Source organism: Vipera berus, assembly GCF_964194415.1.
Source record: "Vipera berus genome assembly, chromosome: 5".
In the NCBI taxonomy this organism is placed as follows: Eukaryota; Metazoa; Chordata; class Lepidosauria; order Squamata; family Viperidae; genus Vipera; species Vipera berus.
This window is the reverse complement of record NC_138207.1, coordinates 18090390-18378747: the sequence shown is the minus strand read 5'-3', so window position 1 is coordinate 18378747 and position 288358 is coordinate 18090390. Positions and strand designations below refer to the sequence as shown.

At 37.7% G+C, this 288358-nt stretch overlaps 1 protein-coding gene across 7 annotated transcripts; it reads right to left on the bottom strand.

Moving 5' to 3' along the window:
• Positions 1–57843: 57843 nt before the first annotated feature.
• On the bottom strand, positions 57844–280015 carry MECOM (MDS1 and EVI1 complex locus). 7 transcript variants are annotated; one of them, XM_081329179.1, is made up of 17 exons: positions 279962–280015; positions 131596–131730; positions 110447–110549; positions 109749–109965; positions 105668–105815; positions 102337–102493; positions 89112–90474; positions 88793–88879; positions 86299–86386; positions 82884–82910; positions 73349–73515; positions 70524–70601; positions 68171–68340; positions 66935–67064; positions 62882–63118; positions 61818–62004; positions 57844–60375 (listed from the first exon to the last, which is right to left on the bottom strand). In XM_081329179.1, the coding sequence occupies exons 3-17, from the start codon at positions 110493–110495 to the stop codon at positions 60253–60255; spliced, it is 3228 nt and encodes a 1075-aa protein (XP_081185305.1). In that variant the 5' UTR covers positions 110496–110549; positions 131596–131730; positions 279962–280015; the 3' UTR covers positions 57844–60252. The 7 variants fall into 7 exon arrangements, with proteins under 7 accessions (XP_081185305.1, XP_081185304.1, XP_081185309.1 ...); XM_081329178.1 differs by lacking the exon at positions 279962–280015 and adding an exon at positions 134906–135449; XM_081329183.1 differs by lacking the exon at positions 279962–280015 and adding an exon at positions 134906–135449 and having other exon boundaries at positions 89112–89499.
• Positions 280016–288358: the final 8343 nt, after the last annotated feature.

The window sequence follows — 288358 nt, the reverse complement described above, 5'->3', positions numbered from 1 at the left end:
AAGTTTAGGCTTAAATTAAAGAAAGTAGGGAAAAGCGCTAGGCCAGTCAGGTATGAATTAAATCATATCCCTGTTGAATATACAGTAGAGGTGACAAATAGATTTAAGGAATTAGATCTGATAGACAGAGTGCCTGAAGAACTATGGACAGAGGTTCGCGACATTGTACAACAGGTAGCAACCAAAACCATCCCAAAGAAAAAGAAATGCAAGAAAGCAAAATGGCTGTCTGAGGAAGCTTTGCAAATAGCTGAGGAAAGGAGGGAAGCGAAAGGCAAGGGAGAAAAAGAAAGATACGCCCAATTAAATGCAGAATTCCAAAGAATAGCTAGAAGAGATAAGAATGCCTTCTTAAATGAACAATGCAAAGAAATAGAAGAAAACAATAGAATAGGGAGGACCAGAGATCTTTTCAAGAAAATTGGAGAGATGAAAGGAACGTTTCATGCAAAAATGGGCATGATAAAGGACCAAAATGGCAGGGACCTAACAGAGGCAGAAGAGATTAAGAAGAGGTGGCAAAATTACACAGAAGAACTATACAAGAATGAGCTTAACGTCCCTGATAATCACAATGAGGTGGTCACTGACCTCGAGCCAGACATCCTAGAATGTGAAGTGAAGTGGGCCTTAGAAAAGCTGAGCAACAACAAAGCTAGTGGAGGTGACAGTATTCCAGCTGAGCTATTCAAAATCTTAAAAGACGATGCAGTAAAAGTGCTACACTCAATTTGCCAGCAAATTTGGAAAACTCAACAGTGGCCACAGGATTGGAAAAGATCAGTTTACATTCCAATTCCAAAGAAAGGCAGTGCCAAAGAATGTTCAAACTATCGCACCATTGCACTCATTTCTCATGCTAGTAAAGTTATGCTTAAAATTCTACAAGCTAGACTCCAGCAGTATGTGGATCGAGAACTACCAGAAGTACAGGCAGGATTTCGAAGAGGCAGAGGAACTAGAGATCAAATTGCTAACATACGCTGGATCATGGAGAAAGCTAGAGAGTTCCAGAAAAACATCTACTTCTGCTTCATTGACTATGCTAAAGCCTTTGATTGTGTGGATCATAACAAACTCTGGCAAGTCCTTAAAGAGATGGGCATACCAGACCATCTTATTTGTCTCTTGAGAAATCTATATGCGGGTCAAGAAGCAACAGTGAGAACTGGACACGGAACCACTGATTGGTTCAAAATTGGGAAAGGAGTCCGGCAAGGCTGTATACTGTCGCCTTGCCTATTTAACTTATATGCAGAGCACATCATGAGAAAGGCAGGGCTAGATGAATCAAAAGTTGGAATTAAGATTGCCGGAAGAAACATCAACAACCTAAGATATGCAGATGATACCACTCTAATGGCAGAAAGTGAAGAAGAACTAAAGAGCCTCTTGTTGCAGGTGAAGAAGGAGAGTGCAAAACTTGGGTTGAAACTAAACATTAAGAAAACCAAGATCATGGCATCCGGCCCTCTCAACTCCTGGCAAATAGATGGGGAAGAAATGGAGGTAGTGACAGATTTTATTTTCCTGGGCTCCAAGATCACTGCAGATGGGGACTGTAGCCAAGAAATTAAAAGACGCTTGCTCCTGGGGAGGAAAGCCATGGCAAATCTAGACAGCACACTAAAAAGCAGAGACATCACCCTGCCAACAAAAGTGCGTATAGTCAAGGCTATGGTCTTCCCAGTTGCAATGTATGGCAGTGAAAGTTGGACCATCAGAAAGGCTGAGCGCCAAAGAATTGAGGCCTTTGAACTATGGTGCTGGAGAAGACTCCTGCGAGTCCCTTGGACTGCAAGGCGATCAAACCGGTCAGTCCTAGAGGAGATCAACCCTGACTGCTCTTTAGAAGGCCAGATCCTGAAGCTAAAACTCAAATACTTTGGCCACTTAATGAGAAGGAAGGACTCACTGGAGAAGAGCCTAATGCTGGGAAAGATTGAGGGCAATAGAAGAAGGGGACGACAGAGAATGAGGTGGCTGGATGGAGTCACTGAAGCAGTATGTGTGAGCCTAGATGGACTCCAGAAGATGGTAGAGGACAGGAAGGCCTGGAGGAACATTGTCCATAGGGTCGCGATGGGTCGGACACGACTTCGCAACTAACAACAACAACAACAAGAGGCAAAATGTCTAAGTCTTCATCCATTCTACCAAGTGGGCAGGAAACAAGGACGTCTGCTCAGTTCTGGAATAATTTGCAAACAGTTATTTTTGTTTGCCACAAAAGGAATTACAGTGCAAAATGATGTGACAAGGCATAAACTCATAACAGTATTTCTACCTAAACCTAGTTTTCAAGATGAAGGCAATTTGGATTCAATTTGAACATTGAACATCCAATGTTCACCTACCAATTTAGTCCATATTGTTATGTATTGAGTGCATATTTTTTTCTCAGAATCTATTTACTGTAACACAAATTCCAAAAGTAAAACTAGGGAATGGAAAATCCCTAAAATTCCCTACTCCCACCAACACTGACAGGGCAAGCCACTAGATTATAAACTGATATCAAACCCCACTCCCTACTATGGTAGCACCGATGATGTTACCTACTTTGGATGGTGAAATGTCTGCAATAAAACAGCCAAGCTCAGAAAGCACCTCATTTCAACCCTGAGCTACAAATATTCTCCTTTATTGGTGCCTAAAATATATTTATGAAAAGTGCTACAAGGAGCGTTCTGGATTCAAAATAGCTACATTTGAGCTTAAAGCTGGTTTCATGTTTAAAATGGATCTACGACAAAGATAGAAAATTTCTGGAACGGTAATATAAGTTTTAATGAAATTGGCATAGCTTAATTCAAATTCGGGACAATTGTTTTGAATCTGAAACATTTAAAATGTTCACAATGTGTATCCACTGTAAAACAATTCTAACAATGTGTTATGGATAATAAGAAATAGTATTGAAAACAGAAGTGCTAATATCAAAACGTTCTAATGTAAATCAATGATGCAATCACATCTGGAATATTGTCCATAGTTTTTTTGCTGTGCCTCCCAAAAATATTGTGGAGTTGTCTATAGAGATTCTCAATCATCCAGGTCATGGTTGTCCCCAAAGTGCATTTCCAAAAGGCAACGAGACTTCCTTGTTTTTTCCTTGAAAAGATTTCATTTTTTTTTATCCAAAAAGCTTCTCCAGTTCAGAATTGAAGAAGCTTCTTGGATGAGAAGTGAAATGTTTTCAAGGGGAAAAAAAAAACAAGAAAGTTCGGTCGCCTTTTGGAAAAGCACCTGTGAGATATGGAGTTAGGTTCAGAGAAGGGCAGCAAAGAAATGGAGCAAATGAGAGAGGGGAATGAGTAAAATGTGTAAGATTATGCACAGCTAACGGAGCTCTGTAAATTTCTGAAATGCTTCCCATCAATAAAGCTGCTTCACAAAGCAAAGTGAAATGAAGTTACTGCTCTACCCAGACCTAATATTTAACAGACAGCATGTGATGGGTTTGAAGGCTGATGATTATAAGACTTCATATTTGAAGCCTGCCAAAATCACCAGGAAGCATAACCAGAAGAAAAAAAAAACAATTTCATATTGTGGAGTTAAACATATAAATTCAAAAATTGCTTGTAATTTTCTCATAGTGTGAATGGCTCAGCATATTTGATTAATTTAATATATTTTTGAATATTCATTTGCCTTATGATAATGTATACTGCTCAAAAAAATAAAGGGAACACTTAAACAACACAATTTAATATTTATTTAATATTATTTATTATTTATTTAATATTATTTAAATTATTTATTTAATATTATTTATTTAATATTATTTAATATTTTGTGAAGAAATGTTCTTTCCCAGTATATATATATATATATATATATATATATATATATATATATATATATATATATATATATATATATATATATACATATATATATATATATATATATATATATATATATATATATATATATATATATATATATATATATATATATATATATATACCTCAAAAAACAAACAAAAACACACACATATATATATACACTAAAACAAACCATTGGTTTATCCAAACCAATATTATCAATATAAAGACACTATTGCATTCACAAATGGGTTTTATACGTTTCACATATGATGCACATAAAAACAAAAGCTTGGAATCGACAATTGCCCTCTTGTAGAAAATTGACAAAATACCAAAGTCTATTTTTATGTCAATTACCATGTGGTCACTTTGAAACAATGTATGTAAATGTCCTTTCCTCTCAGGCAAACTTTTTTAATATATGCATTTGTTTTAAAAATGTGCATGAGGGCATTTTTTATTTTCATTCTGAGACAATAATTTTATCATGAAATCTGAACCACTGTGAAATCAATAAGATAGTGATGTCTGTCTGTTAAAACCACCATTGGTTTTGATTTATTTTTTGAATGAGCTCTTTGAGCCTTCCCTCCTTATTTATTTACTTATTTTAACATCTTTTTTTAAAAAAAAATTGCATTGTACCATTCCAAGTTTCTGGATTGTGTACAGCAATGTAAAAAAGCATAACAGAAACATTCCAGTTGTCTCAGTTAAAAGTCAAAATGCAATTGCAGAATTGCAAAATGTTTCCTTTCTACCACCATATTTCATGTAGGTACCAAACTTCTGTGTAAAAAAAAAACACCAACATTTTCAACAACTTCTTGAATGCCAGGAAAAAAGAGGGGAGGCATATCCAAGGATCCTTTATTGTTGTGCCAGTTCCTTGATCTTATCTACCTCAAAGAGTTAACAATATAATGGGGATCTATCATGAAGAAGGTCTATCTTCTAACCCACTCACTACACCCCAAAAGACACTGTTAAGGACCTCTCTGTAGATTTTCAAAGGATAAGAAGATTCAGTTTGGATCCAGACAACCCCTTGATTATCTGGATATGGTGTGTAAGGTGTAAGGTAATAAATAACCATAACTTTGAACTGATTTGCTGGTAACTAATGCAGTGAGAGCAGAAGGGATGAAACTCCATGATAGATCCTGCATTATCTATCAGTTAAAGCTTTCAGCGTTTCTTCAGATAATTCTAATTGCTGAACGGAAAAGGGGAAGCATATTGAAGCTATCTTTTTGTCTTCCCTAGAATCTTCTCAAGTTGATCCAATCTACATTTATTCTGTAATTTCTTACCAGAAGCCCCCTCTAGAATATCACTCTGTCCTTGCAGCCTTTTTTTTTTAAAAAAAAGTATAGTCCTGCTTGTAAATTTGGTCCACACTTATTTCTAATGAAGAATGGTCGTTCAAATAGTTTGAAAACACTCCTTTCATCTGATCCCAGCCTGCTACCTTATCCCAGCCTCACCAACTCTTAAAAAGAGTTTCTTTTTTTTAATACATCCCCAAGTTTATCCAGCTGATTAAAAGGGTGGCAATTTTGAGTTGAGTTTCTTCATTAGGATAAAAGATACCTGAGCATTATCTTGTTATTTTGCCTTTTTTTGTTCTGAGCTGATTTTGATCTGATCTGATCTGATCTGACCTGATGGATGGAAACTAATCAAGGAGAGAAGCAACCTAAAACTAAGGAGAAATTTCCTAACAGTGAGAACAATCAATCAATGGAATGGCTTGGCTTGGCTTGGCTTTAGTAGTAGAGGGTGGAAACTTTTATGACAGCCATTTATCTGAAATGACAGCCATTTATCCTGCTCGAATGGGGAGTTGGACTAGAAGACATGCAAGGTCCTTCCAACTCTTATTCTATGTTCTTTGTTCTCAATTTGGTCGTAAACTTGCATGCCTTCTCACTTCATGTCTAAAGTTGTACTTATTAAAAATTGACTATGCCTGTAAGTCACTTACCAGCTGCTCACATCAGTACTGAGGTTTCCTCCGTCTCTTTTTGGAGATGAAGCTAAGCATGATGCCTTAATATAGCATCAACAGTCTTTCTAATTTTTTTTGTTTCCAGCCAAATAAGAACATAAGCAAATTCTCATTCTTCACCACAAACTATAGTCAAATCTTACTTCTTTCCAACATTCTTGTGGTCTATTTAGACTTGCAGGCAACATTTTTCATTGTTGATTAGTAATGATGATATTGTTCTTTCTATGTGCATATTTTTGTTAATTCTGACTGTCAGAGATTGATTTTTAAAAAAAGAATACAGAGGTCTTTGTTTTCTCCAAAGGAGGGGGAAAAAGCTTCACAGACTCAGTCCAGGAGTTACTAAAAGCCTAGTTGTGTTTTCTTGGCGCTGAAGAAAATAAGTCAAGAAGGTAATTGGAGCAATGTTCCACATGTCCCTTCCAGAGTAAGAGGTTTCAAATTACCTGATCATTTTGACATTTTAGTGTAGGTGAAGGAGATGTCTTCCCCTCATTTTAAGAATATGTATTTGCAGAATATGAAAAAGAGAATGATAGTAACAGATGTGGGAGGCTGACGGGTTTTTTTTTTCCACTTTCACTTAGGAAAGTCTGTCAGCTTTCCCCAAATGAATGTCCAGCACATACTGGACTAAAGCCTGCTGGCTGGGGATTATGGGCACTGTGATTTAAGTCCAGCACATATGGCAAGCACCAGGTAATGACATACTGCCTTAAAGACTTGGAAAAATGCCTCCTGCCATCTGCTTTATTACAAGATTGAAAGAAAACTCCAAAGCAACCTTTTTGAAACTGTGTGATTAAACCACAAAAAGTCCAATAAAATTCAAAACCATCTTACATTTTTGCCAATTTCCAGGCAAAGGAGGGTGCTTTCAGTCTTTCATCTGTTTAGAACAATATTTTCTACTATGCTTTCTCTTTGTAGTTTATTCACTTTAAGGACAGATTTTCATTCATTCATTCATTTTTATTTGTTCATTCATTCTCAATACTTATTTATATGGGCATGTAGGTATTTGTTTATTTGTTCATTTTAAAACTGCAGCATGCATTTTAAAAATTCACACTTATTATCAGCCAACTTGCTTTTTTAAAGATGCAAAGTGGTAGAAATATTTCCATCTTTTGTTACTGAATTATAAAAAGATCATATAAAAACAGCACCCTGAGATTCTGCATCAAGAAGATGCTCTTTCTTTTAGAAGGTCCATGAGAAAATATGACATTATGCCATTGATATTTTGTCATCATAGTGTTGGTGATTCCAAATATATCCAACTAAAAATTGCTCAGTAAGAATTAAAAATGCATTGTTGTTGTTGTAAGCTGCGAAGTCGTGTCCAACCCATCGTTACCCCATGGACAACGTTCCTCCAGGCCTTCCTGTCCTCTACCATCTTCTGGAGTCCATTTAAGCTCACGCCTACTGCTTCAGTGACTCCATCCAGCCACCTCATTCTCTGTCGTCCCTTTCTTCTATTGCCCTCAATCTTTCCCAGCATTAGGCTCTTCTCCAGTGAGTCCTTCCTTCACATTAGGTGGCCAAAGTTTTTGAGTTTCAACTTCAGGATCTGGCCTTCTAAAGAGCAGTCAGGGTTGATCTCCTCTAGGACTGACTGGTTTGATTGCCTTGCAGTCCAAGGGAATCGCAGGAGTCTTCTCCAGCACCACAGCTCAAAGGCCTCAATTCTTTGGTGCTCAGCCTTTCTTATGGTCCAACTTTCACAGCCATACATTGCAACTGGGAAAACCATAGCCTTGACTATACGCACTTTTGTTGCTAGGGTAATGTCTCTGCCTTTTAGTGTGCTGTGTAGATTTGCCATGGCTTTCCTCCCCAGGAGCAAGCATCTTTTAATTTCTTGGCTACAGTCCCCATCTGCAGTGATCTTGGAAAATAAAATCTGTCACTACCTCCATTTCTTCCCCATCTATTTGCCAGGAATTGAGAGGGCCAGATGCCATGATCTTGGTTTTCTTAATGTTAAGTTTCAACCCAAGTTTTGCACTCTCCTTCTTCACCCACAACAACAGGCTTTTTAGTTCTTCTTCACTTTCTGCCATTAGAGTGGTGTCATCTGCATATCTTAGGTTGTTGATATTTCTCCCGGCAATCTTAATCCCAACTTTTGATTCATCTAGCCCTGCCTTTCTCATGATGTGCTCTGCATATAAGTTAAATAGGCAGGGCGACAGTATACAGCCTTGCCAGACTCCTTTCCCAATTTTGAACCAATCAGTGGTTCCATGTCCAGTTCTCACTGTTGCTTCTTGACCCGCATATAGGTTTCTCAAGAGACAAATAAGATGGTCTGGTACTCCCATCTCTTTAAGAACTTGCCACAGTTTGTTGTGATCCACACAATCAAAGGCTTTAGCATAGTCAATGAAGCAGAAGTAGATGTTTTTCTGGAACTCTTTAGCTTTCTCCATGATCCAGCGTATGTTGGCAATTTGATCTCTAGTTCCTCTGCCTCTTCGAAATCCTGCCTGTACTTCTGGTAGTTCTCGATCCACATACTGCTGGAGTCTAGCTTGTAGGATTTTGAGCATAACTTTACTAGCGTGAGAAATGAGTGCAATGGTGCGATAGTTTGAACATTCTTTGGCACTGCCTTTCTTTGGAATTGGAATGTAAACTGATCTTTTCCAAACCTGTGGCCACTGTTGAGTTTTCCAAATTTGCTGGCAAATTGAGTGTAGCACTTTTACTGCATCGTCTTTTAAGATTTTGAATAGCTCAGCTGGAATACTGTCACCTCCACTAGCTTTGTTGTTGCTCAGCTTTTCTAAGGCCCACTTCACTTCACATTCTAGGATGTCTGGCTTGAGGTCAGTGACCACCTCATCATGGTTATCAGGGACATTAAGCTTGTTCTTGTTCTTGTTCTTTTGTGTAATTTTGCCACCTCTTCTTAATCTCTTCTGCCTCTGTTAGGTCCCTGCCATTTTGGTTCTTTATCATGCCCATTTTTGCATGAAATGTTCCCTTCATCTCTCCAATTTTCTTGAAGAGATCTCTGGTCCTCCTTATTCTATTGTTTTCTTCTATTTCTTTGCATTGTTCATTTAAGAAGGCATTCTTATCTCTTCTAGCTATTCTCTGGAATTCTGCATTCAATTGGGCGTATCTTTCTTTTTCTCCCTTGCCTTTCGCTTCCCTCCTTTCCTCAGCTATTTGCAAAGCTTCCTCAGACAGCCATTTTGCTTTCTTGCATTTCTTTTTCTTTGGGATGGTTTTAGTTGCTACCTCTTGTACAATGTTGCGAACCTCTGTCCATAGTTCTTCAGGCACTCTGTCTATCAGATCTAATTCCTTAAATCTATTTGTCACCTCTACTGTATATTCAACAGGGATATGATTTAATTCATACCTGAGTGGCCTAGTGCTTTTCTCTACTTTCTTCAGTTTAAGCCTAAACTTTGCAACGAGATAAAAATGCATAGAGACCACTAATTATTCACTTAGGCACAGAGCAGTGGGTAAAGGGAGGAAATCTTATCTGTTATCACTTACTACCTAGAAATTTATTGTACTTAAACAATGATATATTACCCATAAATGCTGACAATTTTATCTGCTTTAATTCATTTCAATGCACTTTCTCTCTGTTAAATGTAAACTAACTACAAGCTTAAGAACCTAAAGAATTCGAAATAAACACTACAAGGCTAAATAATATTTTGATCAAAGAGGGTTACAAATAAATTTGGAATATTGATTTTTACTATAAGATTTTGGAATTAACTATACAAAAATAAACACCTTCTGGGAAACAGATATATTTTGGCTATCCTGGTTATTGCAAAGCATAACAACGATAAGTAAGAGATTACTTTAGTAACTGGACCCTAGAGGATACTAAAGATTTTAAGGAGAAGGAAAAAAAATGCCTGATGTCAGTTAATATTGGGACTTATACAATGTCACAAAATATTATATCACTAGAAATATTAAAGTAGATTTTTGAGTAATGGAGCCAGAAGGTAGTATAGTATATTATCAACACAATGGGTAATGATGTCCACTTCTATGGATAGACTATGTCTAAACAATGTTAATAAAAGAATGATAGATATGAATAAATTGTATCTAACAAGTTGAAGTACAGAATGATTTGGAAGATGATGGTTGTAAGAGAATGGTTTGCCTATAGATAAGTATTAGGATATAGAATGGAAGTTATCTGTTTAACCTAATTAGGGGGTGGAAGAGCTATTAAATTTGTTGTACTGAAAGTTGGAAGTCACTGCTTTATACTTTATTTATTTATTTATTTATTTATTTATTATTTATTTATTTATTTATTTATTCTTCTTTTTTCCTGCACTTTCTATTCTTTATTTCCATTCTATTTTCTTTTTCCTATATTTTTTATATAATTAAAACTATTTGTTGTTGTTAGCTGCGAAGTCGTGTCCGACCCATCGCGACCCTATGGACAACATTCCTCCAGGCCTTCCTGTCTTCTGCCATCTTCTGGAGTCCATTTAAGCTCACGCCTACTGCTTCAGTGACTCCATCCAGCCACCTCATTCTCTGTCGTCCCCTTCTTCTATTGCCCTCGATCTTTCCCAGCATTAGGCTCTTCTCCAGTGAGTCCTTCCTTCTCATTAGGTGGCCAAAGTATTTGAGTTTTAGCTTCAGGATCTGGCCTTCTAAAGAGCAGTCAGGATTGATCTCCTCTAGGACTGACCGGTTTGATCGCCTTGCAGTCCAAGGGACTCGCAGGAGTCTTCTCCAGCACCATAGTTCAAAGGCCTCAATTCTTTGGCGTTCAGCCTTTCTTATGGTCCAACTTTCACTGCCATACATTGCAACTGGGAAGACCATAGCCTTGACTATACGCACTTTTGTTGACAGGGTGATGTCTCTGCTTTTTAGTGTGCTGTCTAGATTTGCCATGGCTTTCCTCCCCAGGAGCAAGCGTCTTTTAATTTCTTGGCTACAGTCCCCATCTGCAGTGATCTTGGAGCCCAGGAAAACAAAATCTGTCACTACCTCCATTTCTTCCCCATCTATTTGCCAGGAATTGAGAGGGCCAGTTGCCATGATCTTGGTTTTCTTAATGTTAAGTTTCAACCCAAGTTTTGCACTCTCCTTCTTCACCCGCAACAAGAGGCTCTTTAGTTCTTCTTCACTTTCTGCCATTAGAGTGGTATCATCTGCGTATCTTAGGTTGTTGATATTTCTTCTGGCAATCTTAATTCCAACTTTTGATTCATCTAGCCCTGCCTTTCTCATGATGTGCTCTGCATATAAGTTAAATAGGCAGGGCGACAGTATACAGCCTTGCCGGACTCCTTTCCCAATTTTGAACCAATCAGTGGTTCCGTGTCCAGTTCTCACCGTTGCTTCTTGACCCGCATATAGGTTTCTCAAGAGACAAATAAGATGGTCTGGTACTCCCATCTCTTTAAGAACTTGCCACAGTTTGTTATGATCCACACAATCAAAGGCTTTAGCATAGTCAATGAAGCAGAAGTAGATGTTTTTCTGGAACTCCCTAGCTTTCTCCATGATCCAGCGTATGTTGGCAATTTGATCTCTAGTTCCTCTGCCTCTTCGAAATCCTGCCTGTACTTCTGGTAGTTCTCGATCCACATACTGCTGAAGTCTAGCTTGTAGGATTTTAAGCATGACTTTACTAGCATGAGAAATGAGTGCAATGGTGCGATAGTTTGAACATTCTTTGGCACTGCCTTTCTTTGGAATTGGAATGTAAACTGATCTTTTCCAATCCTGTGGCCACTGTTGAGTTTTCCAAATTTGCTGGCAAATTGAGTGTAGCACTTTTACTGCACTGTCTTTTAAGATTTTGAATAGCTCAGCTGGAATACTGTCACCTCCACTAGCTTTGTTGTTGCTCAGCTTTTCTAAGGCCCACTTCACCTCACATTCTAGGATGTCTGGCTCGAGGTCAGTGACCACATCATTGTGATTATCTGGGACATTAAGCTCATTCTTGTATAGTTCTTCTGTGTAATTTTGCCACCTCTTCTTAATCTCTTCTGCCTCTGTTAGGTCCCTGCCATTTTGGTCCTTTATCATGCCCATTTTTGCATTAAACGTTCCCTTCATCTCTCCAATTTTCTTGAAAAGATCTCTGGTCCTCCCTATTCTATTGTTTTCTTCTATTTCTTTGCACTGTTCATTTAAGAAGGCATTCTTATCTCTTCTAGCTATTCTCTGGAATTCTGCATTCAATTGGGCATATCTATGTTTTTCTCCCTTGCCTTTCGCTTCCCTCCTTTCCTCAGCTATTTGCAAAGCTTCCTCAGACAGCCATTTTGCTTTCTTGCATTTCTTTTTCTTTGGGATAGTTTTGGTTGCTACCTGTTGTACAATGTCGCGAACCTCTGTCCATAGTTCTTCAGGCACTCTGTCTATCAGATCTAATTCCTTAAATCTATTTGTCACCTCTACTGTATATTCAACAGGGATATGATTTAATTCATACCTGACTGGCCTAGTGCTTTTCCCTACTTTCTTCAGTTTAAGCCTAAACTTTGCAAGGAGAAGCTCATGGTCTGAGCCACAGTCAGCTCCTGGTCTTGTTTTTACCGACTGTATAGAGCTTCTCCATCTTTGGCTGCAGAGCATATAGTCAATCTGATTTCTGTGTTGACCGTCTGGTGATGTCCATGTGTAGAGCCGTCTCTTGGGTTGTTGGAAAAGAGTGTTTGCTATGACCATCGTATTCTCTTGACAAAATTCTATCAGCCTGTGCCCTGCTTCATTTTGTACTCCAAGGCCAAACTTGCCTGTTATTCCAGTTATCTTTTGGCTTCCTACTTTAGCATTCCAATCCCCCATGATGATAAGGACATCATTTTTTGGTGTTACTTCTATAAGGTGCTGTAGGGCTTCATAGAACTGGTCAATTTCATCCTCTTCAGCACTGGTGGTTGGGGCATAGACTTGGACTACTGTGATATTGAATGGTTTGCCTTGGATTCGAACTGAGATCATTCTGTCATTTTGAGGATTGTATCCCAATATTGATTTTCCTACTCTTTTATTGACTATGAAGGCTACTCCATTTCTTCTGAGGGATTCTTGCCCGCAGTAGTATACCTGATGGTCATCTGAATTAAATTCACCCATTCCTGTCCATTTTAGTTCGCTGATACCTAAGATGTCGATGTTCAGTCTTGTCATCTCTTGTTTGACCACGTCCAGCTTTCCTTGATTCATGGATCTTACATTCCAGGTTCCTATGGAGAAAAAATCTTTACAGCATCGGACTTTCCTTTCACCACCAGACATATCCACAGCTGAGCGTCCTTTCGGCTTTGGCCCAGTCGCTTCATTCTTTCTGGCGCTACTAGTACTAGCCCTCTGCTCTTCCCCAGTAGCATATTGGACGCCTTCCGACCTGAGGGGCTCATCTTCCAGCGTCATATCGTTTTGCCTTTTGGTACTGTCCATAGGGTTTTCATGGCAAAGATACTGGAGTGGTTTGCCATTTCCTTCTCCAGTGGATCACGTTTTGTCAGAACTCTCAGCTATGACCTGTCCGTCTTGGGTGGCCCTGCACGGCATAGCTCATAGCTTCATTGAATTACGCAAGCCCCTTCGCCACGACAAGGCAGTAATCCATGAAAGGGAATTAAAACTATAATTATAGTTTTATAGCCACCCAGAATCACCTCATGATGAAATGGGCAGCAAACAAATTTAATAATAAAAAAAACCTGAAATCCTTAATACAATTATATTAAAAAGGGAAATAAAATAAAATTGGCATCATCATCGTACTGATATCAAAATTTAAAAGATAAATGCAGTTCAGAATTGGATGCAGTTCTGGACGCCGCACCTCAAAAAGACATTGCCAAAGTTGAAACAGAGCTGATCAAATACTCATTTCTCTGGATAGTTCCAGAGAAGCCCAACCATCCACCACTTTTTCAGGGTAGCTTTTTTTTCTTTTAATCCCATTTATATCCCGCCCTTCTCCGAACACTCAGGGTGGCTTACAATCTAAAGCACAAATCAATGTGCTTAGCAATAGCCTTCATTCTATGTATATGCCTGCTTATTAGGGCTTTTAGCTCCCCCCAAGCGGCATTATTACAAAGTCAGCTTATTGCCCCCAACAATCTGGGTCCTCATTTTACCTACCTCGGAAGGATGGAAGGCTGAGTCAACCTTGAGCCTGGTGGGATGCGAACCTGCACTAATTGCAGGCAGCTGGTGTTACTTAAGGAGGCATTAGCCCACTGCTCCACCAAGGCTCTTGACCGATCTGTCACTTTTTGTCAATTCTGCACTGTCTCACTGGGAAATTAACAGCTATAAATATAAAGAACACTTCATGTCCTTTTCTCCTGTTGCTACTTTAGAAAACACCAGTCCTGAGTTCATCGCCTTTCTCCTTTGCTTGCATCTGAACTCTTGTCAAGCCATCTTTAATATAGTTTATGTCTACTTTGGGACTCTGCATTTCGCTAGTCTATTCTCAGTCACAGATAAATCTGTCTTTCTGTTCGAAAGATAAAAAGTTTCAAAACAAGGAAGAGAGGAAGAGAGTCCAGACTAGGGTCACTAAATGGTGTAAAAAGTTCACTGTACCACATTTTGTAACGTATTTGTTTATGTCTAGACATGCCTTCTCCAACAATTCCAGGCTGACCAGGCAGTTATAAGGAATGTTCCTCTATTTTGGCCAAGCTTAATGCCCTTAAATGCAGTTCAAATTATGCTTCTGAAATCTCAGCTAATTATTTGAGTTTATTCTAAATTGTCTTACCAGGAACGTTTTTGGCCTGATCAAACAGAGCTTTTACTATGCTGATCTGCATTGTCAGGTGGGGTTAGACATATTGCTACTTCTGGAAGAGATTGGTTGCTGGATTCCTTCACAGATACAACTGGCCAATAAGAAGAGAGAGCATAACTGCCTCTTATGTGAACATTCCAGCTTTTTAATTCTTGATGAACTGTCATTGCCTGATTTGTGATTAATACAAACCTGAGTAATATCATAGATGCCTCAATTTTTTGTATGAATTAAAAAAAATTTAAAAAAAAAAAGATAAAAGATTCAGTATATATTTTAGGAGCTTTATCCACACAAGAGGATATGCAGGTGAGAAAAGCCATCCTTATTTATTTAATTTTCAACTAAATAAATGATTCGATGGCAATCTTTTTCTTCTAGAGCATGTAGAGAATAATGATAATTTCTAAGTACAAAAGCTGTATATATTTCTTAAGTAGGTGGCCTACTTTAAACTGTCTACTTAGGAAAGAGTTACTGTAGATATTCTCATTGAAAATGACGATTTTGTAGGTTTTGACATGTAAAAGGCAAATCCATCATGATGCCTATGTGATTCAGCAGTATTTAGAATAATATGATTGTAATTGTTGGACAATATCTGCAATTTGGGCCATTTTCATAATGTGAAGTATACTAAATTTGAGGAATGAAATTAAATAAATAAACTCCATGACTAAAGATGTGGGATTTATTATGGTTGATATGGAGAAGGAGAAAATTTTCATAATCCTAGAAATCTATGAATTTTATTAGCTTTGTTGGTTTGAGATAAGCTATTACATAAATTTCTAGAGACTGGCTGTTCCAATATTTGAGGGGCTGTCAGAAGGAACAAGGGGGGCAAACTATTCTCCAAAGCACCTGAAGGATGGAAACTAATAAAGGAGAGAAGCAAATTTCCTGACAGAACAATTAACCAGTGGAATGACTTGCCTACAGAAGTTATGAATGTTCCATCACTGGAGGCTTTTAAGAGATTTGTCTGAAATAGTATAAAGTGTCCTGCTTGAACAGGGGGTTAGACTAGAAGACCTCCAAGGTCCTTTCCAACTCTTGTTATCCTGTTATTCTTTATTCATACCCTCAACTATGTTAACATAGCTGGCCATATGATTCTAAATATTGGGTCCTGAAAGCAAAGGATCATACAATAATCTCCATTTTTCTGGAGGTTTCCCTGTGCATCAGGAATACATAGGGCCACCCAATTCAAATAGTGTGACTCTGGGCAGCTTACAAAAATTACTTTCTGAATCAGGATCATGAATCAAGTTGTACAAAACAGTTTGGAATATTGCTAAAACACCTTTGAATTCAGTAGGTGGAATCTAAAAGAGGGGAAAAAGAAAAATATATATCCCCAAGAGATGGAATGTTAACTACACCTTTCCATTAATGTGCACATGTAAAGCTGCACCTAGAAGCTGATGAGGTGATGAAGAATTAATTTTAATAAAAATCACAGCATGCCAGAAATGGAAACACTTTTCAGTTATTCCTCTGATATGAATCTCCTTTGGCTTTTATACTCTCTAATTCTTTTCCAGATGATCATAGATCTACATGCAAAAAGTCAACCGTGGCACTACTACCTTCTCTCTGCAAACTTCTTTATACTGACCAGGGAACTAAACCTGGACCAAAAATACTACAAAAGCACTATGAACTCTGACCTATGAGTCACTGAGGATGGATTTAGACCTCAGTGTCTGAAGACAATTTCTTCCAGACCCAGTAGAAGAAAGAAAAAGAGTGGATGTACTACATTTGCTTGTTTGTTATTTTCTTTCCTGAAACTCAAAGGTACATTTCATACAGTATGTGGTAAAAAAAGAAATGCAAAACAGTCGCTGCATTAGGTAACATTTAAATAGACACCATCCCAGGCCAAAAAAAATTAATTATTTTTTCTTTACAAGGAAAAATATTGTTAGTGAAATAAGCCAAGATCTGTTTATTAACTATTAAGGGTGCAAAATTGCCTTTGTCCCAGAACAAAAAGAGGCAGAAGTTTGATCAAAGAAAAACTATCAGCCCCAGAATGTAGAGGGAGACTGGAGGTGTGGCTCAAAATAGAGAAAGTATGAAATATCTGAGGTTGCAACAACTGAAGTTCAAGAGAACATCCATATTGCCGTCCTTATACTTGGCTTTTTGTTGTTCGTGGAACTACTCAGACATATAATAAATGGAGTACCACTGATGGAAACACTTGTCTTAAGATAATGTTTCCATAACATGTTTTCCTATTTGAATTCTGTAATGTATTTTCAAGTGTTGACAGATTGCATTGTTTCTTTGCTTCCTGGACTACTGTCTCCTCCCCCTCCCCCCCCGGCAATCCACTTCAAACACTCTGGTTGTTAGGCAGGATACCTAATTTTTTTTAAAAAAGATTTTAATAAAGCTCTGTAAAAGTAACATACAAGCAGATACATCTCACATGCTGTGCACTCAAAGGCCAACACAAATCCAGATGTGCTGGATTTACATCTCCTAGCCTTCCGGCTCAGTTGACTGTATTCTCAAAATATCGGGTATGATATGACTGAGTTCTGATGTCAACGCTGCTAACATCGGATGTTCTTGCTTTGACAACAGATGGAAGTGTAGCCATTTTCTCTATTGCTTTTAGAATTAGTTGATGCTGGGAAGGGGAATGTGGATGAGAGTCCAGCTAGTCATAACAATAATAACTTAGTCATGGGAACCCAAGGACATTGGGCCCAGAGCTGATAGGGTTTATTGGAAGAGGAAATTGTACTTTGTTACTTTGTATCCAGGGGAAGGGAATTCAGTTTTTGGTTTCAACTATGTAGTGCCAGTACTTAGTTTCTCGAATAAAGGATTCTTCAAGGTAAACAATGCTTCGAAGTGCTTTTGAAGAGTTTCATCTGTCGGAACCATGACATCCATAGTCCATATAATGGGTCTGCACATGCCAGCCCACAGTCTAAGATTCAAAAAAGGCTTAGCCTTAAAAAAAGGTTTACCCAGCTAAGGCAGAGTTCCCCAACTTTTCTGGCTTTGCAGAGTGGCTGGGGGGCAGGGGATGGTTTGTGCAAGCAGTCAGCAAGTGAACATGTGCAGCTCCATTTCCATGAGCGGCATACACATGCACCTGCCACTTATGCAAATAGAGTACACAAGCACACTCTTGCCGACTGCTCACACAAGCAAGTATGTCCGTGCGCTCACTCTCACTGGGCATTTCCATGGCCCAGTTGCAAATCCCTCATGGCCCACTAGTGGGCCATAGCCCACAGGTTGGGTATCCCCGGAACTAAGGACAATTAAATCCAAATCTTATAGCCCCAAATCAAACTCTGGCACTTCACGCTGTTGTTAAAATTGCTGAACTAGAAGACCTCTAAGGCAGTGGTGGATTCAGCCAGTTCGTACCACTTCAGCAGAACTGGTAGCTAATTTTTTGTTGCCCAGGCCCAGAATGGACTTCCAGAAGTGGCATCCACACAGAGAACCAGTTGTTCACATATTTGAATCCCACCACTGCTCCAAGGTCCCATCCAGCGCTATGATTCTATGATCCACAAATCATACATAGTACATACACAGCAAAGTACGTTTTTAAAAAAGATTAAGACAAAATAAATACCGTGTTGTTTGGGAAATAAGGAGGGGGACGATAAGGAGGAAAAAATGAGGGGGACGATAAGGAGGAAAAATGCACAACACTGGTATCAAATAATTTCTTTGTCAAAGGGGCATTCAAAACCAGTCAAGAACAACTAAAATGTCTTCTCTAATTCTACTGAGTTGCAATTTTATCCAGAAAATTTTGTAGATAATACATCAGTTGAAATTAATAATGATCTGCAGTGATTCGCTTAACAGCCATGGCAGAAAAAGCTATACAATTGAGCACAACTCTCTTAACAATAGCTTAGCAAGAAAAATTCTCATCTCAGTTTGTGGTGAAGGAATACCTATATCACCTAAAAGCATCTCAAATGCGTTCTAGATATCCGACGCCAATTTGCAAGATAAACTCTTGAGTTTATTATATGTAACATTCATAACATTAACTTTTCATGTTTCCTTTGCCATAATCTTAGATTATGGTCATGGATATATAAGAGATTTCATTTGGATAAACCTGGCAGTCAGCCACACTACAACCAGACAGGGAAATTGACAAAATTATCTTATTGAAGAAGAAACTTTATTTTAACATTATCTGGATTTCTGGCATTCTCTTCTCTCATAACGTGTTAGAGGTTAATACCAAAGATGATTGAAACTATTTATTTAATGTACCATCTGAATGAATTTTTTTAAGATCAAAACAGAGTTTTCTAAACTAAAAGGCTTTATGTGGTTTCATTAGCGCTTCCTTCTGCTGTTCCACCTTTAACATCAACCAGAAAACATGGAAACCATATGTGAACTTTCTGTTAACAGAATGAAATGCCAAATAGTGTGAAATGGCAAATCCAAAAGGCAATTGCACATATGCTTGCTTAATAGTAAATAATTAAAATGTTCTTTTGCTTGAAAAATGTCTTGATACTGAGACATGTTGTGAGCACTTGACTGAGGTTTGTTACAAATCTATTTTAAAAGGAAAGAATGTAGTGATGCAACTATTTTAGTTGAAACTATCAAAAGGAAACAAAATGCAATAGAAAGATTGATAGCTCTAATTGCCACACTATAAAACCAGCACTAGTAACAGTTTCCAGACTGATTAAAATGTATGCAGCCACCTATCAGGTAGATTTTACAATGTTTTATTCACTTAGCTATCACACACTAATTCCTGTATACTACCCACCTGACCAAATATAAAAGTCTTTTTTTTTCTTCCACAAAATTCCAAAACAGGAAATAGGCAGCAATCCAAAATGTTTTTATCTCTTATGTGGAGGATCAAGCCAAAGGCAGCTCCTAGGGGACCAGAGAAATTATAATGCTACTGATGAACTAAAAACAGTCTTAGAAATGCCCTTGCAACTGAAACGTTGACCTTAGGAAGTGGATCTTAGGATTTGGGTGATAGATTTGTCTTGTGCTAGTATGTGTCTTCTGCTAGTATGCATGCTAGTTAAATGTAATAAGGGCTGATCACAAAGTTTGGAATGTAGAAAAGCTGCATGTGTAGCAGTCTCCCATTTCCCCTGCACTATTTATAAAATATGTATGTGCATTTGTGTGTGTGTGTGTGTGTGTGTGTGTAAATATGCATCACATTAAGTCAGGTTTTTAAATCATACTTGTTCAATAAGCTTTCATTTTCCATGATACATAAGGGAGGATCAATAAAGGAGAATAATTGTAGATCAGGGTTGAAATGAGGAGTGTTCTCTGAACTTGCTTGTTTTCTTGCAGACCTTTCATTACCCAAACTAGGCAACATAATCAGTGCTAGTGTGGAAGTGTGTCTGCAGGCAAATGTTTCCCATTTGCATGCTATCTGAAGCATTTGATGCTCATATGTGGTACCAATAAAGAGAGGATCTATTTTCCGGAAGCCTCATTTAGAATCAACTCAGAGATAATCTGACGTACTTTTTAAAATGGATAACTTATGGATTACATGCAATTCTTAATGACTTTCGGGTCTTAAGTCCCTTCCTGGCCCAATAAGTATTTTTGATAGTACAGCATACCAGTGTAATTTGGTGGCATATTGTCCCAAAATTAGCAGTTAATGATGCAAAATGGCGGGGGAGAAAATGCCAGAAGTACGAGGTTATTTCTACTTTCATGCAGCCACCTGGTGCTGTGGCATTTCAGCTTCTTTGCAGAGATCAGTGCTCTTCTGGAGATGGAAAAACTCAACTATAAAAGTTCATGCTCCTGAATTACATGGAAGGTTTCCAAGAAATCTATCGTAATATCCAAATATTCAGACAGGCTCAAGTTGTGGCAAAAAGGAACCTGAGATTTATGAAATGAAGAGCTTACCTAAGTCCAAATTTTAGAAAATACTTTCTTTAAAAATGAGAAAAAGTGTGTGTGAGAGAGATGCCATGGTTACAGTTTTTGAAAAATTGTGGGGGTTTGCCCTTTCTTGTACTTGGCAAGTTTAAAAGCCCATTTTCATTCAGTCCACTTTAAGCATTGGAGGGCCTGTGAGTCTCAACTGTTTCACATCACAGAAAGAAAACAACTTGAGCTCAGCCAAGACCACATTGGGGACTGCCAGCCTCTTTGTGTGCCAAATATAAAAGCAACAAGTCCAAATGCTTTGATCCTCACATTTTTGGATTTAGTCCAGACATAGGAGGGGAGGGAAGAGCTGTACCCGGTCCTTGTGTTAGGACAACAAGACTTATAACTAGATATCAATCAATAGCTCTGTGACCTTCAAACACAGTAAATGTTTGGAGTTGCTTTCTAAGTTTGTACTCTAAATTAGGAATGGGAAATTGGACAGAATCCTAGCAGAAAAGAGAAACAGTGTAACATGCTTCTATTTTTATTTAAACTTGAAATCTCAAGGAAGCAACAGATAATGATTCAAATATTTGTTGTCTATTTAAAACACGAAAAAGTTTTAGGAATAGAGAAACCAGAGGAATAAAGTAAAAATTGGAATCTGTTGTCTTATCTTTAACAACAATCTTGCATTTACTAGTAGGAAGCCATCCTATTAATTTTTTTAGACAAAAAAGGAGAAAACTAAGAGAAATAGAAGATGATAGGAAATAAAACACAAATAGTATGGTGGTTAATAAAATAATTTATGGGGTAGAGAGAGATGGCACACTAACTAAATGTGAGAAAGACAGTTTTCTATTATCATGTGGGGTCAAATGAGGGTGACACGAAATGCATTGGTATTTCCCTACTAATATTATGTCTCTGTTCCTTTAGAGCAGGGGTGTCAAACTCAATTTCATTGAGGGCCGCATCAGCATTGCGGTTGCCCTTAGGGGGCCGGGTGGGTGTGGCCTGGGTGGGCGTGGCCTACTGGGTGGGCGTGGCTAGAGTGCATATGGCCTACTGGGTGGGCGTGGCCAGCTCTACATCGTTCGCATCAAGGGTGCCTATGGGGGCCTGGGCAGGAGTGGGACAGATCTGAGGGTCTCTGGCAGAAGGAGGGTCTCTGGGCCAGGGCCAAGGCAGTTGGGGCTGTTCCCTCACTGTTTCCAGGATGGCTTTGCGGGCCGCATGAAACCACTTTGCGGGCCGGATCCGGCCCCCGGGCCTTGTGTTTGACATATCTGCTTTAGAGAAAGTTGATTAAAGATTAGATAGATAAAAAAGTCATGAAGAATATGTGCCAAATGGCTATGGGCATGCTAGCTGAACACTAAGTTGCTTCATCTGAGACCTCTGGGGTCTCCAGAGCTCATTCACCTCTAATAGATGTTACAGTAGATTGATTTTTCCTGTTCCTTTCCTCACAAATAAGGAACAAAATAGATACCTTAAGCATTTGGTAGGCATGTTGCTATTCAATCCCATATAAAGGGGGCAAAAATATAATAGCTTCTGTTATTTCTTTTTAAACTAGAAAGTGTAGATATGTTTTCTTCTCAATGTAGACTCTTCTCATACAGCTCACCTTAGAACTTCCTGTTCTCCTGGGCTTCACCACAGTTGACTTCAACACCTGCTTGTTCTACATTATTCCATTTCAGGCAAGCAGATAGTAAACCTTTAGAGCTATCTGTTTGGTGAGGGAACCAATTAAGAATATAATTTAGGAGGATGGAATCAAAGCTACGCATGATTAGCCTGAATTAGCCTCAGCCTTACATAAGTGCTCTAAAAGACTGAATATGAAAGGGTAAATTTTGGAAATCAGTCCAAATGTACCTTGGCAACAATAGCAATTCTGCCCTCTGAAAAGCACAGCCAACTTTCTTTTTCATTGTATATTTGCAACAGGATGCTCCTGAATTTATACATCCACAACTATATTTTTCCCCAGATATGCAGTTCATTTACCTTTCTGCAGTTTTATTGACTATAGTGAAACAACACTTGAATTACATTATTTTAAAGAGTCAGGTCAAGACTAGAATAGAACTCTGTGGTTATTCTTGAATCATAAAGCAATTATAATTTTACACCAAAATTAATTCATGGGTGGTAAAACTCTCTAACTGGGTCCAGAATTAACTACATGAAGATCCAGAAAAGATCATAAAGAATGAGTTCACATAATGTTTTTGTCAGATTATTTGGCTCTGGCTGTATACATGAAAAATGCTAAGCATGGTTAATTTTAACTAAAGTAGTGGTTTTATGGCATAGTACATTATATAAATACAATCTATTTGATGAATTCACAAGTCAGTGCATTGTGTAAACCTATAAAATGAATAGTTCAATTCATGTATTTGGGAAACATACTGAGACAGCCATAATATTCACTAATTAAAACTCAGATGATTTTAAAGAGCAATTTCAATGCAGCTTGATTGCACCGTCATTGAATATCAATAGGATTTACAAACCTTGGCTAGATTTTACATACAGTAGAAGTAGTATTAGTTTTATTTATTTTGCATACTGGGAAACCAATGACATCTCTAAAAGTATATTGAAGGGTATTAATTTGGAATACTAACAAAACATGTTGAAACTATTTAATTGCTCTGCTTTTTTCAATGACATAATAATTTTAGCTTTAGCTAGTTTATAAGAGAATTAGCTTCCTGTCTTGTTTTGCAAGGAGATTTTTAGAGAGACAACTATATATAGTCTATCATTCCCTTCCACAAATTCTGTATTAGATTAGTATGAATTACAGTAGGTATTAACCCTATGAAGGTCTGTCTTACTACAGCAGTAATTTTAAAAAATACTAGTGGTGTCCGATTTAGTCTGTACAAAAGTAAGTCTCAATTTGATAGAGCGCAAATTGAGTTCAAAAATATAACTTTTTGCATTGCAACCTTAACATTTTTACACTAAGCTAGCAATACAGATTTAATCACAGTATCTCTCAAAAGGCTTTATCTACACAGGCATGGTGGCCCATTGACAAACAGGCCAGCAACCATTTTTGAAGACAAGTTGAAGACAAGTCATAGCAAATGTGACCTCTTGGTGTGTTTTCCTGCTGCAGCTTAAAATACTCTATTCTGTCTTATATATTCACTTTGAATGCTTTTATTTATCTTAGCTGATGCCCTTTATTTTCATTTCAGGCTAATGCCTACAGTTCATTGGCTATTTCACAGAGATACAAGCATTCTCTTAATTGGTACAATAGTTACCACATAGTATTTCTAATATCCTCTAGTCTAGAACAGTCCTTGCCATTAATGCTATGAAGGCTGTGATAGCACAAGACATAACTTGTAAATAGGAAGTTATTGGTTCAAAATCCAGCTGATATTTTATTACTGTTTTTCCTTCCCTGTGTCTGTCTGATTTTTTTTTTAAATAAGTCCACCATCACTATTTTGTCATTTATCCAGTCACTTGAAGAAAAGAGTTTCACCTACCTTACATTCTGGACTTATTTTTAAAAAGAAGGAAAGGAAAATTAGATAGTATGGAGAAAGGAAAGTAGTAATAATGATAATTTTAAAATAGTTGGATATTGAACTCCTTATGAGGAAAGCTAATGACTGTTGAGGATGTGAGAAAGGAATTTTTAGAGAGTTGCTTGCTGTGCCTACATATATGTGCAAACTGGTGCTTAAACTTTAAATATGATAGATATGTGTGCATATACTGTATGTGAAGGTATGTGTGAGCATGGTATACACACACACACACACACACACACACACACACACACACAGCCTAAAATCTGCCCATAGGAAAGAAAGTAATTAGCAACAATTTCCCTGAAATGGAAAGATGGTGTCATCCTTTCAAGGTAGTCCAAGGAAGTATGACTAGATTCCTTAATTCTACTTTATAGTAAGGTTACATTAACAGAATCTTGCAAGTCTGAAAGTATATTTTTCCCCTTCATATTTAAAGTCCAAGAAACTAGAGAGGATTCCCCTCTGAGATGCTTGCCATGTTCATATCCCTGCTGTGGGCTATTCTGCCTCTTATCCAATCATTACCCTGATTGTGGTTCTTCCCTCTGCCTCCCAAGGTCATTTCCCTATACCAGGGGTCAGCAACCTGAAACAGTGAAAGAGCCACTCGGAACCGGTTCCCTCACAAAAGGAAAAACTGGGAGCCGCAAAAAATGTGTGCACATGCGCGTACATGCGCGCATGCGCAGAACAGGGTTTGACTGAAGAGTGGAGCCAAGGTGAGATATGCACCTACCCTGCATATTTGAATTGATTGGTTGAACTTTTTTAGTCCCACTTTTTTTTTTTTTTTGGACTGCACATGGCAGAGGACTAGGAGCCGCAGGAGATGGCAGAAAGAGCCGCATGAGGCTCCAGAGCCGTGGGTTGCAAACCTGTGCCATATACCATTATATGGGCATAGCAGCAGCAGAAGGAGTAGATGCAATGGCTTGCTGCAGTGGTGGGATTCAAATATGTGAAAAACTGGTTGTCTGTGTGGATGCTGCTTCCAGAAGTCCATAATGGGCCTGGGCAACAAAAAATTAGCTACTGGTTCTGCTGAACTGGTGCAAACTGGCTGAATCCCACCACTGGCTTGCTGTCTACAGTACCTTGCAAGCTATTACCAGTGTCTTTTCTTACACAGGGGCCACCATGGAAAAACTTGGAACACCATGGAAAGACTGCAGATTAGAGGTAGGAAGTTCCATAGATTAGTGGTGGCTGAGAAATTTTGGGACTGGAAGTCCACACAACTTAAAGATGCCAAGTATAAAAAGCACTATTCTAGAGAATTATGGCAAGTTGGTTTTTTGACGTTCCCTTTCCAGAGAATCTTCTCTGACTCACAAAGACAAAAGTTGTTTGAACTATTTAAACAGAATTATAACATGGATAAACGAATTCATATATCCTGGACTAATACATACATTAGAACGTCATTATCTTTTGAATTTAACACACGTATGCATTTTGCTTTGTATTTTTATTTAAAACGCAGCCACATGCATTAATAGTTTACCATAAAATGTGTTAAGAAGTGCTTATGGTTGGAAATAGAGAATTTTTTATTCAAACAGACTAGCATATCAAGCATTTTCCCATGAAATGAGCTATTGGGTTAGAGTGCAAGAGTAACTGGCATGTTTAAAATAGACAAATCAGCATCAATAAAAGTTAGGTTAGTCACAATTAGTTTGTCCCATTTATTTCACTGGGGCTATTTTAAACATAATTAAGACTCGATCCAAATCCACGTGTTAAGGACTTTCATCCAGAAGCATTGGCAAAGATAATCCAAAATAAGCAGAATGTGGCTTTAAAGGGGGAAAAACTGTTAGTAATTCTTTCCATTTTCAGCTGTGTGGCTTTTCCTGACTCCTTAGACTTCTAAAGGGAAAACTTGCTGTTTATATTAAAGATGCTTCTGAAATGTTTAGAGAACAGAAAGCATTTGTAAATGATGCTGAAGAATTGTTTGCATCTCCAGCAATTTGTCAGAAAGCTTCCTCAAGTTAGCATTTGGTATGTATTGTTTGTTTTAACTTATTTTATCCATTTTTAAAAAGGATGCTGGTGGTTTTGATCAACTGCTGCTGGTGCAATTCCATTAATACATCTGTTGCTGGATTTCTCTCCCCCCCCCCCGCCCCCGCCCCCAAGATAAGCAGACAGCATAGTAGGTAGCCTCAATTAGGATGATGTTTGGTATATTTTTATCCTTTATCTTCATATCTAATTGAGGATGACATGCAATCATGAGGTTTCATTACAGAATTTCTTTCCTCTCCATCATTAAGTGGTAGAGCAGATTCTGGCAGCTGTCCACAAACCACTTTGTCAGACCACTTTGACATTCTGGTAGAATTCTTACTGATTTAAGCCTAAATAAGCCAGCATAAGTCATTTTTACTGCATATTAAGAGATTGGTGGTAGGATTTTTGTTTTGTTTTGTTTTGTTTGTGGCTTTTTTTTAAAGAACATGTGCACCTAAGGAACTTCTTATGAGGTTCTGAAATGCTGGTTCAACAATAAAGGTAAAGGTAAAGGTTCCCCCGCACGTGCGTGCTAGTCGTTTTCAACTCTAGGGGCCGGTGCTCATCTCCGTTTCAAAGCCGAAGAGCCAGCGCTTGTCCGAGGACGTCTCCATGGTCATGTGGTTGACATGACTAGACGCCAAAGGCACACGGAACACTGTTACCTTCCCACCGTAGTGGTCCCTATTTTTCTACTTGCATTTTTTACGTGCTTTCAAACTGCTAGGTTGGCAGAAGCTGGGACAAGTAACAGGTGCTCACTCTGTTATGCGGCACTCGGCATTCGACCCGCCAAACTGCCAACCATCTGATCGACAAGCTCAGTGTCCTAGCCCACTGAGCCACCACATCCCTGGTTCAACAATAGGCAGTTTCTAATCCAGTCATCTCCTGAGTTCTGCCATGTCCTGGTAATGAGATCTGTGTCATATAAATCTAATGATAAATACATAATAAATTATTGATAAGGCTACCTTTGAAGAACAGGCGTGGGTTCAGGGAAAAAATGGGTTATGTTCCACATAGCAAGACTTAGCTGTTTTCTGACTACTGCTAATCTTTATATAGAAGGAAAGTGGTTTCCTATACTTAGCTTTTTTTGACTGTCAGGAATTATGGTTGTATCAAGTATTATCAGAGTGGCTACACAAATATTAAATGTTGGAAAAATGATATTACTGCAAATGTCACGGGATAGTTGTCGGAAACATATGAATTATCTGTTTTGAAAAAGGAAATATTTTCTACTAAGGTCGCAACACTATCTGTTACTGTGAGAGAGATTTTGTGATATCTTATAATAATATTTTATAGTACAATGTGTTCTACATGGGGCTTCCCTTGAAAACCACCTAAAAACATGAACTGGTCCACAATGCTGAAGTGCACACAATTATGGCTTCTAAGTTTGCCCATGTAAAAACCCTTTGTTAAGGGAACGGCACTGACTTCTAGTTTCTTTCTGGATGCAATTCAAGGTGCCGGTCCTCATCTTTAAAGGCCTAGATGACACAGGGCCAGACTATCAGCAGGACCACCTTTCCATGAGAATATCCACCCGTATTACCAGGTCATACAGAATCTCTTCTAGTCCCTTCCTCTAAATATTGTTGTAATGTATTGCGATTTTTACTTGTATTGGTTCACGTGTCTGTTTAAATGCTGCTTAAAGGTTGCTCAATAGTGTGTCTGTGTAACAGTCTCTGACTAAGCCAGACTTGTTGTCTCCAAGATCATTGGTAGATTTGGGGCGGGAACAAGTTACTTTAAACCTATTGGCCACCGCCTAGTGGCCAACCATATAAGTAGCTGCGCAGCAGCCACTTTTTCAGTTCTGTTCCTGTTTGCCTCAAATAAAGCATGTTCCTGTTTGCAACCTTCTGTCTCGCTTATTGCCTGCAAAGAACCGGCTACACAACAATTGTCATTTGATGGGACCTAGTAAGGACCTAGCCCATGGAACACTCGGCCACCTGAAGTTCAGCAGGCTTCTACCTTCCTAGCTTTCTGTAAAGCTTTGAAGATTTGACTTTTCCCCAAGCCCTGGATATGATTCGATAATTACACATTAGAACATTGACTTGGCACCAGATATTTGTTATTTATAATGTTTTAATATGTCTACGTTTATAGTTTTAATATGTTTTTATATTCTTTTTTAACTTTTGATTAGGAGCTTCCCAGAATTTATTATAAAATTGGCCGCTATATAAATGTTTTAAATAAATAAATATACTGTTCATATTATAGCAGTGAATTTATTAACAAACCAGGACATTGATAAGTATAAAGTAAGGTTTTTTCTTTTTAGTCTATATCTTTAGATTTATTTTTATTGTTTTTTAAGATTAAAAATTGTCTTAATTGTCAATGTGTAAGCTAAATATATATCGTATTTCATCCTATATTTACACAGCAAAATACATTCTGAAGTTCAATATATTATTCATTTTGGTCAATACATTTAGCTTTTATTTTCCTGCAATCTTATGCATGCAGCTGCTAGGATTAATAGTCACTAAAGCCAGTGAGATTTATTTTCAGGTAAACAGGCATGAAATAACATTGCTTGTCACCTTGAAATCAGATTCAAATTGTCTGGCAATTAATTTTAACAGAACCAGGAAGGGATTATTGCTCATTGAATTATCTTCTCATTAACCTGAAATTTTAATTATCTTTATCAATGGATGGAACTTTTTATTGTGGCAGCTTATCAGCAGCTCTTTACTATGATGATCAGTCAAACCAAAGAAAACATCCGGAAACATATGTATAAATCACAGCAAATAATACTCAGCTGTGATTAAACAGTTGTAAAATAAAGATTAGGACTAATGGCTATTGCAGTGTTGTAAATATAGCATTTCACGTTCATTTTTAAAACGGTTATCATTAGTTTGGATGACACATTCTTTTTTTTCTGTTCAGATTGCTTTGCTTTTTCTCTCTATACTGTAATTGTGCTGTTTTTTTTCAATGCCACGGTATTAAAACAAAACTCTGGAATTAGTTCAAAGTCCACATTGGACAAAGCAATCATAGAAGAGTGATGATGATGGACAGAAAACTCATGGAGACAGATGTCATTGCTAAGGTCCTGCTTTACTGATTCCTCTGCTTTGCTGACTAGCAAAAAAATGTGGACAAAGCCATGAGATTCTGCTGAAGGGGAATAGAGTATCATGGGGAGGTACAAGTGACAGCACAAGCACCACAACTTTGAACATAGAATAATAGAGTTGGATGAGACCTTGGGGGTCATCTAGTCCAACCCCCTGCTTGAACAGAAGAGTCTCTACCATTTCAGACAAAGAACTGTCCATTCTCTTCTTGAAAGCCTCCAGTGATGGGCAACCACAACTTCTGAAGGCAAGGCATTCCACTAGCTGATTGTTCTCACTATTAAGAAATTTCTCCTTAGTTCTTGGCTGCATCACTTCTTGATTAGTTTCCATCTATTGATTCTTGTCCTGCCTTTGGTGCTTTGGAAAATATTTTAACCCCCACCCCACCCCCACCTCTTCCTTGTAATTCTAAGCTCCCTAATCGTCTTCGTTGCTCCTCTCTGTACTCTTTTCAGAGTCTCAACATCTTTTTTTATACCATGATATCCACAACTGATAGGGATGCGGTGGCTCAGTGGGTTAGGACACTGAGCTTGTCGATCAGAAGGTCGGCAGTTTGGCGGGTCGAATCCCGAGTGCCGCGTAATAGAGTGAGCGCCTGTTACTCGTCCCAGCTTCTGCCAACCTAGCAGTTCGAAAGCACGTAAAAATGCAAGTAGAAAAATAGGAACCACTATGGTGGGAAGGTAACAGCGTTCCGTGTGCCTTTGGCGTCTAGTCATGCCGGCCACATGACCATGGAGACGTCCTCGGACAAGCGCTGGCTCTTCGGCTTTGAAACGGAGATGAGCACCGGTCCCTAGAGTCGGAAACGACTAGCACGCACGTGCGGGGGAACCTTTACCTTATCCACAACTGAATGCAATATTCCAAGTGTGGCCGTATTAAAGCTCCTTAAAGCCTTAGTACGGCCACACTTTGTAAAACCTAATGTTTTAAACGTTTTGTAATGTTTTGTAAAGCCTAATGATTTAAAGCCTTTGTAAAACCTAATGTTGCAGACTCCATGTCTTATGTACTTGCTTACTTGTAAGTCGGGGGAAAGATTTGTATCAAGATTTCACCACTTGCTGGTCATTTTAATGCAATTTCAGTTTGCTAAAGACCCCCATAACCAAGTGCTCCTTTTTAATCTTCTTCCCCTCCCCTCCTACCCTTTTGCTTTAGATTATTTTTGTTTTGTTTTCATTTTTATTCTTGTTGGTTTCACAGGTACTAAGAAACTATATCAAGCATTGTGCAGTTCCCTGCCTCCCCATTCCAGAAGCTTATCTTTTTAATATCCTGCATTTAACTGCACAACAGCCTGGCTGCCAAATGACGATAGAATCATAAGGCTGGAAGGGACCTTGGAGATCTTCTAGTCCAACCCCTTGCCCAAGGTCTTCATACCATCTGGAAGAAATGAATGTCCCATCTTTTCTTGAAAACATCCAGTGATGGAGTATCCAAAACCCCAGGAAGCAAGCTGTTCTCCTTGTCAGGATATTCCTCCTTACTTCCAGGTTGGATCTGTCTCTGAGAAACTTCCACCCATTGCTTCTTGACCTACTCTCAGGTGCTTTGGAGAACAAATCAACCCTCTTTTCTTTGTGACTGCCCTCAAGTACTGGAAGACAGCTCCATGTCACCCCTAAGTTTTCTCTTCCTTAGGCTAAACATACCTAATTTCTTTAGCCATTAATCATACAGTTCAACCTGATCCTCTTGATTACTTTTCTCTGCATTCTTTCTAGGACCTCAGCAGCTTTTTTTTTTTTTTGCATTATGGCAGCCAAAGATTTCAGTACCTTGACATCTTATGGAGGAGAAAGTCTGAAATAAAATTGCATAGCCCTAGGATATACAGTACAAGGTAGTCATCAACGTATGACCACAATTGAGGCCAGAATTTATGTTGCTAAGTGAAATATTTGTTAAGTGAGTTTTGCCCCATTTTACAACTTCTCCTGCCACAGTTGTTAAGTGAGTCACTGCAGTTGATAAGTTAGTAACACAGCTGTTGTGTGCATCTGACGTCTCCACTGACTTTGCTTGTTAGAAAGTCACAAAAGGTGATCACAAGATTCTGCGACATTTCAAATGTCATAAATACATGCCAGCTGTCAAGCATCTGAAATTTGATCATGCAACCATCGGGATGCTGCAACAGTCATAAGCGTGAAAAACGGTCATAAGTCCCTTTTTTCAGTGACATTATAACTTTGAATGGTCACTAAATGAAATGTTGTAGTTCGAGGACTACCTGTATTTGCATAGATCACAACACTAAACCCTTATCAGTTTTCCATTTGTTGGGATTAACAAAGCTCAAAGATCTGTAACACTAATGAGCTCTATTTTTTTTCTTAGTATTCATAATTGCCTGCCTCTTTTTATATGCAGTCTAGAGCATTCCATCCTGCTTCTATCCCATCATTCAGATCAAAAATAATAGCTCACAAAAAGCAGAAAGCATAGCCTTCTAAATAATCAAACAGACCCTGAGGATTTCCACACTAGCAATTTATAGCTTTGTACATCCCCTGCTTCAATGCTACATCACTAATATGGACAGGATTTATATCATCCCAGCAATGGGTGACTCTATAAATCGTTACTCCGGAAGGTCTCAAAGTACTAAAGCTGCAACAGCAGGCATCACATTAGATCACCAAGCAGCTCTCTCTATGAAAATAATTTTATTTACTTTTTCAAATGTCAAATTTGGATTAGTTTTCTGGAACAACTAATAGTACTGAAAGCATAAGTATATCAATCTACTTTCCTCCACTAATGCCCAACTTTTACCTTTGGCCTACAAGATGGTTTGTTCTGCTGTTTCATGCTCTCTCACTGCTTCAACAATTCAATAATGATGATGATGATGTACCGTGTTTTCCCAAAAATAAGCCCTATCCTGAAAATAAGCCCTAGCTTGATTTTTACGGGTACCTAATATAAGCCCTACCCCCAAAATAAGCCTGAGTCAAGATCCTGCCCACTCCGTCCCACCATCTGGTTGCATGAGGTAGGCAAGGCGCACGCATAAAAATCAACCTGAAGGAGTGGGGGGTGGAGCTTCCCCACACACCCTACAACCTCTTACCTCAGGACCACCACAGCCAGGCCTCCCACATGCCAACACCTGCCTCACCTTGTAGCGGCAGCACCAACAGCCCCATCCAGAAGGAGCCCACGTGGCCACCACCAGCCCAATTATTCTGCAGCCACTTGCTGCCACTTGCGCACATCGTCCTGGCCTCCGTTTCGCTGGCACAGACTGTCAGGAAAGACCTCTGTAGCCCAGAATGGAGCTCTGGGATGATGCGCATGTTGCTCCCTGGCCTCCATTTCGCTGGCAGAGGTGAAGGCCTGAAGGCCTCTGCTGGTGAAATGGAGGCTGGGGTGATGCACGCGAGTGGCAGCGAATGGCTGCAGAAGAAGTGTGGTGGCAGCAGCCATGCGGGCTCCTGCTGGACGGAGCTGATGATGCCGCAGACGCAAGGTGAGGCAGTGGAAAAGACTTCTCTCCAAAATAAGACCTAATGCTTCTTTTGGAAGAAAAAAAAATAAGAGCAGGTCTTATTTTTGAGGAAACATGGTAGCTATTAAGGTGGGTATCTTTGGGAAAAAGTGGTGGTGATGTGATTAAAGCAATGCCCTATTGTATGTGCATCAAGGTCACACAAAGGGCCAGGGCTTTGCTCATACAGTTGTGACCTCCATCTTGATTTTTCTTTTTCTTTTTTAACCGCCCAATCCCCTTCATGAATACTCAGAATAAACAGAAGGTGCATAGCCTAGTCTCACCATTTCTATAGCATCTAGTTTTGGATGTGAGTTATGTTTTTCTATGGCAAACCATTTAGGACATATTAATTGCAACTTGAATTGGAGGAATTTGTGGTGATTATTTAATTGGATTGAAAACTCTGTATTTTTCAAATTTGGCTGAGGTTGATTGCTTCCACTTTTTGCTATTTGTCACGTGAAGAGCTACTGAAGCATCTACAGGTTCCGGATCTTTCCTCAAAGTGATGGAGATGTCTTAATGCAAGCTCTGCCACTTTGTATATGCATACAATGTGGCAACTCCCCTACAGAGATTGTTTTGGATGGACCCCATGCTACATTGATCATTCTCTTCCCTGTGTCCTCCCATCCCACTCTAAAGAGACTACTGGAGGATCTGACCATCAGCTCTTTGATTGCTTCTTGTCTTGGTCTCTTCTCTGGCCTGATGAGGAACAACAAAATCAAATGGCTATTGAAACATCTTCTGCTGGAGATTAGGCAGCCTCCCCTACTTTTGGCTCCTCCTATTTATTAATTAGGGACGTGGTGGCTCAGTGGATTAGGACGCTGAGCTTGTCGATCAGAAGGGTGGCAGTTTGGTGGGTCGAATCCCGAGTGCCACGTAACAGAGTGAGTGCCTGTTACTCATCCCAGCTTCTGCCAACCTAGCAGTTCGAAAGCACGTAAAAATGCAAGCAGAAAAATAGGGACCACTACGGTGGGAAGGTAACAGCATTCCGTGCACCTTTGGCGTCTAGTCATGCTGGCCACATGACCACGGAGACGTCCTTTGGCTTTGAAACAAAGATGAGCACCGGCCCCTAGAGTCGGAAACGACTAGCACGCATGTGCGGGGGAACCTTTACCTTTACCTTATTTATTAATTTATTGTATTTATTTCACTAGGCACGTGTTGCTGCTACCAACATATGGGTGACTTACAGACCTTCAGAACGGTAATAAGGTGATAATAAACATGATAAATTAAATATAACCTTACATTCAATTATATCAACAGCCAAGGAACAACCCCAACATAGCATCCAGGAGAGAATAAGTATATCCCTTTAGACCCCAGTGTCACTTAGAAACAACCAAGTCTTAATGGCTTTCTGAAACATGAACAACTATCAGGGGAAAGCTATTGCAGAAAATCAGGGGCAACCCATACAGGAGAAGAGGATATAATATGAGACCTATCGACATCTCATCTTTCCATAAGTTTTCTGAGGGGATGAGACTAAGACATTTTGTTCTCCCTCTGTATTTTGTTAGTTGAGCGTTAATGTGGGTTTCACAGACTCTGAAGATACCCAACCTATTCAATCAGACAAGTGGCTGTCCAGTCTTTTCTTAAAAACCTCCAGTGATGAAGCACAATGTCTTGAGGCCAGCTGTTTGACTGGTTAATTGTCTTCACTGTTAGGAAGTTTCTCCTTAATTCCAGGTTGCTTCTCTCCTTCATTAGTTTCCATCCATTGTTTCTTGCCTTGCCTTCTGGTGCTTTGGAAAATAAGTTGACCGTCTCTTCTTTGTGGCAGCCCTTCTAATACAGTACTGGAATACTGCTATTATGTCACCTCTAGTCCTCCTGTTCTGTAGGCTGCTCCATAACCGTCTCCCCAAATCTTTCCAAAATAAGGTCCTTGCCCTGCCCAACTTTGACAGGGCATCTCTCAACAAGCTAAGCCAGATATGGGATTTGATCCAATAGAAAATGCCGTGTAACGAATATGTTCAGGGTTGTTGTTTTGAGGAAGAAGGGAAAGAAGAGAGCTCATGGCTTCAAACTGATTGCCTGAGAGGACTACTTTGTGTCTGTCTCCCTTCTCCTATTTCTGGCTCATTTCATTGGAGCACGTTTCAACTGATTACTGTTTAATTTGTTTGCAAGCATTGACTGCTTCAAGAAAAATCCCTTGCAATTTCACCCTTAAATGCAAAATGTGTTAGCTTTGGCCAGACATATTGTGGAAATGCTTTCCACAAACCTTCATTTTTGTCAATGAACTGAGACATTGATCTGATTTTTTTCCCCATTGCCCCAACAGTCCCAGGGTGGGGTGGACTCAGAGACAATGTTAATGTACAAGAAAAACTTGAGCCATTTAAGCAATTTAATGAATAAGAAAAAGCTTGTACTTCTGCTTAACCCTAATCTTACAAAATAGCCTAAATGTGTCTTGGTTTTTCCCACCCACTAATTTTGCTGTATAACTAAACCACAAGGTCTTTAAAACAGCAGCTGGGGTCCCAGAACACAGGCTGACACTTGGAGGTGACATGTACTGCCCCCTTGTGGTTAGGAAAAGCTTTGGAAAGGATCATATTGAAAATCAAGGGTTTCATATATATAACCCAGTGGATTTGACACAAATGCTCAGTAGCAGTCAGGCTATTCCTGTTTTTCGTCTACACTTGAAGCTATTAGAACTTGGACATTTGAAAACTGCATTAGCAACTTAACCTGCTAAAGCGTATGTTACGCTGATGCCCAAAGTACATTCTTCATTCTGAATGAATCCTAATCAGAATAGAGCTGGAAGCAGTGGTGGGATTCAAATATGTGAACAACCGGTTTTCTTTGTGGATGCTGCTTCCAGAAGTCCATTCTGGGCCTAGACAACAAAAAATTAGCTACCAGTTCTGCTGAATTGGTGCAAACTGGCTGAATCCCACCGCTGGCTGGAAGGGATCTTGGAGGTCTGTTCAAGCAGGGGTAGGCAACCTTGGCTCTTTTATGACTTATGGACGTCAGTTCCCAGAATTCCTGAGCCAGCATGGCCTATACCATTTCAGACAAGTGGTTGTCCAGTCGCTTCTTAAAAACCTCCAGTGATGAAGGACCCACAACTTCTCCAGGCAAGCTGTTCCAATTCTTCTCAATGTTAGGACGTTTCTCCTTAATTCCAGGTTGCTTTTCTCCTTGATTAGTTTTCATTCATTTTTTTCTTGTCCTGCTTTCTGGTGCTTTGGAAAATAAGTTGACCCCCTCTTCTTTGTGGCAGCCTCTCCTTCTTCTCTTTTTAGTTAACACCTCCCTTCAATTTTCAAGTACTGAAGCACTTACGGTTTTATTAACTCAACAAAGAGAGGTGCATCCAGTGTGTTTCCTTTTCCTGCTATCATCTCTACATCACAGCAACATTAGGAGAAGATCCACTTACTGGATTTAGAAAGAGAGTGGATTATTCCCCCACCCCCCCATATTGTTACCCAGTGCTTTTTTTGTAAAAGAAAAAGGTGCCGGAACTCACACATGTCATACAACCCGCCTTGCCTACCCTACAAGGTTCCATCCAAAAAAGGTGCCGGAACTCCATTCTGAGCGTTCTATGACAAAAAAAGCCCTGTTGTTACCCAATTAAGATGTGGCAATAAAACAAACTCTCCATTAACTTATGCACAGGTCCTGGAAACTGCATAAGCATCCCCATTCAGTTCTTATTGGCATATTCTACATTTAAAAAAAAACCTTCAAGTCTAGCCTACCCAAAACTTTGATTTTCCCCCCCTGAATTTTCCCCACCCAAGTACTAATCAAGGTTGGGCCTGCTTTGCTTCTAAACCCAGAGAAGATTAGCCACATCCTGCTACTTGCTGAGGCTACATAGTAGTTTCAAAGGTAATATCCCTTAAACAAATGCTTGAAATAATAGACATTAAGAGCTAAGCATTCATATCCAAATGTAATGTATCTTTGTATAATATATCCATGAACTTCACAAGAGGTGTATGATGGCTTCCACTGAGTATTTGGACACAATACATCTGGTCCATTAGTAGGTATGGATTGGGTTTCGTGACACTTTTCTGAAGTTGCAAAAATAATATTTTTATAAAGTTGCTCTGTGTGTGTGTGTGTGTGTGTGTGTATCACCAAAAAAAGAAAAAGAAAACAGTGATGGACTAACCACAGGAACTTCCAGACTTTAAAAAGCCAGAAACTTAGCCAGGATTCAGACTGATTTCCTAACTATGAATCAACCTGCAGACAATGAATCACACATACTGGAGAAAAATGCCAAAGCAAATAAACCATCATATTTAGTTTGCATAGAGAAGCTTATGGAAAACCCTTTGATTCACGCCACTAAAACTTCATGAGTGAAGGAAATAAAAAGGGAAAAGAATGAAAGAATCCTAAACCACATCTATGAATAGTGTCACAGTTAAATCTGACAAAGATTAAAGAGAACAAGGCAAAGCAAAACAGTCGTTTGCAAGCATAAATAATTTTTTGGGGGAAAAATACTTGTCTTTGAGTGTTTTCCAAGGAGGAAAAAAATAAAATGTTGACAAACTGACATTAAAAGATGTCTTGTTTAAAATAGCTATGTCTTTTGTCTTGAAAATGGCTATGGCTATGTCGAAAAAAATCCTACTTTGATGAAATTCTGTATTTGGGATTCTGGAAGTATTTGGGAATTCTCATTACACAAATAAGCATGGAACACCAGATTATTCCTTCTTATCATAAGCTTTTTAAGCAGCCCTATCTTCATGAAATTTAAATTGCAATGCAGTTAAATCTAGAAAGAGAACTTGGTCTATAGACAGGGTTGTAGAAAATCAATTGGTATTGTAAAGGATCTGTCTCTGGGCATTAAATATTTTATTTTTTATTTATTTTTCACACTTCTGAATGTCCCATCTTTCTCAAAGAGGGACTCTTTCACTAACTTATTAAAAATTGAACCATGAACTCAGGAGATAACCATTGGCAAAAAATATGTTGGTCATCGCACCTTTAGTTATAGAAACAATAATACCAAATTAGTTTATAACATCAGTTTACAGCAGTGAAAGCCAGTTTGGTCTAATGGTTAAATACCAGGAGACTGTGAGTTCTAGTCCTGCTTCAGATATGAAACCCTAGGGGTGGATCTTGGGCCAATCATGCTCTCAGCCCAAACCATCTCACAGGGTTGTTGTCATGGGCAAAATAGGGTAAGGCCTGAATGTTAATTATATCTCTGTATTTGTGGACCCCTGTCCAGAGTGCCACATTCAGAACTTGGTGAGCACATCTCCAAGAGGGGAACACCGTCTCAAAGCCCAACCACATTATAGTAATACATGCTAAGTCATTCCACTTATCCACTATCAGGCCCCAGAAGTGGGAGACTGTAATGAAATGTGTGATGACCTTGAGGGATGAGGGAAAGAAGTGCTGCCTAGGAAACAATCAGAGAAGAGAGGCAGGAGTGCCCGGTGGCTTAATGGTCCAAGGAAGAAACTTAGAAAGGACCCATCTTATTGGGACTATTAAAAAAGGTGGCAGTTATGTTAATGCAGCCACACAATAAAATAGAACCAGCTTATCTAGTCATCTAGTCTGGTTTACACAGAAGGGCTAAGACACATCTTATTATTAATAGACTTGGCATTCAATGGCATCAGCTAAAAGCTAGAAGCCAACCTATCTTCGGTATGCATTTTAAATATTATTTTTAAATGTTGTGAAATGCATTGTGTTTCATTTGTGAAGTAGGCAACTGATTGTTACCACAATACAAAAAAAGATGTTGAGACCCTAGAAAAAGTGCATACAGGAGCAACAAAGGTGATAAGGGGTCTGAAGGCTAAACCTTACAATGAACGATTGAGAGAACTAAGTATGTCTAGTCCAATAAAGAGAAGAAGCAGGGGTGATATGATAGCAGTCTTCCAATGGAATGGAATGGAATGGAATGGAATGGAACGGAACGGAACGGAACGGAACAGAACAGAACAGAACAGAACAGAACAGAACAGAATAGAATAGAATAGAATAGAAGCTGGAAGGGACTTGGAGGTCTTCTAGTCCAGCCCTCTGCTCAAGCAGGAGAAACTATACCATCTCAGACAAGTGACTGTCTAGCATCTTCTTAAAAATCTCCACTGACGGAGCGCCCACGATTTCTGGAGGCAAGCTGTTCCACTGGTTAATTGTCCTCACTGTCAGAAAGTTTCTCCTTAATTCCAGGTTGCTTTTCTCTTTGGTCAGTTTCCATCCATTGTTTCTTGTCTTGCCTTCTAGTGCTTCAGTGAATAAGTTGACTCCCTTCTTCTTTGTGGCTGCCGCTCAAATACTGGAATACTACTATCATGTCACCCCTGTTTCTTCTTTTCTTTAGCCAAACCCAAGTCCTGCAGCTTTTCTTCGTATGTTTTAGTCTCCAGGCCTTGGATCATCTTAGTTGCTCTTCTCCGAACTTTTTCTTTTGAGAAGTACTTGAGAACCATCTATGTTCCACATCTCCAGCTGTAGGTGTTCCAAGGTTTCAATATGTATCTCAGTTTATGGTACTTCTGTAATGCTCAGATTTGATTTCTAAGGCCTTAAGAGTCTGGCTTTTGCATGTATAACTTTTGTAAAAGTTCTATTTCATTGCCCTTCTGAATGGCCTGGGCACTCCAAGTTTAATGGTACCTTTTATTTTCTTTGAAGTATGAATGTTCACTTTCACCATTAAGGTGAAGCTATGTGTAGTTCTTGAAAGTCACCACAAGAGTGCATAAGGAAACAAAAACTGAGAATGTAACTCAAATTCCCTTGGAGAATTTTTCTGAAGCCTCTTGAGGAAAAAAAAAGGCAAAGCAGATGGGGAGTAAACTTGCCTTAAATCAAACTGAAGCAAGGAAAACAATCTTTAACTGATAAATGTGATAAACAATCCGGACAGTAGGGATTCTGATTTTCCCATTGCACCAGTATCTTTATTTCTGTTTATTTTTAGTAATTATTTTCCAATGCTAAAGATGGAGAAAGTGATTAATTATACAAATAACAGTGGCTCACTGTGTCAACAGTCATAAAAAATTGCAAAATAGGGAACTTTGTTTCAGACCTTTGACTTTATGTCCAGGGCAGATTAACGAGGAAGGGTTTAGGGATGCCGCAGAACCACAATTCCATTCCCCAGGGGACAGTTGCACATCATGTGAATCGAAATGGTCATCAAAATGTCAGACCTCTTCAAATGTGTATGCAGCACTCCCACTCATTTCCTGGTATGTCACCAAAAAAGTCATCCTCTAGCACTCTCTCCCTTCATTAAGGGCTACAAATAAACCAAGATCCAAAAAGTCATGAAGGGGAAAGGCATGAATACATGCACTTTGAGAAGTCCTACATATCCCACCACCATCAGTTTGGGAAAGAGGGCAAATATTTAACAGTGTGAATGTTATATGTAGGTATGAATGATGGCATCAGGCTATGACAGCATCTTTGATGATAAACTTATCTTAGCCAATTCATAATACAATTTAGGATGATTTGAGATGTATTTCAAAAGAGCCCTGGTGGTGCAGTAATTAGAATGGAGTATTGCAGGCTAACTGTGCCCACTGCCAGGAGTTCAATCGTCACCGGTTTAAGGTTGACTCAGACTTCCATCCTTTTAAGTCAGTAAAATGAGGCCCCAGATTGTTGAGGGTAATATGCTGACTCTGTAAACTGCTTAGAGATGGCTGTAAAGCACTAGGAAGTGGTATATAAGTCTAAGTGCTATTCCTGTTGCTATTTCAGCTTTTTTTTTCAGTTATACTTGACAAATAGATTGCAGAGGTGTGCAGTTAAAGTAATCTAGATAACTTATTGAATTATCCAAACACTTAGAACTTCAAAAGTGAGTCATAATAGGTCACCCATGCTAATTACTCTGAAAAAAGTCTAACCAGTTTTTTATGTTTAGCACACTTCAAAAACTAAACCAATATTTAAAAAATAACAACAGCAGCAAGGAATTAAAAAACATGATCCAGCAGCAGAAGAGAGTGAGTGTGGAGAGAGATAAAAGAAAATGGTTGCAGTATGAATTATGCTTTAGCCAGACCTCTTGCCTCAGAAAACACTTCCTAGCAGCCTGAATAAAAAAGAAAGCCATTCATCCCAGACAGGACTCATATCTGACAAAATACATTCATAGGCAGATATTTGTTGATGGGATCCATGACTCTCATCCTTTTTACTGATCATTTAAAAAACAAAAAACAGACCAAATGTGGAAGGGGTGATAGAATAGGATATGTGGAAGGAAAAAATTCCAGAGAAAGATGCCTTAGCATTTAACTTAAAATTGCCTGATTTTAGACAGACTATTCCTCTGATCCATTAACATTTTTTGTATGTTTTTATTGAACTTCATTAGACTATTAACATCACTACTAGCTTGCAATACATCTATCAATCATAACCATAATACAAACTGAAAATTAGTTGAAAAGGTGTGAAATAAGGAAATGAGGATGGTACATTGAGTTTGAAACAGGATCTATTAAAGCTTCATCCAGATATTAATCTACTTGGCTTCATGAAAATTGCTGCTTTGCAACATTATTTCAGAACATCCCTTGCATCTAGTTGAATTCATCTGAATTCATTTTTGAGTGTGATTGCACAGAATTTCATCTGTCAAGACATAAATGATCCAGCTACAATTATTTTTTAAAAAGAAGGTTTTTTTCTCCTTAGATCAATTTTGTTCTTGCAGTTTTCTTTACTTTTAATAGTGACCATATATTTTTAAATTATTTAACAGTAATATTAAACTAAAATGTGAAATAAAACATTCTCTTGGCTGCAAAGAAACTCCTTGTGTGGGGCAAGTCTAAATAAATATATTTGCACAAATCATTTCATAATAGCTTTTGTAACCACTGTATTTTTAGCCAAAATGTTCCCTCCTTCCTAAATTCATACATTCTACCCTTTCCGATTTGCCTAAGTATATACACTTGTAACAAGGAAAACAAGAATAAAACCAAGAATGTCTTCTCAAGATACTGAAGTCTCTGCCTGGAGTGTATTTGTTTATATAATGTGGTCATGGACTAACTAGATTTGTAGAGTTTTGGCCATTCATCTAGTTAATGAATCTGCCCTATAAGGAAGCATCTGCAAGCAAACAATATGAAGAACCAATTCTTGTTAAGCCCTTTCTTGTGCATTGTGTTCTAAGAATTAGTCCATAAATGATCTCATATCCCCCAAAATGCTGTCACTAGCTATCTGATAAGGGGCTTGGTTTCTTTACCACATCTAAGAATGGAGGTGGACATCCTTGAATGACCAATTTCCCTACCCATAGTGAGAGGTGACAATGAATCACCTCCATTACATTACCAATTTATACTTGTGGAAACACAAGGAATAGAAAATCTGGGCCCCTCAAACCAAAAACTTTCCAATGCAATAAAAGGCATGTTTATAAGAACAAACAATTTAAACACCCTTAAGGTTCCTGTGTGCTTTTGTTTTAGGCACCCTGCTGCTGAGACAATCTGGCTCCAGAAATGCGAGCAGTTTCCTATGATTTGACTTCACAATGAAACAAAAGCACAACTTTTGCTTGGCCTAAATAAAGAGTTGATTGCACTGCGGAGGTTTAGGCCACGAGGACCGCTCTTGGGAGAAAGATTTTATTTTGTTCATTTATTTTGAAGAAAAAGATCTCAGCGTAGCAGCTCTGCCTTCTTACATGGTCCATGGTTATCTAATATTTAGATGATATTCTCTTGGATGAGACTAAATTATTCTAAATGACTTTGTCTGTTCTGATTTCATTGTAACAATCCATCTACTCCATTGTTCACCTAAGCAACTTTTTCTTCTTGGGGAAGAGAATTCCAGGAATAGATATACGTGGGATTTCCTGCTTGGGAAATCCAATGAAAAGCTGAAGAACTTATAAGTGGAATTACTCCTACCTAATAAATATTCTCACATGGTAACTTCCAATCCAGCTGTCTTCATTTTTGAATTTGGGAGCATCCACTGCCAAATTTTTAATTATAGGAGAACAAGCCTTGTGCAAAGTTCTAATAGCAGCTATTGTGAAAGCTGAAAGAAAAACATTATTAGGGCCTGAGTTTTGTTACTTTGAGCATAAAGAGCTTTCCAAGAAAGTATAAAATCAAACTATCTTGGCAATCTATTTCATAATGTATGACTCTGATGTTTCAAAAACCCTGGCACTTTTTTAATTCAAAAGATGCTGGCAATAAACAGAGAAGATAAATGTCAACATATAAAAACAAAGGATAAGAAGAAGTTTGCTGGTTCACACCAAATGCCTGTCTGGCCTAGTATTCTGTTTTCAAAATGGCAAGTAGATGTTTTCACAAAGCCACAAGTTTAACTCTGTAGCAGTTCCACAGTTGAACTATGTCTTGTTTGAAATGTTTGTACCCATTATTTTATCCTGTGCTAAGTTTGGAGAAAGTCATTAAAGTAGTAACAATTTACTACAGGTTATTACTAGTCTTTTTGACTCAAAGTATTCAAGATGACTGATGCTATTTAAGTTTTACATCAGCTTCCAATCCAGCTATAGGTCATATTTGCAAATGTGTGTTAATCACCCCAAAACTAAATTATTGGGGATGACTCTAAGGAGAGCCAGTAGACTGCTAAGGGTTCCATATCCAGCATATATTGTTTCCCTTGCTGTACAGAGTTTCCTGAATGAACAATTTCCCATGAAACTTACAGTACTTCATTATCTTGAGCCACTCTCCACCAGTTTAAGAGTGGATTATTTACAATAAAATAATAACAATAAAATTTAACAACAACAATAAAAATAAAAATAATAGAAGAAGAAAGAAAGAAAGAAGAAAGAAAGAAAGAAAGAAAGAAAGAAAGAAAGAAAGAAAGAAAGAAGAAATAAATAAATAAATAAATAAATAAAGAAAGAAAGAAAGAAAGAAAGAAAGAAAGAAAGAAAGAAAGAAAGAAAGAAAGAAAGAAAGAAGACTCAGTAAGCAGACAAAAATGCGAAATCCAATCTGAACATCTGGCTGACTTTGCAACGAACCATAAAAACTAAAGTCTCACCCCCCCATGCTGGAAATTTGCTGGCATTTATTGAGGAACCTGGTATTATGCAAAGATGTTGAATATAAACCTGGAATTTGAAACACAGGGCATCCTTAAAGTAGGCATTTCAAAATCATTACAACCCTATGAACATAACAGGCCTCAGGCTGTTCCCATTCCATTATAAAATGCTATACTATGCTAAATATTATGCTATTTTAGCATTAGATTTTCCCATGCTACTGTATGTAGTCTATCAGGCAGCAACTGGGAATTCAATTGTTCTCTGTATGGAATATATGATCTGCAAGCCAGAGTCTTCTGCGTGTAACAATGTCATGTAATTTGCAGGAGAAACTCTTTTGGAGCAACTCCTCATGAATCTTTGTGATTTGGTGAAGGTATCTATTTTGGAAGACGTCGAGTCTCTTATTAATACTCACTGATGCCTTCTCAATAGTCTATTTTCCCCCACACCCTAGTCCCAAATCCTTCCAGGAAGCTTGCAAACAGGACAACAGGCACTAAACTTCAATTATTGTCCATAATTTGGTTGCATTTTTCTTCTGAATAAGGAGAGCCTACCTTTATATATGTTTCCAGATGCCTTATCCAGATTACAAAGCTAATTAATTCAGAATTAAAATGAAGGAAGTAGTCATGATTGTTTTTGAGGTCATGAGAAACTCTTGCACCACCGTTGTTCCACGGATCAGTCTTCTAAAATAAGTGAAAATGAGGATGAGGGATATAACTGGAAAGACCTTTGCTTCAAGGGACTACAGACCATATTCAAAGCTGTAAAAGAAGGCAGACATAAACTACTTTTGGGTCATTTGTATTGGTCTCAGTGGACTTCCTTCAAGTTTGTGCCTGTCATTTAATTCAAATTACTGCATAAGCAGGAATAGTGTTTTTGCTTGTACCTTTTTATTATACAAAGGGCAGGGAAAACTCTCTGTTTTTTAAAATGTAAAAAAAAACCATAAATATATTTAGCTGGCAGAACTAGCTGTTACAATTTACACCAGATGCCAAAAATAAGGTGCTTTGAAAGTCTTTGAAAAAGACAAGTGATGGGGGAAGAAATAATTCTTAAGTGAAACATTTAATACTTTGGTGTTCCTGCATAAGAAGGTTTTCTGTTTCTTTAAAATGATTCATTTCATTACTGATTGCTAACAGGGGCCATATCCTGATATCCAGGTTGATCACCTGACAGTTGGGGTTGTGTTTTTTTTAAAAAAAATCTTGTCTTCTCAGATTATTAGTTCATTTTATGTGTTTGATCATCTTTAAGTGTTTTCAGAAGTTGGACACTGCCTTATATGATGTTGTCTGTATTTGGTACATTATGTTTATATCAACTGTAAACAGACCTTTGGCAAATATGTAAAATTAATGCTTTAAACAGAGCTAAACAAAAATAATCATTGCAACTAGTATTTTAGACAAAACTGAGCTAGGATTGCAAGCTCCAGGCCTAAGCCACATTTGAGTGATGCAGCTGACAGTCAGATCACTCACGACTCCTTCTGGATTTGCTTTAAGAAGTACATATTAATGACTATCCCAATAAACAGAGAAATTAAAGGCCTATACTGAAAAGGGATATTTCATTTCATTCATGACACATTTATTTTATTCACCATAGTAGATTCTGTCACACTATACAATCTTTGTTTCAGTTAATTATTTTTCAGCATTAGATAATTACAATGTGAAGGTTTTGTTAGTTTTTAGAACTTGGATCATGAAGGAGGAAGAAAAAGGCAGGAAAAATTAATGTATAGTATAATCTCTTCTATATGTTTGGGGAAGGAGCTGAAAATAACTGAAGCTGAAGTAAGCACATATATAGTGGGCCAAGCAGAGGGACATCTGTAGGGAAGATGATGGCCAGGACTCACAAACTCCTGCTCTTTTTAAACATATGTTGTGCGTGCAATGCATGTAAGAAAGGGGGTGGGATTTCCATCATATAGTTACAATGATTTCCTGTCATTGTCCTCAGGGGAACACATAGTCAACCCTGCAGTAGATCTTCTTCATAGCCTTGTCCTTGAATGTCTTGTCTAAGCACCTAACAGAAACAGGAGTCCTAAAAAAGAGTTCCAATGCATGTAACAATTATGGCTTTACTAGCTATAGCAGCAACTGAATTCTCATAAACTACGGAAGTTTATGATTGTTACATGTTTGATGATGTACAAGATTTCCCAAATAAATCCTCCAGGATTGACTCACTTTAGTTGGGAAAGTCTTCCAGAGATAACATTTTGATAAAACAAAGCTTATGGGGGGAGAAGGAAGAAGAGGGTAAGTTAGATTGAGGTGATATGATCATTTGATAAGATAAGATGTGCAATCAGATGCTACAGAATGATCTGGAATGGCATAAAATGAGACATGCATGTGTCTATACAACTGCAGAACTCACAATTCCATAACCATGTTTTAGATACTAATTTCTGCGAGAAGGAACGCTTCTCTAGGAAGACAAGAAAAGAGACAAAAAATTGTCTTGGTTGACAGTGTTTCTTTTTTTAAAAAAATAGAGTTTTAAAATTTTTCCTTTATTGATTTTACACAAGGGTGCATTAAACTTTAGTCTTTTCGATACTTCCATCCACCCAGCTAGATGTGATAATCCATTCTGGATCTTGCCAACAAATTCTGATGATACTATAGAACACCACCCTACCCTAGCATTGTATGATCTCTAGGCTGATCGCCCCTTGTAGTGCTCTGCTGCCTTCCATGCTTTTCCCCTCTAAACTGTCAACTGGGTAACATGTAGTATGAAATGAATAAAGGTGCATACAAAGTATGGGGCTGCCCTTGGGGACCACCCGGAAGCTCCAACTGGTACAGAATGCAGCCGCGAGAGTTGTGTTGGGAGTCTCCCGATACTCCCACGTTACACCTCTGCTCCGTGAGCTGCATTGGTTGCCAGTTGTCTTCCAGGTGAGATTCAAGGTACTGGTAACGGTGTTCAAAGCCCTCCATGGCATGGGGCCGGAGTACCTTAGGGAACATCTGCTGCCGGCATCAAGCTCCCTGCGCCCTGTGCGTTCCCACAGAGAGGGCCTCCTCAGGGTGCCACCGATCAGAGAATGTCGATTGGTGGCCCCCAGGGGGAGATCCTTCTCTGTGGGCGCTCCGGAGCTGTGGAATCAGCTACCGGTAGAGCTCCGGATGGCGCCCGATCTTCGCTCCTTTCGTCGCGATCTCAAGACGTTTCTGTTTGTACAAGCCGGCCTAGCCTGATGGGGATTGGTGGGGTTGTTTTATTCTTTGGTGTCTTAATTTTATCTTGGGGTTTTTAGAATTGTATTCCAATTGTTTTAACTTGGGCAATCATTTAATCTCTTTTTAATGTTTGTATTTAGTATTTTATTCTGCCCTGTGAACCGCCCTGAGTCCTCAGGGAGAAGGGCGGTATATAAATATTATTAAATTAAATTAAATTAAATTAAGAGAACAGAATAACAGAGTTGGAGGTCTTTCCAATCACAGACCCTATACAATTTCAGACAATTGGTAGTCCAATTTCTTCTTAAAAACCTCTAGGTTTGGAGCAGCCACAACTTCTGGAAACAAGTCATTCCACTGATTAATTGTTCTCACTGTCAAAAAATATCTACTTAATTCTAGGTTGCTTCTCTCCTTGATTGCTTCTTGTCCTGCCTTCAGATGCTTAGATTAGATTAGATTAGATTAGATTAGATTAGATTAGATTAGATTAGATTAGATTAGATTAGATTAGATTAGATTAGATTAGATGAAGAATTGGCAAATGACAAATGGATCAGATAAACTGCAACTAACTACAGGTAATTTATTTAGAGACAGTTTGATCAGCTCACTTATTCCTCTTCCCCAGAATGCTTATTCATATCTTTGATTTCTGGGACCTGTCTTTTTTAAAAATGCTTTTTTAATTTATGATCGACTTGATTTTAAAGATCACCAAAATGTAATTGAGAGAATGACTATTGGAGTTTTACTTCAAAGTTTGTTGAAAACTGTAAATGCTGAAAAATACCAGGCAAGCAAAATATTGTAAGGTTTTTATGAGAAGCAAGAAGTATATCATGGATTTTTCTTGGAAACAAGCAGACATCTGATTCCTATAAATGATTTTGAGCCATATTTAACATTAACATTTTCCTCATTTCCCAAGAAGTGCCAGCAGTCAGATTGCATGATTTTTGGAAGGATTATATCAATAGTTGACTAACAATGCTCATTTGTGTGTGACAGTGTGTTTTTAAAAAAATTAAAATATAGAAACAAATTGTTTGTTCTGAGATATATTTAGAGGGCATTCTTATTGTTCAGGGTCTTAAGGAACATTTTAGAACAATCATCAGAAGCGTGTCATTTGGGTATTGTTAGCTGAGTGCTTTTCTATTGAATTTTCAAGATGTTGTAAAATAAGATTATGTGAGTAGCACCTCTGGACACTTTTTCCCATCATTGTGTTGGTATCAATCGCTGACTTCCACTGTTTCTCATGGTATTAAATAGAAATGTTGTTTCCCACTGCTCTGATTGGATAATTTATAATGCATGACATAACTGATAACCCTTAGGAGGGTAGGCATTGTAGGGCTTGCTAAGAAATCTTAGCTGGACAACCAGCTAAGGGATCTTTTGGCTTGAAAGCCATAGTTTGAGATGGCTGATTAAAATAAATCTTCCTGTTCAAATGTTGCGAAACATGCCTAAGTGGTCTTATTTATGGAGTTTTAATTGGATGGTCAGCAGGAAGTGGGGGGAACTATCTCAGTTTTTGGTCATGGGGAAATTGAGTCAAGGATATTCTATCAGCCAACAAGACTTCTTTGGCCAGTTTCCAAGTGCCCTTTTGAGAAAGCCAGATCAAAGCTGAATCTCACATTTTCCCAAAGACTACAGATATTTTCCTGTGATAAACTGGAGGTGAAGAAAATGCTGTGCTCCGAAAGTAACAGTGGTTTGAGGAGGCCAGATTTTGATCTGATATATGCACTGAAAACAATAGGTAGCTTTCAGCTCAGTTCTGTGTTATCTAAAATGCCAGAGTCTGGGGGAGGTGAAAGTCTCATAGTTGGGTGTTTCTTTCTACTGTCTCTAGGAGGCATGAGACAGGATGAACTTTCTTGTTCTTGACCTAACTCTTACAGTTCGTGTATGTTTCTCTGTGTGTGTGTGTGTTTGCCTGTGCACAAGAGGGGGATTTGGCAGTTTGCCACTAGTTGTTCATGCACTCATTCCCACTGCTGTTTTTAACTAAGGCTGATTCTGTGTCCAAATTAATTTATATTCTTTATCACTTGATCCTATTCATAGACATGCGGGACATGCTTCAATCACATTTCATGGAACTTGCAGGAGGAGAACTGTTGGTCCATGATGGCAAAAAACAAATGGGGAACATCTGAGCTGCAGTTCACAAAGATTATTCCATATAATTGGTTAGAAAAAAGTGCTGATTCTGTTGACTGAACCCTTTTCTAAAGTTATGCATGAACTGTAGAGACAGTTATATCATTTTCCAAAATCCAAAGCTTCCAATCTTTAGAAAATATGACCAAACCTTCCTAGCTGGACTTGCTTGGTCGTCTTCTCAACCTAATACTGAAGAACAGGAATAATATTGATCTGGAAACTCAACTATTGTAAACCACATAGCCATTAAGTAACTTTAGGTTATTCTCTCACCTTCATCACCTATTACATTTGTGGAATAGAAAAGTTGGAGGGGTTTTTTCACTTAATTTGGACAGGGGTGACTACTCATTAGCCACAGAAGCTATATTTTGGGTTCTTGTATGAAATGGACTTACAATATGCTAATTGTACTAGAGCAGGGGTTCCCAACCAGGTTCACGCCCCTGGGGGTGTGAGACGATATTCCAGGGGGTGCAAAAACTTGGGTTTTCAAAATTACAGTGTACATGCATAATTCGTTGCCATTATTTCGAACTTTTATAAGGGGTGCGAATATATATCAGATGCATTCTAGGGGTGCAGGGTATAGAAAAGGTTGGGAGCCGCTGTGCTAGAGTTTGAGCTTCCAGACAGGGACTGCAGGGTTGTGTTCATAAACTTCACAAGTTGTCTTCTTCAAATCCAAGTAGCTATTATTACATGGCTTTAGACATATAAGGCTAGCCCAAACCTTCCTTGAAAAATATCTGGGTGACAAATATTCGGCACTTGTAACATGAGCCTGTATTAGTTACCTGTGTATTTCCAGGTGCAATTCAAGGTACTTGTCACCTTCAAAGCCCTTCATGGCTTGGGACTGGGATACCAAAGGTACTATCTTCTCCCAGTAGTCCAATTCAATCCTGCAGGTTGGACATACTACCAGCAGACAAGGGTTCCATCAGACAAGGTATGTTGATTGATGGATGCTAGGAGGCTTTCTCTGCCATAGCTCTTGCCCTCTGAAACATTCTCCCCTCAGAAGTGAGGATGACTCTGATCCTGTTGGCCTTTCATAAAGTCTTAAAGACCTGGCTATGTTCACAGCCCAGAATTACTTGCTTCAGATGGTTAACTATAGAAATTGAATAAGTAATTATAACATAACATCATGGGTCTGGAAGATGAATAAATTATTATAGAGATGAGTTTGTTTAGAGACATTAGAAAACTCAGGGCCCGTGGGCCAAACTGCTGGATATTTTTAAGTTAAATGAAATTATGAAGGATACTGTTCATGTTGCTCTATTTTACTGATTTATTCCTGTGGATACGGATATCGCCCGGCAAGGCTTTAGACTGCACCAAATTGTTTACCCACAAATTAATCATCAGAGGTAGATTTGGTTGGTACTTGAATGGGAGGGAACTCTGGATAGACTGGGAAATCAAAAACATCTGGTAGAAGTCAATGATAAACTGTACTGTTGTTAAGAAAACTACATGGACATGACCCCAGTGTCACATGAGTCAAGTTCAGTTCAAATGAACTTAGAGTTGGCTTATTGATCATGAAAGCATTTGCATTTCATTGCATTCAAAAACTACCACTCTTTGTTTCTTCATGAGGCCAAACTCTGCTGACTCTATTATTAGAAAAAATGATCCATACAACATGAACTTAAAGAAGGCTAGTATTCTAATGTACATTTATTAGGATAATAATAATAATAATAATAATAATAATAATAATAATAATAATAATAATAATAATAATAATGAAGAAGAAGAAGAAGAAGAAGAAGAAGAAGAAGAAGAAGAAGAAGAAGAAGAACAACAACAACAACAACAACAACAACAACAACAACAACAACAACAACAACTTGGAAGGGACCTTGGAGGTCATCTAGTCCAACCCCCTGCTAAGGCAGGAAACCCTATACCATTTCAGACAAATGGCTGGCCAGTCTCTTCTTAAAAACTTCCAGTGTTGGAGCATTCACCACTTCTGGAGGTAGGTTGTTCCACTGGTTAATTGTTCTAACTGTCAGGAAGTTTCTCCTTAGTTCTAGGTTGCTTCTCTCCTTGACTAGTTTCCATCCGTTGCTTCTTGTCCTGCTTTCAGGTGCTTTGGAGAATAGCTTGGCTCCCTCTTCTTTGTGGAAGCCCCTGAGATATTGGAACACTGCTATCATGTCACCCCTCACCCTTCTCTTCGTTAAACTACACATACCCAATTCCAGATAATTTTGCTTCTAGCTCCATTTGGTCTTTTCAAAAACAAAGGGAGTAAAGGAGCATTCTTATATCACTATCCTATCTATTTGACAAAGGACTCAAATGATGACAGTGATATGTCTATGCACAAACTAGGGAAATTGAATAAGAGGTTCATCCTTCCACTGATGGAAATGTGGGATGGATGGACTTCAGGAAGGGTACACCAAGGGTCTTATATTGCAATTTTATGTTTTTAATGTTAGAGAACAAATTGTTTTGGTTCATGCCAAATGATTTCAGGAGTCTGTAAGAATAATTGAATGAATGAGCAAGCCAGCAACCTTTCAGCATGCTTTAAGGTTGTTTTTAACAGTGAAGATTTAAAATAAACATTAAATAAACAAATGTGGTTATTTTTCCATTCCCTTTTACTTTAAAGGTTAACTATTATCACAAAACTGAACTTATCACCAGCTTTATTTGAAAGCGATGGATCACAGCACCGTCTACTTTTTGGAAATGTGAATTTTACAAAGTTTAGTCTCTCAGAATTGCATGGAGAATTATCAGCTGAAGGCGGGGTAGCCATCTTTCTCTTATTACCTTCCTTTTTCCATTTGTGTATTTGAGTGTTTAGAGTCAGATGAAGGAAAAAAATACATTATTTCTTATTTTGTCCCAGGTGCTAGGATGTTCTCTGTCGCCCTTAAACACCTTTTGTTTCCAAAGTGGTCATATTGTTTCCTCCCCAGCCCTCTACTTAATCAGGTTTTTTTTTCTTTTTAGCCATCAGAGTAGTCTTAGGAATTTTTCCACCTTGACACCAATCTCTGAGACAAAGCTATAGTTTAACAGTTTGTTCCTTGGCCCTCTCGAAGTATTTGGCAAATATCTTTTCATCAGATCTCCAGAAAGAAGTCTCTTTAAACTGATGAAACTAGTTTGCAAAGCAAACATGTCCTAGGCTTGGAAATCCTAGCATCTGAGACAAAAGCATCTTTTCTCCAGAACAAAGGCAGGCCCTTTAGCTCTCACATGCAAACCTTTACAAGGGGCACAGTTTGGCTCAATGGCTGCATTATGCCGCTACAAAAGTCCTAACAATTAGTCTATCTTTCTGTGGATTAAATTAGGTCTGACATATGCCTGTTTGAAGGGTTCCCCAGGAATTAAACAACTACTTCCATCAGTTGACTTGGACAGCCGTAGGAAACTCGACACGATGTTGAGAATTTTCTGCACTTAGCCATGAAACAAATCTGCTACAGGTATCAAGTGGGCGTCTGTTTTGCTTTTGGGTGCCCCCTCCTCTTTTTCCCCTTGGTGGTGTAATCAGATTACAAATTGAACATTTCCATATGTGCAAGCCGGCAGGTCTGTCGCCTGCTATCTCATCTTTGGCTGCCCTCAAAGTATGGGGACGGGAGGGGTGGTAATATTGATGTGGAATACCGGAGCTGTGATATGTAATAATGCATGTCCTACCTTGTGGGAATCTGTGATGCCAAGAGTTAGAATTTCAGAGAAGCAGCTGGAAGGGCATCATCATCTTCTTAGTTAGCAATAACCTAATAAACATGACCCAATATCAGTAGTTCCCTGAAATATGAAGAACCTTAAGATTTAGGAACATTTGGATCAAGAACATTCACTTTCAAGGAATTCATTAGCAATAGCAATAGTCTTTAGGTTTATATATCACCCCCACAATGCTTTACAGCACTCTCTGTGGTTTAAAGCACTCAGACGTGGTTTACTACATCAGCATATTGCTCCCAACAATCTGGGTCCTCATTTTACCAACCTCAGAAGGATGGAAGGCTGAGTCAAGCTTGAGCCCACCAGGATTGAATTCCAGGCTGAGGGCAGAGTAAGCCTGCAATATTGCATTCTAACCACCGTGCCACCAGGGCTCCTTCCCTTAGCTTGAAAAGTAGCAAGGGGACCCTAGGAAATTGATCCCAGAATATGGGATTTCCATTCACAAAACCAGAAGGCTACAGCAACCTCTTTTATCTAGAGTGATCCACCCATGCCCTCACCCTTTTCAGATATGTTCCATCTGCTCTTCAATTCAATGGAAAGGCTCACCTCCAGAAGCTGTGGGTGCTCCATCACTGGAGGCTTTCAAGAACAGACCATTTGTCTGAAATGGTGTAGGGTCTCCTGCTTGAGCAGAGGGTTGGAATAGAAGACCTCCAACTCCCTTCTGATCCTACTATTCTACGTTCTAAAATATTTCTAGTGAAGTTTTGAGAACTAAAGCAAAAATGACAACAGGGAAAACAATGAATTTATATGAGTAGGCATATCATATGCAAAATACATAAATACAGGGCTTTTTTTCTCATAGAACGCTGAGAACGGAGTTCCGGCACCTTTTTTGGATGTAACCTTGTAGGGTAGGCAAGGCAGGTTGTATGACATGTGTGAGTTCCGGCACCTTTTTCTTTTACAAAAAAAGCACTGCATAAATATATCAACATTAGAAACATACAGTTATAGTTCAGGAACAATTCAGAAAAGGTAAAAGTTCAGTTTTTAACAACGGAGTGTGTTGACCTCAGAGTTGTAGTGTCTAATAGTCACTGTGAACACTTAGAGAGCTAGTCTGGTGGTTTGAAAAAGATGCTGGATTAAAAAAAGGAAGACTTTGAATACTTATTCTCCCTTGGGCATGAAAACTGGCTTGGGTGACTTTGGGTCAATCCCTCTCTCTCTCAGCTGAATCCACCTCACAAGACTGTTGTTGTAGGGAAAATAAAAGAAGGTGGCTTATACACATCACATTGAGTTGTGCAAAACTAATGTTGGTGTATAATCCAAATAAGTAAATAAATGAAAGCTGCTGCTATCCTCAACTGTGTGGAGTTTTCTTTCTTTAAAAAACTACAATTTTGGGAACTGGGCAACAGATTCATGTTTATATATATATATAACCAGTGGAACAATCTGCCTCCAGAGGTGGTGAATGCTCCAACACTGTAGGTTTTTAAGAAGAGACTGGACAGCCATTTGCCTGAAATGGTATAGGGTTTTCTGCCTGAGCAGGGGGTTGGACTAGATGACCTCCAAAGTCCCTTCCAACTTATTATTATTATTATTATTATTATTATTATTATTATTATTATTATTATTATTATAATATATTTGTGTGTTTGTGTGTGTGTGTTTATAACAGATATAAAAACAGTGGACCATTCCTAATAAATTAAAATTCAAATTACGTTCAAGTTAAAACCCCATAACAATCCTGACTAAGTCATCATACACTTTAAATCCCTTGGGAATTAGATGGTATCTAGCCTCTAACGGGATGCAATAGCTCAGTGATTAAAGATGCTGACCCTGTCAGCAGAGAGCTGAGCAGCCCGGGTTCAAGACCCGAGCGCTGCACAATGGGGTGAGTTCCCATTCTTTGCCTCAGCTCCTGCCCACCCAAGCAGTTCGAAAGCATGCAAATGCGAGTAGATTAATAGGTACCACTTTGGTGGGAAAGTAACAGCTTTCTGTGCAACCTTGACTTATAGCTATTTCCACAGAAATTGTCTTCTGAAAATGCTAGCTCCCTTGGCCAAGAAACAGAAATGAGCACTGTGCCCTAGAGCCAGGAACAACTGATAGGAAAACCTTTACCTGGAAGGCTTCTATGCATGGACCTACTCCACCTTCTGGAAGGCTGCTATTCTGGAGTATGGGTCTATTTGAAGAGGACAATGCTGGGAGGCCTTGGCTCCCTGAAGTCCAAAAAATGGGGCACCACCTCTCCAGAAAGCTGCCTGAGATTAATTAAATCCTGCTGGAAGAGGCAGCCCTGAAGTTGGAGGCATATTTGGGTACCAAACCAAAGAAGATTGTTTTAGCTTAAAACCAGACTTAGAATTGCACCCCTAAGCCTACTGGCAACCAGTACCTGCCACACGGAAATTGCATCAAGCTTGACAACACTCGAGCAGCCACATTCTGGATCAGTTGGAATTTCCAAATGGTTTTCAAAGGGAACCACACATAGAGACCACAATAGTATTCTGGAAACTTGGCAGTGATGACACAAATCACTATTTTAAAGGTCCTTATCTTCCAGTAGGGCTGCAATTGTTGTACCAGTCAGAGTTGGGCAAGGTTCCTGGCCATGACTACTATTTGTCCTTCCAGCAGTAGTCATGATTTGAGAGTACTCCCAGGTCATGGATCTGCTCCATCAGGGGCAGTGTTAACTTTTGAAACCTATGACCAGAACTGACAGAGAATAGTAATGGACAAATTACACCTTTGTTCTTAACATTTTAGCTAGGTGATTTTCAGCCAGTCTTTCTCTCAGCCATAGTAAGTAGGAAATGGTTAACGACTTCCATAAATATTGCCAAGAAATTCCATGCAGTCCTGGCACTCCCTAGGAGTCAAAATTGGCTTGAAGGCAACCCACTCCTCCCCAAAACCCCACCTTACTTCACTTCTTTATGATCACAGAATAGCTTCAAACTAGGTTTGTACCCTTGACCAGTCAGATTAACTTCTTGTCTTTCTCCTAGCATGGTTCTCTTGCTCCTACTCCTAGAGCTATTCAGAAGTGAAGGAATCCCTCAGGGTTGGTACATATGGAAAGGCTACCCAAAGACAATCTTATTGAGAACTAGTCCAGTGGAACTGCCTGGCAGAAATTCTCCAGATCCATCAGATACCTCAAGTGGACATTCTTAATGGATACTCCAACCATGCAGAGATTCCTTGTGGCAGTCAACCTCAACTGAAACAGCAGATTCAGTTGAATGTGGGATGTCATCAGGTCATATTCTCTTCTGTGGTTTTATCTTGCTGTTTTTTGCTTTTAAAGTTTCAATCCTATGTTAATCACCCAGAGGTACCCTATCCATTGATGACATAAACAAGGAAGGAAGGATCTGACCATGTAAATGGACTAAATGCAATGCTTTCCTTATCCAGAGCATCCAAGACAAGTACAAGTGGTGGTAGCTAAGCAAGGACTGTGAAATACTCTACATTGTTTGCCACTGGAGCCATTTGGCTATGTAACATAGCATCAACTTTACCTTCTTTTACCTGCCTTCTTTAATAGCAGCCTGCACCACATCTGCTACCTAGATAGGAAGAGTTCTTCCTTGGCCATCTAGTCTAGAACATCTGACAAGGTGAGTAGGAGTTCAAGACATCATGCCACAACCATGGGCTGAGCCTTATGGAATTAATCCTGAAAAGGATGTGTATGTGTGTCAGAGAGAGGAAGAGGGAAAGGGGGAGGGGGAGGGAGGGAGGAAGGAAGGAGGGGGGAAAGAGAGAGAGAGAAAGAGAGAGAAAACAAAGCTTTTCCGGTTTGGCTATTCTTTTGGTCAGACTAGGCTAAGGGTATATTCTTCTAAGGTGAATAGAATACCTAGCAGACTTCTGTTTTAATCCCTTCTCCTCTTTGAGTGGAACTATGATTAATATTTTATTTAATTTATTTATTTATTATTTTATTTTATTTTATTTTGTTTTATTATTTTGTTTTATTTTATATTTCATTTTATATTTTATTTTATTTCATATTTTATTTTATTTATATTTTATTTTATTTCATTTTTTATTTCATTTTATTATTTATATTTTATTTTATCTATTTTATTTTACTTTATTATTTTATTTTATTTTATTTTATTTTATTTTATTTTTATTTTATTTTATTATTGTTTTATTTTATTTTATTATATTATTTATATTTTATTTTATTTATATTATTATTTATTTATTATTTTATTTTTAAATTTTTACTGGTTTCCCATCTTACCATAAAGTAAATCTGGGTGGCTTTCAGACATAAAAAAAATACATTAAATCTACATTAAAACTTGAATAAATTAAAACCAAAGATTAAAATCGAAGACATATGGGGAGGCTGGAGCGGAATGGGAGGAGGTGGGATCTGTTGTTACTCAATCAACCACCTCCACTACTTGTTGTTCTCCATTAAGACTTCATATTTAGAGTTTGTTTTTTTTATGCTGCATAAAGTCACTCTCCCCACACACCCCAATGAGAAACTGCAACTAAATCAGCGTTGCTGTCAATGTTTCCACAATCCGTTCTACTGAGATAATAAATGCCAAAGACATTTTGATCTGTTCTAGCAAATAATTAATCAAAGAAAATGTGAAAGGAAGGAAAGAAACAAGGGATAATTAGAAGTGTTTCACTCACCTCTACTTCATGCAGGGATAAATGATTGTGCAAATAAATGGGCATTCTTTTGGATAAACATAAAGGTTTAATGTTCAGAATGCACTAAAAGCAAAGGGTGGCTGGTCAGAGGCAGCTTGGTGAAAATATCTTGTTGGCATATAAATTGCCAGATGATTTCTGGCAACAACAATAAATTCCAAATATACTGGATTTCTAGTGATGGTGAAATGTCCAGTTCATGCATCTGAACGTTATCAATGGGGAATGGCAGCAAATGATTCCAGTCTCCTGTACACAATGAAGCATCCAGAACAAAACATTTTGTCAAGACGACAGAATAGATACCATGCAACAACACGAGTATTAAAAAGCAGGGTTTTAAGCACTGTTTTACCCTTCACCTCCCAAATTCTGCATTTGTACAGTTCCGTCAGGTGCAAAAGATCAGGTCCACAAATGAAGGTCCAATTAAACTGATTTACATGCCCAGAAATATTCACAACTCAGTGGTTAGAGAATACATATTCTGGTAGAGAGAAGTTTCCCAAATACGAGCTTCTGCATGAATCTGAAAGCTCGAAAGACTAAACTTCTTGTCCCAGTGACTGACCCAGACTGGATCCTGCAATGTTATCCTGGGACACATCTATTTGATTTCATTCATCAACAGTTAGCACTTGCTTGGAATTAGATAAGGGTCAATAGAATTCAAGGGAGGTTGGACTTCACTCACTTGTGGCTATGTAGGGATTCTAGGCAGAACCCTTTAACTCTGCCCCCAAGTTCTGCCACACCTTGTACAGGTTCATCTCACTGATGGCTTTAGAGTTGATAAATGTGAAGTTCTTTATGGCTAACAAAGGACCTATCCAAGGAAAAATATTATTGACAGGTCCAAGCTCAATAGATACACCATTCTAAATAGAGGAAAAAGGAGGCCATGAAAACAATGCCCTCATTTCTATAATCCTTTATTTTTATTTTTTTTAAAATTTGATCCTCCCATAATAATGTACTGAAATGCATAACAGTTACATTATACAAAGCATTTAAGGAAAGTACCTTGACTTGCTGGTTATTTCAAAATGAGATAATAAACAAAAGGAAAGTAAAATCTGGCCCCTTACCAAAAAAGGTAAAATACAGCCCCCAGCCCACCCCTGTCCCGAAAATAACAGAATACAGTTAATCATTTATTTATTGGTTTTTTTTCCTTTTTTAAACATAAGTTTGGAACACTTCATTTTACAAATAGGATTAACATGAACATAACATCACATAGCTCGCAGACAACCAGCATAAAATATTGGGTACAATTTTCTTTTTCTTTACCAGAAGAATCATGCTTTCATGAAGAAGAAAAAAAAATTAGAATGCTTTATACATTTGAATCATTTCGCTTTATTACAAAAAAAAAATCTCTAAATTGCCTCTATTCATTAATTTCAGTAAAATGGAAAAAAAAGATAGTAAAAGAGGAATGTAAGACTTTTTTTTTCCAAACACAGTTTGCACGCCGATATATGCAGATCAGTTTGCCTCCTTTTTCTTTTGAAGTTCATGGTGCCCAGAAAAAATGATATTGAGGGGTTTGGGGGTATAAAACCAGACCAGTGCTATTCATTTCGCATCAACAGTGCTACATTTAGCAAGAGTGCTTTTCTACTTATTCCACAAACAATAGTTTGCCAACAAATAAATACATGGTACAAGCAACATCAAAAAAGGAGAAGGGGGAGGAAGAAGAAATAAATCAAAAGCAAAAAATAAACTTGAACAAGAGGAAAACAAGCAATGACGTGATTGTCTAAAATTAAAAATGCCTTTACAATAATAGGGAAGCATTCATTGAATTATAGTGGTATGTTTGATGACCATGGTCCATCATAAGATGCTGAAAGATTCACTTCTTAGGATTACTGAATATCCAGATTTGTGGGGTGTGTTTTTTACAATATACATAGATGTCTTACATTATCATCTCCTGTGATTCTCTATATTCAATTCATTTTTATAGTGTAATTCAGAAGGCAAAATTAAAGAGAGGACAAGATATTGCCGCTAAGTTCTAGGTTAATGGCTGGCATACAAAGGCTTTGTCTTCCTTTGTGGCTTGAAATGCACGAAACAAAAATGAGGTGGACTGTATAGAAAAGCCCGTCTCTGACTGCTCTATAAGAAAACAGAACAATCCCTTTCCCCCAATGAATGAAACAATTTGTGTAGTTGAGTGAAGTGCTCATGAATATGAATCTTAACCCCTAAGTCCCTCCCCAAACAGGTGGAGTGGAAGACACATATTTTCTATCAAGGTCTATTTGATCCATCTTTTCTGAATGTCGCATTGATCCTCAAAATGTCAGCAGCTGCCTTCACTGTGCAAAACAAAATATTGAGAATAAATAGTTTTTTTTCTTCTTCTTCTTCTTTTAAATCATTGAGTTTAAGGTCACCTGACTTTAAACGTGACCTGTCAGATTTCTAAGGCATTCTGCTCTGCAGTCTTTTTAGTCATTAGTCTTCTAGCAAAGAGCCTTGTTGCTAGTTCGGACTTAGTCCCAATCCAGTTAACGATTGACAATGTCATACGTGACTAATGGATTGGATGGCACCAGATTCCGCAGCAGCTCTAGCCATACTGTGCCACATGTTGGACGAAGAGTGTAGAGAGTCCTTGTCGGAGAGTGAAAGCATCATAGCGTAAGCCTAGATGAACAGAAATGAGAAAACAATTCTAAAAAATAATAATAATAGTGTGTAAAGCCACAATTTTCTCATTAATAACAACCTAATTCAAATCGATCTTTATTCTGTCATAGACAAGCAAATAAAACACAAGAATTACTGTTAACACTATAGTACCACAGTACTTGGCTGTAATCAATGAAATATGATCAGCTTGATATGACAATAACAGCTTGAGATAAAACAAATTGGAATGATTACAATATTTAGTGAAGAATGGAAATAATAATTCTTGGTGAGTATTGAGAGAACAGTACAGAATAATATGTTCCATCAATTCAATTATTCCTCCACTGCATTGACACAATCTCTATTTGAAGAGGATTTTTGTTTTGGTATTTTCTTTCAGTAACATCTGTTGTCAGGACATTGAAACTGACTGAAGAAAAGGCCCTTATAATTTTGGATTGTTATGTGACTGAGATATCTAGCTGATTGAAGAAGATGTGCAGAGTGGCTCAAGAAGGAGTTTTGGGGTAGCAATTCACTTTTATGATCATGCTTGATGACTATTTGGGAAAGGGTCTTGATTATGTATCACACATCATTTTCTTATTAGGGCTTACTGAAGAGAGCTTTGGCAAGTGCTACACATTTTTAAATTTGCTAGCTGTAAGCCGGTTTGCACCGGTTCAGAAGAACCGGTAGCTAAATTTACCTAAATTCGGAGAACCGGCTGGCTTCTGGAGGTCCAGTCTAGGCCTCAGAGGCCTCCCAGGCCTAGAACAGCCCACTGGAAGTGCATGGATACCACTTCTGGAAGTCCATTCTAGGCATTGGAGGCCTGGAGGAGAATGGCCCACTAGAAGTGCGTTGATGACAATTCCAGAAGTCTGTTCTAGGCATCGGAGGCCTGGAGGTGGCTTCCCAGGCCTAGAACAGCCCACTGGAAGTGCATGATGCCACTTCCAGAAGTCTGTTCTAGGCATCGGAGGCCCAGACCTGCAACACATATAGAATCGGTTGATCCCACCACTGGATACATAGAAAAGGTGAAACGAACACTGGATCTAACTTTCCATGGAATCTAAGCATTTCAGTTCATGGAATAGGAACAAAGTCTCAATTTACTTCCTAGAAGTAACAATTAAGTATTACAATAGGACAGTTTAAAAACTATGACTAAAATGTTTTCACACTGTATGGTTTAGCAAACATCAGAATTAATGCTGAAGCCAAACTGGCGATATATTTTTTTTCCTGCAGGAGAGAGGGCCAAGGAAAGAACCCTTTATTCCCACAAGTGTCCCTAAGCAGTTGACTTTGGAGACGGATAAAATACTTGGCTGTTTATTATCATACAGTCCTTATTCTCAGTCTGAATGTTTTGATTTCATCTGCATTAGGCTGCTAATTGCATTTACTTAGTTGTTCATCTTTTGCATTTCCCAAAGGACGTTTACCTGGGATTTGGACTTGCGATGCAATGGCTGTTTTAAGTCTTCTGGCAAATGAGAGGTGGTGAATGCTGCCAATTCGGTTTCATTGAACTGGTTTTCTTCTAATTTCCTCACTTTGAGACTATCGGTGAAGTGCCTTATATGGTCCAAAGCAGAAAGTCCAGTTTTATTAAATTCATCTTCCTTATACCTATAAAAAGACATTAAGATGAGACATATAAATATATATATACTTTGAAACATTTTGTCTAATTCTTCCTGATACTAGTAGTAGATCTAGGCGAAAGTCAATGATCGTATTCATCATAGGTTTAAACATATCACTGATTTCAATAAAATTAAATATAAGTACTTTTCTCTGGAACACACTCACTTCTTGGAACATTCTTTTGTTATGTACAGTACAGGATCTGTATTCTAAGCCTATGTGCAAATTGACAAAATAATTAGTCATCCTCATATAGGTTCATAGCTAACAATGCAAGTCAGTGTTTGTCTACTCAAGACTAAGACCCGTTCGTATTAAAAATGTATTTTAAAACACTGTTTCTTTAGATTTCCACAGTCTCTCCATGAAAACCCTTATACTCCCTTTTCCAGTTAATTTCCCACTGTAACACTGCACATTGTTGACTTGATTCACTGAGTGAAAATGATTTTTTTATATATTGCCATATATTACAGGCTACCTTTTGGACAAAGTGTTTGAAAGACAGGGAATAATAAGAAAAGAATGTTGCATTGTAGGCTCCTTGGTGCTCTCTTGGTTGTTTTCTTGCAGAGGTTTCATTACCAAACTAAGTAACATCAGTTACTTGAACCCACAGTTCAACCCTGAACTAATATTCCCTTTTATTGGTAAAATATTGTATATACAGCATATTGACGCATATCTCAGCACTTCATAATGTTACATGGCACAAGAATGATTAGTCACTGAAGAAACTGAACATTTTATTTTCACCTACATGCAATAATACTCAGGTACTTTCTAGGTACTTCTGGGTCCCACCCATCCTCACCCTGCTGCTGCCACATTTGACTCTATCATCGAGGTAAGTACCTACCTGTCAGGAGAAGATTTGCAATTTATTTCCAATGCATTTGCTTCTTCAAAGTCACCCTCTGTGGGATCTTCACATATGCTGCTTGTTGCAAGTTCTTTAACTGATTTCCCTGTTGTTTCACTTTCTTCATCTTCCTCATCCATCATTACTTCATCTTCTGCTTCTTCATCTTCCAACAGGTCTGAATTCTGGCTTACTACTGGGGTCTTTTCATCCTTAAAGTGACTTCCATTCATTCTTTCAAAAAGAAAGAATGAACAGTCAATACAAAATGAACTATAGGGAGTTTTTAAATATAAAATCTTTGTTCTATACAATTGTTTTGCAGAAGTAATAAGTCTGCTACAATTAAAATCCACACTATTCAACCTCATTCATTAAGGTGTCAGCATTTCGTTGAAATTTAATTCATATCTGAATTGACAATTGTGAAATTAATATTGAAGAAAATTAGATTAGATTTAGATATTAGATTAATAGACTATTTTTTAGATTACTATATCCTTCAAATTAGAATTTCTATCACATTCAACATTAACTAAAGGGAGAAATTATTCATTTCATCTCCTATCTGATACTGCACTGTTTCTCACAGAAAGATGTTCAAAACAATTTATGCAGATTGCTGAACAAGAATAGTGTCAAAAGAATATAATTATGTTCTATTTGGTGAGCCATGAAATAGCTATGAATTATCAGTGCTTTAATGGCTTCAAGGAAGGGTAGACATTTTTGTGAAAGGCTGAAATTAAATTAGTGGGAGAAACTGAGATTTGGGTGGGAGTATCCTTGATTTTAACTGTGATATCCCTAATTTAGGTTTTCTATTTGCTTTCCACCTGAAATAGCAGGAACAATGTCAGCATTGTAGAGGGCCACAAAAGTGAATTACTTTAGAAGAATAGTAAAATTTGATTTTTTTCACTAATGGCAATATTATACATTATAATATTACTACTATAACCTCATTTATATTTGTATGAAGGACTTCTAACGTAAAACCTTGCCATACAGAAATTAGCAATGTCCATTGTGTTGGGACAGTGAAGTACATTTTAAATATTTTGACATTAAAATAGAATCTATCATCTTAAGCACATTATATTACAAAATGGATTGGAGAAATAATCACACGAATTGTTGACATTGTTTAATATTACACCGTAAGAATTTAATTATTTAGTTGCACGAATAATTCTCTGTTGTTTTCCTCAGAGATAGACTCTGATTAGCCTTACTTCATTTTAACTTAAATATGTAAATAAACAGTCAATCAGAAGTCTTCAGGCCTACCCAACCTATTCCCTAGAACCAAATTCTTATTTTGAAATGTAAAAAGAATGTTATGTCTCCTGTAACTATGTTTGGTTTTCACTATAACTAATCTATCTGGCAAAAGAGAATGAAATCACATAAAAAGTTATCTCATTATTGTCAAAATCATGTAGCCCTGCCCACAATTAAGTTTAGAAACTTTTAGAAAGTTTGTATCTTCATGGCTATTCCTTAATTTATAGCATAGAAAAAAATAGTCAGAAATTAACCAATAACCAGTAATAATACAGAAGCTGCAAAGCATATAGAAATCATGATGGAAAGATCATCAAGAACTGCTCATCTTTATAGCAGAGAATATTCTTGGCATGATTTACCAAAGTGGCCTGCTTAGTATGTTTTGGGTAATCATAAGAATTATGAGTCATAAATCAGGGATTGCCAGACAGCAAATTTCAACAGTTGGAGAGTATTTGTTGTGAAAAGTACATGGATTTAAATCAAACTAATAAAAACCATATGATTAAAAAAAAGGCAGATTTACTAATTACATTTTTATATGCCCTAATTCCCCAAGAATGAAATATCTTTTGCATACAATCTAAAAATGATACATTTTAAAAGAAAACACTGAAAGATCCACTGTTTTCTTCTTGTAGAATCTTCCAAAATAATGATATCTTGAAACCAGATGTGAAAGCATACTAAAACATGGCCATGATGTGAGAACAAAATTTCAATATGCATGTAATGTACAAAGAGTGGTCTTCATCAATGTAGGCCTATTAGTTTTGATCCCAGAATTAAAATAATTAAGAAACATGAAATAGGATTGATAACATACAGTAGCTACTTTTGCAGTGATAACTATACAGATATAGTCACACTCATTTATTAAAGATAAATATTTTTACAGAAATTTAACCAATTAGATCAAAAATTTTAGTAGCCAAGGGTCACATCTGACCACCAAATGATTAGCTGTGAATCAGTCTAAAAAATAAACAAGGTCAGAGCAAAGATAAAGATGGTGCCGAGACAAAACTGAACTATGAAATATGATACCAATTAAATTTAACCAAATATATTTAATCAAACATAGTTAAAGTTCCCCTTCTGCCCCTTTAAAATGTACAAATTTCACAGAATTTCTAAAAAAATATCCTGAAAGCTATTTGGGAAGTCAAGACCATATCCTCATAATCTCAGTTGCACTTCTCTGAATACATACCTGTATGAAAGATTACTTTGCTTACATTGTGATCATATGGTTACAAATCTAAAGTAAGTATGGTGAAAAGCTTCCTAGATTGTTTTATAATGCGGTAAGGAATTAATATAGTACTTAGCATACGTGGTTGATACATTCTTTAGAAAGGTTACTACTAGGGAGAACTGGGGTATATATTCTCATTTGTGTGAAATAATTATTCATTACTGATGTGTTGCCTTCAGAGTTGTGGGTGATCTGTCACTGGAGGCTTTTAAGAAGAGACTGGACAGCCACTTGTCAGAAATGGTATATGGCCTCCTGCTTGAGCAGGGGGTTGGACTAGATGACCTACAAGGTCTCTTCCAACTCTGTTATTCTGTATTCTGTTCTCAGAACATAAGGCAGCCACCAATACTTCAACTTGACAATCATATTTCATGAGGCTGTTCTAATTTTCTGTTTTTCTAGGTAATAAAGCACCTTATTAAAGATGTATTGTCTTCTGCAGCAATGTTTCTAGAGATCCTGAGGTAGGTATTGTAAAGAATACTAGCTGTGAAAAGAGAACTACAGTATTTTAACCTATCATTTCATAAGATCTGCAGTTGATGAAATTTTGTAGGGCAACTTTGTGGTCCACTCTACATGTTACAAAAATATCTCCCTACTTTATATACAAGCCAAAACAATTTCTAATTCCTGGCTCTGATGTGCAAAACTGAAAATATGATAGAATCTGATAGATTCTGATAGATCTGATAGAAATTTCAGAAAAGCTAAGCCAGGGGTATTTAAACTCGGTATTTAAACTTTTATGACTCGTGGACTTCAACTCCCAGAATTAGTCAGCCAGGCACACTGGCTGAGGAATTCTGGGAGTTGAAGTCCATGAGTCATGAAAGGGCTGAGACTGAAGACCCCTTGGCTAAGCAATATGCATGGAAGCCCATTAAACAGACAAATATTGCAAAGACATTATTGATTTTAGTCCCAGTTCTGATTTTGGGGAAAAACTTTAATCTTCTCTCATATTAAGCTAGTTTGAAATTTAAACAGCTGAAAGTTGTTGATATATTTGGACTCTTCTTGCCAGAATACCAGATTCTGATTTGGAATTTAACAGTTTTGTTATGCTAATATCATTACATTTTACTTTGATAAACATCAAACAGATCCAAACTTATATTCAAGTTGTATATTAGCAATGTCACATCAGAATATATTGCTTTGACTACATAGAAAATACAACAAAAGAACAAAAAGTTTAAATTAATTTGTTCTACATGTTTATAACTGTAAAAGAAAGGTTGATGAAATCTTTTGAATAACACAAACTTAGTTTTTAGAGTTCAAGTTTATAATGGAAGAACAATAATGTATGGCTTATATTTAATAGGCACATTCTATTTATAAAGTTTGTATAATCAGCCCAATGAAACTATGTCTGGTATTTCAGCATCTTTAACGTGAATCTTTGCCCAATTGTTTTAAAAAATGAGCTTGAAGACACAGACCGAAAAAGACTGCCATTGATTGAGTCCAGCAATAGAAAAAGGACATCTTACCTTTCCTCAGAATTATTGTGATTGCTATTCCCAATGAAATTCCGAATTTCTGTAAAGTATGAGTCTTCTTTATCATCTAAGATAGCCCCTGTGCTTTCAAGTTCAGAGTGAGGTGAAGATGTAGCAGTACCTTTACAAAAAAAGCAAATATATATGAATAAAAATTATTTTTGAGGAGAAGAAAGATGCATAATTCTTGTAAGCTTGAAAGGGTTGTACTTCAAGAGTTAGCAGTGCCAGCAAATCTGGAAGTTTTATGGGTTGACACGCATGTTTTGTTTCTTAATCCTAAAAAAAACCACCCACCCATCCAACATGCAGGAGAAAAAAATTCTTCAGCCCCATTCACTTTGGAAGAATTCTGGGATCCATAAAATGGATGATAACATCTTTAACATACATATATTAGTCCTTGTTTGACTGTCAAATCCTGTTAGGGACAGCTCACATACTAACAGCATAATACCCAAATTTTACTGAAGTTTTTAGACATCACTTAAGTGTATACTTATAACTGTGAATTTGCGTTCAAATTCCTTCCTCTAAAAAAAGTTCCATGCCTATTTAATAATACACAAATGACTTGACTGTGTTGGGGACATCTACCCATTGGTACTTATTCTTGTGCATAAAAATCTACATAGTTGATAAGTAAAAAAAAGAGAGAGACAGATTGTCAGGCTATTAGTTCTTACTAGGAAGAAATTCTAGGATAGGTTTTGGAGCTGTACCCAAAGCTTTTGGGTGCCACGTATAAATTCAATCTTAGGTTTTACCTTTTTTATTCAGTTATTAAATTTGTCTGCCACCCATATCACTGTTAAACAACTCTGGATGGCTTATAACAGTATAAAAATATAACATAAAACAATAAGAACAGTAAAAACATTAAAATATTCAACATTAACTGTTAAAAATTACATTAAAATTAACAAAGAACTAGATACAAAGGAACCAATATGTAACCAATATGTAAACATGGAGGAATTTTCCTAATCTACTAACCTTATTTAACTTTATAATGAAAATCTAAAGATTTAACATTTTTATATTGACTATGTAACAGTACGAGGGTGGAATTCTTTTTCCAGATTTTTTTTTAAAAACTGAAAATTATTGCAGTTATCTTGAGATGGATGAGTGGGTTCCAACATCATTAAAATGCTACTGGCAATCTCTTTGTAATCATGATCTTCAGTAAGACGTTTGGTATGAAAAGGGAAAATAGTTACATACCAGACATGTTGCCATTTTCATGTTTTTTGAGATGTCTGTCTAAGTTGGTTTGTTGGCCAAAGCACCTATCACATAAATGACATTTAAAGGGTTTCTCCTTGTTGTGGATATTCCGGACATGCCTCTGCAGATTAGATGATATGCTGAAAGACCTGTCACAGTATTTGCATCTGAAAATAAATATCAAATATGGAAGGATACATTATAATCCAGCAATACTCTATTGATATAAAAACAGAAGTTTTCAAAATATGTTATTTCCAGATACCCACAATGTTCAATTCCTTGACATGGTAATTCATCATTTTGCTTTATTCTGTAAGCCTTGGGTTGAAGTAGGTCTTATGAATGCAGTAATAGCACCTGAACTCCAAATAGTTTGAATATTTTATCCTGCTGGAACCTACTCCCATCAGAAAGGGCAATGCTGGACAAATGTACTTCTTTTCTTTCATACCAATAAAAGTAACAGCCCAGCTAGATCAAGCAAAGACCTATCTTATGAAAGCATTTTCTTTCTCAAGTGGCCAGCCAGATGTCCCTGCAGTGCTCACATATAGAAGATGCCTGACCATAGCAAAGGCAGTTATTGAGTCTTCAAGACTAATGAGCCTTGAAGGATCCATCTCCTATGAATTTATCCAATCCCTTTTCTTTAAAAGCCATTCAAGTTAATAGACAGATGGTTGTGATAATGAATTCCACAGGCTAATTTTGTGTGGTGAAGAGCTGCTTGTTGTTGTTGTTGTTGTTCTACAGGAAAGGCTTTATTGGATGACACAAAACAAAGTTTTGAAAAAGAGAGAGGAAAAAAATCTTTTTTCGCACCCATCCATTTTTTAATGTTCTGCTGTTCCCAAATTGGCCTGTAATCAATTTGTGGGATATTATACCCAGATCCCACAACTCATGAAGCTTTGCCGGAAATATTTCCAATAGCAAATAAAGTCTCTTCAACTCTCCCTTTTTAAACACATATACACATGTGTAGAAAGTGCATAAAAATGTTTTTCAGTTTAACTTAAATGAAGAAGTATAGTGCTTCAGCTTTAAAAATGTATAACTTACAGAATAATATATTTCCACTGTATATGTTAAAAAGTATGGTACAAAGGCTTTGAATGAAGAAAGATAAGATTTTTGTTTCATGCCATTGTCAATATGATAAAGTTAAACACATTGAGAAGAAAACCTGAAACTTCTAAGACTTGAATTAAGGAGGCATGGCACTCTTCTCCCCATTCAATGTTATATGGTATGAAAAAAATCTCCCGTTGAAGAATTAGCTTTTTTCAAAGTTCTAATCCTGGAGGAAATACAATTATCTCCCCAAATGCAGAAATAAACAATCCAAATCTTTAATATCTTGCCAAAATGAGTAGTTTAGTCTATCTCTTGGGTACTAGAGGCATCAATTTTCATATTCTGCAGTGATTTGAAATCCCCAAAGTCTTTACTGCATTGCTCTTTAAGCCATTACTAAGACATACTATAACTATTCCAAATTGTTTAGCTGGCACCTGGCCAAAGGTCTGCGTCAACATCATCCTCTCCCTTCTCCAATCGTCTATTGTTCCTGTACTTCAAAACATCTCTGTTACTTTGTGCGTTAAGTCAATTATTGAGGGAAGAAATTATGCATTACATGGCTAATTGTTTCTGGCTGTTAGGCAGTAGAAGCGCATAACAGATTTTAAAACATTATTTAAAACATGAATTAAATTACATGAAAGATGACTTCTCAAATAAATTCAGGACTAAGGAAAATCAACGAATCTGCTTTTTATAAGGCAAAACATATACCAATATATTTTGTTCTCTTAGGACTGGGGTGAATTCCTTCCCATTCAAGTCATGAAGTAGAATTTCAGTACAATTAAAAAATAATAATCCCATTTTAATAGATGAATAGTATCCATGTGTCTTATTTCCATGAGGTCTCCTGGTTAAGCCCAATGGAGGTTGATAGAATTTACCAGCAGAAAAGTTGTTTAAAAGAGAAAGGTGTGATGCTACACAATAAACAACAATAGGAACTATTTTTGGAAAGCTTGTTGGCAGTCCTGCTGTTTGATGAGACTAATATTCCATAAAATTTTGATGAATGCCTTGGAATCTACATATTAATTACAATATATTGCAAATTATATTTAATGGAGCACATTCCAAAACTTTGATTTAAAATAAGTAAATAAAATTTGATTTACTACTTGACTGGTAGTGAGTTTTTGTGGTCAAAGGCTAAAGAAGCAACTAATATAGAATACTGATAATAATCTTTCACAAATAAAAGACACATGGTTATTTCTGTCCCCACACCTGTCAGATGTACACCAATTCATTTATCTCGTACCTGTATGGCTGTTCTCCAGTGTGTGTCCTCAGATGACGAGTTAGGTTTGCAGATCTTGGAAAAATCTTGCCACAGTATCTATTATTGGAAAGTAGTTAATAATAATTTATTTTACATTATATAAAGAAATTGCTGGTTTAGCTATTATTTCAAACCAATCTTGAAGGGAAACATTTCTAAGATATTTTAATATTTCTGAAAACAGATATGATAAATAAATTATATTTTAAAAATTTACGGATTGAAGTGGCAATTTACCAAAGTATATGTGCACAATATTTGAGAAACAAGTGTTCAATTTAATAGTCACTTTATTAAAAGAAATAAATATATTTTAAGGGGCTCAGAATTTGAGTTGATGGAAAGATACCTCATATTGTTTGCTATATTCAATGTGTTATTATTGAAGTATCACTATATTATTGAGACTCGGTCTTTTAAGATTCTCTAAAGATATACTATGAAAGAAGGTGACATATTTAGGAATCTGCTATGCAGATTTTAAAAAATAAAAATAATAGAAGTAGAACTTTCTAATAGCAGTAGCATATTATTTTAGAAAAACATCTAATATTTATGAAAATGAAATACTAAAGACAAGTGAATTTCACTTTCTGACCAGGCAAAGCTAATCTGGGATAATGCCATATTGCCAAATCCATTATCTTTATTATGAATATGTCTCTACATGAAAAAGTTGATGCTACAAAAAGTGACATGAATTGTGACTTAGAGATTTTCTTGCATAGAAAACATTAGCTGTACACAATGTGAAATGGACAAGATAATGTCATGTTGTGCCCTATCTCCATTGCCTCAGATAACCTTCAGACACTCATTCCTGTCATTATTTAATTCCTCCTTCTGCTTGCTGCCAACAAGCTATCATTTATCTTTACCTTTATTGGATAATGTGTATTTTGGGATACAATTGTTATGTGTCATCCATTCTAAGCTATAGATTTGGTCTTCTTGGTCTGAGTCCCATAATCACCTCAATGAAAGGGATATGTGTGTGAGTGTACGCTAGGCAAACTAGTTAAAACTAGTTAAGTATTGGTGGGTTTATATGCAAGATCTCTGAGAATTTCATTCTGATTTCTTGAAACTTTTTTCTAGATTTCCGTAAAGAATCATACAGGAGGAAACAAAATAACAACCTAATTCCTTTTCCATAACATTTTTCATACCAGAGAGGAAGCATATATTGTATATATTTGCAGATAAGCTGAGAATTATAGTTAACAAAATACACTCCCACCAATTGAGTTTGACTTATCCAAAAATTAGTTTATCCACTATTCCCTTAAAACAGGGTGTCAAACTGCCGGCCCGCGGGCCAGACACGTCAAGAGGAAACCGTGCCTACCCCATTGCTGGCAATGGGGAAAAAGTTCCGATACGTCACGTGATGTCATGTGACATCATGTCTGCCTTAAAGTATCCATATATTCCATACTTAAACTCATCTGGGGAAAGATCAGTATTTGGAAAGGTTGATCAGTGCAGGATAAATAAAATGCAAAATTAGGATACAACAGTGAATTCATGGACTTTGCAGATGGATTTGTATAAATTTGTCAAGTATGAGAATGGCAATCATATTTGTGGTAACTTAAATGACTGCAGTGTCTTTATACTTATTTTAATGGAATCAGAAATGTAATGTCCTTTTCACTGCTACCACAGCAGTGAACTTAATTCAGTTGCCAACTCTTTAATATATTTCATTTATGAATACATGATTCTCATCAAAAGTATTTTCTGCTAACTTTGCTTTCATTATTCCATACAAACTACGAGCCATAATGTTGAATAGGCCAAATTCAATGCTGGCTGAGACACACTGGGTGAGATGAGAAGCCATATACATTTAACAAACAAACAAACACACAAACACATTTCATGGGGCCAAATTATAAAAGTAAATCAATTCAGACATGTAAAATCTTTCTCTCTTTCTGTAACAGTGGCACATCTCTGAAAAAAATATACATGTAACATTCATTGTTCTTTTTTGAAAAATTGTGTCTTTAATGGTTATATACAGCTGTTTCCATCTATTAAAAAATATCCAAACTCTTAAAATTGTTCCAGACAGGGTGAGTGGAAACTTGGTAACTTGTCAAGAGCATTACTGGATTATTTATTCCTTAAATTCTGACCAATTTTGAAATTAAAATTTGCACTATAATGAGCTGTGAAACTCATGAAATTTAGAGGTCAAGAAAAAGACTCCTTTTTAAGTTAGCAAATAGTTTTCCACTTAGGGCCTAAGAGACTGCAGATATCTGTGTGCTTGATCCAACTCTGAGACAAAACTCCCATTGATTTCTTTAAGAAGATGTATGTGGATTTGAGCTAAAGATTTGCAGTGACAACTTTGGTTTTTTCTCACATCTCCTAATCATTCACAGATCTTATGAACTTTTCGTTCTTACATTATCAAAGGAAAAAAAACAAGAGGAAAACAGTCTTGCAATTCATGATCAGGAAAAAAAAATATGATGAGGGAAAAGATCACACATTAATATAAAGGTGACGAGGAAATTTTGGAACCCGCTTATGTATGAAATGTTTTAGCCTCATTTATCAAGCTCACAGTAATGTAGGACAAAATTCCTCCTATAATTGCAAACAAACACAAAATCAAGCCCTGTGCCCATATCTTGCTGAAGAAAGAGCCCTTTTAAAATGCCAGTGACCCACCCTCATCCCTATGAATCATCTAGTTTTGAGTAATTTCTGAAGTATAGACTGCTGCTTGCAAAGGAAAGGAGACATTAGGGGAGAAAATGTTGGGGAAATTAGGAAGTAGAGCTTACCTGCAGGTGTAACGTTCCTTCCCCTTGCGCAGAAGATTCTCAGGCAAGGTATTGGGAGGGGCTCTGAAGTTGAACATGGAAGGAACAGACTGAATGAGGTCACCTGCGTCTGGTTTCAGGCTGCTGAAGCTTTCCAGCTTTTCGGCCATGTTTTCTATGGCGGACATCTGTAAAATGGAGAACATATGGTGAGTGTAAATTCTTAAGACATCCAACATAATACAGGAAAGTTAAAGATTACAGGTAGTCCTCGACTTACAAGCATTTGTTTAGTGGCTGAAGTTAAAACATCTCTGAAAAAAGTGACTAGTCCTCTCACTTAAGACCTTCGTGGCATAATAATAATAATAATAATAATAATAATAATAATAATAATAATAATAATAATAATAATAATAATAATAATAAGAAGAAGAAGAAGAAGAAGAAGAAGAAGAAGAAGAAGTAGTAGTAGTAGTAGTAGTAGTAGTAGTAGTAGTAGTAGTAGTAGTTGGAAGGGACCTTGGAGGTCATCTAGTCCAACCCCCTGCTCAGGCAGGAAACCCTATACCATTTCAGGCAAATGGCTGTTCAGTCTCTTCTTAAAAACTTCCAGTGTTGGAGCATTCACCACTTCTGGAGGCAGGTTGTTCCACTGGTTAATTGTTCTAACTGTCAGGAAGTTTCTCCTTAGTTCTAAGTTACTTCTTTCCTTGACTAGTTTCCATCCATTGCTTCTTGTCCTGCTTTCAGGTGCTTTGGAGAATAGCTTGACTCCCTCTTCTTTGTGATAGCCCCTGAGATATTGGAACACTGCTATCATGTCACCCCTCACCCTTCTCTTCGTTAAATTACACATACCCAATTCCAGCAACCGTTCCCTATATGTTTTAGCCTCCAGTCCCCCAATCATCTTTGTTGCTCTTCTCTGTACCCTTTCTAGAGTCTCAACATCTTTTTTACATCGTGGTGACCAAAACTGGATACAGAATTCTAGGTGTGGCCTTACCAAGGCATTGTAAACTGGTATTGGTACTTCACGTGATCTTGATTCTATCCCTCTGTTAATACAGCCTAGCACTGTGTTGGCTTTTTTGGCAGCTGCAGCACACTGCTGGCTCATATTGAAGTGATTGTCTACTAGGACTCCGAGATCCCTCTCACAGTTACTACTATTGAGCAAGGTACCACCTATGCTATACCTGTGCATTTGATTTTTCCTGCCTAAATGTAGAACCTTACTTTTTTCACCATTGAATTTCATTTTGTTAGATAGCACCCAGTGTTCGAATCTGTCCAGATCCTCCTGTATTTTAAGCCTATCTTCTGGAGTATTGGCTATTCCTGCCAGCTTGGTGTCGTCTGCAAATTTGATGAGTTCCCCATCTATCCCCTCATCCAAATCGTTGATGAAGATGTTGAAGAGCACTGGGCCCAGAACAGAGCCCTGGGGCACCCCACTACACACTTCCTTCCATGTAGATGCAGTTCCATTGAGGACCACACACTGAGTACAGCCTGTCAGCCAGCTATGAATCCATCTGGTGGTGATGCTATCTAACCCACATTTTTCTATTTTAACCCACATTTTTATATCATGGTTACATGATGAAAATTTAGGCAGTGGGCAACTGGTATGTATTTTCAACAGATGCAGCATTGCAAGGCCATAAAGTCACCATTTTTTACCTCCCAGCCGGCTTCTGATGAGCAAGTCAATGGGAGGAATCTGCATTCACTTAATGACTACATGATTCACTTTACCAAGCAGTGGTGGTGCAGTGGTTAGAATGCAGTATTGCAGGCTAATTCTGCAGACTGCCGACAGTTCAATCCTGACAAGCTCAAGGTTGACTCAGCCTTCCATCCTTCCAAGGTCAATAAAATGAGGACCCATATTCCTGGGGGCAATAGGCTAACTCTGTAAACCACTTAGAGAGGACTGTAAGGCACACTGAAGCAGTATGTAAGTCTAAGTGCTATTGCTATTAACAACCAAAGTGATTTATTTAACAATTGTGGCAAAAAAGGTAATAAAATTAGGTGCGATTAACAAGACTTAACAAGAATCTGGCTTAGAAATGTGAATTCTGGTCACAATTATGGTTATAAGTCGAGGACTACCCGTACTCCAGAGGCTTCATTTTTTTTAGAACAGCATATATTACTTAGATCTGTTGGAAATTAGCAACTGGATTTTACTGCCAGAAGAAAGTTAAGATTTCTATTTCAATGACAAGAAGTAATCTTATATTTCTTTCATGCATGTTTCTTTACTCTGATACAGGGAGTACTAGATCTGATACAACTAAATGGATCAGTATAAGTTTCATTAAATGAAATGAATAAGTTTCATTGAATGCAGTGCAACTTACTTCTTAGCAAGCCTGCACTGTATATCCCTAAAAAGAAAACTGCAGAGGAGAACCCAGACTGACCAATAAGAAAGAAGAAGGGAATATCAAGTGCTACCAGATGTGATCATCCCTAATGGAATGTTAAAAGGCACAATTATGCCCCACAGCATAATGTGATGGGGAAAAAAACCCCTCACACTGCTGGAAACAATTCTACATAAAGTAGCATTCCATTAAGTTAAGAATTAATGCATGTCATGATTCAAACTTCACAATTCATGTTAAATAGCCATAACATTTTCTTATGTGTTTTTTTAATCGCTGCTGTTCACCAAAACATTATTCAACTGCAATGAAGCTGTGAAATCACACCCCTTACTCGAAAGGATTGTTGAATTGGCCTCAGAGAGGGCTACATTCACAAAACTATGGGTGGCAAAGAGAAAATAAAAATGCCTCCTTGCAGGTCTGATTTGCTTTTCTCTTATACTGCATTCACAATGTTACTGAACATTTACAGAAAGTTATATGGAAAATGGGTTGCCTGGCTTATAGGTTCAAAATAAGATACAGTACAAAGCAATTAGGATAATTTGGATGGTGTTGCTCTTTTTCCTCCAAAATAAACACTGGGTTCATTTGTTGGATGACTATTCATGTTTCCTAGCACAAATGTTATTTCCCCCTCTTTTGCCTGTAGCCTATCTTCTCATTTCATGCTCAGATTTCCAACACCGAGTACAAATTGCAATGTACAGGGTACCACTGCCAATTTACCAAATGTCTTTCATCAAACATCATGCAAAAGGAAAAAAAAATTCTCAGAGGAAAGTCAAGATACATTTACTTGTCAGGAGACAAATGGGAAAGGAGAGGGAAGCAGTGAGGGCTCAAAGCTCTGGGGTTTGATTCATAATCACTCAGCTGCTAAAACATTCTCCAAGATGGAAGTGGACAGGGCATTTGTCAATATGAAAGGTTTTGATGGGTACTGATCGTAGGGCCAAGATACCTAACAATGAGGGTAGGTTGGGATAGGTGGTAATGCCATCTTAATAGAGCATGCTCATTATTGGCCCACAGAGTTTTGCATCCTCGTAGCATTTCTTTCACTCATTCCTATTTTTCTCTCCAGAATCAATTGCAGTTACATTTCTCACTGCATTTAAACCCTTCTAATTTTAGTGAGAAAATATTTTTGTCTTGATGGTAACCAGGAGCTGCAGAAGGGTAACTGCTTTTGGAGTAGGAAACCGTCTGGTTGGAAGAGGACATGCAACTAGAAGGATGAGAGATAAATAATGATATATATTTGAACCAGCTTCTGTACAATTATTTGTACAACTAGTCCTTGACTTAACAGCTATTTGTTTAGCAACTATTTGAAGTTACAGTGACACTGAAAAAAGTTACTTAGGACCAGTCTTCGCAATTATGAATGTTGCAGCATCCCCTGATCAAAATTTAGATGCTTAGCAACCAGCATGAATTCATGATGGTTAAACCATCAGGGGATTATATAATAGCCATTTGTGCCCTTTCCTGTCTGCTTCCAAGCAAAACCAATGGGGGAAGCCAAATTCACTTAATGACCATGTGTTTCACTTAACAACTTTTCTAGCTAAGTTAAATATAATGCAACCATCCTACAGCAGTCCAGCATAAAAGATGTTATGGAAAATGTTGGCCTCCATCATGGTGGAAGATAAAACAGGAATTGCTACATTATAGAAGAGAGAACTATCTGTTGTATTAGTAGTACAATGGAGAAGGCCAATGTACTCTTCCAAGTTCTCATCTTTTACATCTATGGAAAGAATACGAAATAGAGGTTCTCTATAGAGGGCAGAGAGAGATACCTATGGTAAGTGACATTCATTAAGGATCATTTAAAGTTTAAATATATGGTTTAACTATATTTAATTGAAGAGTCTGCAAGCAACAGAAAAAGAAATAATGGCAGTGAAAAAGGAAAGTAAGATAGAGGCACACAACTTTAGGCTACCTGTTCAGCACAGTTTATATGGGAACTGGTAGTGTGAGATTTCATCAACATGAATTAAACAAATTGGGTTTCTGCCTTTGAAACATAGTGGTGGATATTACCTCCCATCAGGATGCCAGGGTAAGGAGTGTAGTATATTTGGTAATCATTAAGAAAATAAAAGTTAATATGGGCTTTTATTTTTAGTAGAATCCCCATATTCTTCATAATTTCCAACTTCTTTAAGTAGCTCAATGAGAATGAGCTGTTTTTCTTTTGAATCAATCCACCTTGGAATAAAGCTAAAAATGGATAAAAGGAATGAAAGAAATATAGAAAGATGCTAAGGTGGAGCTGGATCACTAACCCAGTGGCGTCCATTTTATCAATATCAATTGATTCCAGGCAAGGATTTTCCCATCTCTATAGAGTTGAACTTGATTGTTTGTATGTTGTTTCTCTCCCTTCTCTGCCCAACGGAGAGCCTTTGTACCAATTTGTATTCTCTTGTGTTATTGCTGAGAATCACTAGAGCAGGATGAAAGCTATTTGGGCAGCCTTTCTTTAATCTCCTCTAGACTTCGTAGAGTAGCTCTTTGCCTCACTTGAGGCCAAAGGTCATAGTTTCCCCATTGGAACAGATGTTCCCAGACAAAGAAAATCAAAGGAAGGCTACTGAGGCAGAACTCAAGTACAGAGGGCATATCAGCAATTGAAGGGGAAGGAAACCTTACAACATTGTCATCACTATAACAATGACAGCTCACAAAAACTCAGAACTGTTCAGAATGGGAATATCTCTATCCTTAGTTTCTAAAAACAGAAGTGCAAGCATCTGAGCACTCCTGAAGAGTTATTTCTTTTAATCAGGATTTCTGCTAGGCATTTACAGTATCTAGCATTTATTCACTGGTTAACGTACTTTATCTTCATTATTTCATCTAAGTACCAATTTAATAGAGTCTGTCAGCTATCAATGTTCCACATAACTGATGGCAGTAATGGCTTCCCTATGTTTAAAGTGTACATGGTTAAGTCTTGAATTTGAGTCAGCTCAAAAATGTTGCTTCAATGAAAAGAAAAAATAATAATAGGGCACTTCATTTTGAATGAGCTTAGACCATTAGAGAAGAGAATCTTTGTTATGGTCACTGACTAGAATTCTAGAAATAAACAACTAAATAATTTTTATTTCAAATAAAATAAGGCAACATAAAATTGTAGGTAGGTTACTGGTTGATCAGAACATGTCACGTTTCACAGAGGGTGTAATAAAATTTAGCCACTTCAAGAAAACAAGTTTACTAATCTGATAAAAGTAACCATACATGAAATAAATCAGAATTGGTTAGATACTTCATCAGATAGACCAGAGGTCCCCAACCTTTTGGGCACCGGGGACCAGTTCCATGGAGAGAAGATTTTCTGCAGACCAGAGAGTGCATGGTTTTGTGGGCTGCCTGCATCCTATGGATGGGGCTTTGCTTGTTTGTGCGGACTGATTGCTGGTATGCTGCGGCCCGATACTGGTCCATGGACCGGGGGCTGGGGATCCCTGAGATAGACAGTAACAACACAAGTTCCCATTTCCTTGTAGCAGGTAAATAATTACAGGATATAAATGATTGATTCAACAGAACCTTTTCCACAAGGCCACCATCTTGACTTGTAAGAATTTGTTTTACAGTTGCAATCAAGAATAGCTGATAGGGGGACATTTAAATGTGCTAATGTTTGGCCTCCTTAACGTTTAAGTACAGATATTTAAATATGCTGCCAGCCCTTGGAAGCTAGATGTAATTTTTAGCTGGGAAGGACTGGTGTGCCCCTCAGTCAATGAGTCCTAATCTGCAGAAAATAGTAATCATGTAAGAATATGATTTATTTGATATTTATTTATTATATAGCACATTAAATTGTAGATCAGACCTCTAGTATTTGCAATAGAAATGACAACACACATTGGAAGCTCCATTCCCCATTTTTGGGGCTCCCAGAGCCCCCTAAGTAACAATACAGAAATCTGGTGGCAAACCTGCAATTTTCAGATTTTATTTTCAAAATGGCATTTTTAGATTTACAAAACAGAATTCCAAAGCTCCCTCTGTTCCAAGAAATCAAACATATAACAGCTGCAAATTTCAGCTCTATTCTCTCCAGTCCTTATCATTGAGGCAAAAAATAAAAAATAAAAATAAGAGCTCAAAAGCTGTGCATCCATAAGATAAAAGATAAGAAAAATATACACCTTTTGAAAGTAGTGGCACAGTTCAAGATATGCTGTGTAGTGTGTGTGTGTGTGTGTGTGTGTGTGTGTGTGTGTGTGTGCACGCACGCGCGCGTGCACGTGCACACATGAATAATTTCATATTATGGAAAGATTATTGTCCATCCACTGATTAATGGCAGCTCTTTAGAAATTTTAGAAATTTTGGCAAGGATCCTGTTCAATTCTTTGTTCTCTTATTCTTGGATTGTGAATTTATATATTTAGAAAATGTGCAATTGGAACTTTTTAGTTTAGAAAAGTGCCTAACAGAAATGTATATATTTGGACACTGCAGTGACATTTCAGGTTTTGGATATTCTCTGTACCATCTTTGAAACGTTTTTAAAAGTCCATGCAGAAAAAAAACAGAAAAAGAAAGAAAACTTCTTTTTCTCACTTTTAAAATAGCATTTTTTAAAAAACAAATTATCCAATAATACATCTCTGAGGATGAACAACAACCCTGGTACTTTGACAAAACGGTGAAAGTTATGTCTATCAATATATTTATAGACTGAGAAGTTGGAACAAACATCCCTATTTAGTAATAATCTACCTACAATTATCAGGACATGGGGACAAGCTGCAAGCTTCATTTCTTAAGCAGTACCTGCAAGCCCATTGTTGCATTTCTACCAAAAAATAATCTAAATTAATCTTCATTGTTAAAATAAACTCCAAAAGACTCCTAACCTTTTGTGGACTTTAAACTGAGATAATTTTAAGAAACAAGAAATATGAGTTATAGAGCAAAGAAAATGGGCTAAAGGAATAATGTCTGCATTTGTCCTCTTTATCTCATATATATACCTCCGACATGAGTAAATGCAATAGAGGAACCAAAATATCAAGAAACAATATTCAGCCCCACAACATGCTTCTGAATTATAGGAAACTCAGAGCAAATAATGGCATTTTGTCTAGCATTTTATCTTATGAATGATATATGATGGGGCAATGGTGACAGGAAAGATTTTATTTTCTCCCCTGCCATATTATGAAGCTATCTCTGCTTCTAATCTGTATTTAGTGATTTTTTAAAAAAGTAGATATTATGCAGCATTATAATTTTGATTAACCAAATAAAGAGTTGATTGTATCTGCACCCAAATGTTTAGAAAAGGAAGTGGTCTGCATTTCTATTTCCCTTTTAATCCCTAAGAGACCATAAACAGCTGGGTGACGCAAATCTATATGGACTCTCATTCACTCCCACTACTGAGAGCTCAAAAAAGCAGACATTACTGTAATTAAGGGTAGGGAAATATTTGTATTTATTTGGCTCTCAGAAATCAGGTTGGATACTATCAACTTTGGACATTCATATTAGAATTTATTTAAAAGGCATAGAAAAACTCTGATGGACATCAAGGGCAAATAGCCTGTGAAACACAAAAATAATTTAATATTGTTTTGTAAGCTATGGTTCCCATTACACGATCCTAAGATTTTATTTATACTAAGGCATGCTTGCATCACAAAAATGCTGAACTTCATAATTCATGGGAAAGGAAAACCTCTTCTTTGTCAAAGAAATAAGAATAATTATATGAGTATATGCAAACAGGAGCTGATGCGAGAGATTCAGTTGGGATTTTGTTTATATCTTATTTTAAATTTCAAACCTGTAAATGCAGAGAAGATCTGATTGCCAGGTTAGGGGTAAGATGGCTTACAATGTATTACAGTGGTACTTTATAAAATGTTTTCACTGTGTGGGGTTGTATTTGAAATGGTTTTTTCAAGGAATATTTGAATGTAGGATTTTCTATCCAAGGCAAGAGCCTCTGATGTTATAACATGGTAGCACATATAACCAAGGAGAGAAGCAATCTAGAACTAAGGAAAAAATACTTAACGGTGAGAGCAATCAACCAATGGAATAACTTGTCTTTAAAAGCTGGTGCTCCATCAACAGAGACTTTCAAAAAGAGACTGGATGACCATTTAGCAGGGGTTGGACTAGAAGACCTCCAAGGTCCCTTCCAATTCTGTTATACTATATTCTATGTTCTATATATCAAGATATCTAGACGTAGCTGTGACACAGTGTGATTCACAGGAATGTTAAGTGTTTTAATGCATTTTTTGTGCATTACTCTGAAAAAAAATCCAAGACAAAATCCTAATGGTTACACATTAGTAGAATACATAATTAATCCCACCAGATAATAGACAGACAGACAAATACTCCATTCCGGTAGTATTTTTTTATGTTATCAAAACTACCAAAGCTCTAATTCCTGTAACCTTTCACCAAGCAAATGGGTGCATCATAGGGGAACAATTTTTGAACCAAGGTACCTCAAATGGACTAACTTATAGAATGTGTTAAAAATCTGAAGCCCAAGCATCCCAAGGAATTTGAAATTGGCAAATTTGAAATTTGGCAAATTTTATAAAACATTTTATGACAAACATTATCATAATCCAAATTGTCATAAAACATTTCTTGTGCTGACTCTGAATGTATCCTTACTTTTCCAGTGAAGACAGTACATTAGAAGCTCTGACAATGTTGAAATCTTTGTGGAATCTAGTAAGAGAATTTTGCTAGAGGTCATGCAAGGTTGATTGTAATCATCAGTGGGAGTTTTATTTTTATTTAATCTTAATACAGAAGAAAATAATATCATGCACAACTAAAACTGCTGTAAGCAAAGGGCTTTAGATAGTTTTGTAGCTCAACAAATCTATCTGAAAAAAATATCTATGCAACTTTCATGTGCAGTATTTTGTAGTAAATGTCCTTTTATTAGAACTTACAATTAATAAAAAATTGAGTAATTTGATGAAAATCAAAACAAATCCTTGCTATTATTTAAGAGAGCTAAAATCATTAATGAGGAAAGGGATGTATGGCATGGAGCAGATTATTATTGCATTATATTGTCTTATGCAATTTTGTTTACAATATTTAATTGAATAAATAAATAACAAACTTACCCAAGTTCTTTGATCCGGCATTTGGAACTGGGAGCAAAATTGAAACAGAAACAATAGATTATTCCTGCACTTGGATTCGTTATTGCATTAAATGCATAATTCATGTCACAATAAATATGACTTTCAGGTGTTAAAATTCTTTGTTTTTGCTACAGGAAATAACATGGTCATCCTTCTAAGCAAAGGTCACTTACGATCTGCAGAGACATTAGCTGTCATGCATCAGCAATAACCATAATAAAGGATTCTCTAAAGCAGATGATAGAAATTTGATTCACAAAAGAGAGAGGATTAACGGGATGAAAGAAAAGGGATGTTTCTGAACCTACATTGCAATTTTTAAAGAGGAAGCTGTCTCCAAAATGACAACTTTTAAAATCTACTTGTGATTTGAAATCTAAAGCTTGTGCCTTTCTTTTAAACTCTAACCTCTCAGTTCAAATAATTTTCTTTTTTATATAATATTTGTAATAAAAGTGTTAGCTGTAACTGTAAAAGATATTACAAATTAAACTAATTGTTTAGTTCTAACAATTTCCTAAAGATATAAACATTGGAGCAATGGGAAGATTGTTTAGCAAAATAATTCAACCTTTATATAAGTATCATGCACTTACATATCTGTGAATATGCATTATTAAATATATCTTAATATATCTATATGTATTATCATACTATCCAAACACTGAGCCTCCCTCCAGACAAATTGTTTCCTGAAATTAAAAATAAGATGTTATCTGTTCCCACAATGCAGTAATCATTCCAATTAGCTTAGAAGACACAGTATAAACTCTGTGTACTAATAGTTTTGTCTTTCCTTGCTACTCTGAATACCACAGCAAATGAAATGCTATGTGAAGCCAATGCTTCTTAATTATAAGGATGGCTCTGATTAAAATAAACACAGGGAGAAATTCTGCCTTTGTAACCAGCAATGTCCTTACTGTACTCATATGAATAAACCTATCAGAAGATAAGACAGATACAAACAATTTGACAATTATTATAAGAATGGATAATGGAATGGTGTATTTTCTTCCATTCTTCCTGTTTGTTCCCATTCCTCCAAATAGTCATCAAATTAGAATGAATTGAGTGAATTAGACCCCATTTCTGGTCTCTTTGTTTTTTTCTTTACTGATAAACAAGCCAACCAATTCAGATTTGTATAAAGACTATTTTTCTGAAATTGCCTTTTGTTCACTTCCATTAACTAATAGGTATCAAATTTTAAATTATAATCTGCAGCAGTTGCATAACTTACTCTATGAGCCAACCCCAACCCCAATTCAACCCATCAGCTGCTTGTGACAGTTCCCTAACTTTACAAATGTTTTATTTCCTTGCTGTGCTTTATTTTGCTGAGTGCTAAACAGCGCAAGACTGCTTCATAGAATATGAGTTGGAAAGAGATAAAGCAGAAGAGCAGATATATAAAAAAGCTCCAAAAGCTTATGCGGAAAAAGAATGCAAGTGAATGAATACCAAAAACATCAGGAATTAGGAGAGAACTTCATACTTGTTCTATAAAGTATAATAAGTCATTTACAGAGGAAGTTATTTGATTAGCATTTGATTAGCTTCTCATATTGTGGGGTAACCGTTCCCCAGGACAGTGGGGAATGACATGTATATTTTATAATGTGGTAAGACAGATTGTGAATACTTTAAAATGAGTTTTTCACAGTTGCTGTCCTGCATAAAATACTTCTAATGGGAAAAAGAAAAGGTCCAACACAATTTGGTTGAGAGAGGAGACCCCAGGTCAAGAGTTCAAGGAGATGACATGCCCTGTCTCTCTGGGTCATGACCACAGCTTGATCAAGGAATCAAAATTCAAAAAATGAACTTCAGTGTGGTTTTCTGCCACGATATTGGTAAGCTGGGCATCCTCCACATGTATGCTATTCAAGACACAGAATTCCCCATTAAGGTAACCATTGCTGAGTATTCTGGGAGTTGAAGTTCATATATATTCAGGTTGCCCAGACTGGAGAAGGCTGAAACTGAATAATGAACTTATGCACAGGCCCACAAACAGGCAGGATACTCCCCCTCAAAAAAACAAAGAAAAAAAAAATCAAACATATATAGGAAAATGCCTGAGAATTCTGTGAAGCACCGTTGGCAATTATCCCATTTCCTACAACCGTTTAAAGGACATGCTGATTTTCATGAGAGCTCCTAATATACTGGAGGTTGAACTTTGATAAATAAATTGCTATCTGATACTTAGCTTATCAAACCATAAAGAATGACTTAGGCAAAATATAATTGGTGCTAGTTCCATACCAATGCCCACATCATATCACTAGTATTACTGTTTTATTGGTAGAAATGCCTTTAGTCCCCACCTTTCTTTGATTCATACTAGAAAATCCCCATTTATGCTCTGGTCAGTAATGTCTAAAGGTTATGCAGACAATTTGTGACTCAATCAAGATTATCCATTGAACTACATGATCTAGCACTCTTGTCCAGCAATCTAGCTATTATAAAACACTAATCCACATATTTCTCTAGACTGTGATTGGCTGGCTTTGCATAGCACATTAAGCCATAAACCTCCTTTTACAACTGGATCCACCCTAATGCAAAATTAAATACAGTGCATCATGGCTTACTGTGATCTATGAAGCCATTCACTGACTTATATTTAATTGTCACACCTAAACATCGATCTTACTGCATTATCCATTTGTCAAAAATATGATTGGAGAAGCAACAGTTTTATACACAATATTTTTACGGCAATGCAAGATTGCATACGAAGCACATGAACTTACAGCTAAAAGCTACATACTGTGTTTTTTTTAAATATGGGGTACAGAAGCAGAATAGCAGATCACTGTTTATGTCCAAACTGATGTATCTGCTTACTACAAAGCTGTTTTCCAATTTTTATTCCTTAGAAAGTGCAACAGAATCAAGTACAGAATTGTTTAACTATTCCAGAGGCTGAGACTTTTAGGAGGTGCAAACAGAGAATGGTATAGATTGGCTTTAAAGACTTTGAGAAACAAGGAAAACTATAATAGCATTCAAAGATTGGCTAATCCCTAATGTGATTTTGAATTTTTTTCCTTATATTTTTTAAAGTCCAATAAAATAGATATTTGGGTACAGCCTAAATGACAGGGTATTTTAGAGAGAACAGATGCTAATTAGCCATAGAATGACACTGAGTACATGCAGACAGTTGACAGTTGACTAAATTATGTTCGAAACCTTCCTGCAAAAACAACATGAAGATTAAAACAATGCTACATGAAGGGGTTTTTTTGTCTCAAGTCACTAAAAAATGCCTTTTAGGAAATCTGACCTTGACTAAAATTCCTGTTGTTCCTGTGCACCTGTGCCTGTGAATCAACATGTTTGTTTACAATCTTAATAAGTATATGTAAAAAATACTTACTTGTGGATGAAATAAAAACCCTGGAGATGGTCTCAAATACTTTTCCTTTAAAGCTTCAAGTGGATCAGTTAACTTTCTTTTCTCTACTCTGCAAACATTAAAATGAGAATGATCTTGTCATGATTCAATCAAGATGGATAAATGTTGGATGATGGAGCAGGGGTTTTTTTTAGTGCCACAGATGAAAGATAAAGAGGAATAATTTTAATAAACAAAAGTTTATTGCAGGCAGTCCTTGACTTATGACCACAATTGAGTCCAAAACTTCTGTTGCTAAGCAAGGCAGTTGTTAAATGAGTTTTGCCCCATTTTATGACCTTTTTTGTCACAGCTGTTAAGCAAATCACTGCAGTTAAGTCAATAATAAAATCTTTAAACAAATTCAGCTTTGCTTGCTGGAAGCCAGCTGGGAAGGTTACAAATAGAGATCACATGACCTGGGGACAGTGCAGGCATAAATACATGCCTGTTGCCAGGTGTCCAAATTTTGATCAGGTGACCATGGGGATACTGCAATGGTCACAGTGTGAAACCAGTCGTTAAGTATCTCTTTTTTTAATGCTGTTGTAACTTTGAACAGTCACTAAATGGAGAGTTATACATCAAGGACTACCTGTATTATAAATGGATAGTCAGCATCCTGTAAAGCAGCCTCTCTACACATGTGTGAAGGGCACCAGGTTAGAAAAGACTGCTTTAATTTACACTAATGAACACACTGAAATTTTGACACTGTAGTTTTATATATGCATATAAGAAATTGGAACCTTCATAACTGAAACCAAAGGAAAACTAGGTTGATCCCTTATTTATATCATCATCATCACACCCAATTCTCAAATACTCAGAGTATTCTGAATATTTCACACTCAATTGAATGAAGATTCAGCTACCAGTCATATTGTTTCCCTCTAAACAAAATGATTAATTCATCACACAGTTCTTCCAAGCTTTGCTAATCATTTACAGAATAAGAAAAACATTAATGTTGCCAGATATTGTTACAGTTAAATGATTAAACAATAAACACCACTGTAACCAACCTCTACAGTGCTATGTGATGGAAATAAAGAGGTTTGTGGAAGAAACATAATAATTTCATTGGCATGCTATTTAGAAATTAGGTCTGAATTCCCCGAGTAAATATCTGAAGATTTGAAAACAACAAGCTGAGAGCAATGTACCCATGTTTATAATTTCAGGTTAAAGTGACACAGACAGACAGACAGACAGATATGGATGGGGAAGGGAAGGGAAAGAAAGGAAAAGGAAAAAAAAAGATTTCTAAGACCAAGAAATTGTCTGAGAGAGTGTTGCTGCATGAGTCACTAACAGGAAGTTTACTCTTGACTGAAAACTAACCGTTTTTGAAAGATTCAACTGGTAAACTACTGGGAAGATTGGTAACTCTGCTTAATATGAGTAACTGGGTAATCCAACCCAGAGAAATAACATATTTGCCTTCTATAGAGAACCATGATTGGAGAGAAACTAAACCATTCCAACAAATCATGCAGTGGGCAACTTTCTCGGATTTTTAAGGATATCATTAGAAGTTAATGTCATTGCACTAAGGTCTCCCTGAGGACCTTTCAAACTATAATTCTTTGCATTAGAAATCAGCTTCTTCATCTTTGGGCAATGAAGGACAAAATTCATTTTGTTGTATGAGAAAAAAGCATGAAAAAATAGAAACATTTACATTCTACATTGGTAACCCAGAAAAATTCTGAAATGTGATATCAATTGAATCTTTCTGCATGGGCTTGGGGAATTTTTCCCACCTGCTATGTGTCTTATGTTTAGGGAGAGTAACTTCCAGAATTGTTAACTACTATGGGGAGAGAGAATTCTGACAGTTGTAGTTCCAAATCATCTAGACCAGGGGTGTCAAACTGCCGGTCCATGGGCCGGATGTGTCATGCCGAAACTGTGCCCAACCCATTACCGGCAATGGAAAAAAAGTCACAATACATCGCGACACGTCACATAATGTTGCAAGTTTGACACCCCTGATCTAGACAAATGTTGTAGATAGATGGATGGATGGATGGATGGATGGATGGATGGATGGGAGGGAGGGAGGGATGGGGAGCAAGACAGAGAAAGAGAGAGAGAGAAGTAGATGATGTGGCTAAATCCTAAACAGTTGAGTAAATGAAAAGTTCAAAATTAAGAAAAAAGTGACATGCAAGGTCTATGCATATTTTTGAGATATAGTCAAAAATTGACCCAATTTATAAGTAAAATCCCTTTGTTAATAATTTTAAAAGGAAATCAGAGGAAAATCCATATGGAAACACTGTTTAGAAGATTCTGCATTTCCTTATATATTCTTGGGAGTTCAACCTGATTTTAGCATAATAAACAATATTGCTATGAAATTTCATTTGAATTGTCATGCAGGTTCTTCTGACATCAGCTGTATATTCTGCATAGCAGATGGGGATAAATACTTTCCAATAACTACAAACAAAGAAAGACAGAGTTTTACCCTTGGGTTCCACGTTGGGTTGCTATGGTACAATGTGTTTTGAGTTCTTGGGTGAAACGCCTTTGATTGCAGTGAAGGTTGACATTTCTAGTTTGCAAACAAAAGCAGAATTTGACTGCCAATTTTTAAATACATTCTTTCTCTGAAAATTATTTTTTTTTAAAAAAACATTAACTTGTGCTAAGGTAAGAAATATCTAAGATTCATTTCATATAGCAACTATTTCCACAATTTTACAATAATCAATGACTTGAGGACCCCAGGCCATTTTTGACAATGTGAGCCACCAAAAACCAAGCAATCATCACAAGTGGATTACCTGTAAATGGGATCCATAAAGAAAGGTGTAGGTCTTGCATGTTGTAAGGAAATATCAGAGGATTTCCTTGATTCGAGATCCTGATCTCCCTTCTTTCCCCCAAAGATGTGGTTCTTCCGAGGCTCAGTCTGTTTTGTGCCAGTGGCTCGACTTCTGGTGCCCATGCTCAAGTCTAGAGGTTGGTCCTGGCTGGCCACTGATGGAAGTGATGTTTTTGAAGTTACAGGAGTAAGTGGTTTCTCCTCCTTACGTTTAGTAGTAAGGTCAAAGGGAGACTCGGAGGTTCCCTTTAAAGTCTTCTTCCCTTCTCCTGGAGATTGAGGTTCCATTTTCAAAGGTAACGATCTCAAGTCTCTATCAGGAAATGGATACATTGACTGAGAGAATGCTGGAAAAAATGGGAGGGGAAACATGGAAGGGTAAGGTAAGGCTCCGACCTTTTTGTCCTGCAGCCCCACAAGTCCTGTCGAACCAAAGTATTTTTCAGCAATAGACGCAATGGCTTTTATAGAATCATTCACAGCTCCTGACACCGCAGTTTGTTCCTCTAAAGATGGTGAGAAGGTGGAATGATTGCTGTATTCTTTCTTATTATTTACGGAAGCCAAATTCTGCAGAGAGTTTACTTTGTCTTTGAACACTTTACCGTTTCCTTTACATTTCTCTTTATCGCTTTCAAGGTCACTTTCGAGATCAGAGCCAGAGGTGGTCTCCAGGTCACTCCCACTGGGGGTACTGACATCATCAAGGTCACTACTCTCTGACTGGTCACTGATCTTTTCATGTGGCCTCTCTTCGGAGGACCTCTCTGGTTGAAGCTCCAGTGGCTTATTTTCACTTAGGTTAGATGGGTGCTTATTTAGTGCCTTCAGAATCTCCTGGGTAGCTGGCAGTGTCTGAGGATGTGTCATGAGGGGACTTTGATTTTTGATTGTTTGATCTGTGCTTGGAAGTCCTTTAACAGGAGAACTAGCAGATATCAAAGGTGGCCTGTGATACAAGCCTGAAGGAAACAGGCCAGGGAAGCTAAAAGAAAATCCAGGAGCTGTTGGAAAGGTAAGACCAGCAGGATGTCTATTGGCGCCAAAATAGTCAGAAAGGCCTGGATTTGCATGAGTCATATTAACCATGGACGTTTTATCCATAGCTGGGGTTCCAGGAAGTGATATGCCTTGGCCAAAAAATCCTCCTGCAGCAAAATGGTTCTTGCCCTCACAAAACCTCCTGTGCTTATTTAAGGAAGACGTAGTGCTGAACATTTGTCCACAGTCTTTGCACTTGATTTGGGTTCTGCAATCAGCATGCATACGCTTATGACGGCAAAGGTTTGAAAACTGAGTATAGGATTTATGGCAGACCTCACCTGTGTGTAAACAACAACAACAACAACATATCTCAGGATTGATGGTAATTTTACCCTTCCCCATCACCCAGACATTTTTAATCCCATCCTTCTGTTTTGCCTGAGCATCTGAAAAAGTTTTACACTTCCAGAGGTCACTACAGCTCAGAGGTCACTACACTTACACTTGTTCAGAACTATTATGGAATTTATTACCTACATGCAAGGACAACTATTGCAGTATTTTGGCTGTAATTTTAGAGAGTTGTCTAAGTAAAACGTCCACTAAGCTCAAGGTATGAATAAACATATATAAGATTATGCTATTAGTAATACCCGATAGATGAATCTAAGAGCAGGCATCCTATCAAAACTAGTTCCAAACTCCAAAAAGAAAGAATATGGTTAGAGTAAATACAGTGAAAAGCAGAATAAAACATCAACTCCAATAAAGAAATCGTTATCACAGCTTTAATTTGCAGGAAAATCTATACTTACTGTAACTTGCTGCAATTTGCTTATGGCATCTTTTTGGGTATATTATATCATACTGTTTATAGTATGATTAAACAACATGTTAATAATTGGTAAATTCACAAGTACATTGAGCTTTGCATGATCATCTTAGGATATGAAACCATGATATAGTGGGATCTTGAACAAGTCATAGTCGCAGAACGAGATTTTATTTTCATCCTTGCTTGCAGGTTGCCTGAATGGCTCTATTATTTGCCCCATTAATTTGCATATGCAATGAATCTGATTTTTACCCATGAAAATAGGCATCAGCCTGTCATCCTATCCTCAGTATATACAATTCTTACCACTGCTTTAGTTATCCAATATAAGCACCATCTTACAAGATCAAGAAATATATATTGTGTAACATTGGAAGATTTTCTGTCCTCAGGTATCAAAAGTATTTTTTTAAAAAAACCAGGAAGTATGAATGGTTAGCAACACTGGAACCTGCAGTTGGCTTCAAAATCAGTTTTAAGCAACGCGAGCAAAATTTACACAGAATATTGTGACATTGAATTATATTGTTCAGAGTGCTAGTGATTCCACTTCTCTCCTTTTGGCTTCTGTCCTCTCCCAATACTCTGTTGCTACTCAGCTTGCTCAGTCCCAATTGGACCTGTTGTTCTTTATTTGTATTTTATTTCTTCCTGTGTATCCCAAGTCCGGCACTATACCCTTCTGGTGCATGGATAACAGCAGTGTGACCAAATGCAAACAAGGGCCTTTCACTTCATCTAGCATTAAAACAAGGACAATGCAGACCAGTAAAGAATGTTCAGGAGTAAAGGAACAGGAACTTTCTCCTGTGTGTTGTCACTCTCCAGAGACTACTGATGAATAGCAATAGCATTAGCACTTAGACTTATATACCACCCCACAGTGCTTTACATCATTCTCTGGGCAGTTTCCAAACTCAGCATATTTTCCCCAACAATCTGGGTCCACATTTTACTGACCTCAGAAGGAGAGAAGGCTGAGTCAACCTTGAGCCCCAACAGGACTGAAGTCCTGGCTGTTTGCGGGCAGACTTTGCCCGCAATATTGCATTCTAAACCCTGCGCCATTGGGGCTCAAGGGAATTCAGGTTGTAATGTTATGCCTACTTAGACAGGAGTGAGCCTCACGCTACTCAATGAGTGGTGCTTCTTAGGATTGTACTGGCAACCCTCTCGGCATCAGAAGCAGTGGGAATCATTTTCCTTTGATAATAAAACCCAACATCTTCCAGCGAAGAAGAACTTGGCAGAGTCAATTTTTAGTAAACTGCCTACATTAAGAGGCTCTTGCCCTTCACACATCAAAGCCATATAACAATGAACATTGTGCATTCCAAGACGCTCTTAACAATTATTTTTGTGGTTTCAGTCAGACTGACATAATTTACAATGGCTCTATTTTAAGCCTGTAAAGGAAGCTGAATTGAATGTATCTCATCCTGCACTCTTGGTTCCCATGAACTGTAATCACGTCCTCTTACTTCCAGTCACACCGTTGCAGATACTAACCTTCCTGCTCTTATAATGCTTACCCTTGAGAACCTGCCTGCTTGTTGTCTGTCTTAAATGTTTACCCATAGAGCTATCTGTTCCCATCATAACAAGAAAGATATCTATTGTTTGAGAAACTCCCGATTCCACCTGTCTGGCTCAGATGGGCTGCCTTGGCAATTCACATCACACAACAACTACGGCAACAATTGCAAGTTGGCTGAAGGCCAACAAAAATGTACAATTCAGGAAAAATGCTATTCCGATTTGTCAGCCAGTGTTCCTGTATTATATCTTTCATTCATGAGGAATGCTCTAATTAAAGAGTGCTTTCTTAAATCTTATTTGCATGAAGATTGTGAAATGAGGAGAGATGTTTCTTTTACTCTGAAAAAAAAATCATGGCAAAAGTTTTGGGATTTATTTTAAATTAAATTTGTTGGACCAGTGAGTTTACACTGATTGCTTTTGAAACCTAGTGCCTAGTATACTTTACACAAATGGCCTTCCATTAGGAATGGTAAGCTGAACTGTCAATTGGAGATTGCAATTGCTTTTTACGGCACTAATTCAGGCATATAAATAAACACATTTGTCTAAAGGCACTTACACTACTGAAACTAGATAGATCTCAGTCAGGGTTATTTGTGCAGAAGATTCCCACTATATCCAGAGTTCCTTACTTACTATCTTTCTAATTTAAAGAGCCAAAGCTTATTTACATACAAAAAATCATTAACAGCATGTAAATATGTAATTGCCTTTATACCCAACAATGGGGGATAAGACTAGAACTAACTATAGCAATGTAACTTGTTCCAGTAAATAGTCCTAACAACTTCCACAGGAAGAGAAAATCAATTACTAACACAAGTATTGCTACATTTATGGCCTTAAAGTCTGTTGCCCAATTAGCAGCCCGCTGAGGTGATAGGAGAAGAATGGGGCCTTTTAAAGCTTTCATGAGTAATCTCCAATTGTTTCATATAAGCAATGAAGCTTCTGACAAATAATTTTGTTTTTCTACTAGGGAAAGAAAAAGGATGGGACAATTAGTATGCAACACTACACTGGTTACTTATCGCTCATGTTTTTGTCACCTTGCTTTTGAACTACTGCAATGTGCTCTACATGGGGATGCTCTTGAAGACTGTTCAGAAGCTGTAGATGAAATCCAGAATCCAGCAACACACAGGGAGTTATGGGCATGCCTTGGTAGGCTCATGTAACAGCTCTGCACTGGTTAGCAGTAGTGCTTACTATCTCCTAAAAGCCCTTCATGGCATTGGGCCTTGTTAGTTGTCTCCATAGTAATATAAAATCTGATATTGTTGGAACATCTTGGTCTATCAATTACATAATGCCATCTAAGGATGCTCAGAAAGTTGGAGGGGAGTTGGTCATAATAATTTACTTCTGGAATGAATTCCCCATCCCCAACAGTTCATATGATATGACCCCCCCCCCACACTTGGATATTATTTAGATGAGTCATGAAGACCCGGCTCTTTCTCCAAGCCTTTGACTGTAGTGGATATCAGGTCCCTTCTTGGTTGTCTGACTTGTGAGTTGTGATGATCGTTTTCTCCAGCTGCATTTTGCATTATGCAATTGTTTCATTTTAAATTTTGCACATTGTGTATCGTTCAGAGTCCTAATGGAAGTGAGCAACTCATAAATAAAATAATAACCTTCCTGTTGCCCAACAGTATCTCATGGCTCACAAATGTATGTGGTGTATGTGAGGAAGTTCAGATGTCATTTATTCTGTACGTTAAACAACAGCTACATTTGGGATGGCTGGGAGAGAGGATGAAAGTAGGACGAAGAAGCAGCTATCTCCGCTCATTCTTACCCTACCTGGGTGTTCCCCAAAAGCTCTCCAGAATGCTGATACAGATTAGAAAATTCTCAGAGCAGAAATCCACAGGTCCACAAGGTTGCTTACTTTATATTTTAGCCACTTCTTCTCTAACAATTGCACCCAACCCATACTTTACTGCATTTATTGCCTGTCATGAAATGAGACAGCCTAATATACAATTTATTTATATCAATGAACACAAAGAAATTTAAGAAAGACCTAAAGCTCAGAACAAAGCACAGAAGCTAGTTTTAGGAAAAAGAGCTTGGGTGCCACAAATGGCCAATTTCTATAAAAGCATTAAGAATTTCTTAAATGACTCAGACAATATGTCTTGGAAGTTTACAAAGTAATGGCAATTCTTCCTTCTTTATCCTAATTTTGTAACCAAATCCTTAAAAGAAAGACAAATAAAAAAATATATAGGATAATACAAATCTAAATTCCCACAAATCAAAGAAAGCTTTGAAGCTGCCTTGTTTCAGTTAGGAACTATGTAGGATGGAAATGTCTCAAAGATTTAGAAAGAAAATTAGGATAGAATGATAGATATAATCAATTAGCTCCTTTTTCAGATGAGTGCATAAATTTTAGTACATAAATCCCTACCACACTTCTATTTTTGCTCTTATAATTTACTTTTTGACATTAATTTTAATTAATTAATTTTTGACATTAATTAATCCATTAATATCCTGATTTACTTCCTATCCTGACAAAATTTGGATCCATTTGGTGCAAGCATTACTTTATAACTGAAGCCATAAACTAATTCCTATATTCAATCTATAATTTTATATTTTCCCTGAATAAACTTCTCTATTCTCTCTGCATGGCTTTAGTTTTAATTTCCAACTCAGTTTATTTATCATTTTTTTAAAAAAAAAATTATCTTGATTCCACAATTCTTTTACCATTTATCTTTTTCCTACTACCTACTCAGTATGTTTTAAACCATCTTAGGAGTAAGAACTCAGCCCAAGGTGAAATTTGCATATTTTTTGCTTATTAAACAAATGACCACTAAGTGTTGTTTTTAAGATGTTGCAGAGCATTCACCATGTGGTTTCAATTTCAGCAAGCTGCAGAGTTCTTGAACATAGGAGGCGCGTAATTGTATTGGTGAAGTGGTGCTGTGGAACTTTGCTCCCAAGTCAGGCTAGCATACAGTAATGAGAGACAGTTGCCATAAACAGACAGAATAGACAAGGCATACTGTGTGGCCTCTTTGTTAGGAATTAGATATCTCTATTTGAGGTGACCCTGTACTCCAGCCACAAATGCTCAGAAAATCCTGTTCTGACGTGCAATCTTTAAATTCTTTTGTTCTGTAATTGCACGGCAATTATTCATAATTGTCCTGAGCAGTTTCTTTTCCTTGTCCATCATCCCCTGCATTTGAAAAATCACAGCCACTCTTTTAGTTACATCAGTAGTGGCAGAGGACACATTATTGAAGGTTAAAAAAAGAAAGAAAAAAAGAGGAAGAAGTCTTTTCCAAGTGATTTAATTTGAAAAGCTTTTCTTTCCTTTTTTTTAAAAAAAACCACTTGGAACCTCAGGTTATAAGTGGCCCCTATATGGCTAGAAGCTATTGTTCACCTAATTATTTTATTTTTGCTAATATTAAAAAGATAACCCTGTGATCTCGGGCAAGGGAACACAAATCTTTAAGCAGCAGTCATAACTGGCTGCAGTTAATTACGTTTTTGCTAGCTTAAATAAACCCGGCAGAAATAAATAAAAAAGGAACCATTTCAGGAGCAGACCAAAAACCTCAGAGGGATTCTTTTAAGCCATTAAAAATCATGTTGATATATTATGGAGACTTAAGGCTCACACAGATTTGTTCAACTGCTCCCTTGATGAATATATGGCATACGTTCTCATATACTAAAAAAGTGAATTCATGAGCTTCAGGAAGCTGAATGCTGGCTCTCAAGAGCTTGAACCTTGAGTCCCCATGGGTTGATCTGAAATTGCAAGTTGGCCTCTCTCTCATTTACACTGGCTTCCTGTTTGACCCTACACCTTCGTGCAGTCCGCTTCTGCTTATTCTGGCCCATCCGCACAGTGTAGCCAGCCTCAAATTTTGCTAACTGAGCTTGGCTCAGAGGTTGAAAGATCTGGACATTAAGTAAAAACCACAGCATACTAGTTCAACTTGATAGTGGAACAAAAGGAGCCAAGGAAGGGATTAGTAAGGATTTACATGATTGAAAAACCAACTTGAACTTCCCCGTGGTGAGATACATAAAACTCTAGAAATAAGGTTGAGTCACTTTCTTGCACATTGGCTAGATCTAGGAAAATTCTCTTGATATGTTACCACAAAACATTTAGTAATTTTCTTTTTCTTCCTGCTACTTAAAAAAAAAACCAACCCAAATCAAACGTCTTTATTGTTTCAAGTCTGATTTTTTTACTCTACTGCCATTCCAATAATATATAATATTTGCATAGCCTACTGGCTGAGGAATTCTGGGAACTGAAGTCCAGACATATTAAAGTCATCAAGGATGCAGAGGGGGGGGGGAGGAACCACTGGCCTATTGACTAAAACTAACCTGCTAAGTCTTTGCATCCAACAACTCTGGTTTCTCCACAGCCAAAGTCCCTGTGCTTCACTTCCAGACACTGGAAATGGTAAAATTTCAGTTTCCCACCCTTTACTTTATATTTCTAGCACTCAATATAGTTGCTATAAACTTTTATATCTATCTCTTTAATTCTGATTTCCCAATAGCAGGAGGCTCTTCAACATTAGAAGCCTTCTATTTGTTCATTTTATATTTAGATCTCTTTTCTTCAGAAGACCACAACAATACAAAAACCACAACTGTACAAAACAATGAAGACAAAATTCCAGGTACAAAAGAACATTATTAATGTTAAATATTAACACCATCAAGTGTGAGAATATCACTCCCATACCAAAGATTAGAAGACATCCTGAACAACAGACTTAGCTTCTAAAAATATATCCTTTTGACTCAATCTCTTTTCATCTCTGTCCTTTAAACCAAGATGGACCAAGTCTTCTAAACCCTGAAAGCCCCTCAGACCATGACATTCAGAACAAAAAAGTTCAAAACTAACATCCAAGCCTGAAAGTAGCCATGTCACATTCAAAGTCCAATCTAAATCCAGACCCACCTAATTATGGCATCTGCCCCAACCTATTTTCTTGCCTTCTCCCATAACAAAAATGTTAAATGTGGCTGCTTTAATCCTTCCCTGATTCCTTTTTTTTACACAATGGTGCACAACTTACATTCTTTAAAACTTCCTCAAACTCAGAGGTTTTTCTCAACTGTAAAATCTTTTGCTCAGGAAGAATACTGCCATCAACATTTAGAAGGGGCATGATGTTTACAATGATCCATTTTCAACAGAATGTTGACCTCAGTTGGGACCAGAATTTCCTTTGTAAGTTAGGATATTTGTAAAGTGAGTCATCATGTTACTGAACCCAATGTTACAACAATTTTTAGCAACAATTTTTTTGGTTGTTAAGTAAATCAAGCTTTCCAAACTGACAGTTTTTGTCGGAACCTGGCTGGGAAGGTTACAAATCGTGATGGCTGGATGTTTGATAAATGGGAGCCAGTTGCCAACCACGCAAATTGTGACCACCTGACTGCAGGTGTGGTTCAACATTCATAAGTGTGAGGTCATAAATCACTTTTACTGAGGCCACTGTAATTTTGAACCGTTGGAGTTGGAGGCTTTATGTACACATTATAAATTGAAAACATTCCATCTTTTCATTTTCTGTGCTTCCTCCTTGTCAGAAATGGTAGAAGGAATCTAGACCATGTTACAGGCTTTTCCAAACTGGGTCACCTTTAGATGCTTTGGGTTCTAGCTTCCAGAATAGCCACCTGGGCTGGAAGTTGCTAGAATTGTAGCTGGAATTTCCACCCAACTGTAGAAGATGACCAGGCTGAGCCCAAGGGAGGAGTCAAATGCGTCATCAGTCTCCAGTCCCTTCATGCCCACAAGAGATATAAGTCCAGCCAGGCTTGAATGTTGTTGGTTCTTAACTATCACAAATTTGCTTTGACTATTACTAGTTCAGATTGTTATAGAGAGCATTAGCATACAATAATATATTCATTTGAACTGTTTGGGCTCCTGATTTCCTGCACCTGACACAACACATTTGAAGGGTTCCAGCTTCATCAAAGACAAAGAGGTTCTTAATTTGTTCTGAAGACTCACGGATGGATATGACATTGACACTAGAAGTCATATGGGCCACTAGATTATTGTGAAGTTGCACACATTGAAACACTCAGTTGTTTTAAATTAGAGCATAATTTGCCTTACTCTCTTACCAATCAGTATTATGTATTTCTCTACTGTGGCGAGCAAAGCCATCCTATTAAATGACAAAGAAGTTCTCACTGAAAATCTTTACAGGCCAGACCTGGCAGTTTTACTCCATTAGTTTCTCCTTCTTCAGCCTATTCATCTCTTGGTTAAGCCAGCCTCAACACCAAACTCTGCAAAGTGTAAAGGAAGGGTGGGAAGCCTGTGATCTCTCAAAAGTACTGAGCTACCATTCTCAGCCTACTTCACATCGGCCATGCTGGATGGAATGGTTGAGTACTGTAATTTGTCTCCTCAGCTGTCTGCTTTTCATTTTTGTGTTTTCATTTAATAAAATATACCGTGTTTTGTTTTTTTTTTTTAAAATGGACTTATGCAAATTTAGAAGCAACAAATTAAAATGGAAGCTCTTAAATGGCAAGGATTTTATATTACCCTAATTTTCAATGTGAACAGGCTGTGAAAATCTCTCTGTTGATGAAGATTCACCTTTTCTTTAGGAAAAGATTGCCAGAGGTTCTTTGAGTTTATTGTGAAATTAGCAACAGTCTGGAGCAAGGGTTTTCAGTGGTTTGCTAGAGAGAAACTCACTTGGTGGAATTTTCTAACACTTTATTAGTCACATCCACCAGTAGCTCTCCTCTTCTTCCTGGAGCTACATTAAGAACAATAAATAAACTTACAAAAGGTTCAAAGCATAATTAGACTTAGATCCAGGGAAGGGTGCCAGAGCACACAATATAAAATGAGGTTATAAAAGTATTTCCAAAATTGCCCAAGGATTTTCAGATACTAAGAAGCTTCTGAACATGAAGCCAACAGAGGAGTGCAATAGAGTTCTCTCTTCTGTGAGTAAGGACTGCTAAAAATACCCTGTGGTGAATTCTTACCCCTTTCCCCATCTATTACTCAAAATATAGCCATCACTGACAGCTTCTATTCACCTTGTGTTTTACAGATGTCAACTGGGAATTCTGCAAGTGTGGGAATAACACAACTGGATAGCCACAGTTGGAAAAAGCAGAGACACTTATTCCACTGTGGGGTCCTTTGTGCTCTCCGGGCTGGATTGTTTTCATGCGGATGTTTCAATGCATTATGTTATCTAGTTTGGCAACGAAATGTCTTCAATGAAAACCCTGCTCAGAGTGTACTATAAATACTACACATTTCAACTTTGTGCTACAAATATTCTCTTCTATTGGAATAGAATAGAATAGAATAGAATAGAATAGAATAGAATAGAATAGAATAGAATAGAATAGAATAGAATAGAATAGAATAGAACTGGAAGGGACCTTGGAGGTCTTCTAGTCCAGCCCCCTGCTCAAGCAGTAAAACCTATACCATCTCAAACAAGTGACTGTCTCGTCTCGTCTTAAAAATCTCCAGTGATGGAGTGCCCAAGCTCTTATTCTAAGTAGCTGCATTGATTAGAAGTGTGAATTAAGTAAGGGTGTGCTACATGGACATAATGATAAGGAGAGAGAATCTGCCATGGGAATATTACTTCAGGTCTACTCACTTGAAGTTCCTTATGGGTTCCTTCTTTCTTTTCCTTGGTACTATGCCTTACCCTTCACTACTAATACTGCTACTAGCCCACAGAAGTTGCTCATCACAATCTCATTTCATAGCTTTTGAGCTTCTTGAATTTCCAAAGAAAAGACTGAGGTAGGTTGTAAATACAAATACATGATTCTTATAGCTAGACTGAAAATATCCCATTAACTGGGATAGCCCTTTGGAACATCGTACCCCTTGATGTGTGATCCACACCCACCCTTTTGACCTGTCTCTGTCAGCTAGCCTGGGACCCCAACAGGAGTGCACCATTCTGGAGGTAGTGACTGAATTAGGAAAAACCGTCATTTCTCCCCATGTATTTCATGCTTCCCTACTGACCATCTTTTAACATTATTGATCACTGTTGTTATTTTTTGCCTTATTATTTTAGTAGTTTTAATGCTTGTAGACTGCTGGGAGTTGTCTCTGGACAGGTCAGACAGCACATAAATTTAATGAATGAATAAACAAAAAAACTAGAGTATCATATCTTTCTGAGGATCGTAAATATTTCTGTTAGCCAAGTGCACATGAAGTCAAGAGCCAATTCACCTAATTTTTCTAGTACAGGGAAAATGGCTATTGTTTTTTGTTTGTTTTGGCTTCAATGAATATTTTCATCACCTACCACTCAATAGGTATGGCATGAATTTAATTTATACAAAAATACAAATGCATGTGTTGGTGTTCAATTCTGTGATAAAAAAATGTGCAGAGAAATAAAAATAACACTTTGCAGGAAGACAGAAAATTGAAATGACCTAGGACTTTAGCGCTGATTCTATATAGATAACAAAATTGCAGCTAAGTAGCTCCAGATTCTCTACAAGTAAAATGTTTACCAATCACAATATGCTATTTGTGATTTTAATAAATGGCTTGTTTGATAAAAGCTGAAGACAGTTTTACAGAGGAATAAAGTAACCATGAATCACTGCACCAATTCCTGATTTGTTTTAGCAATAGCAATAGCACTTAAACTTATATATCACTTCAGCTTTCAGATACAGCATGTTGCCCCCAACAATCTGGGTCCTCATTTGACAGACCTCGGAAGGATGGAAGGCTGATTCAACCTTGAAACTTCAGCCGTTCAGAATTGAGCAGTGAGCCTGCAATGTTGGATTCTAACCACTGTGCCACCACGACTCTTGTTTTCCTCTCTTTTTAGTTGCTCTCATTTTGTATCTCAGTAGATTAGTTAGTGGGATAGAAAAACAAATTAGGAATAAACAAAGAAGCCACAAACAAACCAAGCATCTTCACCAGTACAGCATGATAATCTACAGTGGCAGTCCAGATATAAACTGATTTATTGCACTAAAATAAATTGTGGTTTATTAACTGATTCTATTAGCACACTAATAAACATACCCATTTATGACCTAGCTTTATGTATGAATCCAGACAAAACCAAGTTATTTTTCAAACCACCACTATCTAACTGTATGTCCATACAGCCATAAAAAACTTCACCGGGTTGAGGAGAGAATAGTGTGTGAAAAGAATGTCAAAAAGGAATTAGCTGACCTAGAGATAAAGAATTAAGTTTAACTCAAAAGAAATCCAGTCTGCATAGGATTAATTTAGTTCGATCCATCATAGGGACCACTTAAACCCAATCAAATAAGCTCTTCTGAAAACACAGTTCTCCAAGAAAGACACTGAAAGAAACAATAGCGCAAATCAAGAAGATTTCATTTACAGAATTCACTGCCAAACCTGATAGCACAGAACATATTCCCCAAATCTTGATTAGTTAAATGTAATCTACTGCTACTCAGATGGCCAATAGAGTAAAGATCTAGGAATGCCTAGAGACTTGCTAAACACTTTCCTAATGAATGGCTTCATGGGCCAGAGATTAATTCTCAGAGAGAAGTGATTGGCTATTTTATTTATTTATTTTGCTATTTATGTAACCCAACTTCACACCCCAGTCCACCAAATCTGTTTCCCAAATGATTTATTTTGACCCAGATAGTGGGACTGTGTACCTCCTGAACTTCTGGGAAGGAGAACTGACTGGGCTGGTGCTATTGGATTAAATACGTTATAGGGATATTTTGCTCAAGGACACAAGAACAATAACGCTGAGCAAAGACTTACATATAAAAGGCTTGACACTGCTGTGGATATGTTTGTGCTGTTTGAGGCCTGAAGAAGTGGCAAATGTTTTACCGCACTCTGGACAAGCATGCGCACGAGCCCCAACGTGCTGTGAACGAATGTGCCTCTGGAGGTTGCTGGGGTCTGTGAAAACCTGCTAGGAAATGAGTACTTATTAAACATGAGATTGGAATGCAAACAGTTGCAAATAATAATAATAATAATAATAATAATAATAATAATAATAATAATAATAATAATAATAATAATAAACAACAACACATTAGATCTAAGACCCTTCTGGAACCAAGAGTCATTTAATGAGGAAAAAAGGGAAAGAGTTGTTTTGTGAATTCAGTTAAATCAGTAAGTCAAAAGATGGGAAAGGTGACCTTGAGGGCATGTCTATGGTTATTCATTTAAAGTAGTGTTAAGACCATTTAAAGCTCATGGCTCCCATCCAAGAAAATCCTGAAAACTAATTTTGTAATAGAACTAGGGCCTTCTGGCAGCAAATGGTCAATCTTCAGAAACCTACTGTATAGCTCTCTGGGTCCTTAACAGGATGTACAAGTAATTAAATTAATACTCAGGAGCTCTCAACTACCTCCATAAATTGCCTTTTCTTCCTCTGTTTTGTTAAGCAGGGTATACAGGTAGTCTGTATACAGGGTATACAGAATTACAGGTAGTCTTCAACTTATGCCCACAATTGAGGCCAAAATTTATGTTGCCGAGTGAGAAATTTGTTAGAGGATGGTTAATTTGTTAAGTTTTGTCCCATTTTACGACTTTTCTTACCACATTTGTTAAGTGAACTGCAGTTGTTAAATAAGTAACACAGTTGTTAAGTGAATCTGGTTTCTCCATTGACTTTGCTTGTCAGAAGGTCGCAAAAGGGGATCACATGACTCTGGGACATTACAACCGTCATAAATGTGAGTCAATTGTCAAGCATCCAAATGTAAATCATGCGATCATGGGGTTGCTGCAACGGTCATAAGTGGGGAAAAGGGTCATAAGTCACTTTTTTCAGTGCTGTTGTAACTTCGAACAGTCACTAAGCGAACTGTTGTAAGTCAAGGACTACCTGTACTGGAAGATCAGCAGTCTTTTCTATCATTTGGACTGTGGTTCCCTAAGGCACAAAGAGATTTGGCTTCAGAGATTATCCATACTATCCTTTAGAGTCTTAAGTGTTTGTTTCCATTTCACTGAATTAGAAACCATTACCCAAAGTTCTCTTCAACAGCCCCAATTCTAATCAACAGAGTTAGTTATACAGTCCTAATCTGGTGAGACCTGTTCTTTTGTATTTGGGACTTCAACCGTAATAATCTCCTTTTCCTCATCTTCTTCCTCAATTTATCTTTTTTTATGATTCATAATGATGAATCATTAAAAGTTGAGTCGATGTAATTTATGCATACCTTTAAAATATATAGAATTTGCAATTTTTTCTTGTAACACCACCACACATTAATTAACTTAATTAACCCACTTCTCAATATCCTTATAAAATGTTATGTCAGAATATGTCAAGAAGCCATATACATTATATGAGTTTCACTTTTGACACCAATGGTTTTGACATTCACACTGTGGCACTTCTGTTGATATGATCAGTACTTTGTTAGGAATTAAGCATTCATTCGTCTAAATTACTATCACTAAAATTCACAAATTAAGAGGGCTCCTCAATACTTAACAGGTAGTCCTCAACCGTAATTGAATCTGGAATTATACTTATACGTTGTGCCAATCATTAAACAGGTCATTGCATGACTGTTACAGATTTTACAACCTTTATTGAGGTGATTGTTAAGCTAATGTGACAGTTGTAAAGTGAATGCTGTGGTTGTTAGGCAAACACCATGGTATTTAAATGAACCCATTGTCAGCAATGGCCATTTTTTGCAGGAACTAAATAATAGCTTCCAGGAAAAAAAAGCATTGTAAATCACGTTCATTTGACTGTGGGATGCCACAAACATCCATTAATATAGGCCAAGTGCTAAGTGCCTACAGGGGAAAAGCAGCCATTGGAACTTCAAATTTGGGGGTAAATATCTTTTCTGAGGGGTCCACTGTAATTTCTGTAAATCACTGGTCATAGCTCAAGGACTATCTGTACATACATGTTATCCTTTTAGCAAACTGAATTAAAGGCTATTGAAACAGGATAGGCTTCAGATGAATATTGTCCCACTTACAAAAAAAACTAAACAAAACACCAGATAAAACTTTACCTATAAAATTTGCATTACCAAGGAGAAACCTCAGACCCAGATCTTTTAAGGGCATTTTATGCCCCTGAGCAGGGGGTTGGACTAGATGACCTCCAAGGTCCCTTCCAACTTTACTATTATGATTATTATGATCTTTTATCATGTAGCCATGAATCATTTATACATGAGGAAGCATTTCAACCCAACACTCCTAAACAAGTGGGATTGATGTTACATCTCTTTATCTCATATGCGAACCAGAACAAGTATATTTTAATATCCATTCTTATTAAATTCTGAGATTCTTTATTTTTTAAACCTGTGGAATATTTAAAATCTGTACATCATAAATGTGAATATGTGTTTATTTTAAAAACACACATGAATTTTCCTGCATAACACATAATAGAAGAAATGGCACAAAGCTACCCTGAACATAAAATCAATGAATAATGTTAAATTATCTTAACTTGAAGCCATCATATTGTCAAGAAAACTGTGGATTGGTCTGTGAGTTGAGCTTGAAAGAATTAACCCATTGGTCATCTGAAGAGTGCAAATGGGTATGGAATCTGCTTGGAACTGCTGAATGGATTGTGTTGTAAACAGGAGATAGGCGGTGTCATATTGCTCCCCCTCTGTTGAGAGAGGGCTGTTCAATCTCAATGAAGATGGCCTCTTTGATCCCTCATCAAACCAACAGTCCCTGGTTTGTGGACTTTGCTGTCTTCAAAAGAGGGGTCTTTGATCCACTTGACCAATTTGGTCAACAGAGGGAGAGTCGGCAATTCCAAGAAGGTTTCACGCCCATTTGCACTAGTCAGCTGACCCTGAGAGCACAGATAAACCTCAACCATGCTCAGAAAGAGTGCCAAGTCCAGATTACTGCGCGGAATATAAATCCTTCCATCCTCCACCATTCAGTCAGAACAGAAAAAGCTTCTTAGATGAGAAGAGAAACGCCCAGTTGCCTTTCGGAAAAAAAAACACCTTTGGGACAACCATGACTTGGATGACTGGAAATCTCCATAGACATAAAGGCTATACTATTATTCTAAATACAAAACAGAAACCCTCCCAGGCGTCCTTCAAATTCACTGTACCTTGGCGCAGTTTTCACATTCGTAGTGCTTCCCGCTATCATGGGACATCTGGTGACGTATCAAGTTCGATTTCCAGTTAAAGGCCTTGGAACATTGATCACACTTATATTCCCGTTCTTCTGTATGGGACAGCATGTGCTTTTCCAAGCTGTAGAGGTATAACAAAACGTCTCTATAAGATTGAATCAAAATAGGGTTTTGTTGTTTTTTTCCTATTACACCCAAGATATCAGATACAGAGAACAAATGTTATTTCAGTTCAGAGAACTGAAAAAAAAAATCAATCAGAGCATAATTAGAACTTTCTTTTCTGTGGGTGGTCTAATTAACCTTAATAATTTCATTGGGAAGTCTCTGGTCTTTATTTTAAAAAAGACATATATTTATTTATGATTTCAGTTCAAATCAAAGGGGAAAATGAAGAAATATTAAACAAAAGGGAGGGAAGACTTTCCTGGAGCATCAGAATTTTGTAATAAAAGCCCCGTTTAAACGGGGGAACCCCTTTTTTAAAATTATTTATTTATTTGAATAACACATTTGGTTTTACATCCTTGGAAGCTTTTTTGTTTTCTTGATGGGGATAGTTTGGAGTAATGGTTAAAGTTTTGGACTTGGTTGGGAGACACCCAAATCTGTGTTCATCTTCAGCCATGGAAGTTCACTGAATAACTTTGGGCTGGTCATAGTCTGTCAATCCAAACTGTCTCACAGAATTTCTGTTAGGGGGTTGAAATGAAAACAGTTCCCCAATGAAGCTACCTGGAGGTCCTCAAGAAAGAAAGGGACAAAGATGCTGTACATTCAACCATTCAATCATCCCAGGCAGGGGGAAAAAATGTTTGTCATGTTTGATTTCTTTTCTTGATGTGAACAGGTCTTAATTAACAGGAGATGATTCAAAAGACAGGCTCTCAAAGATGCTATTCCATTTTCTTCATGCTTCTCCTGACTTCCTTTATCCAATCAGTCCAGGAAAAAAAACACACAATGTTTTATATCAACATGTAAAGACCAGACCTCTTCATCTTATTTTTACTTTTTAGATTGTGTTTTATTTTAGCTTGACATTAGAGTACCTCTGTACACTCTGTTTTTTCTTGTATCTGTTTTAGTCTTCTCAGTAATTCTTTACTGTTCAAAAATCTTTTTTGTGAAAAAGTGGGCATGCTCTTAACAAGCTAATAAACAAAAAGCCTTCTCTTGCTTTTATATTCATTCACCTCTCAAGACTCCGATCGGTTATATTTAGTTACAAGCCAGGATTCTCACCATATTTAACATTACTGTTGTTTTCTTTTAAAATCAATCATCTGAAATTTATTGTCACCTACTCCTTATTATTCCATTGCTAGCTCATGATATGTTCAAGGATCTTTCTTATTAATTACAAATGCCCCCAAGCATATGTGCTTGTCCCAGCAATTCCATCTGTGGCTCATTTTTTTTTAATAGAATATTTTCTTCATACCTTTCTGTCTTGAATTGTTTCTGTCATGTATTGGCTTTTAAATAATTTAAACGTTTTTCAGAGGAACTGCCCTGTTTCTCATTTTTTCCCTTTCCTTATGGGAAAAGTACGATTTCTCTTCTGATTTTTTTTTCCTCCCGCTGGCTTTTGTTCTGAGCCTTTAATACCCTCACTGGCTTTCCCAAAAGAAGAGGGGGCTTTTAAGCACAAGAAATGTACAATAATCATCCATCTGTTCTGCAAAGTCCAGACATCTCTCCTCAAGGTTGTATTTCTGTTAGGGATATGCAATTTCTAGTAGTTGACGTGTTCAGATGAATACTCAGAAGAGACTTCTCGCCTGAAAATCAGTTTCCATTTATACTCCAACGCTCACTCCACACTCCAGTTTCATGATGGACAAGAATCTAGATTACTTCTCAGGTCAACAATGCCCCCAAACCTTAAAACCTGGGATGTTATTTATAAATTAACGCAATTGTTAATACTGTTCTACAAGGAAGTCTGCTCATTAAAACCACTTCTTCCCTTTCTCCATACATCATCTTTAGATGTCTACAATCCCAAGCACCAATTTGTAGTTGTGATGCAGCCACAGGAAAAGGGAAAGAATTATAGATTATCTCCAAACATTTGGCTGAACCTCCTGAGAATTTTCAGCCCTATGATCAGTTGATTCAATGACTCTTAAAAGGATGGAAATAGGTGAAATATTATGGGTCTTTCCAATTATATTTTACAGACTGATTTGTGAGAACCTGTTTTTATATTGCTCAAAGGTACGGTGGTTTTCTGATCCTTCTGGGGTTCAGAGTTAGGACTGCTGCAAATGATTTTAAAAAATTATTAGGCCATCTGTTACCCTGAGTATTCCAAGAAAGGAAGGACTTAGCATACATTCAAAATGTTGAGTAGGAAGTATTTCCTTCCTTGTAGTCTAACTCTGTATTTGGATGATAATTGCTTGACCAATTATTTTTTTAATCAATAGATCCATTTTTCATATTAGCTCATTTTGAGATATCTGATCATTGTTTTGATAGGACTCATAACTATTGCCCACAATAAGTGACTGAATATTATAGCATATTTTATTATGTTCTTATATCACTAGTCTTTGTAAAACTACATATTTATATAACATATGATTGCTATTAAAATACCGTTAATCAGTATTTCAATATTTAATCCATCATTTTGTATAAATGAATGATACAAAAACATGATTTAATTCATCGTTTTTCTTAATAGAGCAATATTTTAGTATTTCTAATTAAAATTACACTGAACAAATACTATATTTAAAATATTAATAAAATGCATGCAACTAGCATTATTATGTCTCCTTTCAAAATGGAAAAACTATTTGTTACCTCAGATCTTATTTTTAGCCATGAATATTTATTCTAACACAATGTATAGATTGTTTGGTTAATGGCTAAAATGAGATATCTTTAATTAGGTGGCTGAACTAAGCCCATATTTATCTTGATTAGTATTCTCCACCAAACTAACACTCTTCTCAAAAACAGAGTGCTGAGACACATAGACAAAAAATTTGATATATCTGGGTTGCAAGTATCTGGATAACCACTAGACAGAATGGCAGTCTTCCCAAATGGATCAGACAGAAATTCAACCAGATGAGCTAATTCTACTTTATTATAAGCCTATATTAACAGAATGTGCTTAGAGCTCAAAGCATCGTTAGAGACCCCACACACCTACTTTATGGCCTGTTTCTGTTGCTCCCCTCTGGGAGGAGGTTTCAAAGTATTTCTAGCAGGACTAGCTGATTCTGTAATAGCTCTGTTCCCTGTGTCATCTGTCTGGTAAACTCGCAAGATTCATTTTTCTCGCCATGCATATGTATACATAATCCGAACTAGACTGTGTTGTTTCTCTGTGTCATATAATATATGTGGTTATATACATAATACTATATTTATTTATTTTTGTCATATTTATGTAGTATATATTGGAGATGGTGACCCTTTGAGCTGTATGCAATGAAATTTCATTTTAATGTATGCCGATCAATGTACATTCAAAGTGACCATAAAGTTATTCTGTTCTGTTCTGTTCTGTTCTATTCTATTCTATTCTACAAATCTCCCACCATCTCTTTTATAGCCTGAGAAATTATGGAGATTCATTTCTGAATCTCTTTATCTATCCATTATGCAGTTGCAGGCTACACCCTCTCTTATCTTATTGTTCGCATTTCTTCCTCCAGTCTCTCATTTCTGCATATCATTACTTGGAAGGAGTTTCAGCAGAGGAAAACATCAGATTTTGCTTTTAAAGAAGACATTCTCAGGATGCTAAATGTGATGCTCAATGTTATTACACCTCCATATTATAGATGTGGAAGCCATACAGTCCAACCCCCATCTCAGTGCAGGTATGTAGATGCTTAGTGCAGCTCCTTTAACAGAAGACCATCCAAATTCTGCTTGAAAACTTCCAGCAATGGACAACTGATTGTTCTCATGTAGCGGGGGCTGTCTGTTCATATAGTATTATAGTGTAAAACTGACTTTTGATCTGTTAGAAAGCTATTGCTTACATATAACAGGGTTTTTTAAAAAAATAATCCCCAGCCCCTACCTTTGCACATCAGAGAATACTTGGTCGCACTCTTTGCATTCCTGGATGTCATGCATATCATGGAGATCATTCTCCTTGTCAAGTTTTGGCTGAAATTCTTCATCCACCATTGAAAATGCTGAGTGGTGAGTGCTGCAGGGGAATTTCTGATGGTCTACCAGTTCTGCTTTGGACTCAAACAGCTGGTCACAATCTTCACACCTATACTGACGCTCCTCTGTAAAGCAAATAAGTTGGAAAATGAATTGTAGTTCGCCATAGGTAAAGGTAAAGGTTCCCCCGCACATGCGTGCTAGTCGTTTCCGACTCTAGGGGCCGGTGCTCATCTCCGTTTCAAAGCCGAAGAGCCAGCGCTTGTCCGAGGACGTCTCCGTGGTCATGTGGCCGGCATGACTAGACGCCAAAGGCGCACGGAACGCTGTTACCTTCCCACCGTAGTGGTCCCTATTTTTCTACTTGCATTTTTACGTGCTTTCGAACTGCTAGGTTGGCAGAAGCTGGGACGAATAACAGGCGCTCACTCTGTTACGCGGCACTCGGGATTCGACCCGCCAAACTGCCGACCTTCTGATCGACAAGCTCAGCGTCCTAACCCACTGAGCCATAGATTTCTGCTAATTGAAGAGGACAAATCTACTCTAAAGGTTAGGGAGTTTCTGGTGTAAATACTTGAGAATCTTGTAAAAGAAACTGCTAACCATGAATGTCAGGAGCCATCTCTTCATGTAAATAATTGTCGGTCTTCATGAACAGAAGCAGCTCTTCTCCAGCTTCAATGTTTCTTACTACTCTGTAGTATATCTGAAAGACAAAATTGAAGATGAACAACCAAGAAAAACAAGTGAAGAGAAACGGACAGGGCCAGCTTTTACAAATTTGGGGTTGCAATCCTAGATGTGAGCAAAAATAGACTTGGTAGCTCAAGTATCTCAGTTGTAGTTGGTCCTCAGTTATTCCATCAAATAAGCTAGGAAAGTTTGGAGTAACATTTGGTTGAAAATTACTGGTTGGAAATTAAAAGTGTACCATGGTAGGATTCATACAGAAGTATTTCATTTTGCACACAGTAACTTGGGAAATTATTGAAAAGTGAAAAAACAGAAGCCAATGCAAAACAAAATACTACTTTTTAAAAATGTCCTGCTATACTATATCTTCCATAAGGACTCACGTACTATAACACCTCACCTAATAAAATACATGGAAAATACTCATCTCTTTTATGTACAGTTGTGGTTATAAGATCAGTATGAAGTAGTTTCTTTGAATGTAGCAAAATTTTGTTATACTGTATGTAAAATTAGGAAGACTCTAATTGCTGACTGAGAAATAATCACCACTAAATACAATATATTATCTGTTTTTCATTTTTTTTCATTTTTGTTTTAAATGCTTTTATTTGTAATGCTAGTCTATGACAGTGATAAAGATTGATTGATTGATTTCTTTAAAATATTCTCATAATTGGGCTGTGTGATAATCACAATATTATGAATGTTCATTAACAAATCAGAAATCTTCCTATTATAGGAGATATCCAAGCAGTTCATTGGAAAAAGCCTACTTACTTCTTGGTTAGCCGAACAAGGAAATTAATACATTCAAATACAAATTCTTCTTATCTGACAAATGATGATAGCATCTATTCAAGCTTGGCTGCTCCCAGAAAGTTAAGCAATTCTGCATGGGAAACCACCAGGAAATAAAACACACACACACACACAAACACACACACACACATACACACTTTTTCTAGAAGAAGCCAAGTGACAAATGACTTCCATGAAGCCTTTGGAGTAAGGTGCTTTATAAATCTTACCTAAAACTATGTTAACAAGAAAACTATACAGTTTGATACAAGTGGGCTGGAAACTTTACAACGTTTGTAGATGTTGTTGGACTGAATGTCCCAACCGCAAATCTTATTATCTGGGGCTGATGTTGAACTAGAGACCAATAACATATCAAGGTTCTGAAATGTAAGGAAAACAAGTGCAAAGATCCAGTGGCATTACAGCAATATTTCACTGGACCTCATATCTTCTCAAAGCAAAGCCTCAAGTCCATTTCAGCAAAAGAGCTGTTATAATAGAAAGATATTTTTTTTAATGTCAAATAGTTAATGCACCAGGCTGGAAGCCAGGAGACTGTGAGTTCTAATCCTGACTTAGGCATGAAAGCCAGACACTCCCTCTCAGCCAACCCACCTCACAGGGTTGCTATTGTGGGGGGGGGGGGGGAAAGGAGGAGGAAGGAATATTAGGTATGTTCCCCGACATGAATTATTTATAAAAATTATATAGGTGGCATATAAATAAATAAATAAATAAATGACAGGATAACAACTATTCTCTATCCTTTCTTGTGGTCAGAAATTACACCGTACCGTTCTAAGCCTAATGAGAGGCATATTTTGCTGTTATTAAAATGAAACGGAAGGAAGCACAGGGAGAGGGAAGAAGGAGACCTAAGGAGAAATAGTTCTACTTTTCAGAACTCAAAGGTAAGACAGAGGCTTTTTATCGCCATCACCTATGGCAAAAGTTCAGTTGGGATACAAGAAAAACAAATCCCATTATGTATAATGTAATTCTTCCAAAACTCCAGTAGGTGGCTCTAAAACACAATTGTTTATTTTCTGAGAAAAAGCCTGACCACAATTAAAGGGGTTTTTTTTTTGGGGGGGGAGGGGGAGGCCAAGGAAGGAAACCCCAAATCTAGAAAGATCTTAATGAGCAATGCTTCAGGTTTCTTTCTTTCTCTTTCTTTCTTCCTCTTTCTTTCTTTCTTTCTTTCTTTCTTTCTTTCTTTCTTTCTTTCTTTCTTTCTTTCTTTCTCTCTCTCTCTCTCTCTCTCTCTCTCTCTCTCTCTCCCCTTCCCTTCCCTTTTTTCTTTTCTTCTTTTCTTTTCTTTTCTTTTCTTTTTTTTTCTTTTTTCTTTTCTCTCCAGGTCGACAAGTATGGAATGATGTTGGGGGAGTAATCTGAGTATCAATATCACATTTTCACACAATGATTGCTTTTCAAAAAATCAAAAATTATATGGGGGAAAAAAGCATCAATCACAACACAAGCAGGCTGACTACTGTAAGCCATGCATGTTTTCCCAATAAAAACAGAAACCGGGGACTTCTGGACCTTTCACTCCCACTATTGTGAACTCCCTTTTCCTCTCTCAGAGCTATCTTTGCCAAACCATCTTTTGGGTTTCCAATGTCACTCTGTGTGTGTGTGTGTGTGTGTGTGTGTGTGTGTGTGTGTGTGTGTGTGTGTGTATTCTCTCCCACCACCCCTACTTTCCACATGCTCACACAAAAGATAAATGCTTCCAAGTAGCATGTTTCATTCCTGAAATCTATTTCCCCCAAGAACACAATGGCATTCTCTCTCTACAATCTGAATTACCTCTCTTGTTGGCAGCTCTCAAAGGTTTAAGTTATTAGCTTCCTTTCCAACAGCCTGCTGACATTTGAATGGTGACATATTAGAACTTCACAGCAAGGTCTCACAGAGAAAAATGCTGCCTTAACACGTACACACAAAAAGGGTGGGTTTTTCCCCCCCTGTTTTGTTTTCTTTTTAAAGGAGAGGAAACACTACAATATTGCACACTTTTAAGGTTTGATTCTGTTCACCTCTATCCTGCACAAATAAAAAGAAGAAGGAGGAAAGAAGACAAGGCCTTTGTATAACTTTTGCCTTTGACAGCTAGATCTCATGTGGTGTTTTCTCTCTCTCTCTCTCTCTCTTACACACACACACACACACACACACACACACACACACACGAACTCTGGCTTAATGTAATTTAATCTGAAAGCTGGACAGGCAGGAAGTCAAAGCATCAGGTATTTAGATAAAATAGTAAGTGCATAAATATATTATGCTATGACAGGTTTGTGGGATCATCAACAGAAACCACTCACCCGACGGAATGCACTACAGCACCAAGGCAGGATTTTGACATCTGATTGCAACCCGTCAAAAAATGTTGGAGTCTCTGACAACTACCCAAAGCTAATCTGAGCAGTGTTTGGTCAGAATGGTGCTCATAACAGGTTTAGTGTGACTATAAGTCACAGGTCACCTCAGATCCACAAATGTCAAGGGATGAAGAATGTATTAATTGCTCCACTGGTTGTTTGGACTGGAGGCTGTAAGTTGATGGACCATCCAGTTTGTGTACTGTACAACATTGTGAACCACATTCTGAAGCCTTAACTTTAAATCCCCAAAGAGGGTCATTCTTGAGATCAGAAAAGCACAGAGCATCTTTGTATTCATAAGAAAAAGGATGTGATCCTAGTATAATGAAATCTTCCTCTGATAAATACATAAGATTGGCTGCATGACACTAATTCAATAAATCATAAAGAAATCAGAATAAGCATTTTCTTCCTCCAGGATAACAATCCACCACCTCAACTTGCAATGGAGAATAATATTACTACTAATTACAACCTTGCATCATCAGTTTCTGTTAGCTGTTTTTATCAGAAGCTTGATTTGTATAAATCACATTGTTCTGTGAGCTCAGTGTCACCCGATACCGTTTGCTGTTTCAAACTTCTATTTAAGATATAGCTATACAGATCAGGTAAAAGGTTGGCAGCCATGTCCTATCCGTGGTTAAATCTCTGCCTACCTGTGTCAAGAACTTCATAAGAACACTTTAGGATCCCCATTTTAGAAATCAGTTGCCCTCTACGATGAAGTCTGAGCTATCAGTAATAATACTTCAAACCAAAATAGAGCAAATTAATCCAGAATAATTACAAAACCATGATGTCTTTCTTTTCATGGATTCATGAGCAGAATTCAGCCAGCATTCATAGAAATAATGAATAAACTCTCTTTTTACTATCCCATATCACATTTAATTGTGCAGAAAAGCATAATTAAAATGGGCTATAATAACTCTGCTATTATGACAACTATGCATCTTTATTTTGACATTATTATGTGATAATAAGGAAGTGATAAAATAAAGAACAATAATATTTATATCAAAATAATCCACTGGTCACTAACAGCACTCCTGGAATGAATCTGGGGATCAGATGGGGTATGTACTGAAACAGCAGCATGGCTTTCAGACCATGACTGAAAAGATGCCCAATAAAGGAGAATATTTGTAACTCAGAATTGAAATAAGGGGTCCTTGGTGCTCTCTGAGCTTGGTTGTTTTCTTTAGATGTTTCATTACTCAAACTAGGAAATATCATCAGTGTTAGTCCATTGTTACTAGCACCGATGATGTTACCTAATTTGGGTAATGAAACATCTGCAAGAAAATAACTACATTCAGAGCGCATCAAGGAGCCTTGAAGATGCCCTTCAAAGAAGGGTGATTGTGGAGCAGATATCACTAAGGGAAGAGAGATAGGAAAATCGTCCTTCACATCTCCCTTCAGCGCATGCGTTTTCTATCTGGGCAGAAACTCTACATGCTCTACCCCTCCCTCTTTCCACTCCTCAACCTTTCTCTCCAAGAAGCAACCCAGTGAATACAGGCTTCCCCACCTAGCATTTTCAGACATGATGGATTGTAAGTTCCATTGACCTCATTTTCATGGGATGATCAGATCTGCAGTTTCTATGCAGGGAAAGGCCAACCATTTCCCCCCCAAATGATGTACTTTCCTCCCCAATTGTTATTTTTATTTTTTTATTATTATTACTTCTTTTCAGAGCAATATCCAGAATCTGTTTCCATAATGGATACGAGCCAAAGAAAGAGCAAGCAATGCTTTGAGGTTCACGCACCACATTTTTGCAAAGACAACTGAACACAAAACACATGAGCGCTGTGTTAAATGAGCTCAAAACTCATTCTCAGCTTTAGCCTGGAATTGATTTGGCTTATTAAAAATGGGATTCAAATGGAGAAGGCTTGCGAGAGCAAGGAGAGTCCTTGAGCATGCATCCCCACGCACCTCGAGCCAGCTCCGCACAGGCCTAGCTCCTCTAATCATTTTCTCATCAGCAGATACTGCCAATTGTGACAAATGAGGCTGTGAACGGGTGATGTGGACTTTGAGTCACTGGGGGCCAGGTTGGGACGGCCACATTCATTTGATCCAAGGCCGAGACAGATTTAAGTAAGGCCAGCTTTTAAGTCTTGAAAATAAATTCAGTGTCAACCTTGCATGCACTGAATATTTGCTTTAAGCAACACTTGCTTTTCCATTTATTAAGATAAATGTATTTAAATCTGACTTTTCTCCAGAAATCTAATGGCCTCGGTGCATTTGAAAGAGAAAAGTTATGCGCTGATGAGCAGAACCACGACTGAGTGGCTGACTTCCAAAGGTGGGAAGAATGAGGGCAAAATGTACAGGTTGCATACAATAGATCTGATGGCTTCCTTTAGTCCTTCCTGTGGCTTCAAGTCAATTCCCAAAGGTTAAAAGCCAAAGTTTATAGTGCTGGGTAAACAACAGTGTACCTAAAGTCATTGTGTTTGGAGCTGACCTTAGGCAAAGAAAAATGTCTGTCTATACTGATTATTCATCTATCACAGACCAATTCACATGGTCATCAATATCATCACTTATTGTTGCTTTCTTATTCTTCAGGGTTTAGGAGAACAGGAAACTCCCTTAAACCAAATCAGAACACACAACCATCTAGGCTTGTATTTTTAACTCCGGTTGGCACAACTGCCAAGATTTCAGGCAGATATTTCTCTGGTCCATCAATAATTGACCTTCTGACCTTCCACAAGTGTGTAAAGCAAGTGTTTCACTATTGAACAACTGTCTTACCTGACAGCGCTGCTTGTGGACCCTTCCACTATGCTGCTGAGAGTGAAAATTGTAGCTGATTGCTCTTTTTTGTGCAAAAATCTACATGACCTGCTCTGGAAGGAATGGGCAAATCTGCAAATTTGTCTTTCAGTTTTTCAGCTGGAATACAGATCAAGTTTTAGTCTTCTCATTTCTCAGAATATGTCAAGTTCATTTTGTCATACGTAAATTTCTTTTAATAAAAACACCAAAACGGTTGTTTTTTTTAATCACACGACGGTTGTATGTTTTCTGCTGCATGTTATTTTGTTTGCAATTTTATCAAGTGTAGACAATTTTTGCAAGTAGTTTTTCACTTCATTTTCATGAATACATGCATTTTTATCCAGTCTTTTCCCAAATTAAATTTTAATTACTACCAAACCACAAGTTTTTTTAAACTACAGATTTTTAATAACAAACTTTCAAAAATGTAGTATCAAAAAAGTTCAAGTAAGTTAAAAAACATGTTCTTTTTTCTTTACTTCTGAGCCATTTAGAGCTGCACAATAAAGTGATTTTCTTCAAACATTACCAGCTAGTGATCTCAGAAGGGAAGAACTAGTATGGTGAATGGCAACTTTAAATCTTCTTTAGTTGCAAACATTAAAACATTGCTCTAGTAAGACCCATGTGACTAGTATTAAAAACAAGAAGTCATTGGATTCTTCCTATCAAGGAGATGGAAACATATAATTTATTCCCCGTTTCCCTTTAAGGACAGAATAGATCCTTAGGCAATAGTTATATAAATAACCATCTGTAATTCTACAACTAACCCTAACATCATAGGGCTCTAACTGAGCAAGGTTTGTGAAACTGTCTAATAAAAAAATACTTTTCCATGCTGGCCACAGAAGAATGAAATTTATTTCCTCTATTACCAGAAAGTAACTCCTAGGACTTACTATTTTTTTGGCATACAAGATAATACAAAAACCTATTCAGCATAACTGAATTAAAAATGACTTTGCCAATTAATGGGCCTAAAATCCATATCAAATAAATCAATACAGATGTAAGAAATCAATAGAAAATATATGGTCCAATACATTCTCTGTCTCTTCTTTTTTACATAAAAATTATCACTTTTTAGTATTTCTGCATATTTGAAGACATTACTCACTTAATTTCATCAGTGGTTCATGTAAGTCACAATAATATATAAAGGGAATCTCGCTGTATAATTAACACTGAAGCATGGTCCTTCTTTTATTTATTTTCATTACAGTAGATGAGTCATCAAACATGTAGTGTTCCAGTGTGAAAAAGAAATCAACCTTTTAAAATCAACTGATTGCTCTTTCTTTAATTGCAATAGATGATATCTGTTGACCATATTGTTGTATAAAAATTTTCATTCTTCTATGTCTTTAACTTTATAATATTTGAAAGTTTTCTAGGGTGAACTGGTAACTGCCAGTTTTGTTAAAATAGGTTTTGGACTTGGATTTTGATTTATTTGTTCTAAACTACTGTTCTTTCCCCCTTTTCACTGAATTTTATTTTTGTATATTTGCTTATATTACTGGAATCACCATCCTGATGCACCACTTACTTGTGATCCAAATTTGGCTGATGGATGAAATTTCTCATATAGAAATTTCTCATACAAAGCAGATGTCATGTTTTGTTCAATTATGACATGTCATTCAGGTCTTGAGACTTAAAGTATCCCAAAGTCAAGGAATTTCCATCTCTTAAGAGTTGCTAAGAGGTTCTTATTGTGAAACACAATGCTCAGTTTCTAGCAGATAGAATAATGTGACTTGAACATTTCCATATTCATGATCTGTCCCTCTAGAAGTATCCAAGTGCTTCTTCAAAAACTTGGGAAGAGAATCAATATTCTTTTTCATAAGCAATGGTTTCTGTCTTATTATTCTCCATAAATCCCATTTTTACCCAATGCTACTCATGAATACTTCTAGCCAAAGTAAAATAAGTCTACCAGTCTCTAGATTCTATTATGGGTTTTTGTCACTTTATGGATAATTTTATTCTCTTTTCTTTTATTTCTCTTTAGAGAAATATGGACATAACAGCAATTCTTGAGATGATTCACTATTGTCCCAAAACAACACTTTATCTCTGACTGTGGATAAGTGAAGTCCCAGAATTTTAGCAATTCTTCCATAATCTTCTTTAGACAGACAGGCAGGTATTTACTTTCAGATTTACATTCAATTTCCATGATTCCATTTCAAATTTGATTTAAGGACTAGAATCTTGCTTTTTTTAAGCAGCTTACTTTCTTAAATTCTTAATTAAGAAGCTTAATTTAAGAATTTTGGACATTCTTTCATATTTTTTTCCAGTATAGCAGGCATTTGCTCTAAGTGGAGTCCTATGGTGTTCTCTGGCCTTGGTTGTTTTCTTGTAGATATTTCATTACCAAACTAGATACATCATCAAGCTCAGAAAGCACCAAGAACCCTACAGTTCAACTCTTGAGCTACAAATGTTCTATCAATTTACTCTCAGACTTAATAGACATCCAGTTTCCAATATTCCATTTTAAACCTGATTTAAAGATTAGAATCTTGCTTTTTTTAAAAAAACAAAACAACCTTAATTTCCAAAATTCTGTATTTGAAGGATGCAATCATTATGACTATTCCTTAAGGACAGTCATGCGTAATAATTCTACAGAGTTAAGATGGAGAATACAACAATAAACTGTAAATGCATCACACAGAGAGGGAAATTTAAAGCAAGAAGAAAATAGAGAATACGCTTTCGTTACCACAAAAATTTGGAGAAACCTTTGCAGTTAATTTTTCCTAGTTAAGCCCTGAGAGTTTTGTTTAAGCATCAGTGACTATATTTAGCATGCGTAAAGAAGGGCAGAAGCGTGAATTATGAAAGACCTTCAGCCTATTCAGGAAGTTATAATAAATTCAATAGCAGAGAAAAATTATCTTCCTGAACCATCTCAAAGGAGAAAGGGGCGGATGTACGACACTGTGACATGTACACCAGGCTAAAGAGATTTGCTTGTCTTGATGTTTTCTGGTAATTTTTTTTATTATGCTGCTCTAAGGAAATTCTAGAATATATTTCTGAATTCTTTTATATACTTTTAACTCACTCTGCTGGCTGAGCTAAGTGGCAATTCGTTTTCATGTCTCAGGAAAATCCTGCTTAATGTAGCAAAGAATTTCCCTGTTTCTCTCGTCTAACTCACCCTTTTAATCTTGTTGAGAGAGCTGTTTCTAGAATGCTGGTATGCATCTCTGCCATCTTCAGGAAATTCATCTATTAGCCTGGGCACCACTTAATGCAGAGCTTCACTGAGAGAAAACTCAACAGGTCCCAGTCTCAAAATTTCCCTTTTCCTTTCTTTGCCATTTTAAAATCATTCTCACTTGATTTGATAGAAAAGCAATTGCTTATTTATTTATTTATTTTTTCTCCAAAGGAAGAAATGTCTTTCATGCCTGAAAGCTACAGTACATTGCTCCCTTTCTTTTCCTTTAGGGTCTTATATTTATAACGCAAACACAAACCTAAGAACAATGGGAACACATCTTACTTCCTGCTATCTCTCCTGTGATATTCATTTATAGCTTAAAAGTGGCATCAGCTTCTCAGGGCTTGGGGTATGAGACGAAAGACAGTGAGAAATGATAGTAGTGTTAACACTCCCACTTCCTTGTCCCTTCCAAATGCAAAATTAATTTGAGCTGAGGGAATTGTGTCTTTATGCCTCCCTAGGGCAGCCCATTTTACACTTAACAAATCCTGGACAGGAAAGAAAAAAGAACTGGCTCAGTGCAATGGGCTAAATTGTTTTCTAGTACATGCTGTTCTCTGGTGCTATCATTAAGAAACAAGGAAACAGATCTCAGTGGAGAATGAGGCTGTATTTGATCCTTCCTTTTCCTGAGGTAAGAGAAGAAGAATCAGTCCACCAGACATAAGTCCAGAAGCCTACTGGGGTCTTAATGTCATCACAGGGATAGGATTTCAACAGCACTGCGAATCCTGCCTGTAACAGAAAGTTGGCCCAAGAACTCACAAATATATTGTTTTGATTTAGCTCTACCCAAACTGGTCCTCTGCTGCATTTATTCCAAATGTTTAAAAATTGATAAAAGGGGACAGCATAATTTCTCCTTTACTTAAGCTCATATCTTTCTGTAACAGATAGGGACGTTAAGTTTCCTTCTCCAAACACTGTAAGTAATCAACTTGGAAATTAGTTTAAGACATAATCAACCTGTAGTCCTTTAATGGAATTACATCTACATGGAGGGAAGTAAGTAGTGGGGTACTGCAAGGTTCTGTCTTAGACTCGGTACTCTTTAATATCTTTATAAAAATTTAGAGGAAGGGATAGAAGGGGAACTCGTCAAATTTGCAGAGGACACCAAGATGGCAAGAATAGCCAGCATACCAGAAGACAGGCTTAAGATCCAGAAGGACCTTGAACAAAATGAAATTCGATGGTGAGAAAAGTAAGGTTAGGAAAGAAAAAACCAAATATACAAATATAGAATAGGTGGAACCTGGATCAATAGCAGTACTGTGTGAGGGATCTTGGTGTCCTAGTGGACAGTCACTTAAATATAAACAAGAAGTGTGCTGCATTTGCCAAAAAAAGCCTATGCAATCCTAGGATTCTATCCCCTAGAGGGATAGAATCAAGATTACATGAAGGGTTAGTACCAATTTATAATGCCTTGGAATAGGCTTGGAATATTGCATCCAGTTTTGGTCACCACAATATAAAAAAAAGATGTTGAGACTCTGGAAAGAGTGTAAAGAAAAACAACAAAGGTGAATCGTGGGCTGTAGTCTAGTGAAAAAAAAGTCTAGGGGTGACATGATAGTAATGTTCCAATATTTGAGGGGCTGCAACAAAGAAGAGAGAGTCACCTATTTTCCAAAGCATCAAAAGGAAGGACAAAAGCAATGGATGGAAACTAATTAAGGAGAGAACCAACCTAGGACTAAGGAGAAATTTCCTGATGGTGAGAAAAATTAACCAATGGAACCGCTTTCCTTCAGAAGTTGTGGGTGCTTCATCACTAGAGGTTTTTAAGAGATTGGGCAGCCATTTGTTCTTTTTTAAATTCTGAAGATCTTCATCCCGTTTGTTGTTGAGGGTAAATCAATATTTAAAAACCTCAGGCCCCAGTTCTGAATTTCCTTTATGTGTTTAAGAGCAAATCGGCCTTTATAGAATTTTGCCACCACTGTATCTATCACAAACTCCTAAATTACTTTATGCCCTCACACGCAAAAGGACACTGTCCCAGTGCTGAAGAAAAGCTGAGTTTTTTGGTGATGGCATACCTTCTCCTTTGCTAGTGCAAGAAGATATTTAGGTTTCTTCTGTCCCCAGGAGGAATGATACACATTTTCCAAGGACATTTTTTTTTTCAAATCCAAAGAATACATCATATTTGTTTTCCCACCAGCAACAGGGATTTCTGGATGCCAAGCCAAGTAGGCTGTATGTACAACATAGGATCCTAACATCTTTTAAAGCCCATGTTCAAAACAGCATTTAGAACTGAATTAAAGCAATACCAGAAAAACAAGAAGGAAAGAGAATGTAAATTAATTCATTCAGAATTAATTATTTCCTAAAATTGATCCCTTATTGCAAGCAACTGATGGAAGCCTGCACTAGATCTTAATTGATACCCTGGTTATAAGGATCCATTTCTATATTTTCTCCAGATAGAAAATTACTCATCAAGATATGAAACAGAGATAGTCATCAACTTACAAGCACAATTCAGCTCAAAATTTCTGTTGCTAAGTGAGACATTTGTTAAGTGACATTTTCCCCCATTTTACAACCTTTCTTGCCACATTTGTTAAGTTAATAAGGGCAGTTGTTAAGTTAGGAACAGGTTTGCTAAGTGCATCTGGCTTCCCCATTAACTTTGCTTGTCAGATTTCAAAAGGGGATCACATAACCCTGGGACACTGTGACCATCATAAATACAAACCAGTTGCCAAGCATCCAAATTTTATTCGTGTGACCGTGGGGATGTTGAAACAGTGTGAAAAATGGTCATAAATGGCACTTTTTTCAGTTCCACTGTAACTCTGAACAGTCACTAAATGAACTGTTGTAAGTCAAGGACTACCTACAGTATGTTTGATTTTGGAATGACAAGTTCTGTTGTGTGATCTGCAAGCCATGGTTTATACTGGGTACACATTGGGTAAGCCCAGCCATTGTGGCTGTTTCGACAAAATATAATTAAATGCAACGTGCGAATCAGGTCTTTGCTTTTGTTTGTGCTTTGATTACTTCCTTGCTTATGAATTTCCAAAGGAATTAGGCTGGTTGGCATTGTACAATGCATGTTGAACTATCTAGCAAACCAGTGGGTTCTGTAGCTTCACTCATATCCAGGACACAGAATGAGGAGGAACACTGTTCTAAGTCAAGGAAGTCCTACATGTACATGTACTGTCTCAGAAATTAAAATTTTGCTGCAACCACTTTTGGGAGCATGGTCAGACTGGTTTGTATCTGCACTGTAGCTCGCTGTCTAGAAATTACATAGGAGGAAGAGAAAACTTTCCTCTTAGTTACACTATGACATTGGCATATTTATGCATCAAACTGTACCCAACAGCAGCCATCTAATCTGCCTTGAATGCACTGTGCACAGGTAAACACTTGGCCAGATACACATCTACAGCCATTACCAGTTCCTAAACCACACCTTCTCCAAACGTGGCTGTTAAGTCCTTTGAAAAACAGTTTATACTGTGCTTTAAAAATTGCACATAATCAAAACAGCAAGATAAAACACTTAAACTATAAAATACTAGAAACTAAAAACCAGACTAGAATTGCCACCATAACAACTGAACAAAGTAAATATTTCTAAGAAAACCTGAGCATTTATAACTCTCCAGTGGATATTGGTAACACTGCAAGGCAACCAATAACACCACCATAAATTTTTCAAAAGCCTCTTTTTGGGGATATAGTGAAATAAATGTTTTAGTCAATGATATGCTTCTGTTTGATTGAGATATAATGAAGGGGCAGAAATGGGAAAGATGGTCTTCTCTTCAGAGATATGCAATCTTTCTGATGTTTTAGACCCCGTTTCCCACAATGACTTACCATTAAACCTGCCCAATGTAGTTGAGGTAGCTAATGTCTAAAACCATTGGAATTTACTTAAACGTCTGTAGGATCTAGGAGTTCAGAACTGACCAATCACATGTAGAGTTGGGGGTGCCAGAAATTACTTAATGTAATGAAAACAATAGTGTGTATGATTTTCTATTTCTTTCTTCTGATTGCACTTCTGGATATGATTCATGAGCTTGTTATACATTTTCTTTTAATAATTTCCTCTTTTCAGTTTTTAATATTTATATTCCACACATTCAGAGCCAATTAATCTTCACAACAATTTTGAATAATCACTGGCTAAGAAATGGTTGCACAAGCAAACTTTGCAGAGAATCTAAACAAAGATATTTAAGGCGGCATTTATTGTATCATAAAGGGTTTAATTGTCAATTGTGTTGAAAAAAATTAATATTTGGAAATATTCATTCCTTCTTTGTTAAATAGTTCTAGGATACAATTCTTTTGTCTCCTACTTGGCTACTTACTATATGTAATTGTAGTGGCTAAGGCCACACTCCAATGCACACTTAAATGGTCAGCAAATAAATTCAAGTCTGAGTTGAAGTATAGACTTCAACTCTCCAGCCAGCATTCCATTGGTGTAAATTCTGGAAATTGAGATCTACATATTATATGGAAGATGATCAGATTGGAGAAGGCTATTTTATAGTGTATTCAGAGATGAGCCTTGTTCACCTTTGTGTGCTGTAGGACAGCACAGATTCACATTTTTAAGTTATCATAGATGGATTATTTTCTAATTCTTCTCTGTCTCTTTCCTCTAAACTTATCTATCCACAACCTGGAGTTCCCCACATGTGTTAGGACTTGATGTGAGTCACTTACTAAGTTTTCGAGAAACAATACAATTAATAGTAACTATGGCTTTTGATGATGATGAGGATGAGGATGAGGATGAGGATGAGGATGAGGATGATGATGTTTGAAGGTACCTTGGAGGTCTTCTAGTCCAACCCCCTGCTCAAGCAGGAAACCCTATACCATCTCAGGCAAATGATTGTCCAATATCTTCTTTAAAACTTCCAGTGTTGGAGCATTCACAACTTCTGGAGTCAAGTTGTTCACTGGTTAATTGTTCTAACTGTCAGGAAATTTTTTCCTTAGTTCTAGGTTGCTTCTCTCCTTGATTAGTTTCCATCCATTGCTTCTTGTCCTACCCTCAGGTGCTTTGGAGAATAGCTTGACTCCCTCTTCTTTGTGGCAACCCCTGAGACACAGATATCCATCTTTATATAGTATGATAAAGCTCAGTTAACAAACTTTCCCTCAAGAAAAAAGGAATGTTTAAGAAAGGGAGTGCTTATCAATTAGATTTTCTTGGAAGTCTTTAGTGACAGAGTGTAACCTTGGGTAGAATTCAAAGTGTATTTTCTTCTGTTATTCTAATTGTGTTTTCAAAAAGAAAAGGTAAAGATTTGCAGAAACCAGTAAATGAATTCCAGTTCACCAGTTCCACTTTTGGTGTCTTTAATCTCCTCTATTAAATCTTAAATGTTTACAAGATTTTTAGATAACCACCCATCAACACATTTCTTAATGCTTATGTCAGCATTAAGCCTACGGGAGCACCTGCTGCCGGCATCAACTTCCCTTTGTCCAGTGCGCTCCCACAGAGAGGGCCTCCTCAGGGTGCCGTCGGTCAAAGAGTGTCGACTGGCGACCCCCAGGGGGAGGGTGTTCTCTGTGGGCACGCCAGACCTTTGGAACCATTTACCGGTTGAGCTCCAGATGGCTCCTGACCTTCGCTCCTTCCGCCATGACCTAAAAACTTACTTATTTGAACAAGCCGGCCTGGTCTGATGGGTGTGGGGTATTTTAATATTAATTTTATTAATTTTTATTGTAATTGGGCTACATTATTTAATTCTTTCTTAACTTTTGTATATTGTATTTTTATTGTATTTATTGCCCTGTACACCACCCTGAGTCCTTCGGGAGAAAGGCAGTATAGAAATTAAATTATTATTATTATTATTATTATTATTATTATTATTATTATTATTATTATTATTATTATTATTATTATTATTATTATTATTATTATTATTATATGGCTATGCTTATTAAAGCTTAGCTCGTCAAATATTATCATGTTTTAGTAGGATTTGCAATTACATGATTTGTTGAAAAAAATATTTTCATTTTAGGAAAGGAATTGTTCCACAAAAATCCAATACAAGAAAGACCTGTGAGCTTTAGTCAGTAATGGATAGGATTTTCACTACTCCACTTTTGAGGGCTATAAAATTGGCCAATACAAGAAAGGCAGTTTTGTTTTTTTTCTGCAGTTGGATATGGCCTCTGGAATTGGCTGGCATCTGGTATCCTTCAGTTTCATCTCTGCAAGCTTTCTAGAAAGCTTGCTTTGGCTCTCAATGAGCACAGAATCATTGTTGATAAGTAAGAAAAGACTGCTATGTATGCGCATAATTCAAAGAATCAGGGAAGAAGTAACTTGGTAGCCAATTCCAGCCTTAAATTCTTGTGTCACCTACTCTATTTTCAAATCATGTTTGGCTTGCTAAACAACGAACATTTGTAACTCTTGTTTCCTTACACAAAGAAAACAATATTTCTGTCAAATAATTTAAGGGAAGGGAAAACTCCAAGGTAGGACTATATGGTGCTTTTCTAGGGTCAGCCCGATAGTTAGTGAATTTTATTGGCAAGGCAAACCATATGGCTCACACTACCCCCTTGTAGCACCTCTTTGGGAAGTATAAAGATCATTATTTGATTTCCTCTTCTTGTTAGTATGTTCAGAGGATAGAAGGTATAAGAACAGCAAGGAAAAGCCAAACCCACAAATTTAAGAAAGTGAGTGGAATGTGGATTTCTGTAAGTTCCTATTGATTTCTGAACATGGAGACTCTGTTGATTGCTACACCAAAGAGTGACCATCCCATGAGAATTACTTTGAAAAGCAGCAATGAAATTATCAGTTCCACTGCTGGAAAAGCATTGAAAGCTATCCTCACTTACCAAATAGAATAGAATAGAATAGAGCTGGAAGGGACCTTGGAGGTCTTCTAGTCCAGCCCCCTGCTCAAGCAGGAGAACCTAACTATCTTAGACAAGTGATTGTCCACTCTCTTCTTAAAAACCTCCAGTGATGGAACGCCCATGATTTCTGAAGGCAAGTTGTTCCACGGGTTAATTGTCCTCACTGTTAGGAAGTTTCTCCTTAATTCCAGATTGCTTCTCTCCTTGATCAGTTTCTAATCAGTTTCCAAGTACAATAGCGCTGTCCAAAAAAACCTGCACAATGTATCTTATTTTATTTAAGGGACTATAAAAATGGGAATCTTCTGTCTTAATGCATCCTTTATCAGAAGGACTTCCTATTTATGCTATAAATTAAAATGTAATAATAGTTCTTTCTAAATGTATAGTTCTTATGTATATTCAAATATACAATTTTCAGCAGTGGCCCAGTTCCATTTTTTAAGTCTTGTAAGAGGTGTATCAATTGGCTCTCAATCTTATCTATAAAACAGTTATTGACGTCCCTGGAAAAGTTTGGATATAAAAAATGTTTGACAAACCTGAACTCTAAAGGAAATTGATATCGATATAAATTCATCAAGTTAAGCTGCAGTGTATCTTCAGTAACATGAATATTACTTAAACAGATGGGTCCTGTTGCTGAGCTTATATAAGTGTAAAAAACTTTAAACTTTTACAACATTTTAAAATTTTTGATGTATATTTATATATTTTAAAAAGTCTAGGAAGGTTTGTTTGAAAAAAAAATGTATATATAATAGATGCTGTATGCTTGAGTAAATATATCGTAATTATTGTGTTTATTTCCAGAGTATAGTAAGATATAGCAAAACATGATTTTTGTAATGCAAATCGGAAAAAAGTTCCTAAGGTAATCTAATTCTGGTATAAGGACTAAAGATGCACCCTCTGTTTTACGATAAAATGGAGTCTTAAGTAGATATATACGTTTTTAATATCTAAAATGTAATAGACCCTCTGAATGTTTCAAAAACTAGTCAGCTGTTGATTATGTTGACAAAACATACTGCTATCTTTTTAAATGAGATTGCCATTGTTGTTACATTTACATGGCATCTAAAAATTTACTGAGAATTTGGCGCTTTCTGCTGCATTCAGTAAGAATTATTCCCTAGTAAGCACATTTACAATTGCACAGTTCTGGAATTCATTGGATTTTCTCCAACCTGAGGCTGATTAAGCATGCATACATTCAGGATGCACCAGAGCTTTCTTATTAATAAACAATTTTTCGCTTAGCATCAGTTCTTTTGAATCTGCACATTTGTGTTTGTCAGATCAATATTATATTTACTTGTTTCACATGCTGGATGGCAACAGTTTTGTTTTAATAATTAAATGAGAGATTTCTACTTGTAAAATGCAGGGTGATAATTGAATGTCCTTTTAAATATCTGTAAACTTCAATATCCACATTTCCCTAACTTTGGAGAAGCAATATATTTAAATGCAATATATTTGAATGTTCTCACTATGCCAGACAAAACCAGCTCCTCGATATTATAATTTCCCAAATATCAAAATTCAGCTAATAATATAGCTGCCTTCAATTAGTTTTTAAAACATCACTTATACGCAAACACAAACATTTGCATTATCTTACTGATTTATAACTATGTGAAGTATATATTCCTGCATTAGATATTGATTTGTTATAAACTATTAGCAGCAATAGGACCTTGAAGCTATTGAAAAGAGAGGCACAGCCATGTCTTAAATCTTGGTATGAAACCAAATTTCTTCCTGCAGCAAGTAAAAGAAAAAGAAAAATTCTAGCAAATTGCTGAACCTCCTATCAATTCCAAATTGATTTCAGATTGGAAAATATAAATGTAACTGATAAAACCCCTTTAAAGTACATTATAAGAATTCCTGATATCCTACTGCAGACAAAAACAGCAATAACCAGTTGCACAGAGTTTGGAATTCATTATTTGTTAGCATCTTGAATTACACTCTTCTAAAAGTTATTAGACGTGACAGGAGATAATAGGACAGACCTGGGAAATTCTAGATCAACTTTACTGCAAAGGGAGAACGAATCTCCCCCATACAGTCTTAAAAGTCCTGCTCTACTTTCAATCAAATGAAATATGAGTTGTTTTCAGCATACATATTTTGACTGCATCCTGTTATTCTGAAGTTGTTCATCTTAGTACAGCTTATTTATGCAGTTATAAGGAGAAACCCTGTTCTTTTGTAAAGTTGATCCAAAGTGATGAAATATGACCTCAGAGAAGAGTGGCAAAGAACTTTGACAAATAAAGTCCAAAAGCAATGCTTAAGCATAAACAGAACACAATTCTCTCTTCCTTCCTTCCTTCCTTCCTTCCTTCCTTCCTTCCTTCCTTCCTTCCTTCCTTCCTTCCTTCCTTCCTTGCCTTTCTGCTAGATTTTGAGACACATTTTAAAAGTCATGTCACCAACACCTTACAAGTCACATTTGCAGTCTCTCCAACTTTCAGTCCAGTAAAATAGTATTCATACTATCGATTAAACCTGATAAATAACTCATTCTCATGCCTGATAAAGAAGAGTGTTTCCCTACTAATTTTTTATAGGTTAATTTGAGCTAATTAGACATTAACACAGATACCACTAATCATGTATCCTCACTTGATCTCAGCAGTTAATGAATGCCCCCATTGCTTGAGATATATTATTATGTGATCAGGACAGCTAATTCACCAGTTGGCAACCGTTCTTCCTTATGGAGGAATGGAGTGGGTGACAACATGGTGAATAGTACCCTCAGCTGTTCTAGCAGACAATTTCATTTTATAAAATCAAAATCATATGATGTTTCATGATAGTTTACTAAATCCCTATACATATTTGCATTGGAATATAGTAATAAAAATGCATTAACCTTGTATGCTACCTGACTCTCAATGTCTCTTAACAGAAGGAGAAGCTCGTTCTATGGATAACCATTAAGTTTATAACTTTAATATATCCTTAATATATGAATGTATTGTTTTGAAATATATTGTGTCAAATATTAAATGTATGTATAATTGTTAACTGATAATAGAGATGTGTATGACATGACTGTCATTTTTTTTTCTTTTATCACTGCATACTGCCTAAAGAACAAGTAGCTATTTATTTACAGGTTTGAAGAAAGATCAGTTACCTAAATATGAACTACAAGTGGCACAAGATAAAATAAACATGATTTTTTTTAAAAAAAGAGTTGTTGGCAAGAGTACAAATGCCATTACCAAATGTGAAAAATGTAAACATCGAAAAATAATGACTTGCATGATGTCCACTCCCATCTCGGTGAAACTGTTGGAACGACTGTTCCATATTCTAGATGTGTTTCTCTTTCTCTGTCTGCCATATGTTTTGTTATTTTTAGTACATGATCAAGATGCAGGCCTTAAGCCAGCCATTCTCCCCCCCCCCCTCCCTTAAATCCATTTGGATTTATTTATTATATTTTCCTTCTTCTTTTTTCCCCCTCAGCTAAACCTTTACTACAGGTAAAAATAAATTGAGCACAACACTGCCGTTTCCTTTCTGCAATTGCCTGCACAATCTCAGGATAGATCATTTTTCTTTGCCAACCAGACAGCAACATTCTGAATGTATATTTCATTTGCTAATGGCCTTTTATTGCTTCTTTACTTGAACCATGTGGTCCGCAAGAAAACTGATAGGGCCCAGGTTTTTTGTTTGTTCAACCTTCCTCTACATATTTAGGGAGGGGGGGCTGCTTAAGAGGTCACTGCTTAAAAAGATAGATGGCCACAAATTTAAAAGAATGCATATGTTATTTTGCTCTGTGAATTGTGGGATGCTGTAAACAGCAGAGAAGATAAGAACAAACTGACTACAGTAAGGATCTGATTCACAAGAACTGTTATCTATTGAAGATTTGTACCTACTTGTGATTTTATTTACCATGTTATATCAAGGTAATTAAAGAAAACAATAAAGTAATTAAATTTAATAACATGTATGAAAACTACACCTTATTTTACAGAGCAATTCTCTAAATATTTACTGAGAAGCATTTTCCATTCAGATCATTGATGCTGCCATGCAGGTAAGTATGTATGTAAGCACGTACTACCGTAAGAAATGTATATTAAGGATTGTAGACTCATTTTTATATATATATAAATGAGCAGTTTGTTTTCTACTATAAGAAATTAATTTATTAATATGGAAAATATCAATACAATTTTTAAGAAAATCAGTCAACCTCAAATATTTCATCCTATTAATTTTTAAAAGGGCAAAATATAAATTACTTTGTATTCACAAAGTATTCACAGTTTAAACTGTATTCACAGTTTAAATTATGTATCTGAAGCAATGACACAAAGACAAATACTATCCCATTCCAAAATAAAACCATTCAGGAATTTCTATCCCTCAGAACAAATATAATTAACTTTTAATTCCTATCGTGTTTGACAATCCTAAATTATCAAGAAAAAAAGTGAAACCAATTTTGTTTAATAATGGAGAGAAAAATTATCCACGTACAGAAAAAATAATGCCTCAAAACTGATATCTGAATTATATTGGTAAAGTTCTTTTTTAAAAAAAGCTTTCCATTTCAGAGATGTGTGCCAAATATTTCTAAGTTTAAAACTAAGAATTAAATATTCTGGTTAACTACATATTAATTTGCAAATATTAAAGACACAGAAAAACAGATAACCACATATGTATAAATAATATGCATAAAATGTAGCCAAAAGTGTATTAACTTGGGTAACATGGCTTTTGTAAAAATATCTTTTGCTTTTAACCTGTTTCCTCTCCCTCACACCCCTATCCAATAATTACACATTGACAGCTTGAGATTGGTTACTATTTTGTTTTCTCCCATGGAAAGCTGCTAAAAATAAGTTCAGAAAATATTCACTACATACCTGATCACTGATTTGACACGCAACAAGATTAGGCTGATAGTAGCATCCAGCAAATTTGATATACTTTAACCAATTTCCTACATCTGGCTGGCTGGCATCAACATAGAATTTCACATTGTAATGCTCATCCAAGATCTAGACAGAAAATAGAAAACAAGACATCGTTGTTGCTTTGGTCTCATTCAGCTAGTTTGAAAATAAAATCACAGTCCTTCAAATAAACAAACAGAAAAGAGCTTAAGCATGTTTTATAATGAAGTATGCTTCTTCAGTGGACTTCACAAAAACAATTAGATTAAATAGGCCCCAGTAATTAAAAGAACAATTACTCTGTCACACAGATATCTCTTATAATATATTTATCTATAATCAAAATGTGGTGGAAAAATCCTGAGCTCTTTAATGAAAACTCATGTGAATGAATGGTCATGACTTTTAATAAAATGTTAGGTATGGTTATTGGCAAACAATTTTGGCTAGCGTCATATCAATATGTTGCCTCTTAACAGTTAACATTTAATATACCTTTTCCAAAATAAAATTTCACTGGTTAGAAAAAAGATTACCGTAGGTTTAGAAGAAGTAATTGTTCTTTAATTTTTATATAATGTGCAGTCAAGGGATAAAACTGTGAGAATTGCCTAACAACAGGGCCCTTTTTATACCACACCAAAGAAAATAAATACAGTAAAGTGTAAACACTTGTTCAGAATGTAGCTGCTTTTGGCATATGCCCTAAATTTATTCAGATGAAAAAAATGCAAAGTTAATGTGATTGCTACAGGTTATATTAGAAATAATACACCATAAGAATATTATAAGACTAAATATTATAATGCAATATCACAATTTGCCTGTCTAGAGGCCTCATCTGAGATTTCAGCTATTTCAAAATGTATACTCCTTAGTTTCACAGATTTCCCATGTCGAATTTAGACAAAACCCCACGGTACAATTGCAAAAACAAAATTACCACTACTACCAACAACAACAAAACAGCACCAAAAACAAAACCAATATAAGTTTATGGGAAATTGTAAGAAGAGAAGAGATTATGCAAAGTCTAAAATGTAAAAAAAATGCACCTTTAGATTCATAGCAATTCTTGTTTTTGAACTGTATGTCTTAGGAAACCTGGTATCATTTGTCATCTCCTCTAATAAAATCCTAAATTAAGTTTCCTCTGAAAGAATAAACCATCTCAGTTCCTAGCTCCAATTCAGTAATTAAATGAACCTAGTGGATTATTCTGGGTCACCTTATTCTGGCTCACCTGAGACTAAAGTCAAAAAGTGGAGGGCAATATGTCCGTAGCCTGAGAACATTTTCCCCCAAGAGTTCAGGTAATCACCCAGAAGCAGTTTTACATCATTAACTCTTCACAAAACTTCAAGAGGCACAAAGCCCAGGGCACAAGGCAAGGGAGCACTGAGAAAGTGCCTCTTGTGTGTTTTGTTAAGCAGCAGGCACTTAAACCAACAAGGGTGCCACCAATTTTTAATGTTTAATGCATGCTCCGAAAAGAGGGGCCTGCGAGGGGTGAAAACCCACTTCAAAGTCAATTTCAAGAGAAGAATTAAGCCTTGGAATCTTTTTACACATGGGGCTTTGTGCATTTGGCCCAGCGCCTCCATTGCACACAGAAAGAAATGTTGGAGCTTTCAGCTTCCAGATCAAAATTACTTCCACCTCCTTCCAGAAGAAACCCCACTAACCTCACCCTCATCACCTGAGACTTTGGCTGGGTCATCAGGGAGACAGCCAAGAAACAAAATAAAGCCAAGTAAAAATAAAATAAAAGTCCGTTCTTTGGGTGAAGACTTACTCGAGGAACCAACAGGGTGCTTCAAAACCAGCTTCCCTGTGTTCAGAGAAATGGCTGGACAGGACAGAAGAATACTTGCACACATATAGAAAAAGAAAAAGACTCAGCGAAGGAGGCCAGTCCAGATTTATCTGGGCCTCTTCCTGAAGCCCAAGAACTGGGCAGAAGGGGTATAGAGAATGGATAGATGAGTTATCAGAAGATGTGCCTCTTTTCAAGCATTTATCCTTTCCTTTAAGGACACCCTCCGAATTGCCCCCACCCCATCCCTCTTTTCAGAGGTGCCACTTTTTAAAGTTTCATTCAAGGTTCAGAAGTTCTATTCATCAAGAGAATTCTAGATAACCTAGAGGAGAGTCCATTGAATGCAAAGAAGAAAAGCCTTCTAATTCCACACCTTGAATAATTCATTTTTTTTTCATCTAGACCTCTTCAACTCAACTATTTCTGAAGCAGGAATCCAACCACCGATGCCTCTAAAGTTCAATATCAGGGCTTGAGGGGGGGGGGAAGGTTGGTTTGCTTCCTCCCCACCCTACCCCCAAATTCTCTTCCAGTTGCTGCATTTGAACAAACTGGTGCCTTTTTGGTAGAAAAAGTAAAACTGCTCCAATCGCGACCGTTCACTTTCTCTGCCTTTCCCCTTCTCCGTCTGATGCCACTGATTGATTATTTCCTTTCTCTTTCTTTCTTTCTTTCTTTCCTTCATTCATGCGTGGCATGCCCTGCGCTTAATTCAAGTTCTTTATTTCAAAAGATCAAGAGAAACCTTCCGTCCCCGGTGGATTAAATCAATCAGAACCGCAAACTTTCTCCCCAAAACACATTTAGAAGCAAGGGAGAAAAAAGAAAAAAAAACCCAAAGCCTGAGAAAAATGCTCCAAGAGCCGCGCGCCCTTTAATTCTTAACTTTTAACTGGGTCGGCTGCAATCAACCGCTTTGACTACCAACCTGCAAATACAGTTAGAGGAGAACAGTCGCGCTTCCCCCTTTTGCTCGAGGAATTTGGGAGCCACGTAGGGGGGGGGGTTTACCTGCTCCCAAATTTCCCGCGTGGGCTTCCTTAAGCAAGGACCTAGATTCGGGGGTGCGGGGGGGAGGGAGATGGACAGGAGTCATATCTCCCCCACCTCCCCTCCCCTCCCCTCCCCTCCCCTCCCTGCCTCCAGACCCACACCTCTCGCTCGGTCTTCCCTCCCTCCCCTCTTCCACCCTTCGAAGCCTTTTTGGCCCAGAGGCAGATGACAACAGGCTGCAGATCGACCGTTGGGGGGCAGCGGCGGCGGAGGAAAAGAAGCAAACTTCTTATCTTAGGCTTGTGGTGACATTTTTGGGGGGGGGGGCAGAGAAACCCACCAACCGGACGGGGGGGGGGAAAGAGAGCGAAAGTGTCCGGGCCTCGTGGAAACAATACCTCCTTTCCCCCCCACCCCCACCCCCCGCTTGTTCTTCTTCTGAGGAGTCGGCGCGGGCGATCGTCTTACCTTGCCAGCTCAGATCCCAGCAGGTCCGAAGTTTCTCCACCCCACACACACACACACAAATCCTTCCTTTCCGCGGAAAGGAGGGCTGGAGTGGGGTGGGGGGTTGGGGATGGGGTGGGGGTGGGGGTGGGGGGGTAAGGAGAGGATTGCAAAAGCAAACAATAACAATAACCACGCCAATCAATCCTTCCAACAGCTGTCAGCAAGCTCTCCCGAGGAGATTTCCCCCAGCTGCCTTTACGCGCCCTCCCTCCTTCTTTCCTAAGGAGCTTTCGCAGTCCTGGCTGGCTAAAGAAAGGCGTCTAGGAAACCCGGCGCAGTCCCGCCGGCTCGGCTTCCTGAAGTGCTCGAATTCCTTCTCCGGCATTTGGGGCGGGCTACGGGCAGGGTGGGGGGGGGGAGAGAGGGAGAGACTTTCTTCGCCTGGCTTGAAAACTTCTCAGGGTCCTAGCCCGGCGTGAGGCGTGAGGGAGGGAGGGAGGGAGGAAACGTTGCGGAGAATTCGGGGGGGTTGGCGGTTGGGGTCCGCGCTCTTCGCCGAGGAAGCGAGTCTCAGGCAGGGGGCTACCGGCGTCAGGGGCGGGCGGGCGCGGGCGGGCGCGAGAAGAAGAAGAAGAAGACGCGCGGCGATCGCTTTAATTGTCCCCATTGATTCCGAGCCGGCGTGTTAATTTCTTCCCCCTCGCCCGGCGTTGCCCTCTGGCTGGCTGAGCGCGCTGAGGGGGTGGGGAGGGGAGGGGAGGGGAGGAGGCGGACGAGTCTCTTGAGTGGGAAGTGGGTGGATTTGGGTGCGCGCGCGCGCACGCGAGGTGGGGGGGGGCTGGGGAAGGTCTGCGTGGAGTCGAGAGAAAGTTACCCAGGTGGGTGGAGGGAGGGAAGGAGGGAGCGAGCGCCCGCGCGCGCGCGTGAGGGGGAAAAAATAACTTCCTTTTCACTTCGCCGCCGCCGCCGCTTGATCACAAGGGAGGAGAAAAGCGTGTGAGCCAGGGAGAAAAGGGAGGAGGAGGAGGAGGAGGAGAGTTCCCCGCGCTGCGCCCCGCTTCCGAGCTCTCCGAAGAGCTCTGGGGACAGGACCTTCCCTCCCCTCCCCTCCCCTCCCCTCCCCCCCTCCCCTCCTTGCCGGCCGAGGGGCGTCTTTGTCCCGCGAGCTGCCTCTTTAACCAGAAGTTGCTGAGGGAGGGAGGGAGGGAGGGAGGGTGGGGGGCGAGTGGGGTGGACGGGGGAGCGAGCCGAGCCCCAGAAGAGAGATCTTTTTTTTTTTTTTTGCCCTAACCCCACCTCGTCGCTCTCCGCGGCCGCCTCGGAAGCCAGACGGAGGCTCCTCTTTCAGTCAATTTTTAAAGTGACAGCCGCCTCCTCTGGCGAGAGAGGTCACAAAAAGGTCGCCCAGGCAGAAGAAGCCTTCGCCCGGCAGACTGATTACGGATGCGCTCGGCCCCGGGAAAACGTGTCAGTCCCATCCAGGTCACCGGCGGCCAATCGGGAGATCTGGCTTGGCTGGAAGGGGTGTGTGTGTGTGTGTGTGTGTTTTGTTGTTGTTAAGGGAGTGTGGGGGGGGAAGAGCCCTCCCTCGCCCTCTTTTTTTTTTCCCTCCGGGAAGGCTGAAAAGGGGCGGGAGGGGGAAAAAAAGAGAGACGTCCCATCGCCCCCTCATTCTGCTCCAGTTGGTGTCCAGAAAGCGCAGCGCTCTGGCTCGTTCCGGCTTTTGTTGATTTAAGGCGACTTTTACGCACCTCAACGGCGCTTTAGTTTAGTTTTTGAACGAGCAGCCTCGGTAAGCGAGGAAGCAAAAAGAGGTGAACTTGCACGCCCTGATAAATCGGAGGCTGCCTGCTTTGATGGCCGTGGGTTTGGCGGCTTCGGCTAACCAATAGCAAAACTGGCAAAGCGAATCGCTGGCGATTTCCACGCATTTAAATGCAAGTGATCCGCGCCTGTCTCTTTAAAGACTGTTTAATGACACCAGGGGCGTTTGCAAGGTTTCTATCTGACACTTGCTAACCGGGGTTTTGGCTGCGTTTTTCTCCCCCTCCCTCCCTCCCTCCCTCCCTCCGCCAGTCCCGCGTTCAACATTTTTCACTTTATCTCTTTTCACTTCGTAAAATGCAGGAAATTTTATATTAAGACATTTAGAGCGAAAAAGGTCAGCGGCATTTTAGGCGAATTGGCAGTACAGATCTTTACAAATCCTCGATGCTAAATTATCATTAAGCTTTTCGTATAAACGTATGGAAACAAATAGAAACATATGAAGCAAATTTTCAGAAAGAGGTATTTTCGGCTTTTCTTGAGACCTTCTCATTTCCTAAAGGCGACAACCAAGTTTTGCTCCTACCGTTCTTTGCACAATACGGGCGCATTAAATCAGCATTTCACGTTACCAAAAGAAAAAAAGGAAAAAAAACTCATAGAGGAGGAGTAATAACTTCAAGCTCTCTCACAGACATTCTTCGGCTGTCTATTCGCGACACTGCCTCGTTTCCCGTGTTGGAAACCGAGTTAGTGGGGCTGCAAACTGGGTTTTTTTATATATATAAAAAAGAGGGGAGGGGTCACACAAAAAGTAGAACGATTTCCAACGAACTGAACTTGGGAATTTGGATGGCTGCTATCCAAATTCCTAAGTGTTCACAATAAGTGGAAATTGCTTTGCACTTTTACACGCGCGCGGACACCCATTCAGATCATGCGAAGAGACTCGCGTTGGAAAGGGAGGCCGTGAGAAAGGTACAGCGCTGAGTATTTGCCATCCATATAGATGCCAACAAATGTCGGGGCGGGTTTAGGATTGGGATTCACCTCTGAACACCACCACGGTGATCTTTTTTTGCTCTCTTTTTTTAAAAGGGTGCTAAGAATTTCTTTATCAAGAACTTCCCCGAACCTCCAAGATGTGGAGGACTAGAGCCTTCAACAGCTGGGGAAACGGTGGTGGATAGGGCCCGAAGCAGCTAAGGAATGTCAGGGGTCGGAGGCAAGGGAAGGTGGGAGAGGGCAGCTCACCAGGGTCCAGTGGCACAAGTGACAAAAGATGCTGATTAATTCGTCTGCGCGGCCTGTTATCGGTGACACTGAACTGTTATTTTGGATAATGCCCATTGTTCCGAAAGGGGAGGCCAGAGAAGAGGCCAGCGAGCGCGCCCGGCGTTTGTTGCCCACTCGCAGAGGGCGGAAGGAAGGCGGGGGTGGGGGGTGGGAAGAGATACCTCGGCGAGTAACCCGAGATAACAATAATAATATTTTTTTTAAAAAAATCCCCTTTGGGACCTTTCCAACGGACTTGAAGTTTGGGAGGTTTTTGCAGCCCCGCTTTCCCCCTTTCGATTTCTTGCCACTTGGGATGCCTCGCTCTCTCTACTCCTTCTTTTTCCTTCTTCTTCTTCTTCTTTTTTTTAATTTAGCCATAAATTGGAGCAGTTCGAGCTCTGAGCTGTTCTATTTTCTCCCTGTCAGAATGAGGGATTTGCTTTATGATGCATTGTGTATTAAATACAAGTAATCTGGGAAAGTGATGGCTCCAGAGCCCCCAAAGGCGGGCCAGAGCCGAGGTTTCTTTTCTAACCAGGGCGACGCCGAAAACTCACACCTTCCGCCACCACCCCGTTCACCCACACAGACACACCCCGCCGCCGCGTGGGTTGAGCCCCGCACAGAAGCACTTTCGCTGGGCAACGAGGAGGAGGAGGAGGAGGAGGAGGAAGCAGCCAAGAAAGAAAAACCTTCGGGCGCAAAGGCAAGGCTTGCGGGGAGGAGAAAGGCTCCGGCGGTGTTTGCCCCGCGAGACCCGGGCAAGCCACCGCGCCGAGTCCCCGACACCAACTTCCGTCCCTCCCGGTGTATTGGAAAGAGAGGCGCCAAGGAGGAGCAATGGCAGCTCTCAGCCGGTAGATGGCGTTGCGGGCTGGGCTTCGAGCGGCCTTTTTCCCTTCTGAGCCTCGCAGCTGAGGCGCTGGCTCGAGGCTGCGGCGCTGAGAAGGTGGTCGCTGAGCGCTGCCCACTCGAAGCCCAGTTCCAGCAAGGGGAGCTTGAGCCCCGCCTGCTTGCAGGAGGACAGGGATTGCAGGTCAGAGGGACGCTCCACACAGTGTTTCTCTATGTTGGCTTGGACTACAGTTCCAGTTATCCCCAGCAATTTCTCTACGTTGGCCCCTTCACAATGCTTGGACTACAGTTCCAGTTATCCCCAGCAATTTCTCTACGTTGGCCCCTTCACAATGCTTGGACTACAGTTCCAATTATCCCCAGCAATTTCTCTACGTTGGCCCCTTCACAATGCTTGGACTACAGTTCCAGTAATCCCCAGCAATTTCTCTACATTGGCCCCTTCACAATGCTTGGACTACAGTTCCAGTTATCCCCAGCAATTTCTCTACGTTGGCCCCTTCACAATGCTTGGACTACAGTTCCAGTTATCCCCAGCAATTTCTCTACGTTGGCCCCTTCACAATGCTTGGACTACAGTTCCAGTAATCCCCAGCAATTTCTCTACGTTGGCCCCTTCACAATGCTTGGACTACAGTTCCAGTTATCCCCAGCAATTTCTCTATGTTGGCCCCTTCACAATGCTTGGACTACAGTTCCAGTAATCCCCAGCAATTTCTCTACGTTGGCCCCTTCACAATGCTTGGACTACAGTTCCAGTTATCCCCAGCAATTTCTCTACCTTGGTCTCTTCACAATGCTTGAACTGTAGTTCCAGTTATGCCCACAAAGTAAAGACTGTACTGGCCAAGAACGATTGAAGCTGTTTGGGTGATTTATCTGAACAATGCCAACTCTATGTGGGCATAGAGTGAGGTGTTTTTTTAAAAGTTTTCATTCTTTTTGTTTTCAGTGGCACCAAGAAGTATGGGAAATAAAGCAGCCTAAAATGATTGCCTGGGCAGGAGCTTTACCAGTCTCTGAAATTATCATCCCTTACCATCTCCATCTATGAAGCTTCTGCACATGTTTTTAATGTACGCCTAAGATCTACTCCTCAAAACTGGGCAGAAAGAGAGAGGAGATATTTGCCCAAATCTGTGAAAATCATTGAATGAAAATATGACAATTAGTAATCCCAACGTGGTTGAATTCATAAGAGCTTAAATCCATACCGTGTAGATATCAACACTCCTATATGAAAGACCAACCACCTACATGTATGCTAGTATTTGTTGTAAACTTCAGTGGTATTAAAAATACAAATTTTTACACCAAAATTTATAACAGCATTTCTTGCACACATATGTAAGACTGTGTTTACTCCATGATGGTTACTTGGATTGACTTCTGTCTCCAGATTTTGAAATTATAAATTCTTCAACATCTCTTGGAAACATATTATAAATGGGTGGGTGGTGGATTACTTTAAGACAATGTTTCTTAACTTTGCAACTATAAGACTTCAGCTCCCAGAATTCCCCAGCTAGATGCAAAGTCTGAGAAAGAAGTGCTTTTAGGCTTTAGGGCAGACAAAAGAACTTGTAGGCTAATGAACAGAGTAACCCTAGAAATGGGGGGGTGGCGTGAGATTTATAATCCAGCAATTTTGCAATTCCACAAAAATAGACTATTTGTGTATCCCCTCATTTAGGGAATAGAGATTTTTGATAATGCATATCCCAGCTTCCACCAGAAGGCTCTTTGGCAACTATATATTTTGCAAAATATTTGGGGATATTTTAATGCTGAGGTGACAATGCCAGAGATAGATGCTAGGGATGCATTAAAGACCTAGTTGATGTATTCGGTGCTACTTGACTAGCTTTAACATGGGTTAAGGACCTGTGCATGTGGTTTAATATGTTATATAAACCTAGCTGTTAGGTGAATTTAGGATTTTGTGCATGAGCAAAGTCTAGCCCAAGGGTCTTCAAACTTGGCAACTGGCTGAGGAATTCTGGGAGTTGAAGTCCACAAGTCTTAAAGTTGCCAAGTTTGAAGACCCCTGCTCTAGCCAATGCTAACACATGAAAAGTAAGAGAGATTGGCAGGAGATACATAATGTGACACCACTCAAATCACCATCATCATCATCATCATCATCATCATCATCCAAGAGCAACACATTTATGGATAACATGATATAGCACTCAAACTGATTATTTTCCTTGTCTCTCTTTACTTACTCCTTGTGTTCCCCAATTTCCCCATTCCAAAGCTCCCCTCTTTTTCCCCAATGGGAAAAACAATCCCAACAATCCCAGAAAAAAATGGATATCAAACTGCACTGTGGATGTGTTGACCTCTGTACATATAGAGAAATCTTATTGCCAGGGAACTGCATAGCATTTCAACTAGAACTGGGGAGTTCCTCGATTATTTTTATTTCTTTATTTGTATCTCACCATTATTATTTTACAAATAACTCAAAGTGGCAAACATATCCAATTTGCCTTCCCCACAATAATAACCCTCCGAGGTGGGTCGGGCTGGGAGAGAGAGAGTCACAGCTGGCTTTCATAGCTATGGCAGGACTTGAACTCACAGTCTCCCACTGGTGCCTTAACCACTAGGCCAAACTGATTCTTACACAGTGATTACCGTATATAGAATGAGAGGAAAACACCTTTTTAGGTCCCTTTCCTCTCTCAGAAAGGTCCGAGGAATACCTGGGGAAAAAATGACTTGGCTTTCAACTAAATCTTTTAGCGTATCATGTAGAGAAGTGGAAATATATCAGAGAAAAGGGGCTCGTGATATTGATTGTTCTCTTGTCTTCTAAATAAAAGCTGCAGAGAAACGCCTCATATTACTCAAGTTTCCTTTCTGCTTCAAAAAAAAAAAGATAGAAACCCACCCTCAAATTCTTCTTTATCTGTGATTTGTCCAGAGCACCACCATTTGTTAAAAAAAGCTAGTGGCTATAACTCCTAGATTTTTTTTTAAAAAAGGCAACTGTTTATTTAAAATAAGCCTCCATAATAATGGCAGTGAAGCATAAGTACGGGAGTCTGGTAGCTATTCCCACCAGAGGGTAAACTGATGCCTCTTTTAAGCCTTTAAACTCTAGGGCTGTCCCCAAAGTAAGAGTCCCTCTAATGGAGACCCTATGGAAACAGCACATTCCAGCACATCGTTAAAAGAAAAGAAGAAAAGAAAAGAAGGCAGGGAAAGTAAGACAAAATAAATGTCCACTGCTAATAGGCTTCCTGGGGAGGGCAGCAGCTCTGCGGGGACAGTGCTAAAAGGGGGGAAAGGACACAGAGGAGGGGAGGGGAGGGGGACAGACAAGCCGATGGCATAATTATTTCTTTTTAAAAATATATCATTGGATCAGTAGCACATATTTGCTGCCTTTTCTGCACAGCTGGTTAATAAGCCAAGTTCATGAGAATAGAGAAAAGAAGAAAGAAAGAAAGAAAGAAAGAAAGAAAGAAAGAAAGAAAGAAAGAAAGAAAGAAAGAAAGAAAGAAAGAAAGAAGAAAGAGAAAGACTTTGTGATTTTTCTCTTTTTCAAAGTTATTAATTAAAAACTCACCTAATTTTTAAAAACATTAGCACGTTTGTCTGTTTTATTGTGCGTATAAGGAACTCATTCAGGTAAGATAAAAAAAAACCTGTTTAACAAACTGCCAGATCAATATTCCGTTCCATATTTAGTTCTAATTATATCTCTGTTTGCACCCCTAAGTCTTCTTATTAAGGAAGGTTAACAGTTGCAAAACTGGAGTTGATTCTTTTGGCTGTACAGTCCCAAAGAGCGAGAAGGAAAGCAAAGGAAATTAAAGGCTTTTTTTTTTTGGGGGGGGGGGGGGTTTAAATAATAATAATAAAAAAAATCTCCCCTGGTCTGGAAATGGGTCCGACTGAAAGCATGTTAATCGCCACCTCAGTAATTTGGTTCTTCTGAAGAAGACAGAAGCCCCTGCTGCTCTGCCCTGCACTTCATAAATCACATCTTTATGTGGACAAGGTCAGGGCACCTAACAGCTCAGACATGGGCCCTTTGCAGTGGCTCGAAGGACTTCGGCATGTTTATTCTCTCGCTTAGATCTCTGAGGAGTAATCCAGCACGCTTCTAATTACTTTTGATTATTTTCATTTGCTGGGGTCAGTCTGGGCTTGGCCAAGAGTGCTGGAGGCTTGATTTTCTGCAATATCTCTCTCTTTTTTTCCCCAGGACAGTGGTGTAGGCTTTCAAAATTAGCACCCCATTATTGTCCAGGCATCTGATATGCTAGTAAGTAGCAGATCCCTTGATGCTCTGTTGCCAACTACCTTGTTTCTTTGACTTAATTAAATGCAAATTATCGAAGTGGGATATGAAATTTGAGATTTGGATTAGTTATTTTTGTTTTGTTTTAAAAGAAAAACAATGATACTTTCGCACAATACTCAGAGGCAAAACAATTATTTGTTTAGAAGATAATATTTTCTCTTTTGCTTTTAACTATAAATAATGGGATTAATAATAATAATACAGGCATGAAAGCCCTAAATGGTATTTTTGAAAATATATTTTTGCTTCCTTACAAAAGGCTTTGTCCAAGAAACAGGACTATAAATAAGGAGTTAATAATAATAATAATACAGCCATGAAAGCCCAAAAAGGCATTTTTGAAAATATATTTTTGCTTCCTTAAACAAAGCTTTGTCCAAGAAACAGAACTATTTAAAAATGATTTGTTTTGTTAAATTCATTGTTCTTGTAAAGAAAAAAGTGACTTGAAGCAGAAATCTTTTAACAGTAGCTTTAGAGTGGTAAATCATTTGTATACTACTCATAAAAAGAATGTTCTTTTCTAGGTAGAAAATTTTTAACAATAAAATATTAACTAGTCAGATTTTTAAAATGTAAATATTGTGCACATTGTTTTCATAAAGATATAAAATACATGTGCATAAATTTCAAGCACACAGGATTTCTTTGGGATAGATATCCAGTGGAATTACTTTGCAGTTGCAAAGATATATGTTAACAGTTCAAGTTCTATTGTTATCCCAACTGAGGAAGTGACAGTTTTCTCTTCAAATATGAAGATGAATGCCATTTGAGAAAACATTTCTCTTCAATAAATATAGTATTTTCTATATAAAGTCTTACTAAACACTTATAAGAAGCTTTCATCAGAATCCTATGAGCAGAAGCAGAACACAGATATGACGACACTGAGTTTTATATCTGAATTGTCCCATACAACACAGTATATGTCTTTTAAATATCTTGAATTTTCCAAATTAGTGTGTGTTGTTATATAAGAGGCCTCAATAAAAAGAAGGAAAAGCAAAGAGAATGACTGATACCCCCAAATTTTAAGATGAATATTTCCAGCTGAAAATATTCTGGGGAAAAACATACTGTGGACTGTTTCTCAGGTACCTAAAGAATCCAGTCCTTGCAAATACTGATGTGAGTTAAGTGACTCAATAAACTGTACTCAAATAGTAATACCTTGCCCTTTCCCCCCCCCCAAATATTATTTTATATTTCCAATTCAATAATAGATCAAAACAGGTTTCAAGAGATAACATGGTTAACATAATTTATGGAGTTGTGCAAAGCATTTGAAAAATACCGGTATGTTTCACAAATTGTGTTAGCCTCAGCATAGAAAATATTAAAGTAGCTGAAGTTTTAGGCTTGTCCAGCTGCTTAAAAGATAATATCTCCGTGTATGTGACTGAGATGAACATCATCACTTTTTTGGTGACCCTAGCAGAAATATAATCTGTCCGGCCCCAGAAATATACAGGCAACCATGGACAAACAGCTGTGTGAGCTGCTTTACAGCAGCTGCTTTATTGCTTTGAGTATTGTTTAATGCATGTAGTGCTACTTTTAAGATGGCATCCAAAATCATAAGTACATAAGTAGCAATGATGCCAAAACAATGATGCACATGATGTCTTGCAAATGCTGCCATTATGTACTTAGCTCCTAGCACTTGATGCAAATAGATAAGTCATGGCAGTTTCTTAATGTCACACAGGTGGTTTTGTCCGTCCCGCCCCCCACCCCTCTGATGCCTGTGATAATACAAGGATCATAAGTGTCTTAATGAAGGCAAACAATAAACACAAACTTACCATACAGGTTTTGCTAAAATAATAAAAGTAAAAATCCAATTAGCATATGCAGCCTGCATCTGTAAATGGTAGTCCTTGATCTATAATCACACCTGAAACCAAAATTTCCATGGGTAAGGAAGGAGGTTATTATTGAGTGAGTGTTGCCTAATTTTGCAACCTTTTTTGCCACTGTTAAGTGAATCACTGCAGTTGTTAAGTGTTGTTTTGACTTAAAATGGTTGCTAAATGAATGGATGTAAATCGAGAACTTCCTGTAGTCTCCAATAATAATCCAATAAACCAGAATTCAAGAAGAACAAACTGGCTTTCCCGAATGGTTAATAATAATGTGTTCCAAGATGAGAGGCCAGCGCAGAAAATGCATTGCCATGCATTCCTGCCATTCTTCAAAAGTGAGCAGAAGAAAGTCATAGCTCTAGATATGAACACCTGAACATGTGGGAAAACTGAACGGTCTGTCTCCCCAGGCATATCTGGGATGAAAAAAAATCAGTGCATACCATGAGACTTCAGTTTTAAAATACATAATTTAAGATGCAAACCTTAAAGGATAATTTGCTTAGTTTCTGACAAACAAGTGGAAACTGTGGGAAATTCCCCCCAAAAGTAGAAATTGTATCTTCATAAATGATTTAGATAAGGAGATAGAAGGGGACCTCATCAAATTTGCAGATGTCACCAAACTGGCAGGAATAGCCAATATCTCAGAAGATAGGCTTAAGATCCAGATGGATCTCAACAAACATGAACACTGGTCCCTATCTACAAATGAAATTCAGTGGTGAGAAAAGTAAGGTTCTGCACTTAGGCAAAAAAACCCCAACAACAACAAATGCACAGGTACAGAATAGTTGGTACTTGGCTCAATAGTAGTAACGGGGGGGGGGGAGTGAGAGTCCTAGGGTACAGTCACTTAAATATGAGTCAGCAATGTGCTGCAGTTGCCAAAAAAGCTAGCACAGCCCTAGATTGCATTAATAGAGAATAGAATCAGGATCATGTGAAGTGTTAGTACCACTTTATAATGCTTTGTTAAGACCACACTTGGAATATTGCATCCAGTTTTGGTCATGACAATATAAAAAGGATGTTGAGAAAGAGTGCAAAGAAAAGTAACAAAGATGATTAGAGGACTTGAGGCTAAAACATATGAAGAAGAGTTGCAGGAACTGGGTATGTATAGTTTAGTAAAAAGAAGCACTGGGGTGAAATGGTAGCAGTGTTCCAATATCTAAGGGCTACCACAAAGAAGGAAGGGTCAACCTATTCTCCAAAGCACCTGAAGGCAGAACAAGAAGCAATGGATAGAAACTAAACAAGGAGAGGACCAACCTAGAAATAAGGAGAAATTTCTTGACAGTTAGAACAATTAATCAGTGGAATGGCTTACTTCCAGAAATTGGGGGTGCTCCATCACTGGAAATTATTAAGAAGAGATTGGACAGCCATTTGTCTGAAATGGTATAGGGTTTCCTGCTTGAGCAGATGGTTGGAATAGAAGACCTCCAAGGTCCCTTCCAACTCTGTTATTCTGTTGTGGACTTCTTAAAATGACCTTAAATCAATGTTGGGAGTATATCTGTATATGCATTGCCTTTGTCACCTGGCCTTCTCTGGTTCAGATGATAAGGAGGCTCAAGTCTGATTCAGAAAGCTACTCCATGGACATAACTGGGAAACCTTCAAGACTTAAGCCTACTTCAAAGGCGAATGTAATAGCCCTAGTCAGGGGCTTACATATGAAGCGCCTTGTTGCTTTACTACACAATCTCCATCTTTTTGCCCAGGTTCGCCTGGTGCACCAGTTATGGCCCTATCTGGACCGAGATGCCCTACGCACAGTCACCCATGCGCTCGTGACCTCCTGGCTAGACTACTGCAATGCTCTCTACATGGGGCTGCCCCTGAGGACCACTCAGAGGCTTCAGCTGGTGCAGAATGCAGCCGCGCGAGTTGTGATGGGAGTCTCCTGATACTCCCATGTAACACCTCTTCTCTGCGAGCTGCATTGGCTTCCAGTTGCCCTCCGGGTGAGATTCAAGGTGCTGGTGATGACCTATAAAGCTCTAAATGGCATGGGCCCGGATTATCTGAGGGAGCACCTGCTGCCAGTGTCAATTTCCCATCGTCCTGTGCGCTCCCACAGGGAGGGCCTCCTCAGGGTACCACCGGTCAAGGATTGCTGACGGGCGATCCCCAGGAGGAGGGCGTTCTCTGTGGGTGCGCCTGCCCTATGGAATCAACTGCCAACAGAACTCCGGACTGCCCCTGACCTTCGTTCATTTCGCCGGGACCTAAAAACCTGGCTCTTTGAGCTATCTGGTCTGGACTGAGGGGTTTAATGTTTTTAAATTGTGATTTTAATTTTTTGCGGCTAGACTTAATTTAATTTAATTTTAATTTTATATTGTATTGTTTTTAAATTTTGCCTTGTAAACCGCCCTGAGTCCTTTGGGAGTAGGGTGGTATATAAACCGAATAAATAAATAAATAAATAATAAATAAAACAGGTGGCCATCTACATTTCTACTGCAACTCCCAAATGTCACCTTTTTGTGGTCTTCAGAGCACTCTACAACCACTCCTACTGTTTCAACAAAGGAAATAAACAAAAACTCCAATTTAAGCTCCTAAATAGATTTAAAGCATTTTAAAATTCACCCCTGTCCCCCAGTTAAGACTAACAAATCCATCAAATTTTAATGCCTTCCTGTTATCTAGAAGTCACCCAGATTTTTGCAGCCCAGATACTCTTGTCTCACAACAGGGAAATAATGAAAAATGCCTGCCCTCTCCAAAGGAATTTCAGAGCTTTATCCATTTAATATTTACTACATCTTTGATCCCATTCAAAAAAGGTGGCCTCTGAAAGCTTCTGATTGAAAACATGATTGTGTGAATCAGTCTACAGAATGATTTGAATTTGGTTCTTCATCTCATATTTCAAACACAGGCCTCACAAGTCATGAAAACAAAGCTTGCATTTTATGTTATAATCAGTTAATATATATAGGTGCTGCTAACTTTTATGAAAGAAGATGTTTCATAAACACTGGAATTGTACTTTGAAAAAAAATCACAATGAAGAAATGGATGCTTACCTACTCAAGGCTAAGAGTACTGCTAAGCTTGTAAGCCGCCCTGAGTCTTCGGAGAAGGGCGGGGTATAAATGGAATTAAAATTAAAAAAATAAATAAGAAAGACTGGGAGCAGCTGATCATTCATGCCTAATTCTTCATGTAGTTAATTTTTCTTGGAGATCTGTGGTTTTTATATAACCCAAAGGTCCATTTATCATTCAACAAAAGTCAAATACTGCCTTTAGAATTTTCAGCTATTCCTTTTAAAATTGTAGATGTGCCTCCTAAATATAGATTGGTGCTTTCTGAAACTTGAAAATCCATTTCAGATTTTCAGGGAATACCCACAAAATGTTTGCATTGTGAGTCAAATATTGGCAGGGAGCTCTTTTTGGGTATGCAACCTTTCTACCTTTTCAAACAATTCGACAGCAAAGTTACTTTTACACTGACTTGGTGGATTGATAATAAAAAGACATTAAGTTCCGAGTTATTGGAAATTATATTGGAGATAGATTAAGGTCAGTAACAAAGACATAAACAATAAGAAAGGCATTCTATTGCCCATAAACCAAATCTTCTTGGGAAGCTGAACCTTTCAAAGAAATAGAGCCATCCAATTCTTTTCTAGAGAGAATTCTAATTATAATGATTAATTCTTTGCCATAGAGGCTGTGGCCTAAAACTTGATAAAAAGCCTTGCTAAAGGCAACATAAGGATCAGCCTTGTCTGCAGAATTATGACCTCACAGCCAAGTTGTGACAATGGTGCTAAATATAATTTATATTTAGCAGTGAAATATGAGCAGGATTGTTGCAGATTTGTTAAGTCAGTCGTGTGAGCTAAAACTTTATCAGCTAGGTATTCTTGAGAACACACAAGTCCAAAATTTCACACTAACAAGTGGTATGTTGGCCTCCCCAATACAGAATTGTTATCATGTCTAAGGTTTTACCTTTCTGTATTTTACTTTAATTTTATTCATTTATTTATTTGTATCCTACCTTTATTAATTTTACATACAACTCAAGGTGGAAAACATATCCCACACATCTTCTTTCTCCTATTTTCTTCACAACAACAACAATGGGAGGTGTGTTGGGCTGAGAGAGGGTGACTGCCCAAAGTCATTCATCTGACCTTCATGGCTAAGGCGGGCTTGTACTCACAGCCTCTGGCTTTGTAGCTGGGGTGACCTAACCACTAGGCCAAACTGCTGAATTGGGAGTAAATGTGATTCAATCTTTAGGGGTGTGAAATTGCTCAAAAATCTACTTGGTTTCTGTGTCTGTTTTGGTAGTGGAGTTTTCAGTCAATTTTTTTTCAGGGTTAAAAAAAAATTAGAGAAACCCCCCCCCCAAGAACTGGGGTGGTGAATGTGCAAATGGGGATAAAAGAATCATGGTGGTGCAGTGATTAGAATGCAGTACTGCAAGCTAATTCTGCTGACTGCCGACTGTCAGCAGTTCGACAGTTTGAATTGAATGAATTGAATGAACCTTTTATTGTCAAAGTACAACCATGTATACATTGAGATTCTCACCAGCTCACGGTTGTCTCAACTTTTCATCCTTCCAAGGTCAGTAAAATGAGGACCAGATAATTGGGGCAATATGCAGATATTGTAAACCTCTCAGAGAGTGCTGTAAAGCACTGTGAAGTGGTATATACTGTAAGTCTAAGTGCTATTGCTATTGCTAGTTCGCCCTTTTTAAAAAATGTACAAGGTGGCCATTGGATCCCAAAAGAGACCAAAATAACCAATAGCATGGTTACAGAAGCTCTGGGTTCTTTGCTTGGAGATTTTCTCCTTTGTCCAGCTCTTCCTGGACAGACCATGTAATGTAATCACATGCTGTTTATGTGGTAATACGATCATTCCAAGAAGTACTGAAGAAGTACTCAATATACTTTGTGCAAAGAGGATGATGTGCATAAGGCTCTTTAAAAATTAATCAAACCTGGAAGAAACTGCACAGCGACTCTAAGTGCAATCTTTCTAGCCCTGCCACATTTTCCCCCCCCCAAGAGAATTGTAACACTTCATTTGAGATGATATCTATCACACCATGGATTTTCTTGGACACAAAACATTCAAATCTACTTCCACTCCCAGAGAAATTGGACTCCCCCCCCCTCATCCTTCCGCACCACAGCAACTTTTGTGAGTAAACAAACCAAGGATCAGTTCACACTAGACTTGACTATGGACCAGATTGTATTTTCCACAACTATAAATTCACCCAAACAAGACCAGTCACTCTGTCTAATCCCAGGTCCTACAGGGGCAGCCATATTGGTTAAAATGTCATCTAAGGATATGGACAGACTGTCCTTAGCAGTACAGATAGGGAGATACTGCTAACTCAATATTAAGGAGTGGGAATAGTATGAGATTTGTTCTTTCAGTACATTGTTTATTTTTATATGCTGAGTGGTCTGTTTGTTAGATGGAAACTTTGAAATACTAACTCATTAAGTTGTATGAGTAGAGGAGCAGTTTAGAGCAATGGGAAACTATATGGACTAAAGGACTGAATGTTGAAGAATTGATACTTTCAAACTGTGGTGTTGGAGAAGACTCTCGAGAGTCCCTTGAACTGCAAGGAAATCAAATCAGTCAATCCTAAAGGAAATCAACCCTGTGTATTCTTTGGAAGGGCAGATACTGAAGCTGAAGCTCAAATACTTTGGCCACCAAAAGAGAAGAGAGGACTCATCAGAAAAGACCCTGATGGTGGGAAATATTGAAGGCAAAAGGAGAAGGAGACAGCAGAGGATGAGATGGCTTGATAGTGTGATTGACACAATGAACATGAATATGGGCAAACCCCAGGAGACAGTGGAGGACAGGGAGGGCTAGTGGTCATGAATCATTGGACTTTACTTGGCAACTGAACAACAACAACAACATAGGACTGAACTTTACATTGAGTTATAACCTTAAGGAAAACTTCTATAGAAATGATGTACTGGTGGTATTTTTTTTTATTGAAAAGTTTTACAGTACATTTTATCTTTAACAATCCCCCCTCCCCCCACCCCTACCTAACCCTCCCTATCCCTCCATGTAAAAGAGTGTTTTGAATGTTGGAAATGGAAGTGCAAGGAAGGTACTTTTTATCATTTGTGGTGGACATGTAATAAATATATCAGGAACAAACAAATATCAGGAACAGATTCATGGTTTAATTCAGAAGATATTTAGAAATGGACTTACAATGGAAACTGGAAACTTTACTTCTAGGATAATTAGATAAAGAAATGTGTGTGGGGGGGGGATAGAACTTTGTTGCTATATATGTTGACAGTTGCAAGAATCCCATTCCAGAAATGGAAAGAAGCATTAAGTCCCACAATGGAGGAATGGATTAAAATGATGATAGAACTGGTGGAGGGTGTGAAGTTGGCTGCACTAAAAAGAGACAAGAATGGAAATAGTTTTGTGGTTACTTGGAAAATGCTTCTGGACTTTCAGAATGAAAGACAGAGAAAAAAATGAAATTTTGACTTTGGGTTTTGACAATTAAGTGGGTTACTACTATAAAAACTAGTAGTTACTAATATTAATACTAATACTAAAGCTAGTAGTATTTACTAATATTAGTTGCTAATATTAACTGCTAGTAGTTACTATTTGGTATAAGTAAAAAGTTGATAGTATAACTTTGTTTGGAAGCTACTTTTTTCTTTTTCTTTCTTTTTCCATCTTCCCTTACTTTACTCCTTCTATCCCCTTTCCTTTCCCCTTTTCCATTTTCTTTATTTCTATTTCTATTTTATATTAAGAACAAAACTTTTAATAAAAATATTTTTTTAAAAAAGCTAAGGGGAGCAGTGATGGACCTTCTCTGATTAAGAAATACTGGGAATATTTCAGGTGAATCTGCCTTTGTAGTGAATTTTGGAGTAAACCGTTAAAAATGCCTAAAGTTGAAAATGCACGAGGCAGAAAATAAATAAATTGTGCCATGGGGCATGTTTTAAATTCACTAACATTCATTACATTATGAGTTTAATCCCTAGGGAGTTATCTACACCTCTTTTTGCCCATTTCAAGAGAATCTTAGCATTTTTCTGGGTGACATTTATCCATTCCAACCCAGTATTACCATCATGGCTCATTGGATAATACTATTTTTCACTCTAAGATTTAGTTCCTTTCTATGTTTTTATTTTTCTTCCAGGATTTTACTGATGGCAAGTAAGGAGATATGAGTGAAGCCATGCCAAGGTGTCTGTGTGTATGTTTGGAGAAGAGAAGGGAGAATGGCAGGACTGCAGGGAACCCTTTTCATATTTTTATACACAAGTCATGTTGCAGATTTCATATGATTCATAAAGAAAATATCTCCAAGAAACAAGAAATGCATCAATATTAATGACGCAAAAATGATTTGCAACCTGAAAATGAAGGCTGAAGCCAAAGCACATCTCATCAATATATCAAGCCTATTTAGCTCCAGGTGCTGGCCTGCAGTCACCCATTATTGCTGGCAGAAGCAGCATTAGCAGCCTCATGTGGGCTACGAGGCAACGAAGAGAAGCTTCATGTCTGAATAATACGCCATACAATTTTGCTTGATTTGTCGGCTTTCCAATTCTGGGTGTTTCTGATGGGGCGGGTTTTCTAACAAGTAACCCCTTTCCTGTTCAGTGAATCTGAAGATGGGGCTTAAAGAACTATACCACATCAGGAACAGCATGTTTGTGCTAGCTCCCCCCTTTCCCCCCCCAAATAACAATTTTCATACGTTGAAGCTTCATTGCTCTTAATTTATGTTATGAATTCTAAAGATTTCTTTTACCACACCAGATCCTTTAACTATTTCAAGAAAGTAAGGTTCTAAACATGGCCCAACCCTATACAGTTATACCACAATCTAGTGCTTTTCTTTTTGAACTGTTTCTATTCGAAAGAGTCTCAAATGTGGCGTTGTTGTTGTTTTTCAAAAGGCAACTGGTTTGTTTTTTTTCCTTGAGGAGGAAGAAGAAGAAAACATTTCGCTTCTCATCCAACATTGGTTTGTGCTTAAAATTGTAAGCCGCCCTGAGTCTTCGGAGAAGGGTGGGATATAAATGGGATTTTTTTAAAAAAAGAAGCTTCATTAGTTCCTTTTGAAGAATAAAAGCACCTTTGGGACAACTGTGATCTGGATGACTGAGAATCTCCACAGATATTCCAAAGAGTCATGAAATCAACAACTGCAGTTTTTTGGGTATATTGCAATATTACAGCTGGATTACATCTGTTCCTGTTCAGTGTGTTCATCTGGACATTGGACAGTTTGCAAGAGACTTGACTTGAGACACACTGGTTGTTCCTCATTTCTCTCTAACTTTCAAGTGCTCAATAGGAACTTAAATACACACACACACACACACACACACACACACACAGAGTCACTTGTATATGAGTACATATCTAATCCAGGATCTTAGCTTTATTAAGACTCAAAATAGCTTGACTAGCTCTTTTTCACACCTCATGAAAAATATGTTGAACACTAGAGGCAGTAGGATTGGTGCTATGATTGTGTTTCAAACCCTTTCAAATTCAAGTGAACAAAAAGAATTGTGATTATTATAAAATTGTTGTAATACTCAGGATGTATGCATTTTTATTGTTTTTTCTTAACCAGCTTATTTCTTTTGCTTTTTATGTTTTTTTTTTAATCATCAGGTTCTGGCCAGCAATGGTCTATATAAATTAATCTGTATTGATTGATAAATTATCTATATAAGCCATCCAAAGTGCCTTGACCATAAGATGGGTGGCATAGCAATTGATTAAATAGGTCTAGAGACTTTCCATCTGAGGGGCAGAATATAAATACAGTAAGTAGATAGAGAGATAAACAGAAGTTGTAAAGTCCATGATATGGTTGTAAATAATAAGAATTTTATTTTGGAGGAGAATGAAAATCTGCTATTACTTATCTCTAAAACTTTATTCAGAGAGCTCCAATCCAAGATGGATTTTAGTTTAAGTCTGTAAAATAAATATATGCACTTGGCACTGAGTGCTTAACCAAACAGTAAGGACCACTTCAGTGAGCTTTCAAGCTACCACTATCCGATCTGAATTCAACCTAGAAACAAACAGCATTCTTTATTCAAATGCATTTTCTGAGGATTACAAGCATTATTCACTTTTACGTATTGGGATTCTACTAGGAGTCATAATTTCAACCATATATTTTTAATTGTTCTTAGAGCTCCTTTTGTTTATCATCACAAAATGGTGAATCTAAAATATTTTTTCCTCATCAACATCCCTGTCCATCTAGCTTTGTGAACAGAAGTGGGGCACCTGTCATCTTGCAGAAATTATTGAACTACAAGTCTGTGCAACTCAACCAGCATGTGCAGTGGTGATGTTGCTAAGAGATAGAGGTCAAAGCAATAGAGAGAGAATTTGTCCCTTTTTTGAAGTACAGACATATTTAGTCACTGCCACTTTGTTTTCAAAGGGCAAATTCTTTTAATCTCTGGCCCGTTAAGTAATCTTACCAATGAGCTATAATGAGACTTTTCTGCTTACTGTTATTTCCATTAACTCTTGAGCAATGGACAAGTTAATTTTCAGCATATAAGCAATGGTTATTCACAAGATATATAAAGATCAATATATATATATATATTGATTTTAAAATTTTGATTCATATCTGCCCAGCACTTTACAGTCTCTCATAAGAGTTTATTTATCAAACCTTTCCCACCACCTTGAAGTATAGGCAGAATTTACTTAGGCACTTGAAATGTCTATTCTCTGTTTCTTAAAGATTAGCTTTATTTTCTTTGCCAAATATTTGCCTTTCAGAGGTCAAACACACTTATTTACACCTAAGATTTGCTGACGTCAAAGGCAATCTGAGAGTATAACCGAGTCACAATGAGATGTATATGGAATCTCTTTGGAATATCAAGTTTTATCTAGCTAACGTTAACCTCTCAATCCTTTTCCCATGGCAATTTTTAAAAAAAAATTATCAGGATATGTATTTCCATAGGTTTCACTCATAAGCCAAAGATTTCCAATGCTGATCCTAAATCATGATCTCTGCACATGCTAAAAACTGCCTAGAAACTATCAGCTTCCAAATATCTATGAAAAATATACAGTAGTGTTTCTCAACTTTGGCCACGGGACTGGGGAATTCTGGGAGTTGAAGTCCACATATCTTCAGTATCAGTATTATGACAGTATCATACCACTATTTGAGTCTTAAGTAATTACTTTAGAGTAATAGAATAACAGAGTTGGAAGGGACCTTGGAGGTCTTGTAGTCCAACCCCCTGCTCAGATAGGAAATCCTATTCAGACAAATGGTTGTCCAATCACTTAAAAACCTCCAGTGTTGGAGCACCCACAACTTCTGGAAGTAAGTCATTCTGACTGTCAGGAAATTGCTCCTTAGTTCTAGGTTAGTTGCCTCCTTGAATAGTTTCCATCCATTGCTTCTTGTTCTGCCTTCAGGTCCTTTGTAGAATAGGTTCACCTCCTCTTCTTTGTGGCAGCCGCTTAGATATTGGAATACCGCTATCATGTCACCCCTAGTCCTTCTTTTCATTAAACTAGACATACCCAGTTCCTGCAACCGTTCTTCGTATGTTTTAGTGATGGAAGAATATCTGCAACACTACTAAATAACCTCAACAGCTGTCAGCCAACATACTCTATACTTTCTAATTAATGCCAGTTTTGTGTCACCATGCAAAGAAACAAATGACTTCAGAACTGGCCATATAGATATCATGTTAAAAGCACCTTTGGGAACTGGACGAAGCTGTACAAAATGCAAAAGATCTAAAGAGTGTATTACACACCTATTACACCTACTAAGCTGGCTCTTTTATATTTTTGAAGTCAAGTCACATGATACAGCAAGAACAAGCGGTTTTATATACCATAAGAAATTTGAAACATGATGTTTAATGTTCAAAAGATAAAGTTAACAAAACTACATATCCATGACTTTTTTATTTCACTATTTTATGGCCTTTCAAGAACGTAAAGATAAAGGAAGCACAAGAGTCAGGCAAATAACCATATGTTCTTTCTTGCTTCTTTCTAAACGCAATAATAACTGTGTTGATTGGAGCCTGAGGCAAAAATTGCTGTAATATACTTGGGAGGTTTTTTGGGGGGAAAATGTTTACATAGAAGTTTTCCAAAGGCTGCCAAATACGAAGTGTTTGAGAGGAAAAACATTTGTTCTTTTTGTAGATTTATATTACATTATTAGCTGCATTTCTCCTGTTAATGTGTTTTTTACACTCTGGCCTTAAATACAGATTTAGTCAGAGATTATCCAATAAAAGACAAAGCAAAACAAAACAAAACATTGTTTTCAGACACATTTTAAAGAGAGCTTCTGGATATGTTTTTTAAAACAAATTCACACAACCATAAGGCAATCTTTTCTCCCTTTTTTGTGGTCAAATTTGTTTTTTTTATCTCGCCTTTGTTATTTTTATAAATTAGTCGAGGTGGCAAATATACATAATACTACTTCATATTTTCCCACACAACAACCCTGTGAGCTCAGATGGGCTGAGAAAGAGTGACTGCCCCAAAGTCAGTCGGACTAGAATTTACAGTCTCCTGGTTTCTTGCCTGGTGCTTTAACCAGATTTTCAATATCAGTTGGGAATTATAGAAGTTGTGATTTACCACATGGAAAATACCACATAATGGAGGTTATTTCAGACTGTATTTAATCTATGAAATCTTGATACATGGAAGCGTATCTTCTATAGAGAATATTTCAACATTTTTGGGTTGCATGGCAAGTCATACACTTGTTTTAGACTCCACCTTCCCATACAATCCAACCTGTTGTCCTTCCTTCCTCCCTGCCTCCCTCCCTCCCTCCCTTTGCAAACAAGGTACCAAAGATAGAGACAGACAGAATGAGAAACTAAATTGGTATTCCCTGACATGAAGCCCACACAAAAATACCACAGAGGTTTGCCCGAGAATATTAGCTGAATTCCATATTTAAAAAAGAATTCTAACTTTGTTTTCCAACTACATATGAGTGTTGCATATTGTAGTATCACCAATTATAATATTTAAAAATACAAGAAAAGTTTCTAACCATTTTACATTGCAAAGTGAGCACCTGTTACTCATCCCAGCTTCTGCCAACCTAGCAGTTCGAAAGCACGTAAAAATGCAAGTAGAAAAATAGGGACCACTCCGGTGGGAAGGTAACAGCGTTCCGTGCGCCTTTGGCGTCTAGTCATGCTGGCCACATGACCACGGAGACGTCCTCGGACAAGAGCTGGCTCTTCGGCTTTGAAACAGAGATGAGCACCGGCCCCTAGAGTTGGAAACGACTAGCACCCATGTGCGGGGGAACCTTTACCTTTATTAGAGACACACTCATAGTAAATCAGTACATGGCCTTGAATTGTTTCCAGTTTTCTTGATGTAAAAAGAAAAAATTGCACATTTTCTATTTTTGTTTCATACCCAATAATCCACAATTTGCACCAAGCCTTAATTTCTTTTAATTTTGGTTAATTAGGAGCCGTGACCAGGGGGGCTTTTGCCCAGGTTCGCCTGGTGCACCAGTTGCGACCCTATCTGGACCGAGATGCCCTACGCACAGTTACTCATGCGCTCGTGACCTCCCGTTTAGACTACTGCAATGCTCTCTACATGGGGCTGCCCTTGAGGACCACTCGGAGGCTTCAGCTGGTGCAGAATGCGGCCGTGCAAGTTGTGATGGGGGTTTCCCGATACTCCCATGTAACACCTCTACTCCGCGAGCTGCATTGGCTCCCGGTTGCCCTCTGGGTGAGATTCAAGGTGCTGGTGATGACCTATAAAGCCCTAAATGGCTTGGGTCCGGGTTATCTGAGGGAACACCTGCTGCCGGCATCAAGCTCCCTTCGTCCAGTGCGCTCCCACAGGGAGGGTCTTCTCAGGGTACCGCCGGTAAGAGACTGCCGGCGGACAACACCCAGGGATAGGGCCTTCTCAGTGGGTGCGCCTGCCCTTTGGAACCAGCTGCCAGTGGAGTTTAGGACCACCCCCGACCTCCGTTCGTTCCGCCGGGACCTGAAGACCTGGCTCTTCGAGCTCTCTGGCCCAGGCTGAGAATTTTAATTTTAATTTTAATTTTAACTGGGGTTTTATTTGTTCAGGGACGGATATAATTTTTTTTAATCTGTTTTTAACTTTTGTATTTTTTGTTTTAATCACCCTGTAAACCGCCCTGAGTCCTTCGGGAAAGGGTGGTATATAAATATAATAAAATTAATTAATTAATTAATTAATAAGTCAGGTTGGTAGAGTTTTCACAACTCTAAAGCAAGCAAGCTCAAAGAGTGGATTGGTGTGTTGTATGATCCATGGCAAAGTATATCGTACCTAATGATGCTGCTGATTTCAAGCAAAAACTCAATGACATATTTTCAAATGAGGAATCAATCATTACTTTGTCGTTTTTTGTTTTTTCATCCCACAACCCTTCCACTTTCCATTTTAAGATTTTAAGACTGATCCTACAATTTTTTTCCTATTCTGGCAACCCCTCTTGCCTACAGAAGGTATCAGAACATTTCAATAGCTGGCCTGCCTTTTTGGTAAAACTGCCCTTGAAGTTGTCTTAGCAAAGACTGCCAACGTGGAATATTTCTTACAGCCAACAAGACTCTATCTTTCCCCCTTGTCTGATTTCCCTTCTTTCTCTTCTTAGTGGTGGAAGAGGGAAAAACACAAAGGAATGAAGTGTCTGAATATTAGCAGTTCATTTGGCACTCAGAAAGAATTCTCTTTCCAGCATTATTCCATCCAGCAAGAGAAGTTAAAGTAGCTGCTGGCTTCCCTTGCTCGGTCCAACTTCCTCTGTCTTATCTGATGTTTATCTCAGCAAACAGACCAGAGCGGGGGCAGAGACAGACCAAGTGCACCCGGTGTTCTATTCTCGTCTGGAACCAGAGCACGCCTGCCTGGTTTCATGAGAAAGACTAAAATGTCATCTAGCACAAACACAAAGGACAAGATGGTATCTTGGTACTTGCTTAATGAAGTCATGCTTGGAGGTGGGAGATAGGGGGTGGAGGGCGGAAAGCTATTCACCAATTTAATAGCTGCACTAAAATCTCTGGGGATATCTACGAGAGACTCTTAAGGCTGACACAAAGCTGGGTGAACTATCCATGTGAAATCTTTCACAAGTTCAGGGTGGGGCTGTATTCCCAACATCAAGGTTTCTATTTGGACACCCAAGTCCTCCGCTCATATTCCCCAGAGATCTGCTTGCAAAAATCCCTACAATCCTTATTGTCAAGCAGGCTGGGTGTGTGACGGTGGTGTAGGGTTTAGAGGACTTAGGAGGAGGAAAGCATAGGTCCTGCTTCTGACTCCGATAAGAATTCTCAGACCACAGGTCTTTTCCCCTCCCCCCTGGGAATAAAATGCCTGGAGGAAAAGTGTAAAAGGTTGACCCAGAAAGAAACGCAAAGAGCAAAACAATAATATGCGTAAGTCTAAGGCTTAATGATCCCTGCAGAATTCCCATAAATTCATATGCAACACTGAATATATCATGACCATGAGTTCACCAGAAACTCAGTGCCATAGGCATTGCTCATACTGTAGTTCATGACATTTGAGCTAGAAAATGTCCTAAATTTTGATTTGAACCAGCAAGGACATATGCAGGGACATGAGGAGTATCAAAAAATTCAAGACGATGATCATATCTCTTTATTAAAGCTCCTTGTATATAAAAAGAGATCAGGGTTTGATTGCATGATTATAGACCTCTTGAATTTTCTTTCCTTACCATCCATAACTTTCCTACAAACCAGTGTAGACAGACTCAACATAAAATATAGTGGGTCAGGAACTGAAAACTGAAGTAACTTGGTTGGTCACAGACAGAGAGAGGTCAGGAAGGTCTGCCTTTTCTAGACCCCAGGATTCATTTCTTGACAGATCACAGTACAGGTAGTCCTCAACTTGCGACCACAATTGAGCCCAAAATATCTGTTTCTAAGTGAGACATTTATTAAGTGAATTTTGCCCCATTTTACGATTGTTCTTGGCACACCGGTTAAGTGAGTCACGGCAGTTGTTAAGTTAGGAACATAGTTATTAAATGAATCTGGCCTCCCCATTGACTTTGCGAAGGTCGCAAAAGGTGATCACATGTCCCCAGGACACTGCAACTGTCATAAATATGAACCAGTTGCCAAGCTTCTGAATTTTGTTCATGTGACCGTGGGGATGCTGCAATCGCCTTAAGTGTAAAAATGGTCTAAGTCACTTTTTTCACCCCCATTGTAACTTTTAATTCTCACTAAAAGAACTGTTTGTAAGTCAATGACTACCTGTATCTTGGGTGGATTAGAAAGAACCTCCATCTTAGATATATTAATGTCTCTGTTATATATATGTCACTATTCTGCTTCACAATAGGAGTTATTGCTGTACATCTTAATCTTCTGATAATTGGACTACAGGCTTGAAAATAAAGAATGAATATTCCAAAAAAGAGGATTAACAGTTTTAGGGACTTGTTTAAATATCTTAGCCCTTGGTTCTATTGTAAGATATGAGAAAATATGTAATGAAAGACATAAAAACATTCCTACTAAAAATAAAAGTCCCTACAATTTTTTTAAAATAAAAATCTTCCAAAGTTTCTAAAATTGGGTATTTTAGCAGAGAATTATAAGTTCAATACAGGTACATTTATTGCAAAAATAGGAAAACCCAGAAATATTTGTCTTTTCCCCCCAGTAAGAAAGACAACTTACAAAATCAGATAATTTATATTAATATCTGTTCATTGAGATACTTATTGATCATAATTTGATATCCAAGGTATTTATTAAATATATTATTGTAACATATTTCATAATGACTTTTATTAAACGCTAAGGTACTACAGTATGAGTCTCATTAGTCAAACTGAATCAGCATCTGAATGAAATAAGCATATTTCTACCACAGGTTAACCTTGGTTAGGCTATTTCCAGCTTAGCTCAATTTGTAAACTTGGCTCATTTAGTTTATTTAAAATTCAATGAATTATGCAAGGAGACGAGTCCAGGTCCTGTAATTCAGATAACTTTGTCATGTGATTACAACCAAACATCTTTTGTGATTCACAAAGAACATTTTGGTCTTCTTGGGCAGGGCTTTTCAAACTTTTCACCCATTATACCACTTTTAGGATATGGCAACATCTGAGTACCACCAGTCGCCTAGCAAGGTGTCAAAAACTTGATGACCAAAAAGAAAGAAAGGTGGGGGGAAGTGATGAAGTACAGGTAGTCCACAACTTACAACAGTTCGCTTAGTGACTGTTCGAAGTTACAATGGTACTGAAAAAAGTGCCCCCCAAGCCACAGCTGAGCAAGACACTTGCCTGCCCGCCCTGTGGCGCTCTTCCTCCTGTCTGAGGTTTTCATTGTTGTGAGCATTTCTGTTGAGGATTGGCAGCGGGGGTGGGGTGGGGGTTGTTTGGTTTTTATTCCCCTCATCTGCTGGGTGGTTGCAGCAGGTTTTGGTCACTTCACATGACCCTGGGACACTGTGACCATTATAAATATGAATCAGTTGCCAAGCATCTGAATGTAAATCACAAGACCCTGGAGGTGCTGCAACATTCCAGCTGGTTGGCACTTCTTCTGGGCTCAGCAGAAGCGCCAAGATCAGCACCAAGCTCCAGCTGGAGTCTGGCACTGATCCTGGTGCTTCCGCTGAGCCCTGACAGCCCTGCAGCTTCAGCTGTCTCTCGCTCAGGCTTGTGCGGTGCTGCCACCAGTTCAGCTCATTCCCCTCCCCCGCTACCACTTTACTAGGATGGCTGCATACCACCTGCCAGGTGCCAATGTACAACAGGTGGTACCCATACCACTGGTTGAAAAGCCCTGTTCTTGGGGGCATAAACCAAGGGGAATAACCATTCTGCATCCAGAACTGCATTTACCAAAATCAATAACCACAGGTGTAACACATTTATTTGGAGACTTACTTTAAAAAAAAAAATGAAAAGCTATGCTGTTGAAAATCAAATGTATGACTGGATTTTGGTGGTGAAATCCCAAAGTTTTTTCATTTTTGTAAAAATAGGGACAAAAGAATTGCCCCTTCTTGACACACATACCCAAAAGATGTTCTAGTTGCTTTAAAGATCACAAAGGCTATGACAAGTTCAAACGTTCTGCTGGAAATCATTCTATCATGGCCCTAGGTAAAGGTAAAGTTTCCCCCGCACACGCGTGCTAGTCGTTTCCAACTCTAGGGGCCGGTGCTCATCTCCGTTTCAAAGCCGAAGAGCCAGCACTTGTCTGAGGACATCTCCGTGGTCATTTGGCCAGCATGACTAGATGCCAAAGGTGCACAGGACGCTGTTACCTTTCCACCGTAATGGTCCCTATTTTTCTACTTGCATTTTTACGTGCTTTTATTTATTTATTTATTTATTTATTTTATTACATTTATATACCGCCCTTTCCCTGAGGACTCAGGGCGGTTTACAGGGAATTAAAAACCAAAAATACTGGGACAAATAACAGACACTCACTCTGCTACGCGGCACTCAGGATTCGACCTGCCAAACTGCCGATCTTCTGATCGAAAAGCTCAGCGTCCTAACCTACTGAGCCACCGCATCTCCCCCCATTCCCTATCAGGGTCTTATTATTTTATCTACTGCCCTCAATATTTCTGAAAATCCAGAAAAATCTTCTGCTACTCATAGTTCTGATGGACTTGGAGGAGCCCATAAATTCTAGGAAACAAACAGACAAAATTTGATCAATGAACCCTTCAGAGCTGGGCATATGGATATCTACAGGACCACCTTTTCCAATGCCTTTTGGTCCAATCTGTTAGATCTAGCTGGGAGATGCTGCTGAAAATCCAACACTTGGGACAGGTTTAGGAGCTGAGGCAAGGAGGTGTTGCTTTTTTGTTACAGCACCAGAATTTTTGAATTGCTCCTGAAGGACTCTCTCTTTGCTGGCTGTGTAGAAGCACCCAAAGACCAGACTTTTTCAGATAGCCTTCCCTGATTTGATAGTACCATAGTACCTTCATTACGTTGTTGTAGTGCTGTTGTGTTTTTGTTCACTTCTATGTTTTGATTGTGGCAGCATAGAAATGTGTTACATAAATAAATAAACCCATCAGAGCAATCTTGCTGACAGGGCCATATTATGGAGTTTATCAGACAGTTAAGGAGCACACCTTTTATAGAAGTTTTGTTAAAAATAGCAATAGCAATAACACTTAGATGCTTCATAGTGATTTACAACCCTCTCTAAGCAGGTTTACAGAGTCAGCATATTACCCCCAACAGTCTGGGTCTCTTGAGCCAGTCAGGATTGAACTGCTCGCAGTTGGCAGAGTTAGACTGCAATACTGCATTCTAATCACTGCACCACCATAAAATGATACCAGGAAAGGAATTTCAAGAATTAACTACTTTTATTTCGGAAGGGAGGAGCTCAATTCTTCCTCTAAGAAAAAATGGCTTTAAAATTAATAAATATGCACACACAAACACACAAATGTACCCCAGACTAAAATTACATTACTGAATTCCCCAGAACTCCAAATTGTACTTTCTTCCCTATTTTCATTTTATTTTTATAGCTTCTTCCCTTCCCCCTTCTATGACTGATTTTCCATTGTCTAGCAATTGCAGTGTGCTTATATAGCCTCTTGAAATATAGGAGCTTGATCTGTTTCCATTTGGAAAAATAGTTGTACAAGCCATTTATAAACCTTTACAAGTCAATGTGTGCCAACATCTCTCAAATTCCCAATTTATTGTGACTAAGTCTAGCTGGCACTAATATTGAAACAGCTTAACTGTCATACACAAAATTCCAAAGTGCATACGACAGAGAGGGAGAGAGGGAGAGAGGAGAGAGAGAGAGAGAGAGAGAGAGAGAGAGAGAGAGAGAGAGAGAGAGAGAGAGAGAGAGAGAGAGAGAGAGAGAGAGAGAGAGAACTAAAATATAAAATGAAAAGCCAGTTACTCTTCTCTTAAAATACAGAAACGATTTACAGAGGTTTATAGAATTGTTCAAACTATTCTTTTAAACAGGAAGTGGGATGGCAACCCAATGGCACTGCTGGAGAGGCAGTGCCAGAATGTTTCCAGTTTGGGGAGTCTTAAGCAACAATAACAAAATTTAAAGGTGATATAAATCTAAGGGAAGTGTAATGCCCCCATTTATTTATTTTTCTGAGAAAAGTTAGAAAATTGCCATGCTATCACTGGGTGATTTGACCCCAGATTTCATTGGCACAATCATGGAATTTATGGAGGCCATAAAATTGGTCTGGAAGAGTCTGTATGTCACCTTTCTATCTGGTAGAGTTTCTATAATGTATGTTGCAAGTTTATTGTCAAAAATTTTCCCAAAAGTTTCCCAGAGTTATCAAGGGTAATCAATTAAATACATTTTAAAATTCTTTAAAACTATAGTGTTTTTATCCTTATATTTCATACCAATGACAGTGGGGAATTAATTCTGGCCCACAAAACATTCATGATTTATATGGATGTATCTATATGTATCGAAAGAGACATTCTACAATACCATTTGCTTATTTGTTCTTGACCCTTGGTATATCAGTGCTTCATATCAGCTTATCATTTACTATATTTCCAAGGATGCTTTTATTCATAATGATACTCAAATATAATATTAATAATATAACCAAGCCAGATAGCCTTGTTCTGGAATCAATGAATGGAGTTATTATTCACCCAAGTGAAGAATTTCAGATTTGCTTCAATTAAAATTCATTCTGTTGTTTCTCTAATCCATCATCAGTTTTCATTTTTTAATCTATTCATGTATTGATTGTTTGATTGGTCTTCCAGAGACACACAATAGTGTGTCATCTGTAAGTGGAATAAGCATTCCTTCTACCTCTTTATATAAATTATTATTGAAAAATTCTGGGCCCAGAATGAAATGCTATGATATCCCACTTAATACTTCAGTCATGTTTTAGGAAAAGCTGGTGAAGAGCATTTTGGAAAACAGTTTTCAAGGCAGCTACAGATCTAACAGACAAGCTATCTAGTTCATAATTCAAAATCTCATGACATGGATTATTTGTCAGAGACTTCTCTGTAAAGAATTATTATCTTCATGACATTATTGTGACCTGCTAAATGAAATAAGATTACAATGACTTTTTCTTGACAAATTCATACTGACTTCTAATAATCATTAACATTTTTTGTCAATTCTTATAGACTGATCACTTTATTTCCTGCGTTAAAATCTTTCAAGATATCCATAATAGGTTGACTGATGTGAGAGATATGATAACTCTGGATCTTTCTTTTTTCTGTTTTTTTTGGGTGGGTGGGTTTGCTAGGAAAATGTTTTCTCTTCTATTCATCTTGCATTTCATCCTTTCTTCAGGATTTCTCAAATATAATGGGCAGAGCTTCAGACAGTTATCTATCATCTCTCCCCCTCCCTCCCTCCCTCCCTCCCTCCCTCCATCCATCCATCCATCCATCCATCTATCTATCTATCTATCTATCTATCTATCTATCTATCTATCTATCTATCTATCCCTCCCTCCCTCCCTCCATCCCTCCATCCATCCATCCATCCATCCCTCCCTCCATCCATCCATCCATCCATCCATCCATCCATCCATCCATCCATCCATCCATCCATCTATCTATCTATCTATCTATCTATCTATCTATCTATCTATCTATCTATCTATCTATCTATCTATCTATCTATCTATCTATCTATCTATCTATCTATCTATCTATCTATCTATCTATCATCAAATTTGTATAGCTGCCCATCTCAAGAGAAGTTACTCTGGGCAGCGCATAAGTTCCTTCAGTATCTGAGATAGTGATCCATTGGCTTTTGAGATTTGAACCCCTCAAGAATAAGAGGTACTTTCTCACTCTTTGTGTCAGTGGTTTTCAGACTGTTTGATCCAATTACCCTTTTTCCCAGTCTTGAATAATGTTATTACCTCCATAGAACAAAACAAAATAGACTCTCCTCTTTTACACAGGTGTCTTGCTTGTGGATCCTTGACTCACAAACAAGCCATTATCAATTGTTCTATTATCCACAAAATATCCCCAAATTATTCCATTGAAGAACCACTGCTTGATGTCACATCTTATCTGGAATCCACACTTTCCATTAACTCCTCACAATGGTATGGTATGAGTGCCTTCTTCTCAGAGAAGCCTGACTGAAAAGATGTGAGTTTTGTTAACAAATTCTGCCTCAAATTATTTTCCATTTCTTTTAGTTTGCCCTAATTTCCTACCAGCCTAAATAGGCTGTTCCCATTGTGGTATAGGCTACATGCAAAATTTGCTTGCACAAAGGCGTTGGTTCTCTCATCCCACAACTTTTGTTCACTCCCACAACAAAAAATGTTTAGAAATCTAATCTCATTGCTATTTTCTATTTTGTGCTGCATTATACTTTATTTAGCTGTGCTATGCTGTAAAGAGGAGATAACAATGTTTTTTAGGAACACAGGGTACATTTAGTCTTAGTTACATACTGGAGAATTATAGTCATAACATATGGAAAAGAATAAAATGATGTCAGTGATAAGCACAAAGCATTAGATTTAATTTAAAAATTAAAATTATATGCAATAAATACAATTATTCCAAATATATTTAAAGATGTTATTGTTCCTATCATGTTAAAAATTACAACATGGCCACAGCTTTTATTACCTGGAAAATAAAGCATTTTTTTAAAAAAGAAAAAAGGAGGGTGAGGGGCCCCAAAGTTCTAAAAATCATAGTATCAAATGCAGCAGCTATAAAATAGAAAGAAGGGAAATTAGAGCAGTTGCGTTGTTAGGTAATTTTGCACTATAGACTCAATTATCTTGATGATTCATTGGGGAGTGCTTTTGTATAGAAGTGATTTATTTTTAGAAAGAGGCCAATCAACATTTGGTGCTCATTTTTTAAAGTGAGACCCTGGACATTGTCTCAGTGTTCTACCTTGATCACGCCCCTGGATTAGAGAGGATGAAAACAGATGTTTTAAATGTTCTGCTTCTTACAGGTGCCAGCCATAATAAAAAAAAAAGAAATCTTAAACTGGTACTACTCAGTGCACCTGAGTGGGTCAAGTGTTTGTAAACTGAAAAAGAATATATAAGATTTGGAAAAATGCAAACAGACTTAACGTTCACACCTAAGAAGTCTAACAGCACCAAAATGAATAACGGCTTGGCACAAGTTTGAAACAAAAGCAAATATTTCAAGATTAGAAGTTCTTGAGAAATATTCTTATCACTGACTCTTCGATATGACAAGTACCTGGCATTCCTAGTGGGCTCTTTCCCATAACCAATTCAGACCCAACCTTCAGTGGAGGACCTTGCTTTTTTTGGAGACATTTCTTATTAGAAATGAGAACTGATTCCAAGAGGATGTCAGCCTGTGGAATTGGAAATGTCAGGAATGACCAAATATGTCGTGAAAGTCCACTGGATTGTGTTTTGATGTCTTAGTTCTGAATCAATCAAAGCTTAAAATTGGGGAAAGAACAATATTCCCTTCTCAGATGCCAGACTTTTGGTCCAGCCTACTGAATTCTCTTGGTTCTGTCTAATCTGATTTATGACTTAGTTATAAGCCTGCAGTTTCTAGATGAATTCAAGCATATTACACTTGACCATACCCAACTGGCTTCTAGAGAAGGGAGTAGATCTGGAAACAGAGTGGGTGGAGAGGGCGATGTCACCTCTTGAGAAAGAGGCAGTTGTGTGGCCCTGTTCCAAAGGCCACTCTTTGACCCTGTCATCCTTGACAACTATTGACTCATATTCAGTTTCCTTTGGTATGGGGAGTTCATTGGAAGGGCAAACGGATAACCTGGATCCCTACTAGTCTGGGTTCAAGCACAGACATAGGACAGAGATCGTTGTTTTCATTTACTCCATGGTGATCCCTCTCCTTTCTGCATTTAGAAAGCCTGTGGAAGCTATACATTTTCAGAGAACTTTCAGAGTGGATAGTGCAACATGGTTGGTGGCAATTGTTTGAATAGGAAATTGGACTGTTTTGTGTCCTGCTTTTTTATGTGTTTACTTATGGTTTACATTTTGTGTGGGCCAGTTTGAAGATGTAAGGCACCTAAAATCTTTAGATCAGAGAGTATTCAAATACATAAAATAAGATGCCTGTGCAGTGGTCAAATATTTATCATTAGACCTTGTTGAAGTTTCTGATCTACCGTCTTTCCAGGAATTAATGTTGGATGGTAACCTATCTAAAGAGTATATTAACCTTTTTTATTTATATTTATTTTGCCAGCAGGTGTTAGGTTTGAATTGCAATGCAATTTATATCAATCAATCAATCAAGAGTTGATTTTTTTCTGTATTCTATCTGGAATCACTGTTCATCCCTTACAGCAGACATGTCAAACTCACGACGTCATGTGACGTCGCACAACGTATCGGAACTTTTTCCCATTGCCGGCAATGGGATGGGCGTGGTTTCTCTGTGACACTCCAGCCCGTGGGCTGGCAGTTTGACACCCCTGCCTTACAGTCTTTCCAACCACCCCATTTGCCTTCTGCATAGCATTATTAGAAAATATAATTTAGCAGTACTGTGCAAATCTGAGACTATTAGAAACAACCAATACCCTGAAACCTCCTTTCCAGATGTGCTAGGGAATGAAAACAATAAAATTAATTTGCTTTCAACAAGTTGTCTTTTGAAATCACACTATTTGGATAACATTTTTGTACTGGCTGAAAATGATCAGCAACCACCAACATCAAACTGCTCTACCACCCTGTTCTTCTCTTTCTTAAGGGGTAAAGTTACACTTGGACCTCAACGGTGTTCAACAGCTCAACAGTTAGTATGAAAAATATATACACACACACACACACACACACACACACACACACACACACACACACTTTATCTCCCACTCCCCCATCCCCAGCAACTGGGGGCATTTTCCTTGCATGAATGATACTTTCTGGCACTGAAAATAGGACTTCTGCTGGTAAAAATTAAATGTAAACAGCTGTTTTATGGAAAGGCAATTTTTGGGGGGGGAAATAATCCAAAGAAGAGAACCGAAAGGTTGCCTTTTGCTTTGGGCCTGTGCAGAACAGACAGCATAGCAAAAATCAATTGTAATTAATTCCTATTGAAAATAGTAATACAGAAGTAAAGAACCAAAACCTGGAGTTTTCTTTCACCCGTGTTACAAAGAAGATATGGAAAGATCCGCTTCCCGAGAGAGGTACATAGAAATAACAAGCGCTTCCTCTATTTCTCATGTTATTGAGAGATTCAGTGGGATTTTCCTCTCCTTCCACCTACCAGGTCACCAGGCTCCATAATGCACTCCCCTTACAACGTTCTGACTTCACCCCAACCCCAGTGAACTATCACACTGCCTTCCCCCCTTGCCCAGCAGTGCACAAATATCTGCTAAATGCCAACTGGTAGCTAGAACCAAACAGATTTTATTTACATTATGTTTTTTTTAAATATCTAGTTATTCTGTTCTAGTTCTTGTTGCCACAGTTTAATCTGTGTTTTTTTTTAAGATGGCACCATATACTACTATCCTGCTATATTTGACTCAATACCTGAATTACCATCTTAATTCTAGTTCACCCTATACCAGGGGTAGGCAACCTCGGCTCTTTTATGACTCATGGACTTCAACTCCCAGAATTCCTGAGTCAGCTATGCTGGCTCAGGAATTCTGGGAGTTGGAGTCCATGAGTCATAAAAGAGCCGAGGTTGCCTACCCCTGCCCTATACATTTAATAGATAGAAAGATAACCTTTACTGTCATTTTTTACTGTGGGCACATTGGCACACATTAAAAATGAAATTTTGTTGCTTGCTCTCAAATGTGCTCTCACACATTTGAACCTGCTCTATACAACATATGTATAAACCTACATCCTTACATATAAATAACATATAATAGATACTGCTTTTACATGATAAATATAACTTTTACCTTTTCCTCTATAGTCTTGTTTGAATAATTTTTAGATCATAGTATTTTGTTGTTAATTTTAAAGCCCAAAATATTGTATTGCAAAATTGAAATCAAGTTTTTTTTAAACAGCTAAGAATTTTTGAACTGCAAATTAGCATATATATTGGATATGATTTTCACCCCAGGCTGACCATCATCATGGTTTTTAATTTTTAACTTTTTATTCTAATTTCTTGAGCACTTTTTAACTTTGTATTATATTGTAAGCTACCCAGAGTCACTCTGTTAGTGAGATGGGTGGCATAGAAATTTAATAAATAAACAAATATGAATAAATGAAGTTCATGTATAAATTAGTATAAAATATATATTTATTCATTTTATTATTAGAGTAAAATTTCAATTTTATTTTTTAAATACAGTTCTATTAACAATTCATCCATTCTTATTTCCCTACTGTATGAAATGCAATTCCTCATAATATATATTGTGTAATTTTCTTTTCAAACAATTTTGTACAAATATAAATTTCTCTAGCATTCTTTGACGTGTAAATTTCCTAAGGTTTTTAAATGTTAATTTTCCCAATGTAACCACCAACATATACCTTGGGTACCCAATTTTCAGAAACATACATTATTTTCCTGATGCATTTCTTACAAACAAATACTTTTGCTGTGGGTTTTAGAATTACAAAACAAATGATGTTGCTGATTACATTTAATAATGCAATCTATTTTGACAAATTTTATAAATCTGCTTCCATAAACCTCTACAGCATATACCTTATATGTTCCTAACATTGTACAGGAAACTCTTCTATTAATTTTTCGGTCACAAAAATTAGTCCACAAGACATTTACAGAACTCTGGGAATTATCCATTGTACTAATGAAGGAGAATATTTGTAGCTCAGGGTTGAAATGAGGGGTCTCTGGTGCTCTCTGAGCTTGCTTGTTTTCTTGCAAACATTTCATTACTCTAACTAGGGGACATCATCAGTGCTATTATCCATTGTCCAAACATCACATGTATCTTTGTATTATATGCTATACTTAAAGGAAAACGTAACTTAGGCATTTGACACAGAGAATGTCAGTCATTTGCTTAAGCTCACCAGCTGCATATTTCAGTCATGCTGTTCATAGGCTCAGGGGGAAAAAAAACCTTGCCACAAAAATATACCTGTGACATTTGGACAATGGATAATACATAGCAACAAAGTCCATTTTTAAAGAAAGACATTAATTACCATTATAGTATTTTAATACTGTGAGTTCATTGCTAGATTATTGAAGCTAATTCATAATACTTTAATTGAGATTCTGCCATATTATCTAGCATTGGTTAGATGCTAGGATTTATGTATATATAAAAACTATATATTGGACAAAAGCCCCGGTTCAAATTAAATCAATTGGCTTTTTTAATGGTATATAGATCACTAATGTCTCAGGTTGGTTAAAGTCACATTTCTCAGAAACTATGGACATTATAATGACACACTAGTGTATGTTAAATTCAGCAGTTGGCTACGTGGGAAAAATGGCTCAAAAACTCATCTAAATCCGAACTCACAAGTTCTTCAATCATTCATGTACGGCCCTTTCCCATTTTGCCTCAAATGAAATACTTGCCATATAATCTCATTTTACTGAAGTGACATTAAGGTTATTGCAGAGCAAGAGTTCTCATAATGCTGACTGCATCAGGAATTTGTTTGCTCTTCACACAAAGCTGATTTCTCCTTTGCTTCTAATGTTGCATTATCTTTCCCTTCTGACCACTAGTGGCCCAAAGTTTCCATAATCCACCAGAGCTCCTGATTAAAATGTTGATATCTTAGTTAAAATCTGCACATTTCTGCCTTTTTGTCTCTGCAAAATATTATATATTCAGCATCATTGTACTTTTTCAGGAAAGGATACAAGAATGCTGCAATCCGAAAGGAAATTATGATCATTATTTGAGAATGATATGCATGTATTGCATATGCAACTAAGACAATTTTGTCACATCCAGCAGTCTACAGACAGAATGTAAGCAATTTCCTACCTGGAAATGATTATCATGTGGAAAATCCATAGCATGATCCATATTAGGTCAAATCTTTTCAGTTAAAAATTCTAATGACGCTTACTATTATTAAGATTTAAATCACTCTTTGTCAACCTTGGAAACTTTAAAATGTGTGGACTTCAACTCCCAGAATTCTCCAGCAACACATGAAGACCAAATATTTCATAACAAGATTTCCTCCATTTTTTTAAAGTTACTTTATCAACAACAAAATACAGGTAGACCTTGATTTACAAGTGAAATGGAGTCTCATGTTTGTAAGAGGACAGTCAGAAAATGGGTTGATCACATGACTGATTCAATTTTATAACCTTTTTCATGGTGGTCATTAAGCAAATGAGGCACTTATGAAAGCAGTCACTACACTTGGTAAGTAAATTCAACATTTATTAAGCTATCAAACCTGCCACAGCTTAAACCTCTAATTAGAAAAAAATCCTTGACTCCATTTGTTGAGAAAGGTATAGTTTATTAGAGATTAAGTGTATTGCAGTGAAGCAAAGCCAGAACTGAAAATCCTGTGCCAAAAATCCCTAAATTCTACTTTCCCTCCCTTAAATCTCTCTCATTGCCTACCCCAGTGTAACCAGACTCAATCAGATTCATTGGTATGCAGCCCCTTCCTTCTTTCAACTGGTGACCATGAGGCAGCGTCTTGAGAAGGTACAGCATTTATTTTCATTTCCTGAACCATTCCCCTCTTCTTTCCCCCACTGCATAGTAGTAAAACACAAGCATAAGCATAAGGTGGCAGTTGACACATGATTTGCTATGGGCGTAATTTTGCCAGAAACATGAAGTAACTGCTGGTTTTCAGCAAAACTGTTGTGAAATCTGGTCAAATGACTGTGGGATGCAGCAAATGGATGTAAGTGTGACCTGGTTGCTGACCACCCATTTGGTCACATGACTGAAGGGGGTGAATCATTGGACCTTTGACTTTAGATAGCTCCATCATAACTTTCAATGGACATTATTGTAAGTCCCAACAATATTAGAATGCCTATATATAGAATATAACTTTGTCTAACTTGTCCTGTTACCTGCTGCATCAATATAGCATTTCACAGTAAATAATTGAGAAACTTAATTTCTTAGCTTCATTATTTGTATGCTACTCAATATATATATGTATAAATTTTATTAGTTTTTATTTGGTTAGGATAGGGATTGGGATTGGGATTAGGATTTGGGTTAGGGTTAGGATTAGGGTTGGGGTTGGGATTAGGGTTTTTCCAAGTAACATTCTCAATATTTAGCAAACAACGTAATGTCTGGGTTCATGTGTTTAACAAGAAATAATAGATAATAGTTAATTATCATAAACAATATGTTAATTAATCACTCAATAGTCTTCTTACTAATATATATTCAAAGTTACATATCACATTCCTTTCTCTCAGCTCAAGTTTCTAGCCATTGATAGAAATTATCCCATGATCTAAAATACACTAAGTCTTCTTTCTCTTTTATCTTTAAAGTCAATCTGTCCATTTCTGCACATTCTAAAATTTTCTTAATTAATACTTCTTCAGTTGGTAAATTTTCATTTTTCCAATGTTAGGCAATGTTGCTGCCATTAGTATGTGTAGAATTAAATATGTACAATCTTTCTCATAATTTGCTCCTATATTCCTAACAAAAATAATTCTGGCTTAAAGTCTATTTGTTTTTTAGTCATTTTCTCCAACCATAAATGTATTTTTACCCAAATCTTTTTGCTTTGGGGCATGTCCACCAGATATGATAGTAAGTACCTGGTTTTTGTTTGCATTTGCTACTCAATATATTTTTAACAAGCAGTCAAAAGCTACTGATTGTATATTACACATTCATAAAAGGACAAATCCTAAGAGTTTTTAATCAAACACATTTGAAAATAATAGGATGTAAAATGCTGCCCAAACATGTCTTCCATTATGAACTTAGTGTTGCATAATCGGATGCTTTTATCTTAAAAGTGAACAAGGAACTAGATAACATAAAAACAGTTCTTTATTTGACTTTGAATTGTTAAGAACTTTTAGAATTCTGGTCTGTGATGTACTTAGTCCTTCTGATACTGAAATACCTCTTTTTTTATTCATACCAGTGGAAAGTAAATGGGACAAACAAGTTGAAGAATTACGTTCCTTGCTCCCTCACAGGATGGAAAGCCTTTTTCCCAGAGATATAAATAACTTGCGAAGATTCGGTATGATATTAAAACCAAAGCTGTCATGTAAAGTGTTGGCTCTATGATATAACTCTGGACCTAGGTCACTAAAATCTTACTCCACGCAAGATCTTCTGCTAGGTTTTCTAAAGAAAACTAAACCTTCAGAGACAAATATTATGGCACGCCAAATAAATGCAGTGATTTTTAACCTTTTCAGGGAAAGTAATTCCTTTATTGGCTGCAGCTCAAAATGTCCTACCTTTCTTTCCTTTTTGTTGTCTCGGTGAGTAATTTCTTCAGTCACATTGTTTATAAGAAGTGAAGTTATTCGTAATCATGCCTTTAAGAGTATGTACACAAAGTGGACATCCTAATAGAGCACCATGTATTAAATTTCTGATTGTTTGACATAAATTCTCCCTCTTCTTGTACTTAGACAGGAAGCTCCTCATTTATTTATGAATAGGTTAAGACCCCAAGTCATGTTCCTAACCATGTGTCTAAGTGCTAACATATATTAAGTAAATCTAGAGACTCTTCTGCATAGGAAACATATTAAAATGGTTAAACATGGAGAAAGGCTCAATGTAATCTATCCTTTGTCATGTTTATGGTATCTGAACGCATCTTTTGCAACAGGTCTGATTTGGCTATAGCCACAGATGTGCTGCTTCATGATGAGCCACAACTGTGGAGGGAGAAAGAGAATGTGATATAACATAAACCATCAAGAAGATAAATAATGAAATTCTTTGAAATAACATTGGTTAAATATTTAGACATTCTGAGTTTGCTTGCAGCACACACACACTCAGAAAGGGGCTTTCATGCTTTGCAATAGAAAAAACAAATGGCTCAGTAATCATCAGATGGAGGACAGCTCAGTGAGAGATTCTCCAGAATTCAGATCATCAGTCACCCAATTTGCATATTTGTTTCTAAACAATGGATTGTAGCTTGGCCTGTCTGCCAGAAGTAGCCTTGGACTACTTCTTGTGCAGAAAGGGTCAAGCCAAGCATTTTCCCCCCTCAAACTTCTTGCTCCTAAGCTAGGAAAAGCTCTCTGAATTTGTAATGTAAGAGCAGACAAGCTTTTTCCATCTTAAAAGGCAGAGTTTCAAACTATGTACATTTTTATGGATATTTGGGGGTGGCACTAAGGGTCACCGTGATCGGGTGATGACATGATATTAGCTCTTCAACACTGATCAGACTAGGAATCCAATATCTCATAGGTCAGTACTATATTTATTGTTAGTACTATGTCTTATAGGCCAGTACTATATTTTGTTTAGTAACACAATCTGGCCATTTGATTGTGCTTCCCTCCTCCCTCCCTTTACCTCAGTGAGGATTAAAGGTAAAGGTAAAGGTTCCCCCGCACATGCGTGCTAGTCGTTTCCGACTCTAGGGGCCGGTGCTCATCTCCGTTTCAAAGCCGAAGAGCCAGCGCTTGTCCGAGGACGTCTCCGTGGTCATGTGGCCGGCATGACTAGACGCCAAAGGCGCACGGAACGCTGTTACCTTCCCACCGTAGTGGTCCCTATTTTTCTACTAGCATTTTTACGTGCTTTCGAACTGCTAGGTGGGCAGAAGCTGGGACGAGTAACAGGCGCTCACTCTGTTACGCGGCACTCGGGATTTGACCCGCCAAACTGCCGACCTTCTGATCGACAAGCTCAGCGTCCTAACCCACTGAGCCACCGCGTCCCCAGTGAGGATTAGAGAGGGTCTTATCTGAGACTGTTTACTCAGGTTACATTCCTGTCCCAGACTCAGACACCTTTTATCTGACCATTGTCTTGGTAGCAGCTCTTCCTCCTCTGCCTAAGGGGCTGCCATAAAGAAAAGGGAGTCAACCTATTCTCCAAAGCACCTGAAGGCAGGACAAGAAACAATGAATGGAAACTAATCAAGGAGAGAAGCAACCTAGAAATAAGGAGAAAATTCCTAACAGTGAGAACAATTAACCAGTGGAACGACTTGTTATTGTGGATGCTTCAACACTGGAGGTTTTTAAGAAGAAATTGGACAACATTTGTCTGAAATGTTATAAGTTTTCCTGCTTGAGAAGGGGATTGGACTAGAAGACCTTCATGGTCCCTTCCAAGTTTGTTATTCTGTCATTCTGTCTCAAGACCACTCCTTCTTCCCTTTTTACATGGGGAGGTTCCTGCAATCTTCTATCTCTCTTATATGGTTTCTCGTGTTATTTCAGAGTTGCTCAGCCCGCTGGAGAAAATGTAGGATGACACTGAAAGAACTTGCCCCCCCCCCCCAAAAAAAAGCCCTACCTGGTGAATCACAAAATTTTGCATTGAGAGAATTACAGTTAAATGCAGCCTATTATTTACTGGCATATAGCCATGCTTTAACATGCAGAACAACATTATTGTCTCAAAAATGGCTCTATGAATTAGCCCAAACCTAGCAAGGTACAATATCTGCTTAGGCATTTTAATTCACAAATTTTGCCCTGTTTTTTTTTTTACAGTGCCTTAGAATGAAAGAGACAGGATGATTAACAAAGAAGTTAATTCTTCATTAGAAGGACTAGCAATCGGCAAACAAAAGCACACAAAGACAAAAAAAAAGAGGTTCATGAGGTAAACTTGTATTACGGCCAATTTCTTCACTGAACAGACATGTATCATTTTACAATGGCCGATCTCTGCTTAAAAGAAATCAATTGTATGACTACAGCTGAGAAATCAGCCCCATAATAGATGTTTTAGCCCCTTGCTTCTGCTCCCCTCTGATAGCTCTTAAGGTGGTCCGAGGTACAAGTTAAAGATGTATTGTAGCCGGAGGGATGATAGAATGAAAAAAAGGGAGATGGAAGTAGAGCTATGCTGATAGACCAATTTCCCACCACTGCAAGCTGGAGCGATTGATTGATGAATCCTTGCTCCATCAGGAGGCAGCCCTTCAAATCTGATCACATAAATACTCATTCAACTCAAATTCTGCTTGACAAGCCTGAGACAGCTTTGTTCTGTCACAGATATCACTGTAAGGAAAATGCTCCATTAATCATCCTTAATTAACTTTACATAGTCTGCTGGAACCAATATGTTCCCTGGCTAAATCCTCAAGATTTAGAGAGGATTCTGGAGTTATCCAAAGGAGAACCATTTTATAAAGTTGTTTTCTGTTCTTTCTGTTAACTGCAGGGGATCTTTTTCTCTTCCTATTCCCCCCCACCCCATGAACCCCGTTTTTAGTTCCATTGCACTGAAAAGAATGGTAATTTTGTCCTTGGAGACTTTTCTGTGAATTTTGCCCTCAGTGAATAGTCCAGTGTGGGAAAAACAACCGATTATGCAGGTTATGCATAACCGGAAATATGCTGCAGGTTTTGGCAGCCATAGACAATCTGCATACTTCAATGTAGTTCTTTGGAAATGAGATGGTCCAACTTTTTTTAAGATTAAATATTGTTCAAACAAGGCCATTAAGAACTGCAAATACGTGAGTCAAAATCCTGCCATTGAAATAGGACTTTTTTCCCCCCTTACAAACTGTGGTTAAGGATAGAAAAGTTAAATTTCATAAGTCATGGACTGGATAGTAAACAAGCATGATCGGAGTGCCCCTTTTAATTGATATTTCCATCATTATACATCCTAGATGTTTTCAGACAGTTATTTAGAAATATCTGCCCATAGGTTCAAGGTAGCTTTTTTCTGACATGCTGCTTTTGTATTCCCAGACAGTGTGGTCTTCAAACATATCTAGAGGGAATTGCTGGTTTAATAGGATTAAGTTACAGGAGAGTAAATTTCATCTGAACTTCAGGATTCTGTTTTAACAGTAAGAGTAGTTTGACAATACAATCAGTAGAAGAGCTGTCTACACATGTACACCATGTGCAGACAACCAAGGAGAACTTTCAAAGCAGCTACATGAGCCTTCAGAAGGATGTGACTGCTTTTATTCTTCAAAAAGGTCATTGGATTGACTGTTTGATTGACTTGGGAGAAGTCCTTCTCTTCAGTTACTCTGTGTCTATAGAATGCATTTCCTCACTTGCTGTGTTTGGCCCATGTCCCACGGCATTCTAGAAAATCTGAAAAAATCCATCTCTTTTGCAAACTATTTTTTTAAGAAGGTAAAAGTTTAAAAATAATTATTGCTTCACTCATAACATCAATTAAGAGTTGAAAGCCTGACACAAAATGGATTTTATAGGTTATCTATTAAAATGAAATTTTATTCTGCTCTAGAGATTATAGAGTTATTTTTTATCTTTTAAAGTAGACCAGCAGTTTAAACAAATGTTTTGTTTAGCCAGAGGAATATAATTTAATTGTTTTCTTTCTCCTGTTTAATCATTTTCTTTCAATATTACAGATAATCTGGAAAGGTTTCTACCTTTGTGTTCTAACAATACAATCTGTTAAAAAGCATTTCACTTTTTTATTTATTATTCATTCACACCTTTTTTCTGCATCATTTGGGAATCTTTTTTTTAACATCATTGCAAAACAGTTGTGTGCTTCTTGTGGGCATTTCTTTAATACACAATTTTCATTTGAATACCCAATTGTGCTGCAAACTGCATTGAAGAATTCAGAAGAGTGCTGATTTGGTCATATAAATATATATCATTTCAGGCATAAATGAGGAATATATGAACAGAACGAACTCAGATTAAAATGCATACTGAAATAATTTCTTCCAATTCCTATCCTGTCTATATAACTAAATCAACATTGTAAGAAGCAAATTAACTAATACCGTATGTTAAACTCTTCAAGGGCAATGTCTTTCATTTAGAAGTGTGCTAGGTGTCCTACAGTTCTTTTGCTTTGCAGAAATATTCTTTGTGTGCAGTTTTCTTTTATAACATGTCTTACCATCAGTTTGGATCTGACTGATTCAAAGCTATTTCCTGATTCCCTGCTTTGCTGTAATAATTGACTAGGATAGACTTTGCAAAGGTTAGGGTGGGGGAAAGAATTCACTTCATATTATCTCAGTTAATAACCCTGTTCTTCAACCAACATTTAGAAACTAATCTCTCAAAGCATTCTTCTCTTCCATCTCTCTCAAAATCTATACTGTACGTAATTTCAAATTATATAATAGATGTCTAAAATTGTTACTTTTTTGCTTAATTGCTTTCAACTTCCTGGAAGACACAGCATGAAGGTTTGTCAAAAGATTATGGGGCAGGGTAAAAAAAGGAAGTATTAAGAACATCTTTACATCAAAGATTAAACAAATAGGGGAAAGCAGTATGTGGACACTCTCAAGGAACAAATTAAGTTGCAACCCCAACATATGCAAGTGAAAGATAAATGGAATTTCACCTTCAGAAACTATGGCCCTTACCCTACTTAAACCTAAGCACAATATAAATATGCCCCAATACCTATGGAGATTCTCATTTATCCAGGTCATAGTTATTCCTGAAGAAGCTTCTTGTATGAGAAGCAACATATCTTCAAAGAAAAAAAAGAAAGCCCAGTTGCCTTGTGAAAAAGCGTTTTTGGATAACATTTTTTGTAATATGTCCTTGTGGAACTGTTTTTATCACACAGAAGCTCATGAGTGATATAGGGTTAAGATGGCCCTAGTTATCCTGGGTACAGTTCAAGGTGCTGGTAATCATCCTTGGAGTCTTTAGGGCTCAGGATCTAAATCAGGCGTCTCCAAACTTGGCCTTTTTATGACTCGTGGACTTCAACTCCCAGAATTCCTCAGCCAGCATATTTGGCTGAGGAATTCTGGGAGTTGAAGTCCACGAGTCATAAAAGGGCCAAGTTTGAAGACCCCTGATCTAAATAGTTATGAAACTGCCTAATCTTGATCTTTTCTGCCTACTCAGTTAGACTGAGAGCAGAAGGATCACATCAGTGCTCTTTCTTAAAGCATATCATTTGCAGAAATTATTTTTTTTTCATCACAAGGCTGACAATATGTTTTAACCATGCAAGGAAATGATGATAATTAACTGCTCAGAATACTGGGAGTCAGTCAGCATAAATATTTTAATTTAATAATCTAATAAAATTACCACATAAGCAAGACAGAGCTGGAAGCAAAGCCTATTAATGCAGATAACTTTTCTTTCCATATAAAAGAAACTTTATTAAGACTCATGTTAGTGTCACTTTTGAATTTGTGTGCCAACATTACTACTCACCATTTTTTAAGTTGCTAGAATGTATGGCAGATTAACCCTGCTCTGTAATCTTTGGGGGATGCTGGGCACATTTGGATTTGTAGATAAAGTTGTGGACACTGTCACAAAATGGTTGCCAAGAGGAAAAACTATGAAGTTTGTATGGAGCCAAGAGACTTTCTTGGATGTAAAGATAATGGACAGAAAATGTCTACTGCACTAAACTATCCATTGCTGACCAGAAACATAACAATTGGAATTCCACAACAATTGGAAATTTTCTGGCCACAACATGGAGAGATAAACCTCAATTCAAGCAAACAGAAAATTACAGTCAAATAAAGTAAGTCTATAATGTTTTGTGTAATTCAAGCAATACACACATCTTTTTAAAAATAACCATCTGTTTTATATTGTTTTGTTATGACCTAGACAGGGATTATTTGTCTTTGACAGAAAACAACAAAAACTCAAAAGTTAAATATATCCTGGCCATTGATAGAAAAACCAAAGTGCCTTGTGAAGAAAAACACTGGCAATCTTTTCATTCTAAAATAATTTTTCACAAAGGGCATAGACTTTATTCTTTGCCTGATTACTTTGGGTTTTAAAAAATAGTATTTAATTACTTCTCCTTGTTTTAGGAATAAAGCTGTGATCTCTCACTTTCTCTGTCTCCTCCAGTCTTTTTTTCACTTTCCTTAATGTTTGTTTATCCACTCAACACAAGTTTGTTTATTGACATTAAGAGTACTGAGTGAAGGTTTATTCAATGGCCTGGGGAGTCTCCAAACTTTTTATTGCAGAAAACTGGGATGTGAGATCCAAGCTTTGGTAGTTAAACTTTTCTTCCTGATAATGACCTGTTAATTACTGCTATTGCCTAGCTATCTGTAAAGATCCCAACAGTGGCCCTGTTTTTTGTTTGCTCTTAAATTGTGCCAGAGAAAAACATTATTGGAAAATCCTACCTTGTCTTCATGTTTTGGTAACAGAAATAGGTAAGTGAATGTCTGAATGTCTTTTAAACATTGAAAAGTATCAAAGTGACCCCTTTGAAGGGAAGGACATTGAAGAACAATTGTGAATCCCTGATAATTTCCTTGCAGGTTTCTCCCTTTGTGGAAATGAATTCAGTAGGAGAAACTTGACTTGGAGAAGAGGAAACATTCTGGCACATCTTGGTCTTACATTTAATATTAATGCACAGAAGATTCTTCCACCTCAGCTCTTTTACTTGATACTGCATTTGAGAAACATTTATATTTTTTATCTATTTCAGAAAAACAGCCAGTGATCAGTCTGTGCTGCACAGAACTCAGCTACCTTCAGAATGCATACCAGAAGCAATTTCCCTTACATAGTAACTTGTATAAAAATCATGGATTTAGAATGTAAGAATTCTGAGGTCAGTTTTTATTCTGAATACTGGAAGAAATCAGATCTTCTAAACACAAATTACATTGTCTAAAGCTTTCCTTCCTTCCTTCCTTCCTTCCTTCCTTCCTTCCTTCCTTCCTTCCTTCCTTCCTTCCTTCCTTCCTTCCTTCTCCAGGGATCAAGGAGAGGAAATAATTTTATTATTCTTAAGACATTACTGAAACAAATGTGTGAGTGGGAAAGTGTAGATCAAGACAGTAAGAATATTTTTTTTCTTATGGGAAATTAATCACAACTCCAGTAATGCAGAAATGTCAACCAAAGATATGGGCCCTTATAATTCAAATGAACTATTTATTAATGTAACAGGGCAACACACTGCATCTTCCCCCAGAAATGAGTCCATTTTAAAAGTCAGTTCCTTTAGGAAAAGACCATACATGATTTAATCATGACAACCTTGAATGTTCTTCTAAACTATGAAAGGTCACTCCTAGTTGATGCTGAATGTAAGAACACAAGAAATCTCAGGTTTTCTATACTAGACTAGGAAGCCAAAGAAAGCATCTCAGGAAAAGATAGTGACTACACCCAGATGATTCCATGAAATGATGAGTAACTTAGGCTGACTTGAAGAAGATTTGCTTTTCCTAACACTTTGCATCTGGATGACAATCCATCCATTTGGTGTTGTGCGCACTAGAGAAGCCACCCAATTTCCTTGTAGTGTGATCATATGGCCTTGGTCCTATGTCATATTTAATTTGAGGAAATCCAAGAGAATCAGCTATTTGGTGTACGAAAGCTATCACATCAGACTATGGAGTATATCACTCTGCCTGTCCTTACTCTATGTCAGGGTCTTCAAACTTGGCCTTTTTATGACTTGTGGACTTCAATTCCCAGAATTCCTCAGACAGCGTGCCTGACTGAGGAATTCTGGGAGTTAAAGTCCACAAGTCATAAAAGGGCCAAGTTTGAAGACCCCTGCTCTATGTCCAGGTGCCCACTGCATTGGCCAACTTTTTTTTCTGAATATTCCCTTGCTTGGAGAAAGAACCCCACCCTTAAAGCAGATTATATGGTCCCAATACAGACTCTGGAGAATTATACTAGTACTTTTCTTGGCTCTCTAGAACATATACTCCATACATTACTCATGGATGCCCAGGGAGTCCAGTTGGTGTGCAAACGTCTGAAATTCCTATGTATACTAATGCCTTGCTCTGAGATTGGTTCAGAATTATGTGTTAAAGGAAGTAGCCAGTCCAGCGTCCTCAAAGTCATACATAGAGACAGCTGGCATTCCTCTTGGAAGAGTCATTCCCCCATTCTGACATAAATAAATTGCTTGTACATTGGGGCGGCTGGTTGTTCAGGTCACAGGTTAGAGGGTGAGGGTAAGAGAGTTTTGGGTCTTAATCACTATCCTTACCAACTAGTCCAAAATCATTAAATTCACAACAATGCTGACTTATAAAAAAAGTTATTTACATACGGCCGTCTAATTTAGCAGCAAATTTATAAAGCAACTGTCTCTTTGAATCCCTATTGGGGCCTATATAAACAGTAACCTGAAGGAATATTCAGATTTATGGTATGGCTTGCTTAAAGATCAATGTTTAAAATGGATACATATTGTATAAATTGTAGCCTGCATTATACGGCATGACCCATTTGCACAATAAATTTACTATTCATTGTGACACTTTTATTCTATTTTAGGTTTCACAAGGAATCTTTTATGCTCTCTCACACATGTTGGCTTACACTGTTAATTAGCTTAATTTATATACCTCTACCTGGCCTGTAACATTCATTCAGTATATATTAAACCATAAAAAAGAGAGTTAAATTAATTTTAAAGGAGGCTGATCAAATGAGAACAACTTATGATTGGGACTGAAGCCTATCTATAACTTTGCTTGATGCCTGATAAATGAAATATTAAGAAAATTATTCAAGAGAGAAAAATGGTAATCACTGCAACATTTTGAAAATAAGAAGAAAATGGTTTGGGTTGAGGGACCCTTTCACTTTTCTCTCTCTCCTCCAGACCCAATACCGCCAATTTTGTCTTGCACTCAGTAGTCTCTCAAACAGGGAGGATATCTGGAAGTATGAAAAAGATATGGGCCATATTTCCAAAATGACTGCACGTATCTCATGCAGATAATTCTTCTCTTGTACCTGCCATAGTTATCTCAAAGGTGTTTGAAGTGAAGAAGCTTCCTGGATGAGAAGAGAAACATACTCAAGAAAAAACAAAGTCCAATTGCCTTTTGGAAAAGCACCTTTGGGACAACCATGACCTGGGCGACTGAGAAGCTCCATAGAAATTCTGCCATTGTTAGATTGTGCTTGAAGTACTCTGCCTTGTACTCTTTAACAGAGACCCAGAAAAGCTGGAGCAAGTACAGCAAATAGGTCTGAAGATCAAGCCCAGTGAAGAATGTGGAAAGTTGCTGTTCAGCTTGCAAAAGAGAAGACTAAGGGAATATTGACTAGTGGGTTACAGATACCAAAATCGGTTCTCTGTGAAAGCAAGGACATTATCAGTGTTGAAATGAAAAAAAGATTCCAATTGATTATTGTACTGTCTAAAAGGATAGTCCACCTAAAACAGTAGTGGATTCCTATTTGGCTCATGAATTTCAACTAATTTCAAGTAAATCCAATACTTGTGAGACAACCACTGAAATGATTTTTTTTTCCCTTATGCCATCAGGCTTTCCCATTAAGGCCAACTATTAGGCTAACTTTATAAGTAGTTCAAAGATGTTTACAACTTCAGAATATTGAAGTTGAAACACTACCCGAAAAGTAGTCAGAACATTGAAGAAAACAGTTTCTCCAAAGCACTGAATGCATACTTTTAATCTAATCTGAAATGTTCTAAGTGATTTAGAAGACCTTAAAAATTCAGAGCAGTAATGAGAATGCCAACAAAGCCATATTTTGTTTCTAATATGTGGCTGTTTAATACCTTGTATTTATTCCCTTTAAAGATACTAATTTATTTTTTTGATATGTTCATTGCTTGGATTAAACATAGGTTTTTGAAATTTGTTCATAGTTCAGTTCATGCAGGCATGCCAACTTACACTTCTCTAGAATATGAAGAATACTCATCTTAAACTGATTTATATGTTGCCTTTTTACAATATATCCATTGGCCTCTTTAAAAAAAGATTTCCTATGACATAGCACTAGAATTCCATCATATATTAAAAGTACAGAAACATTTGAGATGCTTATCTATTTGGTAAAGCTTGGTTGCCAGCCGGAAAGTTGAAGGTTTTAGCTAAAAGGGCAGGAAAGTAGTTGGACATTGATCAAAACAACTATGCAAACATAGACAGGAAGTGCACTCATTGAAAATAAATAGGATTACAATACTATTTTTCTTATCTTCTTCAGGGTGCCTACCTTTTTCATGCACAAGCAAGGTACTTTGGCTTAACTGACATGCATGGTGAAGTAGATGACACAAGCGCTTGTGACTTAGCTCTGTAATCCATCCAAATTCTTGTAAAAATTCTAGGAAAGAAAAAGTGTCACTGCTCCTGGAGGGTAGGGAATGTATAGAGACAAAAATAATTAATGTGGGTTGGATATAATGATAAGTGGGAATGACCCTGGGAGAAAGGAGAAAGAGCTTGCAAAGAGGAGAAGATGTCAGGTGCAAGAAATCAGGAACCAGGGTTGTTCAAATGAGCAGAAGTTGATTCCATGCTATCTCTCTACAAGAATCTGAACTACTAATGCTCAAGGCAAATTGGTGGTAGATAAGAATCAATGGAATCAAGAAAGGCTGGACTTTGATCTCTTATATGGACATAAAAGGACGCTTGACCCCCTCCTTGACACGCTTGACCTCTTCTTTAGGCTCAGCCTGGTCATCTCCCACAGAAGAGCTGCAAACTATCATGCAAAAGGTATCTTAACCCAAAGAAGGAAAGGGGACATAAGAAGCATCTCAGATGGGACCTTCTCTAGTTTTCTGGAAACTAAATGTAGGAACAAAGATAAATGATTTTAGACTTGCAAGATTCTATTACTGTAACCTTGCAATAAAGGTAGCATCAGTGCCCACGGTTTGTGCTTCTTGTCTGGACTATTCTGGAGGTCTGACACTGAATTTGGAAGGAGTGAGAAAGGAGAGCAGGAAATGTCAGGCAGGAAATGAGTAGGAGACCAGAGAAAGGAGGACTTAAGCAATCCCAAGTAGGTATTGAGCCTCCCTCAAGGTATCTTCACCAAGAGTCCTGTGGTCCTGGTAGCCACTAAACTTCCAATACATAATATCTCACATATGATTTCTGAGGAGCTCAATAATGCTCTCCCTGCTTTCAGTGACAAATGCACGGACCGTTTATAGATTACAGCAAGTGATGACAGTTTAAGAATCTGGAAAATGAAGCAGCCACTCTTCACTTGATGAGGCAGAAATAAAACAACAATTAACTCTTGCTGATTCTCAGTTATATTTGAAAAGGAATCTCAACTGGTGGACGGGAAGGAAAGCCATGGATATATTTTGTCAACCAGAGGACCACTTTTACCAGGAAAAAAAAAACTTCCATACATTTCTGTTCCTGGCTGCAATGATAAATTTGGTTTGAAATCATTTCCTCAGCCTATGTCTAGAGGGGCAGAGTGACTTGCTCTTATTTATCTTTCTATTGGGAGTCCAGGAAGTTTAGGCTCTTGAAAATAAGAGACTGATAGAAGTTAAGCCAAGCAGAACATTGACAAGGGGCCTTCAGAGTTGATTCACAATTCATACTGCTTCCAATGCATCTTGGGACCCACAATTTGCCTGGAGTTCAGGAAACAGCTAGCTGTTCAGCATGTTGTTGAGAATGCAAAGATCAGGAGAGGTAGGGAGGGGTGCTTCACTCTAGCTAGCATCCCATTCCTCTTAGATAAGGACTGAGTAATGTGATGCAGCAAAGGTAAGCAACCTTTTGATGACTGGAGGCTGCTTAACTGGTATTTTTGGAGGGGGCAAGAGCCACAGTGGGCAGAGTGCTGCAACACAATGTATGGACGTGCAATTTCTGGAGTTCTATAATATGTTTCATGTTTATCACTGCTTTCTCTACTGAACCAATGAGTTCTAGAACTAGATCTATATGTAAGTAAATCAAATTGATTATTCACCTTATTGTTATTTATAAGAAAGTATTTGGAATACCCACACCCACATACCCAATACACACAGAGAGACAACACACACACACACCCATATAATCATAAGGAGAATTTTACCATATAATATGACCAAATCATCTAGTTGTGAGTGAAGATGTCTAAATGGTAGCATGACACACTATGTACATATATTGATTCCTTAGTTGATCAGATGTAATAAACTAATAATCTATAGGTAGTTAGCCTACAATCCAACAGGCTGGGCTCAACAAGTATGCTTAACTTGGTTATTGAATGTTAGGGATTTGCACAATGTATTGAATCATACCAGCCAAATAAACTGTGTACACATTAACAACTAAACCACAAACAAACTAAGATGGCTAAAATTAGCTTAATATAGCTTGCTGTGCAAATGTAATACCGTCAGAAGAAAGAGAGTTATAAAGGATCGTGGTAGTAGCTGCCTTCCAAAGTGCTTGTTTCACTATAGAAAAATCACAGGGAAAAGTTATATGTATCTTCTTCTCCATGCTAATAATAGTTTACATAAGTCACATCCAACCTATGCCAAAGAAAGGGGTCTTTTTTATGCTTGCATGTCACCCATATTTAGTTCCAAACATCAAGTCCAACATGAAAAAGGTACATTTCAAAAATGTTCAAATACTACGTAGGCAACACAAGTCCATACCCTGCTTCATATAAATCACAGCAGAGCATTTCATTCAAGCATATCTTAATTGATAATGCAGGCAGTCATCCTGTTGGTATCATCTCCATGCACGTTAAATCAGAAGTAACTACCCATGTATTCACATAATTTTCCACAGGACCTTTGAATATTTTTCCATTCTGGCAGTTTTTCTGCATCTCCTAACATTGCTTTTACCAGCGATATTAAGGGCTAAAAAATAAGGGGGAAAATCAGGGAATGTACTCCTTATTTTCCAGAATCAGTTACAATCTTTATCCCACATTCATTATAGAAAGCAGAATGAATTCTTGGTTTTAGCTATATCTTTGAAATTAAAGAGCAAGCCTGCAGAATCTTCAAGCCATAAAACTGAATATAACCAAAATATAACAATCCAGTAAGTATTTTCTTTCTTAGGACAATACACACACACACAAAATGGGGAACTGGAATTCTTGATTTCATCGATCTTTTTTGTTTATATTTGTACAACTTTCTAGTGAGAAAACTTCACATCTCAGATTATTTATTTTATTTTTTATTTTTTTATTTTATTATGCTTGTAGGATAAAGGATTCTAAAGATATGTTTTTGCACCTAATAATATAGCTTTAAGAAGAGAACTGCTATTACTTGTATTTGGTTTCTATCTGAAGTGCTGTGGATTATACACAGTTCTTCTATTGATTTGCATTGATTCATTTTTAAACAGCCTCAGGATGTAACACTGAAAATTAAGAAATAGGCTGATGAATTTTTATAGTCCAATGCTAATTCACCAAAATCATGGAAACAATACTATTGTAATGTATTGGGATTTTTACTTGTACTGATTCACATGTCTGTTTGAATGCTGCTTAAAGGTTGCTCAATGGTGTGTCTGTGTAACGGTCAATGACTAAGCCAGACTTGCTGTCTCCAAGAAGATCATTGGTTGATTGGGGTGGGAATGGGTTCCTTTAAACCTATTGGCTGCCGCCTAGTGGCCAACCATATAAGTAGCTGCACAGCAGCCACTGTTTCAGTTCTGTTCCTGTTTGCCTCAATAAAGCATGTTCCTGTTTGCAACCTTCCATCTTGCTTATTGCCTACAAAGAACCGGCTACACAACACCTATGTTTTTACAATTTTAAACCCTGCACTGTAATTAGTAGTTGTGAAACATAATCAGGTATTATGGGTGCTTATTTATTACTATATATACTTTGAGTTCTACTTTGTGGGCTCTTCAATTCCATTTCATTTATTCAAGGCATGCTGCTATTCATTGTTCTGTGCTAGCATTAAGGAGCTGCTATGGTAGCCATATCTTATTTCTATCTTCTGTGAGGCCAAAATGATTTCCTATCCAGAAAATACAAAAAGCCAACAGTTAATATGGATTCACAAAGGAAGCTGTCATTGCGTCTTTACACAGGAATTCATAGGAACACTCTTTTGGGTGTTCCAAAGATGAAAATATCTCGGTTCCACAACTTCCTCAAGTCCTTTCTCTTTAGGACAAAGATCACTGGCAGTCCTTCAGATTAGATCAGTCATCATTAAGTAAAGAAGCCAAGTCAAAAGTTATACTCAGAATTAAATGCTCTCCTGAAATGTGCCTGACAGCTAAAACTGATTCCTTTTATTTGCTGCTGTTGTTAACTGTTTCCCCACTTTTCCCCCAAATGCATGTTTTCAAAGCTACCACTTCAATACAAAAGAGTAATATTATTTCCCTTTAGGGTAAAGTAAAAGTAAAAGCAGAGTGACTAATATCTCCACTGTCCATCCTGTAGAAGACCTACTATTTTTGATCTGCCAAATCAATTAAAAGAAAACATTTTGGAAGGGTTCCGATGTGTTGCATAGGATCAGGTCCAATGTGGCTTGGATCCAAGGCTGGCATTCTTCCCTTGTCGGCACCTAAGCGTTCATTCTGATCCAGGAACTTTGGCTTATCACTTCGTAGTTTTTAAGTCCAGGTATGGTTTCCAGCTATTTAATACCCTGCAATTTCTCACAACATGAAACCCAAAGCGCAAATGGAGGACATTTTGCTTAATTCACCTTTAAGCTTTCTGATTTGAGAGAACAAGACCTTTTGGCTAAAGGATGGATCAGAGCACTGAATCCCAATTGTCCTTAGGAGAAACAAAACACTGGAAAAGAAATCTAGTCCTTAACTTTTCCACAGGTTCATAAGTAGCCTCCCATCAAATAAAAAGGCTAAAGATGCATCTGAGCAGAATTCTGTAAAATTCAGACCAGAACAAAAGGTGGAAGTTTGGTCAGGAGGGCTTTTGTCCATTTCTGCTGATGGAGCAGTTATGGTTCTATCTGGATCAGGAAACCTTGGGGATAGTAAGACAGGCCCTTATGAACATGCATCATAACTACTGTAATCTGTGGTAGTTGCTCTGCTTTCAAAAGTACTCAGAAGCAAGTGCTGGTTATTACTACAAAGCCCTATGCAGTACAGATCTGAGTTACATCAAGACTGTTTCATCCAAAAAATGATTCTGAACTTCTTTTGTAAGAACATGCTTAGTTGGAGAAGTCATCAAAGCAGATTGAAAAAGGAATATGGGCCAGAATGATGTTTTTTTCCTGTGGCTGTGCTGACATTGTGGGACACACTGTCCCCAGAGATAAGCCAGGCCCTTTCACTTTTGGAAAGCTTTGAAAACCCTGTTTTAAGCAGACATTTGATTTGTGCTGATGGTGGCTAGGGAATCATCTTTTAGCTATGCTCCAAGGTTTAAAGGAGCGGAGTTTCCATTCATGAATTGTTCATTTTACTTTTTTTTGTTAATGCTTAGAGTTGATTGATGGGGGCAGTATAAAACTTTGGTAAATAAACTAACAAACATAGGACTTCTATGTGGTAGCACCACAAATATGAACATATTCATTAGTGCCACATACAACAGAAATGTGTCTGCATTGTTTTCAAAAATCATAAGAAACAGAAAGTTTAGATTATCATTGTAGGTCTTAAAATTAAACCTAAAATAGTAGTTTTTACTAGAACCAGATATTTGTTTCTCTACTCTCTTTCAAACTCAGAATTATATTGTCCTAAGAATTCCATATGGTGAGTGTAGCCTCCTTTATTTACTATTTGTAACTGGTTAAATATATTCCAAGTTCATTTCAATTAGTATGTTTAGATGGCTATCCACCCCACCAAAAATCCAATTGCTTTTCTGCATGTGGAGAATTAGCACATCAGAGAAAGAAACATGCTTTCTTGAAATTCTAGATGTCTAACTGCATAACATCTATTTAAAGGTGACCATTCTTGCATTCTGAGCTGATATGGTACTTGTACATTTTCTGAAAAGCAGCAAATACTATAATATAGATGGTACCAGTTGCAAGATAAATTCAAAGAACCTTTACAAAGCTGAACAAACCAAGCCACTTTGTCAGGTATTTCTTTTTTTGAATCTCACAATCATGAGATGGTGTTAATATATACATTAGCAGTTGTTTTCCTGTTTAAAAAAGCTGGTCAGAAACCATTTCTCAATACACAGCTGTGTTACACATGATAACATTGTCATTGAATACCTACAGCAAATACCAGAGTGTCTAACCTGGAGATACTATCATCTATCTATCTATCTATCTATCTATCTATCTATCTATCTATCTATCTATCTATCTATCTATCTATCTATCTATCTATTCTGTGAAAGATAGATGATCATCATTCCTATTATGTTAAAATGTCAGTACCAGATGAGAAAAATCCCTGTTTGCAACTGCTCACAGGATGGCAGTAAATTTTACTGGTAACTTTCACTGTAAAAGTCATGTTATAGTTTTGAACACTTTTGTTCTCACTTGTGAATATTAATATTATCCTCATTTTATTTAAATACATAATAATCTAAACTACTTGTCGCCCTACAAATGATGTTTTTAGACTATTATGGCATATCTTTACAATATTAAGGCATACCTTAATAATATCATGTAAAATCAACCCAACAATAAAAATTAAAATTAAGCATCAAATAATACAATTGAGATGGATATACAAGATGCTAAGGAAAAAAAACTTAGCAAATATTTGAGCCTCAGTTTTGCTAGGTTCTCTCAATTAACGGCGTTATTCTTGTTTCATCCTATTTCATGAATTTTTGGAAACATTCCACATTCCCTAAGCAATATGTTTTTGTACAATATTTCCAGCAACAATTTGTACTCACTCTTCCACAAGCATGTATTCCCATGTGCATTTTTGTTATTTTTTAAAAATCTGCATTGCAAAATCTGGGAGAATGTTTACTTTGCATGCAGATGCAGTAAATGAGAATCAATTTTACATTAAATTGCAACATAATTTTTTTTCTTGTACACTAATAGTAAAATTAAAATACATGGACAAATAGAAAAAATATATTTTGACAGCTAAAAAGGTTACCCTACTGACATCAATCAATATTTCTTTGAGAAATATTTCAAATGTGAATATACAAAAAGTAAGATGATAGATTAGCCTACTTCACATTTAAACCAAAGTTCTTTTCCTTTTTTTAAATTTTCCAGAATTTTGGTATCAGGCTGGGTAAAGTTGTGTCAGGAGCAAATTCCAAATCTTAAAATAAGATTGACTCAACTTTTCAATCCATTTTAGTAAAAATTTAAGCATCTTAAATATTAATTAATTGTATTTATATTCCAATCTTACACAAGACTTCATCTACTGTATTCTGATCTCTTATATTGATGGTCTTTTATTGTAACAAACAAACTTCCTTTATAGGTTGCTATCATTTCCTACTGAAATCTACAAATTTGCAGCATTACACCTTGAATATTCCCTCTCTCTGATATATTCAAAATGGAGAATACTGCTAGATTTTCTAATTACCTGACATCCATGTTAATCCAGATAACAACAATCCAATACACATGAAAAACAATTTATGGAGGAAGGCCTGATAAAGCCTTATATTATATTCCAGTTTTGTCTTGTTGGCTTACAGAAGACCACTATATATTTTTGAGACATTTTAATTTTAAAAACTGGGAAAATCTCCCAAATTATTAGGAAATGATTACAGTTTGCTAGAAAATCTGGTTTTCCTCTATAGAATAACAGGTGCAAAGGTGGCAGAGGTCAAGAAATATCATGTAAACCTGCAGAGGCCATTCAATTGAAAACAAAATGGTGTGGATGATATGCAGTCTGATTGATTAATGCAATGTTGTGCTGATGTTTTCATCAGGACGCCTTGACAAATGTGTTATACTCTTCAGAGATAAGATAGCTTAGGCTTGCCTCTGTTCTTCAAAAAGAGTGGCAGAGTCTAAACAGACTTGTTTTCCTCACCCCCATTTGATTAAATTCAAATTAGGATGTCAAAGGTAGTCTATGTTCTCCTTGGATGTCTTCACCTTTTCTGTTTCAGTTAAAATGTTTTGGGGGTTAAAAAGAAAAAAAAACCGAGAACTATCACACACAGTGCAGTTAAAATGAATAGTTCATTTCAGATGGTCACAAAGTGCTATCAAAGAAGTGGTGACACATTAAGAGGTCATAAATGGCTCCTGATCCTCACAAACAATCTGTTTATGTATTATTTCTAATCTTTGATGGCCAACGGGAGGAATATCTTCCCACCACAATCTATCACATTACCCTTTCTTTCAGAAAGCTCTAGAAAGCCATTTTGTAATCAGTATAATGACATAGCTTGAGTCCCCAGGGGGTTACAACGTGGTTAGATTCATTCAGAAAACTACTATTACATGAGGATAATTTTCAAATTCTGCTTTCTAGCAACCCTTCCAATATTACTTTGTCCCTTACATTTGAAAGACAATTCTGAGAAGGATAATATCCCAGAGATTACTTAGTGGACCTGAAATGTTGGCTGGCTATTACTGAATTGTAATGTCCCATCAGATAAAATGAGGAGTCTGCTAGCAGATGGCCAAGATAGCTTTCAGGGAAACTTGTCTCAATACTCACAGACTTGTGAGGTCATCCAGACAAGAAGCACACCCAGAACTAATTGTATTTTACTGTAGGGTTGCATTAATAGAATCTTGCAAGTCTCCTCTCCCACCATCTTTAAGAAACTAAGAAACTAGGGAGGGTCCCTTCTGAAATATTTACCATGTCCACATACTTGCTATAGGCTAAGCTACCTCTTATCTAACCATAGTCCTGGCTGAGACTCTTTTCTTGTCTTCCAAGTTAATTCTCACATACCCAGTATTGATTGACTTATTAAATGCCATCAGGATAGATTTTCTCCATGTCCTTAACCTGGTCTTTCAGATCTTCCAAATGTGTATTCATAGACACTGTGGTTGTGTTCATTCATTTTGATGCTGGTCATGCTCTTTTTCTCTCTCCTTCCACCTTTCCTAGCAATAGAGCCTTTGAGCCTAGTAGTCTGTATCTTAAGTGACTGACTGGCTTATTAAGAAGCTGGCACTACATTTCTGGGGCCATGCATTCCTGCTATATGCCAATATCAGTGGTGCTGTAAAGATCTCTTTTCCCCCTTCATTGCAAAATTTGTTCATCATGACTATATTCACATGGCAATTTGGAGTCCTTCATTTAAATTAATTAGTACCAATCTGTTTCAGAAAAATAATATGATCCCACACAAAGATCAGTATTTCTAAATTTTGTATAGCTCAATTTTGTTTATTCTGTTGCAGTGGTTCTCCAGCACCTCTAGCCAAGTTCGTTCCCAACATTTGACATCTGATGTCTCTCACTGGAGTTCCTGAGAACTGAAATTGATGCTTCTGTCATTCAAAGCATTTGCTCTACCTTTGAACTATAATAGCTATCCTTGCTATGTTGAATGATATCTTGCATGCTGACCACCATGAGCTAAACTCAGCCTGGATGGATTTATAGCACTCAGTCACAATTGAAAGTAAAACCAAACAAAACCTCCTTTGATCAAAGGAGATCTACATGCAGACAACTGGGTCAGCCTGTAATAGCATGTCTATTAATTGATATAAACAGATTGAAGAATATCGCTATTGTTGGGTGAAAGTGGATAAAAATGTGTTTTGCACTAATTTTTAAATAAAATGATCTAATTGTGATACATCAGAATACATTAATTTGCCTGCTGATGGGATTGAATGAAATGGATCAAATATAAAACACAGAAAAGGCAAATAGCAAACAGAAATCAACTTTAGCTAGACTTTATACTTAAATATTGAGAGGGAGGAAGGTAGGTCATGTGAAATGCTAATATAGCTTATACTTCATATTTTTATAGTATAGCACTGGTAACACCACTGTTGAAATACTGATTCCAGTTTTGGTCACCTTAATACAAAAAAATAAATAAACTGAAACTCTAGAAAGAGTGCAAAGAAGAGCAACAAAGATGATTAGGGGGGCTGCAGGGTAAGCCAAATTGAGGGAACTAGGCTTATCTGGTCTAAGGAAGAGAAGGACTAGGGGTGACATGATAGTAGTCTTCCAATATTTAAGAGACAGAGAAGATGCATTTGACCTATTCTCCAAAGCATCTGAGGCAGGACAAGAAGTAATGGAAGCTTATCAAATAGAGATCCAACCTAGAATTAAGGAGAAATTTCCTGTCAGTGACAACTATTAATCAATGGAATGGCTTGCCTCCAGAAGTTGTAGGTATTCACTGCTGGAGGCTTGTAAGAAGAGATTAGATAACCATCTGTCCAGAATGGCATAGAGCAGGGGTGTCAAACTCACAATGTCATGTGATGTGTCACGACGTATCATGACTTTTTTGCCATTACCAGCAATGGGCTGGGCGCGGTTTCGCTATGATGCATCTGGCCCATGGACTGGCAGTTTGACATCCCTGATATAGAGTCTCCTGCCTGAGCAGGTAGCTGGATTAGAAGACCTCGAGAATTTTTGAAAGAAAATTGTAGGAGTTAATACAATGTGTTCATTTTAATTCCTAAACACAAAGACAACCCAATCCATTACTTAATAAGTTCATTTACACTGTTGCTATTTCATATCTATTTATATAGATTGGGACATGGCTTGGCTAATGGACAAACGGTGTCATCCAAGATTTTGCTGCCATATACATCTTCCATGCCAACTTCAACATCTCAAGGGATGCCAGGAATTCTGAGTCCAAGTATACGCAAGCTAAAAATGGGCCAACGTGAATGACAAATTGGAGAGTTTATAAAGATGCTGTTGATGGTGCTGATGTTTGCTGAATTAATGTGGGCAATGCTGAAGCCAACTCAAAAGGTAGTAGGCTAAAACCAGATAGGGTTACTGAATTTAGTATCACACACCTGGCTTTCATCATGGGCAAATTCTTTATTGAATGCAGGCTAAAAGAGCAAATTGCTTCTGCATTATTTCTAAGACACCACCTGAACACATGCGTGAAGTCACCAGGTGATGAGATTGACTTGAAAGAAGTTTTTATTTCTTTCTTCTCACAGTAAAGAACACCTTGGTGAAAAGGAGTCATATTTATGATGCAGAAAAAACAGACTACCCTATAGCAAACCTAAACCTTAGTGGGGAACCTGACTAGTTACAAACATTAGCATGAGTGTGTGATATTCATCAGTCTGGGAGCAGAATGTAGGTAATCCTTGACTTCAGTTCATTTACTGCCCATTCAAAGTTACGACAACACTGAAAAAAATGACTTATGACCATTTTTCACACTTACGACTGTTGCAGCATCGCCATGGTCACGTGATCAAAATTCAGACACTTGGCAATTGACTCATAAGTACAGCCAATTGCACTGCACTACACTTGCACTGTTCCGGGGGTCATGTGATAATCTTTTGAGATTGGAGTTACCCAATTTGAGATTGCATGTTGAGAGAAGCTGCCTGTGATACTCCATTTTCATAAAGCGAAAAGAGGGATAAGATCAGTATGATAATTATTATTTGTTATTTAATTTATATGCAGAGCACATCATGAGAAAGGCAGGGCTAGATGAATCAAAAGTTGGAATTAAGATTGCCGGAAGAAACATCAACAACCTAAGATATGCAGATGATACAACTCTAATGGCAGAAAGTGAAGAGGAACTAAAGAGCCTCTTGTTGCGAGTGAAGAAGGAGAGTGCAAAACTTGGGTTGAAACTAAACATTAAGAAAACCAAGATCATGGCATCTGGCCCTCTCAATTCCTGGCAAATAGATGGGGAAGAAATGGAGGTAGTGACAGATTTTATTTTCCTGGGCTCCAAGATCACCGCAGATGGGGACTGTAGCCAAGAAATTAAAAGACGCTTGCTCCTGGGGAGGAAAGCCATGGCAAATCTAGACAGCACACTAAAAAGCAGAGACATCACCCTGTCAACAAAAGTGCGTATAGTCAAGGCTATGGTCTTCCCAGTTGCAATGTATGGCAGTGAAAGTTGGACCATAAGAAAGGCTGAGCGCCAAAGAATTGAAGCCTTTGAACTATGGTGCTGGAGAAGACTCCTGCGAGTTCCTTGGACTGCAAGGCGATCAAACCGGTCAGTCCTAGAGGAGATCAACCCTGACTGCTCTTTAGAAGGCCAGATCCTGAAGCTAAAACTCAAATACTTTGGCCACCTAATGAGAAGGAAGGACTCACTGGGAAGAGCCTAATGCTGGGAAAGATTGAGGGCAATAGAAGAAGGGGACGACAGAGAATGAGGTGGCTGGATGGAGTCACTGAAGCAGTAGGCGTGAGCTTAAATGGACTCCAGAAGATGGTAGAGGACAGGAAGGCCTGGAGGAACATTGTCCATAGGGTCGTGATGGGTTGGACACGACTTCGCAACTAACAACAACAACAAAATTGTTAAATATTGTGCTTTTAACTTATATTATGGGTTTTTTTCTATTGTATGCTATTCGGGGGGTGGGGGGTAGAAGATTTGGCAGTTGTAAAACCTATTGACTATAAAACCCAATAAAAATCCCCCAAGATTTACACAGATTTTCCTTAAAGATTTTTAATACTGAGAATTAGAGCACATTATATTGAGAACCGAGACAGCAACTTCCCTTTGAGATCATTAAGGTAGGGCCTGATTATATACCCTTTCTTTGATAAACCACTAATGACCCTGTCCCATTTGTTGATTGTGGCTACAGATACTCTTCCTCACTTAGTCTCAGTAAAATCTCTGAAATTATCATAGAAATGGGAAGCCACAAGAATAATCTTTAGAATGTGCATGAAAACCAGTTAACCAATCAAAACGTCCAACCTCCTTTTTAAGATTTCAAATAATCAAAAACCCACAAAAATCCTCTGAAAACAGACTCTGTTTCACTTACAGTGAAGATATCCTTCCTTACATTGAAGTAAAATCTACGTAGGTACACTACCTGCAATTGGATCCATTATTTCTACAGTAGTCCTAATTTCTGTGGCAATAAAAAATAGTACTTGATCATCTTCTCTTTTTTCTATCTGAACACTCATTTTGTGTCTTCTTTTTTTCCTGTCCTCACATGGCATGGTTCCAAATCCTTATACCACCTTTGTTGCATTCTTGTGAACCTCACTTAACCTGTAAATATCTTTCTGGAAATGTCATGCCCAGTCTTGTACTCATTACTTCAAGAATAGTCTCAACCTGTGTAAAAAAGAATAAGGATTTCATATCTCTTTGATAAACATGTCTTCAAATGAAGCCCAGGTCTGCATTAACCCTTCTAATAGCTGTTCCACATTGTTGGTTCACATTCATCTTGTGAATGAAAACACTCAAGTCCTTCTCCTGTGTGATGTTTTCAAGCTATGAATCTCACTTTTTATTTTTGTGCCCTACATTTTTATTTTCTAAATGTAATAGCTTAGATTTCTGCCTATTGTATGTATCATGACCAAAGTTCCTTGGCACAGAAACATTTCAGATAATGAGTTAGATTACCTGTGCTCCAGCTCATTTTTCCTTTATGCTTGAATTTTCTTTTTTTTGGTCAAATTACTAATTTCAATATACTTTGCTTTGCTGCTATATTTAACACATATTTGTAATTTCATTACTCTCCAATGGTTTTTATGACTCCCTCAGCTCAAGTTTTCCTAACCAAATAAACAGACCCCCAAACATATTTAAATTAAAAGAGGTTACAGCATAACAAACGAATTAGCCACACTTTCCAATATAATTGTATTTTCTTCTCACTCAAAGAGAAGATTTGAAGATCCATGATCTAAGTCATAAAGTAATTATCATGAATAATAATTTATTTTAAATCACTGAATTTATATTGCTATTTCTGGACAGTTAATAAGCTTTATGTACATTATCTCAGTGGGAATTCTAAATTTGACACAGAGTAATCATTATTCATCTAGATTTTGGATTTTAACATTTTTGGGGATGTGATGTATTTATTTATTTAAGAAATTTATATAGCTGCCTAAGTTATACACTGTGACTGTGATTACCACACATTACTAGCAAGGTTATTGTTGTTACAATCACTTTATGGGGTTGTATGTGAGCTACCAAGAGTCTTATGATTGGAGTTACATTAAATAAAGCAAAATTTATATTAATATTCCCGGATTTATTTATATATTTCAGCTGGACACACTAAGGCTGAAAGACAACTGCTTGCTAAGACCACCTATGGCATATATAGCTAAGGCCAGATTATATAAGGGAAGGATCTCTTTGGACCTTTTACCAGGAAGGCTATACCCAGTCCCAACATCCATCATTCTCAGCCAAAACATGAAGTATTTAGAGCTGGCGACATTGGCAGACTCATGCAAAGAAAGGATTCTAGAAAAGAATGCAAAGGAAAAGCATTAGCAGGTTTCCAGTTAATTAATGTAAAAGCTACGCTCCCTCTTTCTCTCTCTGAGCAAATAATTGGAATCAGGCTTAGCTCTTGAACTCTATAACAGCCTGCCATTCCCACCATCAGACAATGCCAAACCGTGGCCATACGGTTTTGACCAATCATATGACTTTTAATATCTACACAATGGCACTAAAATGGCCTATTAGATTTACAGTGTCATTAACTTTCCAAAATAAACTGAGAATCTGTTCTGGTGAAAAAAAATGGGGGGGAGGAAAAAAAATGCTTGACTGCTGTTGGGTTTCGGGTAACCAGCGTGTGAGGAAACGCTGACAGGGGTCACTGCAGTATAATCTTTCATTCGGGCCCAAAGCTGTCACGCCTTCCCCAGATGTCTAAAACACAGATATAAATTTTCATTACCCAGCAGAAAAGGGGCAGAGGTACACCAAATGAATTTTTTACCAATCAAATTAGAGCTCATTGCCACATTAAGAGGAAACACTAATTCTGTGACGTTTTGTTGCAGTCATTTATCTATCTTGGTCTGGGTGTAGGAAGTAACACCACCAAAGCTGAAAAAGGGTTCCTTCTAAATCAGATTACAGTTTGTATAATTGTATTCCAGTCACAATAAAATTGAATAAGGGAAAAAAATCCTATTAGAAAAGGACTGAGCCTTATCCTGGAAAGCCATGGCCTCCAAAATGTTTGTTTCTGTACAGATGTAAATAATCTTTCAAATCACTAATGGTGAGCAAGAATATAAGCCTGAGTATTTTAATTACTTAAAAAAAATCTAGAAATTTACTTGCTTTTCACTCTGTAATCTTCTTTGACAACTAAGAGGCTTCATTCTTTGCTTATTGCTTCCATCCCAATTGATTTCAGGACGGAAATTTAAGCATGACCACTTCTGCTGTACTCTATCTTTTGGTCTAGCCTTATACTTTGGGTGGATTGATAAATATTTATCCTGAACTATTTATAGCTAAGCAGTGATGTGATTCAAATATGCAAACAACTGGCTGTCTATGTGGATGCCACTTCTGGAAGTCCATTCTGGGCCTGGGCAACAAAGTGAATTCAGCAACCAGCTGAATCCCACCACTGTAGCTAAGGTGTCCTTCCTTTGTGAAATAAGAAAAAAATAGGATAAATAAGAACTGTCTTGCTGGATCAGTTAGGCCAAACTCTTCCTAGGTCAGCAAGTTGATTCTAGCAGGGAGCGATCTACATACAATTGGAAATCCCAAAGGTGGGATATGATGACTAAAGTGGTCTTGTGTTATCTCTCTCGGTTGGCCATCAGAAGTGTAATGTCTCCGAATACAGACATTTTATTCTCAGTCATAATAATTTGTTAACAGCCACAATAGGCTTAAATCAGAAGAACAAGTTTGCTTCTAAAGTTATTGAAACTTTCTGCAGTCCTTTGGCAATATTAACTTGCAGGTGTTTTTGGCATTTAATTTAAGGAATTACATTCCCAACACATCTGCAGAGTACTAGACTGAGATATTTAAATAGGAGTGAAAAATATATATAACCTGCTCTGTATACATGCATACCCATCCCTTATAGTATTTTGATACAAATAATTTCACTTGCAATCACCCTACTAATTAAACTGCAATCAAGTAATTTTTACCATTAGATTTGCTTTTGTTCTGCTATTCCTGTTCACTGAACTAATTTTTCAACCATATTGTATTTCTAAACTATTTCTCTATTAACATTTACTTCCTATTTATTGCTAAAATACCCTATGAGCTAGATGCCTTAATGGTTGGATATGAAAACTCATGGATTTTGCAAAAGTTGAAGATATATACATGACAGACATCAATTATGATAAAATGGATTATATTCCAGATCCAGATCCATTATCTGGGAGTCATAAATATCTGAATCTCTAATACTTTTTGATTAACTTTATATAAAGAATGCATAAGGACACAGAAAATACAATGTTAATCAAGAATAAAAAGGTAAAGGTAAAGGTTCCCCCGCACATGCGTGCTAGTCGTTTCCGACACTAGGGGCCGGTGCACATCTCCGTTTCAAAGCCGAAGAGCCAGCGCTTGTCCAAGGACGTCTCTGTGGTCATGTGGCCGGCATGACTAGTTGCCAAAGGCGCATGGAACACTGTTACCTTCCCACCGTATTGGTCCCTATTTTTCTACTTGCATTTTTACATGCTTTCGAACTGCTAGGTTGGCAGAAGCTGGGACAAGTACCAGGCGCTCACTTTGCTACACGGCACTCGGGATTCGACCAGCCAAACTGCCATCCTTCTGATCGACAAGCTCAGTGTCCTAACCCACTGAGCCACCATGTCCCTTGTTAAACAAGAATAGAAGTGTTCAATTCACTACTCCATGACTATTTCAGACCTAATATAATCCAGTCTAATTTGTTTTGCAAATTAAATGAAGAAAACATTTTTTATTGAATTGAAACTGCAGTTATACTGCTTTTGTCCAATCCAAGGCACTCCCACTTGGGTGGAACAACTCCCAGAATTCTCAATAATGGTAATGCTATGTAAGGAATTCTGGGAGTTCAAAATACATGCATTTGAAGTGTGCTCAAGTGGAAAAACAATGAATATCATTGTTATATGTTCAACTCTAAATTGATAATTGTCATGCTTCAATAAGATGGATTTGCAAATATGGATACCATAATTTGCATCAATCACTTGTCTTTACCCAAACTTTCTTCAAATTTCTTCCCTTCCCATCATAAGTTAGTTTATGTTGTGCTTGCTTCTAAACATTTTTTAAAGTCTCTTGTCCAAAGGGAATAATATTGTAGCTTGGCTTATCTGATTATTAAGGAGTTTAGAAAAAAAATTATAACAAGGTACAGATATCATGGGAAAGGGTACATATATATACGTAATACAGTTGAGAAAGGAAGTATTTTAATAGCTCAATATACTGCAATATTAGGAGCTATTTCAATATAGGCAGTGTGCACATTTTAAGTGACAGAAATATGTCATTTGATTGTTACATTCATAAGCCAAACTACTGATCAGTGGCAGAACTCAGGAAAAGGCTTATTTATTTATTTACTTATGTATTTATGCTTTTAATTTGATTTTGCTACTGCTCAACTTTAGGACAACTGTAAAGTGGAAAGGGAGAAAGAGGATCTATAGTATTAGTACATTATCTAGTTTTGAAAAGTCTCTTGTGTGTTCTGAAAATGAGAAGGTGATGCTACATGATCAAAAGTTCAGAAAAGATTTGAGGACTGAACTAATTTTATATTGCTATTTATAGTTCTGTGTGGATCTTTTTACTGTCCATTCATTGTTTTCTTCTTCTTTTTGTCTTGTTTGGTATATTGTAATCACTATAACATATGTAGGTTTTCTTTTCTCACTTCATAATCACAATGTATTCTTTTTCTCTTATTAGCGATCTGGGACTTTTTGTATTTCACTATTAACATTCAGAAATAGTCAGGTATGCTAGGAAACCTAGTTGGAGGTTTCCCATCTCCGATGTAATTTGTATCATTGTGAAAGCTGATAATTATCGAACGGCTTTTAATGTGTTCTATGCCTCACTATTTTTTTCTTTAACTTTTACCCATCTTTATTCCATTACAAAGGGACGCGGTGGCTCAGTGGGTTAGGACGCTGAGCTTGTCGATCAGAAGGTTGGCAGTTTGGTGGGTCAAATCCCGAGTGCCACGTAACAGAGTGAGCGCCTGTTACTCGTCCCAGCTTCTGCCAACCTAGCAGTTCGAAAGCACGTAAAAATGCAAGTAGAAAAATAGGGACCACTAAGGTGGGAAGGTAACAGCGTTCTGTGTGCCTTTGGCATCTAGTCATGACCATGGAGATGTCCTCGGACAAGCGCTGGCTCTTCGGCTTTGAAACGGAGATGAGCACCGGCCCCTAGAGTCGGAATCGACTAGCATGCATGTGTGGGGGAACCTTTACCTTTACCTATTCCATTACAAGGTGGTTCACATTTTCATTGATATTGATCCTTAATACAGATAGTCCTTGATGTGCGACCCCTATTGAGTCCAAAATTTCTATTGGTAAATGAGACAGTTGCTAATAGAATTTTGCTTCATTTTACAACATTTCTTGCCATAGCTGGTAAGCAGATCACTGCAGTTGCTTGTCAGAAGTTTGAATGACCCCCGGGACATTGCAGCCATCATAAATGAGTCAGTTACCAAGTGCCTGAATTTTGATCATCTGACCATGGGTTTGCTGCAAAGGTCAAAAGTGTGAAAAATGGTCATAATCACTTTTTCTGTGCTGTTGTAACTTTGAATGGTCACTAAGCAAACTGTTGTAAGTTGAGGACTAGTGATGTACTTACTTTGTTATAGATAGGCTTAAGATACAGATCTTGACAGACTTGAACATTGGGCACTATCTAACAAAATGAAATTCAATGATGAAAAAAGTAAGGTTCTACATTTAGGCAAGAAAAAGCAAATGCACAGGTATAGCATAGGGCAGGGGTAGGCAACCTTGGCTCTTTTATGACTCGTGGATTTCAACGCCCAGAATTCCTGAGTCAGCCATTGAGGTCCATGAGTCATAAAAGAGCCAAGGTTGCCTACCCCTGGCATAGGGGGTACCTTGCTCAATAGTAGCAACTGTGAGAGGGATCTTGGAGCCCTAGTGGACAATCACTTAAATATGAGCCAACAGTGTGCTGCAGCTGCCAAAAAAGCCAACACAGTGCTAGGCTGCATTAACAGAGGGATAGAATCAAGATCATGTGAAGTGTTAATACCACTTTAAAATGCATTGATAAGGCCACATGTGGAATACTGCATCCAGTTTTGGTCACCACGATGTAAAAAAGATGTTGAGACTCTAGAAAGAGTATAGAGAAGAGCAACAAAGATGATTAGTAGACTGGAGGCTAAAACATATAGAGAATGATTGCTGGAATTGGGTATGTCTAGTTTAATGAAGAGAAAGATTAGGGGTGACGTGATAGCAGTGTTCCAATATCTCAGGGGCTGCCACAAAGAAGAGGGAGTCAAGCTATTCTCCAAAGCACCTGAAGGCAGGACAATAAGCAATGGATGGAAACTAATCAAGGAGAGAAGCAACCTGGAACTAAGGAGAAACTTCCTGACAGTTAAAACAATTAATCAGTGGAACATCATCATCATCATCATCATCATCATCATCATCATCATCATTATTATTATTATTATTATTATTATTATTATTATTATTATTATTATTCTGTGCAATCACCTTCAGAAATTAGAATGATTACTTGTAAATTGCTTTTAAAGTTTCTTTTAACTAAAGAACCATTCTTTCAACAGGAAAATAACCTGCCCATAATTTATTTATTTTTCTGTATCATTTCCTCTTACAATCTTTCTTATAGGACTTTCCTTTCCCAAGAAGTTAGTGACAAGAGGATTCTTTTTTTTAGCAGGCAGCAAAGATTTGTTTCATCAGTCTTGTTGAAAACCGATTGCTGATTGCAATCCTTGTTTTTGTTGCTGTTCATGGTGTTTTGTGAACCTGTTTTGAGTACTTTGCAGTCCATAAAATCTGAAATAACTGTTGACATTATCTAGTCCTGGTAATCAGAATATTCTGAGTAAAAGTGCCACTAAACCTGTTCTTCAATATAAACTTTCTATAATGTTTTATTAGAAGGGAAACATTTAACAGTAGCACTCAAATGGGCGCTAACCTTCCCACTATAAATCCTGGGCAAGTGTCCAAGGTTCCATATTTTGTGCCTCCCTTTAAAGCTTGTTGTTGCACATGAGGCTGAAGACAGAGACACTAGACTAGAGAATGGACAGATCTTCAGATCCTCCAGTTCCTTTGGTCATGGCACTCAACTATCCATTTAGCTTGTATCGAGTTTAAAAAGAGCTGACCTTATCGTATGTGCTTCCTTCCCTTCCTTGTGGCAGAAAATCAATATGCTAGTAGATAAGGTTACAACCTGTCTGTTACATTTTATTGTGACAGGTGTACAACTTTAAGAAGCTGAAATGTAAATGCTATTTTCTAGGTCAAAGGCAGTCATGACATGTTTTTTTAACAGTATGCATTTATGAAAGGATAAAGATTGCTTTGCTGTGACTATCAAACCTAACAGACGCTAAGTTTTTTTCCCCACAAGTTTGAACAAACTAGAAAATAAGGCTAAGTGAACATTTTCCAAGCTGATGCCATCTTAATATATTGGAAAACTGTCTATAGAATTTCCATTCAAACTGGCAAAAAAAGTCCAGGAGTTATAGTCAAATTCTAAAGCTACAAGCTTGCAGAAGCTGATTGGAAGCAAAATATACCACCACACATCAAATTTGAAGGACTTCTTTGTATTATCTGAATAAGTATGACGGGACAGATTTGTAGTTCAGACATGAATGAATGGAAGAAGAAAAAAGTAAGCGTGTGATTTGAAGGATTCTATTTCCATAAAATTAGTAGGAAAATCTATGCCTACTTTTTATTATTCCCTTTACTCCAAAAGTATTTCCCTTTATTTTCTTTTTCTTGTTGCAGAACAGTTGTGGATGGGTTATATATTACTGTGCATTTGCATGAGTATATAAATATATGTATAACAGTTAATAATGGAATATAAACAACAGAAAAAATACACAAAATAATTTATGATGAATTAATTTTATTCTTAAGTATGTTTTCCATTTCTTAAATCCTAGACCCACTGATTTTCCAAAATGGGGTATTCTAGTTGTTTACACTACAAGTACTATGTACTACAGTACTATGTAACTATGCTAGCCTTCATTTCTATTTTTAAATCCTTATAAAATGGATCACATACTGATTGATTTCCCTTTAAGCCTTCAACTTTTCAATGTGAAAAAGTTTACACACACACACATACACACTAGACAGGACCCAAGGTGCAGGCAATGCAGAGATAGTTCAACACATAATGGCAAGGTGTAAAATGCAGGAAGGAGAAGCATACATTGAATAGCTGGCATTGTGTGCAGGAACATCTGTATAGAATAAGAGCTAGACCATCCTAAGTCTAAATTGGGAGATTCCACAAAAGGTTGCAGAGAATAAGAAAACTAAGATCAAATGGATCTTCTAGATCCGGACAGATAGGCAGGTACTTTACTGTTGTTTATTTTTTTAAGCACTAAAGGAACACTGTAAGAAGATTATTTTTTGCTTATTAGGACATCACCAGAAACATATTTGTCTGTCATTATATTGACAATATTGTAATGGTGTATCTAAATATCCCAATATTCTATACCCAGTTTTTCAAGGTGGGTTCTATGGAATTCTAGAGTTCTGAATGATTTGAATGGTTTGTTCCATGGGGGTTTGGAGATTGTGGTGGATGAGATATTCGTAAGGACTAAGAGGAGGGGGAACCTCAAATGGATTTAGCTATCTGACATTGATCTTCCCCTGTCCATCATCAGCCAACCAGTTGCTTTCCTTCACCACATGCACACAAAACCTAAAACCTTATCACCCTCCCCAACTCTGAAAAACCTCTCTAATTCTGCTAGAAGGATCAATCGGAGTCAGTTCCCCTTGCCCCTTTTTGCCACTTTGCAGAGATTATTTATGTATATGCATATGCATGCCCCAAGAGGTCTGTTTAATATTCAAGGTAGAAGCCTACTTGGGAATCACTAGGATACAAATATCAGGAAGAAAGAAAAGAGGATGAGGAGGATGTCCTACTGAGCAGGGTTGAAATTAATAAAGAAACGTAGCATTGCACAGTTTGGCTGCGGTGCACGAGTGTCTCAACTTCCTTTAAAGTAGGACTTCTTCTGGAGTAATTATCCATGAAAATCAAGTTGGTAAAAGCAGACAGGGAGGAGGAAAGACGGATGCTTAAATGACTTCAGCCAGACATTCACAATGGGGGAAAATCAACATTGCTATCAAAACTCATCCTAAGTATTTACCTGTCAGTATATGTATATTATTTTTATATTTTTAAGTAGGCTAATAAATACTTGAGAAATGTGAATGGTTTTCTAAATATGGATAATTGGCTGCAAACTGGTACAAATTGTGAACAGTACATAAAAAGTGAAAACAGAATGAGGAAGGGAGGGAGGGAGGGAGGGAGGGAGGGAGGGAGGGAGGGAGGGAGGGAGGGAGGAGAGAGAGAGAGAGAGAGAGAGAGAGAGAGAGAGAGAGAGAGAGAGAGAGAGAGAGAGAGAGAGAGAGAGAGAGAGAGAGAGAGAGAGAGAGAGATCCAGTGTTGCTATTGTTGCTGTTTACGGCACAGTTTTTAAGAAATTAAAATTAAATTTGACTGATTTCACCTTAACACCGGCTTTTCCTCACACACAAATTTCTGAATCGAACTTGAATATCCTGAAATTGCAAGTCAAACACTATTGAAACATCTTATGCTGTTTTCAACAACATACAAATGAGAAAACCTCCTCTTTCTATGCAACAAATATAAAAATAAATTAAATAGCATAAATGATTTTACAAAATATCATAAATGATTTTACAAAAGTCTGAAAACTCTGTTCTGCACCATAACAGAGAGAGACTAAATTTAAATGTTCAGATTCATAATGATTTATGTTTTGTTTGTTTGTTTTATTTTCAAATGATTCATCTGGATTTGTCTCCTGTACTTGTTTGATTCTACCATCATTTAAGAAATGGGATGATTTGACCTGCCTGTAACTCAGCCCAGGGGCAAAACTGATTTACTCCTTAGTGTTTTTTCCCCAACTACTACTGTATTATACATTTCAACCTGTTCACCATATGTGCCTCTCCCTATGTGGTTTTTTGCTGCTAATTGCTCCTTTTTGACAATGCCATCTATATATGCACACTATTATTGCTCCTTTTATCACTCCAAGGCTATTAATGCCCAGACTTATGGTTCCCAATGGATTTAAAATTAACCAGCTCTTTAAATATTGTTCAGTCTTTCAGTGCCCTCTCTCTGTTCAGTCTCTAACTCAGGTTGAACCTAAATGGGTTGGTTGTATTTCATTTTTCTAGCTTTTTCAAAATCAGTTTTATATACTTGAAAATATAGAGCCATAACATTTATGAATGGGATATCTAAGAGAGTAAAGAGAAACTAAGAAGAAATAAATAGTTCTAAATAGCTAGGTGTTTGCTTACCTAGAACCAAAATCTGCCTTCCCATTGCAAATACTTCCCCCATTAATTTCAATATGCCTTCAACTGGATGTTTATTCTGAGAAAAGAATTTGGTTTTACATAACTTAAAAGGTGTATGAATCAAATTCCTTTAAATTAACATTACATTTATTTTATATTTGTTATAGGAAAACAGCAGTACAAATAGGTCCATATATAAAATGCATAATTATGTATAAGAAGAACATGAGCACTTGGTTTGACATCCAATGTTCATTATCGTTACTAATATTAATTATGCTAATTAAATTCCAACTGAGATAGCAAAACATAGTGTAAAGCAAAGTTTTAAATGGCATACTGGACTCCATTCACAGATAGATTGAAAGGACTGGCCCATAGTACCGAAGAATTGAAGTAAAGTAATAGTAATTGAAGTACTCGCCTAGCTACATGAATGTACAAAGAAGTTTCAGAGATATCCTCATTTTTAATCGACATATACTGTATAGAGAAGCACGCCATCTGAACAGATGGAACAGAAACTTCACTCAGTAGCCAGGCACTTGGTATCTTGTTGCACAGTTTTATAAAATCATAAGGTTGGATGGACTCTTCCATATCTAGATCTACAAGTTCTAGTTAGTTAGCTCTAGATCTAACCAATCAATGTGGAAAACCAAAGCTAGAGATCAAGCTGCCCAGCCCCTCCTTGAAATCCACAGTAAGAACTATTTGCCTTTAGCAAGTGGTTTTAATAGTTAAGTCCAGGGCTTTTTTGTCATAGAACGCTCAGAACGGAGTTCCGGCACCTTTTTTGGATGGAACCTTGTAGGGTAGGCATGGCGGGTTGTATGACGTGTGAGTTCCGGCACCTTTTTCTTTTACAAAAAAAGCACTGGTTAAGTCTTTTTATTGTCAAGAAATGGATTCCAATGTCCAATCACATTTATTTAAGCCCCTCAAAACTAGTCTTGAAAAAGCAAGTATTTGTGTAGAAAAACCTTCAATTACCCAAAACCTGGTATCATTTTTCCCTTTCCTACAGTCTAAAAAACTTACATTTTTTTTAAACTTTAGCCATAACTGTTGTCTATAATGCTGACCATTTCCCACTCCACTGTCAGAACTACACTTCTGGTGACTGAAAAGCAACAGTTCCATTATACTGATAATCCATGAAATGGACCTTATAGCCATGTATGTATGTATGTATATTTGCAACTAGAATTACCTTGTTCTTGACATTATTGTCTAATCTTCCCTGAGAATATTTATTATGAGGAAGATTTTGAACACTAATTAGATGTCTGTATCAAGAACAAAGAAAAAATTTAAATACAACAAATAAACAGTTTAAGAAATTATTCTTTAAAAGGACAAATATGAACCAAATACAATCTTCCAAGATAAAAGTTCACTACCCACATAATTAATTGTGTTTGGTCAGAGTAAAGATACTCTTTAAAGAGAAGAAGACTGTTCATCTGATTTAACAACAACAACAACAACAACAACAACAACAAAAATCAGCATATCTTTTTTTCTAAATGTAGCTCAAACACTGTGTATCTTGATCTCAACCTAGACCAAAGATCAAACTCACTTCAACATTGAACTGAAGTTTGTTTGTTTCTAAGTTTGCAATCAGATCTGTGGTTTTAACATGATCTGCTTTTAAACAAAATGAGGAAAAGTTAAGTCATTGTCAAGATCTTGCCCATTTTAACTTTGTGTACATTATTACTGCATGTGTGTGAAAGCTTGTGATTGCTTATCCTGTTTGAAATGGACCACAGAAAAGATTATCTTGGAGTTATATCAGAGTCCTGTCTTCTCATCGGTGCATCCCTTGTGACTCTGGTTATTGGAGACCCAGAGCTGGCGACTTGGTAATGAATATTTTGGCATGCAGGCTTTTAGCTGTGTGGTCTAGTCAATGTGCAGACTTCTTGCTTTCATCTGTCTTTAGCCTTTCACTTGACTCTTGACCTTTCTCTTGGCACTGTCCTATCATTTCCTTGATTTTGCAAATGTTAGTCTCCCACGTGACCTGTGAACTATAGCCTTTCACTTGGCCTTTGACCTCATAAATTCTGGAAGCTCATACACATAATCTCAGGACAAATAAGCAAAAGAACTCAAGGAAAAAGCACTCCCAAATGACACCCCCAAGTGGAAAGCCAACAATGAAAGTGCCCCAGTGCTGGCAAAACAACTTATCCTTGACAGGAATGTCCTTGTGCTCCCACCAAACCTGGCAAATAAACAAGAGGAAGTATTTATTCAGTAACTCCTGTATCTGTTAGTGCTCAAACTCCCTTCATCTGTAATAGCTTCATTGGCATGAATAAGTCAATCATGGAATGTGTAATTTGAAAAACATGCTTTATGAGCACCATCCACTATGAAAGTTTCCTGAGAAGTGTTGTTTAAATAAATGAACTCTAAGAAAGGTTTCAATGGAAATTCTGCCAAAAAGGTTCCTCACAGCCAATCCTATTAATCTGTGTGAATTCCATAATAGAAATAAAATATACTCATCAGTTATTATTTCAGTGATTTATTAAATATAATTTATACAGTTTTAGTAGTACTTAGGGCTGTGCAAATCCTTTGAAAAAGGTTCTTTGCAACATGTGGGAGTAAGTATAGGCATATCGTGTTGCATCATTAAACTAACTGCATCTTTTCCTAGGCTCTCACAGCGGCCTAGAAACTGCCTTTATGAATATTTAGCAGCAATGTGGCTGTGCACACAAACATGTTAAGAACACATGATTTATTTCTAATTTCTAAAGCAGATTCAACTAGATTTGATCCTGAGTCACAATCATAATAAGAAACACAGCACAAGGATTTTTTTTAAAGAAGGACTTCTGATATTTGCTCAAACAAGTTTCTGTCTTGTGAGGTGATAAGAAGTTTCAAAGTGTTACTGTGGTTTGTGACTGATTTCCACAGATTACATCACAAAATTAAGGAAACAGAAAAATAGGCTTCTTACTTCAGACTTGTAAGTAACACTCAAGAGAAATTGTTTACATTTCTAAATGAAAATTAAATGAAATCTTTTAGTTAGCTATGCTAAGTGCTCAGTGGAATATACTGTCAATTAACTCTGCAAAAAATTGCAATAATTCCTCAGAAAGTTCAAGCTTTCAATGTCTATGTTGTATAATAGCACTTTTAGTGAAGAAGACATGGGTGTGGATTTTGAAATTGTCAAAAGTTTCAGCACTCCAGAACTGATTATGATGCACCGCTCCAGAAGTGTAGACAAAGTTGTGGAAATGCATATATGAAGTCTGAATAGAGATATGTAACACGTTATGATTCATAGATAAAATAAGAGGCATGGTTTAGTTTGGTTGGAGATTATTAAGGTTAATAGATAGGCGCTTTTGGCGCGTAACTGAGAATTTGTTTAGAAATTAGAGAAAGGTTGGAGAATGTAAATAGTAGGTGAAAGTTTCTTTTTTTTTCTTTTTTTTGAAATTAATATGAATAAGGACTGGGATTAAGAAAATCTATTCTGAGTAAAGCTCTTTTTCTGTTTTTCTCTTTTTCTTTTTTACTTTATTTGTAATATTAATATTGTTTGTATTCATTTTACATGAGCTAGAGGGAGATAGAATTAATAGTTTATTGCTGATAACATAGGGGTGCTTATGTTTGTTTTTTGATTTTATACCCTGTATTTAGCTCTGGGAAGTCGGGGGGGGGGGAGGAGGGAATGGGGGGAAGGGATAGGGAGGGTTGGGTGGGGGTGGGGGAGGGGGGGATTAAAGTCAAAATGTATTGTAAAACTTTTTAAATAAAAAAAAAATAAGAGGCAGAGTATTGCTATCGATGCTTATTTTTCATTGTAGCTTTAAGCAGACGGAACCTCTTTTAGATGCAAGCTTCTGTTTGCCTAATAATCTGTCCTTGTAATGAATTGCTACAAAATTTATCTATTGAAACTCTATAAGAGCTTTTCATTTCCCAAATATGGGCAAATTCAGAATCTTCTCTACTTCTGAAAGTTGAGGAAAAGGATTAATTTTGAAAGAGATATCTATTCAATGTGCCTAACCTGTATGTAACTTGTAAGGATATGGGAATTCAGTTCAATAGGTACAAGAAGAGAAATTAGGGCTCCAGGCTAAACAAGAAGACTTAAGCAGCTGTCATTAATTTGCCCCAGCTTTTCGGCTAGGAAGTATTTGGCTACCGTTCCAAGACACTGAACTCTATTTCCTGCTTCTAACTCTATAAGACCACTTTGCTGATAATTTCCTGTCTGCATTTGATAAAGTTAGGAGCACGTTCAGTTTGTTTAACTCCTTGTTTCATAGAACAAAGAAACATCAGCCATAACAGTATCTAATGGTAATTAGACAAATTTCAATAAAGATAATGGAACATGACTAAGCCCTGAATGGAACATCCTTCCTGTTGCAGGATGTATCACCCATGGCTTTTATGGTTGCCATGTTGACCTAAGGAGACAGAAAGGTTCTTTGGCTCAGTCTGCGTACCCCACTCCAATTAAAATTATAGGGTTTTCATCAGCATTGGTTTTTAATCTCTTCATTTAGCATCAATAATCCTTAGCATGGTCATCTACAACCCAAATAGACCACTTAAATCGTCCAACTCATTAAGGCTTCAGAGGTACATAGACATTTACCACACCATCATTCTACATTATAAAGAACATCAGAATTCATGAACATCCATAGGAAGGTGGAGGGTTAGATAACACAATACATGTGCATTGTGTTATGAGGGGCAGAGTTTGTATCCCAATGCAAAATATGTCATTTTGACCAAATTTGGAGATTCAGCAACACCTGTGCCAAGGTTCGTCAAACAACTTGCAAGTGTTCTGTGTGCCAGTTCAATTCTGCTGCCAAGCTGCTCTTGGTCAATTTCTGAATCTCCATCAGACAGAATCAGTAGGATAGGTGTGCCTGCCCTTGTGACCAACCACCGGTGCAGGGTTTACCTATTATTCTAGATTGGCCATTAGAAGAGCTGAATCCATGTATCCAATCAAGATTTATTATGGATTTATCTGTAAAGGAATGTGGATATAACTTTGATGAAAGTTTGGATAAGCCACTAAGGGAGAAAAAAACCACCGCAATTTGGATAAAGTGGAAAGCAGGAGAAATAAGTTCAAAATAATCTCTCCATGAGTCTGGTATAAGAGGAGACAGACAGAAACCTCAACAGGCTTTCAAGATTCTGTTATTATACCCTTCAACAGTAAAGCAACATTCTTGGAATCATTGCAGTATCTATCTCAAAGTATCCGTGTAAAGGGAAAAGTCAGACTATATGTGACACATGTTGTCTTCCAATATTATTTTTGTCTTTTCCCTTTTAAAAATTCTGCTCATTAAAATAAATGTTTTCTATGGTGTTGAAATAAATTATATGTTCGAGTATGCTCAGTACTGATGTATAGTCAAAACAGCACCATCCACTCAGAAACAATACAACACACAGCCTTCTGGACACACAGAAGAGGCTCAGGAGGAAAAAAAATCCTAAAGGAAAAAACAAAACAAAAAAATGTCTTGTTCAAACATACTCATGGTAAAGTCAGGGGAACGAAACAGAAAACAGGAGTGAAGGGAGCAGAATCTGCAAAAGGAGCATGGCTGAATAGTTGGATGTGTGAATATGTTCTGAAGTTGAACAAGAATCAACGTGGCTTCTACAAAGGTCAGTCCCTTCTTACTGATCTTAGATAATGCCAACAAGCATCTGGATTAATAGAGTAGGAAATGTCAACCCAGAGTTTCAAAAGTAATCTCAGCATGCTCCATGGTGCAGCTGAAAGTGTAGTTCAATAACCTCAGGAAAACCATAGATTCCTCACAACCATTATTGGGTACGTAGTGGTTGGGGACAGTTCCTCTGGAATTATTTAATTCTTAATGATTCAGGGTTACACCACCATTTTAATATAAAGAAATGCAAACCAAAGTAATAATAATAATAATGTACTTCTTCTTTTCCGCTCCTGCTTTATGATCTCCTCTGCACTTAAGTCATACTCTGCCTTATAGTGAAGTTTAAATAGTACTCACAAGTAATTTAATGGGAGTAGGTGCAGTTTTTTCTCTCTCTCTCTGTAGGGATTTGGATTATTTCACCCATGAACCTAGAGAGCAGCTGTGGATGTTGCACTAAATAAAATACTAGAAAATGCCCAACTAGTAACTCGTCTGTTTCTTTCAGCAGTCACAACAGTATTTACCTTATTTTAAGGGGAAGACTATTTGGACAGGGAAAAGATCTACTTTGAAATGACTAACAATGATGTTTGGTGTCTGCAGCCAGTCTGTAGCTGAATAGGCTTTCAATCTTCATGCAGAAGGAGAGAAGGTAAACCTATGATTTGGAAAAGAGAGGAAACTAAAGGTTACAGAGGTTGGGAGGCCAAGTACTATGAAACTGCCCCCCTCCATCAAGTCAGAAATCTTGGCAGGATAACTAGAAACAGACTAATGCTTAAATCCTCCAGTTCATGATCTAGCAGTAAGATAATTAGCTTGAATAAACCTAATATTTCAGTGTTCAGTTTCACTATGCTACAGAAAAGGATTTCTTTTCTTTTTTGGTGAAACCATTGGGTGAGAACATGGGGAAATCCCATTTCACTTCTTTGGTTCATGACAACTGTATTCACAAACTGATAAGAGGGGATAAGCATTGCAAGATGACATCTCCTCCACTTGGAAGTCCAAACAAAGAGCAGAAGACTAAAATATTTATTCTTGGGATGGAAAGTTACAATTGAATTCTGGTGAGGAAATGAGCAAGAAAATAAATAACCCAAATTGCATCACACATGGTCAGAAATTGTTTTGCATCGGCTATTTCTTTCGGCTGAAAAAAGAATAGTTATCCTGACTAAGAATTTTTGTTACTAAATTTTTGCAAGGTTACTGATAAATAGGGAAGAAGGGTGTCTGTCCCTTTAAACCTCCTAAGTTTTCATAAGTTTCTTAATTGGGAGGAATGTTTTTAAAAATTGTTCTGAACTTTTTAGCTAAGGTATGAAGAAGTGGAAAACATACAAAGAGGAGGAATATGACATAATTCCATAAAATCATAAAATTGTTCTTTCTGAACATTAGAAAATGTTCAAAGATTCAGTGACCAATAGCTCAGTAATATTATCTGCTGGCTTGGAAATTCAGGGACTGAAATCCATAGATCTAGCATGTGCAATGGCTGGAAAAAGCTGAACTGTAATAAAGATTTTTTTTAGCTGGATGGCACTCCAAATCTCATTTCTTCCTCTAACTGGTGAAGGAGGATAATATTTTAAAGAGAAAATACATGGGGATTTATCATACAAACTCACTCAGATAAGCAACATTAGTTACTCTACAATTGCTCTTCGGGAAATTCCATCCACTTGATGAGCTGTTGTCTTACTGGAGAGCATTTCACATGTCATCAGCTAACTCAACCACTTTATTGTGTTGTTTTTACTAAATCCCTTTAAGAAAGCTTTCCTCTTTCAAAAATAAACTGAATATAGTTTCAGCTTGAAAATCCCTAGAAGATGGTGGAAATATCCTGCAGCCAGTTTGTGAGAATTCCTATACATGTGTAGATTTCAGGAGGCTAAAAAGATGCACGCTGAGCTTCTTGGAGGGCAGTTGCCTTTGACAATAAGCATAAAGGATGAGGAGGGGGAGGAGGAACAAGCTGTCTTTTAACACTTCAGACTAGGATGATTTAACAGAGAGTGTCTCAGTTTTGTGAGTCTTCCTTCCCAGACTCTACCCAAACAAAGCTACTAATGTGTGGTCATTTTCTTGGCAACCCCACTTGGTGCTGATAACACCAACTGCCTGGTATTCTCCAAGGATCAGCTTGCTGGAAGACTGCTCCGTACCTCATCCCCTCGATGCTTCTGATGCGGGTGATCCTCCGACTGCACGGCGCCAACCACAACATGCTACCCACCGTGAGAGAGCAGGACGCAGGCTGCTCTAGTCAGGAGTTATCGTCTATCATACTGATTGACGAAACCAAGAGTGAGCAGAAAAAATAAACATGAACAGAGGCTGCAGTGTATGGGGCAGTCAGCTGGGAGTTTTAGCATTTGGCCTCAGTGATCCTACTCTCATGGTAGGTTATCTTTTCCTTGTGCTATCATTTATCATAACTTTGAGGGGCAGCGAAAGAAGCCAACCCTATGATTTTCCTATTGGGGATATTCATTAAGCACTTCTTTTTTTGAGAACCACTTCCTCTCTCTCCTCCCAGCACCATTCCACCACCTCAGTCCCAATTCCCCAAAGAACAGTGAAACCCAATCTAACTCAGTCCGCTTCTTTTTCTAAAGACTTTAATTACAGTGAGCAACCATTTTGAGCAATTAACCGCTCCTAACCAGATCCAGAAATACACAGGCAGCCCCGTCCCCTCGCAAACTTTCACATGTCATCTGAGCAAATAAGCTTAAAAGCACAGCGAGGCCCATCAAATGATCCAGCCTTGGATGTTGCTTTTATCATTAACAGCTCCTCTTGAAATAATGGTGGTTGACTTTTGCAGGAGCACAAACCAACTCCTGTATTGATCTTGACAGCCACCATAAAGTACTCCCTGAAGTGTCAGTAACAAAGATGATTTGTACATGGCTTGCAGTCTTCCAGTGTCCTAATAGCTTTCTCATTCCAACACAGAAAATGCCAAGCATAAACCAGCTGGCTAAAGCTGATACAAGCATTTCTTCTCTCAGCAGGCCATTCTTGCATAACCATTTATTCTGCTGGGTTTTAAAGTGCCTGAAGGATTTAATTATGTACGTAGACAACCATTATAAACTCTATTCTAGGTTTTTTTTATTGACTTGGGTAGCTCATAGGCATTTCAATTAAGTGTTTTTATAAGAAAAGTTACACTATTGTAAACGTGTGTGTGTGTGTGTGTGTTTGTGTATGTGAAATCTTTGAGGATAGTTCCAAATACTTCTGTATGATTGAATAAACTTTATTTAATTGACAAGGAACTTTACTATTTTAAAAACAGATCAAAAAATGTACCTTCAGAAGATACATTTTAACAGGGTCAAGAGAAAATAAGTCTGCTTCTTATGACTTTTAATTGTTACAAAATTTTAGGCCAAAACTGGTCACTTTAGTCAAATCTAATAGCTAAATATTGGGCAATAAAAGCAAGTTTCTATGCCATCATTCCTGATCTTAATTTCTTTGGAGTTTTCGGCTTAGTTTTTGTGCACAAAATTTTGCATTGTAAGAACTAAGTAAAATGATCAGTAGAAAAACATGGCACAGCTGTTGCACAAAGAAGAATCTCTTCAAATTGTTAGTGAGGAATCACAAATATGAATTTTCCCAGATATAAAATTTTCCTGCAATCTATCATTCATATATAGTTACATTTTAAAAAAAAAATATACAAAAATAATGGAGATTTTTTTAACCATTTCATTTCATTCCGGCCATAAAAAGAGGGCAACACCTCATGCCAAGAAGCACATTTCCCTGTACTCCAGTTCAGAAATTGGTTATTCAAGAGTCATGCTTTATGCAGAACTGATATAAATGCATTTACATTATGACTGTATTAAACATGGCAGAATATTTTAGAACCAAATTTCCAGGCTTATTTTTTTTTTAAGCTTACACTTTAAAAAAAATGGCTGCTACCAATTTACAATTAAAAACAAATTTTTATATATAAGAACTCAGCAACAGAGATGCATCAAGGGTAAATGTAGTGAAAAACCCAAATTTCCAGAGTCCTGTGTATGAAAAATACATACATATTTATTTAGGAAAATAAATGTAATAAATAAGTTAAAAGTTCTTGAAATGTTTTGTGGACTTTATTGAAGCCTTGTCAGCCTCCTTAATAGCATTAACAAATATCACCAATGTGTATTTAGAATCAATAGTGCTTGACTGATAAAAACTAAACACTCCAATTCTTAAGGACAAAAAAAAATACTTTCCTCAACATCTTTATATCAGAGTTTTTACAAACCTTTATTATGAAGCATTTAAGTCCTAGCAGGTGGTCACTGTAGACCTAACCTCCCCACCCCTGCCCCAAAAAAGTACTGCCTCACCCATGACTTTACCTAGAAATATGTGCCTTCTCCGTGTGCTTCCTAACCATTCTCATTTCCCCTCTCCTCTTAATCTGCTCTGCGAACCATGAGCATGCATTCAAATCCACTTTAAACATTTCAGCCACAGGCAATGTAATTCCGAAACAAGCAAGCAGCATTTTCACAGCTCAGGAGTAATAGATTAATTTGAACCTAATGTTGCAGTAGTTTACTGCTCCAAATGTTCTGGTCTAGACATAGCCTGAAGACATCAGGTTGTGGCACGCACACCCTTTGGAACCGTAGTTCCCATTGGCTTCACATCTGTGCATCACATTGTCCAATTGCCTCATTATTGAACTGCCCACTGGGCCTACCTGTCCCAATCAGTCTTCTAACCACAGACAAACCTATTTGCTCCTTCTTAACTGAGAATCTTTGTTCTCAGTTACTAAATTTTTGCAAGGCTACTGACAAACAGGGAAGAAGGGTGTCTGGCTCTTCAAACCTTTCATAAGTTTTCATAAGTTTCTTAATTGAGAGGACTGGAGTGTGTGTGTGTGTGTGTGTGTGTGTGTGTGTGTGTGTGTGTGTGAAGAGAGAGAAATTATATTAAGTTCCTGATACATCACAGGATAAACTGTACTATTTGTAATATTTCTATAAGTGATACTAGAACTGATGTTTACCTTCTCCAGTATGTCAATATCTGTAAGATTAATTGTTCAAATTATGTAAAAAAAATACATTGATTGTGGATCACACAAGACAAGTCCGTTGTACATGTTTCCTAAAAATATCAAAGCATTTGCAGACCTCAGTCAAACCCCAGCAGCCTCTCTTATTTTTGTTTAGATCATATTAATTAAAAATAAATAAATGGGAAACTGAATCGCTAAAAAGCAAAATTCCAGGTGGCAGCTGGAACAATTGATGCTGGATTGTTATATTGCACAACTCCTATATCTAATATTTTTATTTATTTATTTTCATCCCACCTTTATTATTTTTTATAAACAATTCAATCTCTGATACTCCTTCCTCCTATTTTCACTACAACAACAGCCCTGTGAGGTGAGTTGGACTGAAAGAGAGTGACTGGCCCAAGGTCACCCACCCGGCTTTTATCTTGCCACCTTAAGTTAGAACTAGAACTCAGTCTCCTCCTTTCTAACCTGGTATCTTAACTACCAGGGGTAGGCAACCTTGGCTCTTTTATGACTCGTGGACTTCAACTCCCAGAATTCCTGAGCCAAGGTTGTCTACCCCTGTACTAGACCAAACTATCTCTTTTTCTATTGGAGGATACTTATATATCAAAAACATACCTATAATGGTATTCTTTTTTCAGAACATGCAACATTATGTAAAGAGTATAGCAAATAATAAAGCCAAATAAATTAAAGGCATGAGGTAAGAAAAGGAAAGAAAATTGTAGTTTATAACAACACAATTCACTACATTCGTCCATAGCTTTCTAATCTGGTGAATGATGCTTGTTTCACCATGTCTGTCTCACATATTCTGTTTTATTCTTTAAATAGTTCACCTCTCTCATTTTTTGAAGATCTGGAGGACGAGGAGGGGGGGAGGGAAGGATAAAAGAAAGAAAGAAAAATTGAATAGCTGAAGCACTTTTCAATGCTTTCTGCCCCGCATTTTAATTTTGGGACTTTTTTTTGTCACAAAATACAACCTCCAGATACTTAATAAGTAAAGAGAGGAAATTTCTGGCATAGCCTACTCCATCTTGCATTTCGATTTGCTTTGCCAGAATTTGTATGTAAGTGCATGTGCACAGAAACATAAACACATATATTTGCACACTGAGGGGCAACTTCTTTTAAATATGGAAACTGCACTTGATTTGTAGATATGTGGCAACAATCCCAGCCTTAAAATATAGGGTTTTTTTTAAAACAATCTTCCTCTGTTGAAAAAGGGAAAAGGTTGAGTTTGATCAGTTAAAAAAAAACAGGAAACTACTTATCTGAAACGTTTATCTTTCCTGAGAGTAGGAGCAAATTCAAGGCTTTTGCCTTGTTTTGTTTTGTTTTGTTTTTCTTCAATAGCTCATGAAAGTGATTTAAGATTATTGTTTCCGCTTCTTCAGAATAAATATTGTTACACCAATATAAAACTAGACAATAACAAAGTTGTCAGCAGCTTCTCACAAACAAAGGATAGGGAGCTCATAGCTTCTTCTCCTTTCAGCACCGAAGATAGGCAGCCAGGCCATGTGGGAGCCTAACCATCTTAGCTAGCAGGACTAAAGGACGTGGTAAGAAGTCTTCTGGAAAAGGAACCGACATTGGACATGGATTTAAGACACTTCACACCCAGCATGTGCCAAGCCATTTTGAAATTACCAAGATGGCTGCTTGGCATGCAGAAAATAGGCAGAGAACACCATAAGCCAATCTGTCAGGTGCAGCCTACACACAAGAATTCATTGGATCACTGGAAGCACAAGAAAATTGGCTACTAGGATCTGGTCATTGAAACAGGCTTTGTTTGTACTGTAATTTCAAGAAATTTAGAATTAGAAATATTGATGCTCAGATCAGCAAGTCCTGTTATAGTATCAGCCAGTCCAGATCAGGGAGATAGTAGCAAACCCAGTGCTCTTTTTGTAAAAGAACAAGGCGCCAGAACTCACACATGTCATACAACCCACCTTGCCTACCCTACAAGGTTCCATCCAAAAAAGGTGCCGGAACTCCGTTCTGAGCGTTCTATGACAAAAAAAAGCCCTGACCAAATCTATCTGCTTTTGACATATGATTCATTTTTATATAATTTTAAAATATTCCTAATACATTGCTCATTATTTTTAGTAACAATAATGCAAATGATGAAAATAAATAATCACAAGTCTAAAGAATCCATTTTTCACAGTACAATTAAATAACTCTATATATGCCCGACAAGCTCAGAGACAACTATGTCTATTTGATGTACAATTTCCAAGCACTTTATTTCTCTTCTCAGGGTTTCCTTTTATTTCTGTTGTGCTTTGCACTAAATTGTCTTGTTATACGAGAGACATTATGTCACTTTTCTGTTTATTAGTGGTGTTGGCTCTAGGCCCTAACATTAATACTGGGCCACAATAGCCATTTCTGGCAAACAGCCCAGTGATTAAAATGATTGTACTGAACTGAAAAACTAAAGGGGGAATTTAATCAACCCATCTAAACATTACATTTATTAAGGAGCTGGGTAATTTGATATAATGATGTAGTGGGGTTCACATTTTATCTTTCCAAGTTTTGCCTCAAGACTAGCGCACTTATTCTGCTCTAAAGTTATGGCAATTATCAGGCTGCTTCTGAGAGTACTGGAAAATATCGTATGGCTGCACTGGAGATGGAAAAATTCAAAACTAAGGATATCTCTTTGTTTTTCAGTAACTACTGGAAAAAGTAATTTAGAGACTATAAATGGTAGATTGTTTTTAGAAAAAAGATTCTTCTGCTTCCAATTCTAGCAGGAGTTCTATTTCCCCCCCAATAAAGAAAGTTGAAATCAGGTGGCTGAAATGAATAACGATATATTTTGAATTTCCTGGTCCTATTTTCTACATGGTCAGTAAACCATCATATCAAGAAAATCAATTATATTATATTGTGTGTTACACATGAATCAGTTGGAAATATGCTGCAAAATAAAGTCACTCAGTTGACCTGAAGGCCTCATATCCTCTCTACTTAAAAATCTAGAAATATGCATATAGGAGGGCAAACCTGTCAGGTTTCACATTGTCAACTCATTGTATTGTTACTCAGGGATTTTGATCAGTTGAATGCTGTCTGGGATTGTGCCTCTGCAATTCCTTTTGTTGAGATTTCACTATATTATGGCATTGGTTAAAACTGCCATTTGAAAATCCCATTGGGTAGATAAATGTTTTTAATAGATAAAAATAATAATGTTCTCTTATAATCACAAACAGATTTCAAGAATTAGAGTATCAGTAGTGTTCATAGTTACTTAGCCATTTAGGTTTCTATTGCTGTTGTAGACAATATTTTACCAAAAGCTTTTTGATTCTATGCATTCTAATTCCATTTTCTCCATAAAATCATAAATTGGGTATGGTTGTCCTATGCCTACACATTCAATAAATGTGGATATTTATATACTTATATGCACAGAGGTATGCATTTTATAATGAAACATTTTAATTTTAATCATTTCATAATTTTTAAAAGAAAATATGAATATATAATATATACTTCATGTGTCTGATATAGCTATAAATTGCACAACTGGTATTCTTCTCTTACATGTATATAATATACATGTCCAGGGATGTTTTCCAACCACTTTTGATTTGGAAGTTCTCTTTTAGCCATTGCTGAGATGGCTTATATATGTATTTTACTTATGCAAACATTATTTTCTTGCCCCAGTGTACATACTCAGAGTTGCTTTCAGTTTACTTTCAGTTTATGTTTTACCCACATCCTACAGTTCAGCAGAGAATTTAACTTTTGGTACCTTAGTCCAAGTCTTGATGAAAAGGATGATGAATATCATCCAACAAAAAGCAATTCTACTTTTTATTTCAGAAAACAGGGAAAGTGTCTTTTAAGAAGATGTCTATTAATATCTACGTTAAGTGTACATTCTACTTTAGAGAGCCAACTTGGTGTAAGAGTTACGGCTTCAGGCTAGAAGCCGTTCTCGTCCTGCCTATGACACAAAACCATTTAGATTGCTTAGAACTTGTTCTTTTCTCTCAGTCCTAAGAAGAAGGCAATTGTAAATCACTTCTGAAAAACTGCAAGGACTTATCCAAGCAGTCTCCAAGAATTGTACACCACTGAATGAAAGAAAGAAAAAGCTGCTTTAAGAAACAACTCTGTCTGAAGGTGTCCTTGATTTGGCACTTTTCATTTTATAGTGTTTGGTGACAAATTACTCATAAATTGCGTACACTGATCTAATCTGTTCTGACTAAACAGATTCCATGTGTGTATATGGAGAATTGTTAACAGTGGTCCTCTAGCCTTCTTGCAGACTTGCACACCCACTACACTAAGTGGGTGAGATGGGATGATAGGTCCTGCAGTGACAGAGAAGGTTCTCTTCCCCCATAGCTGCCAGTCTATCTTGCAAAGAACTATCCAGAAGAGTGATAACATCAAATAATTGATCATTATATGGCAACCTTTCACAGTACTCCTAAGGCCCTGTTTTGCTCCCTATGGACCCTGAGGTCAACAGAACCTATAAATCTGAAGAGTAGGTACAAGTTGTTGCATTGAACATCCTGCTGTGAAAAATGTCCTACGAATACTATGTATTGTTAAAAGAAATTACTGATGAAAATAGTTTCCAAATCTATCCAAGGAGCTCTGCTCTCTTAACCCTTCTTGTTTACAATTAGTGCAATCCATCAGAAAGTGCTCAGATGTGCATCATATTCAATTTAAACAAGTTTACATACACGAAGCTCTAAGTAACTCTAGCTAAAGATCTCACTCACCTGAAGTGGCCAGGGGTCAGGATAACCAAAGAAGATAAAGCAATATGAAAAAAAGACAGTTCATAAGCTTATTAAAGCAAAGATCATCAGCTATATATTCATTTTCCATCACCAGTTCCTACTTCATGAGAAAGATTTTCTGAAGAGTTTTATGTTTCATTTCCTCCTCCAAATGACATTACAGCAACTGAGCAAACTTTTCATTCTTGTCAGCATGTGCAGAAATTCATCACTGGGCTAACAAAAACCTTAGTACCCATTATCAGAATTGCAAGAATTCAAGCGTTTGGAAGGGAAATGGAGGTCCATTGACCTGGAGCCCACTCAGTTGGGTCAGTGCATGCTGGGAGGGGAAATAAGCTACAGAGCAGATAATTTTCAGCTTGAATGGTTTTAGTTTCTCTACCAGGCCTCGCAAAAACAAACTGACAAAACAAGGGACACAAAGTTAATGACCCATGCATTCTGTCAATTGACTCTTAACAACAGTGGCTAGTTCACCTTAAACATTTTCCCTTCTTTTCCCCTTACAACAAACCCTTAGCTGAGTAGCGATCAGCATAAGATCTGGATTTGTTATGAACATTCTATAATCTATATAAATAAGCTTTGGCTTTTATTCTGATCTGATCTTGACAAATGCACAAAGCAAATAGTTTTAAGACAATTTCTTGGTATGCATGCATGTATTACTTATCAAAAAGTTAGCTTGACTCAAATGATTCATATTTTCATATTTTAATACTCATTAAGCAAACCTGGTTGGAGTTTCATACATTCAAGCATTAAACATTCAAGCATAAACTTTGAAGATACTTCATTCAGCAGCAAGTATGAAAAAGTCTGGCCACAGCTTTTAGTATCCAGAAAATCCTATTTTGCTAACCCTGGCTATGTGAAAAGGGAAGACCAGATACATTTCAGGGGGTGGCACTGTCTCAAGCTATGAAACAATTCCTCTTGAGACTTGCATTTGACTCCCTTTCTCTGTGTCTAGAAAATCTGTACAGGTGTGTCTCTTTTCCAGGTTTTTAATTGTTACTTAATCAGCATTCATTTTAATACAGCTTTACTAGTAGATTTTGTTTTCTGATAAATTTAGTGAGTTGCTTTATACCAAATTGAATAAACAAAAATGTGCAATAGACAGAAAAATAATAGCTCCCTTCCCATCAACTACCTGGAACAGAGTGTACCTGTAGAATTTCTGCAAGTTAATTCTGATAAGCAAAAAGGTAAATTAGAAGATATGAAGTCGAAGTATCTTATAGTAGTAAATGTGACTCACAATACGAATTCTATCCAGTTCGTGAGCTGGCACTATGGTTAGATATAATGAAGAAACAAATTCACAACAGGGAGCAAATGAGGTTGAAGTCCTCTTGTTTTGATGCACCATTGAATCAGCATTCTTTGCCCATAAGGAGTGCAAAGAATAGGATAATATCCCGCTGGGAATCCTATATTCTGATCCTGAGTCACTTCCTCACAATAGCATACTGTGAGGAAGTAGCTGACGCTTATCTACACAGGTAACAAGTATCAATCGCCCACAACTCCAGGGTCATTGAGGAACCATCAGTGGAACTGATGAGCGGGATTGGCCCATCCCACTCGTTCCAGAGGAAGAGGTCTACTTTGAATCCCATCTGCCAAAGAACCTTAGTTTCTAAGCTTTATTTAATCTTTCATGATTTTAAATCATTTTGTATTATCATTTTATCATGCTGTAAGCTGTCCAGAGCTACTGTAATAGTGAGATGGGCAACATATAAATTAAATAAATAAATACATTTCTCAGGGCCTCCTCAAAGTGACACCTATAAGACAATTGGCCAGCCAGAAGTGGTTTTATTCCACAAGAATGTGCACACAGAACACACAGTGGGAATGGCAGATTGCTGACACCCAATGTTCTTTATTCAGACTAGCAATTGCTTTATATCTATCTATCTATCTATCTATCTATCTATCTATCTATCTATCTATCTATCTATTTATCAATGAGTCAACCAATCAATCAAATTTATTGACTGCCCATCTTACTACACAGTAACTCTGGTGTCTCAAGCATTTCTTAGCTCCCAGACCTGACATCACATTTTAAATTAAGATGCAAGGAATGAAAAACATATGCCCCAGTATTATGTCATAGAAAAAGCTCTGAAATAGCAAATATTCCGAATGGCCAATTTTCTATGATGTTGTTTGTTCTGGAGTAATAAAACAGCATCCTCCAGTTACAATCAGAAATGGTGCTATCCATGAAAAGGTGGATCATGTGATGGGTCAAGTGACAGCTTTGCATGTATTTTCTAATATTTATTTTAAAAGTAATGGGCTTATCATTTCATGAAGCCAACTCTTCCTTCACCAACAGTGGATGGAGATAAGAGCTGCTTCTTCTTTCAGACAATCTCATAGTCTGTTTTTGTACGATTTGGCTTATCATCTCTGTTATACAATTATTCATTTGCACTGTGTCATTGAAAAATAAAAAAGTATTTAGCTAAAAAAATACTTGTGATTCATTCTGAAGACTATCCCAAAATGGGATGCATTACAATGATACTAAAATACTAAACCTCGTATAATGTTGCTAGGCTTTTTAATCAACCCAAAGCACTATAAATAATGGGTAAAATTACGAAGCTGCAGGGTATGTCGCTGCAAATTTCCTGGCCTTTTCTATGTAACTATGACTGGTTTATTTACTGAAAGCCATATATATTGTATAATGTTCACTGAAAACGCATGAAACGAATGCAATATGATAACCACTAAGGTGCTACCGTGACGTCAAGAATCTGCTACAGTTTTATTCAATTCAAACAGGAGAAAATGGCTGAAATAGCTCAGCCCTCTAAACAAATACCTTGTCTGTTCAAGTGAACTTGAAATTCAAGGTTACAGCTAAGTCATTCAGCAATAAAAATAATGGAGGGAAATAAACAGCATTACACTTCTACAGGATCGGAGTCTTCAATCAAGACAGTTTTCAGAGAACGGGTTATATGCTATTTTAGATTTGCTAAAATCTTAATGTTTCATTTGTAGCCTTTAGGGGGTGACCTTTTTTTCTTCTCTTTACACATGTTACTCTGGACAGCTTGGTTGACATACATGATTTTTATCCAATGATTGAAGCTAGTGAAAAGCAGCCTTCTCAAGCTTGATGGCTTTGCCTGCGGGAAGTAGATGCAAAGACTGCAATGAATAGAATTTCTTAAATATTATGAGCACCATCATTTTACCTCAAAGAAAATATATCTACACTGGCTACTGCAAAGGAAAGTTTGCAGATATATTTGATTTTGTAGATTTTCACGGGTATAGGTATGTAGGTCTTGGCGTATTCGGGTCTTTTCCCGTGTAAGATTGAGAGTGTCTTGGTGACGTTTCGACGAGGTCCCACTCGTCATCTTCAGGCTGGTGTCTTTGGCTTCGTGCTTGCACGAAGGTATTTATATATATATATATATATATATAAATACCTAGCATTTTACAGAGGAAAAAAAGTTGTTGCATCAAAACCATACATGTAAAATATTTCATCTTCCCTAAGAAAGAGCCCTTTGAAATTTTCCAGGAATTCTGAGAAGGGGCTGATAAAGCCATTACTTCAATTATCTAATAACAATTGACTTGTGCTTATATGCTAGTTTTTCCTAGTTGTCTTTGGTGGTTGTAGCAGAAAAGAGCTATGTAGCAAACTGTTGTGATTCAGGGTCAGCCTGTGGGTTCAGCAGTTGGGTCGGATGACTCAGAGGAGGAGGGGGGTGTTGAAGAGCTTGCTGAGGGGGTTGAAGAGCTTGCTGATGAGAGCCCTCAGCCAGGCCCCTCCCACCTGGTCATGACGGAGACCCAGCTGTGTGAGCCTGACAGCGTGGATGAAGATGACCCACAGCTGGCCCTGTTCAAGGACGCCCGACGCAGGAGGCAGTCAATCAGGAGTAAACAGAGGAAGGCAATGGGGCACCTCGGAAGGAGGCAGAGAGAAGCCACACCCTGAACTGTATAAAAGGGGAATGCGTGGGAGGGCTGGTTTGCTGAAGGCAACCGCTTGAATAGTTCCTGTTTCATAGCTCCTGTTTCATGGTTGGTGTCTTGTTTTGCTCTGTTTTATGTTAATAAATTTGGCAGGCTTAATTCCAGCCTCTTGCCGTTTGTAAAGGGGTTGTCCCTGCCTTTTCTGCAGGGCCGGTAGCAGGCTGGTACAGAACACAAACTGCACTAGAACTAATATCTTGTTCTAGAGCAATGTCAGATGCATTGGCATTTCAGATTCAAAACACAGTGTCACATTTATAAAGGTTCCAGGAATGCCTTGGGTGGAAGCATTTACATGGGCTCTTCAAAAAAAATAATAAAGGCTCCTGGGAAATATTTAACAAGGGACAATTAGGCCATTTTTCTTTAATTACACACTCAAGGCACCCTTCTTCCAGGTCTGTTTTACTGAACAACTGTAATGAAATAAAAATGCCAATTGTAATATATTTAAAAATAGCAATGCTGGCTCATGTACCTTTCCTTATAGCTCATTTCCAGACCCATGGCATCTCTGCCTCATTTCATTTGCTAAAGCGGACCCCCTTGTCCTAGACTGGAAATCAGATACAGTTCTTGCCTTCTGATCCTCAGATTACAACAGGCACTGCTTACTGCAATTTAATCTTTCAAACATGTCTGAGTCGTGAAACTCTGTCTGCTTGCTCCTGCCAAAATATTCATTTGTTAGGGACTGGCAATATGTGACAGTTGAGTGCAGAAGAGCCAATCTCAAGAGGCTGTGACGGCTTTGAGATGGTTTCTCCTTTTTATACTCAGTTAACATTATGATAATCTCTTAACTTATTTTGTTCTGCAGCTCCACAATGTGGCCAAGTAAACCTGGCAATATCCAAAGCCAGGGCCAGGAGCCAGAGGTGACTCTATTTAACAAAAATATGTTATCCCATAACAGCAGTCAAGGAGAACCTTAAGGTTAAATCAAATAGTATTGTTTGAAAAAGAAAAAGTAAAGTAAAGACGGGCTAAGAAAATATGCTGAATTTCACAGTCTCAGAAATGGCTATAACATCCTTTGTAATGTAGAAGATTCTGGGTTAGGCCAAACATTCACACACTGCATCATTCATGCTTTTAAAAATAATGGCACAAGAGGCAACTACTATCTATATCAGTTTACTGAGAGAAGGACAGGGAATAATATGGTATCTTCTGATGTCTTCTTCCAGCATATCCAATACCTATCTTCTGTATGCTCAGATTTAGTTACAAACTTTTTTTTCTGTCATTTTGTGAGATAGAAAATGTTAGCGTTCTGCTAAGTATTCTTTTGCTTAAAGAATTTTTTTTCCCAGAAGTTTGTTCCTATTTTTATATACTAGTGGCTTGCCCTGTCAGGGCCAATGGGAGATTTCTTGATGGTTCTTTGATTAGGCTGTTGTTTTCAAGCTATAAGTTACAAAATTTTTCTTTTGAAATGTTTATTTTAAAAATATATTTTTTGTATTTGTTCTCAAACCTTGAATTTTGAACTCACATAGTTAAACATTAGACCAAATCTAAAATCAGGCTAAATCCAGGGCGTTTCTAAGTTTTCATTTACTGTCTAAGAAACAAACTTTGATATGCTGCTTAACAGACTCTGATTTTCATTGTTACAGAGAATGCCATTGTTCTTGGTGAAATATGCAAATGTTAGACATAGATTTCATTGCTGGATATTGGCTAGTATAAGACCCGACATGGCATAAAATATCAATTCATTATAAGGTTCTATATGCTTTCTCAGCTTCAGGGTGGGGGTAAGGCTGCATTTGTCCTCTTTAACTAGATGCCTGATTGAATAAAACATAATACTAAAATTCACAGCCATTCCCTTTCTGTGAACAAACACTAAACATTTTAGGTGTCTGCTCCAAAGATGTTAACTCCCGAATTTGCATTTGAGTGACAAATAACCATGTTTTGGACATATTATATAAGACATGGCTCTTTGGAGAAGTATATAATGTTGAGAAAAGTGGAAGGAAAGAGAAGGGAGCAAACAGAAGCAAGATAGATTCAATTACATAGATAAAGAATACATTGCTGGAAGACCTAAAGGACAAGAATGGGGACAGATCATCGTGGACAAAATCTATGTTAGTGTGGCCACTAATAGCTGAGATCGATTAACTTATAATCAGAAGAGTTTTGTGATGTTTTGGAGACTGTACAACTGCTGAATTAAACATTTTAAACTATGAGGTTTATTGAAAAGCATTAGTGAATGATCATGTTTCTTCTCAAAACTATGGTAGACATCAAGACGAAATTGTTTTGTAGTGTTTTCTAGGCCATATAATTTAAATGCATATCCAACTTGCATCAGATTACCATCACATCAAAATCATTGTCTTTATAGCTGTTTCATCATAGTTTCAAACAGTAAAGTGCAATGTGAGTAAATTCCAAATACTAGCCTCACAGTTTGAAGAGGCAAAATTAATTGGATTCTTCCTGAGATGGATTTCTAAATAAGAACGTTAAACGTTTTGACACTGAGGTTTTTTTTCTGTGAATCATTCTCAGGCTTTAAATAAACATTTCTTCTGTTACACTGTTCTATTCCAGTACTCAGAACCACATACAGTATACATAATCATCACAAAATCACAAGCAAGCAAGCAAGCAAACAATCCTAAAATCAAAGGAACAACATAAACTACCTTATAACTAGTTCAGAAAATAAATATAAAAACTTTTACATTTGTTACATTAAAGCTAACAGCAAAAACAAAAAAAACCAAAACTATTATATATTAGCTATAGCTTGACATGCTCTTAGTAAAAGTATTGTAAATGACATCGTGATTGTTTTCTAAGTTATTTGATCACTGAAGTAAATAGTTAACCAAAGAGAAAGTAGAAAGCTATCTCTCCCACTTTTTTGGTTTGTTTGTGCGTGTCTGCACACATGCCTTCAAGTCACCTTTTATTCCTGGCAACAGACTGGACTAGTCCCTGCAGGGGTTTTTTTTTTTTTTGGGCAAAGATATTCAGAGGTGTTTTGCCACTGACTTGTTCCTAAGGCTGAGAGATAGAGTGATGGTAAGCCATTTGGCTTTATGCCTAAGAATTCACTGTCTCCTGTTTCTAGGCTACACCACTGAACTGTTCCACTAAATTGGCTTTCAGCTCACTTTGGGTCAATTCAAACATGAAGACTCTTCAAAGATATTTCTGCATAGAATATTTATTTATTAAACCAATTTGCATAGTCACCCGTCTCACAAACAAGGACTAGGCTGAAAGTAATAAATTAAGTAATTAATGCACTGAAGCCAAATGTTTGATATTAGATTAAACTACCCTACACTTTTAGTAAGACTTACAATGTTATATATTTACACACACACACAACCCCCTCACAACTATAAGGAATCCCCGGCAGCCGTTGACAGCCGTCAAAAGGCTGCCGCGGCATTCCCCCCCCACACACACATGCGGCAAGCGGCCGATTCTGACAGCTGTCAAACTGCCGCGCATGCGCAGTACACTGACAGCTGTCAAACCGGCCGATTCTGACAGCTGTCAAACTGCCACGCATGCGCAGTACACTGACAGCTGTCAAACTCCAGAGAACCGCGCAAGCGCAGTTCAGCTGGAGCTGTCAAAGCTGCCAGCTGGCCCCGGCAACAAGCCGCTGATAGCCACGCCTACCTTTAGCCGGTCTCCTTCTTATTGGGCGTTCTTGTTAGGCGGGAGAACCCCGCCTGTTTATTGGTTCTTGATGTTGTTGTTGTTGTCCCTGTCCACTATAAATACGGGGGATTCCTGGCGGTGTTTCGCCCGGGACCTCTGCCCAATAAATGAATTGTTTGGACCGTGCCTACTCTCTCCTGTCGTCCCTCTAGACACTCCACCTGGCGACGAGGATGGGATTCGGGTCTGCTTGTTAGCTGAAGTCACTAGCTGAAGCCACAAGTGAAGGAGGGAAGCCGTCCCACCAGCTGACACCGCTGAAGTCATTTGCTGGTCCGGGAGAGCCCTCCACGTACATCACCCTAAGCAGACCCGCGGACCAGACAGTATGGCCAATCTTGGGCATGTCCGAGAATTCGATGTCTCCCAGCCCGAGGGCTGGGAATCACATCTCGGGCAACTAGAGGGGTACCTTCTCGTTAATAACATCGTCGAGGATCGCCCCAAAGCCGCGGCGCTCCTCTGCCTCAGCGGCCCGGCGGTCTACGATGTCGCCGTCGGGCTCTGCGACCCTGCTCCGGTGGCTTCTGTGCCATACGCCGAGCTAGTCGACTGCCTCAATCGTCACTTCGCGCCGAGACGGTCCGAGTTGTACTGGCATTTGAACTTCGCCCGCCAGTACCAACGACCAGGCGAGCCGGCCAAATCGTTCATAGCGACGGTCCGACAAGCGGCCCGACGCTGCCATTTCCCGGACCTCGAGGACCGCATAAGGGACCAGGTCATCGTCGGTCTGAGGAACCTGAACCTTCAGAAAAAACTCGTCACTAAGCCGACGATGGACCTGGCCGAATTAACAATTGAAATTATGGCATACGAAGATAGCCATCGGGAAGATGCGCTGCCAGCGGGAAACCCCTTCACAGGGTCAGTCCACCACGACTGCCCTAGAAATGCCGACCCAGGAACAGCCGAGCAGAAGACCGAGGTGGACGCCATCCGCCCGAGACCCGCCAACCCCCAGGCTCGCCGCGAGTGTGACAAAAGACCAGATCGTCCGGCCGGAGGCTCAAGGGAGACCACCATCCGCTCCAAGTGCGCCAGCTGCGGTGGCAACCATGCCAGGGCATCATGCAAATTTCGCAATGCCAAGTGCCACGGCTGCGGCAAAACCGGCCACATTCGCTCTGCCTGCCGCAGCACCAGCCGCGAGACCCTTCACGACCTGGAGGCGGCCCTGGAAGGTAATATTCCCTCCCCCAAATTGCCAGGGAAGTCCCTATGGTCATCTGTTATGACCACTAGCACGGACCAGGGGCCCTTAATCACCAGCTTTATCCGCCCCAAAATTAAAATTCAGGTCCGGATTCAGGGAATCCCCTGCGAGATGGAGGTGGACTCTGGGTCCTCAGTCTCCATTCTTTCCTGGGACACTCTACAAGAAATCGCGCGTCAGTGCAGACGCCGGTTCCCTATCACCCCCTCAAAAATTCTCCTAGCCGATTTCCAGGGCGCCCCTATCAAATTGAAAGGGGAAACTAGACTCTCCATTAACTATCAACAATTCCAGGGAGACCTAACAGCCCAGATCGCAACTGGTAAACGAGCCAGTCTCATTGGCCTTGACTGGTTCGAACCTCTGGGGATAAAAATTATGGGCGTAAACCACTCTCAGCCTCACCAATTACAAGCCGTCTGCCAACAATACGCAGACGTTTTTGACGGGTCGCTGGGGAAATTCAATGGCCCCCCCATCGACCTAAAACTAAACCCCGAGGTCCTGCCCATCAGGATTAAGGCAAGAAGAGTCCCTTTCGCTCTCAAATCTAAGATAGAAGCAGAGCTCGACAGGCTAATTGGACTGGGAGTCATAGAACCCACAGAAGGGGGCACTTGGGAAACCCCCATAGTCACCCCTGTCAAGCCTAACGGGGAGGTCCGCCTCTGCGTGGACTATAAAGCCACCCTAAATCGTGCTTTGAACCCCCACGCCTACCCAGTCCCAGCTGTCAGGGACGTGCTTTCCTCTATCCAGGCAGGCACTATATTTGCCAAATTAGACTTAGCCCATGCATTCTTGCAGCTGCCAGTCTCAGAGCAAACGGCCAATGCCCAGACCATAGTCACCCACCGCGGAGCGTTCAGGGTGAACCGCCTGCAGTTCGGGATCGCAGTGGCACCTGGAATATTCCAGGAAACCATGGAGCGTACCCTTAAAGGAATCCCGGGGGTCTGCCCTTATTTCGATGATGTGCTCATCGCAGGGGAATCCGAGGAAATATTAGCTGACAGGCTGCGAGAGGTGCTTCAAAGATTCCGCACCGCCGGCCTCAAATTAAAGAAAGAGAAGTGCTCCATAGGAGTCCCTTCTACTGAATTTCTGGGGTACAAAATTGACGCTAACGGGATCCACCCCATGGATTCTAAGGTCAGAGCCATCAGGGCAACACCACCCCCCAAAAATAAGGCAGAACTACAAGCCTTTTTGGGTCTCATAAACTTTTACCACGCCTTCCTCCCCCACAAAGCTTCCATAGCAGAGCCGCTCCATAGGCTATTAGACAAAGGAGCCCAGTGGCTCTGGACCCAAGCCCACGACGACAGTTTTAACAAATTAAAACATCTCCTTTCGAGCAAATCAACTGTCACCCACTACAAAGAAAAAATGCCCCTCTGTGTCGCTTGCGACGCCTCTCCCTATGGCATAGGCGCCGTCCTCAGCCACCTCCACAGCGATGGAACTCAATCCCCCATCGCATACTACTCCAGGACCTTGTCCAAAGCTGAGCGCAATTACGCGCAAATTGACAAGGAAGCCCTAGCATTAGTGGCGAGCGTGAAGAAATTTCACGATTACTTATACGGTCGGCACTTCACAATTTTTACTGACCATAAACCCCTGCTAGGGCTCTTCACCTGGGACAAATTGACCCCGCAAATTTTATCCCCCAGAATGCTTCGCTGGACCACATTCCTAGCAGCATACTCCTTTAAAATCGAACACAAACCAGGCAAGGAAATGGGTCATGCAGACGGCCTTAGCAGACTGCCCCTGCCTAACTTCGACCCAGACCCCGCACCCGCCGGCCAAATCCTGGCTATCCAGGAACTGCCCGACCGCCCCGTATCTGCAAAAGAAATAGCTACAGCCACCAGCAAGGACAAACTCCTGGCCAGGGTTCTAACATGGGTCTTAACCGGCTGGCAATCCACCTCCCCGGGTCCAGAATTCCAGCCTTACTTCCTGAGGCGCCATGAACTGTCAGCCCACCTCGGCTGCATCCTCTGGGGCAGCCGCGTTATCATACCCACCCTGCACAGACAACAAGCTCTAACCTCCCTCCACGACGGCCACCCCGGGGTGGTCAAGATGAAATCCCTCGCCCGCAGCTACTTATGGTGGCCGGGGCTCGATGCTGACATTGAAAACTTTGTAGCTACCTGCAACTTGTGCCAGCAGACCAGACCACCCCTCCCACACGCCCCTGTCCATAAGTGGGAGGTGACTAAGAACCCCTGGTCCAGAATTCACATTGATTACGCCGGCCCCTTCCAAGGACAAAATTTCCTTATAATAGTGGACAGCTTTTCCAAATGGCTCGAGGTCATCCCGGTAGCCAGCACAACCTCAGCAGCCACAATTAGGGGATTGAGGAGGGTATTTGCCACCCATGGGTTGCCTGATGTCATCGTATCTGACAACGGCCCCCAATTTACCTCTCATGACTTCCAGATTTTCACCAGGGCCAACTTGATTAGGCACGCCACCTCCGCGCCCTTTCACCCCTCCACGAACGGCCTCGCAGAGGCCATGGTGAAGGCGACTAAAGAAGCCCTAAAGAAAATCATCTCCGGCGACTGGCACTGCAGACTGGCGAAATACCTCCTGGCCCAACACTCCACACCGTGCACCACCACCGGCAAGTCTCCGGCTGAGCTCCGTTGGGGGCGCCGCCTGGTCACCAAACTGGACCGTTTGCACCCCGACAGGGCAGCCGCCGAACCAATCCACGCGCCTCCTGTCAAAGTCTTCCCTCCCGGCCAACCCATCTGGGCAAAGAACTTCGGGGCCGGCGACAAGTGGCTACAAGGCGTGATCTCCAACCAGACTGGCCCAGTCTCCTACCTCATCGACTTAGGAGACGGAAGGCTCATTCGGAGACACGCCGACCAACTGAGATCGCGGGTGCCACAGGACGGCAGTTCCCGAGCGCAACCGGGCACGCTGATTTCCCCAGCGGCACCACCACCGCCACCTAGCACAGCACCACATGATCCACACATCGCCGACAACCCCCAACTTCCAAACCCCGAAACTTTCCCCGCCGAGGAAAGGGAAGACCAGCCCAGCACAACCCAGCCCAGCCCAACCCTTCGCCGCTCCACCAGACTGCGGAAAGCCCCCTCGTACTTGGCGGACTATGAGTGGGCCGGCAGCAGAAACAGCGAAGCAACCCCAGCTGAACTTCCAGGGGCAAGGGGGGAAGGGGTGTTATATATTTACACACACACACAACCCCCTCACAACTATAAGGAATCCCCGGCAGCCGTTGACAGCCGTCAAAAGGCTGCCGCGGCATTCCCCCCACACACACACGCGGCAAGCGGCCGATTCTGACAGCTGTCAAACTGCCGCGCATGCGCAGTACACTGACAGCTGTCAAACTCCAGAGAACCGCGCAAGCGCAGTTCAGCCAGAGCTGTCAAAGCTGCCAGCTGGCCCCGGCAACAAGCCGCTGACAGCCGCGCCTACCTTTAGCCGGTCTCCTTCTTATTGGGCGTTCTTGTTAGGCGGGAGAACCCCGCCTGTTTATTGGTTCTTGATGTTGTTGTTGTTGTCCCTGTCCACTATAAATACAGGGGATTCCCGGCGGTGTTTCGCCCGGGACCTCTGCCCAATAAACGAATTGTTTGGACCGTGCCTACTCTCTCCTGTCGTCCCTCTAGACACTCCATACAACATGGGACCTAAAGATATTATATTATGTAAGTGAACTTTGCAAGCAAACTTCACACAACACCATAATCTCTAACTTTATTAACAGTGGTTTGTGGATTAGACCATAGTCAACTTTCTTTGTATATCCCATTAAACCCCAAACTATGGTTTAACACTGTATAACTTATGTTTATACAATATGGTAATCCAATATACTGGTTCATATAACAGACTATAGTTTGGCATGATGAATGAAACCATCATATATCAGCCTTTCTCAGCTAGGTGCCTTCCCAGTGTAATGGATGTGAAATCACCTGGTTTTGAAAGGCTTTCTTGCAAATCTGCAGGAAGTGCACAGAATTTCCAGAAAGCTATAGCAGTTATAGAGTCAGACATGTCCAGTGAATCATTGAAACAGGCTAGCAAAAATATATTAAAGTAATAAAATATAGGCCTCCATTTGATGTGAAAGGAATGTCATGGGGCCCGGTACTAAATAAAGAGCAGAAGAAATGTTATCCGTTCTGTATAATCTGAATTGATTTTATGTGAAACATATTTTAATACGTAATGAACACAGAGAACAATATGCATGAATAAATAATAATATAACCTGAAGTATTCAATATATATTTATTTTCTATAAAAATATTGGTGTACATATTGTAAAATATAACTAACGGATCCCTAGAGATAGGTTACTTCATGCTTCCATGCAATCAGAACATTTTTGTGATTGCTACTGGAGGTGTAAAAGAGAAATAAATTTAAAAAGGAAAACATAATCATCCTTTTGTGAGAATTCTTGGTTATTGTAGAGGTTGCTTCTCCAAATGTTCATCACACAACAAATATTGTTTTTAAGCTTGTCAGTGACAAGAATAATTAAATTCACTCCAAACACAGAAAGAAAAAGACATTTCATTGCAAATTTGAGAGCCCACAAGATGCTAAATTCTATGTAGAAAAACAATATACGTTATTGAATTCCACATGCTATTTCCTTTGGAGATTAAGGACCATCATGCAAAAATGTAAAAAAATAAGAAATAGAAATCATATAACCTAAAAATGAGACAATGAAGTACAACTGAATCTAGTTTGTATCCATACCATTCAATATATTTTTCTATCCTTGCAAACTATTCTTATTTCCATTATGTCCATATGCTATTTCATATATAGTCTCTGACTTATGACCACATTTGGGACCAGAATTTCCATTACTAAGCAAGGCAGTTGTTAAGTGTGCCATGCCTGATTTTATGATCTGTTTTGCCATGGTCATTAAGTGAGTCACCACAGAATCATGCGATTGTTAAGCAAATCTAGGTTTCCTCATTGACTTTGATCATCAGAAGCTGGTTGGGAAGGTTGCATAGGGCAATCACATGATCCCAGGATGCTGCAACCATCATAAATACATGCCAGTTGCCTAGAACTTGATTTTTGATCACATGACTGTGGGGATACTGCAACGGTCATAAATGTGAGGACCAGTCATGAATCACTTTTTTCAATGCCATTCTAACTTTGAATAGTTGCTAAATGAATGTTTGTACCTTGAGGACTCCCTGTATTTTTGTTCTTTAAGCTTCTCACTCCTATCTTTAAAAAGAAAATCTCTCAATTCTATTCAAGCATATTTTCTGGGTCTTCCCTTTTTCTGCATTGACGATTTCTCCAACTGTTTGGGGAAACTGTTATGATGAGATCCTCATTCATTCTCTAAATAATGAAATCACCTCTAAAAACTTCTTTTTGTATTCATTTTTGACTTTATCAAATGAACTTCTTAGGTAAATTCTAACCATATTCAATTTACTTTTATCTTTCTCCTGACATACTCAGTTTCCCATTTTCCTTTAACAAAAGGCATATTCTTATATTAAGCCATTTTTTGCTTCTTTTGACAATCATTAATTGCTTAAAGTGGAACACATATTATCCACTTCCTTTCTATCACAATTTGTAGTCTTAACATTTTCCATTGAGTTTCCCATATTTAGTAAGTGTTCTACAAAGCTCCACAAACTCATTTACTTGTTAATAGTTTTCATTAATCAGCTAATTATCCAGTAAGATTTAATTTTGCCCTCCTCAACCCACCATACAATCTAACATTCCTTTCAAATTTCAGGTTCTCAGTTAACAATGTAGGAATATTCCTTGTTTAATTAAGAATGTCTTAGGCTTAGGTTCACAAATTCATTAAACAACGCAGGACTCATATCTTTCCCGTACTTCCTGCTACTTTGAAGCCCAGTTCACTTCCATCATTCAATGCCTTTATCACATTCAACAACCAATCAATTCCATATTCCCACAAACCATTCAAAAATGTAAACTTAATCTTCTTATGACACACTTTCTCTAAAACAGCAAATTTATAATTAACTTTCTTCACCACATTCACACATATTTCAATTACCTGCCAAAAAGCAACTATTGTACAGATTCCTGCTTAACATAAAACTACATTCCACTTCCCAAACCTCTCATATCCTTTCAGTCACAATTCTGTCAAATAGTTTCCCAGGCACCCAATAGCTGTTGCATTCAATTCTTCCTAAGTGAGAGAAATAAAAGGATTCTTCCATATATGTTAGGCATATATGCTGTCTTTACAATATGAGACAAGTAGTACAGCTACTCCATAAGCAAACCACATTCATATTTTAACATTTCTCCTGTTACAAAGCTTACACCTGCAGTCTTACCACTTCAACATTCTCACAGCATTTCCTCATTTTTTTTAGATACTGCCATTTAGAGCATTTGTTTCAATTCTACTCTTTGACATATCACTATCAGTTCTATACAAATTTCTAAAATACCTCTTCCAGCATTCTCTTACCTTGGTTTCTTCCCACATCATATAATCTCTTCACAGCATTAACTCAGCTGAATGCTTATTGTTTTAGACCTTTTCATTCACTACTCTGCATTTTTTTCTCTTTTAATTTTAACCATTTCTTGACTACTTTTGTTAGAATTGTAGATGTATTCCTACGCAGGTGATAAAGTGTATTTGTATACCACTAGAACTCTCATTGTCATGACCTTAACAGGATGAAATGGTGCATCATATGGCAACAATTGGCTAGTGGGCTAACTTACAGAATATGTCCAAAATGTGAGAACCATGACTCACAAGGGAATAAAATTTGGGGAAATTATTCTGCTTCAGTGCTGCTGCTGCAGTCATGCAATCTTCATTTTCAACATTCTGTGACAGTTTCCCAGTCAGTCTCTCAATCCCTTGCTTACATGCCTTCAGGGATTGGAAGGGGAAGAGGAAGAGAATGGGGAAGGGGAAGGGAACTTCTGATGCTTCCTAACTATTTTCAATAGAAACTCAATAGGAAAGCCTGAAGGAAGTCCTACTTTTTTGCCCAACTCTGGTCATTCTGTTTCTCATTTTAGGTAAGGAAATCAGTGGAACAACCTGTCTTCAGAAGTTGTGAATGCTCCAACACTGGAAGTTTTTAAGAAGAGACTGGGCAGGAATTTGTCTGAAATGAGAACTAGATGACTTCCAAGGTCCCTTCCAACATTATTATTACCATTACTACTACTACTACTACTACTACTATTAAATATCTCTGAAACAGTGACCCAACAGAGCATGCATTTTTTCTCATCCACAACCTGTTTTACTTCATCATTGTACTAAAAACATCCTTCTCATTACTGTGACCTTATGCATCTCTGTAGCACTCTGTGATATAATTATTTTTATTTTTCTTGAAACAGATTTCACATCCTACTGAAAAGCAAAAATATTTACTCAATGAAAAATGTCTATTTTGCAAGTTACAGTTATTGGAATTAATATCTTGAACACAGTGCATATTAGAATTGTATTGTAATACTATGGCCAACTATCATGTTCCTGCTTCATAAATATATGCTTTTCTGTAACCTTCAATACTAAAATTGCAACACTACCTTACTTTTACCTCTTTTGCTGATATTTTCTATATGCAAAATGTTTTCTATGATGTTAGATAAATGATCTAAGAGTAAATTTTCATTTCTTGGGCAAACATATTTTTATTTTGAAAGGACAATAATTATTAGGCAAAAAAGACAAGATAATGAGTTGGCAATGATCAATTTTGATGATAGAATTTGGTTCAGGGAATTAGGCTATCCACATAGGCATGTTTATGTGGAGGGACAGATGGATTCCACAAACAAGAGTCTTCATGAATTCTAATTTAGAGTGTTTATGTAGTAAACTTAATTATGTAATTTTTAAAAAGTATCTCAAATTTCTATTGAAAATTAAAACTGTATGGAGTAAATGTTTAGGTGATGCAGTATAATTATGTTATAAAAAATTAAATGATAGTTTTCCCATTTAAGGGCTTTTGGTTATATTGATGGGGACACACATAGAACCTTTATGACACCATTTTTTTAGAATTTCCTAGCTTTTGGGATCTTCTTAAATCTTTTATTTGAGGATGAAATACACCAAGTGTTAGAACTGAGGTTGTATGCTGGAGTTGAGGACTACCGTTGGATATTACTTTTCAATTGCATGTTTTTTAAATATTGTTAAGGCAGATGTTATAACTTAGTAGCTGGCAACCCTAGGCAACTTTGCCTGATTACAAAAGCTAAGTTATCTGGTTAAAAACAAGATGTTGCCATATGGCTATTGAAAGATGATGGTGATAAAGTGAATCACTTGTGCCAAGCTCTTTATTAATGAATTTCTATTATTGTTCCTCTGATAGGCTGCTGGACCTACTGAACATCTGGTGATCTCAAAAAGCCAAGAAATACCAGGTATGATGGCTTGGCTTGCAAGTGGAAAAAGCATATCAGAAAGAAGTACTGCAATGCTGCCAAAGAGACTGCATGATTTCTTGCAGTTTTGCTACACTGCCAAGAACTGCAGTCCCCAGGAAGTTAAGCTTGACTTGAGGGCATCTTTATTTATTTTACCATTAAAAGAAAACAAAGGAATAACATGAGTATTCCTGCTGTGATAGTGTCTTCACTGGTGACATGGCTAATTTATTATAGATCACCTTGAGTTGAATTTTCCAGAAAGCTACAGTTAAAAAAAACAAATACAAAGATTGAAGTGCATAAATAATTATAAGACAGGAGGAAATCAATCCTAGCCAAAAAATTTAGAGTTATAAAACATGTCTATTAACGCAGTATTTGTCTACTTCAGAATATAAGCCATGTCTCTTAATGTAATCTTTTCCACTTTTGGACATTCTTCAATGCATTTGACTTGAAGTGTTCTCACCTATCATTTTTTAAATTGCTTTTTTGTTGTCTGAGCAAGTGATAGGCATCAACTATGGAAACTCAAGTAAAGTTAGTTGCAGTAAAACAGGTAGTCCTTGACTTATGGCCACAATTGGGACCAGAATTTCTGTCGTTAAGCAAGGTGGTTGTTAAGTGAGTCGCACTGAATTTTATGTCCTTTTGCTATGGCTGTTAAGTGAAGAGTACAGTTGTTAGGTGAATTTTGGCCATAAAGGGAACGCAGCTTCCCCCATTGACTTTGTTGGTCAGTTGGACAGATATCAAATGGTAATTACAAGGTCCTGGGATGCTGTAATTGTCATAAATAAATGCCTATTCCCAAGTGCCCATGTGACCGTGGGGATGCTGTGAGTCATAAGCACAGTGACCAGTTGTAACTCACTTTTTTCAGTGCCATTGTAAATTTGAATAATAATTAAAGGAATGGTTTTAGTTAAGGACTCCCTGTACTCATTCTTTAGACAGTAACATAAATCTGATACTGACGGGGTGATGGTAAACGGGTTGTTACTACTGTCCTAACTTTGGTTCACTAATCAAATTAAGCCACTAAAGTTATCACTGCATTCCTGGCTGCTACCACTACTCTTTCCCAGGCTGTTGAAATCATTAATGGTCAAATCAAATTGATTCTGGCTACAACAACCTTTCAGGAATCTATCCAGCCCACTTTTCCCACATGCCTAAATTATTGCTTTGATTTGCATAAAGGTTTCAACTTAAATTGTTTTGTTCTATTATTACTTTTATATAAGAAGTAGAACTACTCAGCAGTGGTTTTCAACCTGCGGTCTGTGGACCCTAGGGGGCTGTAATGCCATCACAGGACGTCCACAAAGGTTTAAAGAAATGTTATGGTTTAAATCTTGAGTTAAGTCTTGGTGGTTTGTGGTCATAAAAGGTATTTAAAAAGGATGCACGGGAACAAAAGGTTGAGAACCATTAGACTACTGTGCATCATCAGTGAATAATTTAGCTTGGGTTGCCCATCTTGAAAAAGAATCAATGCAAATAAATCCAAATGAATTTCCATTTCAGCTAGCTTTTCTTGAAATGATGAATTTTCCAAATGCCTGCTTTGTGGCCTAGTTATCTTCCTAAAAAAATGTTGCACTTGCTCTGAACTTTTGTTTTCTGGTAAACCAACCTGGGCATTGAAAGTTGATAACATTTCATCACATTATGATTGGATGCTGTCTTTGCTGCACCTAAAAACCGTGTCCCAGAGAGAGGGCTGTTACAAGAGAAATCACTTCTTCCATGTTTGCATTAATAAAAATTATTTCACTGTATTGTTATTTTATTGTTGTTGTTGTTGTTAGTGTGAAAGAACAAACTAGCAGATGGCAATTTAAAGAGGCTCAATCAAACAAGACAATCTCTGATAAATACATAGTTGTAGTTGTAGTTCTTGTTAGTAAATTCTTATTTCTAATCCCAAAAATAGTGTACATATATTAACACTATGGTGTTTTGTTTTGTTTTTAGTAATCACAATACAAGGCTAGTAATTCTATTGACATAGGTCTTTGGGACTCATACATGGAATTCTTATGTGTATTTCTGTGTGTGTAAGAGAAAGATGAAGAAAAAGAGAAAAGTTGATTTTGGGAAATAACATTTAGTTATCTGGAGTCATTTCTCTACTTTATATCATCAATATTCATGTTAGGAGGCTAAACTTTGTATGGACACATTTCTTCAAGTTGCTAATTTTTCATAGTGCCCTTTTCAACACATTTAATTACAAAAATATCCATGTGAGAAATAGAAATGTGCAGATTTAAATGACTTTGTCTTCCATTGACAATGTATGAATTGCCTTTTAAAAATTACCTAATGCAGCAAGTTGTTAGGAGTGGAAGGCAGTGGTTGAAATTCCAATAACCCTACTTTTCTATGAATGTTACTAATACAAACTACATCAGGTAACAATTTCCTGAAAGCCATGCAAGGACATTTTTTTTCTTCCTGCTGTAATTAAGTCAAAATTTTAAAGAACTGTATTTGGAGTTTCCAAATGTTTGCATGCCAAAAGGTTGTATTGTTTTGCCTTTGGAAGCAAGAGTAGTTTTAACTGAGGGTCATCATTTTTGGCACTTTTGATTGCATTCCTATTTGTTCAAGTTTGTTTAATCAACATCCATTTTGGTGGATACATAAATCCACTGGAAAAAATGCACTGGTGGAATAGCTGCAGTTTTATGAGTCTTCCCCTGAATTTATAAGTGACTTGTGCTTTGTGAATGCTAAAAAAAAACAATACAACCTTTTTTTTTTACATACAGGCCACCTTTTAGCTCTGGTAAAGACTCATACAACACGTTTGGGATTCTCATTGTTAAAAGAATTTTTGTTGTTGTTAGTTGCGAAGTCATGTCCGACCCATCGCGACCCTATGGACAACGTTCCTCCAGGCCTTCCTGTCCTCTACCATCTTCTGGAGTCCATTTAAGCTCACACCTACTGCTTCAGTGACTCCATCCAGCCACCTCATTCTCTGTCGGTTAAAAGAATACAGACCCAAATTAACCTGACTGGAGCTGGAAATGAGAGGAGTTTTATCCTAGGCACCTACCTGTCTAGTATCACAGATCCAATGTTGAATAAGGTTTTCACTCCTGTGTTGATTTAATGCTTTGACTTCAGCATACTGTAGACATATATGAAAATCTTTCTTTTGCATATTGTACCTTTCTATGACACTGGAGTAATACATGTCGTGAGCAATGTTATTTTACATTGTCCACACTTGCATAATCAACGTTTCCCTTTTCCTTCTTGCCAAGCCCTCTGTCACCCCAACTTAACTCTACATCAGTCTAACCACTTTATGTATCTGATGAGATGTGATGGACCACAGAAAAACTTAAGCCTTTTAATAAAATATGTTGGACAAGAAAGGTGCCACCAGACTCCTGATTTTTCTCACTATAGACTATTCCTCCTACAATATCATTCCAGGCTTCGTGGGTTTGTTTGTTTGATGAGAATATCAGGCAGGGCAGTCAAATTTTAAAATCTATCTGATCAACCTCCAGAGATTTTTAGTACAACACTCAAGTGCTGTATCCCAGCATCAGAGCAACTGAGGAAACTTAACTTGCTTTGGTAAATGTCAGAGTAAGTCAATATCAACAGAATCTTGAAGGTATAGGTAGGATATGCTTTTGTACAAACAGGTATTTCAGGAAATATGTATGTTGGATCTTCTGTGTTTGGTCTAAGCTCTCTTTCATAACCTAAATGACTAAAATAAACATACTAACTATCTGAGTTAGCAAAATATCCAAGGCAGAAAATCCTGCAGAAAGTCACCCTGACACCAACTGGACACCAATGTTAGAATTAATCCTTTGTTACCTATTACAAAACCACTCTGCCTGATGTCAGGGAGCTTCAGTTCTGAATACCCTTCACAACGGCCACGATGCTGCTATAATGTTTATTGGCAAGATATATCCAGTACCAATACCAGACTTTTTTTTAGCCAATTGGCTTTACCATCTATGAATTTGGAAAACTGAAGCTTTGATCCATCTGAAGGGCAACACATCGGAAAAAGCTGTATTAGGGGGCAGAGTGGTACAATTAATAATACTACTCAACAGAGGCCCTTATGTGTTCCAGTTCAGCTATGTACTGATTCTGGCATCTACAATAGGATATATTTAGCTTTGAAAAATACACAAGTAGATAATCACTTGCCAAGATGAAATCAAAGTCACCTATGCATTCTGAATGCCCAACCTTTGATATGCCTTAGACTTCCATTCTGCTGAAAAAGCTACTACTCTCTCTTTATAAAGAACTTATAAAGACAAACAGTCTTATTATCTCTATCCTTTTTTAATATTTAACTAATCTAAACACTTGGGGAAACCTTATCTGAATAGCTCCTTCTCTAAATGCATTAACTTTGTCTTCCTTGGACTTTTAAGATATCTCTCCTGACTAATACACCTGAAAAAGCTGTTTGGCTATCCTTCTTAAAGTGGCAACACAAATATTCAGAGGACATTCTTTAGTGGTTCTTTCCTATTAGCTGTCCAGTTACATTATCTTTTTGTACTTTCCTTAATGAGAAAATAAATAAAAGTTGTGACATAGGCTTCAGTACTTTTCTTCCCAAAAGGAATGTGTAAATACACACACACACACACACACACACACACAGAGAGAGAGAGAGAGACACCATGTGCAAGCACATATATAAGAGAGAGAGAGAGAGAGAGAGAGAGAGAGAGAGAGAGAGAGAGAGAGAGAGAGAGAGAGAGAGAGAGAGAGAGAGAGAGAGAGAGAGAGAGAGAGAGCTAAAATATAAAATGAAAAGCCAGTCAAAAATCAAACTAATTTCAGGTCAATAGATTCCACCTACAGAAAGTTTGCTTCTAAAAGATTAAAGCTTGCTAATGGAGCTTACCTTTGCTCCACAGATTTATATATAATCAAAGGTACTTCAGGGAAAAAGGCACAATCTTAGAACATTACCTATGAAGCAAATGTCAATAACGGACATACATCCTCCCTGGTTACTAAGCAGCCATGTTTTCTATCACATTATTCAATGTACTTTACTGATTAATCGGTATTTTAAAAACATTTATTAGAATTCTTAAATCGATCCAGGTTAATTCTTTAAAAACAATCCAATTGGCTGCTTCAACTTTCAAGCAATTACTGAAGGCTGTACTTATTATAACTGCTGAACGAATTAGTTATATAAATCATTATATAGTGGATTGGGCCTAGAATGGAGGGAGGCAATGATGGTCTGTCTCCAGGCAAGAAAGTACAAGTGATCTGTGAATGAAACCACTACAAGTACTTTTGGAATTAATTTTTAAAATTAAGTTTCCAACATATGGAAAAGATGAGTGTTTTTCTATTTTTAATTCAAAATCTTCCCCACTCTGAACATGTCGAGAGAAAACATATTTTTAATCAATGTTTAGTTTTTGTTAAATAGACAACAAGCCTATATATGTTATCATGCATGTTATCCACACCTTGGAAGTATGAAAGACTTAGTCTTTCTTGTTGAAAAAAAATGAAGTGCTTTCTACTAGGTTGCTTGTTTTACACTTTCTCAGATATAAATTTAAATTGTAAATTCAGAACTCACCAAAGAAACTGTGTTTCTCACCTAAGAATGGCGATAATCTAAACATGAACTGGATTTATTCTTTTAAAAAATGAGGAAAGCAATTGTTTTCCAGCAGCCCTTCAGAAACACCTAGGTAGAAGCTGAAACAGAGAGATTATTTAAATCTCTCCAACCAACTCTGCATTTCAATAATCAGAATGTAGATTATATACCAGTTACTTTTTTGTTAAACTGACTCAATCTTCTCTGAGGTTTTTTTTTTTTTTTGCTTATTTGTTTTCTTGGCTGACAAGGCATTCTGTAGAAATCAAAACTTTGCACGTATTGTTAACTTTCATCTGGTGAAATAAACAAATTACTTTAATATGGATGTTCAAGCTACTCACATATTTATCTTTTATACCAAATGCAATCATAAGCCTCAGAACAGCATAAAGTTGCAAAAGGGACCATTGTGTACCTAAACTAGGGTTGGGCTGAAATTGCATGGCGATGTAAGCAAAGACTACACAATAAGCAAGATAGATGGTCATAAACCTGAGAGCACCATCGTATAAACCTAGACATCTGCAGAGGTCAGAAGTGGGGCAAATGATGTCATGTGTATTTGACACTATCATGCAAAAGACATGGATTATGCAATTTGTATTGGTTGACCCAAATGATGCAACTGTTAAAATTTGTGTCATTTGAACAACACAGGACATCATTACGGTTTCTATTAGATGCCTATGCATACAAGAGGTTTCTAGCGTGATGTCTTATCCACTATGCCAAACTGGCTTTTTTTGGCATTACGATGGCCTTGACATGGCTTGCATGAGATACCTAGGTCAGTGAGAAGATGCATCAATGTTTGCCTCAACAAGATACCATGCTTACTTGAAAGGAACCCTGACCTCAAGTTGTTTTCACATTCCAAATTAAATTTGGAAGAAAGAACAACAGAAATATGAATCTCAGCTGTGTTAATTACTCACATAATGTAAAATCATATTTCTTTCAGGCGTTTTACAGTAACATGAAAATCATGAAAATGAACCATTTCTACTCTGACAATAAATTAACAGCCCCAATAAACTATCAAACCATAGCCAGCACAAGAAAAGCTTTTCATATATATCTGAAGGCTATAACATTTGAGCCTGGTGGTTTCCTCTAGATCAGCCTTTCTCAACCAGGGGTCTGGGAAAGTCTTCCAGGGGTAATGGATATGATTTAAAAAAGAAACTTGTTTTCTGTATTTTGCATGATGCACAATCTTAAACCTTGCATGGTGGGAATTCTTGCCATGACTCAGCTACTGACCTGCCATCTGTTGTAAATGTTGTAAAACATGGTCGTACAGGTTAGTAGTGACGACACTTTGAATTTTTGTATTTTTTTTTCAAATTTTTATGCAGGGATTCCCTGTGACGTGAAAATAATTTCAAGAATTCCTCCAGAATATAAAGTGTGAGAAAGGCTGTTTTAGAAGAAAGAATTATAAGGCCTGTAACTAAAATCCAGTATACAAAAACACTGCATTTCTGAAAGACCTTAAACTTTAGGGACATAGAGAAAAATTTTCAACTGGAACATAGAATAAAGATTAGGATTAATAATTAAATCGGATATTTCTGATGTGATTTGATTCGATATAGTAAAACTTTTATTTCAAAAGACCCAACATTTGGTATATGTAGTCCCAAAACAAAAAGCACACATTTAAAACCATGGTTGAATAGAATTGTTTCAGGGCCAAACACTCATTTAGACAGCAAAAATTACAAGGATTGATCCCCAATATGAACTTCAACCCTATTATTTTGAACGGCTTTATCGTATTGTGTCATGCCACTTGAGAACAAGACAAAAGGATGAACTATTATTACTACAACAAATAGCTGGAAACTCATGTGCATTAGAGCTAATTCAATCAGGATATGCAAATGTCACTACAGTAAATCATTTCTTAATTGCAACATGCAATTATACAATGAAACAGACCTCTCAGTTTTCCAAGACAAGCATCTTCTGGGTTCAGTTGTCTGAAGTCCTTTGACATATGGGTTGTTATCCATGTCTCTGATATTTTCTCCTCCATAACACATGACATAATAATCTTTAATGATTCATATTGCCTTAAACCAATAATTCCCGTACATACACTAGAAGACTCTAATGTGCCATGAGAAAATGCCTAATTTATCACAAAAAATAAGCCAATTAAAGATTCTTGTAAGCTAAAGTATTTATTTGTGAGAATCAAAGCATGATTTTATACTCTTTCTTATTAGTACAGAATTGCTAGACTTGATTCATTCTGATCAACCACTTCAGGACACATATATTACTCTGCTGTTTTTCCAGATTCATTCCTGCTTACAGTACAGAAATATTTCCTCTGCATTTTTGCACGATTCATTTGCCTGGGTTTATCTCCTATGTGTTAAGGGTAACCCTAAAATATTGACTCACAACATTGAGAATAAAATTCTGTGGAAGAGGAACATTCTTCTTAGAAACATACGACAGTGTATTTTTGTGAAGAAGTTTAGTAGTGCCTTTTCTGACTAGCATACAGTATTTTATTAAAAGGGAGTTACAGTTCTATTGCATCTGATGAAGTGAGCTCACAAAACTTTACATCTTTTAATAAAATGTATTGGTCAGAAAAATGCTATTGGGCAGAGTTTTCTTCTACAACGTTAATCTTAATTTCTTTTTCTGAAGGCAAGAGGAGTTTAATGGAACAGCAAAATATACTATGTTCAGGATTATTCCTTATCATCAGTCAGGTATGACTGAAAGAGGATAAGTTGGTGAAAGACACCTTGGAACAACTTGATTGAGATAACCACATGTCTCACAAGCTGAACCAAAAAATATCTTAATATTCATGCCTCTCCGAAAGCAACCTTCTCTTGCCTTCTGAAATCTATGTCCTGGGTAGAATTAACATAGCCCTAAAGTAAAAATCTATATATTTTCAGAAATAATGAAATGGATCATATACAAAAGGACAATAAAAACCGGAATAAAGATGGATCGATCGATGGAAGGAAAGAAGGAAGGAAAGAGATACCCATGGATACAAACATATAAAAAGGGACGCGGTGGCTCAGTGGGTTAGGACGCTGAGCTTGTCGATCGGAAGGTCGGCAGTTTGGCGGGTCGAATCCCAAGTGCCGCGTAACAGAGTGAGCGCCTGTTACTCATCCCAGCTTCTGCCAACCTAGCAGTTCGAAAGCACGTAAAAATGCAAGTAGAAAAATAGGGACCACTACGGTGGGAAGGTAACAGCGTTCCGTGCGCCTTTGGCGGCTAGTCATGCCGGCCACATGACCACGGAGACGTCCTCGGACAAGCGCTGGCTCTTCGGCTTTGAAACGGAGATGAGCACCGGCCCCTAGAGTCGGAAACGACTAGCACGCATGTGCGGGGGAACCTTTACCTTTACCTTACAAACATCTAAGCATACAATTCTATGGCAATTTTGTCTCCAAGTGACATGTGACTATTTAGCCTGATGAGTCTCCTTTGCTTACTGATTTAGACCACAGAAGTCCCTAAAACAAGGGAGGACTTAAATAAAATTCTGTTTTCTGACAGCCCTTTAAAAAGGGCTAGACTTTTTTAATTGGATATATTTATTCTCTCTCTCTCTTTCTCTATCTCTCTCTCCTCACCTCCAGCTTATTTCTGAACTTCAGCAAGCTTAATAGCTCAAGATTCTTTATTCTTCCATTAGCCAAAGAAAGCAAGAAGAAAGCAAAAAGGTACATTGTGTTATTTTTAGATATGGTAGTCTTATCTGAGCAGATTATGTTTGTCTTAGCCTGGGAACTTTCATTATAATGCATAGAAAATCAGCATGTTTGCTGACTGATACAAGGAGCAAGCAGTTCCTAATATAGTACTGATATTTCTCTGTTTCCTTCAGTGGTATTTCCTTGTGTGGAATTGTACCAAATGCAATGGTCAAAGGAATTTTTTGTACACTGGGAAGCTGCAAAATAGTAAGAATATGAGGAACTGAGCGATGCCTCTCAGGAACCTCACAACTGAACTCGACAGAGACTTCTGCCTTCACTTTGGACTCTTTTACAGGGAGTCCATGACTTACGACTATAACTGAGCTCAGCATTTCTGTTGCTAGGCAAGACAGTTGTTAAGTAAATTGTGCCCCATTTTATAACCTTTCTTGTCACCATTGTTAAGTGAATCACAGCAGTTGTTAATTTAGTAACACGGTTGTAAAGTGATTCTGGCTTCTCCACTGACTGTGTCAGAAGATCACAAAAGGTGATCACATGACCCCAGGAAACTGCAACCATCATAAGTCAGTTGCCAAGTGTCCAAATTTTGATCATGTGACCATGAGGATGCTGCTATGGTTGTGTGAAAAGTGGTCATAAGTCACTTTTTTCAATGCCATTGTAATTTCAAACCATCACTAAATGAACAGCTGTAAGTCAAGAACCATCTCTATATCACTAGAAAAGAATTACATGACATGAATTATTTAAAAATAATCACTCCTCACCTGGGCCCACTTTTTCCCTTTGAAGTGGTTACATGTTTTATTTTACAATAGATATTACATATTTCAGCAACTGTTCTCCAGAATTGTTGCCTGGTCCAAGTCTGGTTCCAAACCATATATAGTTCCAAACAAGCTTGTCCTTTATTAATCTCTCATTCACCAATCAAAATGGTTTCAGGATGTATTCTTCTGCCCTACTGCGGGGGAACCTTTACCTTACCTTTGCCTTATATCATTCTTATCTGTGACATCATCCAATAAACTTAATTGTCTTTAATTGTGTTTGTGACTGTATATTTCTAAGCCACTGTAGAAAATGAAAAGTGGGCCTTTTTGAATTACCATAGGAGAGTTGACATTTTTGTGTTGCTTGTCTCCTTCAGGTTCCACAGAAATCTGCTAGAACTTGCAATATATTTCTGATCAAGGCATGAGATTTTTTCCCCTCTAATTTTAATTTAGTTAATTTATTACTGCTCTATCCAGTATAAAATCTTCAACTAAACCAGGGGTGTCGAACTCAATTTCATTGAGGGCCGCATCAGCATTGCGTTTGCCCTCAGGGGGCCGGGTGGGCGTGGCCTACTGGGTGGGCGTGGCTAGAGTGTGTATGGCCTACTGGGTGGGCATGGCCAGCTCTACATCGTTCACATCAAGGGTGCCTATGGGGGCCTGGGCAGGAGTGGGACAGATCTGAGGGTCTCTGGCAGGAGGAGGGTCTCTGGGCCAGGGCCAAGGCAGTGGGGGCTGTTCCCTCACTGTTTCCAGGATGGCTTCAGGGGCCGCATGAAACCACTTCGCGGGCCGCATCCGGCCCCCGGGCCTTGTGTTTGACATGTCTGAACTAAACAAAGATATAGCTGATATTTCTTCTAATTCTACCCCTTCCTTCATAAAGAAACAACTCATTTATGCTCTCTAAATTGTTCAAAACAAGCCAACAAAGTAGGCATTTCAAGAAGCCCTTCTATTACAATATCACTTTGTCTCAGCAATTTCCCCTTTCTGAATTTCCATGAGATTGCCTTTTGAAAGAACTAATGAAGAATTGCAGGTATCCCACAGACACCAACACATCACAACAAGCCTCATACCAATCACAGAGACTTATGTTGTGATTCAAAAGAACAATAGAATAATGTGCATTTCCCAGACACTACTTGCCTGCAGTTGAGCTACTCAAGAAAAGTACTAGAATGCTGAAACATGTTCTTTGGTTTAACATGTTAGCCTGCTGTTCTTGCTGTTATTTTTTTTTATAAAAAGCATCAGTGTAAAAAAAAATAACACGAAATCCTTAGATTGTGACAACTGTACATTGTATAAAATGCTGTGCTTTAGCTATAAAATTTTGAATAGATGTTCAAAACATAGGATTTATGAAAGAAAAGGTATGCGCTATAGCAGTATGTATATGCACGTGTATGTATATGTGTGTATATCTAGAGTATATCTATATCACCTATATCGTAATATGTGTTTGTGTATTGTATACATATACATATAATATACATATAATCATATAAATATACATACACATACACATATTATCATATCCTTCCTTGAAAAGTTCAGCAACTTTCTGCCAACAGGGAAGGTAACAATATTGTCCATGAGGGAAGGGATATTTTTGTTTGTCTTAAATGCTAATGGCTATAGGAAGATGTATTTTTCTATGCCCCGTGATCCGTGAAATACTTTTCAGATCATCTTTTCACAGGCACTCTCATTTGAGGATTGTTTTGCTACAAGGTTAACTGCTACAATTTAAAAAGTCATATTTTGTACCATTATAACAATGCACCACCTTATATCTTCAAAATGTTGGTGTCTTTCACAAAAACCCAGTGTGGGTAAAAGAAATGCCTTGTCTGGCATAGCACTATGTTGCTCAGAGTCCAAACAAATGTCTATGGGAAATCCATGAGTTCCAGAGAACCTCTTAAGAACTCCTTGATAAACTCTGTAAATAATCTTGACCAGCACACAGCTTCTGATTCTGTAGGAACATTTAGATGCCATAACCTATAGCCCTTGATGATAACCCAGCTTTCCCAATTTCTATTCAATTTCCTTTTAAAATTTCCTTTCTTTACTTGGTGGCCGTTATTCCTTCTAGCAGTTGCAAATTTTGTCCTTTAAATTCATGCTTCAGATTAAATAGCTATAAATTTAGACCCAGATTTTAAAGCTATTGTTCTAGTGCTTCTGTGTAAGTTATAGATGTCAAAATTCATGAAACATGGAACCTATTTGGAGAAAGAATTGTTCAATACATTTTTCCAGTTAAAAGTTTAAATGGAAGCACATTTCCTTCAGACCTGCAGACTGATTTCTTTGTGCATTAATATATTTTTAAAAGGGGTTTTATTAAACTTAAGTAACAACTCTTTCTTTGCACTATTCAGTTGGCATTAATTTTGATAAGATTCCAAACAAAATGGTACAAGAGAGGTTACATTTGCCTGTGCTTTCATCTCTGTTAAGAAATATGGGATATGACCAATTCCCACAAACTTTTGAAAATATCATCGTTGCAAAATATTTGGACTGAAACAATTTTGTCTGGTACCAAATCAGAATATAAACAAAGTGATATGACTCAGAGTTTAAATTAGATGTTGTAAGTGTGAACAGAAGAAATAATTCAGCATGACACTTATTTTCTGCATCACTTCATGGCTTGGCTGAAATATATACTTAAAAGAAATATTCAGAAATGGCTACGAACAATAATAGCATTAGAAATGATGATGATATCTAGGTATGAAAAAGATCTTTTACTTATTTCTTTAGTGTCTGGCATATCATACATGGACTAGCAAAATACATTAACATTTTTACTAAAATGTTTTACAAAAATGATCTTTTACTAAAAAATGCTAAAAATATTCATAGCAGCATAGTATCATACATTCTTTACACTGCAGCTAGGCCAAACATTTTTTAGTTCAGAACAAAAAAAGTATTTATTTTTGGAAACAGTAAACAAACCATCATCAGGCAGGCAGGCATCTAGATTCTTTGGATATAGTTCTGTATTGAACACTGGAATATGAATAAGTGAGCTTCTATTTTAATGAATAAACAACTGCAACCTTTCAGGACCCATTTCAGGTCCTTTTGTTAATTTGGAAATCTGAGGCTCTCCCATTTAAAGTTGGTCACTCTTTATACAAATTACAGAGCTTCCTTGTCAGTTAGGATAGAAGGATTCTACTCCAGTGAGGAGGAAAGGCAAAGAATAGCAAGATAAATCAAAGAACAGCTGCACAGAAAGTTAAAAAACAGAAAAGGACGTAGCCAGGAAATGAAAAGAGAACAAAACTGATAATATTTGGAGCCAAAACACGCAAGGCACATTGAATCTGGGGTGTGCATCCTCTCTGTATCTGTTAGCAGCTCTTTGAGGTAGCAGCACTTTGAAGTAGCAGCACCTTTCCTTGGTCTCTCATTATAGCAGGGCAAGCTCATGACAATACTCTATCTGTCTGTCTGTCTGTCTGTCTGTCTATCTATCTATCTATCTATCTATCTATCTATCTATCTATCTATCTATCTTTATAGGTAAAGGTAAGGGTTCCCCCGCACATGCGTGCTAGTCGTTTCCGACTCTAGGGGCCGGTGCTCATCTCTGTTTCCAAGCCGAAAAGCCAGCGCTTGTCCGAGGACGTCTCCGTGGTCATGTGGCCGGCATGACTAGACGCCAAAGGCGCACGGAACGCTGTTACCTCCCCACCGTAGTGGTCCCTATTTTTCTACTTGCATTTTTTACATGCTTTCGAACTGCTAGGTTGGCAGAAGCTGGGACGAGTAACAGGCGCTCACTCTGTTACGCGGCACTTGGGATTCAACCCACCAAACTGCCGATCTTCTGATCGACAAGCTCAGCGTCCTAATCCACTGAGCCACTGCGTCCCTTTTATATGGCCTCCCAATTTACACACAGGCATTATGAAGGTGGCAAAGGAGTAGGAGCTCTTATATGCAAAGTTCTTAAAAGCAAATCTGTGTTGGCAAACTTTTGAACATTACACATACTCCTGTGGGGTGTTATGCGCACACCTGGGAACATACTAGTTACATTGAATCTGAATCACTACCCAGTTTGACTATCAGGAGAGTCAGATCTTGATGCCATTTTTAAGACTATTGCTTCCTATATTGCCATCCCGGTCAATCCAAAACCTAAATTAGAACTTGAATCTGTAAAAATGTTTAAAAGCAGTAAGAATTTGGACAAGCATTGGACGACAGCAAACAGAAATGGAAAACTCTAATGATTTTCTGCCATCAAGTGGTCACCTCAAGTTTTGTACCCCACTCCTACTCAAGTGGTCACATACAAGTAAACCTCAACTTATGACCACAATTGGGATCAGAATTTCCATTGTTGTTAGGTGAATCACTGCAGTTGTTAACTAATCACAGGTTGTTATGTGAATCCTGCATTTCCCATTGACTTTGCTTGTTGGACGTTGGCTGAGATGGTTGCAAATAGCAATCCTATAACCTCAGGACACTGCAACTATAGTAAATACATGCTGGTTGCCAAGCACCCCAAATTTTGATCATGCAGCTAAGAGGATGCTGAAATGGTCATTAGTGTGAGAATCAGTCATAAGCCACTTTTTTCTGTGCTGTTATAACTTCAAATGAACATTTTCCTGCTTTGGACGGATGTATCCAGAACACCTGTCATATTACCAAAACTATCCTGGCAAAATCAGGATATCTGTTTGCTTAATGCCAACAATGTCTAAATTTATAGCATGAAACATGGCATTTGACAGCTGTGCTCATCCATTATATTTCTGCTTCCAATAGCAATTATTGCTGCCTTTTAATTTTATTAAAAATAAATGTATCTGTGAAACTTGTGGCAGTGCTTTAAAAGAATTTGTCATCGTATGCAGTTGAATGACTTTAAAAAAAAACAAAGAAGAAAAGCCCACATAACCACGGCTTCTGCTCTTTGCCCTTCTTTGCTACAACCTCACACATAATTACTTGATTTCCTGAATTCTTAATCATCAGCTATGAGGAAACTAGATGCTTAGACATTGGGAGAAAACCTCCTACACTGATTACTTTATCCTTTCCAAGAATGCAGCACAATACACCTCACAACCTTTACTTGGTAGGGAACAAGATGGCAATTTCCCAGGCTTGATGCAGCAGCTGGAGTCCTGTTTCCTGGGTTTGCAGAAGATAGAAAATATCACATTTTTCCTTTAGCCAACCCTTTCAATATCTTCGTCATGCTTCATTACTTTTACAAGTTGCCATTCTGCTCTTGGAAACTTAACAGGTAAAGGCCTCGAGCCAACATAAAAACCGAGTTGGCCCCAACCAAGAGCACAAACTCTTCATGTCTTATCCACTTCATATCTTGATATGTCTAACCACAAGGCCTACCTTACTGACGGGTCCTGCTGTCCCGAGGCTACGAATCTGTAATAAGATACACAACAAATAATAAACTTTCCCCCAACACACACACACTTACACATGCTCCACACACACATTTTGCTGAAAATATATATGCTGTGGTAATTAAACTGTTAACGTGATGGATAGTCCTATTTCATATGTGAATTCAAAGTGACTTTTTAGATCATAACAACCTAGAATGACTTCATTCTAAAAATACAATGTCATGTCTCATAAAAAAAACCAAGAAGAACCTGACAATATTTGGAAATCAGACGTTTCTACTTTCTTTTTAAACAAATGTTTTTAGAGCATGCTCGCCCTTGTACAAGAAGTAGGCAAAATAAACATTAGCATTAGCCTTTCTGATTGTGTTTAATGAATAAGTATTATCCACAGATATTGAGCATAATCAGAAATAGGGATAAAATAGTCAGGCTTACCTCTATCAATGCAAAGAAATTTACTGGATTCCAGAACATGTATGAATGCACAATAGAACATTTTTGTTTTAAATAGTCTTCTCTGTCCATTACAACATTTCCTATCATAAGCACTGTAATGTATTATGAGAAGAGTTTCACTTGAAAAATTTGTATGACCCCTTCCAAAACTTTGTCCCATTTCACCAAAATAATAAAAGAGAGGCATATGAATACAGGATTTTTTAACAAAAAAAGTGAGTCAATTTAACTTCATAGTGTCAGTTTAACTCTCCATAGATAGAAATAAACTTTTATCTGCCTACTGCATTTCCAGCAAAATATTTTTATCTAATTCACTACCATGTTGCCAGGATTCTGCCTGTATTCCAACCATGGACTTTTATATAGTTTCATCTCCAATATCCTATCTTTTCTGTTCATATTATAGGTAACAAAAATCCAATGAAGGATTTTCTCAGGTGAGGCAACAAGAACTATCTGATCTAAGCAGAGAAGAAGAGAAGGAGGAACCAAATAAGGAAGCACCTGTCACAAATATAATTCTAAGCACCACTTGCAGTTGGACTGCCGATGATTTCTTGGCCACAAAAATGCCACTGTGTTGTCAAAAGCAAAGAAAATATACATATTCATAAAATATAGGTAAAGGTAAAGTTTCCCTCGCGCATGCGTGCTAGTCGTTTCCAACTCTAGGGGCCGGTGCTCATCTCCATGTCAAAGCCGAAGAGCCAGCGCTTGTCCGAGGACGTCTCCGTGGTCATGTGGCCGGCATGACTAGACGCCAAAGGCGCACGGAACGCTGTTACCTTCCCACCGTAGTGGTCCCTATTTTTCTACTTGCATTTTTACGTGCTTTCAAACTGCTAGGTTGGCAGAAGCTGCGACGAGTAACAGGCACTCACTCTGTTACGCGGCACTTGGGATTTGACCCGCCAAACTGCTGACCTTCTGATCGACAAGCTCAGTGTCCTAACCCACTGAGCCACTGCGTCCCTTCATAAAATATACATGTACTATATATATATCAAGAAAGGAACAAAGAAATAAGAAAAGTATCGTAAAATATGCACAAATTCAAATGTAGAATTGGTTATTATACTTTGCAATTATTTATGTAGATATAGAATATTTTTATCAGAGGTCACACAATGACCAGATAATATCTTGTTCTATATTCTTATTTATGATGAACAATTTCAAGGCTTCTGCTTTCCCTCTGTGGATTTTTTATTTCAAACTGGACCTCCATACATTTTTTATAAAGCAAAACAAGTGGCCATTCTAATGAAAGGTTTAGAGGAAAATTAAACTAAAGAGAACATTAAGAGAGAGGATGGATCTTTAAGGGACTTTAGAATATTAATAGTCCAACTCTTTGAAAAAAAAATCTTCACCTTTAGCATACTGATTTTTGGTTTGGTTTTATCAAAAGGGTTACAAAAATTTAAATGCCCTATTTGCTAAGTTGGTTAAGGAATATTTTGCAAGCACTAAATTCAGATGAACTAAACCAGGGTTGTCAAACTTGCAATGTCACATGATGTGTCGTGATGTATTACGACTTTTTTTCCATTGCTGACAATGGGGTGGGCGCGGTTTCACTAGATGCATCCGGCCCATGGGCCGGCAGTTTGACACCCCTGAACTAAACAATAAGTAAGAACACTGCATTTTGTAAAACTTGAGTTGCTGGACCAAAAGAGGACGTCTTATTTAAGTGAAGTAGTGCTTATAAAATTAAAAATTGCAAATCTCTGAATACAAGAATTTATAAGCATGGTTATAAAGACTAAAACCTATTTTGTGGAAAAACACTGCAAAATGTTTGCAGTGTATATGCTGCAAATGTAGTAAATTAGTTGAATGAAACAAAGTGCCTAATGCATTTGTGTTATATTCTAATTAATTTGCTTAGGAATTATCCAGCAGTAGATTGACTGGTACATTATATCCTTAGGGAGGGCCATAAATTGAGTTAGCTAAATAGGACTCTTGGGAATTAGATCTCTGAGGTAATGAAGGTAGAATGATCAAGAATAATCAGACAAGATCGTGAAGAATAGGACATAAGAGGATCAAATGAATTAGACTTTAAGGAGCAACATTCTAAAATTACAGAGATGTCAAAGCTGCAAATACCTTTCACCTCAAATTATGCAAAACTCTGAGGATCAGCTATTCGTTGCATTCTTCATACAAAGACAAGAAAACAAGCTGGCAAGGTTCTTTCATATCACATTCTGGCAAGGCACTACCAAATATATCATCCAGAACCCTATTTGTAGAGAATGATTAACAACAATAAATTAGGAAATTATCCTAACTCATCCAAGAAACAGAGAGGTCCAAATATATTTGAATATAGTGCATGTAATATGGTTTTTAATCAAGATCTTAATTTTACATTTCCCACATTCTCAGTGTTGAAACCAGTGAGTAGCTGTTTAATTAAGACTTAATTTGTTTGCTAGAATAGTTCCAGTTTATGAAATGTTATTTGAAGTGTCTCTGGAATACTTGCCTAAATAAAATTGGGTTTTTAACTATACTGATAGAATAATACATTTAATTTTGCAGTTTTTAAAAGGGGGATAAATAAAGAGCTGTGACCTTTAAAAATTATTGTTAACATCTGTTCCTCATTTCCCTGTGTGGCCACACATTAAATAAATTCATTTATTCATAGCTACACAATGGTGGACTAACATCAACAATGACAAGAAACAAGAGATTCCCAGAATTAGTTAGTTTGTTGGTCATACTCATGATTAGGTTCTCATAATAAGAAATTTTAAAAATGACAAAAGTTACAAATATAGTAAACAACCTTCCTTGGTTCATAAATGATGATTCTGTTAAGTAATAGAGTAAATAAACCCCAAAGTAATTTTAAAAATAAAGAAATAATGTCACATGCTGACTAACAAGTCCCAAGAATTAACAGAATATCATAATGTATCCAGTTAACAAACCCATAATTAGACTGTCAGTGGCATTAACTTCATCTCCCACTAATAGGGTACCTTCAAGTGGAAACAGCCAATGCTGTTAAGCAGGTTATTTATTTTATGTCCTAATTAATCAGTAGTGACACTGAGCCACATCCTTCCTCCTTCCTCATTATTTAAATTACCCATTTATATGGATGAGCCTCTTTGCTTTGTGCATTTCATTACCACATTAAGAGGCTTCCTGAACAAGAAACGCTGCTAGCACTTCAACATGTGCCTCTAACAAATTATACACTTACAGTTTCTCGACTAAACAAGAAACTGAGTGAGGAACTATCCAATGGCATGAAATGCAACAGGAGGACCTCATCAGGGACTTTGGCAAAGTCATTCAGGAAAAAAAATTGGGCACTGATTGCCACTGTATAGCTCTTTCAGCAACAAATGTTCAAAAGACTTGGGTATGATTGCATAAAAATGCTAGTGGTGCATCTTGATGATTTTAGAACTCAGAATCAGAATAGAATTCAAAGAGACCTTGGAGGTCTTCCAGTCCAGCCCCCTGGTTAAGCAGAGACCCTATATCATTTCAGACAATGACCGTCCAGTCTCTTCTTAAAAACCTCTTGTGATGAAGCGCCCACCAAATCTGAAGGCAAGCTGTTCCACTGGTTAATTGTCTTCACTGTTAGGAAGTTTCTCCTTAATTCCAGGTTGCTTCTCTCCTTGATTAGTTTCCATCCATGGTTTCTTGTCTTGCCTTCTGGTGCTTTGGAAAATAGGTTGAACCCCCTCCTCTTTGTGGCAGCCCCTCAAATACTGTAATACTGCTATCATGTGCCCCCTAGTCCTTCTTTTCTCTAGACTGGCCATACCCAAATCCTGCAACCGTTCTTCATATATTTTAGTCCCCAGACCTTTAATCATCTTAGTTGCTCTTCTTTGCACTTCTTCCAAAGTCTCAACATCTTTTTTGTAATGTGGTGACCAAAACTTGATGCAGTATTCCAGGTGTGGCCTTACTAAGGCTTTATAAAGCAGTACTAATACTTCATGTGATTTTAATTCTATGCCTCTGTTTATATAACCAAGCATTGTATTAGCTTTTTTTTTGCTGCTGCTGCCACACACTGCTGGCTCATGTTTAAGTGGTCATCCACTAGGATTCCAAGGTCCCTCTCACAGTTACTATTTTTGAGCCAGGTTTCACCTAATCTGTACTTGTACCTTTGGTTTTTCCTGCCCAGGTTTAAAACCTTGTTTTTTCCACATTAAATTTCATTTTCTTGGATAGGACCCATTGTTCAAGTTGGTCAAGATCTTTTTGGATCCTGAGCTTGTCTTATAGGGTGTTGGCTATTCCTGCCTGCAAATCTGAACATTTGATGAGTTCCCCTTCTATTCACTTACTGTATCTAAGACATTTATGAAGATATTGAAGAGTACTGCACCTAAGACGGAGCCTTGTGGTACCCCACTGCTTACTTCTCTCCTTGTGGATGTAGTACCATTGAGGACTACTTGTTGATTACGGTTTGTCAGACAGTCACAAATCCATTTGGTGGTGATGCTGTCTATCCCACAGTACAACAATAAAAAGAAATTTTAAAAATTGTTCAGTAGTTTCCATATACATAATGAATTGACTCGTTTTTCTATGTATGTTTTTTCACTTAGACATATGTCTTCATGGATCCTATAATCTGGCTATATCAGACATTTTTGAAGAAGTAACTATTTGACAAATTCCAAAAAAGTAAGGAAAATATCCTTTCAGCAAATACAATGAAGAGTTAAGATTGATACATTTGCAATGGTATAAGTTTTCAGGTCATGTATATAAAATACTTACTGAAATATCAATGATTATTATCATATAAAGATGGTTAACCAAAGTTTTTCTAAAAGTGGATTCACATATGATTTTTTTGGTTATAGTTCAGCAAGCTGTATGAGCTCAACTACTGATTTTGTTCATTCCATAATGTAATAATCTACACTGTTCAGTGTCTTGTATGAACCCATTCAAGTGTGGTTTGCTCAGTAAACTGTGATTAAGCATTACAAGCTTAATACAATGTGTAAACCCAATTCATTTTATTCAGTTATCAGAATCTCTGGGAGAAAATAAATGCCACTTTTTGTGTGAATCACTCTCTATACTCATCAGCAAACCCAACATATTTGCTGTTATCAGAAAACATGAAACTTCTACAATTAAAAACAAAACATTTAATGTGAAGTCTGGACTGTCATAAAGAGCAATAAAATAATTACAAGTCCTGCTATAAAGAGCATTAAACGTGGATGATTTCCTGTGATAAGGTTTTTACACTATTTTTTATTATCCTGGAAAAGGAGAGAAAAAAATCTTGCCCAAATAAATAGCACATCATCACATAGCAGTGCCTTTGGGAATATCATACTTAATTTACAGATTAAGATTTTTTGGCAAATAATGCATGGAACCTGAAGTTCTAAGAGAGCATAGAAAACTTGTGAGATATGATACATGATAAAAAGCATTTTCTAAAATAGGTTTTCTTTTTTATTATTAAATATTGGATTCAGTTCCTTCAACATCTAAAAAATCTCTGTTGTAATCTCAGAAGGTAAAACTACCTCTAAATTCTACATGGCATTTTATTTTTCTGTCTCAAACAAGCAAAATAAATATTTCAATACTAGTATATTGTGCAAATGTCAAATATACTGTATCTCTGTGTCTGTGTGTGTGTGTGTGTGTGTGTGTGTGTGTATTCACGTACACATACCTATATGTCGTGTGTGTGTGTGTGTGTATTTGTGATTAACTGGAAATCTAGCTTTTGTATGGACAGAATTTGGATTTCTTTGGCAGACTCTTTTTACTTTATGTTAGTCGGTCACTAGCACACCAGACAAAAATGCACAAGTCACTAATTCTAATATTTATTATTTTTAACCTGAAAAAAGCTTGCCCTTTAACAAGAAGGTGCACCATAGCAAAATTGCATAGTACTGATCCAATTTTTCCAGGTAATTCTATCTTAAAAATTCATTCTACAATGCTGAGCATAATCTCCATTTTAAATATGAATAAACTGTACATTATCAGAACCAAAGAATATCAGTGTGCAATAATTGTCATGGTATGTTTCATCATAATTTGCTGAATCAACCATAGCAGGCTGAGTTCCCATCAATGGTTAAGCCACAAACTGTGGTTTACAAACCACAAACAGTATGCTAAGCCCAAACTAAACAAATTACAACATGGATTGGCACAATGAATTAATTTGTTTTTATATACTGCTATTCTATCTCAAATGTTGCAAACATTTCTAAGAGATAACATATGCGGCTAAATCCACCCACAGGAAGGATCCAATTGATCTTGTTTACTTCTTTTCCTCTATCATTCTTTGTGCCACATTTAGTTTAGCACCAGTTTTTAAATGTCAAAATAAAAAAAGAAGAAATAAAATGGAAAATCAAAAGAAAATTATTAAGCGCTCCAAGATGATTATTGAAAAGAAGGGAAAAATCTAAGAAGTAGTGACAGCCCCATTCCATATTGTTGCCAGGAAAATTAAATGGGCATTTCTGTGAAATCACCAAGCACTGAGCTTAGCTTGAAAGTTTACCTAATGGGCTTTCCAGTTCTTCACTAGAAACTACCACACATTCATTCTTGTGACAGATTCATAAGGTTCATTTCCGTGAGCAAAGAGCCTCACAAAATTATCCATTTGATTTGTAAAGAAATAAATTACAAGAGCCATCTTTTCAGATTTCTTTAGAGGCACAATCGCTCTGTGTATGCGTTCGTGTGTGTGTGTGTGTGTGTGTGTGTGTGTGTGTGTGTGTCTGTCTGTCTGTCTGTCTGTCTGTCTGTCTTTGACTCAATATTGACAAGTCCCCACACCTTTCATTTATGCTGAGCATTTTGCATCCTCCTCTAAGATCCTCTATTTTTAAAAAAATAAAAGTGATGGAAATTCAAAGACAATTTTCAATCTGGGACTTTTGATATGGGAGAGGGAAAAGAAGCATCTCAGAAATTTTCTAAGAAAAAAAATGTTTTGAGACATTTGGAGGTTAGCCCTTTCCTTGATATTCTCATAATTTTCATTTTCCTGGTCTCTTCCAGGACTTAATGCTTCCTTGTTCTGTTAGTTTCTGCACTTAGTTACCTTGATATCATGTCCCATTTTGTTACCTCAGTCCTAACTGTCTTCACTTCAGAAGTCCAATATATGATCTAATAATGTCAGGCAAGCCAAGGGAATTTGTCATCTCATGTGTCTGCAGCGGGAGTGAGAAGATGAGAATTTTTTTCCCTCACAATGGATGTGGATGCAAGAAAGAAAAACAATCTGTGGCAATTGTGTGATTAAAGAAGACCACTTATTTGTGGTAACATTCCTTCCCTTCTTCTTAATAAAATGATTATGCTCATGAATGAAGTTGAAACCAAAACCTTTAATATCATCAAAACCTGAAATACTGCTTGACAGTGCTGTGATTAAAGTCTAAGGGGACACAAAAGAAACTTTCCAGAACATTCCAGCACTGAAGGTTCAGAGTCATATTTCTGCTGGATGACGCTGACACATATTAATGGCTTTTTCTATCCAGAGATAACACAATGGCACTTAAGATTTCTATTGAATTCCCATTTAGTTGCAAACACTTTTAAGGAAGGTGACTCATGGTAATATAACCTAAGATGGGAAATAATATGGAAATAATGTATATAACTTAGTGACGGCGAAACACAACCTTCCTCTGTTATTTGTCACACACCCTTCCTGTCAGGTGTAGAAAATGTAAATGGATAAATGGGCACCATGTACAATGAATCACCATCTAGATTCTCATCTCTTTATCCTGATTTCTATAGAATCCTTTGTCACTGCCAATAAAAGTAGTGTTGTTATAACATCTTTTTTCCCCTTGAACTGCCATCTTTCATCAAGATAACTTTGGCATCTATGCTCAGCTATATCATGGCATCTTTCTTTAAATCCTGAATGCCAAGTATGTGTACTAGGTTATAAAAGCCACTGAATCATTGTATCTCCCAATCTACCTTGAAAGATTGTTATTGTGAAGAGGACATTAGAGAAGTAGTATCCTGTATAACCTTGACTGCTATAAGAAAGTCTGCAAACAAGGATAGAACAGCTCTAAATATTTGATCCTTCAGCTTTCAGTAAGACAATACCTATGTGACTACTACTGCAAAAATGGTCTTTCCCATCCCATTGCAACCTCAAACCCTTGGAACAATGATCATATAGGATGAGCAGGTCAGAAGTTGAAGGGTCAAAAGTTTGGCAGGCTAGCTGTAGAAGAAATCCAAACATGAGGTGCACAAATCTAGATTCCAGGATCACATATGGTCTCAAAATGCCTTGGATGCAGCCTCACAATTTCAGTAGATTATTATTAAATTATTAAATATCAGCAATGCACACCTGTTAGGATCAACATAAATGAAACGCCTCTTTTCCCAGGTTGCATATCAACTTCAGAGGCAACTGCATAACCCTGGGAAAAGACACAATTATTTTAAGATGTTCCTGACAGGTGCAACATGCATACACAGCTTCCCTTTCAATAACAATTTGTCCTTCGTATCTGGATCACTCAGACACTTGAAATATATAATGAAAGAATAATCATATTAATTATATTTGATATGAAATGAAAGTTAATTTGTGCTCTGGTACCTCCCAGGATTCTTGGCATGGTACGCAGTGCTGAGTACAGTCCTTGCTTTATTGTTTTATGGTCTTGTATCTATGTATGTTTCTTTTAAACAGTTATTTAGAAGACTATCTGTCATGTTGGCATAAATAAAGAGGAATAAAAAGATCATTGTTCAGACTGGAAACCTGCTGTCATGGTCACAGCAAAGAAAAGCTTGGCTTATACTTCCTTGCCACACCTTGTAAGAAGAGGCCATCCTTTCAATCATCAGACAACTGTAGAGCAATGTGTACACAGAAGGATTTATACCTTATCTTTTCAAGCTTCCACCTTTTTTATGGCCTCTTTGTTCTTGCTTCAAGTTAACTGTCACAAGGCTGCTTTTTTCCCCTCTTCCTTTTTTTTTAAAAAAAATGATGCAACTCATTCAACTTTGAAACCCTCAAAGAGTATTTGAGAGAAAGGGCGGGGGGGGGGTTAGAATCATGAAAAGACACAGCACGAATCTTCCTGTGTACTCAAAGCTATAAAACTGTTCGATGACTAAGATACAATCTTTTCTAACAAGGTGTGTCAAGGAAGTGACAGAGACAAAAATCAACTGTTAAGAATGACAACTGTTTCCAAAGAAAGGAACAAATGAATGAGCTATTAGTCTGGCTTTGTCGTAGGTTGCATGCTCTCTCAAGATTTGGCAAAGAAAAAATCACCAGGACCAACAACCAAAAACATATATTTACCTATAAAGGGAGAGAGTCTGCTATTGACATAAAAAGAACTCAGGAGGGAACAGGATACAATTCTATTTCCTCAATTTACTTACCATCTTGATTCTATAGCTGTAGTAACTTTTCCCTTCTCCACTTACTTCAAGTATGAGATCCACAGAGAAAAGTTACTTAAGAAGTGGAGAGCACAGAAACACAAAGGAAAGTCTCCCTATTTCACCCATTTTCTGTATATGCTTCTTTTTCTCTCTTCAGAGTAGCCTCCTTCTCTAACTTTATAGGCAAATAGGGCAACTGCTGAACCTACACATATTTTCCTGCACAGCTAGTTTACCCTCCAGATGGCTGTCAAACTAGTAATAGCCAGACATTGGAAAAACAAAGTCTCATGCCTATTAAGAATCAATGGGCTGTCACAGTCTGACATATTTTAGTGATGGAAAAAGCTAACTCCACAGCTTAAACTGGGTATAAAGATAGATTGGTTGATTTCTTGAAATTCTGGTGAACATTTTTTGGAATGTCCTTGCATGAATATTTTGGCTCAATAATTATACTTACAAAAATATTTATGAAGATCAGCTCTAAAGATCTACACATTGTTTAACCATTTTTAAACATCTCAATAGGGCAGGGTAATTAAAATTATTTACTTATGTTTTTTTCATTTGTGATGTACACTTGTCTTGTTTGCTAAACATGTTAACTTTCTCCTTTATATTCTGATTTCTTAATGGAAAAATTGTTTATTTGGAATAAAGAGACAAGAGGTATAAAAAGTTATCAAGCCTGTAAATAACTAATACTTTAAGCTATAGGTTTAACTAATACCTTAAGCCAGACATGTCAAACACAAGGCCCGAGGGCCAGATCCGGCCCACGAAGTGGTTTCATGCGGCCCGTGAAGCCATCCTGGAAACAGTGAGGGAATGGCCCCCACTGCCTTGGCCCTGGCCCAGAGACCCTCCTTCTGCCGGAGACCCTCAGATCTGTCCCACTCCTGCCCAAGCCCCCATAGGCACCCTTGATGCGAACGATGTAGAGCCGGCCATGCCCACACAGTAGGCCATACGCACTCTAGCCACGCCCACCCTGGTCATACCCACCTGGACCCTTGAGGGCAACCGCAATGCTGATGCGGCCCTCAATGAAATTGAGTTTGACACCCCTGCCTTAAGCAATGGGTTTAACTATAGGTTAAAACCATGGTTAACATTGTAGATTAACGAGGTTGATTATAACAGTGGTGATGAAGGTGATGATAATAATGAAGATGACAAAAACAATGTTTCCCCTACCGTCCCTTTCATTTTATTTACAAAAGCAGTTACAGGTATTACCAAGTGTAGTGAAGAGTGATATAAAAAATAAGGAAAAAAGAAAAATAGCTTATCGACTTTCATGTTTGTTTGTTTGGTTGGTTGATTTTTTGATAAACACCATTCCTTGGCTACTTTTCTCCCATGGGAGAGAAGGCAGCCATATGACAGAAAAATAGCTGGAATTATTTTTGCTCATTTTTTGGTAAAATTATGAGTAATTCCTTCTTCCTTTTGATAGCTTACGACTGCATTTTATAATTAAGAGGGGGAAAATGGGAGAAAGATCTGATACGGCCAAGCATCATATGTTAGTGGACAACCTTAAATCCCCCAAGGCCACATATACCCCATTCATTCCTTTGTTTTATGGCCTCTTGAAGATGATGTCATCATCACAATTACCCATTTGTATCTCCAAAATTCCCCTCCCCCAAGGATATTGGCATTCTCCCTATGTATGATACAATCCCACTCATTCATCCTCAATCTCTTTCCAAAAATTAAGTGGGACCTACTTTCACCAAAAATTGTGGCACCTGTGGCACAAACTCATAGTTTAACAGGGAGCAGGTTTCCTTCTCTCTGCTTCCTATCTATACAAGTAAGGGCTCACCCTTATCTTGTGTACTTAAGGTTTTGATAAAACAGTAAATAATTAACCACTTTGTATAGATGCACATTTACCGCTTGTTGATTACAATTTCAATAGCAATTAAGTCAGAGGAAGAGAGAAAACAATGGCTGTCTTCTATATTAATCTCTGATTAGCTTTCCTTGAATGATCTATTAGTAAAACATTGACCAAACCCATGCTAGCTTCTCTTTAGCACCTGAACTAGATCATGTATCTTCAGGAGACCCCGTGAACTTGCACGCATCAAACCGCTAATTCAGAACACACATCCCAAGCTAAGATTTCCTGTCACCTCAGATAACAATCTTTTCAAATGAAAGTAGTTCATCTGTTCAACCGCAAATCATTAAACAAATACTAAACATGCATAGAGAATTAATCTTGGGGACCACTGGATTCTAGATTCAAATTTCATGAGCCTTAACATTTGTATTAGCAACATCTTTATTTTAAATTGTATGAAAAACTAACAGCATGTACAAGTTTATGCAAGGAGGAAGAAAAAAAACCTTGTTTATAGACTGTTCCCTGCACGTACTATACTTTTTCGTAAAAGTTCCTATCTACATTATAAAAAGAGTTGAAAATGAGCAACAGGTCTTCCCTCTTCATTTTATGTGGCCAGAGTGCAAAGGAAGAAACCTCCAGACATTTCCCTTTCAGATCACAAAAGGAAGCATTAATCAAGAAAAGATGGGAATTTATGACACTTAGCCATGAATGCTCAACCCGAATGGCCAGGTTTCAGTGGATCACAGAGTAGTGACTATTCATCAAATGACCTATCATAATACACATTAAAATGTCTGGTTTAATCAGGACGGTAGCCAAAAACAATATTTTTCAGAATACACAGTACAAAAGCAATTCCCCAGAAACATTACACTGTTAAGTATCCAAAAATCCCTGATTAGGTAAAAAGGAATTCTAAAAACTTGGTTTTACAAGAACTATGCTGCTTTCTTATCATGAAAAAATATTTAAGATACAGACAGGTTTCTCAGTGAAATAGATCTGCAGAGTTTCAAGCTGGTCATGATAAATACAGCATAGTCTTTAAAGCCTTTTTCATGTGGTGATTATAATTGTAAGGTTGCACCCAAACTGTAAATGAGAATAGAGATAATACATAGATAGATGATCTCAACAGTTGATTACAAAGTTGGTCTTTGTTCTTGGTAATGACTGCCAATTTTCTAATCCTTTATTACTGGTTAAAAAAAGCATTTTATCAAAATTACTATGGCACCTGTCAACTAGGATTGCTGCTGAAACTCAATATCACACAGTTTTATCACCTAAATTTGGAGAGAGGGTTGAAAATACTGAAAGCTATCTAAAGTGGTTTTTCCCCCCAAAATACTGGATTCAGATTATTTCTCAGTGAAACAAGTTAATTCTGACTGCAAATCTCTCTCTCTCTCTCTCTCTCTCTCTCTCTCTCTCTCTCTCTCTCTCTCTCTCTCTCTCTCTCTCTCTCTCTCTCTCTCTCTCTCTCTCTCTCTGTGTGTGTGTGTGTGTGTGTGTGTGTGTGTGTACACAAACACACTTCCTGAAGAACACAGTTTTAGGTTTAATTATCTAGTCGATGTCTATTTAAAGATAGAGATAGATGGATAGATGGATAGATGATAGATAGATAGACAGATAGATAGATACAAATGCAAAACACTGTTCTGTTTTTTAACTTTATGTTATTTTTTAACCTGCAAAAAATATCACATTCAATTTATAAGAATGGTTAAGAGACATAGCAAATTCAAAAAATAACACCATAGAAATGGGTCTGCTCCTTTACAGATTAATGATTTTAATTTTTCCCCTGCCTTTGAAGAAATTAGATATTAAAGACTTTCATCCATAGAAACATACATACTCTTCAAGTACAGAACATATAGCAAATCATCTTCTAAAGCAGGCATGTCAAACTCACAATGTCACGTGACATCGCACAACTTTTCTCCCCATTGCTGGCAATGGGGTGGGTGCAGTTTCAGTATGATGCATCCGGCCTGTGGATGGGCAGTTTAACGTGCCTGTTCTAAAGTTACAGGTAAAATATACAGAATATCTAGAATTCTTTATTGGCCAAGTGTGATTGGAGACACACAAGGAATTTGCCTCTGGTGCATAAGCTTTCAGCATATGTACAAGGGACAAGTGATCACGACAATCATAATCATAAAATACAATCATCATAAATTCATAAATATTTATTTATTTATTTATTTATTTATTTATTTATTTATTTATTTATTTATTTATTTATTTGGATTTATATACCGCCCCTCTCCCAAGGGACTCGGGGCGGTGTACAGGGCAATTAAAACACTATGAACAACACATAATATACAAAAATTAAAATGAAATTAAACCAAATAGCCCTAAACAATAAAACACATTCTAAAATTTAAAATTTTTAAAATTTAAGATCTAAAATCCCAGTCCCTCAGTCCAGGCTGGCAAGTTCAAATAGCCAAGTCTTCAGGTCACGGCGAAAAGAGCGAAGGTCAGGAGCCATCCGGAGCTCAACAGGAAGTTGGTTCCAGAGGGCAGGTGCACCCACAGAGAATGCTCTCCCCCTGGAGGCCGCCAGTCGACATTCCCTGATTGACGGCACCCTGAGGAGGCCCTCTCTGTGGGAGCGCACAGGACGATGGGAAGTTAACGCCAGCAAAAGGTACTCCCGTAAATAACCCGGACCCATGCCATTTAGGGCTTTATAGGTCATCACCAGCATTAGGAAATAGTGCATTAGCAACTTCAGATATGAACTTGGTCGTTTTTCAGATGGACATTAAAAACATGTTGATGGCAGGTTTTTCAGAAGCCTTCTACAGCCTTTCCTCATGAGACCTTTTCTTAGAAAGATCACCTAAGAGCCCACTCTCTATACTACTGTTGCATTTGCCTCAGGGTCCCAGCTAGGGCTCCCTTCTCCCATATGCACAATTACTTAGAAAGAGTAAGATGTATTTGCTTAGAACAAAGAAGAAAGCAATCATAATAAAAAGCCTCTGATGAGACACAGGCCTTGGCAGCTGCCCAAGGATGCCAAGACTTGATTTTATACCACTTCATATGCAGATAAGTCTCCACAGGTGAAACAGAAGTCAGAACTTACGTAGTGGCTTATCTGGTCTCAAACATAAAGGGCCTGGTTCAGATGATCCCAACCTTGTAAACTAGATGCAAATAAGGATTAAATGTCAGGCTATGTGTTACTCCCAAACAAGTAAATAAATAAAACCTAGCCAAAGGCTCAAAAAAAAAACCTTCAAGAAACATTGAAACAATACAACTTCTTGAAAATAATAGAACAGGTGGCTTCTTTGTTAGGCAGAGACTAAGTTAATTAAATTTAAACTTTAAGAATTAAAACTGACACTTTGAACTAAGCGTAGGAAACAGCTTACAAACAGATCAGGTTTTCATTACTCTTATAGCATTTTCTCAGTAGCTGACCAGTTGTCTCTAATTGAATGTTTTCTTCTTCAAAAATATCCTGTGAAGAGCATATTTCTATAAACGCTCTGTTGGGACTGCAGTGGCATATAATCTGAGGCTCTGAAGCCCCTTTAAAGTGGTCACCAAACTGTAAAGCTGAATGTGTAAAAAGAAAAACAACTACCGTCCAGTCTCCAACCTTCGCTTTCTGGCGAAGGTTGTTGAGAGCGTGGTGGCGCATCAGCTCCCTCTGTTCCTGGAGGAAACTGATTATCTGGACCCGTACCAATCGGGCTTCAGGCCCGGACACAGCACGGAGACGGCATTGGTCGCGCTGGTGAATGATCTCTGGAGGGCAAGGGACAGGGGTTGCTCCTCTGTCCTGGTCCTATTAGATCTCTCAGCGGCGTTCGATACCATCGACCATGGTATCCTACTGCGGCGTCTCAGGGGGCTGGGAGTGGGAGGCACCGTTCTACGGTGGTTCTCCTCCTACCTCCAGGGCCGCTCGCAGTCGGTGTTGACAGGAGGGCAGAGATCCGCCCCGAGGTCTCTCATTTGTGGAGTTCCTCAGGGGTCGGTTCTCTCGCCTCTCCTGTTCAACATCTATATGAAGCCGCTGGGTGAGATCATTCGTGGTTTTGGGGTAGGGTATCATCAGTACGCTGATGATACCCAACTTTTTCTTTCCACCCCGAACCAACCCAGTGATGCCCTCTCCGTGATGTCCCGGTGCCTGGAGGCGGTTCAGGTCTGGATGGGGAGAAACAGGCTTCGTCTCAATCCCGCCAAGACTGAGTGGCTGTGCATATCGGCATCTCGGGTTAACCAAGTTATTCCATCCTTAATGATGAGGGGTGAGGTGTTACCCCCCGTCGATAGGGCTCGCAACTTGGGCATCCTCCTGGATTCACGGCTCAATTTCGAAGACCATATAGGAGCCGTGACCAGGGGGGCTTTTGCTCAGGTTCGCCTGGTGCGCCAGTTGCGTCCCTATCTGGACCGAGACGCCCTACGCACAGTTACTCACGCGCTTGTGACCTCCCGTTTGGACTACTGTAACGCTCTCTACATGGGGCTGCCCTTGAAGACCACTCGGAGGCTTCAATTGGTGCAGAATGCGGCCGCGCGAGTTGTAATGGGGGTTTCCCGATACTCCCATGTAACACCTCTACTCCGTGAGCTGCATTGGCTTCCGGTTGCCCTCCGGGTGAAATTCAAGGTGCTGGTTATCACCTATAAAGCCCTACATCGCCTGGGTCCGGGATATCTGAGGGAACACCTGCTGCCGGCTTCAAACGCCCTTCGCCCAGTGCGCTCCCACAGGGAGGGTCTGCTCAGGGTCCCGCCAGTAAGAGATTGCCGGCGGGTGACACCCAGGGATAGGGCCTTCTCGGTGGGAGCGCCTGCCCTCTGGAACCAGCTGCCGGTGGAACTGAGAACTGCCCCCAACCTCCGATCATTCCGCCGGGGCCTGAAGACCTGGCTCTTCGAGCTCTCGGGCCCAGACTGAGGAGGAATTTTTAATTGGGGTTCTTTTTAATTGAGTACAGGGTCAATTTAATTATTTTTTAATTTGGTTCTTAACTTTTGTATGTCGGATTTTTAATTCTCTGTAAACCGCCCTGAGTCCTCAGGGAATAGGGCGGTATATAAATGTAAATAAATAAATAAATAAATAAATAAATAAATAAATAAATAAATAAATAAATAAATAAATAAATATTTCACATATATTTCATTTGTTTTTTTAAATCAGTAATTAAGTTATTTTTTTTATAAATGATTTTCTATAAATTATAGACCTATGCAAGATGATTTATATTTGAGGGGCAACGTGATCGGGCATTATATAGGTCTTTTCTTATATCATTTGGCAGCAGCAAAACAAAGACATACTTTGGCTCCTTAAAAAAAGATTATTCCAAACTGATTCACAGGTGGCTCTACTTCTGTCTATAAGGATCTAATCTAGCCCTACTTCATAACTAATGTCAACATTGTGAGATCCATCCTTGCAAGATCTCATCACCAAGTCATCATGTACAGTAAGTTTAAAAGAAGTGACAGTTGCAAGAAGTAATCATTTGGGGGTATATAATTATCAGGGGAAAATATTATACAGTTAGCTTACATCAGTTAATACAAGCAGTGTCTCAACTTTGTTTTGGTGAAATACGAATATTTTTCAGATACATAATTTATGGATTTGGGATTGTAGAATAATGAAGGAAAAGCTTGGCAAACATGCATAACCCAAATAATTTATAAGCTCATTGAAGAATTTCTGAATGAAGGAACAAACTAACAAATTGTAATACATTGCAACAAATTATAATGCAACATCAAATTCTCTTAGAAACCTATTTGAGATTGCTTGTTTCACTTAAAATGCAAAATGCTGGTGATAGATGAAGCATATCAGAAAAGAAGAGAACACAGTTGTTCTTAACTGCTCCCACATGCTTATGAATTAGTCCCAGTTAAGATGCATACAGTATGTAAATGTTCACTTTATTATTTGTTGGATTTGGTGGTATTTATTTTTCACTTTGTGGATGATATAATAATAATAATAATAATAATAATAATAATAATAATAATAATAATAATAATAATAATAATAATAATAATAATAATAATAATATAATATATATAAAGTTGGAAGGGACCTTGGAGGTCATCTAGTCCAACCCCCTGCTCAGGCAGGAAACCCTATACCATTTCAGGCAAATGGCTGTCCAGTCTCTTCTTAAAAACCTCTAGTGTTGGAGCATTCACCACCTCTGGAGGCACCACCTCTATAATGCATATATACAATTATTCCAAGAGTTTTAAATTTCAGGCAAAACACAGAAACAAATGGACAAATTACATGGGACTGTTCTTTGATATCAGATAAATTAAAAGATAAATTAAAAATTCAACCCTGATTTCTAAAACACATTTCCTAGGCTTAAACTGATTAACTATCATTAATGGCAGCACTTGCTTGCTATTCAGTTAACTACATGAAGTAAAAAAAGGACATAATGAAATTGGAAGAAGAGGATTTAATGTCTGACATAATGCCCAGCGATGCCATTAATACATTAGAGACTTTTAGTTTATACTGTGAAAAAGTGTTTTCCCAGGCACCACTGAAAATCCTGGAGCACCAAGACAATTCTTTGCCTTTTAATTCAGAAATGTATACAAACTATGGTAACTTATTCTAATCTGGATATTCTATCCCCCAAAACTCAATCTTATGGGGCAACTGTGAGATTTTTAAAAAAGACTGTTCTGCAGTTTTGCAATTTCATGAGATTTCTGTGAAGAGAAAAACCCCACTTATTTTATTTCATGTGGACAACATAAAATAAATCCAGTGGTATTTTTGGACATTGTGTTCTGAATTGTGTTCCAATATTGGGCATTGGCAATATAACCTATACTGACTTATTATTCAGTATTCACCATTCTGTTCACTCACTTAGTTAAGCAGGGAAGCTCTCTGTGATAGAAAGAAAATCTTCAAATATTGTGCTGTGCAGATCCCTGAATGGCAGCTGTCTGAAAAGCATGAAATGGTATCAGAAGCACTGAAAAACTAGCAGATGTCAGGATGGAAACAGATACTAAAAGTTATGGATAGAATAGGTCAAATGTTCAGACAATTTTGGAGAAGCATATAAACTTTACAGCAGCAACATCTTCAAAAGGAAATACTCAAAGAAAATAAATCACTAAGTTGATACCTTGGAGAAAAGAAAAAAAACATAAGGTGAAAAGGTAAAGGTTCCCCCGCACATGCGTGCTAGTCGTTTCCAACTCTAGGGGCCGGTGCTCATCTCCGTTTCAAAGCCGAAGAGCCAGCGCTTGTCTGAGGACGTCTCTGTGGTCATGTGGCCGGCATGACTAGACGACAGAGGCGCACGGAGCGCTGTTACCTTCCCACCGTAGTGGTCCCTATTTTTCTACTTGCATTTTTACGTGCTTTCGAACTGCTAGGTTGGCAGAAGCTGGGACGAGTAACAGGCGCTCACTCTGTTACGCGGCACTCGGGATTCGACCCGCCAAACTGCCGACCTTCTGATCGACAGGCTCATACAGGTAGTAAATAAACCACTGTGTGGAAATAACTGTGGAAAAAACAAAATTTAGTATATTTCTGTTTCCCCCTTAAGCATAATTTTACGTGCCATTTTTCCCAATGAACTTTTTTTATTATTTTTATTCTTTTCATGGCGTTGAAGAAAAATATTAGAAAAGGTTGTAATGCTGATGAACAAAGAATGAAACATGGTTCTTAGGCCTCACTATCAGTTGCTATCAGAAATACCATACATTTTTGCTTTTGTTTTGTTTTGTTTAAAACAGACTACTTGTTATAAAATAGAGTACATGGGATACTTAACAGGAACAACAACCAAAAATGTTTAAATACAGAAATGTTAACACTTCTGGTAATCCATAATAATTGTCAAGAATCAGCCAGAAAGAGGAAAAACATCTGACAGCATCTGGGCTTGCTGCCATGAAGTGGGTCAATGTTTGGTGTTGTGTAATTTACAAACTTCTGTTCTTTCAACAACTATTCAGAAAACAGAATCGATAAGTAAATATATAGAGGGGGAAATATAGAGGAATATAACAGGTTCCTTGCATCATCTAAATTTTCTAAGACTTGCCAAAGAACATTAAATAAATCGCCTAGTATGAAAACTATGAATAAAATATTCATGATATTTTTCAATGTACAGAGAAAATCTCTTTCAGATGCTACACTAATTGGAAATAAGTCTTTACATGCTTATTGCACCATTTGATTAAATGGATTTGGGATCTCCAGTCTGCAAACTGATTTTTAAAGACACTGGGGGGAAAAAGGTGTGTTAAGGTATTGGGGAGTTTATGGTCTGTACTGTGTTAGATTAATGAAAATCAAATAACAGGATTAACTGAAGGAAGTAAGGAATCATACTTATGTTCCATGGCTGGAAAATCTTGGCCCCAGTTCTCTTGACAGTAGACTGTTTTAAGCTAAGGGCATTCCTGAAAATAAAGATGATAGCTTTGACAGCTTCCTTTTGTTTTTCTTAAAATTAAAATAATCTTTTAAAAATGTAAAAAGGAAAGTGGCAGAGCTCTCTGGAAAACAAGGGCACACTGTTTCCTTTAAGTATTCAGTTGTGAAATGACATGCTGTCCTTCATAATTCTCTCCCTCCCCATCCAAAACACTCAAAGATATAAACACACAGTTACAGATTTTGGTTAGCCTTTGTACCTTGGAATGTCTTTCAATATAGCCAGAAGGACATACAGGTAGTCCTAGACTTTAAACCATTGTTTTAGTGAGCACTTGAAGTTACAACAGCACCAAAATAAGTGACTTGTGTCTTTTCCACACTTATGACTGTTGCAGCATCTACATGGTCATCTGATCAAAATTGAGGGGCTTGGCATGTGGCATATATTTATGAGTTGCCTTGTCCTGGGGACATGTTATCACCATTTGTAACCTTCCAAACTGGTTGCCAACAAGCAAAGTCAATGGGGATTTGCTTAACAACTAAATAAGCATGCAATAACATTCCCACATTCTTACATTTATCAATGATGTGCAGTGGAGCAAAAATATAGTTGCACATTCCATGCCCAGGATAAAACCACAATGCACTTTCCCAATTTTCCTCACTGTCACTTCTCATATCCTCTTAATATGAAAAGAAATTATGAATGGGCCAAGAGGAGGAGAAAGGCAAAAATGTTATGATTTTATGATGACAACCACAAAAGAAGAGAGAGGTAGAAAGTGAATGAAGAAGTGTATGGATGTATTGGAAGCAAGCATAGTTTTCAAGAGGAGAAAGGTACAGTGGGTTCAGCAAATGATGTTGATATAAACCAGTTCTTGATATGTTTTTCTTTTATTTTATGCCTTTAATTTCCCGGTCTTACTATAGTATTTATTTTGCTTTCGCTGTGCTCTGCATACATTTGGCTATTCAAAAAGGAAATAGTATAATAGGTATGTAAATATTTGGCCTCCATTTTGAGACCCTAATTATGAGCTGTCTCCAGATTTCCCTGCTAGGTGACAAAGAATTTTTCTTTGGGTTTTTAATTAATTTTTTGCTCAACATTCTCCACAAACAGTTGGGCTGAACATTTTTGGACATGTAGCTTGCCTCTTATCCCATCACTGCATCCCAGACATCATTCTGGAGGCCAAATAAAAAACAAAACTTCCAGACAAAAGTTTCCTCTGCAAATCACCATGAAATTAACATGGGGCTGATAAAAGGTCCGCTTGAGCCTGGAGAATGTTTGCAGGTGCTCTGGCAGTGCCTCTGAGTGGATTCCATGATCCATCATAGAGTCTTATCACGGGAGATGCCAAAGTGACTGCTAACACTCTCACAGTTCTAAGAAGGCCTGTTAGCAGTTATGTTCTAATTATGGCAGAGGCAGCAATAAACAAGAGAAGATAGTAGGTGGACCAAAGAAAGAACAGGATGGGCTTTCCAACAGACATTTGGAGGCTCCATGTAATTTCAACCCTCAGACTGTAAGTTGTCCATTCATTATGGTGATGGTTATCTCTGTTATCTATGCCACATAGTCATGATCCAATGTCAGTGCTCAGTTCCACAAACAAGAACATTTTTAATGGATTGCACCCAAAAGCAAGTGGAAGGGAAAAGTGTATGCAGATCTATAAAATATTTTAAGACTGCCAGGAGAGTTATAATCTGATTCTTTTGGTCACATATTGTATCAGAAGCGGAAGTCACAAATGTAAGCTTTTGCAAGATGGATTAAGCTTTCACTGTTCTAGCAGCTGAGTAAAAACAGGATGCATGAGGCACATGGGCATCTAGATGGCTGCACAAGGAATACAGTTGAACCTGCTTTCACTCTGCACAAATGAAGATGGAAAGTTGCCAAATGCTTTCTGACCTACCAAGACACATACTGAGTAGAACAAGGAAAGCTCTTGTACCTTCCTCTGCACTTTCCTGCAGTGGGTCCCTTGTCAAAGCTTAAAATATGACATATAAGAACATCCCCTCTACTCTAAATAAGTGAGCCCATTACAACACAGAGGCTCACTGGTGCACCTCAATTCATTTCAAAGTAAGTATTTCATAGAGAGGTTAAATGGTCAGTGAATGCCTCTTTTGTGAAGTATCTGGATGATTAAAAAGAGAATAAAATCAACCAATTTAAGTCTTCTTGATGGAAGTAAGTTGAACCAGAATCAAGAGTATAAAAATATCTTACACTCTTGATTCTGGTGGTCACGCAGAATCAGTAGTCAATAGCATCAGTTAGAACACCTGAACAGCTTTAGAGGAATCCATTACCTTTCCCACAGTTACAACTGTGGGGACTGAGAAATTGTTTCTTTATTAAACATATTAGCGTCTCAGTACTATTTACTTACTGATATCCTTGAAGGAATAAAATACAAAGATGAGGGTGTGAATGCTATCTGCTGTATCACCCCTTCCAGGCAGCTGAGACATCACTTTATTTGCTTTATAGTAACTCATTGCCAAGTACATACATAAAAGTTAAGCAAGCTTCTTTTTTAAAAAAAATATATATGATAACGCTGAAAAGACAGTTTTGAAAAAAAAAAGTATCTCAACACAAAAACAACTTCAAACTCACAGCTTAAAAGGGGTGAGGCCAAGGTTACTGAAGAAGGTTCCCGCAGTATGTGCTATTCCAGTAAAAGTTAAGAGGGTGAACAGAGTGCAAAAACACAATGGCCTGAAGTGGTGATAGATCTCCAAGAAAGTAATGGGAGGAGTCTGTATCTAAAGAACAACAATCTTCCCCTGGCACTGCCAGTATTCTAAAGGAAGGAATGTCACCCAATGGTGACTGGCTTTTATGTCACCCAATGGTGACTGGCTTTTATTTCACCTTGTGAAATAAAGTGGAAGATTATTATCTTGGATAGAAAGAGCCTAAGTCCTGCATTCACAGCTTCTAAAATCTCCCTCCATTAGAAAATAGAAAGTTAGTAGAAAGTCTTTACTTATCAAAACAGGTGAAAGAAATGCTGCCCGACTACTGATAGTCTTACAACTTAGTTCTTTTAGTGACCATTCAATGTTACAGCAGCACTGGAAAAAGTGGCTTATGACCATTTTTCACACTTATGACCGTTGCAGCATCTCTGTGGTCAGGTAATCAAAATTCAGACCGTTGGCAACTGACCTTTTGCGACTTTCTGAAAAGCAAAGTCAATGGGAAAACCAGATTCACTTAACAACTGTATGACTAACTTAAGAACTGCAGGGGTTCACTCAAAAACCGTGGCAAGAAAGGTCAAAGGTGTGTTAGATATGTTTGCCACCCTGAATTATTTGTAAAAAAAATAGTTAAGGCAGGATATAAGTAAGTAAACAAACAACCGAACACTGGATGCATCAGAATAAGCCGTCCAAGGTTTTTTTCAAGAACATATTTGTGGAGTTTAAGATGGTCAGTCTAGTGTGGTACATTTAGTGTGGAAGATTGTTCTAGAAGCCGTAACCCTAACCCTGAAGAAAGGGCCCCATTTTTGGGTGTGGAAATGCAATACTCGATACTCCCTCCCACTTTGCTGCCAGACTCTGCTGCTGATTTTTTAGTGTCACAAATATCTTCTATAGTTCAACCAAAAAGTTCTTGTCTACAAAACCTTTCTTTATTTTTATGGTCTGTGCCAAATCCTAGCAAAGTCTGGGCATAATGTTCCAACTGTGGCAAATGGATATTAGTAGGAATAAAATTTAAATGATGTAACTGCCTGATCTGAGAGGCCAAGGTGTCCATATAACATAGTCATTCTGGGAACCACCAGGAATTGTATATATAAGCACTTCAGATTTTTCAAATGGTTAAAAAAAGAAAGGATCTCTCAGTAGTCACATTAGGTTTCTATATTCCCCATCACAGTTTTTTCTGCAGAAAGAATGCTAGTCAGAATCTTACTAGCAACTTCAATATTTAATCTTATTTTAGAAATTTGGAAATCCTGTTCATTCGCTGTAGAGTTTTTAAATATGATTAGTTCAAAGAATATGAAGGTAGAGGACTTAATCTGAGTACTATAGGGAACTTATTTTTGCTTGGAGGAAATTTTGGTCATAAATTCCATTTTGATTAAAGTGAAACAAGTGAAATCATTTTTTCTTAAACTCATAATACCTTATCAGTTAAGAATATTAGCAGTATTTACAGAATGGTATATGTCTATATTGTTTTAAAACAAAAATTTTAAATAGTATATAAAATTCTTAGGTCAAGTGCAGAAGACTTCCTTGAAAGTCTTTAAAAGAATGTCTATGGAAATTTTTAATCATCCAGGTCATGGTTGTCGCAAAGCTGCTTTTTTTCCCCAAAAGGCATCTAGATGTCGAAAATATTTCTCTTCTTATTCAGGAAGGTTCTTCATTTCTAAAATAGTTCAGTTAAAACTGAAGAAGCTTCTTGGATGAGAAGTGAAACATTTTCAAAGTAGGAAACAAGAAAGTCCAGTTGTCTTTTGGGAAAAAAGCACCTTTGGGTCTTTAAAAAGGATGCAAAGAATACTTGGATTTGAATCTGAATCAGCTTGGAGGTCTTTATGACATAAAATTACTTTTAAATATTTCACCATGTTTGTTAAAAAGCAAAGATTAAAAATAAATCATAGCTGGTATTAATCTCCTTAGAAATGCATTGTTGAAGGGTTTTTAATAAAAAAAAAACCTTCAACATGAGGTACATGAGGTCATTTCTGGTGGCAAAGCACAATTTGTTAAGATTGTTGAGGAAATCACAGATATTATCTGATATCTTTAATAATAAATGCTAGTGTAACTTTAGGGTCCATTTTCTGCAAGATATAAAACGGTATAACAGAACAATTAATTTATCTTTTATTGTTAGGTGCCATATTTCCTGCCCCACAATTTTCTTTAAAGTAGGGAAAATAGCAGGGGTTGAAAAATTACCACAGGAGCAAAGTTTCTTAAAGAATCCATTAGTTAAAGTTGTTAGTTCACATTGGATCTCCTTTTCTGTTTAGTGTTTACTGCATCCTTTCAGTGTATTCCATCAACAAACCAATTTCAAACAGATTACTTTTATGCAAATGTATTTTTGGATAGAACACTGAATATGGATTTTCAACATTTTATATCTCCCCATACAAAGGTACTTATTTATAAATGCTCCCAAATTATGTCTGTGTGTGGTTTTCCTTCCATGATGGTTTTTGGTTTTCATTTCCTTTATGTTCTTATGATGATTAACATTTGTTGATCATAAATATGTTTAAAAGGAATTAATTCCAACTATTAACTATATTATTTGAAAGACAGCCAGTTTCATTTCCACTAGGATATTCTGGACAGAATTTGACTTAATCTGTAATTGTGAGCAATGATAAAAAATATATTTAATTTATTTTTCTTTCAAAAGAAGCAGCTGTGAACATTATTTCTTTTTCATTTGTCTCTTGCTGGCCTAGTGCCGGCAGCCTTTGAGCTTATCACATTACCCAAATGACAAAATGCTCTGATATAGCAATTGGATTGCTGTTTTAGAATATTTATTTGATACTGCTCTGTTGGGATTAAATAAAGCCAACCTATTGGTGGAAGAATTGCATATTTAAGTACTGTGTAAACTTCTCTATATGCAATGTATATAACATATTTGGACAGCCATTTTTGCAAATGCCATTTTTGGAGGACTTACTTAGATTAAGAAAAATAAGGGAGAAAATAAGGTTACACCCAGAAATTCCCTATCCTTCTTAAAACAGCTTCTATTTTAAAAGGATATTCAGGTTAATGAAACATATATTCATATATAACATTTAGTTTGTCTTTTAGAAAATAAGGAAAGAATCCTAATCTCAGATTTCCCTTGTAAGTAGTTTTTCCTAAACGGAACTTATCATTATTCTTTCTTTGTCCAGGAGAACATTCAAGCAAAAACTTCCACCTGCCCCTTCAACTTTAGAATGGGACATTTAGAACCTGTTTGCTTTAGTTCTTCACATCAATGTGAAAATGTGGGAATAAAACCTGTCAAGAGCAAGTAGGACATTTTAAGTACGTTGAACAGAAATGTTCACATTTGCCAGCTCTACACATGGGAATCAGGGAAAGGAATGCGTGTAGAATGCGTGGAAACTAGTCAAGGAGAGAAGCAACCTAGAACTAAGGAGAAACTTCCTGACAGTTAGAACAACTAACCAGTGGAACAACCTGCCTCCAGAAGTGGTGAATGGTCCAACACTGGAAGTTTTTAAGAAGACACTGGCCAGCCATTTGTCTGAAATGGTTTCCTGCCTGAGCAGGGGGTTGGACTAGATGACCTCCAAGGTCCCTTCCAACTTATTATTATTATTATTAGTTTATAAAAATATATATACTGTAGATCAGTCCTTCCAAGCTTCTATATGTAGGAAGGTCCACTAAGAACCTTAATCAACCCATGGCTGTTAAATTTAAAAGAAAAGGGAGAGGATTTAAAACTAAACTATGACTCTGTCAGCCATTGGTTCAGAAGTTCTTTGTGATTTTACAAATTGTGGCCATTTCTAATCATCTCCCTTTCCCCCACCAGAGAATAATTAATTTGCTAAACAAATGCTAGTTTGTTTTAATTCAAATGCAGAAATGGGCTTTTTTTTCTAAAGCCATTCAACTTTAAGATGGGAAAAGATAAGCTACATCAGAAGGTTGTTCATTTCTGGAATTGCTAGAAGGAGACGCTATTCAGAAACAGAACTATAATTCAGGAAGTGTTAAAATAGAACTGAAATGTGATTGTTAACTGAACTGAAATTAAATCATAATATAGAAAGGCATCTTCTTATGGGCCACAGGACAGCATTTTTGAATTGTAAGAACATATAATGGGTACCTTCATAACTTCTATGGTGGACATAGAAGTTTCTACATCAATTTTCTAAAATGCAAAGTAGGATCCCTACTACATTTTCTGCAGTTTCAAGGGAAGAGATATTTTGGGGGTGGGGGCGTTTCAAAAGCTTTGCAGCAATTCAAATATTTACTTATTTATTTATTCATTCATTTTGTTTGACTGGTTCGAAAATACATGAAGCACAATGATTAAGGAAATTATTAAGGTATTTTAAAAATGAATGAACAATTATTGTAATTAATTAGAGTACTAAATTGTAGAAGGGATTTTATGATAGTGTCAGTATAATCATGCCATTGTGAAAACTAATGTATGTATGTATATATAAGATTGTGCCAACACTAAGCAAATATGTATACACTATTTCTATTTTGTTCTTTATTTTGAAAAGTTAGGTAATTTTCGTACAGCAACTATCTCATACAGTGCTTGTTCGCTGTTACAGTGATGATAAAAAACTAATTTTGTGACTAGTCCTCACATTTAAGAGTAGTCATAAAGCAAAAGAAAGCTGAAGTAAGATCATAAGCACAATTTCACATAGTGGCCACTTTGCTTAACAACTGAATTGCCTGTCCCAATTTTGGCTGCTAAATAAGGACTCCCTACTCTTGCTTTATAAGGGGCGCGGTGGCTCAGTGGGTTAGATCATAAGCACAATTTCACATAGTGGCCACTTTGCTTAACAACTGAATTGCCTGTCCCAATTTTGGCTGCTAAATAAGGACTCCCTACTCTTGCTTTATAAGGGGCGCGGTGGCTCAGTGGGTTAGGACGCTGAGCTTGTTGATCAGAAGGTCGGCAGTTTGGCGGGTCAAATCCCGAGTGCCGCGTAACAGAGTGAGCACCTGTTACTCGTCCCAGCTTCTGCCAACCTAGCAGTTCGAAAGCACGTAAAAATGCAAGTAGAAAAATAGGGACCACTACGGTGGGAAGGTAACAGCGTTCCATGCGCCTTTGGCGTCTAGTCATGCCGGCCACATGACCACGGAGATGTCCTCGGACAAGCACTGGCTCTTCGGCTTTGAAACGGAGATGAGCACCGGCCCCTAGAGTCGGAAACGACTAGCACGCATGTGCGGGGGAACCTTTACCTTTACCTTTACTCTTGCTTTGAAAATTTGTTGTTGGGTTTTTCATTTGTTCTTACACTTGCCATTTATCCTTGCTGTTTTAAAAAATAGTTAAATTCAGTTAAATAAATAGTTAATATCTATTTCTTTTAAAAAAATTAAAATAGTTAACAGTTTCCAATAGTTTGGCTGAGTATTTTTAAATAATATGTAGATAAGTTAAAAATATTACATAATATAATTATTGATTTCTATATTATTTCAGTTCATTTTGTTCTAACTGTCCAATACATTTTTACCTGATATCAGTCAAATCCTATTGATTGACCCATTTGCTTACTTGAATCCTATCCTTTTAACTTCAATTGATTTGATATCCAGCTGATCACTCAAAATAAGGTGGGCTCATCCAATTAAAGATAAAATTAGCAACGTAATTCTTCAGAAAAGGTCCTCATGGGAGGATTATAGCCAGCCTTCACAGTTAGGATTTTCAGGGTGGTTTTACAGAAGTCCTAAGCATGAAATGCAGAATCTGATACCACTGAAAGAGCCTTTCAATGTCCAGATATTTGGATGTCCAGAGCTCTCAGTGGAATTGGAGAAGGAAGCCAATGATTGCTTAACTTTTGAAGGAATGATGAGAAGCATTGATTGGGAACTAATTTGTCATGGAAGCCTGTGGTCTCTACATTATCATTATAAACTCCCTAAGAATTCTTCATCATCTGTGAAAATTTAAATAACATCGTCCTTAGAGAGCTACTGCAAATATGCATAAAATATACAAGCAACTATTGTGCAGAGGGCCATACTGAAGCGTATGGTCTGTAGGTACATGTGGCTTAAACAATAAAACTTCAGAAAGATCTACAGTTTATAATGAAATGAATTCTACGAGGTTAAAATCTGTCCAAGTAAGCTACTCTAAAAAAAAATGCACCAGGGTGGAGCACATAAATTGTCTTATGCCCAATAAAAGCTCAAAAGCCTTTCCAGTTTCATCTTTGGGGTTTAATCTTTTAAAAGCATGTTGCCATACTATTCATTTGATTTGGGCGAGATTGCTCCTCTGAAAGGAATAGCCTGTGTGTGTATAGACACACTCGCACATGTGGAATTCCTTTTCAGTAATCCTCAAAGAGCCTTTTGATTTTTTACTTCTGATTCACCAAAAAAAAAAGTGTGAGTGAGCAACAGAGATGTGTCCTGGGATTTGGATGGCTCCGAGGTCACCATGTACATTTGCAGAGAAAACATATGGTTCTAAGAAATCTTTCAGTTGTACACTTAAGTGGATTTTGGAACCGGTTTCCACAGGCTCTCAAGTGGGTAAAAATTGTATGAATGCAAGGTGAAAAGTGGGAAATTCATACTTTGTAAGGTATCCTATCAACTATTTTATCATATGAAATCAGACAGAGTTTAAGTGTTATTAATGGTCCTATGATTCTACTCATTAAAGGGTTAGCCTCCCTTTGTTGGTTTCAAGAATTTAAAAATTCCATGATAAACACTGTTGCCCAATTATTATTTTTGACTAGGCTAACAACTTGAAGTTGCTTTATTTCTTTGCTTTAAATAAAAGGCCTTATTTTGTTTGCAAAAATCTGTTTTTCTTAGACACATTTTTTTTAAAAAAAGTGTGGAAACTCAAGTGTGTCACATTTTGATCATCTATATTAACATATTTTTAGCTAAAATAATATGAACATCCATGAAATATATTTGTGTCTGCTGAACAATTTTTTCCCATCATGCTTAGTTTCAAGGTATGATCATATTAGGCTAAATGTTAATTCGTGAAGCAGTTTTAATCCAATGAATGTTATAATACCTATTTTCATAAATGATTTTTATTTATTCACTCATTCATTAATGTGTAAGTTTAAAAATGTTGGAAAATACAGATTCATTGTCTTTTCAATCCTTTTTCCGTATACCTAGCTATTCTCCAAGACCTGCTAATTCTGAAATTGTTTGCTATTTTAGCTCTTTTTTGGGGGAAAAAGAAACATTGTAAATTATAAATAATTTGCAAGTGCAAAACTGATGTGTATTACATGTATTGCAGTCAACATAGTAGTAACTTTGTGGTCATTTTCATATAAAGTCCTGAACAACATTAATTAATATGGATTCTCATTATGACAATTTAATTGAAAATGTACATGATTTTTTTAAAGATATGTTTTGCCTATTTTGTTTGGCTGATATACATACTTAGCTCATATAATCCCTCCAGGCTTTCATGCATGCCTGTAATCACTTTTAGAAGGGTTAATTTGCTGAAAAGAGGCCTATTATATTGAACCATGCATATATGCCAATGATGAGCATTATTGATTGTTTATTCTGGTTCTCATGGAACTACCTCAGGTTTTAAAAAGTAAATTTTCTTTCATGAAGACCAAAAGGTAAAGCAAAAGTCAGCAATCAGCAGTCATATTCATGGGATCTAGGAAGTGCCTGCTATTTACCAAGTCATGGCTCACATTCATCTTTTTATTTTTATTTCCTAGAATTGTTCCTGGTTCTAGTTTAGGCCAGTATGAGCTACATTTTTCTTTCCCTGCTAATTTAATTTGCAGGCGCCACTGGATTTACCCAGTCTTATGTTAAAATAAAGTAATTCCTTTGTTGATCCAGTTTTTCCTAGATTCGCATGTTTAGATCACTAAAGGATGAGTCTGCGTTTCAGGTGAACACCTATTCATCCAGCAGTGGCAATATAACCATGCCACTTTGGCAGATTGTCAAGTGTTCTTTGTCATGAGGATGTTGCCCAACCTGTTTCAATGGGGAAGAGCATTTAGGGGCATTAGTAGATTAGAATCAGAACAAGAATCCTAACAGAATGAATAGCCTTGTTTCTGGGCAAACTTCCCAGCACTTTATAATCAGTCTGTTTCACCAGAGATGGAGCTTGAGATCATCTGTTTATGTTCCAGCCAGATTAAGACACCTGGTGAGACCTCTGTGTAAGTAAAAACATGAAAACCAACAGAGTACAAGTCAGTTTTACATATAAAAATCTTGACAGAATGGAAAGTAATGAAAT

Coding starts and splice junctions, on each gene's coding strand:
- MECOM (XM_081329179.1), bottom strand. CDS start 110,495: ATGAAGACCGACAATTATTTACATGAAGAGATGGCTCCTGACATTCAT. Junction 109,966..110,446: donor GATGGCTCCTGACATTCATG/GTTAGCAGTTTC, acceptor TTTGCTTTACAG/AGGAGCGTCAGTATAGGTGT. Junction 105,816..109,748: donor GTATTCTCTGATGTGCAAAG/GTAGGGGCTGGG, acceptor ATACCTCTACAG/CTTGGAAAAGCACATGCTGT.